General features: G+C 42.1%; 4 protein-coding genes and 1 pseudogene across 19 annotated transcripts; 4 read left to right on the plus strand and 1 right to left on the minus strand.

Moving 5' to 3' along the window:
• Positions 1-4308: 4308 nt before the first annotated feature.
• Positions 4309-34860, plus strand: FNTA (farnesyltransferase, CAAX box, alpha). 2 transcript variants are annotated; one of them, XM_032618533.1, is made up of 9 exons: positions 4309-4508; positions 6508-6593; positions 14672-14786; positions 24503-24607; positions 29072-29198; positions 30816-30964; positions 32792-32854; positions 33775-33946; positions 34225-34860. In XM_032618533.1, exons 1-9 carry the CDS (start codon positions 4333-4335, stop codon positions 34345-34347), a joined length of 1116 nt encoding a protein of 371 aa, XP_032474424.1. In that variant the 5' UTR covers positions 4309-4332; the 3' UTR covers positions 34348-34860. The 2 variants fall into 2 exon arrangements, with proteins under 2 accessions (XP_032474424.1, XP_032474425.1); XM_032618534.1 differs by lacking the exon at positions 24503-24607.
• A 2064-nt stretch (positions 34861-36924) lies between these two features.
• Positions 36925-62024, plus strand: POMK (protein O-mannose kinase). 7 transcript variants are annotated; one of them, XM_032618333.1, is made up of 5 exons: positions 36930-41109; positions 43205-43298; positions 44132-44286; positions 48362-48664; positions 58362-62024. In XM_032618333.1, the coding sequence occupies exons 4-5, from the start codon at positions 48383-48385 to the stop codon at positions 59130-59132; spliced, it is 1053 nt and encodes a 350-aa protein (XP_032474224.1). In that variant the 5' UTR covers positions 36930-41109; positions 43205-43298; positions 44132-44286; positions 48362-48382; the 3' UTR covers positions 59133-62024. The 7 variants fall into 7 exon arrangements, 6 of the variants coding, with proteins under 6 accessions (XP_032474224.1, XP_032474227.1, XP_032474228.1 ...); XM_032618334.1 differs by lacking the exon at positions 36930-41109 and adding an exon at positions 41150-41280; XM_032618336.1 differs by lacking the exon at positions 43205-43298.
• Positions 62025-68547: 6523 nt separating this feature from the next.
• LOC116746718 lies at positions 68548-69502 on the plus strand (annotated as a pseudogene).
• An 18285-nt stretch (positions 69503-87787) lies between these two features.
• On the plus strand, positions 87788-133892 carry HGSNAT (heparan-alpha-glucosaminide N-acetyltransferase). The gene is made up of 18 exons (XM_032618365.1): positions 87788-87972; positions 95125-95240; positions 99083-99219; positions 99437-99558; positions 102361-102430; positions 117704-117773; positions 118641-118738; positions 120195-120271; positions 120870-120900; positions 122314-122474; positions 123588-123703; positions 125868-125989; positions 126330-126456; positions 127516-127602; positions 129271-129348; positions 129947-130017; positions 130107-130219; positions 130865-133892. Exons 1-18 carry the CDS (start codon positions 87870-87872, stop codon positions 131044-131046), a joined length of 1881 nt encoding a protein of 626 aa, XP_032474256.1. The 5' UTR covers positions 87788-87869; the 3' UTR covers positions 131047-133892.
• A 14355-nt stretch (positions 133893-148247) lies between these two features.
• Positions 148248-185197, minus strand: INTS10 (integrator complex subunit 10). Of its 9 annotated transcripts, none has more exons than XM_032618321.1 (18): positions 184872-185196; positions 184219-184286; positions 182937-183040; positions 181203-181342; positions 179056-179137; positions 178421-178561; positions 177819-177990; positions 177185-177354; positions 176315-176448; positions 165358-165514; positions 164136-164218; positions 163270-163422; positions 160493-160601; positions 155922-156001; positions 154375-154537; positions 153441-153534; positions 150707-150784; positions 148248-148636 (listed from the first exon to the last, which is right to left on the minus strand). In XM_032618321.1, exons 1-18 carry the CDS (start codon positions 184998-185000, stop codon positions 148480-148482), a joined length of 2214 nt encoding a protein of 737 aa, XP_032474212.1. In that variant the 5' UTR covers positions 185001-185196; the 3' UTR covers positions 148248-148479. The 9 variants fall into 9 exon arrangements, with proteins under 9 accessions (XP_032474212.1, XP_032474213.1, XP_032474216.1 ...); XM_032618322.1 differs by having other exon boundaries at positions 165358-165511; positions 184872-185194; XM_032618325.1 differs by having other exon boundaries at positions 182937-183023; positions 184872-185008.
• Positions 185198-231663: the final 46466 nt, after the last annotated feature.

Genomic DNA, 231663 nt, shown 5'->3' on the forward strand with positions numbered 1-231663 from the left:
TCACTTGTAAAGTGGAGAATCAACAATTGCCCTGCTTCTCCATAGGGTTTTTTTGGTCTCAAATGAGACAGCATTTGTGTGTCCTTATGGATATTCGTCCAGATCCCATCTGTCCCTCCTCTGGGGTGATGACTTTCTTCTACCGTGTCTTACAGTTTCCCTTCTCTGGCTTTCATTTTTCTGATCGTATTTTCACCAAGCATCTGTAGACTGCTTCTGATATCCTCAGGGATTGGTAAGAAGGCAGGAGTGTTGGTGCACAATTCAGAGCACATCGCAAGGATCTAGAAGACAATGACAGGTTTAGAACATCCATGTGCTGACAGGTATCCAGCTGTTTTGAAAGAGGATCAGCCAGTCTTTTTTTAACTCAGATTGTATTCTTATTTGCACTGGTTTGATGGGAGAGCTAATGGAGTGTAGGGTACCTATCTTGAAATAGTGGCAGCAGTCATTGATTTTCCTTTCCTATAACTGACAACTTTAAAGAATATGTTCTGGGACTTCCCTGGTGGCGCAGTGGTTAAGAATCCGCCTGCCAATGCAGGGGACATGGGTTCGAGCCCTGGTCCAGGAGGTCCCACATGCCACAGAGCAAACAAGCCTGTGCGCCACAACTTCTGAGCCTGCACGCTAGAGCCCGCAAGCCACAACTACTGAGCCCACGTGCCACAAATACTGAAGCCCGTGTGCCTAGAGCCCGTGTTCCCTAACAAGCCACCGCAATGAGAAGCCCGCGCACTACAACAAAGGGTAGCCCCTGATCACCGCAGCTAGAGAAAGCCCGTGCACAGCAACAAAGTCCCAAAGCAGCCAGAAATAAATAAGTAAATTTATTTTTTAAAAAAGAATATGTTCTGTGATTTATTAGAGTTTGGAGGAGTTATTAGGTTATTGCGGTTTGGAGAGATACATATCAAAGGATCAGGAAGGACAGAGAAGCTATATTGTAGCCCAGAAAGATCTATATCCATTCAATACTAAAATTTGCCAAATAAATATGACTCTGTTTTTTTCTTTCTTTTAAAGCCACCAGAAATATATGCATGGATGTAAATCCATAGGGAAAGAACACAGTGAACAACTGAACTAAATCAGGATTGGATGGTCAAAGGGAGTTTTGTCTACTCTGATCAAAAGGAACTGTCACCTTAGAGTCATTCTTAACTATTTTTGGGTCGTGCATCCTCCATCCAGTTAAGCTGTCAGCAAATCCTATCAGATTAACCTTCAAAGAACATCCAGAATCCATACACTGTTCATCACCTCCAACTGAACTGATACAGTCCATTGTTTTCTAAAATTGTTGACCACGACCCACGGTAAGAAATACATTTTACAACATGACCCATTACACCTGAACATATATAAGTTTAAAAAAACTTCACCAGGGTTTCCCTGGTGGCGCAGTGGTTGAGAGTCTGCCTGCCGATGCAGGGGACATGGGTTCATGCCCCAGTCCGGGAAGATCCCACATGCCGCAGAGCAGCTGGGCCCGTGAGCCGTGGCCGCTGAGCCTGCACGTCCGGAGCCTGTGCTCCACAACGGGAGAGGCCACAACAGTGAGAGGCCCGCGTACTGCAAAAAAAAAAAAAAAAAAAAAAATTCACCAAAAATTACTTTCTTCTTCTAAATGCACTGTGCACTATTTTCTATTCCACTGTATTTCAGTTTTTGAAATACTCATTAAACACTCCAAAAAATGCTGGTCATGGAATCAGATACTAAGATGGAACTTGGGACCAACACCCATGTGGTCAAACTGCAAGGCCTGTGAGGTCTCAGCCTCCCAGGTGAAAGCCGTGTGGCACCTGTCAGTGGTCCCCGTCAGGCTGCGATGGCTGGGCCCTCATACCTAAGAGGCCCTCTGTCTCTTAGCAGTCCATTGTGGGCTGTCCTCAGGCCACGCAGGAGGCTGGCTGCTGACTGCACTCCCCAAAGCTGGGCAGCAAGTTCCTCCTTGGAGGAGGACTGGTGGGTCACCTTGTCCACCATAGGACCCACTAAAATGACTTTATGATCGATCAGTGAATTGTGAAGCATAATTTAAACACTTTGACCTTTTGCCCGGACTGCTACAATAGCTTTACGCTCATCTGTTTCCATTCTTGCCTTTCTACTTTGTGTATTTCACACATGGTAGCCAAAATAATCCTTTAAGAATGTAAATCACATGTCCCTCCTTTACTCAAAACCTTCCACTAATTTCCACTTAAAATCAAATCCCACAAATGTTAATTAGCACATTAAAAGATGCTCAACATCACTAATCATTAGGGAAATGCAAAGTGAAGATACCAGTTCACATTCATTCAAATGGTTATCAAAACAAAACCAGGAAACAAGCATCGGTGAGTATGGGAAGAAACTGGAACCCTTGCACAGATGCTGTGGAAAACAGTTCCCAAAAACCTAAACATAGAATTACCGTATGTCAAGCAATCCCACACTGGGTAAATACCCAAAAGTGAAAGCGGGGTCTCTAACAGGTATTTCATTATTCTCAACAGCCAAAAGGTGAAAGCAACCCAAATGTTCATTATCAAGTGATTGGATAAACAAAATGTGGCCCATACATACAATGGAATATTATTCAGCCTTTAAAAAGGAAATTCTGACACGTGTTACAACGTGGATGAACCTGGAGGACATTACGCAAACTGAAATAAGCCAGACACCAAAGGACAAATACTGTATGATTCTACTTCCATGAGGACCTAGAATAGTCATACTCACAGAGACAGAATGTAGAATAGTGGTTACAAGGGGCCGGGGCGGGATTGGGTGGGGAATGGGGAGTGTTTGATGTGGACAGAGTTTCAGTTGGGAAGATGATAAAGTTCTGGAGATGGATGGTGGCCATAGCTGCACATCAATGTGAATGTACTTAACATCACCAAACTATATACTTAAAAATGATTAAAAAGATAAGTTTCATGTTATGACTATTTTACCACAATAAAAATAATAATAAAAATCCAAATCCTTATCATGATCTTTGGCTGCTTCTTCAATCTTATCACCCACCAGTTCCTTCCCCTCACTCACAGGCCTTCAGCCCTGCTGGCATCCTTGCCGAACCAAGATCGCACCAAGCACGCACTTCCTGTTCTCTGACTGGTATGCTTTTTCCTCTCACAGGTCTCTGCTCAAACAGCCCCTGAAAAGCCTTCCTGAAAATCTACTGCTGAAGGTGAAAAATAATTTTCCTTCCACCCTTCTGAGTTCTTGGTTGAAACCCCAGTAATAAAAGACAGATTAACAAGAGAAAAACAAAAAGAGGTTTATTAACATGTATACCTTAGAGAAAATAGAAAAATACCTAGATACCCAGAGAAAAATTAGCAACTCCCTGAGATGGCTTAGAACTCAGGCTTAAATACCACCTTAATAAGGAAAGGGGATGGGAGATGAAGGCCTCTTGGGGGAGAGTAAAAGGTTTTTAGGAAAGATGAACGGGCCCTTAGAAGAACAGGTTGGAGATGTGACAATTTGACAAAACTTGTCAGGGTGTGGCGTCCACTTCCACTCTGGAAACTCCCAGGGAGGGGACTTAACGGCAATTGAGCTCCTTTTGGAGGGTCTGTCTTTAGAAATGTAAGGGAGTTCTGAGAAAGCTTCTCCCCACATTTACTGTTTTTCAAGTGCCAACAGCTCAAAATAACCAAAACACCAAAGCAGCATCTGTGGAGTGGCATGTCCTGTACTCCTACATACATATTTTGGGGCGTATTCTGCTATCCTCCCCTAGAATGCAAAGCCCGTGACTGCAGAGTTTATTTTGTGCCATGAGCAAGCCCGGTATATACTAGGTAGTCAGTGTTAAACGTTTACCTTTCCTATAATGTATACCCATATTCCTTGCATAATGAGAACTTTAATTTCAAAAGACTAAAATCCTGGATTACTGAAATTCTGCGGTATAAACTCAGCATCCAAAAGAAAAAAAAAAAAAAAAATGTGTGCAAGGAGCGTAAATGCCCTTGGATGGCTAACGCGGAGCGCGGGCGCCAGCTGCTTATCCAGGGCTCCCAAGCTTCTCCCGCCGACACTAACAACTAACAACACTAGTACGTTCCGAAGCACCAGCTACAAGCGTTCGGACAGGCCTGCGGACAGGACGAGTGAGAAACCTGGGGCCCCAGGTGGCGTGATGCAGCCCGAAGCGCGGAACCGCGCCCAACAAGGACGTCCAGGCCAGGGTGCGGGCGCGGGCGCTGGGCACTCCGGCCCGCGTCTCTATGGTAGGAGCGGAAAAACCGGAAGGAGCCGTGAGAGGGGCGGGGCAGGGGCGGGGCCTCCGGCACCTCCTCCGCTGGGAGCCGAGGAGAGATGGCGGCCGCCGACGGCGTCGGGGAGGCTGCGCAGGGCGGGGAGCCAGGTCAGCCGGAGCCGCCGCCGCCCCAGCCGCATCCCCCGCCGCCCCAGCTGCAGCAAGAAGAGGCGGCGGCGTCCCCTATGGACGACGGGTTCCTGAGCCTGGACTCGCCCACCTATGTCCTGTACAGGTAACGCCCACGGCATGGTCGCGGCGCGGGAGGCCCTCCCCCGCGCGCGGCGCTGCACGGGGCGCGGCTGCGGCAGAACCTAGCGCGTCCTCGCCGTCCGGCGGCCGGGAGCGGCGGGGTGGGGCCCGCGCTGTCACCGTTCTGGGCGGTGGAGGTTTCGGAACCCACAGCGCTGGCCTGCTGTAGTCCGAATGCCAAAGGGCTTGGGTGCAGTCGGACCGCAAAGAAGGTCCAGATTGGCTCGCTTTAGAAACGGGGCTTCCCGTGGTTTGTTCTGCGGAAACGGAGAGAGCTAGCGTAAGATCTTTAGGGACCGGGACGTTTTCATTCAGCGTTTTCTTTCAGTGTTTCTAGCGCCCAGCGTCAGCCAGGCACCGAATTAGGCTGTAAGGATGAGACTATGAGAATTCAACTCCGTTACGCATCCCCTTGTCGCCTCGTGCTTAGTGCAAGCCATGTGCAGTGTCGGGTACTGCTGTAACTTTCTCACCTTTCCTCCTCATCTTTGCCACCACCCAGTCCCGTCCCCGTTAGTTCTTTGCTTTCTATTGGTCATGCTGGTTCCCCAGCTGCATTTTGAACCTGCAGAGACGACTGAGAAGTCCTTACTTTTCTCATGTCTTATTTTTTCTTCTGTAGTTCTAGGTAAACCCATTAGATGACTGATTTGCGTAGGTTGTTTATGAATTGAGTGAAAGCCACTATGCTGATTTTGTTCTTGGAGTTTACAATGTTAGTGATTTCAGTTGGTTGAGGTGGCCCCATAGCCCTCAGACCTCCTCTCTGAACTGTGAAATACTCGGGTTCTTCCCTTGACTGTGTCCTATATCCCTGTGCCTAAAGGACAGCGGTACCATTCTCATGCCACTCCCCATATAGGTCTCACACCTCGGGTAATTGTTTCCCCTGGATTTCTCCTTGTATAATGGGCACAATTTTAGGATTTGTCTAGATACCACAGAATTTTTGCTGTTAATAGCTGATGAGTACAGAGAACTGAAAAATGGGTAATAGGAAAAGAATGTAAGTAAAAGAGTGGTTAACGAAAATTTGGTCACACTGATCAGTTTACACAGCAGTGTCTATAGGCACCCAGTGTTGCCACTGTAATTTATTTTAGCATTGATAATGAGAAGTAGTATTCATTGAATACTTACTGTATGCATTTATTATATGCTACATTTATAACATATAGCATATATATTTAAGCATACAGTAACACTATATAGTACATTTCATGTATTTCCTGTATAATATTGTGTATGCTAACTGTGTGTGTTAGGGTATATATAGTATAATAGTGTATATATAGTATAATACTGTGTATTATATGCTTACTATTATGCATATTTTAAGAGCTTAATTTATTATCTCACTTAAACCTCCAAGTAGCCTTCTAAGGTTAGTTGGTAATAGTATCATCTCCATTTTATAAATGAAGAAATTGAGGCCCAGAGAGGTTAAGTAACTTCCTCAGGGTCACACAGCTAGTTAAGTGGTAGAGCCAGTGTTCCACAGATTCCAGACTCTACTGACCACCTGGACCACCTCTCAGTGTACAAAAATGATAGTGATTACTTTTACTTTTAAATATCACTTTCTAGTTATTCAGAGTATTCAAATAAAAAATTGTTATTCAAATTTTTTTAAACTGTTGACTGATTCCAAAGAGCCTTATTAGACCAGTGAATTAGATTGATTTCTAATTTAAAACTATTGTGTACTTGCTACAAAAACCTGCTTTTGCATTTATGTAAAAACTTTAAATTTGAAAACTATTGACTTATTAACTTTAATTGGAAAATTATTCATTTTATTTTTCTTTTACTTAAAAGTTTAATATGTAAAACAAAGTGGCAACACTTGGTCTTGAAGAATCCAACCATGGTTACATTATTTGTAAGTTAAAGTGTAATTGTTGCCTTTTTAAAAAAACATCAGATTTCTTCTTTTCCTTACACGCTTGAATATAATCACTGAAAAATATATGTATTTTCAGGGACAGAGCAGAATGGGCTGATATAGATCCAGTGCCGCAGAATGATGGCCCCAATCCAGTGGTCCAGATCATTTATAGTGAAAAATGTAAGTTTATTTTTTATTAGGGAAAGGTCTGTAAGTCAAACTTAGTAGCAAAGTTGAAATTCACAACTATGTGACTAGATAGATGACAGATTTTTGTCTAATAAAGATCTAAATGACTTAAGCTAATCTTGTGGGGTTTTGTAATTTATTTTCATGATTAAAAGTTTTATTTTGTCCAAAGAGTGGACATATTTTAAGTTTGAATAATGAATGTTACATTATAATACATAGTAACCACTGTGTGATTGTGCTTTTCATTTAGTGTTTAATCTGCACATGAGATACAACAGAAATGATTTACTGTTTTATTTAGAATAAACTTTGGTTGTTGAAACATGAGCATTTTGAAATATATTTTAGCTGTGAAATGTTAGGCTCAGCTGGAATATATTACTGATAGTGAGTGGATTATTTTCTTTGACAAAGTGTTCTTTCATAATGAATGTGAAATGCTTTGTAAATTGAAGGCCATGCAAATGTTAATTGTTAGTTGTTCTTCTAGGAAAGGGTAAACAAAATGGAATGCAAGTTTTGTAGTTTTATGTATATATTTCTTTCAGTTAAGGCTCTGTTATCCAAGATCATTCCTCTTTTACAAAAAGCGATTATTATTTTTTCTGATTATGAGATAATGTCAAGAATGTAAAGAAAGAATAATGGTGTGAGGGTTTGCCTTATCAAATATGAAAGTGTACTACTAAACTTAATTAACATGTAGAACTGGTGCAGAAATAAATAGATTAATAAAGAAACTAAAAATAGGTCATCAGTATAGGTGGGACCTCAATATTTGATAAAAAGGACATTTTATATCTGTATGAAAAAGATGGATCAGTCAAGTAATGGTTTTGTAACAGTTGTCTGTGGATTTGAATATAAACAGAATTGTATCCCTATCTCATATCTTACATGAAAATAAATTACAGATGAATTAAAGTCCTAAAGCAAAACTGTAAACATACTAAAGCAAATAGAATAATCTTTCATTCTTAGGGTAAAGAAGGAATTATTAGGCAAGATGTAAAACTCCGAATTGATTGAGGAAAAGATCAGAAGGTATAACTGCATGAACCTGAAAAACTTCCAAACTGGTGAGAGATATTATATGTGAAGAGATAATTCACTAGAAGAAATAGAAATATCTATGAAGAGATGTTAACCTCACTAGTGATCTGAGAAATGAAAACCACAACTTTTCCAGATTCATAAGGTACCTTTCGAAAACTGACACAGTCATTCATTTCTCTTTCAGTTAAAAATAATAAAACCTTTTTTTTCAGGGTAAAAAAAAAAAAAATCAACATTTTTAATTCTTAAATATATCATTAGGGGCTTCCCTGGTGGTGCAGTGGTTGGGAGTCTGCCTGCCGATGCAGGGGACACGGGTTCTTGCCCCGGTCCGGGAAGATCCCACATGCCGCAGAGCGGCTGGGCCTGTGAGCCGTGGCTGCTGAGCCTGCGCATCCAGAGCCTGTGCTCCGCAACACGAGAGGCTGCAACACTGAGAGGCCCGCGTACCACAAAAACAAACAAACAAACAAATAAATATATATATATATATCATTATTACAAACCACAAAGGAAAAGAGAGAAATAATGACCCATTGATCAAAAATTGATAAATGATTATATCACAATTTTAAATTTGTGCAACAGAAGACACCGTGAATAAGTTAAAAAGCAAACAGCAGTGTAAGAGAAGATGTATAAACAGAGGATCGATATTCAGAACCTTATAAGGAATTCCTACGAAAGGTTAAAGAAACAGGGAAACTAATCAAAAAATAGACAAAGGGTATGAACTTGTAGTTCATAGAAGAAAAAATTTCGTTAGCCATTAAATAGGGGGACAATCCATTATCATTAGGAATGAAAGATAATTTTAAACTGTTTTATGATATCAGATATTGAGACATATGAACAGATCCATGCTTTTCAGGTGGTAGTTTTCATATGTTTAGCCATTTTAGAAAGCACTATTGCGTGTATATTTAGTAAAACTAGAAAATGCTCATATCTTACAACCTTGAAATGCTGCTTCGCATGATACATTCTGGGTTCACTCTGGCTTATGGCATCAGAAGACATGTACTAGGAGGCTGAGAGCACAGACTTCAGAGCCAGACCACGTAGTGCAGATTCTAACTGCACCACTTTACTGACTCTGTAACCTTGGACAAGTTATTTAACCTCTCATTATCTCTGTCTTCTTCTGTGTAAAATGAGGACGATAGTAGTAACTACTTTATAGAGTGAGTGAGGTATACACATGAAATAAGAGAACAGTGGCTGACTCATAGGAAGCACTGTGTGTGATAGCTATTACAATTCACAGCATTTTTTGGAAGAACAAAATATTGGAAACCAGCTGTATATTTGTGTTTTGGAGAATAGATAAATGTATCGTTGTCATACAGCTGTGTGCTACATAACCAATAAGAGGATCTAGATCTGTTATAATAGGGACATATTGCAGAAACAGTGTTGAGTGAAAAAAAGGCACATAAGTTTTAGACACTTTGAGTATGACAGTGTTTTAAGTTTGTAATTTTTAATTAACAGACTGTTAATATCAAAAAAATCTAATGAATATAAAATTCTATTTATATAATCCCAAATTTATTTATGACCCTAAATTATATAGGGTCATATAGCCCTAAGACTGAGTATCCTAGTCCCACTTGTAGGAATCTGTTCTGCAAAAAAATAGCATTGACATGTAAATTATGCCAGGCCCACTGTATGGAAAAGTGAAACAAGAATGATGTAGATGTGTATACATAGGCATGGAAGAACATATCACTGAGGGGGAAATGCCAAAATGAAAAGCAGAATGAAAGTGTTATGCCAACTTCATTAAAAAACAAGAGCAAGATTACATTTATTTGCTTAGAAAAATGTCTGGAGAGACATATCAACTGGTAACAGCCATTACCAGTGATACAGATCCAGTGCACTGGGAGTAGCACTGGATATGGGAGACTTCATGTACTTTTATATTGTTTGCAGTGTTTACAAAGAGCATGTATTTCTTTCTTTTCTTTTTTTTTTTTTTGAATACTCAAAATAGTTTTATTTTAAACATTTACCAAATTTAAGTTGTGCTAACTTCTGATACATAGACAGACATATGTATCTACATAACTGTATATACATGTATACATAAATACATACATAATTCACATCTATGGTAATATTTTGAGCTTTACCTATGAAATTAATTTCAATTTGGGTCAAATATTTCATCTTTTGGAAGAAACCTATTTTGTTCATGAAAATCTTGAATCCATCTGAGGTAAGGAATAGAATTACGGGTAGGACTAGGATATGGGAGTGGGGTGGTCAGACATGCCACTAGCCCATACAGGGTGCGTTGGCGAAAATTTGAAAAAGGAGCCACATCGTCTGGGCAGACACGGCCATGCACCAATAAACTCGGCTTGGTGAATGGGGTAGGATTTCAGCTCCCATTCCCTGCCTTAGCTGGATGCATTGCACTGGGTGCTACCTGCATGTAGGTGGCAGTCCTAGAGGGATGGCTCAGTGGCGGTGCAAGCAGAAGATGGTGATCTGGCCAATGATCTGTACAGCTCCATTCCTCGCTGGACTGATTTAATTTGTCTGGAGGAGTTTGGTTGGGTAGGGATCTTTTCTTCTCACCACTTCTGATGATTTAGCTGAAGAAGGAGATCTCCCCGATGAAAAAAGTCCATTTTTCAGGTTCAAGTGTGCAGATGGCTGTGCAGCCTCCAAGTGGGCTTTCATGGTTTAATCTTAGGAAATAGCCCAATGTTGATTCTTGAGTCCTAAAAAAAATATGCTGTCGATCTGGTTGTAGATGAGCTTTGCAATTTCCCTTTTCTCTCAGCGCCTCAGCTCGGACGCCTCACGCCAGGGATCGTACGGAGGGGCTGCGTGAGGAGAGAGGAGCGGGCGGGGAGCCACTGGGCTGCGCCCCAGTCCCAGGCAGGCTGGCTGGGGGACCAGGGCCGTGCACATCCCCACCCGGATGGCGCGGCCAAGTGGGCGCATGGTGTTCTGTGCCCTCCAGGCTGACTCCCGGAACATGTATTTCTTTTTAATTAAAAACATTTTGGGGGCTTCCCTGGTGGCGCAGTGGTTGAGAGTCTGCCTGCCGATGCGGGGTACGCGGGTTCATTTCCCGGTCTGGGAAGATCCCACATGCCGCGGAGCGGCTGGGCCTGTGAGCCAGGGCCGCTGAGCCTGCGCGTCCGGAGCCTATGCTCCGCAACGGGAGAGGCCACGGCAGTAAGAGGCCCGCGTACTGCAAAAAAAACCCAAAAAAACAAACAAACAAAAACATTTTGGAGGACTTCCCTGGTGGCGCAGTGGTTAAGAATCCACCTTGCCGGGCTTCCCTGGTGGCGCAGTGGTTGAGAGTCCGCCTGCTGATGCAGGGGATGCGGGTTCGTGTCCCGGTCCGGGAGGATCCCACATGCCGTGGAGTGGCTAGGCCCATGAGCCATGGCCGCTGGGCCTGCGCGTCCGGAGCCTGTGCTCCGCAACGGGAGAGGCCGCAACAATGAGAGGCCTGCGTACCGCAAAAAAAAAAAAAAAAAAAAAAGAATCCACCTTGCCAATTCAGGGGACATGGGTTCAAGCCTTGGTCTGGGAAGATCCCACATACTACAGAGCAACTAAGCCCATGTGCCACAACAACTGAAGCCCATGCGCCTAGAGCCCGTGCTCTGCAACAGGAGAAGCCACCGCAGTGAGAAGTCTGCGACCACAACGAAGAGTAGGCCCTGCTCGCCTCAACTAGAGAAAGCCCACATGCCACAGCGGAGACCCAGTGCAGCCAAAAAAAATATTTTTTAAAGTAACACATGCTCACTGAAGAAAAATTTGAAGATGTTAACATCAAAAGAAGAGTATAATCATCCAGAACTAACCACTGTTAACATTTGGTGTATAGCCTTCCACTCCTCGGAAAATATGTTTCCACAGAGTTAGGTTTATACTATGTATGTGTACATGTGTGAATATAAAATAATGTGTTTATACATTGTATATAGAGTTAACATGTTATAAGCATTTTGTTACACATTTTAAAGTATTTGGGAGCTTGGTTCTAATGACCACATAATATTCCATAGTTATTTACCATGTATATTGTTTCTAAATTTTACTCTGGTATAAATTAAATTCAGTATTTTAAAGGTAGTATTTAGGAGTAGATGACCTTTGTATGTTCAGAAAGAGCTATAATTATTCATGCTTTCCTCTGATAATTTCTTTTTTGGGGTTGTAGTCTAATGAAACTATATACATACCCGTGTGTGCTTGCATGCACACACATAAGTGCATATGTGTGTATTGTATATTTAATTTTTAAAATTTTTTAATGAAAGGTCATTGGATGCTTAAAGTAGTGATTTTTATAAAACAAAATTGAAAACAACCAGTAGTAGCAGAATGGTTAGGCAAATCAGGATATATTGACATTGTATTCATGCATATTGACCTCCTAAAAGTTTGTGAACCCTGTCAGTAACTGGAAAATTATATGCTATAAGAAAAATAGCGGGACTTTCCTGGTGGTCCAGTGGTTAAGAATCTACCTTCTGATGCAGGGGATGCAGGTTCGATCCCTGGTCAGGGAACATACCCACGTGCCGTGGGGCAACTAAGCCCATGCGCCACAGCTACTGAGCCCATGCTCCACAACTACCAAGCCCTTGCACTTTGGAGCCCACACGCCACAACTACTGAGCCCCCGTGTTCTGGAGCCTACGCGCCACAACTAGAGATCCTGCGTGCTGCAACTACTGAGCCCATGCGCTCTGGAGACCACACACCACAATTAGAGAGAGGCCCACGCACCACAACGAAGAGCCCGTGCACTGCAACAAAAGATCCCGCATGCCGCAATGAAATCCCACATGCTGCAACTAAGACCTGATGCAGCCAAATAAATAATAAAAATGTTTAAAAAAAGAAAAATAGCATAGCATGTCCACATAAATTTTTAATTGCGGAAAAACAAGTATTGAGGAGTATTTAACACCTGGGTTTTTTTAGTAGTCTGTTTAGGGCTTAGTCTGTTCTCTATGTTAATCTGTGCTGTGATGTGAAGGCATTTCAGCTGCAGTGAAATGAGCATTGTGATTAGCAGTGTGTGCTTTGGTGTCAGACTAGATTGGGGTTTAACTTCTGTCTCCAAAGTACACTGGGCCATGTGAACTTGTTAATCTCTCTTAAGCCTGTGTCTCTTGTGGAAATGAGAGTAAAATAGGTTAATATTTGTAAAGGTCTAAGTTCCTTCAGTTAAGAGATTGGCAAAGATCAGAAGTTTTGATACTCTGTCAGTGAGGATGTGGAAAAAGAATTGGTGTATTCATACATGCTTGGAGGGACTATATATTGAACAGACCTTTTTTGAGAGGTTGATTTGGCACTGTCTGTCAGCATCAACAGTGCACATAACCTTGATCCAGTAATTCCACTTGTAGGAATTCATCCTACAGATGTACTGAATTTGCACGTGTGTGCAGAAACATACCATGATAGGACAGTGAAAGAATGAAAACAATTTAAACATTCATTTATAGGGGACGAGTTAGGTATAGAGTGCCCATACAACGAAATGCTGTGCAAGTGTTTGAAAAATGTAGTAAACTTTGTAACGGGGAATGTGGTTGAAAATTATGTCATCTTCTCATCTTGTTCCTCAAACTCGTATGTTCATAAATAAGCATATATTTTTAACTAAACGAATAGCTGCTGCTCTGCACCTTATGTTTTTCACTCAACAACCTGTCTTAGCAATTGTTCCATTTCAGTACATGACAGAACAGCCTCGTTACTAATAGCTGCGTAGGATTTTGTTGTATGGGTGTACCATGATGGACTTAACCCATTCTTTACTCATGGAAATTTCAGTTGTTTCCAGTCTTCATTTCTTTATTTCTTATGTAAATTTCCTTGGATGCTTTGGGCACATACAGGAGTATATTTGTAAGAAAACTTACTGGAACTGGAATTGTTAGGTCAATGAGTAGTCAGTTTTTATTTATTTATTTATTTTTTAGAGAAACACTTTATTTTTGGCTGTGTTGGGTCTTTGTGCTGTGCACAGGCTTTCTCTAGTTGTGGCGAGCGGGGGCTACTCTTCGTTGGGGTGCATGGGCTTCTCATTGCGGTGGCTTCTCTTGTGGAGCATGGGCTCTAGGCCTGTGGGCTTCAGTAAGTTGTGGCTCACGGGCTCAGTAGTTGTGCCTTGCAGGCTCTAGGCATGCAGGCTTCAGTAGTTGTGACGTGCGGACTCTTGAGCTCAGGCTCAGTAGTTGTGGCACACGTGCTTAGTTGCTCTGAGGCATGTGGGATTTTCCCAGACCATGGCTTGAACCCGTGTCCCCTGCATTGGTAGGCAGATTCTTAACCACTGCACCACCAGAGAAGTCCCCAGTTTTTAATTTTTAATAGATATTACCAAGTGGTTTTCCATAGAGATATTTACTAGTTTATACGACCTTGAATAATGTATGAGTGAAAAAAGTAAGGCCCAGGACATTAGAGTGGGATGTGATCTCATTTATATTAAAAAAAAAAAATGAGAAGATGGAATTAGAACATATACTTTTGTGTGCATAGGATATATTTGGAAGGATACATTAGAATCACTCCACAGTTGCTTCTGGGGAGAAGAACTGGGAATTTAGTGGAATGGAAACTTAGCATGAACCTTTTTGTACTGTTTGAGTTTTCTATCATTGTGTATATTACTTTTTCAGTTAAAAAAAACTGATCAAAATAAAATGTGAGAAAAACAGCTAAGTGAATATATTTGGATATATGCACTCTTAATTTTTCTTTAATGCATAAGGTCTCTGGGGGATCTGGAGTCAGGCATCAACCCCCGTACGTGCATCCTGGCTGTGACACAAGTTATCAGGGTGGCAGTCATAGTCATTGGATTTTCTTTCTTTTGCGTATTGTTATAAATCGTATACATACAATAAATTATCTTCCTCATAGAGTAAAACAACATTTTGTACTATAGTGGTTGTTTTAAACAAGAAAGATCATCCTAATGCAGTTGTGTGCTCTGTTTCTAGTTCAGGATGTTTATGATTATTTCCGGGCTGTCCTGCAGCGTGACGAGAGAAGTGAACGAGCTTTTAAGCTAACCAGAGATGCTATCGAGTTAAATGCAGCCAATTACACAGTGTGGTAAGTAAGATACCTCGTTAATATTCCCTGTCTGAATGTCACAGGTTTTAGTTTGGATGACTTTTTTCTTAATGATAATTTTTATCAAAATAACAATTCACATATGAGTTTAAAAGTCAGAGACTGAATGAAAAATAGCAATCTCTGCTCTATTCCTTCTCATTACAGAGTCCCACTCCCTGGAGGCAATAATTCCTAGGTGTTTTTTCTTAAAATCACCTCTATATTGTAAATCATATGCTTGATTATTTTTAATTTTTTCACTTTAGACATTACTCCTGCTATGGAAGATACAGAGTTCAGTCTCCTATACTGTCTCCATCACAGTAATCAGTTCATGGTTCATGCAGACCCACATTTCATCATATATTTATATTTCCTTTAACAGATTGGCTTTTTTATTTAGTTTTGTTCTCTTTTTACCAACAAGTTATCTGTCTCCCCGACTCTCTGCTCATGTAGAATGTCTCGTTACTGTTGAGCACAGCAGGTAACCCTTCAGTTCCTTCCTTTCTTCTCCAAGGACTTGGGCACCGTGTGTCTGGTCCATAGCTCTTTCCCGTGTCGGGTCCCTGTTTCCTAGATCTCACATCTTTCTCTTTCCTGCTTTACTCTCATTTTATAGACCAGATCCTTGAATAGAAGAAAACTCTTAGAAGGCTGTGATGGAAATTGTTACTGAGGTTTCGTAAATTTAAGTGTCTTCAGTCTCTTCGAGCTTTAGTGATAGAATTCTAGATTGGAAATCATTCTCCGTTAGATTTTTAAAACTGTCTGTTTCTTTCAGCCTCTATTGAGAAGATTCCCATTCCTTCATTTTAACCTTTTCTTTAGCTTTGGGAATTTTTTTTTTTTTTAATGTTCTTTTGATAATGTCTTCTCTCTTTCCTCTGTTGGCTCTCTCTGGAATGCCTTTTAGTTGTGTGTTGTACTTCTGAGGTTGTCTTTTCTTACTTTTATCTGTTTTTATTTACTTTTGAGATTTTTTTCAGCTTTATCTTCTAACTCTTCTATCTGCACTCATTTTTAATTTACAAGAACTCTTTTTATCTTCTCTGAGTATTCTTTTTTAATAGCATCCTGTTTATTTCATGGATGGGATATGTTTTCATTTTTCTGTTTATTTGTTTTGGTCTCTTTAATGTAAACATTTTTCTCAAATGGATGGTAAATTCTTGGCTCTCCTTTCATACTTACAGTGGAAGCAGGAAAATGATTTGGCATCCCTGCGTGTTGCAGGACTTGTCACCGAGAGGGGTTTACCGTGAAGTTAGTGTGGAGGCATGGCTGCTTTGTTTGACGTCTTCATATGTCAGTATTTCTGGGTCTTTTCTCTTGACTACTTTGTTTCTCTGAAGAAGAGCTGTCTGAAGAATGTACATTTGGCTGCCACAGTTCTGGGGGTCAGTTCTGGCAGGGGAAGACAGGGTTGGGGGGCATCTCAGCTGTTCAGTATATCAGCGTTAAATTTCCTTGTTTCCAGCCTTTACCTCACCCTGCCTTCTGCTGTGTCTGGTATTTCTTTCTGCTTTGGATTTTTCCAGAAAATAAAGCCACTTGTCTGCTGCCCAGGCTTTTTAAGAAAACCCTAGTCCTCCTTCTCCTATGTGTTTTCTTTACTTCCACAAAACACTTCACTTCTGGCGCTTCTAGTCACCGAATGTGTGTGGGATTTTTCCCCTACCAGGCAGTGCCCTGTGACACCACCTGGGTGTCCTACAGTTTAACTCAATTCTAACACTGTCTACCTGGAGGTAACATCAGATCCTACAGGTTAAGGGCTCGGTCCCACAAGCCTGACCCACCCCAATGCCAGTCGCACATCCTGTGCTTCTGACTGGTAGGCCATAAATCAGAGGTTCCACAATTCCCTCCTTGGGTTCAACTGATTTGCTAGAGCAGCTCACAGAACTCAGTGAAACACTTACTTATGTTTACCAGTTTATTAAATGATATGATAAAACACAGAGATGCACAGCCAGATGAAAAGGTGCATAGGGTGACATCTGGGAGTGTCCCGAGCACAGGAGCTTCTGTTCCTGTGGGGTTGAGGTGCATCACCCTCCTGGTACATGGATGTATTCACCCCCCTGGAAGCTCTCTAAATCCCCTACTGTTGGGATTTAATGGTGGCTTCCTCACGTGGACACGATCGATTATTAACTCCATTTCCAGCCCTTCTCTCCTGTCTGGAAGATGGGAGGTGGGGCTGAACATTCCAAGTTTCTAATCAAGGCTTGGTCTTTCTGGTGACCAGGAGCCATCCAGGAGCCCAACCAGAATCACCTCAGTAGAAGGGATGCCCAAGTGCTCTTATCACTCAGGAATTTACAAGGGTTTTAGGAGCTCTCTGTGAGGAAGAAAAAGACAGACACACACACACACACACACACACACACACACACACACACACACACACACACCCAGGTTGGGAGATGTTGTCACCTCTCTGCTCAGGGTTGGGGGAAGGATCTTGGCTGCTGAGGACTCTGTCTACATTTTTAAATGTTTTCAGCCCCACCCTTGACTTCCAGTTTCGGAAATACCTGATACATCTGATTTCTGAACCTTTCTTCCTCAGTTGACAGGTTTTTAGCCCTTTCTGGTTTTCTAAGTCAGTCAAAACTTATCAGCTTACCATTTTCCATCGTTTTGTTGACCTCTTCCAATTGCTGTGGTATCCCCTCATCCTTGTGGATTTATACCCTTTTTATTTCTTTACTGTCATTTTTGTAGGATTATCTAGAGCTGTTAGGGTGATCTTCCATCACTTTATGTCTCTAATATGCATATTTTTAGCTTGTAAGAAATTCCTGACTGTACACAGCTCAGAGCAACTTAGAATGAATTTTAAATTTCCTAAGTTTATTTGCTGTTTTCTTAAAAACAGTATACCTGAAATTACCCATATGAACCAGGCTGCCTGTATGTGTATGTGCTCTGTGAAGCCTTATTTTCTTTAAACTAATTATAATAGAGAAATACTGTCATTTCCTCTATTTAGCATTTCATTTTAAGAGATAACTTTTAAAGTAGTTTTTTGGGGGGTTCGAGTCAAGATGGCGGTATGGGAAGACACAGAGTTGGTGTCTCCCCACAACTAGGGCACTTGTCAGACACTGGTGGGGGACCTCGAAGCCCAAGGAGATGGGAGGAACCCGCAAGTGAACCGGTAGGACGTGGGGGGACTGAGCAGGGAGGAGAAGTGGAGGCCAGACAGGACCAGCACCCCTGAGGAGTGGCTGAGAGGGGAGGGGTTCCTATGCCTGGAGGGACCCTCAGGGGCTCGGATTGGAGCGGGCAGAGTGCCCAGCATTTGCCCTACTCACTTGAGCCTGGGAAGCCTGCTGGGCTCCCAGGCTGGGTCTCCCGCCCTCCAAAGCCCCCTCCAGGATGCGTGGGTCCTGGAGGCATAGGAGGGAGGCCGGGAGAGAGGAGGAGAGGCAGCAGGAGGGGCCCTCCAGGACGGCAGGAGCAGGAGAGGAGCAGAGGGCGTTTGCCCTGCCCACTTGGGCCCAGGAAGCCAGCTGGGCTCCCAGGCCGGGTCCCCTGTCCTCTGAGACCAGAGGCAGGCCTGGGCCCCTTCTGTTCCATTGAGCCTAAGCCCCACCCCCACACACACACACCCCCAGGGCCTTTTCCAGCTGTGTGAGTCCTAAGCATAGGCCCCACCCACTGCCCAAACCTCACCCTTGCTTAGGCCCCACCCTCCACAGCCAAGGCCTTTTCTACCTTTTTTTTCCCTTCCTTCTGCTCTTGTTTTTTTTTTCCCTTCTGTTCTTGTTTACTATTGTGATTCTGTTTTACCTTATGGTTGTTTCATCTATATTTTTATTTTTATACTCTTTCTAACATACCTGTTAGTTTCCTAGTCTAATTTTATTTTTTACTCTTTCTTCTTATTATTTATTTATTTTTTTGCTGCTCTGCGCAGCTTTCAAAATCTTGGTGCTTGAGCCAGGGGTAGGACTGAAGCTCCTGTGGTAGGAGTTCCGAGTCTGAACCACTGGACTAACAGAGCACCTCAGACCCCAGGGAATATTCATCGCAGTGAGGTCTCCCAGAGGTCCTCATCTCGGTACCAAGACCCAGCCCTACCCAACAGCCAACAAACTCCAGTGTTGGACACCTCAGGCCAAAGAACAAGTAAGACAGGAACACAATCCCACCAAAAAAAAAAAAAAAAAAAAAAAAAAGACTGCTAAATATATGTCACAGATGAAGGAGCAAGTTAAAAACATAAGACCAAATAAATGAAGAGGAAATAGGCAATCTACCTGAAAAAAAATTCACAGTAATGATAGTAAAGATGATTCAGAATCTCGGAAATAAAATGGAGGCACTGATTGAGAAAATACAAGAAATGTTTAACAAAGATCTAGAAGAACTAAAGAACAAAGAAACAGAGATGAACAACACAACTGAAATGAAAAATACACTAGAAGGAATAAATAACAGAATAACTGAGGCAGAAGAATGAATAAGTGAGCTGGAAGATAAAATGGTGGAAATAACTGCCGAGGAACAGAATAAAGAAAAAAGAATGAAAAGAATTGAAGACAATCTCAGATAGCTCTGGGACAGCACTAAATGCACCAACATTCAAATTATAGGGGTCCCAGAAGAAGAAGAGAAAAAGAAGTGGTCTGAGAAAATATTTGAAGAGATTATAGTGGAAAACTTCCCTAACGTGGGAAAGGAAATAGTCACCTAAGTCCAGGAAACACAGAGTCTCTCATACAGGATAAACCCTAGGAGAAACACCAAGAGATACTAAAACTAACAAAAATTAAATACAAAGAAAAAATATTAAAAGCAGCAAGGGAAAAACAAAAAATAACATACAATGGAATCCCCAAAAGGTTAACAGCTGATTTTTCAGCACAAACTCTGCAAGCCAGAAGGGAGTGGCAAGGTATACTTGAAGTGATGAAAGACAAAAACCTACAACCAAGACTGCTCTGTCCAGCAATGATCTTATTCAGATTTGATGGAGAAATTAAAAGCTTTTCAGACAAGCAAAAGCTAAGAGAATTCAGCACCACAAAACCAGCTTTACAACAAATGCTAAAGAAACTTCTCTAGGTGGGAAACACAAGAGAGGAAAAAGACCTACAAAAACAAACCCAAAACAATTAAGAAAATGGTACTAGGAATGTACATACCGATAATAACCTTGAATGTAATTGGATTAAATGCCCCAACAAAGAGACACAGACTGGCTGAATAGATACAAAAACAAGATCCATATACATGCTGTCTACAAGAGACGCACTTCAGATGTAGGGACACGTACAGGCGGAAAGTGAGGGGATGGAAAAACATATTGCATGCAAATGGAAATCAGAAGAAAGCTGCAGTAGCAATACTCATGTCAGGTAAAATAGACTTGAAAATAAAGACTGTTACAAGACATAAGGAAGGACACTACATAATGATCAAGGAATTAATCCAAGAAGAAGATATAACAATTATAAATGTTTATGCACCCAACATAGGAGCACCTCAATACATAAGGCAAATGCTAACAACCAGGAAGGGAGAAATCGACAGTAACACAATAATAATAGGGGACTTTAACAACCCACTTACCCAATGGACAGATCATCCAAACAGAAAATAAAGAAACACGAGCATTAAATGACACAATAGACCAGATAGATTTAATTGATATTTATAGAACATTGCACCCAAAAGTGGCAGAATACACTTTTTTTTCAGGTGCACACAGAACATTCTCCAGGATAGATCACATCATGGGTCACAAATCAAGCCTCAGAAAATTTAAGAAAATTGAAATCATATCAAGCATCTTTTCTGACCACAATGCTATGAGATTGGAAATCAGTTATAGGAAAAAGACTGTAAAAAACACAAATACATGGAGGCTAAACAGTGCATTACTAAATAACCAAGAGATCACTGAAGAAATCAAAGAAGAAATGAAAAAATACATAGAAACAAATGACAATAGAAACAACTGAAAACCTATGGGACGCAGCAAAAGCAGTTCTAAGAGGGAAGTTTATAACATTCAATCTTACCTCAAGAAACAAGAAAAGTCTCAAACAATCTAACCCTACACCTAAAGGAAGTAGAGAAAGAAGAACAAAGAAAACCCAAAGTCAGTAGAAGGAAAGAAATCATAAATATCAGAGCAGAAATAAATAGGAATGAAGAAAACTATAGCAAAGATCAGTAAAACTAAAAGCTAGTTCTTTGAGAAGATAAACAAAATTGATAAACCCTTAGCCAGACTCACCAAGAAAAAAAGGGAGAGGATGCAAATCAATAAAATTAGAAACGAAGAAGAAGAAATCACAACGGACACCACAGAAATACAAAGGATTATAAGAGACTACTACAAACAACTATATGCCAGAAAAATGGACAACCATGAAGAAATGGATAAATTCTTGGAAAGGTACAATTTTCCAAGAAAGAACTAGGAAGAATTAGAAAATATAAACAGTCCTACTGCAAGTAATGAAATTGAAACTGTAATTAAAAATCTTCCAACAAACAAAAGTCCGGGGCCAGATGGCTTCACAGGTGAATTGTATCAAACATTTAGAGAAGAGCTAACACCCATCCTTCTCAAACTCTTCCAAAAAATTATAGAGGGAGGAACACTTGCAAATTCATTCTACGAAGCCACCATCACCCTGATACCAAAACCAGAAAAAGATATCACAAAAAAAGAAAATTATGGACCAATATCACTGATGAACATAGCCACAAAAATCCTCAACAAAATACCAACAAACAGGATCCAACAACATATTAAAAGGATCATACACCATGATCTAGTGGGATTTATCCCAGGGATGCAAGGATTCTTCAGTATACACAGATCAATCAGTGTGATACGCTATATTAACAAATTAAAGAATAAAAAGTGTATGGTCATCTCAATCGATGCAGAAAAAGCTTTTGACAAAATTCAACACCCATTTACAAAAACTCTCCAGAAAATGGGCAAACCCATTTTCTGGAAACAATCCCATTTACCATTGCAACAAAAAGAATAAAATACCTAAGAATAAACCTACCTAAGGGGGCAAAATACTTCTACTCAGAAAACTATAAAACACTGATGAAAGAAATCAAAGATGATGTGAACAGATGGAGAAATATACCATGTTCTTGGATTGGAAGAATCAATATTGTGAAAATGGCTGTACTACCCAAAGCAATCTACAGATTCAGTGCAATCCCTATCAAACTATCAATGGCATTCTTTACAGAATTAATGCAAAAAATTTTACTATTTGTATGGAAACACAAAAGACCCTGAATAGCCGAAGCAATCTTGAGAAAGAAAAACAGAGCTGTAAGAATCAAGCTCCCTGACTTCAAACTATACTACAAAGCTACAGTAATCAAGACAGTATGGTACTGGCACAAAAACAGAAATATAGATCAATGGAACAGGATATAAAGCCCAGAGATAAACCCATGCACATATAGTCACCTAATCTATGACAAAGGAGGCAAGAACATACAATGGAGAAAAGACAGCCTCTTCAGTAAGTGCTGCTGTGAAAACTGGACAGCTACATGTAAAAGAATGAAATCAGAACACTCCCTAACACCATACACAAAAATAAAATGGATTAAAGACCTAAATGTAAGACCAGGCACTATAAAACTCTTAGAGGGAAACATAGGAAAAACACTCTTTGACATAAAACACAGCAAGATCTTTTTTGTCCCACCTCCTAAGAGTAATGAAGATAAAAACAAAAATAAGTAAATGGGACCTAATTAAAGTTAAAAGCTTTTGCACAGCAAAGGATACCTAATCAAGACGAAAAGCCAGCCCTCAGAATGGAAGAAAATATTTGCAAATTAAACAATGGACAAAGGATTAATCTCCAAAATATACAAACAGCTCATGGAGCTCAATATCGAAAAACAAACAACCCAATTAAAAAATGCGTGGAAGGGCTTCCCTGGTGGTGCAGTGGTTGAGGGTCTGCCTGCCAATGCAGGGGACACGGGTTTGTGCCCTGATCCGGGAAGATCCCACATGCCGCAGAGCAGCTGGGCCCGTGAGCCGTGGCCACTGAGCCTGCGCGTCCAGAGCCTGTGCTCTGCAAGGGGAGAGGCCACAACAGTGACAGGCCCGCGTACCGCAAAAAAAAAAAAAAAAAGCGTGGAAGACTTAAATAGACATTTCACCAAAGAAGACATACAGATGGCCAAGAGGCACATGAAAAGATGCTCAACATCACTAATTATTAGCAAAGTACAAATCAAAACTACAATGAGGTATCACCTCACACCAGTCAGAATGGCCATTATCAAAAAATCTAGAAACAGTAAATGCTAGAAAGGGTGTGGTGAAAGGGAACCCTCCTGCACTGTTAGTGGGAAGGTAAATTGATACAACCACTATGGAGAACAGTATAGAGGTTCCTTAAAAAACTAAAAATAGAACTACCATGTGATCCAACAATCCCACTATTGGACATATACCCTGAGAAAACCATAATTCAAAAAGAGACATGTACCACAATGTTCATTGCAGCACTATTTAGAATAGCCATGACATGGAAGCAACCTAAATGTTCATCGACAGATGAATGGATAAAGAAGATGTGGCACATATATACAATGCAATATAACTCAGCCATAAAAAGAAACGAAACTGAGTTATTTTTAGTGAGGTGGATGGACCCAGAGTCTGTCATACAAAGTGAAGTAAGTCAGAAAGAGAAAAATAAATACTGTATGCTAACACATATATATGGAATCAAAAAAAAAATGGTACTGCTGAACCTAGTGGCAGGGCAGGAATAAAATTGTAAACATAGAAATGGACTTGAGGACACGGGGTGGTTGGGAAACTGGGGCAAAGTGAGAGTAACATCGACATGTACACTATCAAATGTAAAATAGATAGCTAGTGGGAAGCAGCAGCATGGCACAGGGAGATCAGCTTGGTGTTTTGAGACCACCTAGAGGGGTGGGATGGGGAGGGTGGAGGGAGGCTCACGAAGGAGGGGATATGAGGATATATGTATACATATGGCTGATTCGCTTTGTTATACAGCCGAAATGAACATAGTATTGTGAAGCAGTTATGCTCCAATAAAGATGTATTAAAAAAAAGAAAATAAAAAAAATAAAGTAGTTTTTTGTCTCATTATATATTGAGTTGGAATATTTTGAAATTTTGAAGTAAAAATAGACTAGAACTAATCATGTCTTTAGGGAAAAGGTTTTTTTACTGGTTTGACTTCACCTGTGAAAAAATTAAAGAGAAACTTGTTTCATTTATAAGTAACATTTTTAGAGTGGTTCTAAAAATAAAATATATGATAATGTTTGTAATGAAATTAATTTATTATATGAGTAATGTATCTAAATGAACAGGTTATACCATATGGGGAAAGAGATGTTTTTGATTCTTGTGTAATAGAACACTAGTAACCAGAGTATTACCTGGAAATAATCATTTGTTGGTTGTCTTTTCTTCTGTCTCACATTTGCTGCCTTTCACTATTTTGCTTCAAAATGCCTGATTCTTCCGTTCATCAGATAGTTGTATGAGTTTGGACAACGACAAGCAGTTAAGTTGCTAAATTACTGGTTATACAGAATACCTACCAAAAATGTGTCTATGTTGTTGTCTTGTGACTTCATTTGATACTGTGGCTGGGCAATTTATGTGGAGTAATGAGACTTTGGATGCTTGATGTTTGCTGTAGGCATTTTCGGAGAGTTCTCTTAAAGTCACTTCAAAAGGATCTACATGAGGAAATGAACTACATCACGGCAATAATTGAGGAACAGCCCAAAAACTATCAAGTTTGGTAAGATGAAAATAGGAAGGCAATAAGTCACTATGCCAATAGTACCTGCCAGGGGGTGACGAAGCCATAGGGAGTTGTTTTTTCTTTATGATTACAGTGCTTGCGTTGGAGCTAATGTCACCAGGCTTAACAGTGTTGTTGGGAGTACCTGAGATAACTTTATGTTTAGTGCTTGAAGTGGTGCTTGACCCATAGTTAACACTCAAATGTTTGCTGCCGTAATTATTTCAGACTTCAACATTAGCACGTAATAGTACTAGAGTCAGGAAAAAATTTGAGTGAAAAATCTGAAAAAATGTTTCTATTCAGTGTGTTATAAAATGACTCTCTGGTATTTCATCTTTTATTCATTTGTTTATTAAAAATTTCTTATTGATGTTGGGGGTACAAAAATGAATGCGACACCATCTAAAAGGGAAAGCAAATAATAAAACCAGCTATTTTACAGAGCAGTGTGAAAAATATAATGTTAGGGTTTTTTACAGTGTGTATTTGTTCTAAAAATTAAGCCCCTAACTTAGCTTAGACAAGAGGATGGGGGAGCAGGACACAGTGGGGGAAAAGAGAAGTTAGGGAACAGGAGGACAGAGAACAAATAGGGAAGAAAGAAAGAGTCCGGACAGTACCCACCATTTAGTGAGCCCCCCATGAATGGTAGCGACTGTGGTGATGGAGGTGGCGGTCGAGGAAGAGGAGGTGGAGGAGGTGGCGTTGCCGTGGTCATGGTGAAGGAGAAGCAGCAGCGTGGTGACCGTCAAGAGCTGTCTCCACTTCTGTGCCACTGACTGCCTGCTCTTCATGCAGGGCTTGCCTCCACTGGATGTTTTTCCAGGGTAATGACTGGCACACACACCCTGTCTTTATGCCTGAGATTTAAGGATGATTTCTGAGAAGAAAGACTGCTGAGGCAAAGAGAATATTCCGGGGAGAAGAGGCGTGAAAGAGCTTGGTGCACTCTGGGAACTGCATGTAATTCCATGTGATTAGAGTACATTTGGGGGCCCTAGGACGAGATCATAAAGGGCCTTATGAACGTTGGTAAGGGTTTGGGGATTGATCTTAGCTGCAGTGGAGACCTGACAAATTTTAATTAAGGAAGTAGTATGATTAGATTTGTGTCTCAGGAGCTTTACCCTGACAGCAGGGTGGAGGATAGCGGAACAGGCTCACAGTTCTGGTGGGCCATTGGCAGTGTGGGAGCCAGGGGAGAGAGTGGTAGGGTATGGGAGAGAGAAGGGTAGATGTGAGAGAGGTTTTGGAGGCAGAAGCAACAGGCTTTGAAGTTAAACTTACCAGGGGAGTGACAGAGAAGAATGATGTCTATATTTTTGGCTTGACCATTGGGTGAATGGTGGTGCTGACCACTTGGGGAATTTTGGGAAACAAAGCAGCACATTTTTGCGAAAGGAGGGTAGATTCAGTACTAGAAAAGTAGAACTTGATGTGCTTATGGAAAACCTGTGTAAAGTTGTCCAGTTGTCCAGTAAGTGACTGAAAAATGCTTCTCTGGAGTGGCAGTCACAGCTCTGGATGAGGATGCTCAGGGAGAATTAGAGAAGGTTGGGGACAGAACACTGGTGAGCATCAGTGTCAGAGAGGCAGAGAGGTGGTCCAGGACGACTGAGGAAGGAAACCAGAAGCTAGTGTCCTCACAGAAACCAAGAGAAGGGAGAGTTTCAAGAAGAAAGGGGTGGATGGCAGTATCAGCTACTGCTGAGAGGTCGAGGAGAGCAAGGGCTAGAGATGACCCGTGGGATTGGTAGGTTAGGCGGTTGCCAGTGACTGGTCTTGGCACGAGCGGTCCTCCCACCAGGGGCGGGGCAGGGCAGGGAAGGGCAGGGCAGGGGTGGGAAGAGGAATTGAGCCACGGAGCAGTGCTTGAATCGCTGTTGAGAGAGAAGACGGAGCAAGCAGCTAGTCAGGGCTGTGTCTTTGTGTTTTGTTTTTCCAAAGTGGCAAAGGCTTCATGGTGTGGGGAGAGTTACTAGAAAGAGAGAAGGTGAGAATTCTGGAGAAAAGGGGGATAGAGCAAGGGCTTGCTTGGAGTTGGGAAGAGATCCAACACATAGGTTAGCCTTAGGAGAAGGAACAGCTCCCCAGCTGTGGACACATGCGGAGAGTGAACTGCTCTCTGGCCCAGTTGGCTAATAATAATCTGCATGATCAAATACGGTCGTTAAGGAGTACAAACCATAAGTAGATGCTTAATCTTCAAAGAATTAGAACGTAATAGATCTGACAGTGAGTAACTGAACATTTGGCAAAGCATGGAAGTGCTAGCTGTTGTGGATTTCCATTTGTAGAATTTTAAACAACTTTACCTGTGTAGCTTCTTTCTTTGTAAGTGCATGATGGTTGCATTCCTGAGAAATTGCCTTATGAAAGAGCTGTTTTATTGACAAAAGTGATTAGCTAGAGAGTTTCAGTCCCTCATTTAAAAGGCATTGACCCTTCGGAATTAAGGTGCTTTTATATAAATATTTGGAGGTTATAGCTCCAGAAGGGAGTTCCCTGGTGGTCTAGCGGTTAGGATTCAGAGCTTCCACTGCCGTGGCCCAGGTTCAGTACCTGGTCGGGGAACTGAGATCCCACAAGCTGTGTGTTGCGGCCAAAAAAAAATCCAGAAAAGTACTTGAAGAGATATATAAACTATGCACCATTTTATCTTAAAAGAAAAAAAAAATCCAGACATCACAAGCATTCTCAGCATTGATTACATCTAGTTTTTGCTGAAGAGAAGTAGCTTCTTTTTCTGGACACTGCAGATACTGTCATTAACACGTTGTCACCTATCGTTACGAAAAACAAAATACAAGACACTCAGAGCGGGCTTCCCTGGTGGCTCAGTGGATAAGAATCCACCTGCCAATACAGAAGACACAGGTTCGAGCCCTGGTCCGGGAAGATCCCACATGCCACGGAGCAGCTAAGCCCGTGCACCACAGCTACTGAGCCTGCGCTCTAGAGCCTGTATGCCACAACTACTGAGCCCACGTGCTGCAACTACTGAAGCCCACATGCCTAGAGCCCGTGCTCCGCAACAAGAGAAGCCACCGCAATGAGAAGCCCATGCACTGGAACGAAGAGTAGACCCCGCTCGCCGCACCTAGAGAAAGCCCGTGTGCAGCAATGAAGACCCAACACAACCAAAAATAAATAAAATTTTAAAAATTTAAAAAGAAAAAAAGAAACCCAGAGCAGCTGCTGTTGGAAACCTAGCAGTTTTTAATTACGGTACATTTTAAATTGCCCACTCCGCTAGTTGCTATCGTAACTAGTATAGTACAAGTAATGCAAATCCTGTATGCCACGTCACTTTTTTATGAAATTCACTATGAAAACTTATGCTGTAAGATCAAACCCCTGTATTTAATTAATACTCTTTAAATCATAGAACATCAGAGAGAGCTTCTTAGTATTTTTTTCTGAGAAGTCATTTTGACACACTGGAGGACCTAATTCTTAAGTTTTTCCTGAATTATAGAATTTACCAGTAACCTGGAAAAATAAATTATTACTGTGCTCACTGACTTGGAAGACTTCTTAAATTATTTGGAAAGCTTTCCCTCTAGGATCTTCCTCTTGGTAGTTTCTTGCCTTCTTAATATTCTCTAAGATGAATTTTTAAGTTTTCCATGCATGTAGAATAGGTCACCCATTAAGCATTAAATCTTTCCCCTTTCCCCCATCATCCCTGCTCACTTTTAGTATAATGAGTACTAATGGGTTTTTTTAAAAAACAGCTTCACTGAGATATAATTCACATATCATGCTATTTACCCATTTAAGGGGTATATATGTGCAGCCATCACCACAGTGAATTTTAGAACATTTTCACTAATAGATTTTTATAAATATTTCAGCTAAAGAAAATTATAAAAATAGAACCCAGTAGACAACTCTTAGAAGTATTTTCCTGGTACAGAAACTCCTCTTTTGACAGACTTGCAACTTGTCATAGCTACTAGCCAGAGAAGAAGTGAATTCCATTCTGCCCACAAACTGGTGGAATAAGAAGTTGCTTGAATGGTGGCACTTAGGACTTAAGGAAAACTGACAGCATGTTGATAACCAGAGGGGCTTCCATACTTGATAAAATAGTATCACATTTCCCATAATCTCATTGTGACATCTGGGCATGTTGAAAAATTCTTTCACACGGTATTGTGGTTGTCAAGAGATTACTGTACTTTCAGATTTAGCTTGAGATAAACCTTCTTTAAGCTCTTATTATCTGGTTTCATTTTACGTGCAAATCACTGTTTTATGTTTCTCAGCTGTTACTTAGTGTTCTGAAATTTCTTCTCATAGTGTTTATTCTGTAGTACCTTTTCTTTCTAGTAGAGTCTTGAGAATTAGAGATAAATTGCTGTTTCTTGAGTGTCCCTCCACATCACCTAACACATGCAGCGGATACTTTCGTTTTGGGGTAAATTAACACGAAACTTCTTCTCTCGACTTTAGGCATCATAGACGAGTGCTAGTGGAATGGCTGAGAGACCCATCTCAGGAGCTTGAGTTTATTGCTGATATTCTTAATCAGGATGCAAAGAATTATCACGCCTGGCAACATCGACAATGGGTTATTCAGGTATTGCCTTTCTTGTGTTTTACAGATTTTTATTTTTTTAACTGAATTAAATAATTTAATTACTATTAAATTGTAGTATACTTAAACACACATGTAGATCATTACAAACAATATATAATGATTAAGAATTATTCAGATACTTAATTAAACCTGACATCCTTCATGTTGGTTAACCTTTATAATCTCTTTGGATATGTTGGTGAGTAACTTCACATTAAAGAATAATAATAGTGACTTTTTAAATACTTTTTGGGTTGAACTTGTGTCATGTATTTGCTAGCAAATTGAATAGAAAAAGTAGTTGTAAATTTTTTATACAGCTATGTTATTTTAATTAACAAGGACATATTACATATTAAGGTTTTGCATGCTTAAACTTTGAAATACGATTTTACAGTAACTGTTGTATATTTTATTTCTGCCCACTTGTTAAAATTTTATGCTAAGTCCCGAATAGAAGAAAACAGTTATGGGACTTCCCTAGCGGTCCACTGGTTAAGATTTCGCCTTACAATGCAGGGGGTGCAAGTTCGATCCTGTTCAGGGAGCTAAGGTCCCCCATACCTTGGGGCCAAAAAACAAAACATAAAACAGAAGCAATATTGTAACAAATTCAATGACGACTTTTAAAAATTGGTCCACATCAAAAAAATCTTTAGAACAAAAAGAAAAAATAGTTATAACTCCCACTCTGGGCATTTTTATGTATTCCAGCAAACAATTGTAGTGTTGTGTCCAGTGAATTTTTTCCAGGGATTGCTACTTTCTGCACTGTTCATTATACCAAGAGTATTTCACCAAAAAATTTATTGCTTAAAAATGTAAACTTTTCCAAATTTGATTAAAGGAATATATTTTCTAAAGACATTTAGTATTTTTATTTTTTTATGAAATTCTAGTTTTTTGCTGGTATCAAATAAGCAATGTATCTCCATTAGCTTTTTCATAGTTAACCTCCCCAACTTTTCTGGCATTTGTACGTTTTGACCTTTTACTCCTTTTCCAAATTGTCTTTGTTGGTTCTCTCCATAATTTTTTAAATTAAAACAGCTTTGTAATGTAAAAATTTATATCTAAATCCAATTGTATATTTATCTAATGTATTAGCATTTTTGAATACTTCCCTTTTACTTAATATATGTACTAATGTCAAATCACATCAAATTAATATACAGTAGTACAGTTAATCATTGTCTTATTACTGAGTTTGGTTTTTTCTTCCACATTTTTACTGTAAACAATGCATAAGCATTTAGTTAGATATACTTTCTTTTTTTTCTCTTTTGATTTAATTCTTTAGAGTAGTTCTTGGGTCAAAGTTAAAACATGCTGCTTGGTATCTAAATTGTTTTCCACAAGATGCTCCTGAATGACAGCCACTCTGGGTGTTCACTCTCACTTCCTCATTTTTCCTTCCTCATCGCCAATCCTCTGTCTTTGATGACTTTTCTTGCCCTGCCATTTCCTTGACCTTCAGCATCCCTCTCCAAATATGTGATGGGTCCATGTCTTCAGTTCTACCTGCTTAGCTTTGCTGAAGTTTTATTTATTTATTTTTGTTGTTAATAAATGATAGGACATTTCTAATTGGATGTTTTATTTTGTATTTTCTTTTAGGAATTTAAACTTTGGGATAATGAGCTGCATTATGTAGACCAACTTCTCAAAGAGGATGTGAGAAATAACTCTGTCTGGAACCAAAGATACTTTGTAATTTCTAACACCATGGGCTACAATGATCGTGCTGTATTGGAGAGAGAAGTCCAGTTAGTAATCTTCGCTTGTTCACTCATTAAAAGAATATTTGTGTGCCTACCATGTCTCATGTTACTGCTGAGATACAGGGCATAAAGGCGTTGGGATACAGCAAAGATCAAGATTGCCCCAATCCTACCCTCATGGAAGTAATAGGACAGAATACTTAGGTGAAATCTATAATGATAAATTTACAAATAATATAGTGTATAGCAGCGGTCCCCAAGCTTTTTGGCACCAGGGACTGGTTTCATGGAAGACAGTTCTTTCATGGACCGGGGATGGGGGTGGGGCCGTGGCGGGAATGGTTCAGGTGGTAATGTGAGCGATGGGGAGTGGTCCACGGCCTGGGGGTTGGGGGCCCCTGGTGTATAGTAAACCTTTACTTTGTAGTGGCTTAAGTTTCTTAAAATATTGTTGCTACTGTAGATTGAGAAGAACTCAGATTTCATGGTGTCTAGGAAGCTTTATTTTAAAACTATCTCATTAAATTTTAGATAACAGTCCCCAGATGCCATGTTACTCTAGTGCAGGGTTTGGGCCAATGAGTCTTTGTTGTCCTGTGCATTACAGGGTGTGTGGCTCCATTCTCAGCCTTTATGCCCTATATCTCAGTAGTAAACCCCACCCCAGCCCAAATCACCCCCAGTTGCTCAGTAGTAAACCCCACCCCAGCCCAAATCACCCCCAGTTGAAAACTGCTCTAGCATAAAAGATGCTGTTATAAGATCTAGAAATTTCTGAATTGGCATGAATTTCTATATTCTATCCGTAAACCTCTTTTCTGACTTTGTCTAATTTGTCTCAGTGTCTTGTTTGAAATTTGAATATGTTTATTATCTTTATAGCCTGATGAGATCATAGTCATATTTTAATTATAAAAGTTGTTTCAACAGCTCCTAGGAAGAGCTGATTTCATGGTACATCTGCCTCTCATCTCCCTTGCCCTTACTTCTGCTTGGATCAGGGCAGTTGGCTCTAATTTTATCTGTTCTATATATAGGGTTCTGGTGATTTAAATTTTAAAAAAGCACACACACACAGTCTCCAATCTAGTGTCCTATATTAACTCTCTTCTCCAGGCTTTTTTATAATTTTCATAATTTTCATAATGCTGAATGAGTTTATTATTACTTTCTGTGAAAAAAAATGCTGTTAAAACAGCACTGCAACAAAACTAAGATTACTAAACTTTAGTCAGTCACTAATTTGAGCAAGTATATAGTGAAGCAAAGTTCTGTAACTCCCTTGGAATTTTTTGTAACTGGATCTAAATTACAATTAATAATCTGGTTAAGGGGAAGAGAAAAGTAGGGAGCATCCATTTGGAATGGAACCACATCATAGTTTGCAGGTACTCTTGTTTTGGAATATAAGAAATATGCTGTTGGTTTCTTATTTTTATTCTTGGTCTATATAATCTCCATGCTTGTCTATTTTTTATTATAGCTTCCAAGATTATTTAGTTCTCCTTTTTCAATGAGTAATGATTTTTCTGGCATAAGTAGATCTTAGACATTTTCCCCAAGATTGCTTCAGCGAAAAAAGGACAGTCTCCTTGTTGTAGTTGACATTTCCTTCAGAGGGCAGTCTCCAACATTAACTTCTTTTCCATTTGTGAACTGAGCCTTCGTATTACTTTGTAAATAAGAATTGACCATTGCAGCCACGAGGGAGTCTCTAATTCAGATATAACCTAGGGAGGTACCAAGTCCACCAGCAGAGATAAGTGAAAGCTCATGTCCAGGCTGTGCCACCACCATAGGAAGACTGTTTCTCATTATTGCACTGCTCTTGCAGAGTTATACACATGTTTATTTGTGGTCTTTTTCTTACAGGTACACTCTGGAAATGATCAAACTAGTACCACATAATGAAAGTGCTTGGAACTATTTGAAAGGGTAAGAGGTTGTTTTTGCTTTTTTTTTTTTTTTTTTAACCTGCTAACATGAGTCATCGTGGAATATGTTCCATAATCAGATTCCAAAAGGACACTAAAGAATTTTCCATTTTTCTGGATCTAAGAGCAGAAGTGTAATAGCGTTATGATAACACCTAAGAACAGTACCTTCTACCCTTTCCTTAACCTCCCAGGCACATACCAGCACAGTTTTTAGAATAGTCCATGAGTAGACAGTGACACGATTTTAACTGCATTTATGAATCCTGGGGTCTTTATGTCACAGAACGGAATACACACACCAGTTTCTGTTCAGCTCAGGATCATGGGAAGACAAGACAAATCACTTAGAAACAGATTGCACAGACACATAGCCACCCTTTCTGTTGTCATTTCCGGAGATCTCCTGTTACAAGTCTCACTCCTTAAATCAGCAAGGTTTCTCTTGCCGCTGACATCACCCGGCTCCTTGTCAAACTTAAGGGTCTCCAAGGAAACAGGCCCAAAATGCACAAAGCATGAAGCTCAGTCACATTTGGACATCTGTCAGAGGTTGGGGCCTATAATATCTGGAGAGCTAAAGGGACGAATAACCATCTCAAGACACAGAAATGTCTCTCCTGTTTTTTTCCTTCACTTTTAATTTTAAGAAAATGGAGTTTTTTTCCTTTAATTTTGTATGTTGCAGTTTGACTTACAAATGATTATTTTTAAACTTCATTATTCTTTTTAGCTAATTTTACCCAGCTCTTAATTATGTATGATAAAGCTCACATTTAATTTAAAAATTTCATTTCATTTCAACCTCATTCAAAATGTTTCCTTTTCTTGCTTATATTACAGGGGTCATTTTCTCTTGATCTTTCTACTATTTTTGTTCTTCCTTCTAAAAATTGGGAATAACTTTTTTTTTTTTTTTAGGATTTTGCAGGATCGTGGTCTTTCCAAGTATCCCAACCTGTTAAATCAATTACTTGATTTACAACCAAGTCACAGTTCCCCCTACCTAATTGCCTTTCTCGTGGACATCTATGAAGACATGCTAGAAAACCAATGTGACAACAAGGAGGACATTCTTAATAAAGCATTAGAGGTAAGCTGGCAGGACTCAGCGATTTCTTCTTGGAGTCTCAAAGCTGGGTCTGCCCAGCGACACGATTCATGCCCCTTTCAACACAGCCACTCAGAATTCCGTGCAGGGCTATTCTGCTGTTTAGGGTGACACCCATATCACTAGTGCACATAGTATGTGACTCTAGTGGTGTATCTCATTTGATCACGACCTGAATGAAACTGTACTAGTCCAAATGCATTTGCCCTAGGGATTGAATTACACATTTCCTTTAATGAATTTTTGTTGTTCATTTTCAGTTATGTGAAATCCTAGCTAAAGAAAAGGACACTATAAGAAAGGAATATTGGAGATATATTGGAAGATCCCTTCAAAGCAAACACAGCACAGAAAGTGACCCACCTACAAATGTACAGCAATAACACCATCTAGAAGAACTTGATGGGATGCTTTTATTTTTCTAAGAGACTCTAACGCAGGAGTTAAAAACCAGAGCGATCATCCCCTTTGCCTGTGGTGTGAAACGTACATTACACGGGCACTGCTTTTTAACATGAACCCAGTGTGATGCTCCTGGGGTGCTAATGCTGTTCAGACCGGTTCTTAGTGATTTGATTCTTGTTAAGCAGAGTGATTCAGGGGAGGGAGGAGAAACAGGAAGTCCCCAGAGGAACTTGGTAGCCTTTCAGCATTCACTGTAACCCCTTAGCAGCAACTGCCCTAAACGGTGTATGTGTCAGGATTTGCAGCGTTAATGTTTGCAGGCAACGCATATGTGAAGGATATGAGTCACTTACATTTCAGTTCAGAAAGCAGGGAGTGCAGTTGTTACATTAGAGCTGCTCTGCCACACTCACAGTATCTTGCTATCACTGTAACCAACTAATGCCAAAAGAATGGTTTTGTAATAAAATTATAGCTGTATCCTAAAACAATTGCCATAGTGGTTTGACTTTTTTTTTTTTTTTTTTTGCGGTACATGGGCCTCTCACTGCTGTGGCCTCTCCCGTTGCGGACCACAGGCTCCGGATGCGCAGGCTTAGCGGCCATGGCTCACGGGCCCAGCCACTCCGCGGCATGTGGGATCTTCCCGGACCGGGGCACGAACCCGTGTCCCCTGCATTGGCAGGCGGACTCCCAACCACTGCGCCACCAGGGAAGCCCCTGACTTTTTAAATAGCATTTAACTATATACAGGGGACATTGTCTCGGCTTAGAAAAGCAATTGAGGAAGGATATATTGCTATAAAACTGAAGAAACCAGAAACATGACTATGTTAAAGGAAATGTAATTAAAATGTGAAGTGGTCAGTTCTTGACTACAAGCAACAAAATTCACTCAAGGTGGTTTAAAACTCACAGGGTTTATTGAGGTATATAGGTAGCTCACAGAATAATTACCCGATCTTCCAAAATATGTCCCAAAACCCCACTGCAGAACTGGAGCATCACATTGCTGTTGCCTGTGCTGGGATCAGGAACTGCTGAGTGAGGCTGCCAGCTCCATGTCCACCTCCACCACCTTCCACGCAGGCTCACCTGCTTCCCTTCCCACAGGACGTGGCTCCAAAGTAAAGGCTCACTTTAGTGCATCTGATTGGAAAGAACCTGAAGGACCTCGAACAACCTTAACTGCAAAAAGGAATCTGGGAAATGTAGTTTATAGCTTTCCAGCCTCCACGCTTCAGGAAGACTTGCTAGAAAGGAGTTGAAGGTTGAACAAGCGAGTTTCTGTGTACCTGCACGTAATTGAATCTCACCTTATCAATAAAGAATTTTTGTTCACTGTTCAAAGCACCAGACTATAACTAAAGAAATTATGTAGAGTAGAACAGGGAATTCCCTGTCAGTCCAGTGGTTAGGACTCAGCCCTTTCACTCAGGGGTCTGCGTTCAATCCCTGATCAGGGAAGTAAGATCCTGCAAGCTGCGTGGTGCAGCAAAAAAACCAAAAAAATAACAGTTATCTCAAGAATTCAGGAAATAACGATATATTTTTTAAAATATTTATTTATTTGGCTGCACTGCATCTTAACTGCAGCATGTGGGACCTTTAGTTGCAGCGTGTGGGATCCTCAGCTGCAGCACGCGGACTCTTAGTCATGGCATGCGGGATATAGTTTCCTGACCAGGGATCGAACACGGGCCTTCTGAATTAGGAGCACAGAGTCTTAGCCACTGGACCACCAGGGAATTCCCACAATATTATTTTTAAACAAACTTTTTTTTTTCTGGCCATGCTGCGCAGTTTGTGGAAACTCCTAATAACAGTATTTTAATAATTCCTGGAGAAACTACCATATGACCCAGCAATCCCACTCCTAGGCATATATCCAGAGAAAATCATAATTCAAAAAGACACGTGCACCCCAGTGTTCACCGCAGCACTATTTACAATAGCCAAGACATGGAAGCAACTTAAATGTCCACCAACAGGAATGGATAAAGAAGATGTGGAACATATATACAATGGAATATTACTCAGCCATAAAAAGGAACGAAATAGTGCCATTTGCAGAGATGTGGATGGACCTAGAGACTGTCATACAGAGTGAAGTAAGTCAGAAAAATATCGTATAATATCACTTATATGTGGAATCTAGAAAAATGGTACAGATGAACTTATTTGCAAAGCAGAAATAGACACACAGATGTAGAGAACAAACATGGATACCAAGGGGGAATGGGTGGGGTGGGATGAATTGCGAGTTGGGATTGACATATATACACTACTATGTATAAAATAGGTAACTAATGAGAACCTGCTATATAGCACAGGGAACTACTCAGTGCTCTGTGGTGACCTAAAAGGGAAGGAAATCTAAAAAGGAGGGGATATATGTATATGTATAACTGATTCACTTTGCTGTACAGCAGAAACTAACACAACATTGTAAAGCAACTGTACTCCAATAAATTTAAAAAAACACTAATTAAAAGGAAGACCGGTCTGATTAAAAACAAACAAAAAGAACCAAAATAACTAGGATAATGGTGAAAAAAAAATTCCTGGAGAAAATATACTTTGTGGGTATTTAACATTTTACATGTCAGTTTTTGTTTTTAGACTCCAAAAATCTCTGAATTTATATTTGAAATTTTCATAAAGTGTCATCCCTATGTAGACAATTTCAAAGGTGTCATGAAAAAAAATTGTACAGAAAAGTTTTCATAAGATGGCATTTACTCTCAGAAACTACCTTGTCAGTGTACCCAAATTGATTAGATTCAGGGCTGCTGACTTGACAAAGCTCGTAAGAGACTTTAATAAAAAGCATAATGGCAGTTTACTAATTTACACTGAGAAATGTAACAGGCAGACCAAGCAATTGCAGCAGCCTAGCCACTTAGCATTTTCTGCCTGAAGTTTAACTAGGTGGCAATTCATTTATCAAAAGGTTGCTTAGTGAGTATGGAATCAGGTGAGGAGGCCCCATGGTTCAAGTGTATAATGACTTATTTTGATGATCCTAATGAGGGTCATCTCCTGATGGGCAGCTGAATACAGAGACCTGGCAGTGCACTTTTCTCATTGGACTAACAATTAAAATGTGGTCTGTGGAGGGGCTGTTAGCTCAAAATCATTTATCCAATGATACTTTCACTGTGTTGCTATCTGCACTGCTGGCGCATAAACAGTGGGTCAAACTGCTGGTGCCTTAGCACAAGTCAAGGCAGTGGTACTGAGTACTCATTGTTTTCTTCACTGCCATGCATTCACTGAACAATGTACTTGATGAATCAGTAATTATATATTTTAGTCACAGTACTCACGGTCTTTTCAGTATTTTGTGTGACTGAATGGAAGTATGCCTAAACTTTTTGCTTGTCTTGAAGAAAAGCATTTGTGCAGTTGTGTAAGTTGTGGCCCAAACAGGCCACTCTTCTTGGAATGCCATTTGTACTTGAACAACTGAGTGTTTATTGCCAATCATAAAATTTGAGCTTTTGAGGGAAAATTTTAATCTACCATAGTCAGCTTGACAGCCTCCCGCTACCTTCTGATGAAATCAAAGTGATGATATTAATGAATTATTAATGAATTATTATTGAATCAATAATGAATAGTTAAATGTATCCACAATTCGTGGATCCGTATAGCTCAATGGACCAATATTTTCCAAATGACCCATCTATGATATTATCATGAATGCATAAACAATCCATTCACATTACCAGATGTAACAACACAAAAAGTACATTGATAGAGTTGCAGATTCCACACTGCAACTAACCTTTGAGAAACCACCACTTGTCGAATTTTGGTGTAGTATTGGAGAATATCCACAACTTCTTAAAAGACTCCTAAAATACTCCCTTTCTGACTATATATCTGTGTGTATGAGTGGATTTTCTTCATGTACTTCAACCAAAAACACCATATTCCAACAGATTGAATATAGAAGCAGATAGGAGAATCTGGAAATCTTCTATTAAGTCAGACGAAAGAGATTTGCAAAAATGTAAAACTGCCATTTTCCTGGTTGGTTTTTTGGAAAATATAAGTTTCATAAAATGTTATTTTTGTTAACATGTAATGGGTTTATTGCTTTATTAATGAATTAAAATTTTAAAATCTCAAATATAGCAAATAGCACTAGCTTGGACCCACATAAAGGAAATCTGGAGCTAGAGGAGAGAGTAAGATCTCTGCCTTCAGGGATCCCAATTTTGAGAGAGACCAACAGTATGCTACACCTCTCAGTACCCTGAAAATGTTTATTAGCTTGTTGAAGAAGTACTATTTGGGAACACAGAAGCAGGAGGGATTATCTTCCTGATGGAGTCAGGAAGGGCTCACAAAGGAGGACAAATTTCGTTAATTACATCCTTTAGTGAGGCCTTCAACTCAATTTTTTAATTGGTTATATCCCAAATATTAACTTAGTAAGAGAGTCCAAAAGTTTTCCCTCTGGAAGTTATGTTATAAAAAGCAGTGTTTTTCAAAAAAAAAAAAAAGGCAATGTTTTTCAAATTGGGTTGTAACCCATTAATGGGCAAGTCAGTGTGTATCGACAAGCTTTAAAAACAAAAAAGTATATATAATAGAACTTTCAACTTCACTGAATTCTCTCACATTTTATTTCTTTCCTTCTACTTGACTTGGTCCACTCTAGCTTTTTTGCCTAGCAATTATTGTGATATAATCGACAAGTAACACTGTGTAAGCTTAAGACATACAGTATGATGATTTGATACATATTGTGAAATGACTACCACGTTAAGATTAGTGACCAGATCCTTCACCTCACACTTGTGTGTGTGAGTGTGTGATCTCTCTTAGCAAATTTCTAGTATATTCTAATTTTTTAAGGTGGAAGCTTAGATTGATCCAAGCTTAGATGATGATTTTTCCCCAATATAAGCATTTAATGCTATACATTCTATTTTTATTCAGCTCAAAATATTTTCTAATTTCCCTTCTTGAGACATCCTCTTTCAGTCAGGGATTATTTAGAAGTGTATCATTTAATTGCCAAGTGATCAGAGATTTTCCTGTTATTCTCTATTATTATTATTTAGTGGTTACTCTAGGAATTATAAAATACGTATTCAACTTTTTACAGCCTATTTATATCAATATTTTATCACTTCAATTGGCATGTAGAAACCTTACCACGGTATAGGTCTCCTCACCCCCACCATTTATGCTATAGCTGTCTTATATATTACCTATACTTACATTGAAAACCCCATCAGACAATTTTTTTGCATTCAACCACCAGACATATTTTAAAGAACTCAAGAATGTAGTCTATTACATTTACCAAGAGATTTACTATTTTTGTTACTTTTCTTTCATTCCTGATGTTCCAAGTTTCCTTCTGGTATAATTTTCCTTTTGCCTGAAGAAATTTCTTTCAGCAGTTCTTTTAGATTAGTTCTGCTGGTTGCAAATTCTGTTTAGTTTTCCTCAGCTGAGAAGGTCTTTATTTCATCTTCATTCCTGAAGGATGTTTTCGCTGGATACAGAATTCTGAGTTTCCAGTTCTTTCAGCACTTGAGAAATGTCACTTCCTGTCATTAGAATGGTCGTTCACATACATGTCATCTCTCTCTGGCTGCTTGCAAAATTTTTGTCTTTAGTAATTTGATTTTGATGTGTCTGGCCATGGATGTCTTTGGATTTACCCTATTTGCTCAGCTTCTTGAATCTGTAGGTGTCACCAAACTTGGGATATCTTCAGCCATTACTTCTTCAAACATTTTTTCAGCCCTTTCTCTTCTGTGGGATTCTCAATGCAAGAATGTTAGACCTTTTGTTATTGTCCCGAAGGTGCCTTTTGTTCTTTTTTTTCTTTCTTTTTCCTTTTTTTCCCTCTGTTGGTCAGATTAGATCATTTCTATTAATCTGTCTTCAAATTCACTGACTTTTTTTCTCTTGTCATCTCCATTCTACTATTGAACCAATCCAATGAGCTTTTTGTCTTGGTTATTATATTTCTCAGTTCTAGACATGGGCATTGGAAGGGCTGCAGCCTGTGAATTATTGTGAAGCGATGGGGAGTTACCCGAAACCCACTGGTAAGTTTAAACACCAGATGTGGATGGCTGTGGCTCACGACAGGAACTGAAGACACAGAGAGATGCTGAGGTGCGTGCGTGTGTTTTGTGCGTTCCTACGCAGCGCGGCTCAGCTGGGTGCATTTTTCCGCATTCACCTAGTGTTTTTCCAGGATGAAGTTACGCATAAACAAACGTGGACGTCTAGCACGGGCACCCCCGGGGGCCTGTAAAAGCACAGAGCGCTGGCCCCAGCCCCGTCTGGGTTGGAGCCCAGAATTCGCACTCCTGACAAGTTCCCTGGAGCCGTGAAGCGTCGGTACCTGGCCTGAGGACCGCCCTTTGGAAGCACGGCCTTGCGCTGAGCGGGAGCTTTCTGCAGCGTCTAGATCGTACAAGTCCTCTCCGCACCGGCACCCGCGCCCGGCTGCGCGTCCGGACTAAACACGTCACCGCCCTCACGCGCTGGCAGAGAAGCAGCCGCCACAGGAGCCGGCCGGGTGCGCCGACGCTGCTTCCGGGTGCACTCCGACACTGGCTTTGCGTTCCGGCGACCGACCTCCGGGTGCGCGGCGGCGGGAGGACGACACTAGGGCGCACCCTCGCGCTGGTCCTGCTGGGCGCGCTTCCGGCCACGCAGGCGCAGGAGGCCGCGAGCCAGACCGGGAACCGGGACTGCAGGTAGGGGCGGCGGGCCGGGGGAGGCGTCGGCAGGTAGGGGCGGCGGGCGGGCGCGGAGGTAGCTGGGCCGCGTCCTGCCCGGCGCCCGAGCTGGGCTTGAGCCGACGGACACGCCGCCGGGACAGGCTTCAGCTCCTGCCTCTGTTGATGCCGCGCTGCCACCGCCTCCAGGTCTGGAATCGTCTGCTGCCCCTTTTTAAAAAGCAGGGTTTAGCCGTGTTCTTTGGTGGTCTTGTCTTCTCCACCCTTGCTTGACCTTTACTATAGAACCTTAAGGCTAAGCAGGCATCCGGAATATTTAAAATAATTAATGTACCTGTGCTTTGTTGGCAAAATGGGATTCTAACCAAAATTGTATGGGCGGGGGTGGGGGCACTAATTCATCATTTCTTCTCTGGTTGGTTGTGTAAATTATTCTGTAGCTGGTAAAAACCAATTTTGTTCCATTGCTTTTCTTTCTTTTTAAATTAAGCTGTGAGTGTATAGCAGTGGGAACCACTTTTTTCCTTTGCCAGTTCTTTCTTATTGTCAGAAATCCTTTGTGTCTAAACAGTGCCTGAATTTCTCCTACCCACCTGGACCTTTAATTGTTATTTCTTAATTTGTAGAAGCTTTCAGTGTCGTTTTGCTTATTTCTGGGCGAGAACATTTCCTCAGCCATACAGCCTCTTCCCTAACTCTGGACAACATACTACAGAAATATGCCTTTAAAAGAAAAAGGAGGGGACTTCCCTGGTGGTCCAGTAGTAGAGAATCCTCCTTACAATGCAGGGGATGCGGGTTCGATCCCTGGTCAGGGAACTAAGATCCCACATGCCGCGGGGCAACTAAGCCCGCACACCACAGCTGGAGAGCCTTCTTGCCGCAAAGTGCAAAGCCCACATGCCCTGGAGCCTGGGCACCACAACTAGAAAGACGCCCGCGGCCGCAATGAAAGATCCTGCATGCCACAACTAAGACCCGATGCAGCCAAAAACAAATTAAGTAAATAATAAATCTTTAAAAAAAAAGACCATAAGGTGATAGAGTGGGTGAATGACTTCTTTAAGAAGTGGGTGGGACTTCCCTGATGGCACAGTGGTTAAGAATCTGCCAGCCAACGCAGGGGACACGGGTTCGAGCCCTGGTCCGGGAAGATCCCACATGTCGCAGAGTAACTAAGCCCATGTGCCACAACTACTGAGCCCCTGCTCCGCAACAAGGGAAGCCACCACAATGAGAAGCCCGGGCATTGCAACGAAGAGTAGCCCCTGCTCGCCGCAACTAGATAAAGTCCGTGCGCAGCAATGAAAACCCAACACAGCCAAAAATAAATAAAATGATTTAAAAAAAAAAAGACCCTATGTAAACCTTCCACATGTACACAGGAAGTGTGTGCAAACCTGAATCACCAGCTGCGGTATAGTCAATCCAAAAGAGCGAAGTAGAGCATCATGTATCTGCTTCGATAAACCTCAAAAACATAATGCTGGGCTTTTAAAAAAGCAAGTCATAAGAGGACTTTGTGTCCTGCATCCCTGATACAGAGGGATTCTACGCCATTTTATCTGAGGGACTTGAGCATCCGCAGATGTTGGTTTTCGCAGGGGGTCCTGGAACCAATCCCCTGCGGTTACTGAGGGACGAACAGTACAACACTGCTTGTATTAATATAAAGTTTGAAAACGTACGTGTATTATGTGTTGTTATTTATGGGCACATACTCATGTGGTGAGAATAAAAAGCACGCATGGAAATTATTAAAGTTCAGCTTGCACCCCCACGTCACGTGTGTTAACACAGATGTCTGGGCTCCACTTCAGAGTTTCTGGTGCAGTAGGTGTGGGGCAAGGACTTAAGAACCTGCATTTCTCAGAAGTTCCAGGTGGTGCTGCGGCAGGTACAGGGACCACAGTTTGAGAACTACTGACATACCAACTCGAGGATGGGGACTATTTCTTGGGATGGAGCAGAATAGGACTGCGAGGGGCCCCTGGCTTCAACCATGTTTGTAATAGGTTATTTCTTTAACAAGGGGATGCAGTATTACTTGACAAAGCTGGATGGGTGCTCATGATCTTACGTTTTAACTTTCTTTATGCTTGAAACATTTCAGGAAAGAAAAAAGATCCTAGTCGGTGAGGAAAATGGATTGGAAAAGAGAAAGCAGTGGGAGAGTGCGTAGGAAAGCGTTGCAGAAGCCCAGGAAGGTGATGCTTAGACCAGGGCGGGGGAACGGGGGCGGGGGGATCGGATGTGAGCAGATTTGGGAGCTTTGCAGAGACAAGTGACTGTCGGTGGTGACTGGTTGGTCTAGTGGCTCCGGGGAGGGAAGAATCAAGTCACCTGGTTGTGTGCCCATCACAGAGGGGAACCCTGTGGAGTGGGCATGCTGGCGACCGGAGAGACAGAATTCAGGTATGGATGTTGCAGACCTTGAGGGGCCAACTGAGCGAAGTGTAAGAGAAAGAGCCAGGCCACAGAAGAGACTTGAAACAATCGGCGTGTACACAGCCGCCAGAGCCACATGCGGGGACGAGACCGCGTGGACGGCGTGGAATGGAAGGGGGGCCCACGACATCCAGAGGGATGCCGTCACCTAAGCTGGGCTGGCTGGCTGCTCCCCGCCACCCATTCTTGTACGGCCTGTGAGCTGAGGATGCTTTTCACTTTTTTAAATGTTGGGGGAAAAATCAAAAAAACATGTGGCATGTGAAATTCGAATCTCAGCTTCCATGAACACAGTCTTGTTGGGGCACAGTCATGCTCGCTCACTTGTGTAGCACGGCCTGGCTGCTGCTGACAACGAGATGAAGTAACTGACGGTTACCTGGTCGCTCGGCACCACTGCTTCTCACCCCGCACATCACGGTGCCGTGGCCACTCGATTCCCGCTTCTGGCCCCTAAACCGGAACATTTGCTGTCTGATCCTTTACAGAAAACAGTTCTCTGCTCCCGGACCTCAGGTCTAAGTTGACACACTCTTGGTCACTTTAAATGCTACAGAGGAGAGATGGCCGTGGTTTTGCCCATTTCTTTAAGGTCACCTTCTAAGAATCAGGCGTCGGTGGAAGAAGCTCAAGAGACCGTGAGGCCTGAGTAGTGAACGTCGTCATCATGTCCACAGGAGTCCTGGAAGATGCCTGGAGGGAGAGAGGTGGAGAGAGAGATGTGGGCCCGGAATCTCGGTGAGGAAGGTGAGCAGACAACTCCCTGCAGCACTGCTGGGCGTTGCTGACGGGACTCAGGTGGTGGGTGAGCACACGGCATCGTCTCGAGAAGGGGCTGTTAAATGGGGCTGGAGCAGTCGAGTAGAGCCAGGGTCTCTCGAGCACCTCGTCATGACGGCAGGGATGAGCAAAGCGGCGTGTTCTCTTCTCATTAGGAAGAGTACGCTGGCCCGTAGAAGGGTCCGTCACTTCTAAAATTCCCTGCTCAGCGCAAGAGATCACTCCTGACCCTTCACCTGCAGCCTTGTCACTGGAAGGATACAGTTGTCACTCACTGAGATTGTGAACACTGAAAACAGCAGATTTGAGGGGAAGAGTTGAGTTTGGGAAGTTTTTTTTTTTTTAAAGGTTTCCCTTTTCTATTTTTTTTTTTAAAGGTTTCCCTTTTCTATTTTTTTTTTAAAGGTTTCCCTTTTCTATTTTTTTTTAAAGGTTTCCTTTTTCTATTTTTTTTTTTTTTTAGATGTTGGGGGTAGGAGTTTATTAATTTATTTATTTTTGCTGTGTTGGGTCTTGGTTTCTGTGCGAGGGCTTTCTCTAGTTGTGGCAAGCAGGGGCCGCTCTTCATCGCGGTGCGCGGGCCTCTCACTATCGCAGCCTCTCTTGTTGTGGAGCACAGGCTCCAGACGCGCAGGCTCAGTAATTGTGGCTCACGGGCCTAGTTGCTTCGCGGCATGTGGGATCCTCCCAGACCAGGGCTCGAACCCGTATCCCCTGCATTGGCAGGCAGATTCTCAACCACTGCGCCACCAGGGAAGCCCGGGAAGTATTTTTATATTTTAATGTTGAGATTTTATATATACATAAAAATACATACTACGTTTTCTTTATCCATTCCTCTGTCGATCGACGCTTAGGTTGCTTCCACGTCTATTTATATGGTAAATAGGGCTGCAGTCAGCACTGGGGTGCATGTAACTTTTCGAATTAGTGGGGGTTTTTTTTTGCTGGATATATACCCACAAGTGGGATTGCTGGATTATATGGTAGTTCTAATTTTAGTTTTTTGAGGGACCTTCACACTGTTCTCCATAGTGGCTGCACCGACTTACATTCCCACCAACAGTGCAGGAGGGTTCCCTTTTCTCCACACCCTCTCCAGCGTTTATTGTCTCTTTTGTCTTTTTGATGATGGCCATTCTGACAGGTGTGAGGTGATATCATTATGGTTTTAATTTGCATTTCTCTGATGATTAGCAATGCTGAGCATCTTTTCATATGTTGGCCGTTCATATTGTCTTTGGAAAAATGTCTATTCAGGTTTTCTGATCACTCAGCCATAAGAAAGAATGAAATTCTGCTATTTGTAACAATATGGATGGACCTAGAGAGTATTATGCTTAGTGAAATAAGTCAGAGAAAGACTAATACCGTATGATGTCACTTATATGTGGAATCTAAAAATAAAATCAACAAATGTATATAGCAAAACAGAAACAGATATAGAGAACAAACCAGTGGTTACCAGTGGGGAGAGGGAAGAGAGGGGGAAAGATAGAGGTATGGGATTAAGAGTTACAAACTCCTGTGTATGGAATAGGTAAGCAACAAGGATAATTGTATGGCACAGGGGATACAGCCATTGTTTTGTAATACAGGAAGTCCCCTACACATGAGCCTTCAAGTTGCGAGCTTTCAAAGATGCGAACCTATGTTCCGTCATCGTCAGGCGTGAGGGAAATGGCAGCTTGCCCTCCGTCTCCTATTGCTGACGACCCTTCAGCTCTACCATCCCCCACCTCCTCTCCCCACTCCAGTCAGTAACTCTTCTTGCCTGTCCACTCGATGCCAGCCCCTGTGTGCCAGCTGTTGTACTGGACTACTGTACTTTTCAGGGTACTGTACTGCAAGATTAAACATGTTTTCTGTATTTTTTGTGTTTTATGTATTGTTTGCGTGAAAAGTATTATGAACCTATTATGGTACAGTGCTGTAGCCGATTGTGTTAGTTTGGTACCTCGGCTGACTTTGTTGGACTTAACAAGCACTATCTTGGAATGGAACTCGTTCGTAGGTAGTGGACTTGCTGTAGCTTTAGATGGAATATAATCTAGAAAAATACTGAATCACTGTGTTGTACACCTGAAACTAATACAATATTGTAAATCAACTATAATTCAATTTAAAAATTAGGTTGAGATATATTTTACAGGCTATAGATTTGCTATTGTAAAGTGTACAGTTAGTGATTTTTAGTACATTCACAAGGTTGTGCAACCGTCACCACTAATTCCAGAACATTTTCATCCAAAAAGAAATCCTGTCACATCAACTACCTCTCCCCATGTCCGCTTCCACCCAGGCCCTGGCAACCACTGATCTACTTGCTGTCTCTGGACTTCCTGTTCTGGAGTTTTATATAAATGGAATCATATGCTATTTCCCTTAGTTAATTTTCCTGAGAATAATGTTTTCAATGCATGTTGCAGCATGTATTAGTGCTTTATTCCTTTCAATGGCCGAATACTATGTCATTGTGTGGACACATCACGTTCTGTTTATCCAGGCATCATCTGATGGACATTTAGGTTGCTTTCACTATTTGGCTGTTACGAATAACGCTGCTGTGAACATTCATGTACAGGTGTTTGCACGAATGTATGTTTTCAGTTCTCTTGGGTAGATACCGAGCCGTAGATTTGGTGGTGACTCTGTGTTTAAACCTTTGAGGACTTCAGACTGTTTTCCACAGTGGCTGCTCCATTTTGCATTGTCACCAGCAATGTATGAGGGTTTCCCATCCACACTTGTTACCGCCTGGTTTTTTGATTATAGCCATCCTAGAGGGTGTGAGGTGGGATCGCGTCGTTTTGGTGTGCGTTTCCCTGGTGACTATTAAAGTTGAGCATCTTTTCATGTGCCTGTTGGCCATCTGTATATCTTCTTTGGAGAAATGTCTGTTCAAGTCCTTTGCCCATTTTTAAATTGAGTTATTTGTCTTTTTATTGTGGAGGAGAAATATTATTTTTGAGTTGTCCACCAGACTCCAGGTAGAGGTGTCAGGAAAGCAGGTGTGGAGTTCTGGGGAGGCTGGGGCTGGGCTTCACACCTGGAGCTCAGCGGATGGGCATGGAGATCTCCCCACCCCGGGAACGAGGGCGGGGCCAGGTCCCAGCTGCAAGTGGTTTCCTGGGAGCCGAGTGCAGAGCATTTTCAGGAGGAGGGAGGGAGTGGTCAGCCAGGCCAGGTGCTGCCGAGGGGCCAGGCCTGCACGTTGGCCGTTGAGCTTTGGCACAGGGTCTGTGCCGTCAGTGGTGTCCCATGTGCCCCAGAGCTGCGGTAAAGCCGGTGCACAGCGGTGCAGCCACATCGCTCGTCGGGGTAGCGATGCTCCCTGCGCATGGCAACCAGCGTCCGCCCCAGGTACCCTGAGTGTCCCGCTCCCGAGGTCCAGGTCCCTCCCCACCCTCCACCGAGGCAACCGGGTGGTAATGCCTGCCTCCACCCCGGGCCTCACACCTGCTCCTGGGTGGGAGCCCACTGGATGGCGAGCGCCCCTGCCTCACCGTGGCTGCTCACCTACGCGCCCGCCCGTCTCCCCCTGGTCGTGTTGCCCTGCGTTCTCATCAGCTCTCGTTCTGGATTCCCGCTGGGGCCTCCCACCCTGGGGCACCTTTCACGCCTTTGCTTCTTAAAAACATCAGGGGGCTTTTGAGTACCTTGCAAGGAACATCCCAACCCCTCAGAGTCCCAGCCACACCCCGACCCCAGCTTCTCTCCTGTCCACCTCCTGCCCCAACCCCACTGGACTAACAAAGCCACAGTTTGCTTTCATCTTACTAGCTGTTCAGTGCGTATCTACTCGGCGCAGACAGCTGCAGGGAGACAGAGACAAAGTCAGACCCAAGACTCCCTTCTGCTCGAAGCTGTAATAGGAAGCAACAATTCTGGGAGGAGCTGGCATCAAGCGTTTGGTGCAAGGCTGCTCTCAAACCCTCTCTGATCCTCACGGTGACCCTGAGGCCCGGGAGGCTGTGTCACCCTCAGTCTTTCCTGAAATTAGATGGACCGTGACTACTCCCTGTTTCATTGTCTGTTTTAGGAGCTCGCAGAAGCCAGCACCATGGAGACGAGGCCCCAGGGGGGCAGGAAAGGGCCCCCGCCCAGGGACGTGCCCCCAGTGGTGGGACTGCTGCTGTCCATGGCCCTCATGAACGCCCTCCTCTACCTCTGCCTCGACTGGCTCTTCATCTCACCCCGGCGCTCCACGGAGGACCCCACGCGCTGTCCCTACGGCCACTTCCGGATGGGGCCGACGAGCAACTGCTCCCCGTGGCTGTCCTGCGAGCAGCTGAGGACAGAAGTGAGACAGATGAAGCGTGTCGGGGAAGGAGCCGTGAAGAGAGTGAGTCCCTGGCTCACCGCCCGGGGCAGCGAGTGGCCCAGCGGGAGAGGGGCTGGCATCGTGTGCCGGAAGCCACGAGCCCAGCCGCCAGTGCCTCCAGCTGGGACATTATCCTATAGAGGGAGGCGAAGGAAGGAAGCGGCTAGGTGCACCAAGGAGTACTCTGCTTCGTTGTTGACAGTAATAGAAAACTAGAAGTAATAACTACAGGGCAATGGTTAAGTTATGGTCCAAGCACTTGTAGAATATTCTACAGCCAGTAAGTGTAGTTAGGAACCCTCGGCAACATGCAAAAGCTCCCATGATAAGCAGAAAAGCAAAATAGAAAAGTGTGCAATATGCAGTTTTCATCTGCAAGATTGTATATGTAGAAAAATATTAAAATGATAGAAAGTGTGTTATGGTGAAGGAAGATTTGGGGCAGTTTTTTTCGTTCTTATTTTTCGAACTCTATAGTGGTATTATATTGATTAAAAATTTTTTATTTTAAAAAGAGAAAGCAAAGGGGCAAATTTAGTTCTCACACAGAAGCTTCCAGAGCCCCGTCTCGTGGGCTGCATTTCCGCAGTGGTTGCACTGAGACAGGGTGACTCCAGAAGCCAGTGAAGGGTGTTGAACAGGACAGACCCTCTGTGAGGACGCAGCGAGTGACAGCAGGGCTGCAGCTGGATAGACAGCTGTGTCCCTGAATGGGGAAAGGATTCACCTTGAAGGAGGGAGTCAGAGGGGAGAAGGGAGGGGAATTAATGTGAGGTGAAACCATGAAGCCAGGTGACGGGAAGGTAACGGGTTTCTTCAGATTCGCCCGCTCATTGTAGTGGGTGCTGGGGGCGCAGCAGTGGACAGAACAAAGGCCCTTGAAGCCGGCTGGGGAGTCAGACAGTCAAGAAGAAACAGGTGCGTAGGAAGCTGTGTTAGTGACGTGCTCTGAGCCAGTGGGGCAAGGGAAGAGCCGCGGGCTTGTTACTCCAGGTGGTCAGAATGGTGTGGTACTCGGGGACAATGACCCAGCAAGAAAGATGGGGACCAGCAGACGCCCCTGGGTGGGATGTGCCTGCTTGTCCAGGACCAGAGGCAGGATGCGAGGAAGGCGTCAGAGGTGAGGGTGCCCCGGGGCTGCTGGCCGCAGGCACCACCTTGGGCAGCGTGAGTGGAGGGGAGGACTGCTGGCCTGTGTGCAGAGCAGACCCGGCCGGGCTCGTGGGGAGTTTGGTGACAGGTGGCTACAGCTCGACATGAGTGTCAGCACCGGACACGGTAAGAGATCAGTGGGTTCTGGTTGTATCTTAAAGGTGGGGGCGGTAGGACGTCCCAGTAGACTGGACGTGGGGTGTAAGGGAGGGGATGACGGAGGCGCCCGGCTGGGGCAGCAGGGAGGACAGGGTCTGCGTCACCTGCTCGGGAAGGCCCTGTGAGTGTATGAGGTGACCATCCGGAGCCGTTTAGGTGGCCAGGCAGGGACACGGGCAGTCGGGTGTACGAGTCTGGCACTCGGGGGCGGGGATGGAGATTTGGGTGGTGTTGACAGCATTGGGCTAAGCGGTCACCAGGGAGGGGAGCAGTAGAGGACTCACCGCCAGGTGATTTCTGTCTCCTTCGGAGAGGGACCCTGAGGGCTGCCCGCTTGCTTCCATGCTGCTGTGCTCGCTCCGAACATTTTTGGAATTTTTTTTGGAATTGCTTTTTACCCTGAAGGATGTTTTTGAGTAGCTTCGATGGTGGCAGATTATTGTTTGAGGACAGATTTGATTTTACGGAACCTCGCAGGTGACACCCAGCCCCCTAGATTCAACAATGTGGAATGTGGTTTGTTCCACTGAGATTTTGTTTCTTTGGCTGAAACTTGCCCTTGGGTCACAGGTGTTCTGAGCGCAAGATATCAGCTCCACTGGGAGCCCCATCTGTCCTGCCCCGTTGGGACCTCGGGGCCTGTGCATGGTCCGGCCCAGGGCAGTCCGCTGACCCTCCCGTCTAGGCACCTACTCCAACAATCGTGCTGCGGCCACCCCGCCTACGCGGGCATCCCTCCTCTCTGGCACCCGTTCTGGGGGCATAGTTTCTCAATAGGAATTTCTGTGACCAAAGTTCCTGACATCCCTGTCTGACCTCCACCCCGCCCCTCCTGGCGCCCCGGCTTCAGTAGCTCCTCGGGGCCTCGGTGGGCTGATCCCACCACCTTCTCCCTCTCTGACCCTCCCGCCTGTCTGCATTCCGACTCACCCAGCAGCAGATTCTGCTGCTGTGTCCTCGTCACTCTGGCGCAGACACTGGCAACATCTCCCCGCATCTCTGTCTCCATCCTGCCTGGCGGGGAAAGCCCCACACCCGGTTGACGCCAGCTGTGTATCTGCACTTGGGCAGCTGTCCTGGAGGCAGAGAGGAACGCCACAACCCTGCCATTCCGGCACGACCACAAACCTCAGCACAACCCAGGGGTCAGGCTCTTTTCCCTTAGTTACTTTTTCCTCCCATTCTCTGAGACAGACGTTTCCTTTAACAACCCCCTCGTTGTTTCCTTAGACGTTTCCTTAGCTGGTGATCTTGCTACTAAGATGTTATGAAAACAGAAGCCACCCAGAGGCCCTGTCCTCATCTGCCCACCTGACCTACAAACCTTCCAACTCCGGGGTCGTCCCTGACTGCTCACAAGTTCCCTTTAAATGATTCCCCCTTCCCTACATCATTGCTCTTCCCCACTCTGAAGGTGGTCCCTACTGGCTACACACAAACGCTCGCGCTTTCAAAGAGAAAACCCTCTTCCCGTGATTCCCTGTTGCTTCCCCTCTGCTTCCTCCTCACCCATCCACCCTTCCATCCTCCTCCTGAGAGGCTCCCAAACACCAGCCTCCAGGGAGACGCTCTCACCCAGCTTCCTGCTGACCCCTGGCCGGATGTTGCTCTGCCTGCCTCTCACTTGACCTTTGCTGCAGCCCGGGCTCCTTGACTTTCTGGTTTTCCTCCCCTGGGCAGCCCTTCCTATTTACTCTCCCCTTGGCTTTGCCTCAAGCAGCGGTTCTTAGCCCAGAGGCGAGGCTACTCCTCAGGGGACGTTTAGCAATGAGTAGAGACCCCCGTGTGGCTGTCACAGCTGGGCGTGGGGAGGTGACACGGGCGTCCGGTGGGCAGAGACCAGGGGCGCTGCTGCCCACCCTACCATGCGGGGACGGCCCCATCCCCAGCAGGTGGCTGCGCGGCCCGAGGTGGCCCTGGTGCTGAGGCTGAGAAACCTTATTCCTCCCGGTGGCTTCCAGGGTCCCCTTCTTTTGTCTTCTTGGGATGCACTCTTAGGTGATTTAATCTATCCATTGCTCTAAATGCATTTTATGGGCTGGCGACCCCCAGCTTGATACCTGCAGCCCGTCCCTCTCCCCTGAGCTGCAGGTCTGTGTATCCACCTGTACTTGACCTGTCTACTTGGAAGTCTCTTGAGAATCTAAGTGTGACCAAGGTGGAACTCTTGGTAATTTCCCCTCTGAAGCCCGTTCTTCCCCAGCCCTCCTGTCTCAGTAAAGGCCAGCACTCCCCCCAGTGGCGCCGGCCAGACCAGGGAGTCAGCTTGCGTCCTCTCACCCCCTTCCCCTGACTAGGCCAAGAACAAGTTCTATCAGGTATGTTTTCAAAACATTTCCCAACTTGTTGGGTAACCCCTCCGTCCCTGGCCTTGGAACCGGCCTCCCTGCCCACCTGTGCCCTTATCCAAGCCCCAGGCAGGCATCTTGCAGACACACTTCAGACCACACATGTCCCTTCCTTAAAACCCAAAGCATCCTTAGGAATAACCCCAAACCCGGGCCCAACCTTCCTCCTAAACTCACCCAGGCCGGTCCGGGTCCTCACCCCACCCTGCAGCCACCCTGCCCTTTCTTTTGTTCCTTGATCAGACAAGCCCTTTCTCACCTCGGGGCCTTTCCCAGCCTGAAATCTCTTCCTCCCCATCTGCCCGACTCCTCATGTCCAGATCTCAGCTCAGATGTCACTTCTCTGAGAGGCTTTCCCTGACATCCCTCTCTAAACCCATCTCACCCCCTGCCGTGGACCCTCCCATCTGGCATCTGGTTTGTTGTCTCGTATAAATGCAAGCTTCCTGAGGGCACAGACACCAGTTACCTGTGTGTCCTCAGCACCTAGCCCGTGGCTGGTTCATAGAGCAAGTCTAGCCCGTGGCAGGTTCATAGAGCAAATTTTAGGGGCCTGAACACAAAGGCTCATTGGCTGAATCCACATAAAATAAAATACTGGCTTATCTTTGACAGTTTCCTCACTATACAAGCACACCACCCTCCCCCCTTTCCCCAGGCTGTGTTTCTGGTTTGTGTTTGGAATTGCTGGGGCCACAGATCTTTTCCTGCAGCTGGTTTGGGGGCAAGGCCGACTGCCCCCCTGTTTTTCCTTTTCTGCCCTTTGATTATGAACGCAGCGCATCCAGCTCGGATGTTCAAAGGAGCTGGAGCCCAGGGTGAAGGCCCTTCACCTGCCCCTCCCCGCTGTCCCGTCTGACGCCTGCAGGTGACAGCGGGTTCAGCCCTTTTGGATTTTTAAACCCAAGATGACACTGAACAGACAGGTACGTTTTCTGCCAGCTGCTCAAGGACAGCAGCGGCCACGTCTCAGGGCTGCCTGTTTTCTGAACCTCAGACTTGGGCAGCAGTGCTCGTGAGGAGGAAGGACTGCAGTAGAACCGGTGCTTCCGGGGGCGGACACTCCACCGTGCTTTGCGGACACCAGGCACCATCCCGGCCACTCGTGTCCACCTGGGGGAGCGGAGGCGGTGTGGCCCCGTGCAGCATCTGTGTACTTAGCCGCACAACCCTCCAGCAGAGTTTTCTCAGTTACATGGTTTTTCCTTTAAAATTAAGGTATGGTACTTTAAAAAGCCATAACATTTGAGTTGGCTCCCATCAGAAGAATGGATTCAGCTCTTACTCTGTCGCCCTTTTGTTTTGTGTAACCCTTAGAAGGGCCATGTGTGATCTGTTTTTACTGTGGAAGGCTGGCGGGAGCGCAGGCGTGGCATGAAATAGCAGCGTCTGCCCCTCGGTCTCCCCTGCAGGCTCCACCTCCTCATCCTCTTAGCCTTGGACTTCTCCTCTGTGCGCACAGCCCCGTATCTTTATCCCCTGAACGAACTCTGGACTTTTCTATCCCCTGCCGACCCCGCATCTTGGACGTTGAATGTCTTCTCAGTCTGAGTGTGTCACAGACCATCCCCTTAGCCGGCTCCTCCTTCACCGTCCCCGTCACCCTAAGGACAACCCCATCCATCCAGCTGCTTATGCCACAGCCCGGGAGGCATCCTTTGTTTTTGTTTTTGTATTTAATTTTTCTTTTATATTGGAGTCGAGTTGATATACAGTGCTGTGTTAGCTTCAGATGTACAGCACAGTGAGTCAGTTACACATATACATGTATCCACTCTTTTTCAGATTCTTTTCCCATATAGGTCATTACAGAGTATTGAGTAGAGTTCCCTGTGCGACTGAGCAGGTCCTTGTTGATTATCTGTCTTGTATATAGTAGTGTGTATATGTTCACCCCAAACTCCTAATTTATCCCTCCCCGCCCAGGGAGGCACCCTTGTCATCCCGCTTTCTCCACAGCCACGTTCAGTCCCTCAGCAAGTTGCAGCGTCTCCACACACAGGAGAGACCTGGAATTTGGCTGCTCCTCGGCTTCTTCCCGGCCCCCTTCCCACCCAGGCCTCTGTGCCTGGTACCTGATTATCTCGGCAGCCTCCAGATGGCTCTCTGCCTCCACACTTGCCCCTTCAGATGCTCTCACACAGCAGCCAGCTCCTCCGTGTAGGGTGCCCTGTCTCACGCTAGTCCTTTCGGCGACTGAAGGCCTCTCCCAGCCTCTGCTCCCCTCCCCCTGCTCAGACACTGCAGCCCGTGGACATATCCCACCCCAGGGCCTTTACCCCGCTGTCCTCCCCACCTGGGACATGGTCCCAGATGCCACGTGGCTCCATGCTCCACCTCCTTCAGGCTCCTGTTCGAGCCTCACCCCAGTGAGAGCTTCCCCAAGCTAGTAAAGCTGTAAACCCTTCCCTGCTTAATTTTTCTCCAAAGCATGTTTTACCTTCTAATGTACTTTACACACTTCCTATTTATTTTCTCTCTTGTCCGCCTCCTGCACTAGAATGTAAATTTCATATGGGCAGGGATTTATTTCCGTTTTTTTAATTGACATAAGTACTTGTTAAATGAATGAAGACAGATTTGACATTGTACTACAGAAGACCACATAAGCTAATTATCTTCTAAAATTTGTCTTTACATTTGTAATAAAGGATCACATGAATAATACATAAAGAACTAGATATTAATAAGCACACAGCAAACAACCCTAGAGAAAATACCGTGAAGGACAATGAACAGACTTTCCACAGAAGAAATACAGAAATGCCCAGAGGGTGAAAAGTGCTCAGTCTCATTAATAATCAGGGAAATACAGATTGGAACAGGAAAATGTTTTTCATCCATTAGATTGGCACAGATTACCAAGATTGGTAACACCTAGTGTGGTTAAGGCTCTAGAACACAAGATCTATACACGATTGGTGAAAGTACATGTTGGTACTTTGAAGGGTCCTGATAGTACCTCGTCTTCATTCAGTGGTGCATCTACTTACCTAGCTTATAAAAACACTTGCACGTGTGCACAGAGATGTAAATATAAGGCTATTCATTGCAGAATTGTTGTTGCTAGGAAATAAATGGGAAATAGTTTAAATGTCTATCAAGTCTTTAAAAACAGATTACATAAGATCTTGTTAACTGTTTATGTAAAATGATAGAGCTGTGTAGAAAAAAGAACCTAATCCATTCTGACAGCATCTGTTCCAAATTTTATGAATTTTTATTATATCATACTTTAGTTTAAAAAAAAAGAAATGATCATCTGTAAAACTGAAAATATACCAGTATAAGTAGTACACCCATACTATGAAATATTCTGCAGCTTTAAGAATAATGACCTAGATCTATATATACATTACAGAAAGATTTCTGAGGCATCTGTTAAATGAAAAAAGCCACCTGCAATATAGGTGTCATATTCCCACTTTACATAATAAACTCAAATGCTATTTGGTAAATGGACATTAATACATGTAAACGCATAGAGAAACTTCTGGGAGGTTACCAGCCAAATAGTTAGCTAGTTTCCTTTGGGTTGGGAGTAAATGCAGAGGAAGGAGTTCTACTCCTTCTGTATTTGAACTTTTACCAAGAAAAGTATTCATGATTATTTTTATAACTAAAAAAAAAAGGTAAAGTTGGTTTCTGAGAAATGATTCTTAACCTTTAACTTGCAAATATTTAATATTGGAGGCTTCAGATATTTGTGAGAGATCCCAGAGACTAATACTACTTAATAATAAGTAGTATTTAATCTTTCATTTATCTGAGGCACAAAAATGGATTTGTCATAAACGAGGGTTCAGGAGGAAGTCACGAGGCCTGTAGCCGAACGTCTCCCGCGTTTCTTGTTGAATAAATGCGTAAACCGTGGCAGCTTCTCTAAAGTGATTACTGTTTTGTAGGAAAAATGGGCCTGGACACCAAAGCCGTCTGCTAGTGCTGGTGCCGACCACGAGCAGGAGGGGAGCCCAAGGGAGTGATGGGCTCAACAGAAGCAGGGTTTTTTTGTTTGTTTGTTTTGTTTTGTTTTGCGGTACGCGGGCCTCTCACTGTTGTGGCCTCTCCTGTTGCGGAGCACAGGCTCCAGACGCGCAGGCTCAGCGGCCATGGCTCACGGGCCCAGCCGCTCCGCGGCATGTGGGAATCTTCCCGGCCCGGGGCACGAACCCGTGTCCCCGGCGTCGGCAGGCGGACTCTCAACCACTGCGCCACCAGGGAAGCCCAGAAACAGGATTTTTATATTGGAGTCAGAGATCAAATACAGCGCTGGTGCAGATCTATGGAGAGAATAAAATGTGTTCTGTATAAAAATAAATCAAATATATATTCATGAAACTTACAGTGACTGTAGCAGCCAGAGAAATATGGCTTCTTAATACAAATTATCCGTAGTGAAATTTCTCAAATTCGGATTTTTGAGAAGGTCTTGAAAGATTTCTCTTTTGAATAAACGGTCAACAGCAGTTAAAGGGTTTTTCCATTAAGGAACTTCCCTTCTCAGGCCCAAAATAAATCTTCACAGTCCTCTAGCCCACCTCCATTTGAAATAATAGTTTTTAGTTCTTTAAAAAAATGTTTTAAAATATAAAAGTAATATATATTCATTCTGGAAAAGTTATGCCAAAAGGTATGAAGGAAAAAAAAAAGCATATAAAGAGAACAGCAAAAATCCTTCGATTCCTATGTAACTTTGCCTTGTTTTATGCAGTTAGAACAATGGTATAAAAACACTTTGTATCCTTTTCATTTGTAACATGACTTTTACCTGTGAAAACCCTATCAGGGTCTGCATTTTGCTGAGCCCTGTAACCTTCCTTGAGTGGTCCTGCATAACCGGACTGCTCCCCGATTTTTGATGGATGGATAGCTTCCAGTTATGCTTTTATAAATAATGCCAGATTTTTATTCTCAGAGCTTTTTAGGTATTTCAGATTGTTGCCTTAGATAGATTGTAGATTTTAATGTTAAAGGCTCTTGATAAATATGCCCCAAGTTGCTTTCGTAAGCTTTATTTTAACAGTGAAGAAGAGGAAGCCAGAGGGACACAGCCCACGGGGTCAGGAGCCACCTGGTGCGGTGGAGTCCTGACCCGGATCCTGTTTTCTCTTCTGCAACTTTCTGCCTTCCCTTTGGGGACTCGAGCAGAAGATCAGTGGTTCTTATTTCTTTTTTTTTCCATACCACTTTATTTATTTGTTTATTTATCTATGTGTGTATGTATGTATCTATCTATCTATCTAAGCCGCAGAGCTCATGGATCTTAGTTCCCTGACCAGGGATTGAACCCCGGGCCCATGACAGTGAAAGCGCAGAGTCCTAACCACTGGACTGCCAGGGAATTCCCCTGTGGTTCTTCTTTGCCAGCTGATAGAAATGGGAATCCAAGGCTGTGTGGTACAGCGGCTCCTCTGCCAGCTGTGTGCCAGGACAGCAGGTCCAGTGTGTGCCACTTCAGCTCCTGCTGTTACAGCTGAAGTCACAAAACCACGGACCATGTAAAAATGTGTTCCTTACGTAGAGTCCTTCCTGTTTGTGGTTTGCTCTGACACCTTTTAAAGCGAATGGTGGCGTTGTGTGTGATGGGCTGGCTGGGCTCGGTCCCTGTGTGGGGTTTTCCAGCTCTCCACTCACCACTTTTCCAGCCTTCTCCCACCCCGACCCCGCTTCGTGCTGCCCTGCTTTGGTCTGTCTGCTACTCCCTGCCTTTGTTCGTGCTGTCCCCTCTCCTGGGAGTGCCCCCCATTCTCCACAGCTGGCCTGCGAGCTGCGTCATCCCACAGACCAGCTTTCAGGACATTCCCGCGGGCTCTCCAGACAGCCCTCAGCACCTGGACCAGCTGCCCAGCCTCCTCTGCGCTGGGCCTTCACCCTGACAGGGCATTTGCCTCACCCGGCATCTGGTCCTGCTTATGAGCAAGTCTTTGGAACAGTCTGTGCCTCGCTAATGTCTGTGTCCTCTGCACCACGTCTGACACTGAGAGGCATTTGCCGTGTTGCTTCCTGGCTCACCAGCTGACAAGGGTTCCGGGTTGACGTTCTCTGTGGCTGTGTTCCAGGTGTTTCTGTCCGAGTGGAAGGAACGCAAGGTGGCTTTGTCGCGGCTCACCAGGCTGGAGGTAAGAGACGACTTCCTGCACGGACTGCGGATGCTGAAGTCGTTGCAGAGTGAGCACGTCGTCACGCTGCTGGGCTACTGTGAGGCTGACAACAGCATCCTCACCGAGTACCACCCCTTAGGCTCCCTGAGCAGCCTGGAGGCGACGCTGAACCTCTCCAAGTACCGGAGCACGAACACATGGCAGCACAGGCTGCAGCTGGCCCTGGGCTACGTGGCCATCATCGACTTCCTGCACCGTAGCCCCCTGGGCACGCTGGTCATGTGCGACTCCAGCGACCTGCCCAAGACGCTGTCCCAGTACCTGCTGACCGCCAACTTCAGCATCGTGCTCAACGACCTGGACGCCCTGCCCCTGGTGAACCGCAGCACCGGGGCCCTGGTGAAGTGCGGCCACCGGGAGCTTCGCGGGGACTTCGTGGCCCCAGAGCAGCTGTGGCCCTACGGAGAGGACGTGCCTTTTCACGACGACCTCATGCCCGCGTATGACGAGAAGATCGACATCTGGAAGATTCCAGACGTCTCCAGTTTCCTTCTGGGGCACGTAGAAGGGAGCGACATGGTCCGATTCCACTTGTTTGATATTCACAAGGCGTGTAAGAGCCAGACGCCTGCAGAGAGACCCACCGCTCAGGACGTCCTGGACACTTACCAGAAGGTTTTGAATCTACTCAGAGACACCGCGACATCTCAGACAAGAGAGATGCTGTAAAAACCAGTGCAGTCGGTGAGGTATGGGAGTCAAGGATCGGATGGAAGAGTTACAGTGGTTCCGCTCTGATGGTGAGGTTTTTGCTGCTTTGACCCGTGGTTCTTCCATCCGCGTGCACAAGTGAGCGGCTCCCTATCCTGGCTGCCTGGCAGGAGTTACTAAGCCAGAGCAAACCGGGCTTGATGGGAGCCTGGCTTCAGGCAAAGGTGCAAAGAAGCAGCGAGTCTGGCCAGTATCTGAAGGAAGTAACAAAAATGGAGCTACAAAGAGGCTTCCCTAACACCTAAATGTGTAAGCTTGTAAGAAATGTGTGTAGAGATGTTTTTAAATTGCAGTGTACAGAAGAAACAAGCAGTAGTACTCGCTTTTTTAGGTGAGTATTGCGGTGTATTTCACTGGTACTGATGGGGCATCTCTACCATTTCAAATGATTGCTCTGTGAAGCTCCCTTGCCATTCCCTTTCCCAGCGAGCTTGCACGCTCTTTGAAATTTTGAATGGATAAGGAACATTTAAAACATCAAGTATGATGGAGATTATGTTACTGCCTTGGATGGTGCTTGTGAAATTCCTACTTACCTTCCAGCTGGATTTTCTGTGTCCAAAATTAATTATTGTGAGCATTTTATATCAACAGTATCTGTCGCTCATTGCTGGAAGGTGTCAAGCCCTTCCACTTGAGTTGCATGATTGAATCCTTCAAATAGCTCTTTCCTTGGTCACTGTCATCCTTGTTTGCAGGGGATGATGGGTTTGGTGCATAGTCATCATCGCCAGTAAGGGGGTTAAAGCTGACTGAGGGGCAAAGATGCTGTGCGGCCGACTGCCTGCCCCTGGCTTGCACAGGCCTCACAGTCACTGGAGTCACAGGGAGCTGGGCCCTGACCCACAGGCTCTGACTCAGTCTGTCTGGGTGGAGTCCAAGAGTTTGCATTTCTCACTGGTTTCCAGGTGATTCTGGTGCTGCCAGTCTGGGGACCACATTTCGAGAACCACTGTGCTTAACTGTCAGGGAGGGCAACCCAGGCAGTGGGCTGGGAGTATTGTCAGCATTATCCCTATTCTACTGCCTGTGGTTGATCGGGTCTTGTGGGTCCTATGGTTCGTCAGAGAATACACTTGCCCAGAGTATATTAACTGCTACTTTCTGTTACAAAAATGCTGCCAGAACCCACTAGGACGGCTGTAATCAGAAGGATGGACAATAACAAGTGTTGGTGAGGATGTAGAGAACTGGAGCCATCATACACTGCTGGTGGGAATGTCAAGTGTTCCAGCTGCTTTGGAAAACAGTCTGGCAGTTCCTCAAAAAGTTAAAATAGAGTTACCGTGACCCAGCAGTTCCCCTCCCCAGTATTTACCTGAGAGAATTGAAAACATGGCCATGAAAGAACTTGTACGTGAATGTTCATAGCAGCATTACTCGTGAGAGACAAAAGATGAAAATAACCCAAATGTCCACCCACTGGTGAATAGATAAAGAAAACAAAGAAAATGTGGTCCATCCATTCCATGAGGTGTTGTTCAGCCATAAAAAGGAAAATAAGTACTGATACATGCTCCGACATGGATGGATATGCTAAGTGAAAGAAGCTGTCACAAAAGACCACATTTGTACGATTTCATTTATATGAAATGTCCAGAGTCGAGAAACCCATAGACATAGAAAGTAAATTAGTAGTTTCTAGAGGCTGGCAGGGGCTTGGGGTTGAAGAATGGGGAGTGCTTGCTTGTGGGTACAGGGTTTCTTTGGGGGTGATGAAAATGTCCAGAAATTATGCAGTGGTGATGGTTGCACAACTCTGAATATACTAGGTAACACTGAATTGTACAAAAGGGGAAAATTCTATGGTATGTGAATCATATCTCAATAAAGCTGGAAACCCCCCCCACCTCTGCCACAGGACCATGTACCTCTTATGACCCTTTTCACTTGATGTAGTAGTTACTGTGTGGAGTTGCTGATTTGAAATTACCCTATTCATGTTGTAATTCTGGTTTGAGGGTTTTCTCGGTTTGGTGACTTTGCATTGGGAGCAAAACATTGTTTCAAATGAATTTGTTTTAAAATATTGATGATAGAGCTAAAATGAACAGCATGGTATAAGGGAGGGGATGCTGTCAGGATCAGAAGACCTGAGTTATCGTCCCAGCTCTGCCTCTGACTCATGTGTGGCCTCAGACAAACCCATTTCTAAATGAGAGAGTTGGTGAGAGGCATTTCCAACTTCTGCTCTGCCTCTGAGTTCTCCCTGATGCTTTATCATGCCAGTGCCAGACACCAAACTGGCCCTGGCCCTTCAGGTTCAATCTTCAGTACCAACAGAACTGCAAAATCATAAGAGGAACTTACATGCTCACTAAAACCTAGGTGAGTTCATTGCCCACATATTCAGCAAAAGTATAATCAGGAGAAGAGGCAGATGAGGTGAGCCATTCTCAAAGCACAGCGCATGATTTAGTGGTCTCTCTACTAACCTTATTCCAAGTTTTTTTTTTTTTTAATCACCATGGGGACATCACTGGAGGTCCAGTGGTTAAGACTCTACACTTCCACTGCAAAGGGCAAGGGTTTGATCCCTGGTCAGGGAACTAAGATCCTGCATGCCACATGGTGTGGCCAAAAAAAAAGAAAAAAAATGATCACTACCATGTGGTTTATAGTGTGTTTTCTCTTTATCTCATGTGATGCTACAAACACCCCAAGCTTCGGAGAGCCTCCAGGGATTGTAAATCGTTCAGCAGAGACAGGACACGTGAGTGTCCTTAAAACGAGGCACATGAGGTGGGAGTGGGGTGGAAAGCTTATCTCACGCAGGATGTGTTAAAAAGGTCCTCTATGTATCCACCCTCCCCCCATTATTTTAAAAATAAATGTCAGTTTCAGTAATCACTATTCTCATATGACTTTTAATCATTTAACATAGGGGTCCCCAGCCCTGGGGCCACAGACCAGTACCAGTCTGTGGCCTGTTAGGAAGCGGGCCGCACAGCAGGAGGTGAGCGGCGGGCAAGTGAAGCTCCATCTGTATTTACAGCCACTCCCCATTGCTTGCATTATCGCCTGAGCTCCACCTCCTGTCAGATCAACGGTGGCATTAGATTCTCATAGGAGCACGAACCCTACTGTGAACTGTGCATGCGAGGGATCTAGGTTGCGCACTCCTTATGAGAATCTAATGCCTGATGATCTGAGGAGGAGCTGAGGTGGTGATGCTAGCGCTGGGGAGCGGCTCTAAGTACAGATTATCATTAGCAGAGAGGTTTGACTGCACAGAGACCATAATAAATCAATTGCTTGCAGACTCCTATCAAAACCCTATCAGTGAGTGGTAAGTGAAAACTACACTGCTTTTGGTGGCAGGCTTTATAGTGGCAAGTGAGTTGATGGTACTTCAATCGTACAGCTGCATCTGATGGCGGGCTCTAAGTCAGAATCCGACACTTATTTTAGTCCGTGTGTGGCCCGCCCATTATTTTATTTACCACTTCCATCCGTGCCTCTTTCCTGCACTGCACAATTGTCTCAGTCACAGTTTTGGTAAGCCCACAAGCTAACCCTAGCCCACATGAGTAAAAAACAAACATCGCTGGAGAGCTTCTTTGAAGAGGTGGAAAGACCCAATGATGAGACAACAGAAAACTCTAAGACTGCCAACAAAAAGAAAGCTGCATTTAGAAGAAAGTGCCAAGAACCCTACTTAAATTACCAGTTCATTGCAACAGGTGATTCACATTCTCCAAGCCTGCTTTGTATACTATGTGGCGATCGGCTATCCAATGAAAGCATGAAACCTTCAAAACAGCTTCACCACATGGAGACCAAGCACCCTGCATTAAAAGACAAGTCTTTGGGGTTTTTCAAAAGATTAAAAAAAAAATGAATACAAAGAACAGAAGTTCAATTATTGAAGTCTACCACTTCATCAAATGTGTCTGCACTGAGACATTGCTAAAGCTAAGCCCTTTACTATTGGTAAAGAGTCGATCCTGCCTGCTGCTAAGGACATTGGTCATGAACTTTTAGGAGAGGCTGCAGTTCAAAAGGTGGCACATGTTCCTCTTTTGGCTGGCACTGTAACTAGAAGAATTGATGAAATAGCAGAGGATATTGAGGCACAATTGTTAGAGAGGATTAGTGAGTCACCATGGTACGCAATCCAGGTTGACAAGTCTATCAATGTTGACAACAAGGCAACAATGCTTGTCTTTGTGTAATATATTTTTCAGGAGGATGTGTATGAGGATATGTTATGTGCACTTTTGTTACCAGCCAACATCACAGCTGCAGAACTATTAAAGTCTTTGAATGATTACATATCAGGAAAACTGAATTGGTCATTTTGTGTCGGTATATGCACGGACGGAGTGGCTGCCATGACTGGACAGCTTTCTGGTTTCACTACTCAGGTCAAAGAGGTCACTTTTGAATGTGAGTCTACGCACTTAGAGAAATGCTGGCTAGCCGAAAAATGTCACCTGAACTTAATTTTTTTTGTGTGGTACGTGGGCCTCTCACTGTTGTGGCCTCTCCCGTTGCGGAGCACAGGCTCCGGATGCGCAGGCTCAGCGGCCATGGCTCACGGGCCCAGCCGCTCCGCGGCATGTGGGATCTTCCCGGACCGGGGCACGAACCCGTGTTCCCTGCATCGGCAGGCGGACTCTCAACCACTGCGCCACCAGGGAAGCCCATCACCTGAACTTAACATTTTGAAGGATGTGATTAAAATTATCGACCACATTAAAGTACACACCCTTAACTCACGTCTGTCCATGCAGCTCTGTGAGGAGATGGACACAGAGCACACACGTCTTTTCTTATTCACAGAGGTGAGATGGCTTTCTAAGGGTAGATCACTGGCCAGAGTTTTTGAGTTATGAGAGCCGCTCCAGAGATTTCTTTTAGAAAAACAGTCACCACTGGCAGCACATTTCAGTGACACGGAATGGGTCGCAAAACTTGCTTACTTGTGTGACGTATTCAACCTGCTCAAAGAAGTCAGTCTGTCACTTCAGGGGAGAAGGACAGCTGTGTTCAAGTTGGCATTCAAAGCCAAACTGGAATTATGGGAGCGACGAGCGAACATTGGGATTTTTGACGTTTCAAACATTAGCAGAGATTTTGAAAGACTGAGCTGGGGCCTTCTTTCTCCCAGCTGGTGCATGATTACCTGTCTCAGCTTTCAAAGGGGTTTGAGCATTACTTCCCAACCACAAAAGACCCCCGAACTGGGAACGAATGGATCCGTGACCCATATGTGAGTAAACCAGGTGAATCGACTTTGCCGGTGCTCGAAGAGGATCAGCTGCTTGAGATCACAAATGACGGTGGCCTTAAAAGTATGTTTGAGACAACTTCAAATCTCCAGACGTTCTGGATTAAAGCCAAGGCAGAATATCCTGAGATTGCCACAAAAGCACTGAAAGGCCTGCTTCCATTTCCAACAGCCTTTCTTTGTGAAGCAGGGTTTTCTGCAGTGACAGCAACCAAAACGAGATTATGGAGCAGACTGGACATAAGCAGCACACTTCAAGTGTCACTGTCTCCCATCACCCCCAGATGGGACCATCTAGTTGCAGAAAAACAAGCTCAGAGCTTGCACTGATTCTGCATTCTGGTGAGTTGTATAATTATTTCATTATATATTACAATGTAATAATAACAGAAATAAAGTGCACAATAACTGTAGTGCTCTTGAAACATCCGAAAACCATCCCCCCGGCCCTGGTCTGTGGAAAAATTGTCTTCTAGGAAACCGGTCTCTGGTGCCAAAGAAGTTGGGGACCGGTGATTTAATGGTAATTTAAAATGTGAAACCAAGTCATCCCCAGTGTTCTGTATAACTCACCTACACACACACCTAACCCATGGCTGGATCCCTGTGCACACCCCTGAAGGTGGTGAGAGTGAACCTTTGCAGATGCCTGGTGAGCACGTGCAGAAACCCTGACTCTGCAGGATTGGGAGAAAGTACACAGATTTGAACATTCAGCAGTGCCCAAGGGAAAGCAAACAGGAGGCTGTCAGCACTCAGCCTAGCTTTGTAGGATAAAGAGAAGGCAGAGAATCTTAAGAATTCCCCTCTAGGAGGGATCAAGAAATATTCAATAGAAAAGTTCTGGAAGAGCCTCAGAATCCCTGGTAGAACTGACAGAAGCTATTTCTCCTTCAAAGCCAATCACTAAAGACTGGAAGAGATGGCTGCCTCTTCACATGTGAAGATGGCCATTCAACACTTCATGGGACATGAAAAATAAAGGAACATGATAATTCTTCAGTAACTGATCCCAAAGGAGTGGAGATCTGTGATTTGCCAGATAAGGAGTTCAAATTGGTCGATATAAAGAAGCTCAGCAGGCTACAAGAAAACATGAAGACAATTCAATGAAATAAGAAAAATAATACATGAATAAAACAAGAAGTTTAACAGAGAGCTAGAACTCATAAAAGAGAGCCAAGCAAATTCTGGAGCTGAATTCTACAGCGAATGACACGAAAAATGCAATAGAGAGCAAACAGCACAGTTGATCAAGCAGAAGAATCTCAGTAATACAGCAAGTTGAAGACATGTCATTTGTTCTCTATCTCAGTAAGACAGGAAGTTGAAGACAAATCATTTGAAATTATTCACTCAGGGAAGAACAAAGTAAAGGGAATGAAAACGAGTGAAGAAATCCTGCGTGAATTATGGATAACATCAAAAGAGACAGTCTAGGCACTATTGGAGTCCCAGAAGAAGAAGAAAGGGAAAAGGGGGCAGAAAGTTTACTTTAAAAAATAATGGCTTAGAACTCCCCAAATCTGGGGAGAGATTTGGACGTTCAGGTTCACGAATAGGTCCCCCCAAAGATTGTTGAATCTTTTTGTTTTGAATCTTCTCTAAGACATTAAAATAAAGCTGTCTAAAAATCAAAGATAAAGAGAGAATTTTTAATGCAGCAAGAGAAAAAAAAAAAGTCCTCATATACAAGGGAACCCCCATAAAGCTATCAGAGAATTTCCCAACAGAAATCTTGCAGGCCAGGAGAGAGTGGAATGATATATTCAAAGTGTTGAAAGAAAACAACTGCCAACCTAGAATACTTTACCTAGCAAAGCTGTCCTCCAGAAATGAAGGAGAGATAAACACTTTCCCAGACAAACAAAAGCTGAGGGAGGTCATCACCACTAGACATGCCTCACAAGAAATGCAGAAAGGAGCTCTTCAAGCTGAAATTAAAGGATGCACATTAGTGACATGAAAGCATATGAAGATATAAATCACCCTGGTAAAGGTATGTACCTAATCAAATTCAAAATATTCTGATACTGTATATGGTGGTTTGTTAATCATTAAAGTTTATTATAAAGGTTAAAGGACAAAAGTATTAAAATAACTATAACCACAATAATTAATTAATTATTTGGTTACGCCATTCTTAGTTGTGGCACATGTGCACTTAGTTGCAGCTCGTGGGCTCCTCATTTGTGGCATGTGGGCTCCCTAGTTGTGGCAGACGGGCTCCGTAGTTGTGGCTCTCTGGCTCTTTAGTTGTGACATGTGAACTCTTAGTTGCAGCATGTGGGATCTAGTTGCCTGACCAGGGATCGAACCCGGTCCCCCTGCATTGGGAGTGAGGAGTCTTAACTACTGCACCACCAGGGAAGTCCCACAATATATTTGATATGGTGTATAAAAGGATGTGAACTGTGACATCAAAAGTAAAATGGGAGAAGGAAATAAAAGGATAGAGTTTTTATATGCAATCAAATTTAAGTTGTTACCAGCTTAAAAAGACTGTTATAATTATAAGATGCTTTATGTAAGCTTTTCAGTAAGCACAAAGCAAAAACCTACAGTAGATACAAAAAAGATAGAAGAGAATCAAAGCATACCACTATTGGAAATTATTAATTCACAAAGGGAGACAGTGAACCAGGAAGACAGGAACTATAAAGCATCTAGAAAACAATAAGATGGTATTAGTAAGTCCTTACTATCAATAATTACTTTAAATGTAAATGGATTAAATTCTCCAATCTAAAGGAACAAAGTGGCTGAAGGGATAAAAAGCAAGACCCAACTTTATGCTGGCTGCAAGAGACTAACTTCCATTTTAAGAAAACACATAGGCTTAAAGTGAAGGGATGGAAAAAGATATTTCATGCAAATGGAAACCAAAGGAGAGCAGGGATAGCTATACTTATATTAGACAAAATAGGCTTAAATCAGAAACTGTAATAAGAGAAAAAGAAATTCATTATATAATGATAAAGGAGTCAACTCATCAGGAGGGTATAACAATCGTAAATATATATGCACCCAACAATGGAGCACCTAAATATTTTAGCAAATGCTCCCAGCTCTGAAGGGAGAAATAGACAACAACAATACAATAATAGTTAGAGCCTTCAATGCCCCAATTTGAACAATGGACAAATCAGACAGAAAATCAAGAAACATTGGATTTGAACTGTACTTTAGACCAAATGGATCATATATATATATATATATATATATATATATATATATATATATATAAAACATTCCACCCAACAGCAGCAGAATACACATTTTCCTCAAGCACACATGAAACATTCTCCAGGATAGATTATATTGTTAGGTCAAAAAATGAGCATTAATAAATTTGAGAAGATTGAAATCATACTGTAACAAATTTGAGAAGATTGAAATCATACTGACCATCTCATCTCATTTTCCTACCAAAATGGTATGAAACTAGAAATCAGTAACAGGAGGGTGAAAACAAAGGGAACAGAAACCAATGAAATAGAAAACAAATGGACAACAGAGAAAATTCACAAATGTGTGGAAATTAAACAACACACTCCCTTTTGTTTTGTTTATGGTTTCCTTTTCTGTGCAAAACTCTTGAGTTTAATTAGGTCCCATTTGTTTAATTTTGTTTTTATTTTCATTACTCAAGGAGATGGCTTGAAAAAGATATTGCTGCAATTTATGTCAAAGAGTGTTCTGCCTATGTTTTTCTCTAAGAGTTTTATAGTATCTGGCCTTACATTTAGGTCTTTAATCCATTTGAGTCTATTTTGTTAGGGAGTGTTCTAAACAACACACTCCTGAACAAACAATGAGTCACAGAAGAAATCAAAAGGGAAATTTAAAAAAATTCCTTGAGACAAACAAAAATGAAAACACTATACCAAATCTTACAGATGTAGCAAAAGCAGTTGTAAGAGGAAAGCGTATATATAGTGATAAATGTCTACATTAAGAAAAAAAAGATTTCAAATAAACAACCTAACTTTACACCTCAAAGAACTAGAAAAAAAAAGAAACTAAGCCTAAAAGTTAGTAGAAGGAAGGAAATAACAAAGATCAGAGCAGAAATAAATGAAATAAGAGACCAGAAATTCAATAGAAAAGGTCAATGAAACTAAGATCTGATTTTTTTAAAAACATAAACATGGAGAGTTGGAAAGATGGCCGAGGAAGAGCCAAGAAAAAAGATCCCTTTGGTTCCAGAAAATCTCCTGAAAAAGAGGAAGGCTTATCAGGCCCTGAAAACCACCCAGGCAAAGCAGGCGCTTTTGCAAAGGAAGGAGCAGAGGAAAGGAAAAGAGATCAAGTTTAAGCGACTAGAATGGTTTCCTACATGATTCCTGGTGGCAACTATGTGACAAGGTGCGACTCAGACGACTAGAAGTGAAACCTCATGGCTTGGAAGTGCCAGATAAACATTCCTTGGCCTTTGTTTTACGCATCGAAAGGATTAATGGGGTGAGTTTACTGGTGCAGAGGACCATTGCAGGACTTCGCCTGAATAAGATTTTCAGTGGTGTCTTTATGCAAGTAACTCCTCAAACCATAAAAACGCTTCATATAGTGGAACCTTATGTGACCTGGGGATTTCCAAATTTGAAGTCAGTTCGGGAACTCATCTTGAAACGTGGACAAGCCAAGATCAAGAATAAAATCATCCCTTTGACAGACAACACAGTGATTGAGGAGTACCTGGGAAGTTTGGTGTAATTTGCTTGGAAGACCTCATTCACAAAATTGCCTTTCTGGGGAAGAATTTTCAGGTGATCTCAGGGTTCTTGCGCCCTTTCCAACTCTCAGTGGCCCGTCACGCTACCAAGAATAGAGTGGGCTTCCTCAAGGAAGTGGGCTCACCTGGCTATCGAGGTGAACGCATCAATCAGCTCATCCGGCAGCTGAACTAAACCCAGCATATCTGAAAGCACAGTGCATTGGAAGCATGTGTTTTTGTTTTATGGAATTGTTACCCAGTATCTTCAAGCAAGATTATTTTCTGCTGTATCTTCAGAAACTGGAGGGAAAGGGTCAGGGAAAAGATGGTGATGTTCAGGGCAGGCACTTTTCATCCCACTTCAGTTTCCAAGAAAAAAGTTCCTGTGTGTTTTCTGCAAAGACCGCCGTCCACCTCTGAAACCAGCAAAGGACTTGTGCCATGGAGGAGGGAGTCCTGTTTTATCACACCTATCCTGGGACTTCATGTTGGTGAACGAACAAATACCCACATATGAATACAAGACAGCAGTGGACCAGGCCCAGGGACATATTGAACCTGGGGTATCCAAGGGCCTTGTTTTAGAAAGAACTTGAAATACAATTAGAAAGAAGCGCACAAAAACAAAAACAAACAAAAAAACACACAAAAAAACATAAACATGGACACACATTTAGCTAGACGAAGAATTAGAGAGGACTCAAATAAATAGAAATGAAAGAAGATATTCCAACTGTACCACAGAAATACAAAGCATCCTAAGAGATTACTATGAACAATTGTATGTTAACAAATTTTATAACCTTGAATAAATGGATAAATCCCTGGCACATATAACCTACCAAGACGGAATCATGAAGTAATAGAAACTCTGAACAGACCAACGAGTAGGAGACTGAATCAGTATCAAAAACCTCCCAACAAAGAAAAGCCCAGGACCGACAGTCTTTACTGGTGAATTCTACTAAATATATAAAGAATAATTAATACCAACCCTTCTCAAACTTTCAAAATATTGAAGATCAGGGAACACTTTCAAACTTATTTTATGAGACCAGCGTTACACCGATACCAAAGCCTTGCTGGACACTACAAGAAAAGAAAAACTACAGGCCAATATCCCTAAAGGATATATGAATATGAACCAAGGATGGTTCATTCAACATGCTCAAATCAATCAATGAGATGCATCACATTAACAGAATGAAGGGTAAAAATCATAGAATCATCTCAATACGTGCAGAAAAAGAATTTGACAAAATTCAACGTCCTTTCATGATTAAAAACTCTCAATAATAAGGCATAGAAATAATGTACCTCCACATAATAAAGACCATACATGACAAGCCTACAGCTAACATCATACTCAACAGTGAAAATCTGAAAGCTTTTTCTGTAACATCAGGAAAAAGACAGGAATTTCCACTCTCACCACTTCTATTCAACATAGTACTAGCTAGAGTAATTAGGCAACAAAAAGAAATAAAAGGTGTCCAAGTTCTTAAAGAAGAAGTAAAAATGTTTGTTTACAAATGACATGATTCTATATATAGAAAACCCTAGACTCCACCAAAAAAAAAAAGTTAGAACTAATACATGAATTCAATGAGGTTGAAGGATACAAAATCAATACACAAAAATCAGTTGATTTTCTATATGTTAACAAATTATCAGAAATAGAAATTTAAAAAACAGTTCTGTTTACAATAGCATTAAAAACAATATTTAAGAATAAATTTAACCAAGAAGATGAAAGATATATATGCTGAAAGCTATAAGACAGTGATGTAAAAATTGAGGGAGACACAAATGAATGGAAGGATAGCCCATGTTTATGGACTGGAAGAATTAATATTGTTAAAATGTCCATACCACCAAAGACAAATCTGCAGATTCAGTGCAATCCCTATCAAAATTCCAATGGCATTTTTCACAGAAATAGAAAAAACAATCCTAAAATTTGCTTGGAATCATAAAAGAATCTGAATAGCCAAAGCAGTCTTGAGAAAGAATAACAAAGTTGGAGGCATCACAATTCCTGATTTCAAAGTACTGTATTACAAATCTATAGTAGACACAGACCAATGCAACAGATTTGAGAGCCTTTTATAAACCTTGATTTTGTCAAGAGTGCCAAGAATACTTAATGGGAAAAGGATAGTCTCTTCAATAATGGTGTTTGGAAAACTGGATATCTACATGCAAGAGAATCAAACTGGACCCCTATTTTATAACATTCACAAAAGTTAACTCAAAATGGATAAAAGACTTAGAATGTAAGACCTGAAGCTGTAAAACTCCTAGAGGAAAACATAGGTAAAAAGCTCCTTGATGTTGGTCTTAGCAATGATTATTTCATATGACACCCAAAACCTCAGGCAACAAAGCAAAAGTAGACACCTGGGACTACATCAAATTAAACAGTGTCTGTACAGCAAAGGAAACAAAATGAAAAAGCAACCTATAGAATGGTAGAAAATATTTGTAAACAATATATCTGATGGGTTAATATCCAAAATATATAAAGAACTTGTGCAACTCAATAGCAAAGAAACAAATAATTCAATTTTAAAATGGGCAGAGTAGACATTTTTCCAGAGCAGACATACAAATGGCCAACAGGTACAAAAAAAGTGCTCAACATCACTAATCACCAGGGAAATGCAAATCAAAACTACAATGAGATATCACCTCACACCTGCTAAGATGGCTTTTATTAAAAAGACAACAGATAACAAGTGTTGTCCAGGCTGTGGAGCAATTGTGCACTGTTGGTAGGAATGTAAGCTGGTACAGCCATTATAGAAAGCAGTATAGAGGTTCCTCAAAAAACTTTAAAATAGAGCCGTATGATCCAACAATCCCACATTTGGGAATATATCTGAAGTAAGTGAAATCAGACTCTCAAAGAGATATTTGCACTCCTATGTTTATTGTAGCATTACTCACAATAGCCAAGATATAAAAGCAAACTAAATGTAAGGAAGATGTGAAAGAAAATACACATACACAAAAAACATTATTCAGCCATGAGAAAAAAGAAAATCCTGCCATTTGCAACAGCATGTATGAAACTAGAGGACATTATACTAAGTGAAATTAGGCAGACAAAGAAAGATAAAGACCACATGATCTCACTTATCTGTGGAATTAAAAAAATAATTAAACTCAGAGAATAGAATGGTGGTTACTAGGGGCTGGGGAGTGAAGGAGATGGGAAGATTCCAGTCAAAGGGTACGAGTCTTCAGTTGTAAGATGGATAAGCTCTGGGAATCTAGTGTACAGCATGGTGACTATAGTTAATGTGTGTGTCCTCTAGATTTTTGAAGAGTAGACCTTAGGCATTGTCTCTACAAAAAACAGTGACTGTGAGGAGATGGATGTATTAAATAACCTGATTTCACACAGTATACTATGTCAAATCATCATGTGGTACCCTGTTAATAGATACAATTTTATTGGTCAATTATTCCTCAGTAAAGCTGAGAAAATATTGAGAACATTTTCATCATCTCAAAACCCTTGATACCGATTAGCTATCATCCCCTATCTTCCCATCCCTCCCCCAACCCCAGCCCTAAACAACCACTGATCTACTTTCTATCTGTACCGATTTCTCTATTCTGGACTTTCATGTGAATGGAATCATAACATATGTGAACTTTTGTGTCTGGTTTCTTTCACTTAGCATAATGTTTTCAAGGTATATCCAAGCTGTAGCATGTATAAGCGCTTCATTCCTCTTTAGAGCTGAGTAATATTTTGTTTTATCCTTTAGTCCATTGATGGACATTTGGGTTGTTTCCACTTTGGGCTATTATGAATAATGCTGATATAAGCATTTGTGTACAAGTTTTTGTGTTTTCATTTCTCTTCTTGTATACCCAGGAATGGAACTATTGGGTCTTTTGGTAACTCTAGGTTTAATCATTTGAGGAACTGCCATTAAACAGACTATTTTTCAAAGCATCTGCACTTTTACATTCCCATCAGCAATGTATGAGGATTCTGATTTCTCTACATTATCTCTTTGATCATAACTCTCCTAATGGGTGTGAAGTGGTATTTGATGATGGTTTTTCTTTGGGGTGGGTTTACTTTTATATATTTTTAGATGAGTCTTCTGATACTTGGAATTTGAGTGTCCTTACTGTTAAAATCAGTCTCACAGAGGCTCTGTTTCTTATATGTGAAATAGGAAATGACAATAACTTTCTTCTAGAGTGGTTTTCCCGCTTTTTATAGTAAAATATAAATAAAATTACTATATTTAAGTGTGCAGTTCAGTGGCATTAAGTACATTCATGGTGTTGAGCAAACACCACTACCGTCCATCTTCAAAACTTTTTCATCTTCCTCGAGGGAAACTCTTTATCCATTCAACACTAACTCCCCATATTCACCAACCCACCCCACTCCCACCCCAAGTGCCTGGTAGCCACCATAATGCTGCTATGAACGTGGGTGTACAAATATCTGTTCTGAGTCCCTGCTTTAAATTCTTTTGGGTGTATACCGAAAAGTGGAATTCCTAGATTATGCGGTAATTTTATGTTTGATTTTTTGAGGAACCACCATACTGTTTTCTACAGTGGCTGTACCATTTTACATTCCCACCAGCAATTACACAAGGGTTCCAGTTTCTCCACATCCTCATCAGCACTTGTTATTTCCCCTTTTTCTTTTTTTTTCAGTAGTAGCATTCTAATGGATGTGAAGTGGTATTGTGGTTTTGATTTGTATTTCCCTAAAGATTAGTGATGTTGGGCATCTTTTCATGTGTTTATTGGCCATTTGTATATCTTTGGAGAAATGTCTATTCAAGTACTGTGCCCATTTTTGAATCAGGTTATTTGATTTTGTTGTTAAGTTGTAGATGCTCTTTATAAATACTGGATATCAATCCCTTATCAGATATATGATTTGCAAATATCTTCTGCCATTCCATGGTTGCCTTTTCACTATTGATAGTATCCTTTGATGCACAAAAGTTTTTAATTTTGCTGAAGTCCAATTTATCTATCTTTTCTTTTGTTTTCTGTGCTTTGGTGTCATGTCCAAGAAATCATTGTTAAATCCATTGTCATGAAGTATTCCCTTCTGAGACTTATAGTTTTAGCTCTTGGATCCATTTTGAGTTAACTTTTATATACAGGGTACAACTTATTTTTTACATGTTGCTATCCAGTTTTCCCAACATCACTTGTTTGAAAACACTGTATTTTCCCCATTGAATGGTCATGGCACCCTTGTCTAAAACCACTTGGCCTTATATGTGAGAGTTTATTTTTGGGTTCTCCATTCTATTCCTTCAGTCTATTTCTCTGTCTTTATGACTCAGTATCATATGGTTTTGATTACTATAGCTTTGTAGTAAGTTTTGAAATTGAGTATGTGAGACCATATAAATTTTAGATGTTTTTTTCTATCTGCAAAAAACACCATTGGGATTTTGATGAAAATTGCATGGAATCTGTAGATTGATTTGGGGTAGTATTGACATATTAACAGTATTAAGTCTTCCAGTGAACAGGAACAGTCTACCCTGTTCCTTCATGAGCAGGGTACTCACTGTGCATTTGATGTGTATTTTCCTGATGACTAATGATATTGAGCATCTTTTCATGTCCTTATTAGCTATTTTTATATCTTCCTTGGAGAAATGCCTGTTCAGATCCTCTGCTCATTTGTTTGCCCTTTTCTTTTTTTTTTTGATGCTTGCTTTTAAAGTTAATTGACACCTGTTTGATCCCAACACACAAAACAACACTTGAACCACAGAAAAAGTTCAAACAAAATAGAGAGTTAAGAAAAACATCTCTTCCCCCAAGTTCAATTCAAACAGTGCAAGACAGGAAATGGGGTTTTGGTGATAACTTTTTTCTTTTTTTAAACAGATAAATCTAATCTCGTATATCTGTCCACCCAGAAATAAAGAATTTCGCTGTCTTAATTCTCATATATCATTTTGTCACATCATTCAATTCAGCCTCTAGATTAAAAAAAATGGATAGCAATTGGACAGGCCATTGTGGAGTACATTATGAACACAATGAGATTTGTTGTATTCTCACATCTTCAACCAGCAATTGTTGGAGTCACACACATGTCCCAGGCTGACTGGTGACTCCAGTGAATGATTCAACCACACCTACACCACAGCACACAACTCCAGTCTCTTCTTTGTCTGTTGCCCAAAGAAACTGCTCTTTGAGGCTGTTCCTAGTGACTTGTAATTGTGTCTCTTACATCTTTAAAGTCCACATTCCTTACCTTCAAGCAAAACTAAAGTAGCAGTGCAGTTTTCCCAGCACTGCTTATTGAAGAGGCTGTCTTTTTCCCATTGTATTCTCTTTCATCCTTTATCAAAGATAAGGTGACCATATGTGCATGGGTTTATCTCTGGGCTTTCTATCCTGTTCCATTGATCTGTATTTCTGTTTCTGTGCCAGTGCCATACTGTCTTGATTACTGTAGCTTTGTAGTATAGTCTGAAGTCCAGGAGCCTGATTCCTCCAGCTCCATTTTTCGTTCTCAAGATTGCTTTGGCTATTCAGGGTCTTTTGTATTTCCATACAAATTGTGCAATTTTTCGTTCTAGTTCTGTGAAAAATGCCATTGGTAGTTTTATAGGGATTGCATTGAATCTGTAGATTGCTTTGGGTAATATAGTCATTTTCACAATGTTGATTCTTCCAATCCAAGAACACGGTATATGTCTCCATCTGTTTGTATCATCTTTAATTTCTTTCATCAGTGTCTTATAGTTTTCTCCATACAGGTTTTTTTGTCTCCTTAGGTAGGTTTATTACTAGGTATTTTATTTTGTTGCAGTGGTAAACGGGAGTGTTCCCTTAATTTCTCTTTCATATTTTTCATCATTAGTGTATAGGAATGCAAGAGATTTCTGTGCATTAACTTTGTACCCTGCTACTCTACCAAATTCATTGATTAGCTCTAGTAGTTTTCTGGTAGCATCTTTAGGATTGTCTATGTATAGTATCATGACATCTGCAAACAGTGACAGCTTTACTTCTTCTTTTCCAATTTGTATTCCTTTTATTTCTTTTTCTTCTCTGCTTGCAGTGGCTAAAACTTCCAAAACTATGTTGAATAATAGTGGTGAGAGTGGGCAACCTTGTTTTGTTCCTGATCTTAGAGAAAATGGTTTCAGTTTTTCACCATTGAGAACGATGTTGGCTGTGAGTTTGTGATATATGGCCTTTATTATGTTGAGGTAGGTTGCCTCTTTGCCTACTTTCTGGAGAGTTTTTATCATAAATGGGTGTTGAATTTTGTCAGAAGCTTTTTATGCATTTATTGAGATTATCATATGGTTTTTATTCTTCAGTTTGTTAATATGGTGTATCAAATTGATTGATTTGTGTATATTGAAGAATCCTTGCATTCCTGGGATAAACCCCACTTGATCATGGTGTATGATCCTTTTCATGTGCTGTTGGATTCTGTTTGCTAGTATTTTGTTGAGGATTTTTGCATCTATGTTCATGAGAGATATTGGCCTGTAGTTTTCTCTTTTGGTGACATCTTTGTCTGGTTTTGGTATCAGGGTGATAGTGGCCTCATAGAATGAGTTTGGGAGTATTTCTCCCTCTGCTATATTGTGGAAGAGTTTGAGAAGGATAGGTGTTAGCTCTTCTCTAAGTGTTTGATAGAATTTGCCTGTGAAGCCATCTGGTCCTGGGCTTTTGTTTTTTTGGAAGATTTTTAATCACAGTTTCATTTTCATTGTGATTCGTCTGTTTGTATTTTCTATATCTTCCTGGTTCAGTCTCCGAAGGTCGTGCTTTTTTTTTTTTTTTTAACATCTTTATTGGGGTATAATTGCTTTACAATGGTGTGTTAGTTTCTGATTTATAACAAAGTGAATCAGCTATACATATACATGTGCTCCCATGTGTCTTCCCTCTTGCGTCTCCCTCCCTCCCACTCTCCCCCTCCCACCCCTCCAGGCTGTCCCAAAGCCCAGAGCTAATATCCCTGTGCCTTGCGGCTGCTTCCCCCCAGCTATCTACCTTACTACGTTTGTTAGTGTGTATATGTCCATGACTCTCTCTCGCCCTGTCAAAACTCACCCTTCCCCCTCCCCATATCCTCAAGTCCGTTCTCCAGTAGGTCTGCGCCTCTATTCCTGTCTTATCCCTAGGTTCTTCATGACATTTTTTCCCCTTAAATTCCATATATATGTGTTAGCATACGGTATTTGTCTTTGTCTTTCTGACTTACTTCACTCTGTATGACAGACTCTAGGTCTATCCATCTCATTACAAATATCTCAATTTCATTTCTTTTTAAGGCTGAGTAATATTCCATTGTGTATATGTGCCACATCTTCTTTATCCATTCGTCCGATGATGGGCGCTTAGGTTCTTTCCATCTCCGGGCTATTGTAAATAGAGCTGCAATGAACATTTTGGTACATGACTCTTTTTGAATTTTGGTTTTCTCAGGGTATATGCCCAGTAGTGGGATTGCTGGGTCATATGGTAATTCTATTTGTAGTTTTTTAAGGAACCTCCATACTGTTCTCCATAGTGGCTGAACCAATTCACATTCCCACCAGCAGTGCAAGAGTGTCCCCTTTTCTCCACAACCTCTCCAGCATTTATTGTTTCTAGATTTTTTGATGATGGCCATTCTGACTGGTGTGAGATGATATCTCATTGAAGTTTTGATTTGCATTTCTCTAATGATTAATGATGTTGAGCATTCTTTCATGTGTTTGTTGGCATTCTGTATATCTTCTTTGGAGAAATGTCTGTTTAGGTCTTCTGCCCATTTTTGGATTGGGTTGTTTATTTTTTTGTTATTGAGCTGCATGAGCTGCTTGTAAATTTTGGAGATTAATCCTTTGTCAGTTGCTTCATTTGCAAATGTTTTCTCCCATTCTGAGGGTTGTCTTTTGGTCTTGATTATGGTTTCCTTTGCTGTGCAAAAGCTTTGAAGTTTCATTAGGTCCCATTTGTTTATTTTTGTTTTTATTTCCATTACTCTAGGAGGTGGGTCAGAAAGGATCTTGCTGTGATTTATGTCATAGAGTGTTCTTCCTATGTTTTCCTCTAAGAGTTTGATAGTTTCTGGCCTTACATTTAGGTCTTTAATCCATTTTGAGCTTATTTTTGTGTATGGTGTTAGGGAGTGATCTAATCTCATACTTTTACATGTACCTGTCCAGTTTTCCCAGCACCATTTATTGAAGAGGCTGTCCTTTCTCCACTGTACATTCCTGCCTCCTTTATCAAAGATAAGGTGTCCATATGTGCGTGGGTTTATCTCTGGGCTTTCTATCCTGTTCCACTGATCTATCTTTCTGTTTTTGTGCCAGTACCATACTGTCTTGATTACTGTTGCTTTGTAGTATAGTCTGAAGTCAGGGAGCCTGATTCCTCCAGCTCCTTTTTTCGTTCTCAAGATTGCTTTGGCTATTCGGGGTCTTTTGTGTTTCCATACAAATTGCGAAATTTTTTGTTCTAGTTCTGTGAAAAATGCCAGTGGTAGTTTGATAGGGATTGCATTGAATCTGTAGATTGCTTTGTGTAGTAGAGTCATTTTCACAATGTTGATTCTTCCCATCCAAGAACATGGTATATCTCTCCATCTATTTGTATCATCTTTAATTTCTTTCATCAGTGTCTTATAATTTTCTGCATACAGGTCTTTCGTATCCTTAGGTAGGTTTATTCTAGATATTTTATTCTTTTTGTTGCAATGGTAAATGGGAGTGTTTTCTTGATTTCACTTTCAGATTTTTCATCATTAGTATATAGGAATGCCAGAGATTTCTGTGCATTAATTTTGTATCCTGCTACTCTACCAAATTCATTGATTAGCTCTAGTAGTTTTCTGGTAGCATCTTTAGGATTGTCTATGTATAGTATCATGACATCTGCAAACAGTGACAGCTTTACTTCTTCTTTTCCAATTTGTATTCCTTTTATTTCTTTTTCTTCTCTGCTTGCAGTGGCTAAAACTTCCAAAACTATGTTGAATAATAGTGGTGAGAGTGGGCAACCTTGTTTTGTTCCTGATCTTAGAGAAAATGGTTTCAGTTTTTCACCATTGAGAACGATGTTGGCTGTGAGTTTGTGATATATGGCCTTTATTATGTTGAGGTAGGTTGCCTCTTTGCCTACTTTCTGGAGAGTTTTTATCATAAATGGGTGTTGAATTTTGTCAGAAGCTTTTTATGCATTTATTGAGATTATCATATGGTTTTTATTCTTCAGTTTGTTAATATGGTGTATCAAATTGATTGATTTGTGTATATTGAAGAATCCTTGCATTCCTGGGATAAACCCCACTTGATCATGGTGTATGATCCTTTTCATGTGCTGTTGGATTCTGTTTGCTAGTATTTTGTTGAGGATTTTTGCATCTATGTTCATGAGAGATATTGGCCTGTAGTTTTCTCTTTTGGTGACATCTTTGTCTGGTTTTGGTATCAGGGTGATAGTGGCCTCATAGAATGAGTTTGGGAGTATTTCTCTCTCTGCTATATTGTGGAAGAGTTTGAGAAGGATAGGTGTTAGCTCTTCTCTAAGTGTTTGATAGAATTTGCCTGTGAAGCCATCTGGTCCTGGGCTTTTGTTTTTTTGGAAGATTTTTAATCACAGTTTCATTTTCATTGTGATTCGTCTGTTTGTATTTTCTATATCTTCCTGGTTCAGTCTCCGAAGGTCGTGCTTTTCTAAGAATTTGTCCATTTCTTCCAGGCTGTCCATTTCATTGACATATAGTTGCTTGTAGTAATCTCTCATGATCCTTTGTATTTCTGCCGTGTCAGTTGTTACTTCTCCTTTTTCATTTCTAATTCTGTTGATTTGAGTCTTCTCCCTTTTTTTCATGAGTCTGGTTTATCAATTTTGTTTATCTTCTCAAAAAAACAGCTTTTAGTTTTATTGATCTTTGCTATTGTTTCCTTCATTTCTTTTTCATTTATTTCTGATCTGATCTTTATGATTTCTTTCTTTTTGCTAACTCTGGGATTTTTTTGTTCTTCTTTCTCTAATTGCTTTAAGGGTAAGGTTAGGTTGTTTATTTGAGATTGTTCTTGTTTCTTGAGGTAGGATTGTATTGCTATAAACTTCCCTCTTAGAACTGATTTTGCTCCCTCCCATAGGTTTTACATCGTCGTGTTTTCATTGTCATTTGTTTCTAGGTATTTTTTTATTTCCTCTTTGATTTCTTCCATGATCTCCTTGTTATTTAGTAGCATATTGTTTAGCCTCCATGTTTTTGTATTTCTTACATTTTTTTCCCTGTAATTAATATCTAGTCTCATAGCATTGTGGTTGGAAAAGATACTTGATACTATTTCAATTTTCTTAAATTTACCAAGGTTTGATTTGTGACCCAAGATATGGTCTATCCTAGAGAATGTACCATGAGCACTTGAGAAGAAATTGTACTCTGCTGTTTTTGGATGTAATGTCCTATAAATGTCAGTTAAGTCCATCTTGTTTAATGTGTCATTTAAATCTTGTGTTTCCTTATTTATTTTCATTTTGGATGATCTGTCCATTGGTGAATGTGGAGTGTTAAAGTCACCTACTATTCAGCGCACGTTCGTGGGGAGCCTGGTGCTAAGCCATTCATAGACGACCTGCTTCTGGGTCAGGGTTTCGTATGTAGCAGAGCAGCTCCCTCACTGCGATCTATTGAAAGTCAGCCCTTGACACAAGGGTTTGTCGAAAGGTGATTAAAAAAAAAATTAAAGTCTCCTACTATGATTGTGTTACTGTCAATTTCCTCTTTTATGGCTGTTAGCATTTGCCTTATGTATTGAGGTGCTCCTCTGTTGGGTGCATAAATATTTACAATTGTTATATCTTCTTCTTGGATTGATCCCTTGATCGTTATGTAGTGTCCTTCTTTGTCTCTTGTAATGGTCTTTATTTTAAAGTCTATTTTGTCTTATATGAGAATTGTTACTCTAGCTTTCTTTTGATTTCCATTTGCATGGAATATCTTTTTCCATCCCCTCACTTTCAGTCTGTATGTGTCCCTAGGTCTGAAGTAGGTCTCTTGTAGACAGCATATATATGGGGTCTTGTTTTTGTATCCATTCAGCCAGTCTATGTCTTTTGGTTTGAGCATTTAATCCATTTACATTTAAGGTAATTATCAAAATGTATGTTCCTATTACCGTTTTCTTAATTGTTTGGGGTTTGTTTTTGTAGGTCTTTTCCTTCTCTTGTGTTTCCTGCCTAGAGAAGTTTCTTTAGCCTTTGTTGTTAAGCTGGTTTGGTGGTGCTGAATTCTCCTAGCTTTTGCTTGTCTGTAAAGGTTTTAATTTCTCCGTTGAATCTGAATGAGATCCTTGCTGGGTAGAGTAATATTGGTTGTAGGTTTTTCCCTTTCATCACTTTAAATGTGTGCTGCCACTCCCTTCTGGCTTGCAGAGTTTCTGCTGAAAAATCAGCTGTTAACCTTATGGGGATTCCCTGTATGTTATTTGTTGTTTTTCCCTTGCTGCTTTTCATATTTTTTCTTTGTATTTAATTTTTGATAGTTTGATTAATATGTGTCTTGGCGTGTTTCTCTTTTGGGTTATCCTGTATGGGACTCTCTGTGCTTCCTAGACTTGATTATTTCCTTTCCCATGTTAGGGAAGTTTTCGACTATGAACTCTTCAAATATTTTCTCAGACCCTTTCTTTTTCTCTTCTTCTTCTGCGACCCCTATAATTTGAATGTTGGTGCGTTTAATGTTGTCCCAGAGGTCTCTGAGAATGTCCTCAATTCTTTTCATTCTTTTTTCTTTATTCTGCTCCCTGGCAGTTATTTCCACCATTTTATCTTCCAGCTCACTTATCTGTTCTTCTGCCTCAGTTATTCTGTTATTGATTCCTTCTAGAGTATTTTTAATTTCAGTAATTTTGTTGTTCATCATTGTTTGTTTGCTCTTTAGTTCTTCTAGATCCTTGTTAAATGTTTCTTGTGTTTTCTTCATTCTGTTTCCGAGATTTTGGATCATTTTTACTATCATTACTCTGAATTCTTTTTCAGGTAGGTTGCCTATTTTTTTTTTTTTTTTTTTTGATGTGTGGTGCTGTAATCCTGTCTTACTGGTTGTTTGGCCTGAGGTGTCCAGTACTGGAGTTTGCAGGCAGTTGGATAGAGCTGGGTCTTGGTGCTGAGATGAGCACCTCTGGGAGGCCTCACTCCAATTGATATTCTGTGGGGTCTGCGGTTCTCTGTTAGTCCAGTGGTTTGGACTCAGAACTCCCACCAGAGGAGCCCTGGCCCAACCTCTGGCCTGGGGACCATGATCCCACAACCTTTGTGGCACAGTAAAAAAAAAAAAAAAAAAAAAGGAAGAAAGAAAAAAAGCAGCAGCAGTACAATATCAAAGAGTAAAAAACAAAATAGAATTAGGAAGATAAAAATTATATTAGGAGAAATAAAACTATAATTGAAACAACTGCAACATGGTAAAATAAAGCCACAATAGAAAAAAAGAAAAAAAAAGGGGGGGGGGACAAGCCAGAAGGAGAGAACAATAACAAAGTATAAAGAATAAAATAAAATTAGAAAAATAAAAGATTTTTTAGGAAAAATAAAAATATAAAAGGATCAACAACAATGAATCAACAAGGTAAAACAGGAAAATGTAAAAGAGAAAAAAAAAAAAGCGTTGGCTCTGGGGGTGGGGTTTAGGCGGGGGCTGGAACTTCGGCAGGGGCAGGGTTTTGGGTGGGGCGGGACCTAGGTGGGTTGGGGGTGACATTAGAGCATGGGCCGGGGCCTAGGTGGTGAAATGTTCAAGTGTGGGCAGGGCCTCTGCTTACGACATGCGCAGAAGGGGAGCAGCAGCACGTGGAAAGGAGGGCCTCTGCTGTATGGGGTTCCTGAGTTTGGAGGTAGCCACCTGAGTGAGGGTGTGTGGGTGGGGTTTAGGCCCAGTGTGTTGGAGGGGGTATCAGAGGGGGTCTCCGAGTGTAGACGTGGGGCCCCGGGTGGGGGTGTAGGGGTGGGGCTTGGGCTCTGCGCGGTAGGAGGGAGCCTCCGAGGGCAGAGGATTAGGCCCGGGAGCCCTACAGGTTCCCCGGTGCCTAAGAGGACAGGGAAAGTGCTGGCCCTGTTCCCTTCTGTTCCTCCATGCCCCTCCCCCAGGGTCTCCCCCATCGATGCTGGACCCCTAACTGTGGGTGGGTCCCGCTGGGTGTAGGAACAACTCCCCTCCCCTAGCCGCCCCTCAGGGGTGCCCATCCTGTAGGTCCGGCCTTTACTTTTGCTTCCCCTTCCGTCCCTCCCACTCCCTCAGGACCCATGCAGCTGGAGGGGGCCTCGGTGAGCAGAGGATCAGGCCGGGGATCTCAGCAGGTTCCTGGGGGCCCAGGTGGGCAGGAGAAACCTGTGCATGCTCCCTTTTGATCCTCTGCCCTCCCAATGGTCCCCCCATTTCCCCCTTCAGGCATGGGATCCCTTCCCCTCCCCCAGCCACCCCTCAGGTGGGGCAGTCCCATCCTGCCTCCACTTTTCCTCTCTCTTCACTTGCCCTAAGCCCCACATCCTACCCAGTTGGGGTCCCTCCCATCCCCTTAGGTGTCCGTTGTCCCCCTCTGGTGCCTGGTAGGTGCCCTAGTTGTGAGGAGACACAAATTTGACGTCCTCCTAGTCTGCCATCTTGACTCCGCCCCCTCTTTTGCCCATTGTTGAATCAAGTTGTTTGGTTTTGGTTGCTGTTGAGTAGGAGTTCTTCATATATTCTGTATACAAGTTCCTTATCAGATGTATGATTTGCAAATATCTTCTCATATTCTCTGAGTTGTCTTTTTACTTTATTGACAGTGTCTTTTAAAAAAATTTTTTTAAATTTTGATGAAGTCCAATTTGACTGTATTTTTCTTTTGTTAGTCATGCTTTTGAGTAACAAAGACTCCAAGGCCAAATCCAAGGTCATGAAGATGAACCCCTATGTTTTCTCCCAATAGGATTTTAGTTTTGACTCTTACATTAAAGTACTGAGTTAATTTTTGCATATGGTGTAAAGTAAGGGTCCAGCTTCACTCTTTTGCTATATGCTATATGCCTATCCAGTTGTCCGAGAACAACTTGTTTAAATGTCTACGCTTCTTTGTATTCCTTTGACCCCTCCACCCACTGCAGTCTGAACTTTGCTACTACTACTGCCCTGAAACTGCTCTCACCAGGTCACTAATGGCTACATTTAATGTGCACTTTTCAGTCCTTTCCTTTTTGAAATCCCCCTTGACTGCTGTGGCTTCCCACCCCCTAGCTTTCTCCCACCCCTCTGGCTTCTTCCACTCAGTCTCTGCCCACCCCACAGCTCCCGGTTTCCGTTTTCAGCCCTACACACACTACCTGGGTAATCTCATCCTCTTTCACAATTTCACTTGCCACGTAAGTACTGATTTTCCCCAAATACTTAACTCTCCTTTTATATCAATGTTATTTGCAAATCATATATCTGATGTGTGATCGATATCCAGTATATATACAGAACTTCTACAACTCAGCAAAAGACCCACAAACCATCCAGTGAAATGAATAGACATTTCTCCAAAGAACATCTCAAACTCAACATTTCCAAAATAACTCTTCTCTGCTTCAAATTTGCTGCTTTGTGTGTGCTACATCTGTACATGGCACCCCATCCATGGTGATTTCCCGAGGGAAAAGCTCAATTTATATATAATAAAATGCAACCATTTAAAGTATTCATTTCAATGAGTTTTGATACATTTATATACTTGTGTCACCACCCCTACAGATAAAACACAATGCATTTCTATCTCTTCTGGAATTTCCTATGTGCCCCATCCCATTCAATCCTTTCTCCACTGCTGGCCCCAGGCAATGACTCTCTGCTTTATTCTTAGAAAGATTAGAATTTCTTTCCCAGAGTTTCATGTAGTTGGAATCATGCAGTATGGTATATACCTTTTTGAGTCTGTCTTCTTTCATTCAGTGTAATGTTTATGAGATCCATCCATGTTTGTTGCTTATATATATTTTGTTAAATTTACTTACGTATTCATTTTAAAAACTTACTGTAAATGCTATTTTAAAAATCTCAATGTTCAATTTTGTTTATATCTAGGTTATAAAAATACAATCTATTTTTGTATATTGACTTTGAATTTCGTGACCTTGCTAAATTCACTTTAAGTTCTAGCAGCTTTTATTTTGCAGATTCCTTAAGATTTTACACATATATAATCATGTCATGTTTGAACAAAGCCAATTTATGTGCTTTTAATTTCTTTTTCTTGCCTTATTGCACTGACTGGGACCTCCAGGACAGTGTTGAGTAGAAGTGGTAAGGGCAGATATATTTGCCTTGTTCTTGATTCTAGGCAAAAAATATTGTCTTTCAAGTGTCATATTAGCTGTAAGTTTTTCATAGATGCCATTTATCAAATTGAGGAAGTTGCCTTCTATTCCTATTTTGTTGAGAGTTGAATAGATGTTGAATTTTGTCCAATTTTATTTCTGCATGTGTTTGTCACATTGGAATCATATGACCTGCTTTGGCCAGTGAATGCCAGTCACAGGCCTCTCTCTGCTGGGCAGGAGCCAGTGTAGGATTTGCTACGTCATTTCTCCACGGCTGCAGTCATGGTAGAATGAAGCACTGGACATGAATGTGAGCAAGACATGAGCTTTTGCTGAAATAAGCCACAAGACTGGGTGTCTGTTTATTGTGCATTATAGCTTAACAGAGAAGGTTCTTGCCCTCAGGACAAACTCTTTGCCTTCATGGATCTTACATTCTAGTGCAAGGGAAGCAGAAAAACAAACACACATTATAATGTCAGGTAGATATGAGTAGAATGAAAACCAAAGCAGATATAGCAGGACACAGGGATAGAGGCTGTTTTAGTTTTAAATAGGGGTATTGGGAAAGAAGGTAACAGGTGAGCTGAGACCTGAATGAAGTGAGGGAGGGTCTGTGTGGTGTCGGGGGAAGAGTGTTCTAGGTAGAGGGACCAGCCATGCTCAGCCCTAAGACAGGAATTCCAGATTCTTCTGGGCATGGAGGTTTGTGACAGAGCTGAAAGAGCCATCCTCGAAGAGGAAGCAGAGAAGGGCACATCCACCCAAGGGGCTCTGTGGCCCATTCTGGTTTTGTGGGGACCAGAGAAGCTGTTGGACAGCAGATGTCTAGCTGGCGATGGTCTTGTCATACTCCTTATACACCAGTGTCCCTCAACTCCTGGGATTTTGAACAGTGGGGCCGGGCAAGGAGGAAAAAAGGAGTCACTGAACTTCTTCCTGACCTTCAGGCACAGAGGTTTGTTTTCTCTGAGAAAACCCACGTGACTGACCTTTATCAGATAGTTCCTGACCATGACTTTCCTGAAAGTTATCTCCACCGTAAAACTCAACAGCTTGCTACTGTCCTTAAGAAGACGCCTAAACTCAACTCTATTGTCCAGCTCACCTCCTGTCTCCTCCTTCCCCTCACAGAATTCTGCTCCGTCACACTGGGTCTCTTCCAGTTCCTGCACTGAGACGTGCTTTCTCTGAGCCTTCGCAAAGGCTGTTCCTTCTGTTAGGAACGCTCTTCCTCCCTCCTCCTGGCTCACATCCCTCAGGACTCAGTTTAAATGTCAGTCCTCCTGGGAGGCTTCCCAGACTAGCTTAGGTGCTTCCATCAAATGCCATCTTAGCGTCTTGTCCTTCTATGAACATAGCACTCATCACACTGTATTGTAGCTTTACAAAGTTATCAAGTCATTCAATATACAGAGAAGTATAAAAAATAATATAGAGAGCACGCATAAATCTATCACCCTACCTAAGCAATAACTTCTCTGGCTGAAGCCCACCGTGAAGCTGGACCTCAACATTGTGCCTCCTCCCTATTCCCAGCCACGGCTTAAATTCTGTGTTTAACTTTCCATATGTATCTTTATACTTTTATTACACATGCATATAAGCCTAAACAACATACCTATTTTGCTTGCCTTTACACTTTATGTATGATATTACAAAGATATTTCTGCAACTTGCATTTCCCTCTCAGCCTTATTTTTGAGATTCATCCGTGTGGACACAGGTAAGTCTAGATCATTTCTATTGCTGTATGCATTGCACCACAATTCATCCATTTTCTCCACTGATGGACATTTAGATCATTTACAGGTTCTTGCAGTTTCAAACCACTCTGCCTCAAGCATGACTGGATCTGCCCTTCATGCGTATGTTAGTTTCCCCGGGCGCAAAGCTAGGAGTGTAACCGCGGGGTCATCGTGCCTGCGAGCCTTTAACTTCATCCGGGACAGGCAACCAGCGCTTCCAAGTGGTGGTAACACACGGTGGCTTTTATGTCGCAACTCTCCCTCTGGATAGCAAACGCCTTGGGGGCTGGGACTCAGAACAGTGGACAGAGGACACTAACACCCGTTTGTATGGCGAATGGCTGGACGCAGGGATTCAGCGTAATGTCGCTCAGCGGGTGGTGAGGGACCGCGGAGCGGCGGCTCGGGGCCTGCGGGGCCCTCTCTTCCCGACGCGACGCGTCTCTCCTCAGGACAAAAAACACCCCAAAAAACCAAAACCCTGCGCAGCGGCTCCGGGCGCGGTGAGCTCCCCTCCCCCGGAAGATCCGCCCCCGCCCCGCCCCCGCGGTGGCTCGCGCCCCGCCCCCGGGGCCGAGCGCCGGGCGATGACGGGCTCGCGGCCGTGTGCGGCCGAGCAGCGCGAGTCCCGGGAGCGCGGCGGCGGCGGCGGCGGCGCGGGGGCGGCGGGCGGAATGAGCGGGACGGGGGCCGCGGGCCGGGCGCTGGCCGCGCTGCTGCTGGCCGCGTCCGTGCTGAGCGCCGCGCTGCTGGCCCCCGGCAGCTCCCCGACGCCAGGTGAGTGCGCGCTCCGGCCGGGCCCGCGGGGCGGCGACTGTCCCTCCCCGGGGCGGCGCGCGGGACAGCTCTGGAGGAGCAGCGCCCGGAACTCGCGTGTCGTTTCCGCCGCGCTGTCGTGGCGGGGCCGGGGCTTGTGCACGGAGGCCGACCCGCGGGAGGACGCAGGAGGGCGGGAGTGGCGCTCCTCGGGCTTCATGGAGTGCCTTTGACCCGGAGACCTGTCGCCCCCTAATGCAAAGCTGATCGGAGCCGGGCCGGCGCCCCGCTCCGTCCGCCGCACGGAGGGGTTGCGGGAGACCCGCCGGAGCCGCGGCCCGAGCGCGCAGCTCCGTGCGCGGCGGGACGGAGAGGCCGGCTCGGCTGTGCTGGGCTCCGGGGTCACCGCGGCCCGGGCCGGGGGCGCAGCGGGAGCGCGCGGGAGGCGGCGGGCGCGGGAGCTGGCGGCCGAGGCGCGGGGTCGGATCTCGAGCGAGCCTCCCCGGCCCGCTGGGCGGTTCCGCTTCCATGGTGACGGGCGGAGCGCCGGGGCTGCGGTCTGCAGGGGCGCCCCGGGCGAGGTCGGCGGCCTGGGAGGGCTCGGGGGGATCGGTGCTCATGTCCGGCAGGGAGGAGAGGAGAGGTGAACCTCGGCTCAGCGAGCGTTTCCCCAGCTTGCCTGGTCTCCGAGCTCGCCAGGGAAGTGGAAAAAAAAAGGCAAATTCCAGGGCCTCCCGCTAGACTCCTTGGACGAGGACCCAGGGCCCTAGAAGATCTCAGTCCCAAGCCCCTCCCCAGGGGATGCTGTGGTCGAAGGTCAGCCCTTGGGATCAGCCAAGGGCCGCAAACCCGGTTCGGTCAGTGTTGGGGAAGGTCTCCTTATCACCTGGGTAGCTGGGGGCCACTTGCCTCTGCTCCCTTCATCCCATCACCTTTGTATCAGAACGCGGGGTTTTGGTGTCAGCGTGTGTGGTTCAAACTGCCCCTCCTCCTCAATCAAATGTTGTAGGGAGAAGACAAAATCAATTTTGAAAAAGCATCTTAGCTGATTACGTTTAATACAGTGTCTCCCCCGCCCCCGAGCTCAGTCTCGTCACTCCCTCCCTTTTATAATCGAGCAACGGACCTCAAGGGGTTACATAATCTGCCCTGTCACAATTTGTCAGAGACTGAACCCGTACAACGCTCTATTTTTGTGCTTTAGCATCAGTTAATACTGATAATTATTGTAGGAAAAAGGTAAGTTTCTAAGCAGTGATTCTGTGTAGTGAGGGAGAGCGTACTAGTAGCGTTCTGCAGCCATCAACTCCCGAACCTACACAGAGCAGTGTTGCCAGGTCAGCCAGGCTTTTAGTGCCACCTGGAGGCCAACTTTGGGCGGGACAGATTCCTACTAAGAACTCCACCTTTATATGATTTGTGGACTCAAGTTTACTTGAAAAGAAAAAAAAAAATTAAGTACACTATGTCTTTTCAGATATGCTCAGCAAAGACACTTACGAGCAGGGAGCTAGAACCAGAAATTTAAGTATTTGGAAATGAAGTAAAAGCCTAATATGCGAGCAGTACAGTTACTTGGGCACTATTGAAACGTGACTTTGTTTGGTTTATTTCCTCACCAAGACATTGTAGACAGGAAGAGGGAATTGTCTGTTGTATGTAATGCTCCTTGAGGCTGCCCTGGTATTTCTTTTTATTTTAAATATTTATTTGCCTGTTTGGTTGCACAGGGCGAGTTGCGGCAGGCGGGCTCCTTAGTTGTGGCACGCAAACTCTTAGTTGCAGCATGCATGTGGGATCTAGTTCCCTGACCAGGGATCGAACCCTGGGCCCCCTGCATTGGGAGCGTGGAGTCTTAACCACTGCACCACGAGGGAAGTCCCTGCTGTTGGCAGCTTTTTCTAGAAACTGAGCATCAGTTTCAATTTCGGCGTCATATTGGATGGCTTAGGAATTTCGTCCTTTGTGTTTGTGTGTGTGTGTGTGTGTGTGTGTGTGAGTATGTGAGTGATACAGACTACACACTCATTGGGTTTTTAAAAAGTTTATTGTATTGAACTATAGCTGATTTATAATGTGTTCATTTCTGCTGTATGGCCAAATGATTCAGTTATACATATATATACATTCTTTTTCACATTCTGTTCCATTGTGGTTTATCACAGGATACTGAATATAGTTCCCAGTGCTCTATAGTAGGACCTTGTTGCTTATCCATTCTATATATAATAGTTTGCATCTGCTAATCCCACAGACTCATTGGTTTTTTTAAAAAATGCTCAAATAATGTAAAAAGGTACAAAGATGTCAGAATCCCCTGGCCTTACACTCACAGTGTCTGTTGCTGCTGTTTTGAGGAGGATAATAAGTGTTGATGAGGGTGTGGAGAAAAGGGAACCCTCCTACACTGTTGGTGGGAATGTAAATTGGTGCAGCCACTATGGAGCACAGTTTGGAGGTTCCTCAAAAAACTAAAAATAGAACTGCCATATGATCCAGCAATTCCACTCCTGGGTATGTAACTGAAGAAAATGAAAACATTAATTCAAAAAGATACGTGCACCCAGTGTTCATAGCAGCATTGTTTACAATAGCCAAGATATGGAAGCAACCTAAGTGTCCATCAACAGATGAATGGATAAAGATGTGGTACATATATACAATGGAATATTACTCAGCCATAAAAAAAGAATGAATGAAATAATGCCATTTGCAGCAACATGGATATGAGGGTATTATACTAAGTGAAATAGGTCAGAGAAAGGCAAATACTGTATTGTAATTTATATGTGGAATCTAAAAATAAAATGAATGAATATAACAAAACAGAAATAGACTCACAGATATAGAGAACAAACTAGTGGTTACCAGTGGGGAAAGGAAGGGGGGAGGGGCAAGAACGAGGGTAGAGGATTAAGAGATACAAACTGCTATGTATAAAATAAACTACAAGGATATATTGTATAGCATGAGGGATATGGCCGATATTTTATAGTAACTTTAAATGGAGTATAATCTATAAAAATTTTGAATCACTATGTAGTACACCTGAAACTAATATATTGTAAATCAGCTATACCTCAATTTAAAAAATACAAAAAATAAATCATACTGGTTGGGCAGAGATTCTGATTTAATAGGTCTGGGGTGGAGCCAGGGCATTGGTATTTTTTTGTTTTGTTTTGTTTTTAAATTATGTATTAATTAATTTATTTATGTTATTATTTTATTTATTTATTTATATTTTATTTTTGGCCGCGTTGGGTCTTTGTTGCTGCATGCGGGCTTTCTCTAGTTGCAGCGAACGGGGGTTACTCTTCATTGCAATGTGTGGGCTTCTCATTGCAGTGGCTTCTCTTGTTGTGGAGCATGGGCTCTAGGCACACGGGCTTCAGTAGCTGTGACATGTGGGCTCAGTAGTTGTGGCTCCTGGGCTCTAGAGCGCAGGCTCAGCAGTTGTGGCACACGGACTTAGTTGCTCCGCGGCATGTGGGATCTTCCTGGACCAGGGCTCGAACCCATATCCCCTGCATTGGCAGGCGGATTCTTAACCACTGCATCACCAGGGAAGTCTGGTTTTGTGTTTTTTTTAGCTTGCCAGGTAATTCTGATGTTCAGCTAGCATTAACCCTTCATACAACCTTATATAAAATAATATTGATGACAATTAAGAGCCTTCAAAGTCTGAAATTCACATGGAAAGATTAAGCATGAAACAAGAACCGTATTCCACCCACCACTGAAGACTCATAGAAGTATGAATAAAAACAGTAGTTACTACAGCTCTGAAGGGATGATGCTGTATAGAACAATTACGGAGGAAAAGGTCAACAGCTAGTGACTATAAATTTGCAAATGGAAGCTCTCAAACCTGGACAAGGGAGATGAAAAAGAGAAATACTTGAAAACATTATGACAAGTATGACAAAGGATTTAGTATCACAGGGGCTAAGTGGTTAAATAAGCATTCCAACAATTCACAGGAAAGGAAAGTACTGATAGTCAACATTTGGAAAACATGTTTGAACTTGCTAATTGTCAGTTCAGAACTAAAATAATAAGGAAATTATATTTTCTATACATCGGGCTAAAACGCAAGGGAAAAAATTAAACTGGCCCAGCTGCTAGGGAACAGATCTGCTTAGTCTCAGGAGACTGGGAGCATAGAGGTTAGGTGCTGGCCAGACTGGTGAGTCGGTCTGGTGGGTGACCTCTCCAGGCCTCCCATACCTCATCCGGAGGCTGGAGACACCAGCAGCTGTTTCACGAGGCTGTTGGGACCTGGAGCACAGTAAGTGTGTCGTTTTCGGTGTCACCTGGGAGCCGATGAACACCACAGTTGTCTTTATAAACCGGCACAGTTAAATTGTGAGAGGAATTTGGCTAAACATATCAAAAACTATTTAAAAAGCTATTTTTGATTGAAAATTTCACTCCTGGAAGTTCATTCTTAAGGAACTATGTTGAAAGAAGAGCATGTTGATTTTCAGATGTCTATAGCGCCGTTTTTATATAGGATATAGCATCATTTCTTATAATTGGAAAAAAGGGGAGTGGGGGGAAATTGGAAATAAGGTTAAATGAAAAGAGAAGAAACAACTTTTCAAAATATTTAACCACATGTTCCTGATTCTGACGAAGCCCCTCTTGTCCCCTGCATTGGTTGGATGTGGCCCAGGTCATTATAATCATCATTTGTTTAACACTTACTTTGTTTGAGGTTCTCTGTCAAGCACTTTGCTTGTGTTATCAATTTTAGCCTCCCCAGCAATCCTCCGAAGCACACACTGTTATGACCCCTAATTTATTGTTGAGGATGCTGAGGCAGGGTGGGGTCCAGATTCAAGTTGGCCCAACGTGGAGTCCACACACTTAACCCACCATGTTATACTCCTGGTCTCAAACGCTGCTTCTGCTGGCCGCTCGCCATAGGGCGACCAAAGAGCAGAAAAAGTGATTGATGAAGCTTTGTTTAGCCTGGAAGGGAAAAAAAGCCTCAGTAGATTATTAAAAGTTATATACTCTGTGTTTTCGCTTCACTGAGAGCTAAATAAGGGTAAATTAGGATGAACGCTAAAAATGAGGGATTTAGGCTGGCTGCAGTGAAGAATTTTCTGAATTAACCAGATGAGGTACTGGGGAGCCCTGAATTAAACTTTCATATTACAAAATAAAAGAGGCTAGATTATTACCTTTCTGGTTGTGTTATTAAATAGTTTCCCTTAACCCTTACACTGTTGGTGGGAATGTAAATTGTTACAACCACTGTGGAGAACAGTATGGAGGTTCCTTAAAAACCTAAAAATAGAGCTACCATGTGATCCAGCAATCCCACTCCTGGGCATATATCTGGAAAAAAACATAATTTGAAAAGACACATGCACCCCAATGTTCATTGCAGCACTATTTACAATAGCCAGGACATGGAAGCAACCTAAATGTCCATCAACAGAGGAATGGATAAAGAAGATGTGGTATATATATACAGTGGAGTATTACTCAGCCATAAAAAAGAATGAAATAATGCCATTTGCATCAACATGGATGCAGCTAGAGATTATCATACTAAGTGAAGTAAGTCAGACAAAGACAAATATCATATGATATCACTTATGTGGAATCTAAAAATAAATGATACAAATGAACTTATTTACAAAACAGAAATAGACTCACAAACTTTGAAAACAAACTAATGGTTACCAAAGGGGAAATATGTGTGTGGAGGAATAAATTAGGAGTTTGGGATTAACATATACGCACTACTATATATATGTATATATAATAGATAATTAACAAGGCCCTACTGTGTAGCACAGGGGACTCAGTATTCTGTAATAAGCTACATGGGAAAAGAATCTGAAAAAGAATGGATATATGGGGACTTCCCTGGTGGCGCAGTGGATAAGACTCTGTGCTCCCAATGCAGGGGGCCTGGGTTCGATCCCTGGTCAGGGAACTAGATCCCACATGCATGCTGCAAGTAAGAGTTCACATGCCACAACTAAGGAGCCCACCTGCTGCAACTGAGGAGCGCACGTGCTGCAACTAAGGAGCTGGCGAGCTGCAACTAAGGAGGCCACCCGCCACAACTAAGACCCGGTGCAACCAAATTAATTAATTAATTCAAAAAATAAAGAATGGATATATGTATATGTATAATGGAATCACTTTGCTCTACACCTGAAACTAACACAACATTGTAAATCACCTAGACTCCAGTATAAAATAAAAAATTAAAGAAAGTTTCCCTTTTTTTCTTTTGCCTAGAAGCTAGATGGTGATTTCTCTTTCATATAATATAACAGATATGGCCCAGTTGATCTGGATGAAACACTTTGCTTTAACTTTAGCCAATAATAGTTCACTGTTTTCCTACCAAACTGGCAGACTGAAAGGTAGAAGATGCATCATCCTTATGGTACCCTGAGAGCATCTGGTAAAGTGATGAGCTCTAAGCCCAGGGAATATGGAGCAGTGGCTCTTTCTGCCCTTCAGACTTACCCTCTCTCCTTCTCCGCCTCACGTCTGCCATGGAAACCAGGAGATGCAGAACTCCAAACAAAAGTGACATCAGGCAGAGCTTCTCGGACTGTAAAGGGCGTGCGGATCCCCCAGGAACACTGCTGCTCTGCGCGTCCTGACTCCCTAGTCTGGGGTCCTGCAGGTCTTAAGAGCTGCCCGTCCCAGCTCAGAGCTGAGTGATGTGGGCCAGGAAAGTTGGAGCTTTGGAATCACGCAGATTGGGTTCATGTCAGTGATTTCACTGAAAACCTCTGTGGCCATGGGCAGTTATGTAATATTTGTGGGCCTTAATTTCTTCATCCGTAGGATGGAGAAAATACCTAGCTCATGAGGTTGTCATATTATCAAATAGAAATTACATGGAAACAACTAAACTTGGTGCCTCTCACACCTTAGTACTTGGTGATTGTAAGATGCGAATGGTGTTGATTGAATCCTTGTTTGTAGTAGAGGCATGTGTGTGGAAGGGAACTGGGTGCGTGTGTGCATGTGCACATCCGTGTGGACACGGCATGAGGGACGAGAGACCCCAGGCGTTTGAGAAGCGCTCCTGAGAAGCCACTTTCCACTCTGATGCACTTTGTCTCTGACACATCTTTCAGGTGCCTAGTTTTTCTTTTTCTTTTTTTTCTTTTTTCTAATTCTTACCAGACTTAGGAAAAAAAAGGCCCTTGGAGCTGAAGATGGACCAGGCTTTGCTGCTCATCCATAATGAACTGCCTGGGACAAACTTGACCATCTACTGGAATTTCGATTGCTGTTATCATGTATGTGCTGCGTGCTTGATCACAGTTGTGTTTGCTTTGGGGCTGGTTTGATATGGCGCCAGTGCTGTCAGACCTGAAGCCCTTCACATGTTAGCCTCAGCTTTACAGGTGAGGAAACAAACAGGCTAGACAAAGACTCAGAAGAAATTCCATCACGGAGGATGCCTAGCAATGGGGCAGCATCCCTTTTTTATCTTTTCCCTGCCCATCTTTTTCAAACCAGTTTCTGTGATGAGCAAAATTGATAGACATGTTTTTTTTGTTTTTCGTTTTTTTTTTAATGTGACGAGCATTCTTTCATTCCACAATAAGAGCATAAACCAGATCTGGGCCACTTGCTCCTTTCTGCCACCTCTTATAGCCTGTACCCTCAGAGTCATTAATCAAGGGGCCTAGAGTGGGACAGGGCAGCCACACCACTGGTTTCAAGTTGCAGAGCGGTGATGCACTAGGATGGGGTCTCAGCAGGATTTCACACTCCCTTTTGGAGTCCATTCAATTTGATCCCTTATGAAGCCTGAAGTGATAGACGTGTTTTGACTCCTCTGCCCACTGCATAACCCTCCTGCTGGACCAGAGAAGGAAGGCGTGAGACACGGGGCGGGGGCGGGCAGGGCGGGGCGGCTGAGGCCCTTCTGAGGATAAAGGATTTTATCTGAAGGTGTACGACCTTGTTGCTTTTTAAGGACAGGGCTATTCTTCCATCTAAAATGAAATAGTCTTTACTTCCAGATTGAGAGCTTCAACGTACCACCTTCAGAGGAGGAATTTTAATGGATAGTGACCTGTTTAGTGTAAATAGCTTTTTAAAAAAGAAAACAAATTTTAAAAGTCCCCAGTGTAGGTATCAGCTAGAAGATGATGGAGCAGTACATGACACCTCCTGTAAAGTTAAGTGAAACACAGAACATCGGTAATATTAAAAAGGTAGGTCAAGACCAAGAAAACAAGAGGGACCTAAAAGGACCTTAAATTAAGTAGAAAAAATCAATAACTTCAAAAATATCTGTAATGTATTTAACAAAACATCAATCATGTGTTGTCAAACGAGACTAAACACAAACGGCAGAGATTATACTTTCTGCAATTTCCTACCTCTGCATAACAAAAAAATACTAATAGGAGAGAGAATACAGACGTAAATGTCACAGAAAAATCTTTGACCTGGCCAAAGCAATTCTTATGAAAATTTGTGCCTAAATGTTTCTAACAGTAAAGATAATGTTAATACAAGTTGCAGCTGCTGTTTACTGAGGGCCTGCTCTGTTTTAGATACGTTATATCTCATTTAATCCTCACAGCAATCCAGGAAATACCTGGATTCTGCAGATGGTGATGCTGAGATTAAGAGCAGGAAAGTGACTTTATCCCAGGTCCCCCCGCTGTCACGTGGCAGCGCTGGGGTCCTCACCCCTCAGTCTAGCTTCAGAGTGTGTCCGCTTTCCTTTCTGGATCCTGCTGTATGTTAATCAGGAAGAAAAGGGGAAATGAAAAGCTACTGAGTAAGGATCTCAAGGTCTTGGAAAGCAGTGTCATCATCCAAACAAGAAAAAAGGAAGCAATAAAAACAGTAACTGTGGAAACTGCAAAATGAGAAAAAAAATGGGAATAAGAATGAGCCAAGAGATGGTTTTCTAAAATAAAAGTCACACATACTCTGTAATGGCCTCTATGGGAAAAGAGCCTAAACAAAGAAAAAGAGCGGATGTAGGTATACGTGTAACTGATTCACGTTGCTGTACACCTGAAACTATAACACAGCATTGTAAATCAACAGTACTCCAATAAAAATTTGAAAAATTAAAAAATAAAAGTCACACAATTGATAAATTATTGATACATTTAAGGGAACAATGGAGATTAATAAAATTAGAAATTATATGTCAACAGAAATTGAAATAATTATGGTCCAATGAACAGTTAAGACTGATCAATTTAAAGTACAAAAATTGATTGATTTCCTTCAAAAAATATAATATGAAGATTGATTCAAGAAATTGAGGACATAGATCAGCAACTGATTAAGAAATCTGGAGAGTTGTAATGAATTTCTCTACCTAAAAATAGGTCATTTTCTCCTGCATTTTCAAATAATAAATAATTCTTAATCTATATAAACTGACCCTAAATATAACAACAATAAAAAAAATGATGGCTTAGTATCTGATTCATTCCGCAGGGTGTTGATCTTAAAATCTAGCCAAGACATGACAGAAGATGCAGGTCAATCTTTCTAATTAATGTGGGTGTAAAAATCTTAAATAAATTATCAGGTAGAATAAGTTGGCATATTGAGAGATTTATGATGACTTATATTTTCATCTTGAGGAATCTATAAGAGGTCATATATATGGACAATGATAAAATTTTAATGGGAAGATTATAGGCTAAATGGAGAAATAGCCAATGCATGCTGATGTGACACCTAAACGTAGGAAAAATGGCAATACTTCCCAAATTAATTTATACATTCAACACAGTTGCTTGTGGATACTTTATAGAAGCTGCATAAAAATAATTCCAAAATGTCTATGAAAAAGTAAGTGTGCAAGAGAATCAGAGGATGGCCCAAAAGGAGAATGGACAGTACGGAGACTTGCTGTACCAGATAAGAAGTATCACAGAGCACGGTCGTGAACGTAGCCAAAAACGATAAATGAAGACCAATGGGCCAAACGAAGTATAAGAAGTAGAATCTAATTTATGTAAGAATTTAACAGCTAAAACCATGGGAAAGGTATTTAGAATTATGGGATACCATCTATCAAATACCCCAAGTGGATTCAAGTAAAAAAAAAACAAAACCCACAAATTTAACAAATACTAAAAAATGCAGAATACATTGTTAAACTCATGAAGCCATAGAAGAAAGAACAAACCAGAGTAGTATGACTCTGTAAAACTTTAAAAACAGCAACATAATAAGATGAAAGCACTAGAGTGGGGAAGCGTTTGAGAGAGTTAGAAGTTTCATGTTACAGTGTACGAGGACAGATTTCTAAGATTCTGTTTGAGGGAATTGAGTGTCTACCAGGTGGTTCACACCATAAGGAACATAAAAGAGCAAAAGAAAATTGAATTATTTAATCTACTTCTAATTTAAAATGTAATCTTAATGCTGTGGTATCATAAACACCTAGTACCTGAACAAAAGGAAGAATGATATGAAGTCCTGGTAAGTCTGATGAGAAATAAATCTATTGTAATTTCTCTTATGTGAGTGCTATTTGGCCACGTGTAACAAGAACCATTAAAATGATTATTTTTTTAATCCAGTAATCTCATTTTTGGAAATTTGTCTTAGGGAAAGAATTTAAAGGAATAAGAACATCATGTGTAGACCTTTTAAAACAATATAATTTATATAAATTATAAATATAAGTAGATTTATATTATTATATATCATATAATTAAATTATATATCTTCCAAAACAATATAATGTATATAAGTTATATACAAAAAGATAAAACGAGCTTTGAAAGCAGCCTAAGTATTCATAGCGATAGTATTTGATGGAATATAATGCAACCATTAAAAATTATAAATATGCAAATTAGGTAGAATCATGGAAGTTTATTTGTTAAATAATATTAAGTAAAACCATCGAATGCAAGATTAAAGGGATGCTGTATTTGTTAATTATGTGAAGAATGTACCTATGAATAAAGATTATGTAGTTCCATAGCAACACCTAGTTATGTAGGCAAATTTTACCTAAATTATTGAAGTGTAAAAGTTTTCTATAAGCGTGAAGGAAAAGTTATCTCAGGTCTTCAGTTGGATACCCAGCAACCACAGACTGTCAAACCCCTAACACCTGGCCTGTGCTTGGATCGTGTAGTGCCTGCTCCAGGTCCTGGTCGACGTCTCCCAGAGCAGGAAACCCGGGGAGCCCAGCATTGAGGCTGTGGCTGTGAGCACCCAGCACGGATCCATCCTGCAGCTTAATGACACTGCGGCGGAGAAGCAAGTTTGTAGGTTTGTACCTGCTATGATGTGACCTACTGACACCTGTACTTTCTCTCTACTACTTTTTTCCTGTTTGGGTTTTAGCTTCTTCTCTCAAAATATCTTTCTGTGTCTTCCCTGATCTGCACCCAGGAATGCCTGTCACTCTGCCTGGGTGACATTACCAACATCCAACTGCTTATTTCCTAACCTAATGATGTTTCTTCATTTTCCCTAATCTTTGTAGGCTGGAATACAAATTTGGGGAATTTGGAAACTATTCTCTCTTCGTAAAGCACACCCACGATGGAGTCAGTGAAATTGCATGTGACCTGGTCGTTAATGAGAAGCCAGTTGACAGTAACCTTCGTACGTACATGCTCTTGGTTGATTTTTATTTTTAAAAAATATTTATTTATTTGGCTGCTCCAGGTCTTAGTTGTAGCACGCAGGCTCCTTAGTTGCAGCATGCGTGTGGGATCTAGTTCTCTGACCAGGGATCAAACCTGGGCCCCCTGTACTGGGAGCACAGAGTCTCAACCACTGGACCACCAGGGAAGTCCCTCTTGGTAAATCTGCATTTTCAACGGTTTTACTTTTTGAGTACTGTTAGCGACATTTCGGGTAATTTAAATCCTGGATTATAGGTTGTCTGTCTCACTTAGTTATGGCATATTTATAATATATTTATTGTGTCATTGGTGTAGACCAAGAAAATTGTGTGACATACAAAAAATTATTTGATGTATCAACATATTCTCATAGTTATTTACTGTATTATGAAGTATAAATAAGCCAAAAAAATTAATGCAGTGGAAAGAAACTAGAAATAAGACAGTTGACTGTCAGGTGTCTTTCTTTGTTTTAGGATTTAGGGTACAGTGTTTCCTGTATGTGTCTCTGACTGTCCAGAGGTCCCCTTGGGTTCAGGAGGGATCGTTTGTTCTCTAATAACTCCACTGGAGAAAAATCTGTCCCTCCAAGCCCCCAGTAGATAGTATCAGGAATCCCTGGGGCTGTTCCAACAATAAGTACTGTCCACAGTGACACTGTTGAAGACTGTCAGAAGAACACTGGTAAGAGCCAATGTGAAAGAGTCAACGCGGGATGATTTAATCATTAAAAGAAAATGTAATTGACGGAAACACGTTGCACATACAAAAACCAGTGAGTTTACTATGAAGCTAAAAAGCACAAGGCCCCCTCCCCCAACGAAAACAATATTTTGGTTGCCTTTGAGGGTAACAAGGACACCTGGTGTTAACTGATGATCCTGGTGAAGGCAGGATCATCTCTCCTGCCTTTCCTGTTTTGACTATATCTTAGGGTAATGAAATAGTCCTAGGTGATGAGGGTAAATTCTTTAGAGAAGGAATCGAGCTAATAATGTGGCAGAATATTTTGCAACGCCCATTGAAGTTACTGATTTAGGCAAAAGCCATGAGTGGATGGAACCATCCAATGAAAGGGGAACTTTACCCGGGAGGGGACAGGCCTTCACCAGCTGAATGCGGGCATCGGGCACAAGGTCTGAAGCAGGAGGTGCTCCTGATGGGACGTGGTGGGAAAGACACAGCACCTCCGACGCGTTCCTGCCGGAGAAGTGGGACTTCTCGGCCAAGGCTTTACAGCTAACTTCCCATTTATAGAACGCACGGAGGATAGAGGAACAGGTTCAGTGACACCAGGCGAGGGGTCCTGGCAGATCTAGACCTCGAATGAGGTGCCCTGATAGGAGACAGCCAGCCTCGTGTAAATCAAATCAGTGGCTGTGGACCAATGCATGGAGCTTAAGACACGTTAACAATGCAGGCAAGATGCGAGCCTTGCTTGGATCCTGATTTGAACACATGGACTACAACACACATTTTCGAGACAACTAGAAAAATTTGAATATGGACTCAGCGTTCGCCAGGGAGTTACTAATTTTGTATGACATTGTGCTTATACAGCAAAAGGTCCATTCTTAAGAAACTTTTAATTTTGAAATAGTTTTAGACTCACAGAAACGTTGCAAAACAGGGTTTGCATATACCCTTCGCTCAGCTTCCCCTAAGCCCCTAAACTATATAATCACAGTACCGTGATTCCACGTACAGTGATTGAAACCAGGAACGTCATGCACACAGCGCTACGAACTGAGCTGCGGAGTTCTCAGATTTCTCCAGTTGTCCTACTTGTGTCCGTTTTGTGTCCAGGGTCCCACAGAGCATTTAGTGATCAGGTCTCCGAGGCCTCCTCTAATCTAACCTCATGGCCTCTAATCAGCCTTTCTTGGTCTTTCACGACCTTGACACTTTTGAAGAGGACTGGCCAGTTATTTTGTTACTTTGGTTTGCTTGCTGCCTTCTTGTGACCCAGAAGGGGCCGTGTGTCTTCGGTAGCATCCTACAGAAGAGATACAGTGTCCTCCTCAGGGGGTCACGTAAGAATTGCATGACGTACATAGAGATACATCCTGAAGATGTGGGAATGAAATAGCTTGATGTCTGGGATTTGCTTAAAACACTTCAGGCGGAAAAAAAAAAAAGGGTGAGTAGTAGTAGTAGATGAAGCAAGAGTGACAATGTTTGATATTCTAGAATCTAGGTGACAGCTATATGTGGGTTTATTGTACAGTTCTCTGTACTTTTGTGTATGTTTGATATTTTTCATGATGAAAATTAGCGCTTCCCTGATGAAGAGTATTCTCAGTTGTTAATAAGAAATTTCACATAAGGATATAGGCTTTTCCTTCATACGTTTCCATTTTTATTTGTTTGCCTTTTTCTTTTTTTTGTTTGCGGTATGCGGGCCTCTCACTGTTGTGGCCTCTCCCGTTGCGGAGCACAGGCTTCAGACGCGCAGGCTCAGCGGCCATGGCTCACAGGCCCAGCCGCTCTGCGACATGTGGGATCTTCCCGGACCGGGGCACGAACCCGTGTCCCCTGCATCGGCAGGCGGACTCTCAACCACTGCGCCACCAGAGAAGCCCCCTTTTTCTTTTTTTAATTTTAAAATTTGTTTTACTGAAGTAGTTGATTTACAATGTTGTGTTAATTTCTACTATACAGCAAAGCGATTCAGTTATATGTATGTATACATTCTTTTTCATATTGTTTGCATTTTTCATTTACTGATTCGCTGTGATGACATGACCGCTTTTGGTGATGATATGTTTTATTTTTGCAGCTGTGAGTATCGCATTCCTTGTCGGCCTGGTGCTCATCATTGTGGTGTCCTTTCTAAGGTTTGCGCTGAGGTAAGCAGGCGTTGGGGGGGGGCACACTGGGGAAAATAGAATACAGAATAACTGTATTCAGAAAGGGTACTTTGACCGTTATTCCTGGATTAAATGAAAACTTACTGTGTCCACCGTGTCCAGTGTAGTCCTAGGCATTAGGGATTCAGTGTCAAATAAGAGATGGTCCCTGACTTCAGGGAAATAATAACCTAGTGTGAATGGCTCTCTGCCTTCAATTCTCCCACGTGGCTGAAGATGTAGAAGAAAATACTTGAGCAATCATTATTTCCTGACAGACTCTCACATCCTGCCACGTAGCGCATGGAAGAGGCCTGTGATGGGCTTGGGAGGTGCTGCCACACTGACTGTCTTCCTCCTCTTGGCTCTGAACCCAGAGGCCACGCCTCTGGTCCAGCTTCCCAGCTCCTGCGGTGGGGACCTCCGACCTCAGGGTGGACTCTCCCTTGGTTAGGGTCAGCCAGCTTGGAGAGGGGATTCCTTCTCCTGCCTGGTAAACAACGATTCTGGTGAGTGGATTTGCGGACTGCAGAAGGAAAAGAAAGTGAAATAGACCCAGGCCTGGCACGTCACCTTGCCAAGGGGTGGTCTTGCCTCTTAAAAGGAATAAGGTTGAATTTTCACATGCTCAGCTGGTTACGGTCTCAGGAAAGACCATGAGATTTTATTGGTGAGCCGGATCCAAATTGGAAGAAAAAACCTGCTAGCCTGGGGAAATCCTGCACCTTTGGGGAGTTTATCACTCTCACCCTTTAGGGATGGAGTGCAGTCCATAAAGAGGAGTTGCATTACTTTGGTGATAAGATGTAAATGGTCTTCCAGTTTATTAGAGTGTTTTCATTTGGTGCTTTGGATGTGAATGTGTCTATTACATGATGTTTAAAGTGGTAGATAGCTGATATCAGACTCCTGCAAAGAGAAGAATCCCACCTTGCCCCACTGTGGAATTGAAACTTCTTCTACATGTGATTCTCCCTTTGCAGCCTGTGGGCACAAAGCTCTTGTGGGGAAAGCAAGAGTGCCTTGTACCTTTCCCCATCACTTTCCAGTGTGCCCATGGAAGCCCAGGGAAGTTCAGATTTGTCTGAACCAGAAAAGAATCTGAAAAAGTAGTAAGAATACAGCGTCTTTCTCCTTTTCACTTGGGGAACAGGCATGTACAAGAAAATAAGTGCTTTTTTTAATTTTAATTTTTAAATATCTTCTTTTACCTTTCCTTAGATGGTTCTGTTTTCAAGTTTTTCATGTGATGGTGATGTTATTAGTGCTGGATAAACTAGAAATGGGAGTTGAGTTATAAGGGAAAAAAGAAATTAAAAATATAAGCAATGGGTATATGGAACATGTTTGGATATTGACTTGAGCAATTAAACTGTAAAAAAGACAGGCAAATTGAACTTGCTATTTGACAATATTGAGGAATTGTTGATAATATTCTTAATGAGGTAATAGAATTGCAGTATGTTTAAAAATAAAGAGTCCTTATCGTTTTCTTTTTTTAACATCTTTATTGGAGTATAATTGCTTTACAGTGGTGTGTTAGTTTCTGCGTTATAACTAAGTGAATCAGCTATACATATACATATATCCCCATATCTCCTCCATCTTAACGTCTCCCTCCCACCCTCCCAATCCCACCCCTCTAGGTGGTCACAAAGCATGAACTGATCTCCCTGTGCTATGCTGCTGCTTCCCACTAGCTATCTATTTTATATTTGGTAGTGTATATAAGTCCATACCACTCTCTCACTTCGTCACAGCTTACCCTTTCCCTCTCCCCGTGTCCTCAAGTCCATTCTCTACATCTGCGTCATTATTCCTGTCCTGCCCCTAGGTTCTTCAGAACCTTTTTTTTTAGATTCCGTATATATGTGTTAGCATACGATATTTGTTTTTCTCTTTCTGACTTACTTCACTCTGTATGACAGACTCTAGGTCCATCCACCTCACTACAAATAACTCAAATTCGTTTATTTTTATGGCTGAGTAATATTACATTTTATATATGTGCCACATCTTCTTTATCCATTCATCTGTCGATGGACACTTAGGTTGCTTCCATGTTGTGGCTATTGTAAATAGAGCTGCAATGAACATTGTGGTACATGCCTTTTTTTGAATTATGGTGTTCTCAGGGTATATGCCCAGAAGTGGGATTGCTGGGTCATATAGTAATTCTGTTTTTAGTTTTTTAAGGAACCTCCATACTGTTCTCCATAGTGGCTGTATCAATTTGCATTCCCACCAACAGTGCAAGAGGGTTCCCTTTTCTCCACACCCTCTCCAGCATTTATTGTTTGTAGATTTTTTGATGATGGCCATTCTGACTGGTGTGAAGTGATACCTCATTGTAGTTTTGATTTGCATTTCTCTAATGGTTAGTGATGTTGAGCATCCTTTCATGTGTTTGTTGGCCACCTGTATATCTTCTTTGGAGAAATGTCTATTTACGTCTTCTGCCCATTTTTGGATTGGGTTGTTTGTTTTTTTGATATTGAGCTGCATGAGCTGCTTGTAAATTGTGGAGATTAATCCTTTGTCAGTTGCTTCATTTGCAAATATTTTCTCCCATTCTGAGGGTTTCTTTTCATCTTGATTATGGTTTCCTTTGCTGTGCAAAAGCTTTTAAGTTTCATTAGGTCCCATTTGTTTACTTTTGTTTTTATTTCCATTTCTCTAGGAGGTGGGTCAAAAAGGATCTTGCTGTGATTTATGTCATAGAGTGTTCTGCCTATGTTTTCCTCTAAGAGTTTTATAGTGTCTGGTCTTACATTTAGGTCTTTAGTCCATTTTGAGTTTATTTTTATGTATGGTGTTAGGGAGTGTTCTAATTTCATTCTTTTACATGTAGCTGTGCAGTTTTCCCAGCACCACTTATTGAAGAGGCCGTCATTTCTCCATTTTATACTCTTGCCACCTTTATCAAAGATAAGGTGACCATATGTACATGGGTTTATCTCTGGGCTTTCTATCCTGTTCCACTGATCTATATTTCAGTTTTTGTGCCAGTACCACACTGTCTTGATTACCATAGCTTTGTAGTATAGCCTGAAGTCAGGGAGCCTGATTCCTCTAGCTCCATTTTTCTTTCTCAAGATTGCTTTGGTTATTCGGGGTCTTTTGTGTTTCCATACAAATTGTGCAACTTTTTCTTCTAGTTCTCTGAAAAATGCAATTGGTAGTTTGATAGAGATTGCATTGAATCTGTAGATTGCTTTGGGTAGTATAGTCATTTTCACAATGTTGATTCTTCCAATCCAAGAATATGGTATATCTCTCCCTCCGTTTGTATCATCTTTAATTTCTTTCATCAATGTCTTATAGTTTTCTGCATACAGGTTTTTTATCTTCTTAGATAGGTTTATTCCTAGGTATTTTATTCTTTTCCTTGCAGTGGTAAATAGGAGTGTTTCCTTAATTTCTCTTTCAGATATTTCATCATTAGCATATAGGAATGCAAGTGATTTCTGTACATTAATTTTGTATCCATTGAGTAGCTCTAGTAGTTTTCTGGTGGCATCTTTAGGATTCTCTCTGTATAGTATCATGACATCTGCAAACAGTGACAGTTTTACTTTTTCTTTTCCGATTTGGATTCCTTTTATTTCTTTTTCTTCTCTGATTGCTGTGGCTAAAACTTCCAAAACTATGTTGAATAATAGTGGTGAGAATGGGCAACCTTGTCTTGTTTCTGATCTTAGAGGAAATGGTTTCAGTTTTTCACCATTGAGAACAATGTTGGCTGTGGATTTGTCATATATGGCCTTTATTATGTTGACGTAGGTTCCCTCTGTGCCTACATTCTGGAGAGTTTTTATCATAAATGGGTGTTGAATTTTGTCAAAAGCTTTTTCTATTTTTATTGGTATTATCATATGGTTTTTATTCTTCATTTTGTTAATATGGTGTGTCACATTGATTGATTTCCGTATATTGAAGAATCCTTGCATTCCTGGGGTAAACCCCACTTGATCATGGTGTATGATCTTTTTAATGTGCTGTTGGATTCTCTTTGCTAGTATTTTGTTGAGGACTTTTGCATCTATGTTCATCAGTGATATTGGCCTGTAGTTTACTTTTTTTGTGATTATCTTTGTCTGGTTTTGGTATCAGGGTGATGGTGGCCTCGTAGAATGAGTTTGGGAGTGTTCCTCCCTCTGCTATATTTTGGGAGAGTTTGAGAAGGATAGGTGTTAGCTCTTCTCTAAATGTTTGATAGAATTTGCCTGTGAAGCCATCTGGTCCTGGGCTTTTGTTTGTTGGAAGAGTTTTAATCACAGTTTCAATTTCAGTGCTTGTGATTTATCTGTTTATATTTTCTATTTCTTCCTGGTTCAGCCTCGGAAGGTCTTGCTTTTTAAGAATTTGTCCATTTCCTCCAGGTTGTCCATTTCACTGGCATATAGTTGCTTGTAGTAATCTCTCATGAGCCGTTGTATTTCTACAGTGTTAGTTCTTTTTCATGTCTAATTCTGTTGATTTGAGTCTTCTCTGTTTTTTTCTTGATGAGTCTGGCTAATGGTTTATCAATTTTGTTTATCTTCTCAAAGAACTAGCTTTAGTTTTATTGATCTTTGCTACTGTTTCCTTCATTTCTTTTTCACTTATTTCTGATCTGATTTTTGTTTTTTTTCCTTCTGCTAACTTTGGGGTCTTTTTTTTTTTTTGTTCTTCTTTCTCTAATTGCTTTAGGTGTAAGGTTAGGTTGTTTATTTGAGATTTTTCTTGTTTCTTCAGGTAGGATTGTATTGCTCTAAAATTCCCTCTTAGAACTGCTTTTGCTGCATCCCATAGGTTTTGTATCGTCATGTTTTCATTGTCATTTGTTTCTAGATATTTTTTATTTCCTCTTTGATTTCTTCAGTGATCTCTTGGTTATTTAGTAGCATATTGTTTACTCTCCATGTGTTTGTATTTTTTAGGTTTTTTTTCCTGTAATTGACATCTAGTTTCATAGTGTTGTGGTCAGAAAAGATACTTGATACTATTTCAGTTTTCTTAAATTTACCAAGGCTTGATTTCTGACCCAAGATATGGTCTATCCTGGAGAATGTTCCATGAGCACTTGAGAAGAAAGTGTACTCTGTTGTTTGGGGATGGAATGTCCTATAAATATCAATTAAGTCCATCTTGTTTAATGTGTCATTTAAATCTTGTGTTTCCTTATTTATTTTCATTTTGGATGATCTGTCCATTGGTGAAAGTGGGGTGTTAAAGTCCCCCACTATGATGGTGTTACTGTCGATTTCCCCTTTTATGGCTGTTAGCATTTGCCTTATGTATTGAGGTGCTCCTCTGTTGGGTGCATAAATATTTACAATTGTTATATCTTCTTCTTGGATTGATCCCTTGATCGTTATGTAGTGTCCTTCTTTGTCTCTTGTCATAGTCTTTATTTTAAAGTCTGTGTTGTCTGATACGAGAACTGCTACTCCAGCTTTCTTTTGATTTCCTTTTGCATGGATTATTTTTTTCCATCCCCTCACTTTCAGTCTGTTTGTGCCCCTAGGTCTGAAGGGGTTCTCTTGCAGACAACATATATACAGGTCTTATTTTTGTATCCATTCAGCCAGTCTATGTCTTTTGGTTTGAGCATTTAATCCATTTACATTCAAGGTAATTATCGATATGTATGTTCCTATTACCGTTTTCTTAATTGTTTTGGGTTTGTTTTGGTAGGTCTTTTCTGTCTGTGTTTCCTGCCTAGAGAAGTTCCTTTATCATTTGTTGTAAAGCTGGTTTGGTGGTGCTGAATTCTCTTAGCTTTTGCTTGTCTGTAAAGGTTTTAATTTCTCCGTTGAATCTGAATGAGATCCTTGCTGGGTAGAGTAATCTTGGTTGTACGTTTTTCCCTTTCATCACTTTAAATATGTCCTGCCACTCCCTTCTGGCTTGCAGAGTTTCTGCTGAAGAATCAGCTGTTAACCTTATGAGGATTCCCTGTATGTTATTTGTTGCTTTTCCCTTGCTGCTTTTCATATTTTTTCTTTGTATGTAATTTTTGATAGTTTGATTAATATGTGTCTTGGTGTGTTTTTCTTTTGGTTTATCCTGTATGGGACTCTGCGCTTCCTGGACTTGATTGACTATTTCCTTTCCCATGTTAGGGAAGTTTTCGACTATAATCTCTTCAAATATTTTCTCAGACCCTTTTTTTTCTCTCCTTCTTCTGGCCCCCTAATAATTCGAATGTTGGTGCGTTTAATGTTGTTCCTGAGGTCTCTGAGACTGTCCTTAGTTCTTTTCATTTTTTTTTCTTTATTCTGCTCCCTGTCAGTTATTTCCACCATTTAATCTTCCAGCTCAGTTATCCGTTCTTCTGCCTCGGTTATTGATTCCTTCTAAAGTATTTTTAGTTTCAGTAGTTTTGTTGTTCATCATTGTTTGTTTGCTCTTTAGCTCTTCTAGATCCTTGTTAAATGTTTCTTGTGTTTTCCCCATTCTGTTTCCGAGACTTTGGATCATCTTTACTGTCATTACTCAGAATTCTTTTTCAGATAGGTTGCCTATTTTGTCTTCATTTATTTCATCTTTTAAGTTTTTACCTTCCTCCTTCATCTGTAACTTTTTTTTGTCGTTTCTTTGTTTTTTTTTTGATAGGTGGCGCTGTAATCCTATCTTACTGGTTGTTTGGCCTGAGGTTTCCAGCACTGGCGTTTGCAAGCAGTTGGTTAGAGCCAGGTCTTGGTGCTGAGATGAGGACCTCCAGGGGGCCTCACTCCAATGGATATCCCTCGGGGTCTGAGGTTCTCTGTTAGTCCATTGGTTTGGACTCGGAGCTCCCACCGCAGGAGCTTGGGCCCGACCTCTGGCCTGGGAACAGGATCCTGCAAGCCAGTCACTGGGTGTTGCTACCATCGCCTTAGGCATCCGTGGTCCCCCACCAGTCCCTGGTAGGTGCCCTAGTTGTGCAGAGACACGAATTCCATGTCCTCCTAGTCCGCTATCTTGACTCCGCCCCCTGAGTCCTTATCTTTTAGCAGTACGTACTGAAGTATTTATAGATGAAATGATATCTCTGATTTTCTTTCTTTATTTTTTTAAAATATATTCTTTTTAAAAATTAATTAATTAATTTGGTTGCACTGGGTTTTAGTTGAGGCAGGCGGGCTCCTTAGTTGTGACACACAGGCTCCTTATTTGCAGCTCGTGGGCTCCTTAGTTGTGGCAGGCAGGCTCCTTAGTTGCAGCATGTGAACTCTTAGTTGCAGCATGCATGTGGGATCTAGTTCCCTGACCAGGGATCCAACCCAGGCCTCCTGCTTGGGAGCATGGAGTCTTATCCACTGCACCACCAGGGAAGTCCCCTATGATTTTCTTTAAAATGACCAAGCCAAGTCAGGGAAAAGGGGCAGTGGGTGGGAGTATAGATGAAGTAAGATTCAAGATGAAGATGAAGACCATGCTTCGTAGATACTTGTTGAAGGTAGGTAATGGGTCCATAGTGGTTCATTATCCTGGTTTGTCTACTTATATGTATGTATATGTTTGAAACTTTCCATGACCAAAAAAAAAAAAAAAAGGAAAGAGGAGGAAAAATCCTATGCATTGAATATTTCAAATGTTCAAATGTGCAAATTTTATGCAAAACCTGTATGAGTATGAAGTTTATTACACTTTTCAGTATCAAGAGAGCTGGAAGCACAGTACATATAAGGGCTTGTAATATTAGAAATGTTATATATAATTTCTATAAGAAAGCCCTCAATGATTTACAGACAAAGATTTGCCTTCTCTTGATTTTTTAATCAAAGAATTATACTTACTAAAAGGGCAAATTTAATCATTCTTATATACCAAATTTAAAATGCTAAGTATTCATTATTATTTGAAAAATAACAAATTGGCCTGTTAGCTCTGAGTTTGCTACAGTTGTTGGGTTGAGAAAGGATTCTGTGTGGACTTTAATAATCGGATGTGGGGACATAAAGTAGAAAGTTCATGTCTTTATGGGCACAAACAAACTAAATAAAAGTGAAACTGTCCCAGAAAATTTCAGGAATTGTAAATAACAAAAGATATTACCCCATCAAGTCACTAAGCAATCTTTAGTGTATTGGAAGTCAGGATTCATTTCCACTCCAAAGTTTAAAAAAAAAAGGGGGGAAGTAAACTAAATCAGAATGTAAACATCGTGTAAAAGAGCTAAATATACTTTTTGAAACATTTTTTCCAAGTAAGAACTCTTGTTTCAAAGAAAAACCAGTTAAGATGTTTATCTTTTGTTAATCATGTAAATCAACTTAATATCCTCTGGATATCTTGTTGCACTAAAGCACCATCTAGGAGAAAGAACCCAGTACATTAACTGTGAGTCACTCCAAGGTCACTGTCAAACTTTCTCAGTTTGCATCTGTGCATTTTTTTTTTTTTGGCCATGCCACACGGCATGTAGGATCTTAGTTCCCCAACCAGGGATCGAACCCGTGCCCCCTGCAGTGGAAGCATGAAATCCCAACCACTGGATGGCCAGGAAAGTCCCACATCTGTGCATTTTTATTTAGTTGTAATTGAGTCTGAATACTATGATTTGCTTTCTGTATTTAATAGTTTGTATTTATATTTCTTTGTACAGGCATTCTTTTTTTTTCCATGGTGGGCAAAATTTTTTTTTCTTTTGTTTCTCTTTTTTTTAAATTTGTCTTATTGAAGTATAGTTGATTTACAATGCTGTGTTAATTTCTACTGTACAGTAAAGTGATTCAGTTATACATGTATATACATTCTTTTTTTTAATATTCTTTTCCATTATGGTTCATCATAGGATATTGAATACAGTTCCCTGTACTGTATAGTAGGACCTTGTTGTTTATCCATTCTCTATATAATAGTTTGCATCTGCTAATCCCAACCTCCCATTCCATCCCTCTCCCACTCCCCTCCCCCTTGGCAACCACAAGTCTGTTCTCTATGTCTGTGAGTTTGTTTCTGTTTCGATATGAGTGATATCATATGGTATTTGTCTTTCTCTGACTTCACTTAGTATGATGGTTTCTGGGTCCATCCTGTTGCTGCACTGTTCCTGCTGTTTTAATAGCCATAGCTCATCCTCTCACAGATGCAGACACTGAGATTAGTCATTGCTGCATTGGGCACGTTTGGTTGTTGCAGGCTTCTGCTATTCTAACTTTAATAGTGTTGTTAATCAGAATTCCAGCGACGGGGAATAATGATCTCATTTCACCCTCACAGCACTCTTTTTTTTTTTAATTTTGCATATTTTTTATACAGCAGCTTCTTATTAGTTATCCATTTTATACATATTAGTGTATACCTGTTAATCCCAATCTCCCAGTTCATCATACCACCACCACCCCACCACTTTCCCCCACTTGGTGTCCATATGATTGTTTGCTATATCTGTGTCTCTATTTCTGCCCTGCAAACCAGTTCATCTGTACCAGTTTTCTAGGTTCTACATACATGCGTTAATATACAATATTTGTTTTCCTCTTTCTGACTTACTTCACTCTGTGTGACAGTCTCTAGATCCATCCACGTCTCAACAAATGACTCAGTTTTGTTCCTTTTCATGGCTGAGTACTATTCCATTGTATATATGTACCACAACTTCTTTATCCATTCGTCTGTCGATGGGCATTTAGGTTGCTTCCATGACATGGCTATTGTAAATAGTGCTGCAGTGAACACTGGGGTGCATGTGTCTTTTTGCATTATGGTTTTCTCTGGGTATATGCCCAGTAGTGGGATTGCTGGGTCATATGGTAATTCTATTTTTAGTTTTTTAAGGAACCTCCATACTGTTCTCCATAGTGGCTGTATCAATTTACATTCCCACCAACAGTGCAAGAGGGTTCCTTTTTGTCCCAACCCAATACAGCATTTGTTGTTTGTAGATTTTCTGATGATGCTCATTCTAACTGGTGTGAGGTGATACCTCATTGTAGTTTTGATTTGCATTTCTCTAATAATTAGTGATGTTGATCAGCTTATTGTGTGCTTCTTGGCCATCTGTATGTCTTCGTTGGAGAAATGTCTGCTTAGGTCTTCTGCCCACTTTTGGATGGGGTTGTTTGTTTTTTTAATATTGAGCTGCATGAGCTGTTTATATATTTTGGAGATTAATCCTTTGTCCGTTGATTCGTTTGCAGACATTTTTTCCCATTCTGAGAGCTGTCTTTTCGTCTTGTTTGTAGTTTCCTTTGCTTTGCAAAAGGTTTTACGTTTCATTAGGTCCCATTTGTTTATTTTTGCTTTTATTTCCATTACTCTAGGAGGTGGATCAAAAAAGATCTTGCTGTGATTTATGTCATAGAGTGTTCCTCCTATGTTTTCCTCAAAGAGTTTTATAGTGTCTGGTCTTACATTTAGGTCTTTAGTCCATTTTAAGTTTATTTTTGTGTATGGTGTTAGGGATTGTTCTAATTTCATTCTTTTACATGTAGCCGTCCAGTTTTCCCAGCACCACTTAATGAAGAGACTGTCTTTTCTCCATTTTATATCCTTGCCTCCTTTGTCATAGATTAGTTGACCATAGGTGCGTGGGTTTATCTCTGGGCTTTCTATCCTGTTCCATTGATCTATATTTCTGTTTTTGTGATAGTACCATATTGTCTTGATTACTGTAGCTTTGTAGTATAGTCTGAAGTCAGGGAGTCTGATTCCCCCAGCTCTGGTTTTTTCCCTCAAGACTGCTTTGCCTATTCAGGGCCTTTTGTGTCTCCATACAAATTTTAAGATTTTTTTGTTCTAGTTCTGTAAAAAAATGCCATTGGTAATTTGATGGGGATTGCATAGAATCTGTAGATTGCTTTGGGTAGTATAGTCATTTCCCCAATATTGATTCTTCCAATCCAAGATAATGGTATATCTCTCCATCTGTTTGTATCATCTTTAATTTCTTTCATCAGTGTCTTCTAGTCTCCTGCATACAGGTCTTTTTTTCTCCCTAAGTAGGTTTATTCCTAGGTATTTTTTTCTTTTTGTTGCAGTGGTAAATGGGATTGTTTCCTTAATTTCTCTTTCTGATTTTGCATTTTTAGCGTATAGGAATGTGAGAGGTTTCTGTGCATTAATTTTGTATACTGCAACTTTACCAAACTCATTGATTGGTTCTAGTAGTTTTCTGGTGGCATCTTTAGGGTTTTCTATGTAGAGTAGCATGTCATCTGCAAACAGTGACAGTTTTTTCTTCTCTGATTGCCGTGGCTAGGACTTCCAAAACTATGTTGAATAATTGTGGCGGAAGTGGACATCCTTGTCTTTTTCATGATCTTACAGGAAATGCTTTCAGTTTTTCACCATTAAGAATGATGTTTGCTGTGGGTTTGTCGTATATGGCCTTTATTATGTTGAGGTAGGTTCCCTCTATGCTCTCTTTTGGGAGGGTTTTTATCATAAATGGGTGTTGAATTTTGTCAGAAGCTTTTTCTGCATCTATTGAGATGATCATACAGTTTTCCTTCAGTTTGTTAATACGGTGTATCACATTGATTGATTTGCGTATATTGAAGAATCCTTGCATCCCTGGGATAAATCCCTCTTGATCATGGTGTATGATCCTTTTAATGTGTTGTTGGATTCTGTTTGCTAGTATTTTGTTGAGGATTTTTGCATCTATATTCATCAGTGATATTGGTCTGTAATTTTTTTTTTTGTCGTATCTTTGTCTGGTTTTGGTATGAGGGTGATGGTGGCTTCATAGAATGATTTTGGGAGTGTTCCTTCCTCTGCAGTTTTTTGGAAGAGTTTGAGAAGGGTGGGTGTTAGCTCTTCTCTAAATGTTTGATAGAATTCACCTGTGAAGCCATCTGGTCCTGGTATTTTGTTTGTTGGAAGATTTTTGATTACAGTTTCTATTTCATTACTTGTGATTGGTCTGTTCGTATTTTCTGTTTCTTCCTGGTTCAGTCTTGGAAGGTTATACCTTTCTAAGAATAGGTCCATTTCATTGGCATAGAGTTGCTTGTAGTAGTCTCTTAGGATGCTTTGTATATCTGCGTTGTCTGTTGTAACTTCTCCTTTTTCATTTCTAATTTTATTGATTTGAGTCCTCTCCCTCTTTTTCTTGATGAGTCTGGCAAATGGTTTATCAATTTTGTTTATCTTCTCAAAGAAGCAGCTTTTAGTTTTATTGATCTTTGCTATTGTTTTCTTTGTTTCTATTTCATTTATTTCTGCTCTGATCTTTATGATTTCCTTCCTTCTACTAACTTTGGCTTTTGTTTGTCCTTTCTCTAGTTCCTTTAGGTGTAAGGTTAGATTGTTTATTTGAGATTTTTCTTGTTTCTTGAGGTAGGCTTGTATAGCTATAAACTTCCCTCTTAGAACTGCTTTTGCTGCATCCTATAGGTTTTGGATCATTGTGTTTTCTTTGTAATTTGTCTCTAGGTATTTTTTGATTTCCTCTTTAATTTCTTCAGTGATCTCTTGATTATTTAGTAACGTATTGTTTAGCCTCCATGTGTTTGTGTTTTTTATGTTTTTTTTCCTGCAGTTGATTTCTAATCTCATAGTGTTGTGGTCAGAAAAGATCCTTGATATGATTTCAATTTTCTTAAATTTCCTGAGGCTTGATTAGTGACCCAGGGTGTGATCTATCCTGGAGAATGTTCTATGTGCACTTTAGAAGAAAGTGTGATCTGCTGTTTGGATGGAATGTCCTATAAATATCAATTAAATCTGTCTGGCCTGTTGTGTCATTTAAAGCTTGTGTTTCCTTATTAATTTTCAGTTAGGATCATCTGTCCATTGGTGTAAGTCCCCCACTATTACTGTGTTACTGTCGATTTCCTCTTTTATAGCTGTTAGCAGTTGCCTTATGTATTGAGGTGCTCCTATGTTGGGGTGCATATATATTTATAATTGTTCTATCTTCTTCTTGGTTTGATCCCTTGATCATTATTTAGTGTCCTTCCTTGTCTCTTGTAACATTCTTTATTTTAAAGTCTATTTTGTCTGATATGAGTATTGCTGTTCCAGCCCTCTTCTGATTTCCATTTGCATGGAATATCTTTTTCCATCCCCTCACTCTCAGTCTGTATGTGTCCTTAGGTCTGAAGTGGGTCTCTTGTAGACAGCATATATATGGGTCTTTTTTTTTTTTCCATTCTGTGAGCCTGTGTCTTTTGGTTGGAGCGTTTAATCCATTCACGTTTAAGGTAATTATTGATATGTATGTTCCTATTACCATTTTCCTAATTGTTATGGGTTTGTTTTTATAAGTCCTTTTCTTCTCTTGTGTTTCCCACTTAAAGAAGTTCCTTTAGCATTTGTTGTGGAGCTGGTTTGGTGGTGCTGAATTCTCTTAGCTTTTGCTTGTCTATAAAGCTTTTGATTTGTCCATCTAATCTGAATGAGATCCTTGCTGGGTAGAGTAATCTTGGTTGTAGTTTCTTCACTTTCATCACTTTAAATATGTCCTGCCACTCCTTTCTGGCTTGTAGAGTTTCTTCTGAGAAATCAGCTGTTAACCTTATGGGAGTTCCCTTGTATGTTATTTGTCATTTTTCCCTTGTTCCTTTCAATAATTTTTCTTTGTCTTTAGTTTTTGTCAGTTTGATTACCATGTGTCTCGGCGTGTTTCTCTTTGGGTTTACCCTGCCTGGGACTCTGCGCTTCCTGGACTTGGGCGGCTATTTCCTTTCCTGTGTTAGGGAAGTTTTTGACTATAAGCTCTTCAACTATTTTCTTGGGTCCTTTCTCTCTCTCTTCTCCTTTTGGGACCCCTATAATGAGAATGTTGTTCTGTTTAATGTTGTCTCAGAGGTCTCTTAGGCTGTCTTCATTTCTTTTCATTCTTTTTTCTTTATTCTGTTCCGCAGCAGTGAATTCCACCATTCTGTCTTCCAGGTCACTTATCCGTTCTTCTGCCTCACTTATTCTGCTGTTGATTCCTTCTAGTGTATTTTTCATTTCAGTTATTGTATTGTTCATCTTTGTTTGTTCTTTAATTCTTCTAGGTGTTTTTATTTAATTCTTCTAGGTCTTTGTTAAACATTTCTTGCATCTTCTCGATCTTTGCCTCCATTCTTTTTCCAAGGTCCTGGACCATCTTCACTATCATTATTCTGAATTCTTTTTTCTGGAAGGTTTCCTGTCTCTGCTTCATTTAGTTGTTTTTCTGGGGTTTTATCTTGTTCCTTCATCTGGTACATAGCCCTCTGCCTTTTCATCTTGTCTGTCTTTCTGTGAATGTGGTTTTTGTTCCACAGGCTGCAGGATTGTAATTCTTCTTGCTTCTGCTGTCTGCCCTCTGGTGGATGAGGCTATCTTAGAGGCTTGTGCACGTTTCCTGTTGGGAGGGACTGGTGGTGGGTAGAGCTGGGTGTTGCTGTGGTGGACACAGGTCAGTAAAACTTAATCTGCTTGTCTGCTGATGGGTGGGGGTGTGCTCCCTCCCTGTTGGTTGTTTTGTCTGAGACGACCCTACCCTGGAGCATACCTGGGCTCTTTGGTGGGGCTAATGGCGAACTCTGGGAGGGCTCAAGCCAAGTACTTCCCAGAACTTCTGCTGCCAGTGTCCTTGTCCTCATGGTGAGACACAGCCACCCCCCGCCTCTGCAGGAGACCCTCCAACACCAGCAGGTAGGTCAGGTTCAGTCTCCTATGGGGTCACTGCTCCTTCCCCTGGGTCCCGATGCGCACACCACTTTGTGGGTGCCCTCCACGAGTGGAGTCTCTGTTTCCCCCAGTCCTGTCAAAGTCCTGCAATCAAATCTGGCTAGCCTTCAAAGTCTGATTCTCTAGAAATTCCTCCTCCCGTTGCCAGACACCCAGGTTGGGAAGCCTGACGTGGGGCTCAGAACCCTCACTCTAGTGGGTGGACTTCTGTGGTATAAGTGTGCTCCAGTTTGTAAGTCACCCACCCAGCGGTTATGGGATTTGATTTTACTGTGATTGCGCGCCCCCCCCATCTCATTGTGGCTTCTCCTTTGTCTTTGGATGTGGGGTATCTTTTTTGGAGAGTTCCAGTGTCTTCCTGTTGATGATTGTCCAGCAGTTAGTTGTGATTCTGGTGCTCTCGCAGGAGGGAGTGAGCGCACGTCCTTGTACTCTGCCATCTTCCTCACAACACCCTTGAACGAAAGCTCTGTCTTTATTCCTGTCTCATCGATCAGGAGACCATGCTGTCAGGGTGAAGCATTTGAAAGTACTTGGATTTCTACTTCCGTTTCATTAAAACACTTTAAAATGTTTAATTCTTTGACTTGTATAGAATGTGAACTTTAAATTAATTTCCTTTCAATATGATACCATTCTGAAAATTCTGCCGAGGAAAACAAATCAACCAGGCCTTTCATTTATTTACAGCTTGGAAGACTTTCGTGATTGGATTTCTAAAGCCATAAATTCTCAGGAAACGGATGGCCTCATCAATTCTGTGAGTTGTTAAAACGCATCGTCTGTGCTCTGGGTGTTTTCCTAGATTCGGATTTACAGTCCGCTGTTTAGTAATCTTAATTATCTCATGCTGTGCGAGGCCAGGTCATGTGTCCTGCCTTCTTGGTAAACAGCAGTCCTCGCTGGCCCCGTGAAGGGTGCCCCCTCCCCGCCCCCGTCTTTGTGAGGCTGGAGCTTGAGCTGCTTTGTGATGCTGGGTGTGGAGATGGTTTTCACTCTTCAGGCAGCACTGTTGAATCAATCCGTTTAAGTAGAGAGTATCAGGATGATGGGCTTCCCTGGTGGCGCAGTGGTTGAGAGCCCGCCTGCCGATGCAGGGGACACAGGTTTGTGCCCCGGTCCAGGAAGATCCCACATGCCGTGGAGCGGCTGGGCCCATGAGCCACGGCTGCTGAGCCTGCGTGTCCGGAGCCTGTGCTCCGCAACGGGAGAGGCCACAACGGTGAGAGGCCCGCGTACCGAAAAAAAAAAAAAGATGAAGACAAAAGAGTGAGAGACATCAGTATTAAATCTATACATGGGATGGCCTGCTGTGATGATTAAACATACTGTGTTAATTGATTAACATGGATGTATCTGTGTCCACTTTTGGACACACTTGCTGGTACTCTTGCTCCTTTGTGGTCATTTATCAGCATGGCCACGGAGAGCTCAGCAGGCGGCACATAAACAAATAAAGTGAAAAACCTAACCTCTAGGCGGGGTCTTTACAAAAGCAAATTAAAGTATTATCCAGAACAATGATCCTTGGCTTTCACTCTGCTAATTTCTTCCCTAAAACACAGGAAAGTATAGTTTACTCTTTTGTATTATGAACTGTTTGCATTTTTCTCCTCTTTTCCGGCAGGAGCTGGGGTCTCCGAGCAGGGCGGGCGACCCCCCACCAGAGGCCTGGCGTCAGTCGGCGGCCCCCCTGCGCCTCCGCAGCGTGGACACGTTCCGCGGGTACGTGGGCTCCCTGGTGACCCGTGGGCACAGGTGGCCTCGGGTGGCACGTTCACAAGTCCACCCACTTGCAGCGGGAGGCATTTCACGTGCCTTTTACTCTGTAGGCTAGAAAGGATTTCCTGCCCTAAAGAGAAATCGGCAGCCTCTCGTGACTTGAAAACTGTCACGAGAGCCAGGGTGACGTGTCACTGGAGAGCAGCAGTGGGAGAGGCCGGAGCCCGTCTCCCCTGGTGCACAGGTGCTGCTGAGAAAGCCACTCACACGTGTGAGCAGCTGCCCGAGGGCCCCGTGTCCGCTCAGCCCTGGACCAATGGGCCAGTGCCCCAGTCTGGAAACGGAACCCGGGATAGCCCTCGGCCTCCTCCACCATTCACACAGCAGCTCGGATATCAACTGACAGCAAATCCACAGAGTCCTGCAGTAAATTGTTATTTTCCAGTTCTGGGAAAAGAACGAAGGCCAGGACCAAACTCTGAAAATAGAGTCTAAGACTGTATGGCTGAAAAGCAATATCTAGGTGTCAGGTCTTCTCTTTCTCCCACTGAGGCCTTTCAAACTCCAGTGATAACCTGATAACTGACCCAACTTCCCGAGCTCTAAGTGTTCCTGTGTGTGTGTCCAAAGCCAGGCAGTAATAACAGTAATGATACTAATAGTAACCACTGCTCACAGTTTTGAGTCCTCATGGTATGCCAAGCACTGTTCCAGCTTGTCTTAATTTCTTTAATCTTTTAGCAATCCAATGAAGTATATACTTTTAATAATACACCTGTTTCACAGGTAAAGAAATTGAGCCACAGAGTTGAGTAAGTTGGGCTCCAGAGTGCCCACAAATCACCCACTGACATACTAACGTTTTTATTCCTCGTATTCTGAGAAATTAGCAGCAAACAACAGCACATGCAGAATCTGTTTTATTGTATTCCTCTTTCGTTCGGAGATGTTCACAGGTGGATGGGAGTCGACATTGATTAAGTGCTAAGATGTTTCAAGCACCGTTTAGGTGCTGTGATGTACGTTACTCTCCATCGTGGTGCCTGTGGTCCCCAGGTCAGGGGTGTCCCTCCTCACAGAGAACTGATGAGGGGCTCACCTGAGGTCCAGTGGCTCCTAAGAGAGAGGGACCCAGGGCTTGACCCTAAAGACTGTCCCCTCCCACTACAGTTCTTTAACCTGAGACATCTAAGTAATTAGCACAAAGTGGAGTGATCGGGAATGTTTTGCACCATTTTCAAGTTACACAGTTCAGTGTTGGTGTAAGTTTTTCTTCAGACGTCGTGTTGGAAACGTTGGCAGAGAGGGCTTTAGCGCGGGGTCCTAACCGTGATGGTTCGAAGTGGGAGTTTCCTGCTTTTTCAGTGTCTGCTTGTATCATGACGGCACCTGTGTCCTGCAGCCGGGCCATCCTTGTCACATGCCCAGGCCCTGAGAGTGTATCTTTGTGGCTTTGCAGGATCGCTCTCACCCTCATGGTCTTTGTGAACTACGGAGGTGGGAGATACTGGTACTTCAAGCACGCGAGTTGGAACGGTAAGACACCGCCGAGAGGTCGCCTTGCAGACGCGGGCCCTCTGAGAGCCGCAGGTAGGAGGGCTCCTTGGCGTCCCCCAGGGGTTCCAGAGGTGAGCCCCACAGAGGCCCCTTAGGTCATTCTGTCAGCCTTCAGCTCTGTTCTTCCTTTCATGTGCTCTGGCTCCGAGATGCTTCGCTGTCATCACGTTGTAAACGATCCCTGTGCTCTCCTAGGTGTGCCCTGTGCCTCAGCCGCACGGGCGTCCTGCCCCGAGACTCATGGTCCTCCTGGGGATGCCGTGGAGCTCGGGGTGGTCTGAGTGGCGCTGAACAGTGGCTGTGAATCTGGCTGGGGGGTTGCTTTAGGATGGGTTTTGAGTAAGATCTGCCTAAGATCACAGATTGTCCGCACACTTCTCTGTGGTGCTCCCACAGCAGGGGTGCTCTCAGGTGGCGCCTGGGCTGGCCCCTGGCCACAGAGTCCAGGGAGCTCGGTGCTGCTTCATGAGGTTTACCCAGGGCTTTCCCCGTCAGTGTGAGATGGAAGCCTTCCCGGGTCAGGGAGCACCGGCGTTCCCGGTCCTTTCCTCACTGTCGTGCTTCTGTTCTGCTGCAGGACTGACGGTGGCTGACCTTGTGTTCCCGTGGTGAGTTGCAAATCCACCATCTGCTCTTCGTAGCCCATCTGCAAAGTTTTGTTTTCAGCGGATGCTGGACCTTCCCGACACCAGCCTTGAGTTCCGGGCTGTGGGCCTGTGCTGCCCACAGGTGGTGGCGTGATGAGGTCCTTCCGAAAGCCGGGTTCCTGAATCGTTCTGACACTTGGCCTCGTGCTTATCTAAGACACGTGAGAATAAAAGACTGCTGATTTCAGAGGGAACGTTTTATTAGTGTGGATATGATGTACAAGATCCTGGAATCGCGTAGGAAATCATAAATTCTGAATATTCCACTAATCCTGAAAATAAATTTAAATATGTTAGTTCCTAAAAGGTATGCAGTATATCAGTATCAGAGAATACTGATAATTATGTAGCCGTTAAGGATAGTAATAAGTTACACTTTAAAATAATAGTGGAGGACTTCCCTGGTGGTGCAGTGGTTAAGAACCTGCCTGCCAATGCAGGGGGCACGGGTTCAAGCCCTGGTCCAGGAAGATCCCACATGCCGCGGAGCAACTGAGCCCGTGCGCCACAACTACTGAGCCCACGAGCCACAACTACTGAAGCCTGTGTGCCTAGAGCCCATGCTCCGCAACAAGAGAAGCCACCGCAATGAGAAGCCCGCGCACCGCAACGAAGAGTAGTCCCTGCTCACCACAACTAGAGGAAGCCCGTGTGCAGCAACGAAGACCCAATGCAGCCAAAATAAATAAATAAACAAATTAAATAAATAAATTAATTAATAAAATAAAATAAAATAATAGTGGAGTACCCCGCTCTGCCCGGAGCATTCCCCTGCTGAGGGACTCTGGCCCCTGCACAGCGTGGCTCTTGTGTCTTTGCTGAGATGCTTTGAGCGACTTGCCTCCATCATTTATAGGCAGGACCAGCCACTGGTTTGCGTCTTTGGTCCCCAGTGTTTCACTGCTAACGTGAACTCAGGTTTATCTGAGTGGGGGAGGAGTTCCTTTTGTTTTAATTGACGTATAGTTGATGTACAATATTATATAAGTTACAGGTGTACAATATAGGGATTCACAATTTTTAAAGGGTACACCCCGTTTATAGTTATTATAGAATATTGGTATTCCTTATGTTGTACAGTACATCCTTGTAGCTTATTTTATACCTGGTGGTTTGTCTGTCTTTGATGGAAGGCTTGTCCGTGGAAGCTGCAGTCAGTCCCAAAGGATCTCCCTCTAAGACGGGACGAGAAGGTGCACAGTCCTTCCAGCCCAACATCTTGATTCTTCTCCACCACTAAACCGGATGTGGTTTCAATCGTCAGTTTCTTTCAAAAATCATGTGTTGCTTCTCTTATGTAGTAGATTATAAAATACTCATCACGCAGAGACAAAGTTGAAAGTGGCCATCTAGTAATAGCTGTTGTTTTTTTAGGTTTGTGTTTATTATGGGATCTTCGATCTTTCTGTCAATGACTTCCGTTCTGCAGCGGGGATGTTCAAAATTCAGATTGCTGGGGAAAATCGCGTGGAGGAGTTTCCTGTTAATCTGTATAGGAATTGTCATTGTGAACCCCAATTATTGCCTTGGTCCACGTAAGTATTTTTTCCCCTCTGTTAGAATGTATTCAGGTTGAAATAGGGAAACGATGTGTTATAATTTGAAAGAAATGCAGTTTCTCCATCTCATGTACCTGCAAAAAGAACAGTTACTAGAAAAGTATATCTAATGCTTGTATGACTTTGGGCATTATTATTATTACTATCTTGGAATTTTAGGCCTGGGAGGTGCCACCAAGTCCACTCAAACCCTTCTGTACAAAGGAAGACCCTGGGGCTGGGAGAGTGAGGTGCTGTGTCCGTGTGTAGTGAAGGGCAGAGCAGGGACCAGACCAGGCCACTGTTTCTCAGAGCCGCCCTCCTGCCGCTTTGGTTTCACCAGCTTTCACAGTAAGGCTGTTGTTCAAGGGTCCACCTTGCCATCACCTGAATGCCCCCGGGCTGCAGGAAAGGTATGACATCTCTGTCACTGAGTGGCGTGAGAGGGACAGGAAAGCTGAGGGAAGGATGTGAGCCCTGTTCTGGGGACCAGTGTCGGAACTGGGGAAGGCAGCGGCCACCGTCCTCAAGGGGCTTACGGTGTCATTAGCAGAAAGAAGACGTACTTATCCAGGCAGGTGCCAGGTGAACCCCTCAGGCAAGAAGCACTAAGGCTTCAGGCGACGGGAGGAGGTGGGGTGCTAAGGGAAGGTGTCACAGAAAAGTCCATTTGATGGATCACCCAACAGAGGGCCGCTGTTCCCAGGAGGACACACTGCGGGGGTCCTTACAGGGTTACCCTCGGGCAGTGATACAGTCACGTAGCCTGCATGGCAGGGACAGTCCACGGGCTGCGCTGGGTCTGCAGGTTCCTGCTGGATGTGAGTTGAGTCCACACTCCTGATGGGAAAGGCCGGGGCGGGGTGGGGCAGGGCTTCAGGGCCGAGGGCGTCCACGCTTTATCCCCACACCGAGCTGGACCCTTGCTCTCAGCCCAGCCTCACTGCCGTGTGTGAGCCAGGCCCTTGACCACGTGTGTTTCCGTCTCCAAGAGCTTAACTTCCTCAGGTGCAATGGAAGTCTGTCTCCCGCCTCAGGAAACAGTGGTGTCGTCTTGGGGTGAAGTGAGCAAGTGCTGGCTGACACCCCCGTACCCTGTGCATCCCGCAGTGTCCTGGGAGAAGACGCGCATCCCCGGTGTGCTCCAGCGGCTCGGGGGCACCTACTTTGTGGTCGCCGTGTTGGAGCTGCTCTTTGCCAAGCCCGTGCCTGAGATCTGCACCTCGGTGAGAAACCCTGCATTATAAAAGGGGGAGAGGTCCCTGTTTAGGTGCTAGAACTTTCTTTAGTTTTGAGTGCAGTACCAGAGACTACAAGACTCTTTAACTCAGTCAAAAACATTCTTTTTTCTCTTCAATTAGTTATTTTTATTTAGTCTTTATATCAATCTTCTTTTAAATTGTGGTAAAAAACACATAACATGAGATCTACCCTCTTAACACATATTTCAGTTTCCATTAATCAAATGAATGTGATGGCGTTAAATAACATCACCATCTTCTAGTTGGCTGGTCCAGCCTCTTGGGGGAATTACTGCCATTTTTTCAATTTCCTGGTGGTAAGGATACACAAAAACCTCACAGAACATTTCAGTGTCTATACACATGCTGCAGAGGTTCGACTTGGACAGTGCCAATGTCGGGCCAGGAGATGACAGTTCCGCCCTGGGCCGCTTCCTGTTTCTTCTTTGTAAGAAGTATGTGAGCATCTCACCTCCTTTGAAATTACTTTCTGTCTCATTATAAATTGCTGAGTTGAGTTTACTCAGGTGACAACTATTTTTTTTCCCCCAACGGAAGTAAAACTTCAGGTGGAAATATTTAAATTCTTCCATTTGGGGTCCTACTTCACAGTAAGTTAATAAAGCTGTATTTGTTGTCCAACTCCTTCCTGTGTGGGTAACTAGCAAATTCATCACTGAATCCCTGGTTCTCTTGGTTGTTCCTGTAATGATCCCTCGGTTTTACGTGCTTGGAGAGCATTTACACTTCACTCCTTCACACCACGCCCCCCGACCCCCGCTGGCGCACCTGTGCCCTCTGCTGTAGGCTATGGAAGGCACGCAGGGGCTCCATGTGCACATGTAAACCTGACCTTGCTGGCTGTGGGGAACCGGAGGGTCTGCGAGGCTCATCCAGGTCCCACAGTGGAGCCCAGGACTGGGGGGACACCAGTAGTGGTGGGCTGCACCTCTCCTTCCCTCAACCAGAAGAGCTCCAAAAGCTTAAATTTTATTTTCCTTTTTAAAAATATAGCTATATTTCTTTTAATTTAATTTAATTTATTTTTGGCTGTGTTGGGTCTTTGTTGCTGCGCGCAGGCTTTCTCTAGTTGCGGCGAGCGGGGGCTACTCTTTGTTGCTGCACACGGGCTTCTCGTTGCGGTGGCTTCTCTTGTTGCGGAGCATGGGCTCCAGGTGCGTGGGCTTCAGTAGTTGTGGCTCGCGGGCCCAATAGCTGTGGCTCGCGGGCTCTAGAGTGCAGGCTCAGTAGTTGTGGCACACGGGCTTAGTTGCAGCGCGGCATGTGGGATCTTCCCGGACCAGGGCTCGAACCCGTGTCCCCTGCATTGGCAGGCAGATTCTTAATTACTGTGCCACCAGGGAAGTCCGTTTATTTCTTTTTAAAATAATAGCTTTATTGAGATATAATTCACATACCATAAAGCTTACACATTTGAGGCGTAAAATTGCGGGATTATTTAGTATATTCACGGAGTAGTGCAGTCGTCACCACTGTCTAATTCTAGAACAATTTCGTTATCCCCCAAAACACCCTGTCCTCACTACCAGCCGCTCTCCAACCCCAGGTCCCCCCAGCCCTAGGCAACCCCCAATCTACTCTCTGTCTATAGATCTGCCTGTTCTGGACATGTCCTAGAAATGGAATTACAGAATATGTGGCTTTTTGTGTCTGGCTTCTTTCATTTAGCAGAATATTTTTTGAGGTTTATCCATGTTATACCATCAGTACTTGATTCCTTTTTACTTCTGAATAATATTCCATTTTATGAATGTACCACATATTGTATCCAGTCATCAGGCGATGGATATTTGACTTGTTTCCACTTTCTGGATATTACGCATAGTGATTCTATGTCCATTTGTGTACAAGTTTTTGTACGAACATCTCTCTTCAGATCTCTTGGGTATAGGAGTGGAATTGTCCACTGATTCCTTCTTACCTGGCATTTTACTGTGCTATATCATAAGAGAGATGAAGCATCTAGACCACATGCCACATATGGAATAAACATGCGTCTATTTTGTGTTACTACCATAAAGGCCAAGAGGAGCGTCACAGAGAATTTTCTGAGTACACATACTGCACTGTGTATTGTTTCCCATTCGACTTGCATTTAGTTCACGTTTTTTACGCCCCGCCCCTGCAGGAGAGAAGCTGCTTTTCTCTGCTGGACATCACATCCAGCTGGCCCCAGTGGCTCTTCATCCTGATGCTGGAAGGTGTTTGGCTGGCCTTGACCTTCTTCTTACCTGTTCCCGGATGCCCTACGTGAGCCAGCCCTGCGGGAATCCCTTTTTTGCCAAGTCCGATTTCCCACATTGGGACCTCCCTTCCTCTCTCTCCTCTCCCCTTGTGTGGGAGGGGGTCTGGGCACGTGTCCAGAGGCCTGTCTCCGTGAGGTTTTCCAGGGTCGGTGGGACGGACGTTGGGCCCCCCACCTTACCCTTCGGGCAGCCGTCGAGTCAGGGGCCCCGCAGTGGACGTGCATGGCGCCCCGGGGTCGTCAGGCTGGTGGGTGTTTGCGGCTCTTTGTGGGCGCGCACATCACCAGTGTACATCCCCCTGCTCCTAAGTCTGGAGGGTGAAGTGAGTGTTCTCGCTTCCCCAGCGGCTATCTGGGCCCCGGGGGCCTCGGAGATTGGGGCAAGTACCCGAATTGCACGGGGGGCGCTGCCGGCTACATTGACCGCCTGCTCCTGGGAGATCATCACCTTTACCAGCATCCGTCCTCGGCTGTGAGTGAGCCCGGCTCCGACTTGGAACCAGACACTGAGGGGAAGGAAGGGAAAGGGCCAACTCCGAGCTGTGTCCATGAAATAGACTCGGATGGAACAAAGTTTTATTTGAAAAGTTGGCTGACTTTATGGACTTCAGTTTAATGTTGGTTGTGGGCGGCGTGTAGGCATTTCTTTGGCTGCCTGGTGTCAGGTGTGCAGCAAGGTGCTTTCTTGTACATCTCAGGTATGGGGACAGCTTCCTGTGAGGGAGGTCTGTCAGGCAGTGCTTTTGGGATCAGCACGTGTGGGTCTGGAGGAAACACGACGGGGCAGTGGGGACAGCCACACGCAGGCCCCCGCTGGTCTCCTAGGGGCTGGGGCGGCCCCTCAGGGTTGTTCTCAGTGGGGTGAGGGACCAGGCCCTAGACATCCCTGGTGGGATGTGATGGCCTGGCCAGAGGGCGACTCCTGAGGGGCAGCTGTCTTCAGGGACAAATCCAGAAGCTGCTGAGAGCTTTGGGCCATGGATACGTCTAGCAGCCGGGGGAGTGGATGCTTTAGTTGCAAAAGGGGTGGAATGGACAGGCGGAGGCCAGATAGCTGGGCAGTGCCTTCCAGCACCCACTGCAATGACTGGTTCCAAATTTCTGCCGTTTCTACAATAACGATTTCTTTTATAATGAAATAATACAAAGGTATTTTTCTTATCGTTATCTGCCTTAAAAGAAGAAAGGAAGCTGTCAATGTTACAGTAGAGTTGGCCGCAAAGAGTAAACCTGAAAATTAGAAGGTGTCATGTGTGGTGTTTGAAGCTGGTTAGGGACGTGTAGTGTCACAGCCACAGGGCCCAGCACGGTCTCCCATGTGGGGAGAGTGTCACATGCCAGAGTGTCACATGCCACACACTTTCTTGGCCAGGAGTATTCTGCCCGTCATCCCCATAAGTTAGCAGTGAATTTCTGCAGCAAAACCAAAAATATTGAATACTGGGGTGTATCCGAGTTTGCATTTTGTCTGTGAGTTGTGTGCTTTTTGTGATCCTTGGGTGAGTCCCGCCTTCTTGTCCTGCCCTGTCAGGTGCTTTATCACACCGAGGTGGCCTACGACCCAGAAGGCATCCTGGGGACCATCAACTCCATCGTGATGGCATTTTTAGGAGTTCAGGTATTTGTTCATTTCATGAGAATGCATGTTCCTGACAGTTCGTGGTTATTGCTTCATTACTAATCCAAAAACCATTTGATTAAAATAAGTAACTGGAAGCACATCTTCTGTGTTTCAGACCTAATAAATTCTGTTTATATTTGACAGGTTGTCAAAACCGGAGGTTGCTAAAATTTAGCACTTTCGAATAATTAGGTATAATTCCTATATTCTCCAAAGAAGTCATTCATATGGCTCATCTTGGCAGTGGGTACACAGCAGCCCCTGGCTGAGAGGGGTCCCTGCTGGGCTGGCAGTCTTTGGAAGGTCACCTGTCACCTTATGTGTACAGTTGACACAGTTTCAGGTTATGGCTATTTTATGCCAAAGTCAGTACAGGTTGTTCTTGGCTTCTCTCACATGTTTTGTTAGGATTCTGAGCAGTCTAGATTTTCCTTGCTGAAGTTCTCCTTATTGGTGTTTGAAACTATTATTTGAGGGGAGATGATGGGGAGGGGAAAGACCGGGTCCAGCCTCCTGGTGGGGGGGGGCTCTGCAACGGTAAAAATGCTCCATGTGTGCTGTCCATGTGGCCGCTGAGTCCTCAGACATGGCTGGTCTGACGGAGGAACTGGTTTTTAATTTTACGTCATTTAAATTTAAACTGAAATTGTCACAGGTGGCCAGTGGCTCCCACGTGGGACAGTGCAGGTCTACAGCATATACATTTTGGTGATGAAATAATTTCCTATTTAGAGATACTGCCTTTCTCTCTGCAGCACTTTAGAGTTTACATTGGGTGCTTTTATTCATAAATGTATTTAATCCCCCCATGTGCTCTCCAGGTAAATCTGCGCCTGCAGGAGAGCCGAGGGTGGGTGCAGAGGAGTGCAGCCCGGCGCCGGGGCCTGGACTTGACCCCACTTACTAGCCGGGTCATCCCGGGAGTGTTACTGCACCCTCTGTGATTCAGTGGCACCTAAATAAGTAGGCGCACCTAAATCAGTTAATTCACATAAGGTTCTAAGACCGGGACATTCATAAATTTTAGCTATTTTAAGTTATTATTAACACTTTCTCTGATGTTTTCAGAAATTAATTCCTAATTTGCAGGGGGGCGGGGCTATGCAAAGTCCAGATTTTTCTGTTTTTAAAGTGTTTCCCTGCCTCTGGGTCCACACTGTTCTGTCCCTCTTCTGTACCCCTGCCAGACTGGGCCATCTTGTAGGCCAGCCTGAGCTGGTCCCTTGTCACTTTGCGGGGGGAAAGTGACTTTCCTTGGCTCCCATCACCTGTGGGAGAAAGCTCGTGCCTACCTGCTCCCACCTTCCCACCTCTGCCCACCCCCAGCCTTTCTGAATTACCTGCAGCACCTCGGGGAGGCTGTGTGTTTTCACCCGTGTGACATACTCCTGTGCATGCTGTTCCTTCCTGCCCAGACACGGTTCCTGCTTTGCGCTCATATCCTCAGCCTGGCGGTACCTCCTCTGCGCATCCCCTTCCCTCCCTCCCTCCCTCCCGCCCCAGTGGTCCCTGTGCCTCTAGGCCTCCACTAGCCAAGGGCAGGGGTACCGTTCATCCCCTTGACAGGTGAGTCCGCCTGTCGAGCGGTTAGGACAGTGGATGAGTATGAAATAAGAACACGTCGTAGGTGATTCTCTTGGTCATACTGTGCGTTTTCTTCCCCAGGCAGGGAAAATACTCCTGTATTACAAGGATCAGACTAAAGGCATCCTGATCAGATTCGCTACCTGGGGTTGTTTCCTTGTAAGTAGCGGATGGTCCTCTCCGAAATTCCTTCTCTTCACACATACACATTTCAAAGACATAAAATGTTTAGTGGCCGACCGTGGGATAGACAGCAGCTGTCACTTCGCATCAGTAACATTCTTCACTTGAATATCAGAGAGGAAAAGTCTCGACACCTAAGTTCTCAGGTTGATTTTCTTAGGAAAATGTCTTTATAAATAAGTCAATGAAGATATGAGGAAATGGAGCGGAGGTGTGGGTTCTGGTGGGGACCTTTGCCAGAAGGACCAGGCCAATGATAACAGGTTCACTGGGGGCAAAAGATAAGCTTAGCTGTTCTTTCACCCCTGACCTGGCAGCCCTGTTTCCTCCACGGATTCACTCCAGTTGATAAGGTCGTTTACCTTCAACTCAAGAGTAATGCTGAAAAGAGGTTTTTTGGAGAACATTTTTAGTTACACATCTTAAAAATGTTTTTCCAGTTAAAAGAATAAAACGGAGGGCACAGTTTTCAGCCTTCCCTAAGCAATTAAGTCACTCCTTTTCTTCAGTTTTGAACCACAATTGTTTCTTGAGGTGATGTAAAAAACTTTAACATCTTTCTCCCCGCTTCTAGGGGTTTATTTCTGTTGCTTTGACAAAGGCTTCCGAAAATGAAGGCTTTATTCCAGTAAACAAAAACCTCTGGTAGGTACAGAAAGCCTGTCGTTTTCACATCCGGTCGGGCTGGTGTTGGATGTGCTCTCGGGAGCCCTGAGATGCCCGTTGTCCCCCAGGTCCATCTCCTATGTCACCACGCTGAGCTCCTTCGCCTTCTTCATCCTTCTGGTCCTGTACCCCGTTGTGGATGTGAAGGGGCTGTGGACGGGAACCCCGTTCTTCTACCCTGGTGAGTCCCCCCACCAACCGGCCCCAGGCCTCGTGGAGGAGGGGACCCAGCGGACGGGCCAGAGGCCGCGGGTGCCGGGTGTGTCCAAGGTGCCGACCGAGGGGGTCCGAGGGGGTCCATGCAGGGCGTTGCTGGGCCTGTCCCCGAGCAGCGCCACCTCGTTTTACCATTTAGGTTGTGGGATCATAAATGCACCCCTCTGGCCGCTTCAGGCACATCATCCAGTCCCTCGAGCTTTACAAACAGGGCCGTGCTTTCTCATGTAAACCCCCTGCCCTACAGGCGGTGCCTAAGAGACACCACGCGGAGATGCACGGGTTCTGCCCGAGACGAGAGACAGCAGATGACTTCAGTGACTCGTTTCAGCCCCGAGTCCAGTAACAATTACGCTCACTGGTCCTCAAGTTTTCTGTGTAGAGAATATAAATGAATAATTCTGGCTTTCCTTTCAAATTTGGTATTCCAGAATTACACTTACCAAAGGAATGTTTTCTAATAATTTTTGGATAAGGTTCACACTCAAATCTCTAAGATTCGCATCACTTATTTTTGGTGTAGCCAATAACAAGTGGACACTTTTTCTTTTTTCACTGAACTAAAGGCAAATTTCAAGAGTTAAGTCGATAACCAGCTGTGTTTCCCCAGGAATGAACTCGATCTTGGTGTACGTGGGCCACGAGGTCTTCGCCAGCTACTTCCCCTTCCAGTGGAGGCTGGGGAACAACCAGTCACACAGGGAGCATCTCGTTCAGAACATAGTCGCCACTGCACTCTGGGTGCTCATCGCTTACGTTCTCTACAAGAAGAAGGTGTTTTGGAAAATCTGAGGCCCCAGCTGAGATGTGTTGCTAGCAGACGACAGGGCCTGGGGCACCATTAAAAGGAGCCATTCGTTATAAAACTGCATATTTCCAGGTTATTGGGGGAGATGCGGACGTGCTCAGGCTGGTTGATTATCCGACGTGGCTCATCTGACTCTGTATACGTGAGACTCAGACATCTGAAACGTAATTGTCTTTTCTCTCCATCTTCTGTAGAAATGGATGCCTTTGCAACTTCACTCTAAGGATTTCTCCTCTAATTTTTCACAAGGGAGTTAACCAGGCCATTTTGCTTCTGTGACCACCTAAGGTCTGACCTTACTGATCTTTCCTGCAGACTGTCTTTCTGTGCTGGTCCACGCCGACCAAGATACCACCGTTTCTGTTGTGTCTGACTGTGAAGCTCATTGGGTATAGTGTGTGGTAACATAGTCTAACATATTTCAGTTACGTACAGTTTAGTATTTCAAGAAATTCCAAGTAATCTCCTTTCAGATCTGTAAGTAACTGGTGGGTCCAAAAAAATGCCTTTCTATCAGAAGCCATTTTCTCCTTTTCCTCATTTGAAAAACAAGTGAAACAGTAGATGTGTTATTCCCAGCCACCCTTGCATATACCTATCTCTCTACCCACCCACCTCCTGTCTGCCTGTCTGTCTTTCTGTCTGTGTGTCTGGGTGGTAGCTGGTCCCCCAGGCCATCCTCTGACTCTAGGAAGAGAGAGAAGCTCATGGTCTCGGCCGGGCTCCTGCTGTGGCATCCTTGCCGGGTTAGACGCAAGGCAGGTCCCCTCACAGCGAGGGACACGGTGCTGCCCGCTCAGCTCCCCTCCAGCTCTGAGATCCAGTGGGGTGGGAGACATCAGTGGCATTTCTGAAATCCTTAGAAAAATAATTTTGTTACAGAAAACTCTTCAAAATAAATGAGAAGTTTAAAAAACTCTCATCAGAGTAACTCTTTTCAGAATGACCCTCCACAGTGGAGGCAGCTTTCCTGCTTGGAATCACCAAAGTGCAGAATTGTTTCTCAGGAGTGAAGGAGGAGAACACAGGGGACCAGCACCCCCATTTTGCAGCATCCTACTTAGGGATTTCCTGTGAGAATTCCACATTGAAGGAAGATGTGGCAATAGGTTGTACTTTGGAGCATCCTTGCATGGTGAGACGGGGTCACTTCGACCTGTCCCCTGATGTCAGCTGTCACCCTGCATGGATAGTGAGTTTCCAGCTACCCCGTCTCTACCCGAACTCTCATCCCAACTTGTGCCTGTCCACCTGGGTGTCCGCCAGCATTCAGGCTTCCCCCTCCACCCTCTCTTCTCAAACACAAGCCTTTCCGGCTTGGATTGTCCCAGCTCTGTGAACAGGTGACCCTCTGTCTCTCGGATAAAACTGTCTTTCACCCGCTTTACCTCCTCTGTCCCCCTTTCCCATGTTTAGTCATTGCCAAGTCGTCTCAGTTCTCACGGTCACTGCCTGTAACTCTTGCCCAGATGCCAAGAGGAATCATTTTTCAACTGGCCTCCTTCCCTCAGTCCCTCCTTCTGTAAAGCCACTGTCCACTGCCCCAGATTACACTTCATAAACAGAGCTGACTCACATCACCTCCTTATAAGCACTTACACTGAAGTTGGAACAGCTTTGCTGGCAGGCAGAGCCGTCCTCCGTTGAGCCCAGCACACCTTCTCGGCTATGTCCAGCCCCCTGGACCCAGCCTGCTGCTTGCAGCCCCATCAGCTGCCTCCTGCCCCTGAGTTTGATTAGTCCCCTTAGTTTTCTCCCATCGACCCTTGACCTATCACATTCGCCCCCTGCTTCTAAGGCATCTTCTCTAATCTTAGTCTTGTCCCTAAGTAATATTTCCTTGCTCTGAGTTCTCGTAATATCTGATTGGGCTCAATCTTGTGGCACTTGTTGCTCTCTGCCTTGTATGACAGTGATTTGGGTACATGACCAGTTTCCCACGCTGGCCTGTGAGCTTGTGGAGGATAAGGCACATTCTTCATGCACGCCACAGTGGCCCGTGCAGAGCAGGCGCTAAATAAACTTGTGAAAGCAAAATGGGGTGGTGGGTTTGCTTTTCATAGGTAAAATTTCGCGTGTATCTGGAGCTAATGTGTGTGTGTGCGCACGCGTGCGCGTGGGGAGAGCCGTCATCTTTGAGGAAACCCCTCTTTTGCGGTGCACATTTGTGGGTGGTCATGGCTCTGTCATCCCGAGTCTCAGCAGGTAAGGCTGAGCTGGGCCTCTCCAGAAGCAGTTTTCAAGTCGGGGTGCCCATCGGTTAGGATGTCTTGAGCCGGATGGAGCAGGAACTCCCCATCCAGCTGGGTTATAAGCAGAACATCGCACATAAGTGGTCCCACGGCGGGTGGGCTCCTGCTCAGGTCGCTTCACGGCTGAGATGCCCACCCCACTGCCATCACGACAGACACACACACTCGGCCAGCGCCACACGGGAGGGAGTGGGCATCCCCTCTGTGCCTCATAACGTTATTGGCCGGAAAACGCTCCCCAAACTGTGCAAGACCAGCCGTGACGAGGGAGCTTGGGCTGGCCTGGCCCAGGGCTGAGCGGGGACAGCTGGCATCTCCCTGGGGAGGGCAGGGAGTGTGCAGGGTGAGCGGTGGAGTGGGACATGGCAGTGGGGACAACCGTGTGCAGCGGTGGCTGCAGAAAACCCATGTCACAGTGCATCCTGTGGGGAAGTTGGGTGGAGTCCTTGTGTAACAAAGCAGAAAGTACTGTCCTGGAGTGGGAATGTAATAATTTGACATTGTTTATTCATTTTTTGCACTTATATTCCTAATTCCGCTTTATAATTAGGTGAATAAACTGCTGCTCTTACACTTGACCTCACTTCATTCTGGCCCATAAAGGGCCTCGTTCATAAATGCACAATAATCTGGTTTGTATCAGATGGTATCAGCTTAAATGAAAGTCAACATACTATTTTTTACTTTTCCTTTAATGTAGTCCTGTTTTCCAAATAAATGGGGGCGACAAAAGGACTTTGAGAAATTTTCTCAACAAATCAAACTGCCTTTCAGAAAGAGATTTCCATCAATCGTAAAAAACTAGGGGTAGATCTTTAAAAATCCTAAGCAGTACGCTGTAGCAGCCATGGTCCTGTGAACAATGCAGCTTCTGAGGTTTAAAACACACCTTTTGTTTAAACTTTGAAATTAGGCGGGAAGACGCATCGCCAGTGGTTGTCTTCAGCTGCATAGCTGTGCAATCTGTTTTCACTGGTGTAGCAAGCCACCATTTTTCTCCCGGTAATCAGTTTTTGTTGGGCATTAGTTCCAAAACATTGTTTTTCTTCAGGCTACATGTGTTTCCGATTTCAAAGTTGATAGAAATGCTAGATGTTTGCGTCATGTCATAAGATGCTCCAGACCCTGTAACCCCCTTATCTAACTAATTATGTATGTTGCCAACACTGCGCCAGATTAAAGATGCCAGCATCCCGCTAGCTTTCCTTTGCAGAATCTATCCCAAACGCAGCTGTAAGGACAGCTGGCCTCACTCCCCGCAGGGCCGAGCCCACGGCTTCCCACGGTGTCCATTACCATCTCGGGTCTGGTGGGATTCTGTCCTGACCGCTGGATTTTCTCGACAGAGGTCAGTTCTTTTTCTATTTTCCCACCTTTCATGGCTGTTCGTTCTTGCATTTTATCTTATTAGAGGTCACACCCTTCCACTTCCATAAATAAAGAGTTTTCCTTCTATTTGATTAAACTCTGTATGTAATTTGGCTTGTAAAGTGGTACCTCCGTCCAAATCCTGCCTATTACAGCTCTGCCCAGGAGACAGCTCACATCAGTTTAACAAATCACAGGCAAAGCCAGCCCTTGTCAAAGATGAACAAAGCCAGAGGCTGCTAAAGTGGTGAGGCCAATGGAAAGAGGGTCCAGCGTGATTGGAACTAGTTGCCTGAAACAAAAGGCTGGAGTTTGAAAGGCTGACTGGCTTTGGAAAGGCACTGGGAGCTGGGACGGGATTGGTCCACGTGACTGGGCCACCTGGGTTTGTTCACTGGCGCTTTTATGGAGGAGAAACAAACTTCTATCCTTATGGCAGGAGGCGGTGGTGCCACATGAAGCAAGGTACGCACGGAATTAGTCCCCATCCTCCCCAGATGTTTACATTTCAGAGAGAGCTCCTGGAGGAAACAGTTCTGGGTGGCAGTCTCACATCTCAGAGAACAGAGGGTGGGTTGAGCACTGCAAGCTTTCTAAAGGAGCAGAGTAAATTCTGGCGGTGGCAGCTTTCTCAGGCAGACGTTTTAAGGGCCCTGGGATCATCCCAGGACACTCCTTCAGCTGCTGGAAGGCGGTTGCCCTTTGGTTGAATCTCTCAGTGCAGGGCTTGGACGGACCCTCCTGTGCCAGTGGTGCGAGCCCTTCCTCATCTGCACACTTGGTCTGAGTTTCCATTCTATCCTGTGGCCCTTTTCCTGCAACTCTGCACAGCAACGCACCACCGAATTAAAAAAAAAAAAAAAGATGATTGGTTCCCTTTTATCTGGTCCCTACACACGTGCTGTCCCCCCAGACGCCGATCTGAGGAAGGGGTTATGAAACCAAAAGGTGCCAGAGTGTTTACTTTGAAAGTTGCTACGGGCAACGCACGCCATGTTTGTAAAAACAACAGGATGGTTTAATATTTGTAATCCACTCATATCACAGTGATAAGCACTTTAAAATGAGCTAGTTGAAATATTTTCTGAAACCAGATGTCTATTCCTTAAACCACTATATTGATCTAATTTTATTTTTAAAAATTTTATTGAAGTATAGTTGATTTACAATGTCATGTTAGTTTCAGGTGTACGGCACAGTGATCCAGTTATATAATTCTTTTTCAGATTCTTTTCCCTTAGGTTATTACAAAATATTGAGTATAGTTCCCTGTGCTATACAGTAGGTCCTTGTTGTCTGTTTTACATATAGAATGTATATATGTTAATCCCAAACTCCTAATTTATCCCTCCCCCTTCCTTTCCCCTTTGGTAGCCATAAGTATTTTTTCTATTTCTGTTTTGTAGATAAATTCATTTGTATCTTTTATTTTTTAGACTCCACATGTAAGTGATATCATATGATATTTCTCTTTGTCTGACTTATTTCACTTAGTATGATAATCTCTAGGTCTTCTTGCTGAAAATGGCATTATTTCATTCTTTTTTATGGCTGGTACATTTTATATATGTACCACATCTTTATCCATTCCTCTCTCGATGCATACTCAGGTTGCTTCTAGGTCTTGACTGTTGTGAATAGTGCTGCTATGAAATTTGGGGTGCATATAACTTTTCGAATTATGGTTTTCTCCGGATATATGCCCAGTAATGGGATTGCTGGATCATATGGTTGTTCTATTTTTAGTTTTGTAAGGAACCTCCATACTGTTCTCCACAGTAGCTGCACCAATTTACATTCCCACCAACAGTGCAAGAGGGTTCCCTTTTCTTCACACCCTTTCCAGCATTTATTATTTGTAGACTTTTCGATGATGGCCATTCTGACTGGTGTGAGGTGATACCTCCATGTAGTTTTGATTTGCATTCTCTAATAATTAGTAATATTGAGCGTTTCTTCATGTGCCTTTTGGCCATCGGTATGTCTTCTTCAGAGAAATGTCTATTTCGGTCTTCTATGCATTTTTTGGACTGGGTCATTTGGTTTTTTGATATTGAGTTGTTTGAGCTGTCTGTACCTTTTGGACATTAATCCCTTGTCAGTTGTATTGTTTGCAAATATTTTCTCCCATTTTTTGGGTTGTCTTCATCTTGTCTGTGGTTTCCTTTGCTGTGCAAAAGCTTTTAAGTTTAATTAGGTCTCATTCATTTATTTTTGTTTTTATTTCCATTACTCTAGGAGATGGATCCAAAAAGATATTGCTGTGATTTATGTCAAATAGTGTTCTGCCTACATTTTCCTCTAGCAGTTTTATACTATCCAGTCTTACATTTAGGTCTTTAATCCATTTGAGTTTATTTTTGTATATGATGTTACAGAATGTTCTAATTTCTTTCTTTTACATGTAGCTGTCCAGTTTTCCCAGCACCACTTATTGAAGAGACTGTCTTTTCTCCATTGCATGTTCTTGCCTCCTTTGTCGTGATTAATTGACCATAGGTGCATGGACTTATTTCTCGGCTTCCTATCCTGTTCCACTGAACTATGTGTCTGTTTTTGTGCCAGTACCATACTGTTTTCATGACTGTAGCTTTGTAGTAGTGTGAAGTCAGGGAGCCTGATTCCTCCAGCTATGTTTTTCTTTCTCATGATTGCTTTGGCTTATTCGTGGTCTTTTTTGTTTCCATACAAATTAATTTTTGTTGTTCTAGTTCTGTGTAAAATGCCATTGGTAATATGGTAGGGATTGCATTGAATCTGTAGATTGCCTTGGGCAGTGTGGTCATTTTAACAATATTAATTCTTTCAATCCAAGAACATGGCATATCTAACCATCTGTTTTTTCATCTTCAGGTTCTTTTATCAGCATCTTATAGTTTTCAACGTACAGGTCTTCTGCCTCCTTAGGCAGATTTACTCCTAGGTATTTTATTCTTTTTGATGTGATGGTAAATGGGATTCTTTCCTTAATTTCTCTTTCTGATCTTTCACTGTTAGTGTATAGAAATGCAGTGGATTTTGGTGTATTAATTTTGTATCCTGCAACTTTACTGAATTCATTATGAGCTCTAGTAGTTTTCTGTTGGCATCTTTAGGATTTTCTATGTATATTATCATGTCATCTGCAAACAGTGACAGTTTTACTTCTTCCTTTCCAATTTGAATTCCTTTAATTTGTTTTTCTTCTCTGATGGCTGTGGCTAGGACTTCCAAAATTATGTTGGATAAAAGTGGTAAGGAATTCCCTGGCAGTCCAGTGGTTAGGACTTGGCACTTTCACTGCTGTGGCCCTGGGTTCAGTCCCTGGTCAGGAAACTAAGATCTTGCAAGCGGTGTGGCATGGCCAAAAAAAAAAAAAAAAAAAAAAAAATTATGGGAAGAACACAGCAAGGAGGCAGCTGTCTGCAAGCTAGGAAGGGTGCTCTCACTAGAGACCAATCAGCCGGCATCTTGATCTTGGACTTCCCAGCCTTCAGAACTCAGTGAACAGAGAAGGTGGGCTGTGTCGTGCCTACAGACCTGGATCAAGACCTGGATCGAGGAGGACCTTCTGCTCTGTAAGGAAGAAGCCCAGAGTCCCGGTGGGTGGAGCCAGGATGCCCCCAAGGCCTTGAGGACACAGAGCAGCTCCCTGAGCATAGAGCCAAGACTGAGAAGCATGGGCAGTCCCTCCCACCAGGAAACTTGCACAAGCCTCTTAGATAGCCTCATCCACCCACTTCAGAGAGACCCACTTCAGACCTAGGGACACATTCAGACTGAAAGTGAGGGGATGGAAAAAGATATTCCATGCAAATGGAAATCAAAAGAAAGCTGGAGTAGCAATACTCATATCAGATAAAATAGACTTTAAAATAAAGACTGTTACAAGAGACAAGGAAGGACACTACATAATGATCAAGGGATCAAACCAAGAAGATGATAGAACAATTATAAATATATATGTACCCAACATAGGAGCACCTCAATACATAAGGCAACTGCTAACAGCTATAGAAGAGGAAATCAACAGTAACACAATAATAGTGGGGGACTTTAACACCTCACTTACACCAGTGGACAGATCATCTAAACAGAAAATTAATAAGGAAACACAAGCTTTAAATGACACAATAGACCAGATTTAATTGATATTTATAGGACATTCCATCCCAAAACAGCAGATTACACTTTCTTCTCAAGTACACATGGAACATTCTCCAGGATAGATCACGTCTTGGGTCACAAATCAAGCCTCAGTAAACTTAAGAAAATTGAAATCATATCAGGCATCTTTTCTGACCACAACACTATAAGATTAGAAATCAATTACAGGGAAAAAAACGTAAAAAGCACAAACACATGGAGGGTAAACAATACATTACTAAATATCAAGAGATCAGTGAAGAAATCAAAGAGGAAATCAAAAAATACCTAGAGACAAATGATAATGAAAACACGAGGATCCAAAACCTATGGGATGCAGCAAAAGCAGTTCTAAGAGGGAAGTTTATAGCTATACAAACCTACCTCAAGAAACAAGAAAAATCTCAAAGAATCTAACCTTACACCTAAAGGAACTAGAGAAAGAAGAACAAACAAAAGCCAAAGTTATCAGAAGGAAAGAAATCATAAAGACCAAAGCAGAAATAAATGAAATAGAAACAAAGAAAAGAATAGCAGAGATCAATAAAACTAATAGCTGGTTCTTTGAGAAGATAAACAAAATTGATAAACCATTAGCCAGACTCATCAAGAAAAAGAGGGAGAGGACACAAATCAATAAAATTAGAAATGAAAAAGGAGAAGTTACAACAGACAATGCAGATATACAAAGCATCCTAAGAGACTACTACAAGCAACCCTATGCCAATAAAATGGACAACCTGGAAGAAATGGACAGATTCTTAGAAAGGTATAACCTTCCAAGACTGAACCAGGAAGAAATAGAAAATATGAACAGATGGATCACAAGTAATGAAATTGAAACTGTGATTTAAAATCTTCCAACAAACAAACGTCCAGGACCAGATGGCTTCACAGGTGAATTCTATCAAACATTTAGAAAAGAGCTAACACCCATCCTTTTCAAACTCTTCCAAAAAATTGCAGAGGAAGGAACACTCCGAAACTCATTCTATGAGGCCACCATTGCCCTGATACCAAAACCAGACAAAGATACTACAAAAAAGAAAATTACAGACCAATATCACTGATGAATATAGATGCAAAAGTCCTCAACAAAATACTAGCAAACAGAATCCAACAACACATTAAAAGGATCATATACCATCAAGTGGGATTTATCCCAGGGATGCAAGGATTCTTCAATATACGCAAATCAATCAATGTGATACACCATATTAACAAATTGAAGGAGAAAAACCATATGATCATCTCAATAGATGCAGAAAAAGCTTTTGACAAAATTCAACACCCATTTATGATAAAATCTCTTCAGAAAGTGGGCATAGAGGGAAACTACCTCAACATAATAAAGGCCATATATGACAAACCCACAGCAAACATCATTCTCAATGGTGAAAAACTGAAAGCATTTCCTCTAAGATCAGGAACAAGACAAGGTTGCCCACTCTCACCACTATTATTCAACATAGTTTTGGAAGTTTTAGCCACAGCAATCAGAGAAGAAAAAGAAATAAAAGGAATCCAAATCGGAAAAGAAAAAGTAAAACTGTCACTGTTTGCAGATGTCATGATACTATACAGAGAGAATCCTAAAGATGCCACCAGAAAACTACTAGAGATAATAAATGAATTTGGTCAAGTTGCAGGAAACAAAATTAATGCACAGAAATCTCTTGCATTCCTATACACTAATGATGAAAAATCTGAAAGAGAAATTAAGGAAACACTCCCATTTACCATTGCAACAAAAAGAATAAAATACCTAGGAATAAACCTACCTAAGGAGACAAAAGACCTGTATGCAGAAAATTATAAGACACTGTTGAAAGAAATTAAAGATGATACCAACAGATGGAGAGATATACCATTATCTTGGATTGGAAGAATCAATATTGTGAAAATGACTGTACTACCCAAAGCAATCTATAGGTTCAATGCAATCTCTATCAAATTACCAATGGCATTTTTTACAGAACTAGAACAAAAAAATCTTAAAATTTGTATGGAGGCACAAATGACCCCAAATAGTCAAAGCAGTCTTGAGGGAAAAAAACCAGAGCTGGAAGAATCAGACTCCCTGACTTCAGACTATACTACAAAGCTACAGTAATCAAGATAATATGGTACTGGCACAAAAACAGAAATATAGATCAATGGAACAGGATAGAAAGCCCAGAGATAAACCCACGCATCTATGGTCAACTAATCTATGACAAAGGAGGCAAGGATATACAGTGGAGAAAAGACAGTCTCTTCAATAAGTGGTGCTGGGAAAACTGGACAGCTACATGTAAAAGAATGAAATTAGAACAATCCCTAACACCATACACAAAAATAAACTCAAAATGGATTAGAGACCTAAATGTAAGACCAGACGCTATAAAACTCTTCGAGGAAAACATAGGAAGAACACTCTATGACATAAATCACAGCAAGATCTTTTTTGATCCACCTCCTACAGTAATGGAAATGAAAACAAAAATAAACAAATGGGACCTAAATGAAACTTAAGACCCTTTGCAAAGCAAAGGAAACTACAAACAAGATGAAAAGACAACTCTCAGAATGGGAAAAAATATTTGCAAATGAATCAATGGACAAAGGATTAATCTCCAAAATATATAAACAGCTCATGCAGCTCAATACTAAAAAAACAAACAACCCCATCCAAAAGTGGGCAGAAGACCTAAATAGACATTTCTCCAAAGACGACATACATATGGCCAAGAAGCACATGAAAAGCTGCTCAACATCACTAATTATTAGAGAAATGCAAATCAGAACTACAATGAGGTATCACCTCACACCAGTTAGAATGGGCATCATCAGAAAATCTACAAACAACAAATGCTGAGAGGGTATGGAGCAAAGGGAACCCTCCTGCACTGTTGGTGGGAATTGAAATTGATTCAGCCACTATGGCGAACTGTATGGAGGTTCCTTAAAAAACTAAAAATAGAATTACCATATGACCCAGCAATCCCATTACTGGGCATATACCCAGAGAAAACCATAATTCAAAAAGACACATGCACCCCAATGTTCATTCCAGCACTATTTACAATAGCCATGTCATGGAAGCAACCTAAATGCCCATCAACAGACAAATGCATAAAGAAGATATGGTACATATATACAATGGAATAGTACTCAGCCATAAAAAGGAATGAAATTGGGTCATTTGTAGAGATGTGGATGGATCTAGAGACTGTCATAGAGTGAAGTAAGTCAGAAAGAGAAAAACAAATATTGTATATTAACGCATATATGTGGGTCCTAGAAAAATGGTACAGATGAACTGGTTTCCAGGGCAGAAATTGAGACACAGATGTAGAGAACAAACGTATGGACACCAAGGAGGGGGGAAAGTGGTGGGGGGGTGGGTGTGGTGATGTGATGAATTGGGAGATTGGGATTGACATGTATACACTGACGTGTATAAAATGGATGACTAATAAGAACCTGCTGTATAAAAAAATATACAAAATAAAATTCAAAAAAAATAAAGTGGTGAGAGTGACCATCCTTGTCTTGTTCTTGATCTTAGAGGAAATGCTTTCAGTTTTTCCTCATTGAGAATGACGTTAGCTGTGGGTTTGTCATATATGGCCTTTATTATGTTGAGGTATGTTCCCTCTGTGCCTTCCTTCTGGAGAGTTTTAATCATAAATGAATGTTGAATTTTGTCAAAAGCTTTTTCTGCATCTATTGAGATGATCATATGGTTTTTATTCTTCAATTTGTTAATGTGGTGTATCATACTGATTGATTTGCAGATATTGAAAAAATCCTTGATCCTTGGCTTATATCCCACTTGATCGTGGTTTATGATCCTTTTAGTATATTCTTGGATTTGGTTTGCTAGTATTGTGTTGGGGATTTTTGCATCTATGTTCATCAGTTATATTGGCGTGTAATTTTCTTTTTTGATGGTATCTTTGTCTGGTTTTGGTATCAGGGTGATGGTGGCCTCATAGAATGAGTTCAGAAGTGTTCTTTCCTCTGCAATTTTTGGGAATACTTTCAGAAGGATGGGTGTTAACTCTTGTCTAAATTTTTAATAGAATTTGCCTGTGAAGCCATCTGGTCCTGGACTTTTGTTTGTTGGGAGTTTTTAAATCACAGATTCAATTTCAGTACTTGTAATTGGTCTGTTCATATATTCTGTTTCTTCCTGGTTCAGTCTCGGGAGATTGTACCTTTCTACGAATTTGTCCATTTCTTCTAGGTTGTCCTTTTGATTGGCATATAGTTGGTCGTAGAAGTCTCTTACTATCCTTTGTATTCCTGTGGTATTAGTTGTAACTTCTCCTTTTTCATTTCTAATTTTATTGATTTGGGCCCTCTCCCTTTCTTTCTTGATGAGCCTGGCTAGAGGTTTATCAATTTTGTTTTCTTCTCAAAGAACTAGCTTTTAGTTTCATTGATCTTTTCTATTGTTTTCTTCATCTCTATTTTATTAACTTCTGCTCTGATCTTTATGATTTCCTTCCTTCTACTAACTTTGGGTTTTGTTTGTTCCCCTTTAGTTGCTTTAGGTGTAAACTTAGGTTGTTTATTTGAGATTTTTGTGTCCTGAGGTAAGATTGTATTGCTATAAACTTCCATCTTAGAACTGCTTTTGCTGTGTCCCACAGGTTTTGGATCATCATGTTTTCATTTTATCTCTAGGTAGTTTTTAATTTCCTCTTTGATTTCTTCAGTGGTCCATTGGTTGTTTAGTAGTGTATTGTTTAGCCTCCATGTGTTTGTGTTTTTTGCAGTTTTTTTTTCTTCTGGTAGTTGATTTCTAATCTTAGAGTGTTGTGGTCGGAAAGGAAGCTTGATATGATTTTTTTCTTCAATTTATCAAAAATTGCTTTCTGGACCAGCATATGATCTATCCTGGCGAATGTTCCATGTGCACTTGCAAAGAATGTGTATTCTGCTGCTTTCACATAAAATGCTCTAAAAATGTCAATTAAGTCCATCTGATCTAATGTGTCATTTAATGCCTGTGTTTCCTTATTGATTTTCTGTCTGGATAATCTGTCCATTGATTAACACCACTGGGGTGTTAAAGTCCCCCACTATTATTGTGTTAGTGTAGCATTTGCCTTGTATATTGAGATGCTCCTGTTTGGGGTGCATATATATTTATAATTGTTATATCTTCTTCTTGGATGACCCCTTGATCATTATGTAGTGTCCTTGTCTCTTGTAACAATCTTTAAAGTCTATTTTATCTGATATAAGTATTGGTACTCCTGCTTTCTTTTGATTTCCATTTGCATGGAATACCTTTTTCTATCCCCTCACTTTCAGTCTGTATATGTCTCTAGATCTGAAGTGGGTCTCTTGTAGACAGCATATTCATCTCTTGTTTTTATATTGATTCAGCCAGTCTATGTCTTTTGGTTGGAGCATTTAATCCATTTACATTTAAGGTAATTATTGATATGTATGTTCCTATTGCCATTTCCTTAATTGTTTTTGGTTGTTTTGTAGGTCTTTTTTCTTCCCTCCCTCTTTTGTTCTCTTCTTTTGTGGTTTGATGACCATCTTTAGTGTTGTGTTTGAGTTGCTTTTTCTTTTTTGTTTGTGTATCTATTGTAGTTTTTTGGTTTGCATTTCCCATGAGGTTTTGATACAGCAGTCCATATATATACAAGATTGTTTTAAGTTGCTTGTCTCTTAATTTCAAATGCAATTCCCATTTCCTGCATTTGTACTCTCCTCTTCTCACGGTGGCTGGTTTTGATATCATATTAGTGTGTGGATGACTTCCTACCTTTACTGTATGTTTTGGTGAGCATTCCCATTTCATCATTTTCTTGTTATGACCTTTTCTTTCCTGCTTAAAGAAATTCCTTTAGCATCTGTTGTAAAGCTGCTTCATGGTGCTGAATTCTTTTAGCTTTTGCTTGTATGTAAAGCTTTTGATTTCTCTGTCGAATCTGAAGGACAGCCTTGCTGGGTAGAGTGTTCTTGGTTGTAGGTTTTTCCATTTCATCACTTTAAATATAGTGTGCTACTCCCTTCTGGCCTGCAGTTTCTGCTGAAAAATCAGCTTATAGTCTTATGGGATTCCCCTTTATGTTATCTGTTGTTTTTCCCTTGTTGCTTTTAATATTAATATTTTCTCTTTGTCTTTAATTTTTGTCAATTTGATTACTATGTGTCTTGGCATGTTCCTCCTGGGGTTAATCTTGTATGAGACACTCTGTGCTTCCTGGCCTTGGGTGACTGTTTCCTTTCCCATGTTAGGGAATTTTCAGCTATTATCTCTTAAAATATTTTTCATGCCCTTTCCCTCTCTTTTCTCCTTCCTGTATAATGCGAATGTTGGTGCATTTGATGTTGTCCCAGAGGTCTCTTAAACTGTCCTTTTTTCTTTTCATTCTTTTCTCTTTATTTTGTTTTGCATCAGTGATTTCCACTACTCTGTTTTCCAGCTTACTGATCCGTTCTTCTGCCTCATTTATTCTATTGATTCCTTCGAGTGTATTTTTCATTTCAGTTATTGTATTCTTCAACTCTGTTTGCCTGTTCTTTATATCTTTTCTTTGTTAAAGACTTCTTGTAACTTCTCACTCTCTGCATCCATTCTTTTCCTGTGTTCTTGGATCATCTTTAGGACCATTACCCTGAACCCTTTCTCAGCTAGATTGCCTGTCTCCACGTTACTTAGTTGTTCTTCTGGTGTTTTATGTTGTTCCTTCATCTGGAATGTATTCCTTTGCTGTCTCATTTTGTTTACATTTGTTTGCATTTTTATTTATGTGGTAGGTTAGTTATTTTTCTTGATCTTGGAGAGGTGGCCCTCTGTAGGAGATGTCCTATGTGTCCCAGCAGTACACTCCCCTCTCATCACCCAAGGGCCAGGGACCAGGTGGTCCCAGAGTAGGTTCTGATCTGCGTTTGTGGACTCAGTTCTGCAGACTCTGGGATCATAGTTTTCTTGCTTCTGGTATCTGCCCCCTGGCGGATGAGGCTGGTCTAGCAGCTCGTGCAGCCTTCCTGGCGGGAAGGGCTGGTGCCTGCCCACTGGTGGGTGGAGCTTGGTCTTGGCCCTCTAGTGGGCAGGGCCATGTCTAGAGGTAGCTGTGGGATCAGGAAATCTTTAGGCAGCCTGTCTGTTGATGGGTGGGGCTGTTTACCCCCCCTGTTGGCTTGGCCTGAGGCATCTCAGCACTGAGCCATAGGCTGTTGCATAGGGTCAGGTCTTGGTGCTAATGAGCCAAGCAAAATGTCTGCCTCTAGTGAGTTCACACAGGTGAACACTCCCTGATATGTTTGCCACTAGTTTTCATGACCCCAGAGAGAGCCACAGGCGCCCCCTCCCACCTCCCCAGGAGAACCTCCAGGACCAGCAGGTAGGTCTGGCCCAGGCTCCTGTGAAGTCACTGTTTTTGCCCCGAGTTCTGGTGCACGCAGGACCTTGTGTGTGCCAAGAGTGGAGTCTTTGCTGCCCCTAGTCCCGTGGAGCTCCTACAGTCAAGCCCAACTGGCCTTCGAAGCCAAATGCTCTGGGGGCTCCCCCTCCCAATGCTGGACCCCCCAGGCTGGGGAGCTAGATGTGGAATTCAGAGCTCTCCTGTGGGAGAACATTTTTTAAAAATATTTATTTGGTTGCATTGGGTCTTAGCTGTGGCTTGCGGGCTCCTTAGTTGTGGCACATGAACCCTTAGTTGTGGCATGCATGTGTGATCTGGTTTCCTGACCAGGGATCAAACCTGGGCCCCCTGCATTGGGAGCAAGGTGTCCTAACCACTGTACCACCAGGGAAGTCCCCTGTGGGAGAACTTCTGCAATATAATTATTGTCCGGTTTGTGGTTCGCCCACCTGGGTGGTATGGGATTTGATTATATTGCAAGTGAACCCCTCCTACTGTCTCGTTGTGGTTTCGTCATGTCTTTGGATGTAGAACATGTTTTTGGAAGGTTCCAGTCTTTTATTTTGATGGTTCTTCAGCAGTTGTGATTTTGGTGTGCTCATGAGAGGAGGTGAGCTCAAAGTCCTTCTACCTCACCATCTTCTTTTCTTTCCTATTGATTTTTAAAAAATATTTTTTTTTGCAGCATTGGGTCTCCGTTGCTGCACGCATCTTTCTCCGGTTGTGGCGAGCAGGGGCTACTCTTCGTTGTGGTGCATGTGCTTCTCATAGTGGTGGCTTCTCTTGTTGCAGTTTCCCATCGATTTTAATAAATCTATAAAAGGGTCTTATATAGAAAGATTTCTAAAATTTTTGTGCACGGTAATGAAACCATGCCCCACAGGGTTGACAGAGACTGGTGACTAACGGAAGTTCCCGAGCTTCTCACAGAACAGCAGCAAAGGGAACAGCTTAAAAACCCCTGTGGCCTGCTTTCACTGAGCAAGCTCACTTTGGTTATTTTCCTTTTCTTCCTCTTTAAATGCACGCCTCCCAGCCTCCCGTAGCCCAGGAACTTGTAATCAGCTCCTGCCCGATGCGAGCTGGCTAGGACCGGTTGGGACCACTGCTCCTGAAACTGGGCCTTGGGGGTTCCCATGAACAGCCTCTGCTGCCAGAAGTCTCCACCCTCACATGGCGCTTGGTGCCTCCACTGTGAACGTGCAGACGCACGAGCCCAGATGCCCCCGCACAGAACACCCAACACCTCATCTGTCCCCACTCCCAAGACCACCCTGCTCACAACACACATACCCCGAGCCCCTTGCCTTCGGGCAGGCAGACCTGAGACTCGTTCCCCTGTCTCTTCGCTTGGCTGCCTTAGGAATAAAGTCTTTCTCAGCTGCAAACCTTGGCCTCTCAGCATTTGGCTTGTTGCATGTTGGGCCAACGGGCCTGGTCCGGTAACAGTAACTGAACAACTTCTTAGCTCTTTCATTCTTACATCCCCCCAGAAACAACTGTTCATGTGATGCTTACCTGATATATTTCAGGAACAGCAAAAGAAATGAACCTGACCCCTGACCCCAGTGTTGTACTTAGAAGTGTGAGGCCCCATCCCAAGTGTGTCACGTCACTGGCTTTACAGCCAGCTGGGAGGGAAGGGCCAGTGCCTGTATTTCCCATGACAAGCTTGAGGGACATGAATCTGTCCCTGGTACGTGGCAAGTAAAGGGCTGGGCAGAACCAGGCTGGAGGCTAGGCTGTCTGGCTCAGGGCACCCAGGTGACAGCAGCCGACGGGGAGGGGAGGCGCCCTCCACGGGCCACTGGGCAGGACCCCCACCCCGGCCCCCCACGGCGGCTTCAGTGGAAGTTCACTCAAGTTCATCCTGGCACAAAGGATTCTGGGGTTAAAACTTCCTGAAGGAAAAGGTCTAGCATTATGTTGATATGTGATATTCACCAAAACCTGACTGTGGAAAAGAAAATCTCGAGAACATGGAAGGAAATGCCTTTTTAAGTAAAGTACACTCTTGTTCAGAAACTCTAAGAATTAAAAATAAAATTGAAACCCCCCCCACAAATTTAGGATGATTTTATTTACAAAACAGGTTCTTTTGTTTTACAAAAATTACAAAATACGACAAAAATAGAAATAGCTTCTTGGACTGTTGGGAACTACTTCTAAGCGACCAATGAGTTAAAACCCCGATGGTCTTCCTCTTTTGAAGAGCGATGACGGCAACGCTCATCTGCGCTTTATGTCTCCCCAGAGCCCCGCGGCTGTGGGCTGCCTCTGGCGGGAGGGCCGGTCAGGCCAGAGTCTGGAGCAGCAAGATCTTCTCGTTGACGCAGAACCTGTGCAGCACCAGCGTCAAGTTCTCCCCACAGCGGGACACCTGGCGCTCCATGGCCAGGCGGAAGTCCTCCTTCACGCCCTTGGTGATGCCCCGGGTGACCGTATGGTGCCTGGGGCAGCAACAGGGAAACAAACAGACACCACAGTTAGCACGGCAGCACGGGTCAGTGACTCTGGGGCAGGAGAACAGGCTGCCTCAAATCTAGCGAAGAGTTTAAAAAAGCAAAAAGCCCCAACCAAACAGCCTCCACTGCCCGCTCCTCTTCAGAAAGACTTAAAGCCGGAGAGTCGTCTTCCCCACTCAGGAAAAGGCTATTCTAAACATCGCATGTTTGGCGAGATGCTGCCTGCTTGGCTTCTAACTTCTGCAGCCCTGACGCTGTACCTCCCTCTGTGACTCGTGCACAGTTCAGTTACTTGGGGCTGACGGAGTCCAGACCACCCTGGCCACACAGTTCGGGTCCAGCCAGGCCAGCTGAGCGCAGAGGCAGCAGCGGGGAGGGGGATGCCTGAGCGAGCGTGGCCATGGCCGCAGCCCCCGGCCAGTGCCCCGTGACAGGCTGCGGGCCACAGGCGTGTCTCTCTCCCTGTGATGCCAGGACGGGACAGCTCCTCCAGGTCTTTTCGCGAAGAAGCAGGAGGACCTGGGGCCCCAAGACAAGAGTCCGGCACCGGCAGGGAGAGAGCAGCAGAGTCGCTGATGCAAAGCTTCCTGAGGGCCTGCTGGGGCCCGGGAGCCCTGCATGCTGGGCTGGGCTGGGCCGGTGGGAGCACAGGTGGGTCCTTCACAACGCCCTGGAGGGTGGGCTTCAGAGAAGGAAATTACAGAGGAAACCCCAGGAAACTCCAAACACCAAAATGAAGGAAGCAAAAGAAAAACCTAGCAAAATTCAATGGGTTCAATCAAAAGGAAAGGCGTTTTAACTACCAGTTAGTAATTTGGTAGATTTAGACAAACAGAAGCCACCTCCATCCTCCACTCCTACTGCCTAACTTCCCTAAGACACAGTCATGGGGATTTAAAATTAGATTTTTAGGTACTGGCCAAGATTAAACTGTTAAAACCACTCTAAACTGTTTCTGTTTTTAAAACTTGAATTATATAAAGTAAGTACAACAGAAGTCAGAAAGTTGCAATGTAACAGAAGGAAAAAGAAAACCCAAACAGGCTTTGTTAGAAGGGCAAGGTATTACAGGACACCCTACAACGCCCATGGACAGTTTACAGAACCACACAGTGAGACAGCACAGCCAGTTCTCTGTGGACATCTCTAATCAGGTCTGGCTGGTGACTCAGTAGTAAGTGCAGTGTCAGTGAGCCCCGCTGGGAGCTCATGCAGCCCCTTTATGCTGCCCTGAGATACTGCTCTCGGGGGACCCAGACTGCAACCCCAAATGGGAGCCCCCCCTCTGACCCACTGAAAGACGCTGGTATTTGCAGACACTGAGCTAAAGGGCATGGATGGCTCCAAGCACACGCTCCCCTTAATACTAGTAAAAATGTAATAAAATGCTGTGTCCTGCTGGTCACGGGCCAAAGGTGTTGTTTCCACATATGAAGAGTGGTACAACTCAACTGTATTTCTATCAGAGTCTTTATTGCTCTGGCAAGTTTGGATGAAGAAGAGGACGAATTAGCTTTTGTGGTTTAAGACCAGGATAAGTCAACTAGTAAATGTAGCATTCTAGCCTACCAAATATTTTCAATCCGGACAGGTAAGGTCAGAAAAAACAGTACCAGTGGCAGGAAGACACTGTGCTTATGCCCATTTAGACCAAGACCTCAACACTAATACAAAAATCTGAGAATAAAAATTTACTTAGAATAAGTTTCAGCATCCTTAAATATTTAGGACCGAATGCCTTATGTTTTACCAAGAGAGAATCATAATTTAGTGCCTAATCTAATGTGTACTTAGTCTTACACAGTTTTATATAACGTTCACTTATTTCCAGATCCATAATGATTTTTAAATTGAACACAAAAACACTGGCAACTTATGGAAAAAAATAAGAAATGTTACAATATTACAACCAGATGGTTTGCCAAGGAATGCAGAACAAATTAAAAAATTAAATAAAGCATGAAAAAGAGCACTGAGGAACAAAGAGCTGAAAACCATGGGCAGTAAAACATGTCGACAAACAGTACACTATGAGCAGGTGTGTCCACTTGGTACCTGTCAGCAGTCTGTATGCTGGGCTGAAGCACAGGTAAGAATTCCTGCTGCAGTAACCCCATGGGAGGGCTAGAAGGCCTTTAAAAAACAGCAAACAGCGGCATTCAAACACCCACACCGACTCAGCCTGCACTTAAAAACAACACTCCAGAGAAAACGCATGAGACGGGGGGCAGGCTGCACAGAACCGCCAGCCTCAGGCCTCGAGCAGCTGTTTTGGGAGGACAGAGGCTACCAGCCCCCCCGCTGCACGGCTGTGGCCCACATGGGTCCACAGGCCTCTCGGCTGCCAGTCCCCGGCTCAGCCCGCTGAGATCTGGCATGAAAAGCAAGAGCCAGGGGAGAGGACGGGGAGGTGCCATGGAACGGCCGTGGAGAGAATCTCAAATCCAGCGCCTTTGCTCTCCACGCTTGCCACGTCCATGCCGATCCCAGAAAGACACCCGTGACTTTTTAGAACCATCTTTGATGGGACTGAAGCCCCAGACTGAAGAGGCCCTTTCAAGAGGACTGGAGAGGCTGGCAATGTTTTTGATAAAGAAAGGTTGAGTTTAAATTTCAAAAAGTATTGAGAAAAGGAACAGATGGGGGAAAACAAGAGTCTGGGCCATGGCTTTGTGGGATTCTGTAACAACAGAAATGAGTACATTAGCCGGGTGATCACCTCTGAGAACGTCATCACGCACCCAGTTCGGGGCACACACAGGACATGGGTTTCTGTGTCACCCAGGGTACTGCAAGCATCAGCACAGAAGCATTTCTCTACTTCAAAATACATGAGAGCAGCAAGTGTAGGTAAGAATCAGAGCTCGTCCCTCCTGCCAGTCAGGCCCCCGTGACCTCGGCGCTGGTACCGTACCTGCTGCAGCCCAGACGCCACAACCAGGACAGACTCACAGCCTCACCTGGGGGAAGGCTGGACTCTGCTCCCTGCATCTCTGCGCTCGGCTGGAGGGCCCCCCAAAAGGTCCACAATGGCTTCAGACAATTTGTTTGCGACCCAAAGGGAAAAGGAATGTGACAGTTTTACTCAAGATCCCGACCATACCTCAACTGTCTCAGGCGGCCCGCTTCTCCACGGTAGCTTCTCATCAGAAATTTGGAAGGCAGGTTTCAAATGAACCCTGGGACTCACAGTCAGCTCACTAAGCAACAGCCCCTAGTCCTGCTTCCAAACCGACGGAGGAGCAGGTTTCCGAAGAGACTTAATGGTCTTCTACAGGGAGTTAGAAGAAATTAAGGGTTTCTTTAACTAAGGACACCGTCTGCGTGTCCAACAGCCCTCGCCTTCACTACTCGTCCGAGGGCTTGTCTGCATGTTCCCGTGTCACTGGGCAGCTCATTAAAACTGGCTGGAGAAGACAGTTCAGTAGAATGAAGTCTGAGACTCAACCACTGATCTTCTGACAGCCTCTTCTCTCACATTCACAGCTAAGCATTATCTAGTGTGAGGATTATTAAACTCAGGTTTAATCTAAGTAAACAGAGTTGATTCTATTGAGGTTGTCTCCGTATTATGACAATTTGTATGGTGAGCATTAATGGGAATTAAAGAAAAAGCTATTAAAGGTATGTTTGTGTCCAGCCTCAAAACCTGCAAATTACAACGTAAAAGGGGTTACCTAGGCTTCCGTGTCAAAAAGCCATCTTTACTCTCAAGCATGGTGAAGAATATTTTGAATCATGCAATTATTTTCCCCACGTTCTAGGGGAGCTACCAGAGTGAGAAGATGAGCGTGTCTGGTCCCCTTGCCTGAGCCAGCTAACGTATAAAGGTCTTGCGCTTTCATGTCAAATGCTCAGAATCTTTAGTAACGTTTGCAAGGTGAAGGACAAGCACCCCACCTTCCCATTCCTGACAGGACACCGTGCTGCCTGGATGCCCCAGCCCCGAGGCTACGGGAGTCCAGAGGGACACTTCTTACTTCCCTCTCTACGACACTCCCCAAAGACAGCACGAGATGCGGATTTTGGCTTCGCACTGAAAACTCGTCCCTTTCACAAGCGAGGGAAAAAGGAGACTCTGTCAGCCTCAGCAACACTTTCTTCTCACTCGGGGTTCGGTCTCCTGCAGTGACTCTGATCCTGACCCACACACGCTGAACGTGCAGGACGCAGAGGAGGAGGTATGGACATCACACTACGCGAGGCGTCTGCAGCACAGAGGATGTACTGTCCAAACTGCAATGAGGACTGAAGGGCAGAAGCAAGGGCATTTAAAAATCATAAATGGTCACTGATTTCATCCAGGAGTGGGGAGTGCCAAGACCAAGCCCCACCCTGCTGAGCGGGCAGGTGCTCAGCAGGGCTTCAGTCAACACTGAGGCCCAAGTACAGTGTGGAAGTTAGGTCTGCAGTTTTTCCCAGTCCAGCTCAACTTTAGTTAAGCATGGCTTTTCTTAATTAAAAGCACCCTACTTCTAATCAGAAATTATAGGATCAGTCTGTAAGTTTTGGAACAGAAAAGATACCATGAGTAAGACTTTTGTCTAGTGAAGTAAGTGTCAAAAGTGACAGAACTACCCCAATTTAAACAATGTTCTATCAGAAATGTAGTTAAGGAAATGCCAAGTCTTTCAAAAGGATTCCCGGAATCAAATCTACTCTCCAAAACAGAGACCAGGTTTGTATTCCTTTCTAATGACTGTGTGCAAGCCACGGCCATTTACAAACGTTTCCCAAGAGCACACGAAGGCGGGCGCTCAGCACAGAGGGCAGGAGGCGGTGCCCTTACTTGATCAGCATCCCTTGATTGGGCAGGAGTTCCAGATGGATCTTCCCACCTTCCTGAGTTCTCAGGTAGGCGAACTCCTCCAGCATGTCGATATCTGAGGCCAGATTCAGGGAACCACGTGAGAAAGCATGGAGCCCTGCTCTCCTGGAGGAGCAGACAGGCTCGCAGCCACTGAGAGACCTGCCCACGGCGACCGCACCAACAACCCAGCGCTGCCTGAGTCCAGACCCAGAGGTTCCTCTGCCAGCCCAACGCCCTCACAAAGAGAAACATGTTTCTCAGGTAGCTGACTGAGCAGAGCCTATAGGGTCCCAAGAGCAGAATCTTTTGTTTTCTTAGTAAGAAAGAGGCGGTAGAGGTGCTATACACACCGCCCCCCTCCCCCTGGCCCAAAGGTTAAGAAATGCTGCTCTAGGTACCTGGAGAGGGATGTCAGACGCCTTGCAACTCAAAAATAATGTATTAAGAGAAGCAGACCTTTCCCTAACCAACAGTATGAAATACAATGCTCCCCCTCACGAAAGCCAGTGCTGGGTGGAGGAGATTCTCTCTCGGGTGCCCCACGGGCCACCAGCTGCTGTTGTAACCCCAGACCCCAGGGACCCCGTTCCCAGAGGAAGGCCAACAGAGAGTCACAGTCTACGGCCCCAGCAGTCACTCTGGGCCTGCAGGGAGCCTGCAGGCTCTTATTTCAGGCACCCTGGGTACCTTCCTAAGAAGCCACTTGAAGTGGAAAATGCAACACGGTTGTCCATGTTCCTGATTCCTCTTTGAAGCCATTCATGACTTTCACAAAACCAGCTGCCACAATCCCATTTTAAGTCACCATTCCTTCTCCTTTCCCCCCAAATCACCAAAACCATTATTTCTACCCCAAATGGTTCGTTCATTTTTGTACCAAGCATTTCTTCTGCTCAAACAAGAAAAAGGATACTTGTAACATAATTGAAAAAATTCTCATATTGGAAGTTTCCTTGCTGGCAAATCTTATTGACGGCTTTCAAGAAAAGGGTCTCTCCCCGCGGCCACTCCTGCTGAAGCAGCACGATGACGTGCCCCAGCGCCATGTCGTCTCTGCTGTCCGTGAAGGCTCTCAGCTGCAGGACAGAGGGGAGGGAGTCACGGGGTGACCTCACACATGCCCGATACCACCTCCCCCAAAAAACACTGTTGCAGGGAAGTGCGTGACTACGGTCACTAGTCAGAAGGGACAGCAGAAGTCAAGCCTGCCTGGCAAATGTCACCGCTGCCGGCGAGGAGGGGCCCCACCACAGAACCCGGCTCCCGGGCACCCTCATGAGCATCCTGGCGGGAGCAGGGTGGGCCCAAGGCTCTGAACGCGGGGATGAGGGTGCGAGGAAGGTGAGCGGTCTGGGCAACAGAGAATTTGGGGACTTCTTTTAAGGGGCCGGGGGGGGGGAATGGAGGGCGGGCAAGAGGCCCCCTTAGACAGAGGGGTCTGAGGAGACCGTGGGACTGGGGAGAAAGGCCGGCGGGAGCCACGGGAAGGAGGACGCAGGGGTGTGAAGTGAGAAGCTGTCAAAGGGCTTCTGGTTCTAAACCGGCAGCTGTGCCTGAAGTCACTTCAAATTGTTTCTGCCGCCTCAATGCTCAGATCAAGAGTCAGGTTTGGGGTATAATTGCTTTACAATGGTGTGTTAGTTTCTGCTTTATAACAAAGTGAATCAGTTATACATATACATATGTTCCCATATCTCTTCCCTCTTGCGTCTCCCTCCCTCCCACCCTCCCAATAAAGATGTTAAAAAAAAAAAAGGGGGGGCGGGGATAGGACGAGATGAATAACCTAAATGTCCAGCACCAGGAGAAAGATTAAATACGTTGTGGTACACATCAATAAAGTGGACACAGCCATTCAAAAAAAAAAAAAAAAAGAGTCAGGTTTGGGAATTACCGCCCTGAAGGGGAGACCCGACACTGCTGCCCGCTGCTCATGAGCCTTCGTAGACAATTCAGCCTGTCCACCCCAGGCCTCCACTCCCCACAGCCCGGTCCTTAGGCTTTCCTGACTCTGCTGGGCCTCTGCACGTGCCCAGCCTCATGCCCTATCCCTGTGATAATGAACTCACATCCCTCCATAAGCCCAACAGCACTTGTGCTCCCTTCTTCTGTAGCTAATATATCCTGACTCGTAGGCTAATTCATAAAATATTTACTGGACACTACCACAGGCAAGGTTATTTGTGTATCCACCCCACTATTACCTGTAAATTATCTGCCCCACTGTTACCCATAAACCTCTCGAGGATGGGGATTATTTCCTACTCATCTTTGCCTAGTGCAGTCGATATTTAATAAATATTTGTTAATTCCTTGCCCATGTGCTTTCCTCACTACACCAACCTGTTTTCAAAGGACTAAACTAACATTTGTGCCTAAGGCTCTCAATTCAAGTCATTCCAGATCATCAGAACAATCTTGCAAATTAATTTCCTTTACACTAATCAATGTGAAGCTTACCTTAAAACAAGCTAACATTAAATGCAGGCAATAGGGCATGATAGCCTTGCTGGTACAAGGCAGAAGCTTCAGATCTGAACCTAAGAAAAGTCCACAATATATTTGTTAGTAGCAAAGAAAAGAGCTTTGAGAAGCAAATGTTTAAAGTGCTTTCCTTAAAAGGAAAAGGATAAGCAACAATCACATGGTCTCAACACAGTTAAACCACAATTACATTTAGTGAAGGTGAAACTGGTTTTTCAATCGTCTCTGGATTTCATTGCTCAATCTAAATTTCTAAAGTTGCTTAAATACTTATTATTATGAATCATTTCAAATACATAGAAAATAAAAGAGATTATTACAAATAGCAGAGTGCTCACCACTCAGCTGTATAAAATGCTGACATCTGCTTTAGTTTTAGATTTTAATATAAAGCATCGCAAGCTCACTTCTCTTCTGATGCCACTCCTGCCTCCCTCCTGAGAGAAGACTGCTATTCTGAACGGGGGTTCATCATTCCTGTGCACACTGCCTGCTTTTAACAAAGGAATCTATATTCACGCACTGCAGAGAAACGTTTCGTGTGTTTTCAGTCTACTATATAAATGGTGTCATAGCGTACGTATCTTTCTGTAGATTGTTTTTGGTACTAATATCTGTGGCTCTAGCTCATTGGTTTTCTGTGTTACGTAGTGTTCTGTTGGTTACACTGACCACACCTGATTTATCCATTCTTTTATGGTAAACACTGAGTATTCCAATTTTTCACTATTACCAACAATGCTGAAATAAACATTCTTATATATATTTTCTTGTGCACTTGTGGAAAAAACTTTAAGCAATGGTTGTTTTTCAAACCAAGACCAAAGTCCTTTCCTTTATGCTGTGTGCTCTTTCTATCCTAAATCCTCTGTACCCCAGAGGCAAGAAGTAGCAAGAAATAAATATGCTTTTCACGTGGCAACCCTGTGCACACACATACACATGTTCATACAGCTGGCTTCTGAGCAACACAGGTCTGAAATGCACGGGTCCACTTATACATGGATTTTCCAGTATATACAGTGTCTGCATGTTCATCTTACAGATCTCTAAATGAACTAACTGTGGGGAAAAGTTTGTATTGGATTAGAGATCACAACATGTGGAATCAAAAGAATTGCGGTCTGAGCCCTGATTTTATCCAGACTGTTCCAGCTTCCTGCCCTAGGCTGAGTCACTGGTCAGTTCCTGTTTTTGAGGCAGAGAGCAGTACCCAGATTTTCGACCGTTGTGGGGAGGGGTGGGTCTGAGCCCCTGGGTTAAACTCCTGCATTGTTCAAGGGTCAACTGCGTGTCTAAAACAAAAGGTTCATGAAATAAAATTTACCCTTTTTAGTGGAGATACATTCATTTTAATAATACTGTTACAGTCTATCTCATTAAAAAAGAGAATTTCTATGGGAAATTCATGACCCAGTAGGTGAGGGCCCAAGTTTGGAGATCACTGATCTAAAGTCTATACTTGGAAGGGGCACATAACCAGGTAGTGAGATATGCAACTTGGTACTGCTAAACTGCTCTCCAAAGTGACCATATGAATCTATGCGCCTTCCAGAAGCACGTGGGCGATGCGTATCTTCACGTCCTGATGGTCAATACGGCCACCCTTTACTCTCTGCATCCTGATGTAAAATGATAGCTTATTGTTTTAATCTGAATTTCCTGTATTAATAATAGGTGGAGAATCTTTCCAAGTAGTTTTTGGCCATTTGGCTTCTGTGAATCTGTTGTTCATATTTTTTGCCTATTTTTCTGTGGGGGGTTGGTTATTTGTTTCTTATAGGAGCTCTTTCGAAATTCTGGATACTAATTTTTTGTTGAATATATAAGTATATAAATATATAAATTGTGCTGGACAATTTTCTTATAGTCTATAGCTTTTCACTTTGATCATAATATCTTTTGTCGGTATTTTGATTTTAACGTGATCAAATCTTTGTAGCCTAAATCCTTCTCTAACTAGAAAGCAACAAAGATCGTCTTCTGTATTTTCTTGTTTAAAAGTTTTAGTTAATATTTAAATCTTAAAATTTAAAGGATTCTTTTGTCGTATGAAGGAGGAATCTCTTTTCTGTCGTTCTTGTATTTGGATCATCAACTGTAACAGCGCCCCTTACAGAATAAATTCATTCTTCCTCCCCTGAGCTGTAATGCTACCAGTTTCTTCGTTCTCTATTCTGTTCCTGGGGTCAATCTCTACGCCAATGCTACACTTTAAAATTAGTCTTGATGTCCGCTAGGTCAAGTCTTACCCACCTGATCTGTTTCTGTTCCACAGACATATTAATTTTTGAAGGGGTCTGGGCTATGTCTAGTTTTTTCAACCTTTTGTTGTGGAAAATCCCAAACATATAAAAAGTAAACAGAATAGTATAATGCACTCCCAATAAGTATCAAAACTGTCATGCTTTTGTCTTCTAGAAAGCTTTTAGTGTCCTAAGGAACCTACTACCAGTCTCAAAGAAATTTTCTTCTAAAAAAATGTTATCATTTAGCTTCTCCATTTAGTCTCTCTGCTCCAGCTCAAATTAATTTTTGGGAAAAATGTGAGGTAGGAGGTGAGGATCTTTTTTTCCTCTACATGAAGATCCCTTTGTTCCAGCACCATTTCTTGAAAAGGCTTTCCTTTCTCCATTGAATTACTTTGGCGTCTTCATGGAAAATCATTTGACCATACTTATGTGGGTCCATTTCTGGATTCTCCAATCTTGTGCCAATACTGTCTGGATAACTGTAGCTTTATATTAAACCCTGCTATCAGGTAGGGTCACTTGTCATTTTGTTAGTCTTTTTCAAAACTGTTGTAGTATTTCCATATAAATTTTAGAATCAGTTTGTCAACTTCTGTTAAAAAAAAAAAGTCTGCTGGGATTTTGACTGGGATGGCATTGAATCTATAGAGACATTTGGGGAGAACTGGTATCCTAACAATATTGAGTCTTCTAACCTACAAACATGATTTTGCACATCTTTCATTAAATTTATCCCTAAATATTTTATGGGGTTTGATATTATTCTATTTGGAGATTCCTTGACTTTTCTACGTAGCCAAATATGTAGCTGTGAATAAAAACGGTTCTTTTTCAACCTTTCTTTTTCTTGCTTATTGTGTTTGCTAGAATCTCCAGGATGTTGAATTGAGGTGCTGACAGCAGACACCCCTGTACTGATGCTGGTCTTGGGGAAAGCATTCAATATTTCATAGTTAAGAATGATGCTGAGGAAGTTTCCTCCAATCTCTAGTTTACTAAGATTTTTAAAAAATCATGAATAATAAATGCAGACATAATTGAATTCTGTCTGCATCTATTAAGATAATCTTATGATTTTTCTCCTTTAATCTGCTAATGTGGTGAACTGCAGTTCACCTGAACTGGTTTTCCTGTGTTAAACCACCTTTGCATTTCTGGTATACTTGGCCATTATGTATTATCTTTCTTATATATTGCTGTATTTGCTTATATTTTGTTAAGAATTTTGGCATCTAAGATCATGATAGACACTGGCCTTTAATGTTCTTCTCTTGTTTGGTTTTGCTATCAGGGTTATGTTTGTCTTAAAAACTGAATTGGTAAGTGTTCCCTCTTTCTCTATTTTCTCCAAAAGTGTGTACAGGATTGGAGTTATTTCTTACTAAATGCTTGACAAGATTCACAGTGAAGCCAAATGGGCCTGGAGTTTTCTTTGTGGGAAAGTTTTTGACAACAAAATTTAATTTCTTTGATAGATATAAAACATTCAGATTTTCTGTTTCATTTTGTGTCTGTTTTGGTAAGTTGTGTTTTTCAAGGAATTCTTTCCATTTCACCTAAATTGTTAAATTTATTGGCATAAAGTTATTCACAACCTATTCTCTTACTGTCCTTCTGGTTTCAGCACGATCTGGAGTGACATTCCCTCTTCCATTCCTGATATTGGTTATTTGTATTTACTACCTTCCTGGTTAATCTTGTTAGGGGTTCATCAATTTCACTATTTTTTTTTCAGAAAACCGACTTTTTGCTTTATTAATTTCCTCTGTTTTTTTTTCTATTTCATTAGTTTCTGCTCTTGTCTTTATTATTCCCCATTTTCTACTTGGCTTGGGTTTGACAGATTATCTTTTTCCAACTTCTAAGATGGAACTTAGATCATGACAGAGGGGCTCTCTTCCTTTCCTATGAAGCATCACAGCTCAATTTACGTAGTTTTTCAACAATGAGCAACTTGAGGTAAAGCTCAAAACAGCCTGAGAGACAAGCTAAGAGATCCTTCTCAACTAAGTATTACAAGATTTCCTAGAATTGGTAAAGATAGGAAAAGGAGCTCACTGATATTCTTCAAAGAGCCAACAAACTCAGGAACTGATGACAGCTTTGGAAGAAGGACAGATGTATGGCTGCTTATGAAATCAGAGCCACGAAAAGCTTGGCGAGCACTTCGCTTCTCATACAATTTGTCAAGCTCTGCAGATCACATGGTATTATGTTGTCAGGAATTACAAAAAATTCCCAGCCTTAGGTCCTAAAGCTATTTCTATAAAATAAAAATAAAATTTGTCACTGTACCTTTTCTAAACTTGGGCTTTATTTTTGAGGGTTCTTCCTGTGACTTGCCTCCGTCCTGGATGGGGAGGACCATGTAGCACATCAAATCAAGGACTTTTTCACACGTCATCTAGAGAAGACAAGACCAGAAGGAACTAACTGAAAGTTTCTGACTGAAACCAAATCTACGTAACTAAAACCTATGCAGCACAAGTGGGGCCACCTGTGCACAGAGCTCGGGAGCATGGCCCCAGGACGCCACGTGACCAGTACTGTCTGCTTGACACCGTGTAGAAAAATAACTGAGATCAAATCCATGTACTAGACCATTCAGGGAACACTAACTCATTCTTCACTGTTAAAAAACAAAAGAACAAAACCTAAAAATTAATCAAGTATTAACTAAACTACCAAAGTGTATCACAGCACAGTGGAATCCAAAAGAAGTATGTCCCTATCTTAAGGACATTTACTAACTCACTGAATAGAAAAATTAACAAAATGGGACACATGGTGGCGGACTAAAATGTTATGTTTAGAGCATAATTTAAAACTAAGTAGAAACACCCACAGACTAAACTAGCAGGAAAAATTTCAGGCAGGGAGGTGATCTAAGCCTTAAAGGGGGGCAGGATCTGAAATATGGAAAACAGAAAAATGGGTTTTCAAAGGAGGAGAGAAAGACGACGTGGGGAAGGCTTTCTACTGGTTTTGGCAATTCCCTTGAGGGGAAGGAGGGCGTGGTTTAGGAAACAGACATGAAACTGGACCAGTGACGTGCTGCTGGATGAGAGGCGGCCCCAGGTGCCCACGGAGCAGGGGGTCTCAAGCCACAGAGAGCAGGGCATCACCTTCTGTCCACCCATCAAATTCCAGCAGTAACAGTCAGAATCGGCTGAGGGAGCATTTCCTGTGTGTCAGGCACAACCCCCTACTACCCCCATTTTACAGATAACGAAGTGGAATCTTCCCAACCTTTTTCATGTCTTGGCACTTCCAGAAAATAGTATTTGTAAGGCTGCTCAGAGCTGGCAGCAAATGATCCGGGGCTTAGCTGCCCAAGCCACAGCTAACTGCCTGGGGCTGAGGGGTCGGTATCCTGGCACATCCAGAATCACCCATGGCCACAGGGTCGTGAAGCTCCAGCTTTGAGAGGTTGGCAGCTGGGGAGTTAAGAACTCGAACCCTGGAGTTAGACAGGTCACAGCGCTAGTGAGTAGTGAGACCGGGAGTTAACTCAGAATCACATGGCGCCACCCTTCCTTCAATACCCACCTTCTTTCCCCGAGGGTGTGGGCCCGGGCGAAACCACCCTTCCCTGAATGACTGCTGTGCACAGGTCTGAGGCAAACTGCTAGTACTGGATTTTTAACTGTCTTACATAAACACCTGCACTTCTCTCTCCAACTCAGATGTCCTTGAACACAGGGATCCCACCCTGGGGCACCCAGGAAGTCAACACCTCGATGAAATGGAATGATGACAGCAATGTTGTAGAGAGCTGACCATAAGTTATAGGGTTGGAAAAATGGTTACAGGCAACAAACTCAGTTAAAAGCCGTGGGTTAGGGTGGTGGCAGTGGAAATAAAAGGCACTATGCCAAAAGCACTGGTGCCCCATCCTGGAAGAGACAAAAGGACCAGCTTGAGTAAGAGTCTCTGTGATTTGACAGGTGGTGTCTAAGGTCCAGAGAACTAAGCAAATGCACATCTGGACATGCTGAGTCCCAGCCAAAGACAGGCAGTCAGAGACTCAGGAATCGGGTAAGGTAGAAACCAAAGATGAAAGGCTAAGAGCGACCCGCACGGAGGTGGTAACAGGAGCCCTCAGAGAGAATGAGTCTGCGTAGCTTAATCGAATCTACCAGTTTATCGTACGTTCCCTCGTACAATGCAGAACAGCAGTACCGTGCACGGCTGTCTAATTCCACACGACACATGTGTATCTGTGTGCACAACCAGGTGGTCTCTTAAGTTCGCAAAAGGAATCAACTGAAACTTAGAATTAGGCACCTGACCACGTAGGTGATGGTAGAAAAGCATTTCAATTTTAAATGCACATACTTCACATACTTATTAACTTTTCCTTTCTAAAATTCATCACGGCAAATTGTAAATCATATTTCAAAGTTCAAGTGAAAAAATTTAATTTAGCGTTTTTAATCACAAAGTAATCAACTTAATCTCTATAGAGAGACAAGAAGAAATCCGAGTTGGTGTGTTAAGGTGTGACCTGAATCTATCCAGTAACTGTGCGTATAAAGCTGCGCTGGTCACGCTCACCGCATGCAGGTGTTTACTGCGGACCGAAGCTGTGCGGCCACCATGCAAGGAGGGTCTCACGGCATGGAGAAGGCAGGTCTGTTCATACAGCTGCTCCTGCAACACCCCTAAGAGGTGTCACCACCACGTAAAAAGAGAACCTGAGGTTCAGATATGCTATTGTGAATCTCCATCTCCCACTGGGTGAAGGCCTCTTCTGTCCAAGTACAAGAGGACTGACTCACTCTAAAGGGATTCCAGGCAAGAAAGTAAAAATCATCCTCAGACAAATGGAATAATGAGCGGGAAATGTGAAAAGTATGGAAGCCTAACTTGAGGGAAGCTATAGAAAGGAGGAAATTAAACAGCATCACTAACCTTTTCACCAGCAGATGAGATAATAAAATCTAGGAAGAAAGAGCAAGCTTCAAGTAAACATGCACTGAATTAAAAAGCCACTCTGGGAAAAAAAAAAAGAAAGCCCCAAGGTTACCGAGTGCGCCTGCACGTCCCCATGCCAGGCACCCAGTACTCACTCTGTACTCCCCCAAGGCAAAGTGGCAGGTTGCCAGCTGGATGAGCGCCCTCTGATGCTCCAAGGTCCCCTGTCCCGAGATCTGTGGCTGAGGAAGCGGTCCCTGGAGAGCTGCCAAGTGGTGCAGGCTGGCTATGGCCTTTTTATATTGACCCTTAGAAAGTCACAGCAAGGAGGGAAACACAGTGCCATTAAAGAATCTCCAGAGCTAATTATGCCCCTAGCAAGCAACCACAAATCAGGCACCTGTGCTTAATCATTTGAGGAGGAAATGGGCACAGCTACAGAATCAAACAAACTTAGCTAAAGCTACGTGGAGGATCTGTAGGGGGACTTCATAAATACAAAGATTTTTCTTTCTAGTCTTAATTCTTGAGACTAAATAAAATGACGCAAGCTCTTTGGTAGAGTACATTTTGGATATACTACTTCTTTATGAATATTTTACTACTAATACCATTTCTCCTCATGAAGGCTGGAAGCTGCAACCTGCCCATTTCAACAATGGGGGTTGGAAGCTCTCCCTCTCGTTACAGAATCCTCTCTCGCTTCTGGACATAAGTAGCTCGAGGACAGCAGAGCAAGGCAGCAGGGCTCCCCCAGAGCAGAGAGGAGGGGTGAGCAGTGTTTGTCTTTCACTGAGAAATAAAACTCTTACTTTTACAGAGGGGTGTGATTGGACTCCCCAAAAGTAACCCAGATGTGGGCCTGCCGTCTGGAGCTGTTCTCAGCTGAAAGTGGACCACAATCCCCTCATCAGTGAAGAAGGAACATCTGCCTTCAGAGCAGGAGGAAACGCACACACCTTCACGCTGAAGATGCTCACAGCAACCGTGGTCAAGACACAGGTACTTAAACACACATTACCTGATAGATGATCACATCGTTGAGGAAGATTCTCAACCAAAGCCAAGTATCCGTCTTCCACGCCAAACAAATTCTTGTAAATTCTGAGCAAGAATTCAAAAGCTAATTTACCAGAAATATGTAACACAGAAGCGGAGAATAAAACTGACATACCCACCAACAGAACAATAGTCAGAGAGAAACAAATTACCAAAAAATGGATGTAATTTTAGACTTTGATTTCTAAAACAATGGTCTGGACTTTCAGTTAGATAGTAAAGTTAGGGCAGAATACTTACCAGTAATACACAAACAATAACCTTATTAAGCACCAACAATTACTAAGCACACATCATGTGCTAGCAGCTGCTCAAAATGCTTTTCACACATTACTTTATCTTTTAAACTGCTTTGCTTTCACCCAGTTAAAGTAATAAATATATGACACTAAGAGTTTCACTCATTTTTTTAAGTCGATTTATGCCTAAAGAAAAACATCCCCTCCAAAAGTCACATACCTGTTCACCATTCTAGATGTGACAAGGAGGAACTGGACGATGCAATGTTTACTTAGAAACTATGACATGACACATCAAACAAGGGGCCTGTATAGGCACGTGACAGGAGCAGGCCAGGGACAAATGTCCACTGGCCAGGAGGAAAGTAACGGCCTTGATCCCAAAGTACAGGAGAATATGCTGGTTAGCCGAGTGCTAGTGCTTTCTGAGTAGTGTTGAAATACTCAGGAGTGTAAATACTGTACAGAGGAAACTCCCTCTCATTTGTCTTCGCTCAAAGCGGGCTCTCTGCAGTGTTCGGAATTTGGGCTTTCAAGCAACGGAGTCAAGTCAGGCATCACAGCACCGCCTTCTGCAGCCTTAGTCACATGTGGCCGGAGGGGGCACAAAGCAGCGGGCAGAGCGACTAAAAGCGCCAGACAAACCCAGCAAGAAAAAGGCCAGCAATATGAATTTTAACAGAAAGACCAAACCCCCCGCTCCAAGTCCACCCCAACCCTGGTTATAATACACCCCCAGTGCACGAGCTAAGAGGTAAATGGTTATTTGAATATTTATAACTGATTAGATTTCCTGCTCAAAAAAGAATCCTATGAAATGTGTGAACTACTGTAATCAATTTCATCAGCCGTCAGTGACGACATTCCAAGTAGAATCATGAACCTTTCCGGCATGATGATTTCCCATAAAAAACGAAATATCACAACAGGATGAGCACGCCTTACCCTTGTCAAGGAATTCCAGGGAATAGAGGAGCTCCCAGCTCTCTCTGGCCAGCTTAAAGCTTTCTAACACCTCGACGGAGTTAGCAAGTTCTGCCTTATTGACAATGATGTGACGATTCCTTCCTTTTGCTGAACAGTCTTCATCGTCTGAACTCTGCTTAGAGAATGTGAAGAACATGATTAAATTATAAAGATAGTCACTACTTAAACATTATCACATTTATTGCTGCCAATTCTGATTACTATATGAATTTCATATCAAAGGATACTATCATGAGTATAATACAATTTTTTTGAATTTAACAATTTAGCTTTAAAAAGTAACATAAAATTTTCATCCTTTCACAAGTTTGATAGTTACTTTTAAAATTAAGGTTTTCTGATGATAAATTCTAAGCTTGGGCTTCCCTGGTGGTGCAGTGGTTAAGAGTCCGCCTGCCGATGCAGGGGACACGGGTTCGTGCCCCGGTCCGGGAAGATCCCACATGCCACGGAGCGGCTGGGCTCGTGAGCCGTGGCCTCTGAGCCTGCGCGTCCGGAGCCTGTGGTCCGCAATGGGAGAGGCCACAACAGTGAGAGGCCCGAGTACCGCAAAAAAAAAAAAAAAAAAAAAAAAAATTCTAAGCTTATGTTGGCTTCAGAGTAAAGCTATAGTTAAAACTTCCAATAACTTTAAAAATATACCAATGCTATAAAAGCCAAAACTTACATTTTTACATTTAGGGATACAGCTTAATTAAGTGGCACCTGTTTTACAGTTTACTTTTTTCCAACAGGTGACATTTAATTTGCTTCCAAGAAACAGTTTGTTCTGTAGTGCAATAAAATTAAAGCCCGAGTCCTCTGAGAAATAATTAAGAGAAACTGTTACTTATCTTTTGTTCACTGCATATAACTTCTCCAATGGCCACCCAATGCAAGGTGTCTGGCCAGGAATTACATTTGTCTGCACTTACCCATTTTACTTTATAATAAACTTTCCTACATTTCTTGCTCTTCATCTCAAATAAAACCAAAGAAAAGAGAGGGCCTCAGAGAAAGGCAACTATTGTAAATGCCACTGAGTATGGTCAGACTTTTTGCCAAAAACAAGTAAAGTCAAAAAAGCTCCATTTCACTTTATTTTCCTGAAAATTTCTTGAATCTTTTATTCCACCTATGTCATTTTTATTAATTAAATTAAATTTTCCCTGCAGATTTTTACCCCACTAAGACCGTCTAAAATTATGTACAAATAAACACATCTATGAAACAGAAACAGACTCACAGACATAGAGAAGAGACTTGTGGTTGCCAAGGGTGGGAATGGGGGAGGGAAGAACTGGGAGTTTGTGATTAACAGATGCAAACTATTATATATAGAATGGATAAAAAACAAGATTCTACTGTATAGCACAGGGAACTGTATTCAATAGCCTGTAATAAACCATAATGGAAAAGAATATGAAAAAGAATATATATGTATAACGGAATCAATTTGCTGTACAGAAGAAATTAATACAACACTGTAAATCAACTGAATCAACTGAATTTTTTAGATTCAATAAAATTTTTTAAAAATATGTAAAAATATTTCAGCTAAAAGCTCCAATCCTCATAAACAAAACCAACAAACCTCTAGCCAGGCTCACCAAGAAGAAAAGAGAGGAACTAAATAAAATAAGAAATGAAAGAGGAGAAATAACAACCAATACTGGAGAAACAAAAAAAATCATAAGAGAGTACTGTGAACAGTTATATGCCAATGAAATGGACAACCTAGAAGAAATGGACAAGTTTCTAGAAACATACAGCCTGTCAAAACTTAATCAAGAAGAAACAGATACTCTGAACAGACCAATCACTAAAACAGAATCTGTAATTTAAAAAACTCCCTGTAAACAAAAGTCCAGGATGAGATGGCTTCACTGGGGAATTCTACCAAACACACAAAGAAGAACTCATACCAATCCTTCTCAAACTCTTCCAAAAGACTGAAGAGGAGGGAACACTCCCAAAGTCATTCTATGAAGCCACCATCACCCTGATACCAAACCAGACAAAGACACTACAAAAAAAGAAAATTACAGGTCAATATCTTTGATAAATATAGATGCAAAAGTCCTTAACAAAATATTAGCAAACTGAATCCAACAATACACAAAAATGATCATACACCCATGATCAAGTCAGATTCATTCCAGGGTCACAAGGATGGTTCAACATAACACTAATCAATCAATGTGATACACCATATTAACAAAAGAAAAGACAAAAACCACATGATTTTCTCAACAGACGCAGAAAAAGCATTTGATAAAACTCAACATCTGGACTTCCCAGATGGCCCAGTGGTTAAGAATCCGCCTGCCAATGCACGGGACACAGATTCAATCCCTGGTCTGGGAAGATCCCACATGGAGCAACTAAGCCTGTGCACCACAACTACTGAAGCCTGCACACCTTAGAGCCTGTGTGCCACAAATACTGAGCCCATGCGCTGCGACTACTGAAGCCCGTGCACTCTAGGGTCCACGTGCCGCAACTACTGAGCCTGCATGCTGCAACTACTGAGGCCCACACGCCTAGAGCCCATGCTCCACAACAAGAGAAGCCACCGCAATGAGAAGCCTGTGCACCGCAACAAAGAGTAGCCCCTGCTCACTGCAATTAGAGAAAGCCCTTGTGCAGCAATGAAGACCCAATGCAGGCAAAAAATAAATAAGAAAAAAACAAAACAAAACAAAACTCAACATCCATTCACGATGAAAGTTCTCACCAAAGTGGGAATGAACATATCTCAACATAATAAAACCACTTACGACAAACCCACAGCCAACATAATACTCAATGGTGAAAAGCTGAAAGCCTTCCCACTAAAATCTGCAACAAGACAAGGATGCCCACTCTTACCACTTCTATTCAACACAGTATTGGAAGTCCTAACCCAGCAATTAGACAAGAAAAAGAAATAAAATGTATCCAAATTGGAAAGGAAGAGGTAAAACTGTCATTGTATGCAGAAGAAATGATACTCTATATAGAAAATCCTAAAGACTCCACACAAAAACTATTAGAACTAATAAATGAATTCAGCGAGGGAGCAGGATACAAGATAGATATACAAAAATCTGTTACATTTCTTCACGTTAACAATGAAATATCAGAAAGTAAAAAAAAATAATAATCCCATTTAAAATCAGGTCAAAAAATAAATAAACCTAGGAATAAACCTAATCAAGGAGGTGAAAGACCTATACGCTGAGAACTCTAAAACACTGATAAAGGAAACTGAAGATGATTCAAAGAAATGGAAAGGTATCCCATGCTCTTGAAATGGAAGAATTAATATTGTTAAAATGGCCATACTACCAAAAGCAATCTACAGATTTAATGTGATCCTTTATCAAATTACCTATGACATTTTTCAAACAGCTAAAACAAATAATCCTAAAATTTACATGGAACCACAAAAGAACTAGAATTGCCAAAGTAATTCTCAGGAAAAAGAACAAAGCTGGAGGCATAACCCTCCCAGACTTCAGACAATACTACAAAGCTATAGTAATCAAAATAGCATGGTATTTGCACAAAAACAGACATACAGATCAATGGAACAGAATAGAGACCAGAAATAAACCCACACACCTCTGGTCAATTAATCTTCAACAGAGGAGGCAAGAATACACAATGGAGAAAAGACAGTCTCTTCAGCAAGTGGTTCTGGGAAAGCTGGACAGCCGCATGCAAATCAATGAAATTAGAACACTCCCTCAAACCATACACAAAAATAAAACTCAAAATGGCCTAAAGACTTATATATAAAACATGACACCATAAAACACCTATAAGAGAACATAGGCAAAACATTCTCAGACATTAATCATAGTAATATTTTCTTAGATCAGTCTCCCAAGGCAAAAGAAATAAAAACAAAAACAAACAAATGGCACCTAATCAAACTTATAAGCTTTTGCTCAGCAAAGAAACTCATAGGAATGCAAGAGATTTCTGTGCATCAATTTTGTATCCTGCTACTTTACCAAATTCATTGATTAGCTCTAGTAGTTTACTGGCAGCATCTTTTCTTTTTGTTTTGTTTTGTTTCTTGTTATTTTGTTTTTGGTGGCATTGGGTCTTCGTTGCTGCATGCAGGCTTTCTCTAGTTGAGGTGAGCGGGGGCTACTCTTCATTGTGGTGTGGAGGCTTCTCACTGCAGTGATTTCTCTTGTTGCAGAGCACAGGCCCTAAGTGTGCGGGCTTCAGCAGTTGTGGCTGGCAGGCTCTAGAGTGCAGGCTCAGTAGTTGTGGCGCATGGGCTTAGCTGCTCCGCAGCATGTGGGTTCTTCCCAGACCAGGGCTCGAACCCGTGTCCCCTGCATTGGCAGGCGTATTCTTAACCACTGCGCCACCAGAGAAGCCCTCTGGTAGCATCTTCATGATTCTCTGTGTATAGTGTCATGTCATCTACAAACAGTGACAGTTTTACTTCTTCTTTTACGATTTGGATTCCTCTTATTTCTTTTTCTTTGACTGCTGTGGCTAAAACTTCCAAAACTATGTTGAATAATAGTGGTGAGAGTGGGCAACCTTGTCTTGTGCCTGATCTTAGAGGAAATGGTTTCAGTTTTTCACCACTGAGAACAATGTTGGCTGTGGGTTTGTTGTATATGGCCTTTATTATGTTGAGGTAGGTTCCCTCTATGCCTACTTTCTGGAGGGTTTTTATCATAAATGGGTGTTGAATTTTGTCAAAAGCTTTTTCTGCATCTATTAAGATTATCATATGGTTTTTATCCTTCGGTTTCTTAATATGGTGTATCACGTTGTTTGATTTGCATAGCAGGATACAAAATTAATGCACAGAAATCTCTTGCATTCCTATACACTAATGATGAAAAATATGAAAGTGAAATCAAGAAAACACTCCCATTTACCACTGCAACAAAAAGAATAAAATACCTAGGAATAAACCTACCTAAGGAGACAAAAGACCTACATGCAGAAAACTATAAGACACTGATGAAAGAAATTAAAGACAATACAAACAGATGGAGAGATGTACCATGTTCTTGGATTGGAAGAATCAATGTTGTGAAAATGACTATACTACCCAAAGCGATCTACAGATTCAATGCAATCCCTATAAAACTACCAATGGCATTTTTCACAGAAGTAGAACAAAAAATTTCACAATTTGTATGGAAACACAAAAGACCCCGAATAGCCAAAGCAATCTTGAGAAAGAAAAATGGAGCTGGAGTAATCAGACTCCCTGACTTCAGACTATACTACAAAGCTACAGTAATCAAGACAGTATGGTACTGGCACAAAAACAGAAAGATAGATCAGTGGAACAGGACAGAAAGCCCAGAGGTAAACCCATACACATATGGTCGCCTTATCTTTGATAAAGGCAGCAAGAATATACAATGGAAGAAAGATAGGCTCTTCAATAAGTGGTGCTGGGAAAACTGGACAGCTACATGTAAAAGAATGAAATTAGAACACTCCCTAACACCGTAAACAAAAACAAACTCAAAATGGATTAAAGACCTAAATGTAAGGCGAGATGCTATAAAACTCTTAGAGGAAAACATAGGCAGAACACTCTACGACATAAACCACAGCAAGATCCTTTTTGACCCACCTCCTAGAGAAATGGAAATAAAAACAAAAATAAACAAATGGGACCTAATGAAACTTAAAAGCTTTTGCACAGCAAAGGAAACCATAAACAAGACAAAAAGACAACCCTCATAATGGGAGAAAATATTTGTAAACAAAGCAACTGACAAAGGATTAATCTCCAAAATTTACAAGCAGCTCATGCAGCTCAATATCAAAAAAACAAACAACCCAATCCAAAAACGGGCAGAAGACCTAAATAGACATTTCTCCAAAGAAGATATACAGATTGCCAACAAACACATGAAAGGATGCTCAACATCATTAACCATTAGAGAAATGCAAATCAAAACTACAATGAGGCATCACCTCACACCAGTTAGAATGGCCATCATCAAAAAATCTACAAACAATAAATGCTGGAGGAGGCATGGAGAAAAGGGAATCCCTCTTGCACTGTTGGTGGGAATGTAAATTGATACAGCCACTATGGGGAACAGTATGGAGGTTCCTTAAAAATTTTTAAATAGAACTACCATATGACCCAGCAATCCCACTACTGGGCATATATCCTGAGAAAACCATAATTCAAAGAGTCATGTACCACAGTGTTCATTGCAGCTCTATTTACAATAGCCAGGACATGGAAGCAACCTAAAAGTCCATTGACAGGTGAATGGATAAAGAAGATGTGGCACATATATACACTGGAATATTACTCAGCCATAAAAAGAAATGAAATTGAGTTATTTGTAGTGAGGTAGATGGAGCTAGAGTCTGTCCTACAGAGTGAAGTAAGTCAGAGTGAAAAACAAATACCATATGGTAACACATACATATGGAATCTAAAAAAAAAAAAAGTGGTTCTGAAGAACATAGGGGCAGGACAGCAATAAAGACGCAGACGTAGAGAACAAACTTGAAGACACGGGGAAGGGGAAGCATAAGCTGGAACGAAATGAGAGAGTGGCATGGACATATATACACTACCATATGTAAAACAGATAGCTAGTGGGAAGCTGCTGCATAGTGCAGGGAAATCAGCTCGTACTCTGTGACCACCTAGAGCAGTGGGGTAGGGAGGATGGGAGGGAGAGATGCAAGAGGGAGGAGATATGGGGATATATGTATATGTACAGCTGATTCACTTTGTTATACAGTAGCAAGTAACACACCATTGTAAAGCAATTATACTCCAGTAAAGATGTTTAAAAAAAAAAAGAAAATCATAAGCAAAACGAACAGACAACCAATGGACTGGGAGAAAATATTTGCAAACAATGAGACCAACAAGTGATTAATTTCCAAAATATACCGACAGCTCATGCAGCTCAATATCAAAGAAACAAACAACCCAATCAAAAAATGGGCAGAAGACCTACACAGACATTTTTCCAAAGAGGACAAACAGATGGCAACAGGCACGTGAAAAGATGCTCAACAACACTAATTATTTGAGAAATGCAAATCAAAACTACAATGAGGTATCACCTCACACCGGTCAAGATGGCCATCATTAAAAAGTGTACAAATAATAAACATTGGAGAGGGTGTGCAGCAAAGGGAACCCTCCTGCACTGTTGGTGGGAATGTAAATTGGTGCAGCCACTTTGGAGAACAGTATGGAGGTTCCTTAAAAAACTAAAAGTAGAGCTACCATATGATCAATCAATCCCACTCCTGGGTATATATGTGGAAAAGACGAAAAGTCTAATTGGAAAAGATACATGCACCCCAATCTTCATAGCAGCACTATTCACAATAGTCAAGACATGGAAGCAACCCAAGTGTCCATCAACAGATGAATGGATAAAGAAGATGTGGTACATATGTACAATGGAACACTACTCAGCCACAAAAAACAATGAAATAATGCCATTTGCAGGACCAATGGATGGACCTGTTATACTAAGTGAAGTAAGTCAGAGAAAGACAAATATTATATGATATGACTTGTATGTAGAATCTAAAAGAGACACAAATAAACTTATTTACAAAACAGAAACAAACTCACAGATATAAAAAACAAACTTACGGTGACCAAGGGGAAAGGGGGGGCGGGGGGGAGATAAACTAGGAGTATGGGATTAATAGATTAAAAACTACTATATATAAAATAGATAACCAACAAGGACCTACTGCACAGCACAGGGAACTATATTCAATATCTTGTAATAACGTAGAATAGAAAAGAATCTGAAGTTGTACACCTGAAACTAACACAACATTGTAAAACAACTACAGTTAAAACAAACAAAAAAAGCTCCAATCCTCAAGCTAAACTCAGAAAAAATTGGCACCTCCCTCCCACTACCCACCTTTCTCCCCATTTGTTGACAGCTGGGGACCCTCCCCGTCCCACCCTAGTTAGCTTCATATTCTTATCCCCTTAGTAATGACACACACCCCAATTCCTTTCAAAACCAAAACCCATCTGTCAGGCATCTTAGCTCATCGGGGCCACATGTGGGCCACACGTGGGCCATCTAGTGAGATACAGCAATAGGAATGGTGTGTTCATCGCCGTGGCAACTCATGGAACACATTCCTGCCTCAAAATGAGATCAGGAGTTTCTGGAAGGGCCTCAGATGTGGTGGGGATAGTGTGGAGTTCCAAACAGTCTGTAAAATTTAGAGAAATTGATTTCGAAATGCAGAAATGCACTCTGAGGCTCTGCGGGGATGCTCTGAAGCAGGAGTCCTGACCCCAGGGAAGGCACATGAGTGTATGTGGTGGGAACACCCTGCCCACAGGGAAGACTGCCCCCGGCTCCAGCTGCCTGGCAGGCACTTAGGCTGTGGGGAGGATGTCCACCCCACTGCAGAGGTGGGCCTCCACAAGGGCCAGCATTATCAGAGACACCAATTATTAAAGGGAAGTCAGACATCTGGATAGTGAGAGAAAGCTTCCAAGTTTTAGGTGCTAGGTTAGTAAAAACAAAACAAAACAAAACACTATGAGTAAAACAAGACAGGTCTGCGAGCTGAGCTCATGGGCCACCAGGTATGTCCCTTGCCACAATGGGACAAACAGACCTGGCTGGACCTGCACTGGGTGGGGCAGGCAGTGGGACGGAGACCCCAGACTGCCTGGAGGGCCAGAGCATGAGAGCAGAGCCTGCTAGACGGCACACGACGAGTGAAGGATGGAAGGAGGAACGGATGGGCCAGAGGCTAAACAGCTGTACCACTGCCCGGACCCACACCTGGGAGGGCATGTGTGAATCCCCTCGCGCACCAGAGCTCACCGAAGGCCTGCTGGGGCGCAGGCACCGTTCAAATGGATGCCCAGACACTGTCACTGGCCCCGTGGAGCTTGTACTCTGGTGAAGGGACACGGACAGCAAACCAACCAACCAAGAAAGAATGAAAAATAAATAGCAATAAGGACTATGCAGAATTAAGATACAGTAATAAAAAGAGAAAACTGATGGCCATTTGGAGGCAGCCTCCGGGAGAGAGCTCAGCTCTGGGCTGAGCACTGCCTGATGGGCACAGAAAGGCACTCCGCCCCAGTGCATGGCTATGAGCTGCGCCGGGGCCCGGGCAGGAGCAGCGGCAGCGGCAGCCAGCGTGTCTGCAGCACTGAGGGCGGCTCAGTGCATGCTCTGAAGCCAAAGGAAAGAGTCTGGATTTTATTCTTAGTGATGCGGAGCCGTCAGAGGCAGAAGCCAGGTCTGACTCACATTGTAAAAAAGGTCACTAAGGCTGCTGGGGAGAGGAGAGATTGTGGGAGGCAAGAGTGCGAGCAGGGAGCCAGGATGATGACTCGGGTGAGCTGGGGCAGAGGCCGCGGTGCCTGGACAGGGAGGGGATGGAGAGAAACTCAGGGCGCGGCTACGCTACATACACTGAATGACAGGCCACTGCTTTTCATTGAGACTAGGGACACACAACCTACCACCTACGTGGGTGGGAGAGGTGTCTGTGGTCTTACTGTGAAACCACACACCCTCAGAAAGCAGAAGGGAGAGCTACCCCGCCTGGGAATGTCAGGAAAGAACGAAAGAGCAGACAGAGGGCATCTGGGAAAGCCTGGTTAGCACAGAGATCTCAGCCTGGGGTTCAGGGTTGGGCTTCAAAGCAAAATTGTGCATGTTGAGCATTTTTCTGTGGAAGGAAACAAACCAGTTTTTCAGAACTAGTTAATACCCTTACACGCACATTCAGAATGGGCCACGTCTTCCCATTCCAAACCATTTTATACTCCAGAACCTTGGAGACATCAGATTAAACTGATTTTCAGACCTGTCTCTCATCAAGCCAGGGTCTCGTTAAATGTTACCCAAGGGCTGAAGAAGAGCATGTAAGAAACTGAAAGGCGGAGAGGAGAGGGGCCAGAAGTTGGGCGAGACTCCTGGCTGCCCTCACACTTCCACCAGAAGAGGGGATGGCACGCTACGCCCTGCAGGACAAACCCTGCTGTCTCCCACTGTCTGTGGCTATTTCTGCACTCTAGGAGCAGAGCTGAGTATCTGCAATGGAGACGCACGGTCTGCAAAGCCTGAAACATTCACCACCCGGCATTTTACAGGACAAAGTTTGCTGAGACCTGACCGAGAGCATCCCCACTGTCACATTACATGACGGGCCTCCACAAAAGTGTTCCTTGAAAGAAAGGATTCCTCTGCTTAAAAAGAGTTCGAAAATCAGCGCTGGGCACTGGCTTGCCAGCAGGCCAGACCAGAAGACTGATGGTTCACTCTCTTTGGTTTCCTGCATCTTTGTGCAAGCTGCCCCCTCTTAACAAAATCTACTTCCCAATTCCAAACAACAAAACCCTACGAGGCTGGCGTCAAATGCCAACCTCCTTCATGGGACCTTTCCAACATCTCCCCTCGGGTTATGACTTCCTACCCCGATGGCTAAGAACTCCCCGTTCGGCGGCCAGTGCCCCTCGGCACCCCGCTCTATATGTCCAGGGTAGTTTATTTGGTTTTGCCTTTTAAATTTAATCGATGGCACTAAGTCAAACAGGTATAGACGCCTTACACCAGGGCTCCTCAGCCTCAGCACTAGCGGCCTTTGGGGCTGGATAACTCTTTGCTGCGGGGCTCTCCTTGTGCACAGCAGTATGTTTAACAGCATCCCTGGCCTCCGTTCACTAGATACTAACAGTAGCCCCTCCCCACTGAGCCATGACCATCAAAAATGTCCTCGGACACTGTCAAATAACCCAGGGGGCAAAATCACCTCTAGTGGAGAACCACTGATTTTATATAGTAATTATATTTTATAATTAAAAGACCCAAGCTTTATCAATTTAGCTCCAGAGCCATGTTTTACAAAGATTCATTTCTAGCAAACCATAAACATATAATCTGTTAACAATTATATCTGAAAGAATTACCATGGTTTTTTCTCTTCCCTCAGCTAGTTTCCTCTTTTTATGTATGTGTTTATTGCGATCAATCTCTACATCACCGTATACATTTGATATGTCCTCCAGAAGAACCAGTGGAACTTGGCTAGGGGCATTAGGACCTGTGGATGGAGGGAAAACACCAACACTTAAAAATGCAGCAGGGAAAACAGTACTTAATATCAGGTGGAAATTTACTCAAACATCGTGTGAAAATACGTTCAGTATCATCCCAATTAGGTAAACAAATAAGTATACATATACATATACAGAAATGAAAAACTATACAGATATAAACCAAATTGTTAATAAAGGTTCTTTCTCAGTGGTGGACAATTTTTTACAATGATCACGAAGCATAAAATTACCAAAAAAAGAAAAACTACCAAGTCACACATACACACATACATTATTGTTATAAATTCCAAACAAATCTAAATATATGAAACACTATAGTCAATACACAAAAATGAGAGCTGCGTTATACTGGAGGTATTGTGGGTGATTTCACCCTATAGGTTCCCTGTTTTTCACATTCTCTAGAATTTATATGCATACATCTTATTTTAAAAATCTTTGTTGAGAAGTCATTGTGAAATCTACTTCAGGACTTAGCTACATCTGCTGCTTTTTTAAAAGAGGCATTCAATATCTGTAGTTTCACAGTACCACTACATCCTTTGATATATAAGTTTTTAATGAAAACTTTCTTACATAAAAACCAACGACTGATGAAAGCTCTGGCATCACCCCGCAATTACTTGGATCCAAGAACAATGTTAAGGTAAACATTTTCATCTTCCTCACCACCCACAATGAGGCCAGTATTTTGAGACACTCTAAAATTCTTCAACCAACCTTGGAATAGAGACGGCTGTATGCTGTTGACATACTGAAATGCATTCTTAAAGAAGACCAACATAGTGGAATAAACCACTTGGTTTTTATATTTTGCATGAGCTTCGTTATCAAAGTTGTTCATGTATCTGCAGAGATCCTTCATTCTATGCAAAATATCACCATAGCTTCTGAAAGGTGAAGGACAATAAAAATTATTTAATTACTCTGGGCTTGTCAGCAAAAGGTCTACCAGAGAAAAGCCCCAACAGAACCATTACAACTACCAAATGTGGCTCTAGGCATGTAAAACTATTCTTCATTGTCTGCATATGGATGCAAATTCCTCTTCCGAATTAGAGCAGCAACAGGCCAAGAGTTCATGACACAAACATGCCAAGTAGCTTCTCTTTCCTCTAAACACCAAGGAGTTCTTCAAGCTCAATATCATCTTAAGAGTTCAAAGATTCCCATTGGGAATCTTTTAATAAAGTGAAAAACCACACTCTTTTGCATAAATACTGAGTGTTACAGAATTTGCCCAGACAGAGGTGTACCTATACATTATATGCTTTTAGAAAAAAGTATTTTGTTTTACAGAGAGTATGCTATCAAAAGATTTGTTATGCAATCTTAGAAATGAACAGTTTTGTACCGTCTTCCTTTATCCATCTGCCAGTCACATCTCATTCCAACAACATTCAAAATCTTAAACAACCTCTCCCAAGGGTCCACGATCTGGGATGATTTTTCAGTCAGCCCCTCAATTATGTACTTCTGAGAGCTACGTTTGCTTGGTGACATTAAATCAGACGTTTCTTGGGTACCTGAGATGTGAAAAAAAAAAGTAGTTTACAATTACCATTACTACTTACTATTTATGCGGTACTTTATAGAGAAAAAACGTCTAACTCCCCATGCAAGAGGCAAGAACACAGAACTTCAACATGTTGTGTGTTTTATTCAAAGACCCACCACTGGCCCCTGGTAGAGTAGGAAGGGACCTTTGAGCTGTGGTTAACGTATGAAGCTAACCTTACAGGTCAGGTTCACTGCTTCAATCGAGGGGTAAAACTGGCTCCAGAAAAGTCTCATCTCTTAACTGTAGTGTTTTTTTCTAGGAACCATCTTTTAGCAAGACTATCAAACTGGTATTGTATCCAGAGGAGAATAATCAGAATGCTGAGGGATTTCTGAGCTTGAAATTTTACAAAATAAAAAATACAATAAAATAAACTGCAGGTTATTCCCACTTACCTTGATGCTGACTCTCTATTTGAGTAGACCTAGTGACATAATTGATATAAAATTCAGCTGCTTTGTTCAAGTACTTATACAACAAATTGGCGGGCAACCGAACATCATGGTTGTTAATTATTAGAGGAAGGACATCACACACTGTTGAAGAGGGAAAATGAGGAAAAACCGATTAAGTTGTTTGTCTACTCTAGGGTTCTGGCAAAAACAAAATTTATTTTAGAGTTCACTTAATGTAGTACCTAAAATATATAGGCAAAAAAGAAACCCCTTATGGCACATTTATTTAAAAACTGCAGTGCAGAGGGACACCAGTGGATGGAGGCAGGAAGGAAACACACAGGCAGATTCCACATTATGAGCGATGTTTGGGTGGAAATTCAGGTGTTTATTAGTATGCTTCATACTCAAACACATGGTTACACATATTCTTTCAGAGGTGTCAACTATTACATAATAAAAATTTAGGAGTTGTTTTAAATGCTTTCTGAACTGAAAAAATAAACACGGATTTAAACCCCATAATATGAAGAGTTCCTCTGCTTTCCACAAATGACCTTATTTCTGAAATGACACTTACCCCCAGCATATTCTACTTAGCATAAGGAATGAATACAAAATGTAATTTTTCTTACCAAATAATTTTCTAAAGCAGTTAACAGGAGATTCTTGCTCTTCAATAGTTTCAGCCTCCAATAGTGCCTCCCCAAGGCCAACCTGTTTCAAAATACAATTAATCATTTGTGTTAAGTTTCAGATGTCAGAATTACATGAATAAACACCACATTTGATTTACCACATAGTTTGTATATTCAAACTTACCCAAGAAACAAATATTATCATTTTAAAGACTAGAAAACAAAAGAATGCATCAGCAACACCACCCAGAAGGGAACCCCACATTCACCTGACCACAGACCACTCTGTCTTGGTTATTCTCCCCTGAACTAGTAAAATTAAAATGTCTAAGAAACTTAATGGAAGCACTGGGGCTAGTTTGATAATACAGATGTAGAGATTTTTCTAAGAAATGTAGAAACTAACTTTATTCTCTACATCAAGATGTATTATGTAGACAAAACTTAACATTTTCAAGAGTTGCCGGGAGTAGTCAGTCATACAGCCTGGACTAGGTCGGACACAACTGTTTGAGAAGGCCACCTTCCCATTACTGATGCCCTAGCCTAATAGAAAGCTGGCTTCTCCAAATCCACCAACACCTGCATCATCTTCCTTGCAACCACCTGGGGATGCATGGGGTGGGGGGAGAGGGGAACCATGTAAACAATTACATGAGACAGAAAGTTAAAAGAGTAATCATGAGGGAGGACACCAGGTTGAACAGCATCCCCCCAAAATTCACGTCCACTCAGAACCTCAGAATGTGACCTCATATATTTTTTATCTTATAGAAAAGGTCTTCGTGGGACTTCCCTGGTGGTGCAGTGGTTAAGAATCCGCCTGCCAATTCAGGGGACACAGGTTCGAGCCCTGGGCTGGGAAGATCCCACATGCCGCCGAGCAACTAAGCCCGTGTGCCACAACTACCGAGCCTGTGCTCTAGAGCCCGCGAGCCACAACTACACAGCCTGCATGCTACAACTACTGAAGCCTGTATGCCTAGAGCCTGTGCTCCGCGGCAAGAGAAGCCACAGCAGTGAGAAGCCCGTGCACCGCAACGAAGAGTAGCCCCCGCTCGCTGCAACTAGAGAAAGCCTGTGCGCAGCAACGAAGACCCAACACAGCCAAAAAAAAAAAAGTCTTTGTAGAAGTCATGCTGGATCAGGGTGGGTCCTAAACTCAATGACTGGTATCTTTATAAGAAGGTCATGTAAAGACACAGGGACACAGACCACAAAGAAGGCCACGTGACAAAAGAGGCAGAAACTGAGAGATGAAGCTGCAAGCCAAAGAATGACAAGGATCGCTGGTGCCCCAGAAGCCAGGATGAGGTGAGCTGGAGTCCTCCCCAGAGCCTTCACGGGGAGCACGGCCCTGCCCATATCTTGCTTTTGGGCTTCGAGCTTCCAGAATTGTGAAAGAATAAACTTCTGTTGTTTTAAGGCACCCAGTTTCTGGTATTTTGTTACGGCGGTCCTTGAAACTAATATATGGACGTACAGAGAAGGTTAACTGGGGCCAACAGCCAGAAAAGTGGAGCCAGAAAGAATAAGCCAAAGAGGTTGAATTAAGAAAGTTAAAGATTTGAATCCCACTTCTCCGTTACTGGCTATGGGAAGTGACTAACATATATGTAAAGTAGGATGCTGTCTACCTCAACGGATCTAAGGAGTATAGAAGGACCTACTGAACACCGACCAATGCCTGCCAGTAGCACTCAATAATAATTAGAGATATGAGGAAAGGGCAGAGTAGAGGGAAAACAGTGACCATATGGCAGAAGCATGTGAAAAACGTTAAGAATACAAACTATGGCTCTCCTTTAAATTCAAACACACTGTTCAATACAATGAAACAGATTATTTTTTAAAACTTTAGTGAACTTCACAAATTGAAGATAAGTTGCACTGTCAAGGCTTGGTGATTGTTTCCTCACACTGGTAACACAACTCCTACTGGATATTCATAGAGTTTGGTAACAGTGACATCCTTTTAGTTTTACTGACAAAGATTCCTTGATTTGAATTCAATCTTATCTGGTACTCCTCAGAATTAGAATAATCTACTTTAGAATAATACACACTGTAGCTCTTAAACATACTTGTGAGTCCACTGATCAATTTTATACTCTTTTATGAAAAAGGAAAGGATCAAATCTTACCCCGTGCTGTACCACCGTTTCAGGGAATCGTCTCAAAAGTAGAAGCAACATTTCTGATCGTTCCAAAGTGTTGAAGCATTGTTCCGTAACCTTTAGTAACATTTCACACTGGACCCGACCAGGAAGAGTTTCAAATAAACCTGTATATAACACATTTCACTTTTAAAAGTTTCTTTCAGAAAGAAAATACGGAAGCAAAAGTGGAAATAAGGCATCATCATGTACAGAACGGTATATACTAAGTGAAGAATCACTATTGTTGGAGTTCACCTACAACCTGGAAGGCTTTGGGGTCAGATATTATTGGGCATAAGATATTTGCTGAAGGACGATAAAACCTTTGGAGGCCTTACTGGATCTAGAAGAGAAGAATGATGTCTGGGAAGGGTCACAGCAGTGTTTGCTGCTGACTGAGATAAAAAACACTCACTTAAGTTGAAATGACCTAAACAATCTACTTTCTTTTTTATCCAAAATCTGAAATACTGGATTGGCTATAGCAACCAACACAGAGTGAAGGTTAATGAGAAAGGTCATAAATTACTAAAAGTTTCTCTCCTGTTCTGTGGAGATCTGTCTAATCTACAGATGTTTTATGATTACTGTAGAACTTGTTAAAATATATTCAGTTTCCCAGGCTAACTGATAAATCCACATCCTTTAAGGAAGTTTAAAGGGTTCTAAGCATATGCTCAAGGGATCAAGTAACATCATTTGTACAGGCTTCAGTTGCCAAGAACAAAACATGCATATGGGTACCAATACCACAGATGTGACTTTTTTGTGAAATTACTACACAGAACTTGGTATTCCAGAAGTTTTTAAAAGAATTATATGTTTTTTATTATAATATAATTCTACTTGGAAACATTTTGGTATATCTACAACTGTATTATATGAGATAGCACCATCATTATGTTCTAATAACAGTAAAAAGAATGATCACTTTCTAGATATTTCTGTTTTTCAGAAAATTATTATTTTTAAAATTAACAGCTCAATAAAACTGCATCTTATTGGGTTCACAGTTGTGAGTCACTTTTACTATGGTGAAGTAATTGCTAGTATTTTTACCCAAGTAGGCAAAACTTCCAAAATATAATTACTTTTAATCTCATACAGACATTTTATAAAAATTAGATGAATTATCTTCTTTTACATTTTTGCTTCTAATTTTATAAATTATGTATATTGCTAGAGTATGTAGCATAAAACACATTATTATATCTTATCTCTGATATCTTAATGATAGCTTTAATACCTTAGCTATTTATCGATGTTGGTAATTTTATTTTTTACATCTTTATTGGAGTATAACTGCTTTACAACGTTGTGCTAGTTTCTGCTGTACAACAAAGTGAATCAGCTATACGTATACATATATCCCCATATCCCCTCCCTCTTGCTTCTCCCTCCCACCCTCCCTATCCCACCCCTCTAGGTGGTCACAAAGCTGATCTCCCTGTGCTGTGTAGCAGCTTCCCACTAGCTATTTTACATTTGGTAGTGCATATATGTCAGTGCTACTCTCTCACTTTGTTCATCTTCCCCTTTCCCCTTGTGTCCTCAAGTCTGTTCTCTACGCCTGTGTCTTTATTCCTGTCCTGCCACTAGGTTCATCAGAACATTTTTTTAGATTCCATATACATGCGTTAGCATACGGTATTTGTATTTCTCTTTCTGACTTACAGAAGTAGTAATTTATACACCAGTAAGTTAACATTTTATTCTTACTTCTTAAAAATTGCGTTTGTTTATCCTGTGAATCGTTTCTTAATGCTGATGTAATAATGCTGATTTCTCTCCACACCACGGGCTGATCTGGGAAATTCACAAACCTATTTTTAAAATGAATGCATTAAATTAAAATGTCAGATTCTAAATAGTATCCAAAAAAGAAAGTAAAACGCTAGCATCAGAGAAAAACACATTTTACTATATTCCAAGTGAATACACAGATGTACCAAAACAAACTGAAATAAAGATATAAAAAGAAAAACTAAGAAAAATGAGGGTACTCACAAAAGTCTTTAGTCTTTTTTAATAAGTGAAAAGACAAGTGTCCATAATATGCAAAACACTACTAAACGGCAAACAAGAAAAAAAAACTCCCCCCCCCAAAAAATGGGCAAAGGTAAATCACAGAAAAAATACAAACAGCCAAATATTTGAAAAGATACTCAGTCTTATTAGTAATACAACAAACACAAATCTTTAAAAAATAGCAAGATATTGCCTTCTCCTACAGCACCGGCAAAAATTGACAGCTGAGGGAAAGACGGATAATATCCAGTGCTGGCGAAGGTGTGGGAAAACAGGCACTCACACACGGTCAGTGGAGATGTAAACTGAACAGCACTTTTTGGAGAGTAATCTGACAGTGCATCGAAGTTTAAAATGCGCATACCCTTCGACTAGGAAAACCTACGTCTAAGAATCTACTCTACAGAAAAACACCCAAGTGTGAGTACAAAACTGCTTTCTGACACTCTGAATATAATTTCAAACAACTGGAAACTACCTAAATGTCCGCCGAGAAAAGAGGGCTGAAACGCTATGCAGACAGGAGAAAGAACCAAGTAGATCCCTACATGCTGGCCTGGAAAGAGCCCCATCACAGTGGGTGAGCAGTAGGCGCTCACCGCTGCAACTCCTCCCCCAGAACCTACTGATGCGTCCTGGGCCGTACATGCACACAGACACACACACTCCTGAATTCGGGCCGAGGTTAGGAGGGACTTCCACTGATTATTCTTTATACTACAGTACCGTCGCAACTTCTGCGAGGAGCCTGTATTACGTTATTCCCAAAGTAAAATAAATGATTGAATGGAAGAGCTGTAAGAAGAATAAAACCTAAGAAGACTTCCCTGCAGTTAACAGAAGGCCTAGACCACTACCAAGTTAAGCTTTAGGTGCCGGACACGCAGATGAACTTGAGGACCTTCCCCCAACTCCCTCTGCCACAGACAGAACGGAATCCTCCCGAGAGGTGCGGGGCGGCGTCCCCACTCACATGTCGTAGAGCAGCCTCCCGGCGGTGGCCGTCCGCTCCGCGTTCCGCTCGATGGTGTACATCTCATACTGCAACACGGGCCGGGGCCGCGTCAGGCCCTCCGCCCGGCCGGCCCGGCTCACCCCACCGCCCCGGAGGTCCCAGGGTCGGGCATCACGTGCTGACGGAGCCTCAGGGCTCGCGCCGCGCGGCCCCGGGGCCCTGGATTAGCGCAGGCACGTCTCCGGCGGCCAGCGGGGCTTCTGACTATCCTGGACGGCAACGCGGTGCAGGTCTATGCCGTTCGCGTCACTCGGATGCCTTTATCAACCGCGGGGCCCGCAGATGCGCGGTATCGGTCCCCTCACAGAGCCGCAGCCCGGAGCTGGCGCCTGTGTTCACTACACTGCACCCCAGCTCCCTCCCACGGGGACCTAGAACACCCCCACCCCGCCCCTGCCCCCGCCACTACCCGCGCCCACGCGGCTGCCGTCCGGACCCACGAGCCGGCGAGCGGCCTTTCCAGGCGGCGCGAGGCGCTGTCCCGACCGCCAAGAGGGTAACGCTCTCGTCGCCCTGACCCGGAGCGGGGCCCGGGGTCCCCTGGGCCGGGCTCGCTGGGGGCTCAGGGAAGCGGGGAGGAGCGCCCCACCTGCGCCCCCGCCCGGCCTCACCTGGATGTTGAAGTCTGCGGGGTAGAGGCTGCGGGCCGTGATCAGCCAAGCCTTGGCGGCCCACAGGTCCTGCTGCACCAGCTCGCGGGCTCGCTGCACCAGGAACTCGCAGTCGCCCTGGGCCGACATGACGCGGGAGGCCTCGGGCGGCCTGAGGCTGCCGGACCTTCCGACTGGGGGACGCCGCGAACCTCGCCGCCGCGGACCGTGCCGCCTCCGCCGCCGCCGCCGCCGCGGACGCTACTGCGCAAGTCCGGGGTCGCGCAGCCACCGCAGGGTGGATCCGGGAGGGCTTCCGGGCTTTGCGAGTAGCCTCCTCCCGGCCACTCTGCGCTTCTGCCCGGCGGCTTCCCCCTCTGGGGACCTAGTGCGTTCGTCACGGCTCTTCCAGGTCGCCTCCAAGACGCGGAGGAGCGGATTCTCACCCTGCTCGGGAGCGACCCCGGTGCAGCCAGGGAGCATGCGCGGAGCCCGGTCCTGGCGGCGCCGGGGAGCCGGGTGGTCAGTCTTGGCTGGGCGGCCGGGGGCCGGGCGGGGAAGACGCTGGAGTGGGGAGCGCCGAGGGGCTGCGCGGAGGCGGCGGGAAGAGCCCCTCGGGACCTCCGGATCGGATGTACAGAAAGGCTCGCGCTGCTCTCGGTCAGGCGGTAAAGCCAGCGTTTGGACCGGTCCTTTCGGTCCTCAGCAGCACGGTCATGTCTCATGGTCGTTGCTTCTTTATTCCTTGGTTTCTCCGAAAAGCATTTATTGAGCCAATTGCAGTCTTAGTACTTTGCAGGTGCTTGGCTGCATGCCGGAAGCTACCGAGCCGTTTATCCTGTTCCAACCTGAGTTTACAGTGTTAGGGACCTGTGACCTACAAAAAATAGCTGTTTTAATTCTGTTTCAGCCAGAATCAGGGTCATTTTCACCAAATGAAAACAAAACAGTCTACCTGATCTCGGGAAGGGAGGCCACACTTAGGAACCGGAGGAAGCAGCATTTATTCGCCTAATAGGAGGCATGTGCCAAAATGTGTGATCCCAACAGTTCGTTGGAGTCTCCAATCCAAGGTCTATATACAAAACTTTTAGCAGGTTCTAGTACCACTGATATCTTGGCCTTAAAACCGAGATTAGGGATTCAAAACTGATTTTTTTGGAAAAAAAAAAGAAATGACTATATACTTCATACATGGAAACATTATAAATATGGTAAATAAATATGAATATATACTTACTATCGAGGGCAAAGAATGTTGCCTGCCATCCTAGTAAATAATGACTATTGCCTGCCCGCAAGCGCAAGCTATCAGCCACTGTAGCCTGGCCCCCCCTCCACCCCCCGCCCCCCATTAGTGCCCCATGAGCGGAATTCAAGATGGAGAAAAACAGCATAGTGGCCCTACATAAAGATGCATACCTAAGGAGTAACTTTAATGACCCAGACTCTTGCATCTTCCCATGTGTGTTTTTCAGAGAAACTCTTATATATCTTCACTCCCCCTTACCTCTTTGGAACAGTCCTGCAGAGCTATCTGAGAGGCTGTCTCCCAGGCGATGGTCCTCAGTAAGGTCCCCAAATAAAACATAACTAGTAACTTTTAGGTTGTGCATTTTTCTTCAGTCAACACTGTGGTTATACGTAAAGTATAATATGTACTTCGTAATTATAATAATTTAAAAATAAATAACCGTGGGACTTCCCTGGGGGTCCAGTGGTTAAGACTGTGACCCCACTGCAGGGGGTACGGGTTGGCTCCCTGGTCGGGGAAGTAAGATCCTGCATGTGGTGTGGTGCGGCCGAAAAAATAATAAAATAAAAACAACCGTAAAGTTAGTGGTGAATTAGTGTGTTAGTTTTAGAGGAAAGTACCAAGAAGATGAGGCTTTAAGGAACACCATGTAAAGCGCCAACGCTACCAAATCCATCAATGTCCAGGCTCTTTTGCTATTTCACTCATAATACCAGTCTAAAAATGATAACTTTAGTATCTCCCCTCTTATTTTAAAACCTTGATTTTAAAAACTCGATTTTGTTTCATTAGTATCCTCAATGATATCTTTAGGTAAAAGTCACTGCTTTACCCTCAGTCACTCTGATCCGTTAATTGTATTAGCGCTTTGGGAAGCATTATGGTTCCTAACGCTATTTAATGTCCTCTGATTATGCACTGGAACAGCGTGATTATGCGATCACTTTGTAGGCTGGGATGGATTGCTCAGTGATAGAATTCTTTCAGCTTTGTAGAAAGGAAGGTAGAAAATTGAATTTAAACAGATCAGGGGACTTCCCTTTGGTCCAGTAGTTAGGACTCGGCGCTTTCATTGCCACGGCCCCGGGTTAAATCCCTGGTCGGAGAACTAAGATCCTGCAAGTGTGGCCAAAAAAAGTAAAAGGATATATATACGTATATATATATATATATATATACATGTATGTATATATATATATATACGTGTATATATATACACACATATATATACGTATATATATATATACATAAATATAAAAATCAGGATAATTTTTATCTTACAAAGTGTAGACCAAAAAAAAAACAGATTGCTAGCTTAAATTTTTTTTCATTATTTCATTGATTTTAATGTATAAATTGTATAATGTGTAAATTGGCAAAAATGACTGATTAGACTTTAATCTTTAAACTTTATGTTTTGGTTATGGGATTACAAAACAGAAACCAAAACAAAACTGTGTACCTGTTCCTGAGTCTTTAGTTCTCTAGTGTTGTATTAGGTAACAACCGAAAATTAAACATTTTAAAGCTAGGGCTAAATAAGGGAGCTCTGGTTATAATTTAGATGCCAATCAATTGAGTTTTTGCCAGAATACAAGATAAGACTTGTGGATATTTTCTAGCCAACCTCTTAATTTTGAAAGATCTCCAGATAAATATTTGTCCTAGGGTATCATGCTGGCATCTTAAAGTACAGAAGAGAGGTACCGCACCGTGTGGGTTTTTATGTCTTTTGGGCCTCCTTGTCCTGATCTCGAAGCCTCATTGAGCGTCTGGGCGCCTGGCTCCCGTTCTCCCTGACAACTTCTAAGTCACATAAGATGCCCAGCCTCCAGCATCCAGCATCCAGCCTCAAGCTCCTGGACCTCAGTTCAGTGATTCGTATTAAACTCTATATTGCTTTTTACCTTCCACTTCAAAAATCTCAAAACTCATAAACACAATCTCTTAACTTTCCTGCCCTCAACTCTCTCCTTGGTTCTTCTTAGCAATTTCCTACTTTCTTCCTCCCTGATGTTAGCTTAAGAGATCTATCTTTTCCTCCTAGTTTATCTGCCTCCTCATGCTGTAGCCTTGCTTGGACACTCAGCATGATCAGCGTCTTTGCTTCTTATCCCACCTGTATCCACTCTTCAGATGAACAGCCCTGGATCCACCCTGTGGTGCATCTTGCTGGATGTTGCGACTGGCTTGAAATAGGGGCAATAACTATATAGTCAATGAGCATTGAGGAGGCTGAGTCCTGCTGGAGAATAGCACATGCATGTGCAGATTGATGCTGTAAGAGATGCCTGGTCTTAGTATCACTCTGGGCTCTCAACGACTCCACCTCCCACTCTTTCAGTTAGGACTCTGAATCTGTGAACTGATGGGAAGTGGGTACTTTCTGTATAGTCATTCAACTCAGATTTCTGCATACCTGGCTTAGACTTTCTCTGATTTTGCAGATCAAGCCGTACTTTGGTGGAGGCTGTCCATCTGTTTTATTCCTGGGAACTTTATGATCAATTAGCCACTGCCACAGACCTTGAGAGCCAAAATGCTCTGATGGCCACTCTGTCCCCGTGTTTTATTATGCTAATTGTGCCTACTTTGTCCTCGATGGTCAAGTGCTGCCACCACACTGCTACCACACAGGGATCCCATTATTCCCATTGAAATGAGGGCGCCCAATTCTACTGCAGTCATCTCCCACCAGCATCTCTGGTGTACAGAGGACAGTTGGCACCAGGACTTTTATGGATTCTGGTGCTCCCTTCACTAAAGCATTTCTGGGCCTCCTGGGTTGTACGGTAGGGGTTGGCTGAGCAGGCTGCACGTAATGAATTAACTCCAACATTCCCATCTCAGTGAGCCAGTATAGTCCTTCCTCTAACATATGCTGGGAAAATTCCAGCCTCTCAATCTAGGCCATCTATGAACCAGTCTTCACAAGCATACTCTTAGAGCCATTTGGCACCTAACAGCTGTTCAACTATCTATAATAGCTGCAGATCCCAAAAGAGGGATCTGCAACTATTATAACAGATCCAACAGAATTCAAAATGGCTGTGATGGATAGGGATGCTGTATGCAGCCCCTGACAAGGCCTAATGCAGCAAAACATGCCCATTTGACAAGCAGTTCCTAGACTGTTACTGGACGTGTTGAACTAGAATTCTTGGTAAGTGAACCCATATTGATAAATTTGGTCCTATCTCATTGTATGATTTATCCTATTTGGTCAATTCCAAGCATCTTGTGGATGTGAGTTGGTAGAATCCTGCAGTTCCTTTGGGATATACTTTTTCTCTTCCTGGTTTTGTAAGTCACTCTTTAGGCCATATAAGAATTTCTTTTCCTTAAAAAAAAAAAGTTTTACCTGGAAATAATTTCAAACTTACAGAAAAGTTACAAGAATAGAAATTGTATAAAAATTATCCATATACTTGTTAGGGGTTGAATTGTGTCCCCCCACCCCCGCCCAAAACAGATATGCTGAAGTCTTAGTCCTGATACCACAGAATGTAACCTGATTTGGAAATAGGGTCTTTACAGGGGTAATTAAACTTAAGGTCATTAGCTTAGGCCTTAATCCAATATGACTGGTGTCCTTATGCAAAGGGGAAATGTGGACACAGAGACACACACACACAGGGACAATGCCATGTGAACATGAAGGCAGAGATGGGGGTGATTGTCTACAAGGCAAGGAACACGAAAGGTTTGCAGCAAACCACCAGCAGCCAGGAGAGAGGCCTGGAACACTTCCCCGTCACAGCCTCAGAAGGAACCAACCCTGCTGACACCTTGATCTTGGACTTCCAACCTCCAGAACTGTGAGACAGTAAATTTCTGAGGTTTAAGCCACCCAGTTTGTAGTACATTGTTTGACCACCTTAGCAAGCTAACGCATACTCTTTACTCAGGTTTACTTATTGTTAACATTTTATTTCATTTGCTCTATCATTTGCATGAGAGAGAGGATTCTCTCTCTCTCAATAAATACATTCATAATATATATATTACTGAACAATTTGAGAGTAAATTGTATTTGTCATGGCCCTTTATTCCTAAATATTTCCGCGTGTGTTTTCTAAGCATAAGGATATTCTCTTACATAGCCAAGGACAGTGGTCAACTTCAATACCTTTTTTTTTTGCGGTACGCGGGCCTCTCACCGCTGTGGCCTCTCCCGTTGCGGAGCACATGCTCCGGATGCGCAGGCTCAGCGGCCATGGCTCACGGGCCCAGCCGCCCCGTGGTATGTGGGATCTTCCCAGACCGGGGCACAAACCCGTGTCGCCTGCATCGGCAGGCGGACTCTCAACCACCGCGGCACCAGGGAAGTCCAACTTCAGTACCTTTAACCTTGATAAAATAGTTTCATCCACTCTACCATCTACATTCCAGTTTTTAAATTGACCCAATAATGTCTTTCACAGAATCCCCCTTCTAGTAAAGGAGCCAGTCTTGGATCAGGTATTGCATTCACTTTCCACTTCGTGTTCCTTGAATCTAGAATATTTCCACAGCCTCTCTTTGCCTTTTATGACATTGACATTTTTGAAGAATATAGCTCCTCTCCATTTTCTTTTACATAGAAAGTTCCTCATTCTGAGCTCATCTGTCCCTCCTCCTGATTAGATTCAGCTGTGCATTGCCAGGTGGAACACTACACATGTGATCTACCCTTCTCTGGGCATCACACCTGGAGGCATACAATGCCCACCTGCCCCTCACCGGTGACGCTCATTTTGATCATTCAAGGTGTTGTCTGAACTGTAAGTATTTTCTTCTCTTTGCAACAGTAAGCAAACTGAGGGAGACACTTTAAGGCCATGCAAATACGCTGCCATTCTGGAATTTTCCTCTCGTTATATGCCTGGATATAATGCAGAACAGGCACCCCATCTGCAGCTGTTACAGCCTGGAAGCAAAGAGATAACAGATTCCTTGGAGGCCATCAGAGACGTTTTCTGATTTCAACCAACGCCCTGAGTTGAAAGTTCAAGACACCCAGCTTACCTTTTTCCAATCTACATCTTATTGCCGCAGTAACCAAATGATTTTCCAAGTCTTTTCCCCTCTCTACTCCAGTCCATGCCATGGCAGACCTTATTTTGAGTAATCCTGATTCCAGGGTGTGCTATGGGTTTCCAGTGGCTCTGAGCCATGTATGGGAACCCCAGAATTACATCTTGAGAGCCTGTTGTTCAAGGTTACTCTTCATACCATTTGCTCTCTCAGTCAGGGTCCCAAGAGGAAAAAACAAGATACACTCAAGTGGATTTCTGAAGGATTTAATGAATTTACAGCAGTGTGGACAGAGTTAAGAGACCCACAGGGGATGTGGAGGGACTGGGAACCAGCGACAACAGGATTACCTCTCGCCCTGGAGGCTGAGAGCTGAGGGGCGTCCTGGCAGGGGCTGCTATTGTAGAATGCCAGCCTCAGCCAAGCTCTTGCACCGATACAGGAAGAGAGAGTGGACAAGAAGTGCCCCGCTGCCCTCTCCTGCCCTCTGAGCACCTGCGGTACTTCCCTTCCGTTGGGTGATGCTAACCCCGGGTTAATGCAGCCCCCAGGGGCCACCTTCTGGAGCAGAGAGAGCAGGCAGGGCGCAGAATGGGAAACAAGCAGCACCGGGGCCCTCACTGTCACTGTGAGGACCTGGCTGTGGTCCCTTGCGTGTTTTCTTTGTTTATTACACCGCTTCTCGAAGAATGTGAAGACAAAACAGCAAAACTCCATTTACCCTTTCTCCTGCCCTTTGTGCTGTTATCGTCACATATATTACCTCTGCCACAATACATTGTTATTATTTTTTCTATAAATGTTTAACTTCTTAAGAATTCAAGAAACCAAAAAATTACCCTTTTATTTTTACCAATATCCTTAGCATTTCCAGTGCTCTTTGTTCCTTCTTGTGAGTCTGATTTCTATATGGTACCATTTTCCTTCAGCCTGAAGAATTTTCTGTAGCATTTCTTACAGAGTGAGTTTGCAGGCAACCAGTTATTTAAATGTCCATTGATCTGAACATATCTCTATTTTGCCTTCATTTTGGCAAGATGTTTTCACTCAATGTAGAATTTTAGGTTGACAGTTGATAGTTCTTATTTGGTTTTGACACTTTAAAGATACCCGTAGGTCCTACTGTATAGTACAGGGAACTATAGTCAGTGTTCTGTGATGGACCATAATGGAAAAGAATATGAAAAAGGATGTATATATATATATATATATATATAACTGAATCACTTTGCTGTACAGCAGAAATTAACACAACATTGTAAATCAACTCTACTTCAATAAAATAAATTAAATTTAAAAAATAAACTAAAAAAAAAGATACTCTTGTCTTCTGGCCTCCATTAGTTCTAATGAGAACTTAGCCTTATTTTTATTATTGCTGTTTGCACATACTGTATCTTTTATCTTATGTTTGCTTCTTTTAAAAAAATTTCAAAAATTTTAAAATTGTGGTAAAATATGCATAATGTAGGATTTGCCATTTTAACAGTTTTTAAGTGTGGAGTTCGTTAGTGTTAAGCATATTCACATGATATAGCCAATCTCCAAAACTTTCTCATCTTGCAAAACTGAAATTCTGTGTCCATTAAACAATTCCCTGTATCCCATGCCTGCAGCCAACTTCTGCTTTCTGTTTTTATGAGTTTTATGAGGTACCTAGAGCATCTAGGTACCTCCCATAAGTAGAATCATACCGGATTGATCTTTTTGTGATTGGCTTATTTCACTTAGATTAATGTCCTCAAGCTTTATCCATGTTGTATCATAATTTCCCTTGCTTTTTAAGGCTGAATAATATTGCATTGTGTATATATGCCAGTTTTGTTTATTAATTCACCCTTTGATGGATGCAATGCTATTATGAACCCGTACCTCTTCAAGACCCTGCATCTGCTTGCCTTTGAGATTTTATCTTTACCTTTGGCTATGATCTGTGTAGGTGTGATTTTCTTTTTAGGTGTATTTTCTTTTTTGGTTAGGGTTCACTGATTTTTCTGTCTGTGGGTTTCTTTTTTGATCAGATTTGGGATTTTGATTAAAATTTCTTCAAAGATTATTCCTACTTCATTTTCTGCTTCCCTCCTTCTGGGATCCTAACCACACATGTGTTGGACCCACAGGTCATTGAGGCTTTGTTTTTGTTTCTCTCCTAATATTTTACTCTTTGTGTTTCAGTTTAATGATATATTTTGCGGTATCTTCAAGTTTACTAATCCTTTCTTCTGTTGTGTTTAATCTCCAGTTAATCCCATCCAGTGAATATTTGATTCCAGTTCTTATGCTTTTTTTCAGTGTTAGAGTTTCCACTTGGAAACTATAATGTAAATTTTTATAACTCTCCTAAGATTTCTTATCTCTTTCCCCATTATATCCATCCTTTTTTCTAGATTCTTTTTCATGTTATTATTTGTGTGTTTGAGGCATAGTGTTTTATGTCTGTTTCTTTTCTTTTTCTAAAATTATTATTTTTTACTGGAGTATAGTCGATTTACAAGATTGTGTTCCTTTCTTTTTTTTATGAATTTATTTAATTTATTTTACTTTTGGCTGCATCGGGTCTTCGTTGCTTTGCACGGGCTTTCTGTAGTTGTGGCGAGCGGGGTCTACTCTTCGTTGTGGTGCACGGGCTTCTCATTGCAGTGGCTTCTATTGTGGAGCACGGCCTCTAGGCACATGGGCTTCAGTAGTTGTGGCACGCGGGCTCAAGGACTTGTGGCTCACGGGCTCTAGAGCACAGGCTCAGTTGTTGTGGCACACGGGATTAGTTGCTCCACAGCATGTGGGATCTTCCCAGACCAGGGCTCGAACCCGAATCCCCTTCGTTGGCAGGCGGATTCTCAACCACTGCGCCACCAGGGAAGCCCTGTTATATTCCTTCCTGCTGTACAGCACAGTGAATCAATTATACATATACGCATATCTACTTTTTTTTAGATTCTTTTCCCATACAGGTCATTACAGAGTATTTAGTAGAGTTCCCTGTGCTATACAGTATGTCTTTATTAGTTATCTATTTTATATATAATAATGTGTATATGTCAATCCCAATCTCCCAGTTTATCCCTCCCTGACTTTCCCTCCTGATAACCATAAGATTGTTTTCTACAACTGTAACTCTATTTCTGTTTTGTAAATAAGTTCATTTGTACCATTTTTTTAGATTTTACATATAAGTTATATCATACAATATTTGTCCTTCTCTGTCTGACTTACTTCACTCAGTATGACAGTTTCCAGGTCCATCCATGTTGCTGCAAATGGCACAGTTTCATTCTTTTTTATGGCTGAGTAATATTCCATTATATATATGTACCATGTCTTCTTTATCCATTCCTCTGTTAATGGACATTTAGGTTGCTTCCATGTCCTGACTATTGTAAACAGTGCTGCAGTGAACATTGGTGTGCATGTATACTTATGAATTATGGTTTTCTCCGGATATATGCCCAGGAGTGGGCTTGTTGGATCATATGTTAGCTCTATTTTTAGTTTTTTAAGGAGTCTCCATACTGTTCTCCATAGTGCTTGTACAAATTTACATTCCCACCAACAATGTAGAAGGGTTCCCTTTTCTCCACACCCTCTTAGTGTGTCTGTTTCTATTGACAGATTCTACTTTTTACTCTAGATTACATTTTTTTCTTTGCATTTCTAGTAATTTTTGACTGCATACTAGACCCTTGATGATTTGTATTAGAGGCTCTGGATTGTTTTATTTTCTTCAAAAGAATTTTGAATTTTATTTTGGCAGATACCTAAATTAATGTGGACCACTTTGATTTTTATTAAGGCTTAGCTCTAGGCTTTTTAAAGGTTGGCGTATTTTGCCCTCAGTTCTAGGGTGTGATCTTTACTTTGCAAGATGGGCGTTCTTGTGTCTCAGCTGAATGGCAAGGACATTGACCAGTGTCTCTCCTTTCTGGATGGGTCAGTGTCTCCCCAGCACTGTGAAATCCCTAATTCCTCTTAGCTTTTGGTCTCTCAGCAGTTTTTCTCTGCTAGGCTTTTCAGAGCCTCATCTTCACAGACAGCTTTAGATTTGTAAAAGGATGCCAGGGAAACCCTTAGGTAGACTTTAGGATTCTTTCTCTGTAGCTCCTTCCTTTCTGATAACCTGCTCCCCAAATTTCACCTGCCTTAGCTGCTCTGAATTCCAATCTCTGTTTTTTTTTGTTTTGTTTGTTTGCTTTTTGCCCAGTGAGACAGTTCTCTTCTCGGCCTCCATTTTCCTGCACTATTTTTGGAAAATGCCTCCAGAGAAGAAGTCTGGGTGGCTTTGGAGCTCACCTATGGTGTGCTTCCTTTCTTCCAAGATCACAGCCCTGTGCTGTATACTGCCAGTGCTTGAAGACAGTTGCTTTCTAGTTTTTTAGTTGTTTATAGTGGGAATATAAATGCAATTTGAACTAATCCATCAAGGCCAGAACCAGGAGTTACTTTAGAAAATTACTATGACCATTTTATCATTAAAATAATTATTTTTCACTTTGAAAAAAATCCCTCTTCTTATATCATGTCTTCTCCAGGGATAGTTTTTATTTATTTTTTCCTTTGGATGAGCCATACTTCCCTATTTCTCTGTATGCCTTGTGATTTTTTTAATTGAAAACTGGACAAGTAAATCTTATAATGTGGTAACTTTGGAAATCAGATTTTCCCCCTTCCCCAAGGTTTGCTGTTTGACTTTCTAAAAGATTGAGATATAATTGATATCATTTTACAGCTCAAGGTAGTGTTAGGAATGCCCACGCTCCGCACAGTCAGAAATCAGCCTATAACTTACAGTCACGCCTCCGTACTCGTGGTTCCTCCGTATCATCCTTGGATTCAGCCATCCGAGAATTGCATAGTACTGTAATGTTTACTATTGAAAAAAATCCCCGTATGAGTGGGCCCATGCAGTTCAAACCTGTACTGTTTAAGGGTCAACTGTATTAGTTTCAGTGTACAATGTAATGATTTGATACATGTATGTATTGTGAAATGATCACCCCAATAAGTCTGGTTAGCATCCATCACTACACATACCTACAGTTTTTTTCTTGTGATGAAAATTTCTAAGGCTTACTCTCAGCAGCTTTCAAATATATGACACAGTATCATTAACTGTAGTCACCATGCTGTAAGTTACATCCCTAGGACTTACTTATTTTATAACTGGAAGTTTGTACCTTTTGACCCACTTATCCATTTTGCCTGCCTCCACACACACCTCTGACAACCATCAATTTGTTCTCTATCTATGAGTTCAGGTTTTCCTTATTTTTGTTTTAGACTCCACACATGAGATCATACAGTATTTGTCTTTCTCTGTCTGACTTATTCCACTTAGCATGATGCCCTCCAAATCCATGCATGTTGCCATAAATGGCAGGATTCCTTCTTTTTTTGGCTAAATAATATTCCATTCTATATATATTACATTTTCCTTATCCATTTCCAACAATGGTAGACACTTAGATTGTTTCCATGTCTTGGCTATTGTGAATTATGCTGCAATGAACATGGAGTTGCAGATATCTTTTCAAGTTAGTGATTTTGTTTCCTTAGTATATATACCCAGAAGTGGGATATCTGAGCACATGGTAGTTCTAGTTTTAATTTTTTGAGGAAAAAAACTACTGTTTTCCATAGTGGCTGCACCAATTTCCGTTCCCACCAACAGTGCACAATGGGTCCCTTTTCTCCACACCCTCATCAGCACTTGTTATCCCTTGTCTTTTTGATAATAGCCATTCTAACAGGTGTGAGGTGATATCTTATTGTGGTTTTGATTTGTATTTCCCTGATGATTAGTGATGTTGAGCATCTTTTCATGTACCTATTGGCCACCTGTATGTCTTCTTTGGAGAAATATCTATACACTTCCTGTGCCCATTTTTAATCAGATTGAGTTGTTTGAGTTTCTTATATATTTTGGATATTAACTCCTTATCAGGTATGTTTGCAAATATTTTCTCCTATTCAGTATGTTGCCTTTTCATTTTGTTGATGATTTCCTTTGCCGTGCGGAAACTTTTTAGTTTGATGTAGTCCCACTTGTTTAGTTTTGCTTTTGTTGCCTTTGTTTTGGTGTCAAGTCCAAAAAATCATCCCCAAGACCAATGTCAAGGAGCTTACTGCCTATGTTTACTTCTAGGAGTTTTATAGTTTCAGATCTTATGGTAAAGTTTTAAATCCATTTTGCGTCAGTTTTGTGTAACTGTTTGGTGTAAAATGGTGGTCCAGTTTTATTCCTCTGCATGTGGTTGTCCTCTTTCCCCAGCACCATTTATTGGAGCAACTGTCCTTTCCTCACTGATTTGACCATATACTCATGGGTTTATTTCTGAGCTCACTATTCTGTTCCATTGATCTCTGTGTCTGTTTCTATGTCAATATCATAGTGTTTTGATTATTATAACTTCGTAATATAGTTTGAAATCAGTAAGTGTGATGTCTCCAACTTTGTTTCTCTTTCTCAAGATTGCTTTGGCTATTCAAAGTCTTTTTGTGGTTCCAAGCAAATTTTAGGATTTATTGTTCTTTAAAAACTTTTCTTTTTGTGTGTGTAGGTGTCTGTGTCAGAGATCAGCCTGAAATGTGTACACTTAAGGTCTTCTCAAGTCTAAGAAAAGCCTGCATCTTGGACATGAGTGTTACCTTTCTAAATTTCCTTGTATGTATAACTAATCTTTAAGTATCTTGCTCCCAAAAGGGGCAAAAGGGAAAAATGAAGGGAATAAAAGATCCATTGTCTCTTTAAGTCCCCTGAAAGGTGCTTGAGGTGGAGGAGCATGAAACAATGGTGGTGAGAAATGCTGCTGACTGCCCCCCTCTGTGTCTGCCCCTCCATTACCAGAGGCAGCTGTTGGTGATCAGAGCCCAGATCCCTGATATTTGAAGGACAAAGTCCTTATTGCCACTCTGGATCCTGCAAGCCCCTCTAAGAACACTCGTACAGCTGGCTGCTGTGGGTTGGGGCGTGGGAGGATGCATAGCTGCACTAGGCTGAAATTGACCAAAAGTAAGCGCAACTTACCAGCCTTGTTCTTGCCTGGAAGCTGCAAGCCTTTGAATAGACTCAGAAATTTTAAAATAATTATGGAAGACAGATTTGGCCAATACCATGTTGTCCAGGTGGAGAGACAAATTCTTAGCACTTCCTACACTGCCATCTTCCCTGCCATCCCAGGCTTATTTAGTCTTACATTCTGGTACAGTGCATTTTAAATTCTCATGTCAATTCTCTAATTTAACAATTTTAAAAACTGACTTCAAGTTGCTATGTGGAATTTAAAATTATTGAGAGTGGTAGCTTAAATTAATTTATACACACATTTTAAGGCCTTCTTCAAGATATACTCCAGATTATGCAAAGGATGCTTGGTACCTTGGCCAAAAGAAAGCACGTTTGTGTGTATGAATAATATGTAGAGCATAGCAAAGCAGTAGAGAAAGGATTGGGATCCTGGGGAATTGTAGCTTAGAGACAATCTTAAAACCATCTGCTTGGCCACTGTAATAACAGTAAGAAGGTGGCATAAATTTAGATCAAAAATCTTACTACCGGGCTTCCCTTGTGGCACAGTGGTTGAGAGTCCGCCTGCCGATGCAGGGGACACGGGTTCGTGCCCTGGTCCAGGAAGATCCCACGTGCCGCGGAGCGGCTAGGCTTGTGAGCCACGGCCGCTGAGCCTGTGTGTCCGGAGCCTGTGCTCCGCAACAGGAGAGGCCACAACAGTGAGAGGCCCGTGTACAGCAAAAAAAAAAAATCTTACTACCCAAAGCAATCTACAGATTCAATGTAATCCCTATCAAACTACTAATGGCATTCTTCACAGAACTAGAACAAAAAATTTTACAATTCGTATGGAAACACAAAAGACCCTGAATAGCCAAAGCAATCTTGAGAAAGAAAAATGGAGCCGGAGGAATCAGGCTCCCTGACTTCAAACTATACTACAAAGCTACAGTACTCAAGACAGTATGGTACTGGCACAAAAACAAAAATATAGATCAATGGTACAGGGTAGAATGCCCAGAGATAAACCCACGCACCTATGGGCACCTAATTTACAACAAAGGAGGCAAGAACATACAATGGAGAAAAGACAGCCTCTTCAATAAGTGGTGCTGGGAAAACTGGACAGTTACATATAAAAGAATGAAATTAGAACACTCCTTAACACCATACACAAAAATAAACTCCAAATGGGTTAAAGGCTTAAATGTAAGACCAGACACTATAAAACTCTTAGAGGAAAACATAGGAAAAACACTCTTTGACCTAAACCACAGCAAGATCTTTTTTGGCCCACCTCCTAGAGTAACAGAAATAAAAATAGAAATTAAAAAATGGGACTTAATGAAACAAAAAGCCTTTGCACAGCAATGGAAACCATAAACAAGACAAAAAGACAACCCTCAGAATGGGAGAAAATATTTGCAAATGAAACAACAAAGGATTAATCTCCAAAGTATACAAACAAGCATTATGTTTTCATTCTTTTTAATGTTACACACTAAACAACAAAGGATTAATCTCCAAAATATACAAACAGCTCAGTATCAAAAAACCCAAACGATCCAGGTAAAAAATGGGCGGAAGACCCAAATAGACATTTCACCAAGGAAGACATACAGATGACCAAGAGGCACGTGAAAAGATACTCAACATCACTAATTATTAGAGAAATGCAACTCAAAACTACAATGAGGTATCACCTCACACCCGTCAGAATGGCCATTATCAAAAAATCTAGAAACAATAAATGCTGGAAGGGGTGTGGTGAAAAGGGAACCCTCCTGCACTGTTGGTGGGAATGTAAATTGATAAAACCACTATGGAAAACAGTATGGAGGTTCCTCAAAAAACTAAAAATAGAACTACCATATGACCCAGCAATCCCACTACTGGACATATACCCTGAGAAAACCACAATTCAAAAAGAGGCATGTACCCCAATGTTCATTGCAGCACTGTTTACAGTAGTCAGGTCATGGAAGCAACCTAAGTGTCCATCGACAGATGAATGGATAAAGAAGATGTGGCACATATATACAATGGAATATTACTCAGCCATAAAAAGAAACGAGATTGAATTATTTGTGGTGAGGTGGATGGACCTAGAGTCAGTCATACAGAGTGAAGTAAGTCAGAAAGAGAAAAACAAATACTGTATGCTAATGCATATATATGGAATCTAATAAAAAAGAAAATGGTACTGATGAACCTAGCTGCAGGGCAGGAATAAAGAGGTAGACATAGAGAATGGACCTGAGGACATGGGGTGGGAGGGGGAAGCTGGGGCGAAGTGAGAGTAGCATTGACATATATACACTATGGAATGTAAAATAGTTGGCTGGTGGGAAGCAGCAGCATAGCACAGGGAGATCAGCTTGGTCCTTTGCAATGACCTAGAGGTGTGAGATAGGGAGGATGGGAGGGAGGCTCAAGAGGGAGAGGATATAGGGACATGTGTATGCATATGGCTGATTCACTTTGTTGTGCAACAGAAATTAACACAGTATTGTGAAGCAATTATACTCCAGTAAAGAGCTATTAAAAGAAAAATCTTACGTTGCTGTGCGATAACATCTTTTGCAGGTCTCAGGCAGAGTCCCAGTGAGGAGAGACTCCTTACCCACAGTCGTGTTCCTCTTGTATTAGGCATTCTCTTAAGGCTTCATCCTACTTTTAAATGTTTTCCTTGGACTCCCTACATCATTTATACATCATCATGCATTTTGTTATTTTCATAAGGGCTTGCTTTGTTTCTCCAATTAGATGGCAATCTCTTTGAGGTCAAGCATTATGTTTTCATTCTTTTTAATGTTACACACTATTGGGAACAGTTTTATTCAATTACTAGTTTATAATTAATTTTTCAGAACATGAGAAATCTAAGGTCTGTTAATGTGTGATTTGTCAGGATGCAAATACTTTTATTTTAGAAGCTCCTACATTAATAGGAGTTCTGATGGGAGTGAAAGCAGATATTCTTCTTGATAGAGGAGTGTGATTTCCTAATTTTGGCTCAAACTTTGTTCATAACTTTTGTTTCTACTGGATCCTATTTGGCATATTAATAATTCATTGATGTGTATATAGCTTGATAGCTTGATATATTAAATTTGGTTGTAGGCATTAAACAAAATAAATGAAACCATTGCAAATTGGAAGAGGGTATTATTATTCAATTTTCACTGTAGAACACCTTGGAGTAGTTTGAGAATCACTACCATCAATCATCCAAATATCCCACAAATTTAACAGTCAAGCATTAAAAATTTATTCCCTAGATAGTATCTTTTGTAAAATCCATCGTTTTTATTCATTAGAATTGTGAAACACTAAAAGTTCTAAAAATAGTATAGAATTACTATAGAAATTAGAAAAGTGCAGAAAAGCACAAGGAAGAAAATATAAATCACTCGTAATTCCATCATTCAGAAATAACTGATATTACCACGATCTATGCAGTCATTACAAATTTTTTCCATTTATATTTTATTCTTTTAAAGAAAAAGATAAACAATCCAATAGAAAAAAATGGGCAAGAGATTAAAACAGACCCATTATATAAGGCAATGTGTAAGTGGCTAATAGATCCATTAGAAATAAGGAAAATACAAATTACAATCACAAGATACTACTCTATAACCATACAACTATTAACATTAAGAAAGGCTAACAATACCCAGTATTATTAAGGATGTGGAACAACGGAAACTCTTGCACCACTGGTGAGAGTGTCAACTTGTTGCAGGAAATTAGGAAAACTGACATTATCTGATAAAGCTGAAGATTCACATATCATTGTCTTAGCAATCCCACCCCTAAATATTTACTCAACAGAATGTGTGTTCCTATGTAATAAAAGGCATATAGAAGCATGTTCATAGGAGCATTATCCATAACAGCCACAAATGTCCTTCAAGAGCAGAATGAATAAATACATCATGGTCTGTTCACGCAAGGACTTAGAAAGGCTTTCTCCATCTGGTACACAACAATGAAAAACGGCTACTCTGTACAACGTCGGGGAGTGGCAGAGGCCAGACCTAAAGTGCCCACACCATGTAATTGCATTTACATAAAGTTTGAAAACGAACAAAAGTAAGCCAAAGTGTTTACAGTGTTTTCTTTATAGTTTTACCACACAAGTGGTAAAACTATAAAGAAAAATAAGGGAATAATTACACTCATGTGGTTCATTTGGGGAGAAGGGAGGGGTGAAGACTGGCAGGTGGCAGGAGGACACTGAGATGCTTGAATCATTCTATTTCTGGACCCAGTGGTGCTTACAAGATACTCACTTTGTGATAAGTCAGATCTACCTGTTTCTTTTGTACACTCTTTCTTATGTTATATTGAACAATAAAAATTCTTAAAAGGAAACAAAAGTATTGCACTAGACATTGCTTTGAAATTTGCTTTTTACAAAACAGTATCTTAATGTTTTCAATGCCATTAAGTCTTCTACTTTTTATTGCTGTATAGTATTCCATGAATTAGGTTCATTATAATTGGATGTTTAGTTGTTTCTAGATTTTTAAATATAAATAATAGTTTGCTAAATGTCTTTGTAAATATACATTTTCAGATGTACATGATAGTTTCATTTGGATATATTCTGAAAGATGGAGGTATTTAAATAAAATGAATGCATTTTAAAGTTTTTTTTTAAAAGTTAAATGTGTCCAATTACTCTCCAGAAACATTTTGACATATCAGATTCCCAGAAGCATTGCAGGAGAATGCTAATTCTCTCCACCCCCAACATTAGGTTTTGTCATTTTATTAATCTTTTCCAATTTGATCAATCACATTCTTATTTTTGCTTGAATTTTGAATTTATTATAATTAGAAAGTTTGACCTTTTAAAAATATGTTTACTGAACATTGTTGGTCTCCTATGAATTACCTTTGCTTGCTTTTTAATTGGGATGTTAATTTTTTCCCTTATTCTTTAAAAAAGTTTAAAATAAGAATATTAATCTTTTGCTGTCACATATACCTTTCCCAGAGTTCCTTTTAATTGTACTTATGATGCTTTTTAAAAATAGTATTTTTACTGTAAAATAAAACATGGATATAGAAGACCACACAAAACAAACATATAGCTTTGTGAATTGTTCTAAGGCAAACATCCTTGTAACAACCATCAGGGAAAGAAATAGAACTTTTGTCTCCCCAGAGATCCCCTTCATGTGCCCATCCTTATCTCTCTCCCCCTCCTCCCACAAGTAACCACTATCCTGACTTTTATAAAATCACTTCCACATGTATCTGTCATAGACTGAATGTTTGTGTCCCCCTCCTCAAATTCACATACTGAAACCTAATCCCCAAGGTGATGGTACTTGTAGGTAAAGACTGCAGTCTGTGGACCAGGAAGCTGACTCTCACCAGACACCGGATCTGTTGGTGCCTCCAACTTGGTCTCCCCAGTCTCCCGAACTGAGAGAAATAGATTTCTGTTGTTTATAAGCCACCTAGTCTATGATTTTTATCATTATGCTTTATTACTTTTAGCTCTATTGAGGTATAATTCACAAATAAAATTGTAAGATATTTAAAGTGTACATAGTGATGACCTAATACATTGTGAAAGGAATCCTCCCAACTAGTTAATCAGCACATCTGTCACCTTATTTATTTCTATACACACACACACACACACACACACGCACACACACACATATATATATGTTTTGTTTTTTTTTTAGAGAGGGTGAGAACATTTAAGTTCTACTCTCTCAGCAAATTTCAGTTATATGATACAGAGTTAGCCGCTTTGGTCACCATGTTATAGTTTAGATCCTTATATATCTTATAGCTGAAAGTTTGTACCCTTTTACCAACCTCACCCTGTTTCCTCCATCCCCCAGCCTCTGGAAACCACTTTCCTACTCTTTGTTTCTATGAGTTTGACCTTTATTTTAAGATTCCACAAATAAATGATACCATACTGTATTTGTCTTTCTAGTCTGGCTTATTCATTTAGCATAATCCCCTCAAGTTCCATCCGTGTTGTCAAAGTGGCAGGGTTTCCTCCTTCCTCCTAGCTCAATAATATTCCTGTGTGTGTGTGTATGTGTGTGTGTCTCTGTGTGTGTACCACATCTTCTTTAACCACTCATCCACTGATGAACATTTAGCTTGTTTCCATGTCTTGGCTGTTATAAGTAATGCTGCAATTGAACATGGGGGTGAAGATATCTTTTCAAGTTAGTGTTTTCATTTCCTTAGAAAGTACCCAGAAGTCAGATTGCTCCGTCATATGGTAGTTCTATTTTTAATTTCTTGAGGAATCTCCATACTGTTTTCCAGAATGGCTGTACCAATTTACATTGGGGTAAAAGAGTTCCCTTTTCTCCATATCCTTGACAAATCTTAACTCTGGTCTTTTTCATAATAGCCATTCTGACAGTTGTGAGGCAGTATCTCATTGTGGTTTTGATTAAAATTTCCCTGATGATTAGTGATGTTGAGCAGATTTTCATGCTCAACACTGATTTTTTTGCATGTGACTGTCTGGTACGTAGTTTGAATAGTTTTGGTTTGTTTGTTGTAAATTAATCGACCATATATGCATGGGTTTATTTCTGGGCTTGCTATTCTTTTCCACTGATCTATTTTTATGCCAATACCATAGTGTTTAGATTACTATAAATTAGTAATATAGCTCGAAATCAAGAAGTGTAATGCTTCCATCTTTGTTCTTTCTTAAGATTGCATTGGCTATTCAGGATCTTTTGTGGTTCCATATGACTTTTAGATTGTTTAGTCCTATTTTTGTGGAAAATATCATTGGAATTTTGATAGGGATTCCGTTGAATTTTTAGATAACTTTGGGTAGTATGGACATTTAAACAATATTAATTTATCAATTGTTCCAATATGTGAGCATGGACTATCTTTTCATTTATTTGTGTCTTCTTCAATTTACTTCACCAGTATTTTATAGCATTCAGTGTATTTAATTTTTGATACAGTTGTAGATGGGATTGTTTTCTTAATTTCTCTTTCTGATAGTTTGTAATTAGTGTATAGAAATGCAACTGATTTTTGTACATTGGTTTTGATCCTGCAACTTATTGAATTCATTTATTAGTTCTAACAGTTTTTTGGTGAACTCTTTCTATATATAATATGTCATCTGCAAGTAGATAATTTTATTTCTTCCTTTCTGATTTGGATGCCTTTTTTTTTTCTTGCCTAATTGCTCTGGTTAGGACTTCCAGTACTATGATGAATAAAAGTAGCAAGTGTGGGCACCCTTGTTTTGTTCTTGATCTTAGAAGAAAAGCTTTCAGCTTTTCACCATTGAGTATGATGCTAGCTGTGTGTTTGTCATATGTGTCCTTTATTATGTTGGGATACATTCCCTCTATACCCACTTTGTTGAGAGTTTTTATCATGAATGGATATTGAATTTTATCAAATGCTTTTTCTGCAACTATTGTTATGATCATATGGTTTTATCCTTTGTTTTGTTAATGTGGTATATACCACATTGACTGATTTGTGGATGTTAGACCATCCTTGCATCCTTGTAATAAAATCCACTTCATCATGGTGTATGATGTACTGTTGAATTTGGTTTGCTAATATTTTGTTGAGGATTTCACATCTGCGTTCATCAGGGATATTGGCCTGTAATTTCCTTTTTCTGTAGTGTCCTTGTCTGCTTTTGATATCAAAATAATGCTGGCCTCATAAAATGCATTTGGAAGTGTTTCCATCTCTTTTATTTTTTGGAAGAGTTTGAAAAGAGTTGGTATTAGTTCTTCTTCAACTGTTTGTTAGATTTCTTTGTTGCCAGATTTTTGATTACTGATTCAATGTCCTTACTACTAATTTGTCTGTTCAGATTCTCTGTTTCTTCATGATTCAGCCTTGATAGGTTTTATGTTTCTAGGAGTTTATCCATTTCTTCTAGGTTGTCCATTTTGTTTTGGTGTATAATTTTTTATAGTAGTCTCTTTAATCCTTTGTATTTGTTTGGTATCAGTTGTAATGACTCCTCTTTCATTCCTAATTTTATTTATGTGAATCCTCTCTCTCTCTTTCTGGTGAGTCTAGGTGAGGATTGTTTATTTGCCTTTGAAAACCAGTTCTTAGTTTTATTGATCTTTTCTTATTGCCTTTTTAGTCTCTAATTCATTTATTTCTGCTCTGATCTTTTTTATTTCCTTCCTTCTACTACCTTTCAGCTTAGGTTGTTCTTCTTTTTCTAGTTCCTTGATGTATAAAGTTAGGTTGTTTATTTGAAAGTTTTTTTTTTCCTTAAGGTAGGTATTTATCACTATGAACTCCCCTCTTAGAACCACTTTTGTTACATCTTATCAGTTTTGGTATGTGGTATTTCTATTTTCATTGGTCTCAAGATTTTTTTTTTTTTTTTTTTTGCTGTACGCGGACCTCTCACTGTCATGGCATCTCCCGTTGTGGAGCACAGGCTCTGGACGCGCAGGCTCAGTGGCCATGGCTCATGGGCCCAGCCACTCCGCAGCATGTGGGATCTTCCTGGACCGTGGCACGAACCCATATCCCCTGCATTGGCAGGCGGACTCTCAACCACTGCGCCACCAGGGAAGCCCCCAAGATATTTTTGATTTCCTTTTGATTTCTTCTTTGACCATTGGTAGTTCAATAACACATTGTTTAATCTCCACATATTTGTGAATTTTCCAGTTTTCTTCTTATAATCGATTTCTCGTCTCATACCATTGTGGTCAGAAAAGATGCTTGATATGATTTCAGTCTTCTTAAATTTATTGATACTTGTTTAGTGGCCTCACACATGATGTATCCTGGAGAATGTTTCATGTGCACTTGAGAAGAATGTGTATTCTGCTGCTCTTGAATGTATACTGTGTAAATGTCTGTTAGGTCCATCTGTAGTTTAAGTTCAATGCTTCCTTATTGATTTTCTGTCTGGATGACCTATCCATTGTTGAAAGTGGAGTATTGAAGTGCCCTACAATTATACTTTTGCTGTCTATTCCTCCTTCAGGTCTGTTAATATTTGCTCTATATATTTAGGTGCTCCTATGTTGGGTGCATACAGATCTATAAATGTTATATTATCATGTTGTACTGATACCCTTATCATTATGTAATGACCTTCTGTGACTCTTATTACAATCTTTGGTTTAAAATCTATTTTGTCTGATACAAGTACAGTTACCTAGCTTTTTTTGGTTTCCATTTGCATGGAATACCATTTTTAATCCCTATACTTTTAGTCTGTGTGTGTACTTAAAGCTGAAGTGAGTCTCTTGTGAGCAACATACAGTTGGGTCTTGTTTTGTTTATCCATTTAGCCACGTATGTCTTTTGTGGAGAATTTGGTCCATTTACATTTAAAGTAATTATTGACAGGTACGTACTTTCCATTGCCATTTTAAAATTGTCTTCTGGTGTTTTGTCATTCCTTTCTTTTTTCTTCTCTTGCTCTCTTTCTTTGTGATTGGTGATTTTTACATAATGGTATGATTAGATTCCTTTCTCTTTATCTTTTGTGAATCTATTTAAGGTTTTGCTCTGTGGTTAACATGAGGCTTACATAAAACATCTTATTTATAACAGTCTATTTTAAGCTGATAACAACGCAACTGTGAATGTATACTAAATCTCTACATTTGTACTCTTTTTGTTAAAACATTTCATGTTTTTGATGCCACAATTTATATCTTTTTAACTTGCTCATCCATTTACAAATCATTGCAGTTATAGTTATTTTTACTAATTTTGCCTTTTAACATTTATATCAAATTAAAAAGTGATTTACCCATCCCAACATTAGAGTATTCTGCACTTAATATATATTTACCTTTACCAGCAAAATTTATATTTTCATATGTTTTTCTGTGACTAATTGGTGCCCTTTGTTTCAGCTTGAAGAAGTCACTTCAAGAGTCACTTCAACATTACATGTAAGGCTGATCTAGTGGTGATAAATTCTTTCAGCTTTTGCTTGTTTGGAAAACTCTTTATCTCTACTTCGGTTTTGAAGAACAACTTTTCCAGGTAGAGTATTCTTGGTGGCAGATTTTTTCTTTCAGCACTTTGAATATATCTTGCCATTTCTTTATGGCCTGTAAAGTTCCTCTGAAGAAACTGGTCATAGTCTATGGGGGTTCCCTTGTATGTGACAAGTTGTTTTTCACTTGCTGCTTTTAAGATTCTCTGTCTTTAACTTTTTTTTTTTTTTTTTTTTTTTTGCAGTATGTGGGCCTCTCACTGTTGTGGCCTCTCACGTTGCGGAGCACAGGCTCCGGAAGTGCAGGCTCAGCGGCCATGGCTCACGGGCCCAGCCACTCCGCGGCATGTGGGATCTTCCCGGACCAGGGCACGAACCCGTGTCCCCTGCATCGGCAGGTGGACTCCCAACCACTGCGCCACCAGGGAAGCCTGCTTTCCATATTTTTAATGGTTGTATATTATTTACCTTGTTAGAGAATAAAGCTATTAAACACTAAACCTTCGTCTTTTACCCTCATTTAGACTTAGTTTTAAAGTAACAATATACTTAATGCTCATGACCAGTTCTTATGCCAATGTCTCTCTAGTATTTGTTTGAAGCTTCTTTTCTAATAGATATTTCTGGAAATGCTCATGAGAAAATTATTCCCTGAGTTCTGTATGTTTTGATAATAGTCTTTCTAACTTTTTGTACTTAAAAGTTTATTGGGTTTAAAATCCTTGGTTCAGGCTTCCCTGGTGGCGCAGTGGTTGAGAGTCCGCCTGCTGTTGCAGGGGACGCGGGTTCGTGCCCCAGTCCGGGAAGATCCCACATGCCGCGGAGTGGCTGGGCCCGTGAGCCATGGCTGCGGAGCGTGCGCGTCCGGAGCCTGTGGTCCGCAACGGGAGAGGCCACAACAGTGAGAGGTCCGCGTACTGCAAAAAAAAAAAAAAAAAAAAAAAATCCTTGGTTCACATTTTCTTTCATTAAGGATCTTAAATTTATTTCTAGCATAAAGTGTTGCTTTCAAAGACTGTGATGATAATCTCATTTCCTTACCCTCTAATCAGCTGCTCAGTTGCCTACATTTCCAAAGAGTTTTTACATTTTTAGCTTATTATGAAATAACAGGTAAGAGCCTTGGTGAGTTTTGTGAGCATGTCTTTCTGGAGTGCTTTCATTGATGTTATTCTGTTCCTTATTTTCATTTGGGATTTTATACGGGATTTAACCTTGATCATTGTCAACTGCTCATTTCATGTGAAATTAGTTTTCCTCAACTTTTTGGTGGAGGGGTGGTTTAGTCAAGCTTTTCTACCTTCACAGGGCTCCCTCTTCTGTTGTTTTTGTGTAGCTTTGAAAAAATATGGTAATGTGCCTTCTGAAATGTCCTGGCTTAGTTCTCCCTCACAGTTTTATTTGTGCCTTGTTTTTTCTTTACCTCTGTTGTCCTTACACTACTCGATTTTGATTGCATTTCCAATCATTTCTTTTCAGCGTGGAGTCCAGTTCTGGAAGGCTGGTCAGTTTCTTTTTGTTGTTGTTTTTTTTTTGCAGTACGCGGGCCTCTCACTGTTGTGGCCTCTCCCGTTGGGGAGCACTGATTCCGGACGCGCAGGCTCAGTAGCCATGGCTCATGGGCCTAGCCGCTCTGCGGCATGTGGGATCTTCCCAGACCAGGGCACAAACCCGTGTCCCCTGCATCAGCAGGCGGACTCTCAACCACTGCGCCATCAGGGAAGCCCTGGCTGGTCAGTTTTGAGAGTGCAAAGGGTCTGGAAGGTTCCAGCATTTTCAGACCTAAATATGGATTCTTGCTCTCATCTGCATTGGATTGCATGAAATCCCTTCAGTTTCAGCTTTTGTTCGCAAGGCGACCTGCTGTTGTTTACAGTGAATATCTATTGGCTATTTTATGGTGTTGCTGTTCTCAGACCTGTTAGATGCCTCATGGCTTCCCTCTTTTTCCTCCTGCAAAGATGCTAATACCATGCAGGTATTACGGCTGTCGGTGGTTTGTCCCTCTCTGCTGTATCTGCACTGTCGACTGAAAAATATGTACAATGTGAGAATTGTGAGTTAAGTTTTATTGGGGACAGGGAGGACTATATGAGGACTATAGCCTGGGAGACAGCCTCTCAGACAGCTCTGAGGAACTGTCCAAAGACGTGGGGGAGGTCAGTATATACGTGATATTGGTGAAGAGGGTACATGCAATCAACTACACATTTCGGCAGGGGGTTGCTGCCATTCACGAGGAGCAGATGTCACCATTCATGATTTTAGTGCTTTTCTAGATACGAGAAGATGCAAGAAATTGGGCCCATAAAATCTTCTCCTGAAAATATCTATCTGAAGCCCTGTTCTGCCAGTTTTTCCCAGAGCACAGAGTACCTCATTCCTGATCTCCACCCTGAACTCGTTTCAAGGTGAGTTGAAGGTCAGCGACTGCAGGGCCTAGTGACTTCATCCTTGTAGAGGCGGATGGCGTGTGTGAAGTTTTAGTTGGCAGGGGTTTGTAGGAATACCCTCTCACCCAGATTTGTTGTAAATGTTGGCCATGACTGACTTTGCTATCTAGTTTCTCTCTCTATTATTACATTGGGATTCAGGAAGTCCCCCAGATTATATCATCTCTGCCACCTTGAACTTCCCAGACTCTATCATAGTGTTTTCTAACTTGCAGAAGTCTTTAATTTAATTTAATTTTGTTTTTACTTTTTTTTTTTTTTCGGTACGCGGGCCTCTCACTGTTGTGGCCTCTCCCGTTGTGGACCACAGGCTCCGGACGCTCAGGCTCAGCAGCCATGGCTCACGGGCCCAGGCACTCTGTGGCATGTGGGATCTTCCCGGACTGGGGCACGAACCCGTGTCTCCTGCATTGGCAGGCGGACTCTCAACCACTGCACCACCAGGGAAGCCCTTGCTTTTACTTTTTTAAAAAACATTTATTTATTTATTTATGTTTGGCTGCATCGGGTCTTACCTGTGGCTTGTGGGATCTTTCGCTGTGGCATGTGGGCTTCTCTCTAGTTGTGGTGCACAGGCTCCAGAGCATGTGGGTTCTGTAGTTGCAACACAGGCTCTCTAGTTGTGGCACACAGGCTCAATAGTTGTGGTGTGAGGGCTTAGTTGCCCCACGGCATGTGGGATCTTAGTTCCCCTACCAGGGATTGAACCCACGTCCCCTGCATTGGAAGGCAGATTCTCAACCACTGGACCACCAGGGAGGTCCCAGAAGTCTTTAATTTTAATGGAGCAAAATTTATTTATTACTCTTTACTGCTATGGTTTATGTTTATGCTTGTGGGCTAGAAGGGCTTCCTCCATTCTAAATGCAGGTAAGTAATTTTTTGGTACTATATTTCTTTTCTTTTTGTACATTAAAGAAAATCCCTCTGTAATTCTTTTGGTGTTTCATGAGCGTTAGGGACCTGGTTTTATTATTTTTACAAATAGTCATTTCAAAACCATTTACTCACTTATCTCTGTGCTGATTTAAAAGGCTTTGTCCGTCACAGACTAAATTCTTTGTACTTAGGTCTATTACTAAGCCCTCTAATAATTTCCATGTGTCTATTTCTGTGATCACATCACACTATCTTAATGACCAAACTTTATAGTTTATCCTTTTCAACATTTCTTAGCTATTCCTTCCCACCTATTCATTAAGATGATATTACAACAATTTCATCAATCTCATGGGTGTTTTGAATTATTTCTTCCAACATTTGGAAGAAATCATATTTTAATCAACTAGAACTGTTTCATTCAGGAGAAGAGTCTCTTTCTTTATTCTAGTCTTCTCTTGTGATCCTCAGTAAAGTTCTGTTAATATCTTCCTACAGGTCCCCCAAATCTCTTCTTGATTAGAAAAATATAATCATTTATCTCTTTTTCCCAAGAGGCAGGATTGGTTCCAAAGTATGGACTGCTGACTCCCCAAATGAGGTTAAATGTTGGAAACTTGTAGGGACAGGGAGCAAGCCAGGTGTGGTGGCCCTGAGCTTAGGCCTTGCCGTCCTCTGACTTCAGGGAGAAAAACCTTGCAAGGGCTGGAGCTGTGCCCTGACATCCACCACTCCTCCAAGTCTGGGTAAAGTGTCGTGTACCCAATTTCAACATGGCAGAGGGTGTGGGGTGGAGGGTTGCAGGGTAGGGGGTAGAGGGGTGGAGTGTTTCCCCACACCAACTGGCAGGTTTCCAGCACCTGCTGGTGTCCTACAATTCAACGTGATTCTGACACTGCCTACCTGGAAATAGCTTCAGATCCCCACAGGTGAGGACTCCGCCCCACAAGGCCCTCCTCCACTTTGGATACTAATCGTAAGCCCAGGTTCTCACCTTTGCTTCTGACCAACTGGCTATAAATTGGAGGTTCCCATAACTCCCTCCTTGGGCTTGATTAATTTGCTAGAGCCACTCACAGAGCTCAGGAAACCCCCTGACTCACTAGTTACTGATTTATTACAAAGGAGATTAAAGGACATGAATCAGCAGCCAGAGGAAGAGATACGTCGGTGAGGTCCTGAAAAAAGGAGCTTCCGTCCTCGTGGAGCCTGGGGCCCGGTACAGTGGCAAGGGTAAGCATTCTGGTTCTCCAACCTAGGAGCTCTCTGAACCCCCTCCTTTGGTTTTTTTCTTTTTTAAGTATTTATTTATTTATTTTTTGGCTGCGTTGGGTTTGGCTGTGAGTTTTGCAAATGTGATTAAGTTAGAGATCGTGAGATAAGGAGAGCATCCTGGAACATCTGGTGGCCCCTAAATCCAATGTCAGGTGTCCTTATAGGTGACAGAAGAGGAGAAAACAGAGACAGAGAGAAGGCCATACGAAGACAGAGGCAGAGACTGGAGTGATGCAGCCACAAGGAAGCCAGCAGAGATGGAAGAGGCGAGGAAGGATTCTCTCCTGGAGCCTCCAGAGGGAGAACTGCCCTACCAATACCTTGATTTTGGACTTCCAGGTCCAGAGCTATGGGAGGATACATTTCTGTTGTTTGAAGCCACCGGGTTTGTGGTCATTCGTTAGAGCAAGTCTCAGAAACTACTTTCCTTTCCTTGCTCTAGGAATGGCCTAGAATTAGCCATTTCTGGAGGAGCCCTGGATCCTTTTAGTGTAGAACAGTATTTAGAAATCACAGTCTGATGAATTGGGATATTGGGATTGACATGTATACACTGATGTGTATAAAATTGATGACTAATAAGGACCTGCTGTATAAAAAAAGAAATAAAATTAAATTAAAAAAAATGATGGACTAAAACACACACACACACGGGAAAAAAAAAAAAAGAAATCGTAATCTGAGTGCCAGGTGTGCTCACTATTATTGGGAGTCCTCTGTTCCCAGAGCTAAGGATTATATACATTCACGCACACATTCATAAATAAACATATATTTTAAAAACCAGGAATTCACACTGATATCCCCACTTTCAGCCCTCTCTCCTCCTTTCCACAGCGGGACCTCTCCTCCCTGACAGTGAGAAGCCTGGTTCCCCTCGTCCTCACTACATCGGTTTATCACCGGAACCCCCCTTGTTTGTGTGCAGACGCTCTCCCCTCACGGCTGCCCACCCCCGCAGATGCCCTTTCTACCCTGATGGGGCCTCTGTGCATCAGGCCGTCCCTCCCGCTATGCCACCCTCACCCACATGGCTTCTGACACCTCCCCCCGGGGCTGCCAGTGTCCCTCCCCAGGCCCTTCCCTTCCTCAGCGGATCAGACCTCCACACCGCGCTGAGCCCTCGCACCCAACCACAACCATGCGCCTTGCTCAGCCCCACGTGCTGATCTAACGACTCACGGCCCAAAGCGTTCAAACAGGAAAAAGGAAAAGGAGAAGAGGAAACGCAAAATACATTTTTAAGTGAAAAAACTATGAATTAATACGTTTTCAGGGAAAATTTGTACACACGAAGAAAAGGATCTGGGTGTGCCCACGTCAAGAGGGTCCACAGTGGCTGTTGCTGGGAGACCCCACCCATGTTTGTTTTCTTTTCTCTTTTTGCTTCTGCTTGTCTCAGTTGTCTTTTGTCCTCCTCTCCCTCCTTTTCTTCTTTAGGAGGGGAGGCCAACGGGCATACTTTATTTTTGGAGTAAGAAGAATAACTGGAAACTTTATTTTTAAAATTAATTGATTATTTTTTGCTGTGATATAATTGACTTACAACACTATATTAGTTTCAGGTGTACAACATAATGATTTGATATTTGTATATATTGCAAAATGGTCACCACAATAAGTCTAGTGCAATCCTCCGGAGACTTTATTTTTAAATATTCTTTCAGAAGCCTATGATTAAACTCAAAGTTTTTTCTTCCTGGGTAGAGAGTAACTCAAAACGTATGGTTCTTAGGATGACCTGAGTTGTTTTTTTTTTAACTTAAAATTTTTTTTGAAGCTAGCCTACTCAGATAATAGTGCGACTTATTTTATCTGCTGTTTGCTTGAATCTGAGGATTTCTCTTTCCATTGCTAACTGAGATTGCTGACATTTTCTCAGCTGGTTTATTGATTCACTGAAAGAGAAATCATCCATCTGTGCTAGGCAATGTGGAGAGTGAAAAAAAAAGTAGAAAATAAGATCCCTGATCTTTTATTTTTCTACTTTCAAAGTCTAGTAAAATGTTGTTAACATTTCCAATTGCATCAAGTTCAGCTGACTTGAAAGTAGCCAAAAATCAAACCCAACTAAGATCAATCTATCTCTGTGTAAATTTCCACTTCACAGATGTGGTGGAATCTACGTGGCTGATTATAATTGATCTGTTTTAGTGCGTTATGTACAGGTACATGCTTTGAAAGGCATCCTTATACCAATACAGCCCTGGAATGTTAGCTGCATCCAAAGGTTTGTTTTCTTAACTGAGTTACTTCTGGTGGAATTAGTTTCTCATTTTACACGCAGTTGTTGAAAACAGACTGCATTTAGAAGGATTTGTCCCATGAAGTCATGCTCTTTCCTTTGGCGCTTTCGCCAGTGGGAGTTTTATTCCTTTGTATGAGTGATTTTGGCCCCAGGAAGCTTTTTCCCACTCTGACTGGTTTCTGAGCAAGCTTGCCTGGGCCTCCTTAGGTTCCAGCTGTAGAGATTTTTGGCCTGTCACAAAATCTTTCATATTACTGTGTAAAGGGAACCAAATGTGTAGCACTCTCTGGCTTTAGGCTTGTATTTTTCTAGTTCTTTTGTTTGGATTCATTTTTATCCTTATGTCCACTGATGTTATTTTAATGGGCCATTTTCAGGGATATTAATTATACCCTTGACACATCTGTCTTCCCATTTGAAAATTTTCTTTCTGTGACAGGATTAGAAAATAATAGAAAATAGTTCATACAGCTGCCTTAGTTACCAAGACAACAAACCAAAGAAGTAACTGGCTTTTCTCTCTTTCTCTGCACTACCTTCCAAATAAAATAAACTCCATCTGAAAAGCTATGCATCTTTTTGAGATTACTACTTGAGTAGTTACTGAATTAATTTCTTTCTTTCTTTTTTTTTTTTGCGGTATGCTGGCCTCTCACTGCTGTGGCCTCTCCCGTTGCGGAGCACAGGCTCTGGACGCGCAGGCTCAGTGGCCATGGCTCACGGGCCTAGATGCTCCGCAGCATGTGGGATCTTCCTGGACCGGGGCACGAACCCATGTCCCCTGCATCAGCAGGCGGACTCTCAACCACTGCGCCACCAGGGAAGCCCTGAATTAATTTCTTAACAAGAGTCTTATGTGCCTTAATTATAGTCTGAGAACAAAGCAGTTTTTGTTTTATCATTAAGTTTTCTTTTAAATTATTTTAGAAATTACACAGGTAATACATTTATACATGCTCAGTTTAAGAACGTAAAACTTTATGGAAGTATATAGGATAAAAAGTGTAAGTCTCAATATCCAGGATACTTATCTTTTGTGTGTGTGTGTTTTTTCTTTTTTTTAATGTAGACCACTTTTAACGTCTTTATTGAATTTGTTACAATATTGCTTCTGTTTTATGTTTTGGTTTTTTGGCCCGGAGACATGTGGGATCTTAATTCCACCACCAGGGATTGAACCCACACCCCCTGCATTGAAAGACCAAGTCTCAACCACTGGACCACCAGGGAAGTCCCTCTAGGATACTTATCTTGACTGATATCAATATATCAAAGTGAATATGATTCAGTAAGTTGGCTCAGGGTGAATTTTAGGACAGGAATATATTCAGATTAGTAAAAACCACATGTTAAGTGTCCTAAAAATAAAAAACTTTAAAACTCTTTAAAATTTGTATAAACAATATGTGCTTCTTCTTTGAAATTCAAAACAGACAAGCAAAAAAAGAATAAATTACCTACAATTCTACTACTCAGAAGTCACCACCAATAACCTTAGTTTTTAATGCTTTTCAAAGGCTTAGTTTTTATTTTAAAGTAATACATGTTCATTAATTAAGAAAAAATAATTAATCCCATTAACAATGAGAACAATAAGGACAGCTGCTCTTTATTATTTTCTGTGTGTGTGCAGAATGTTTTATTTTATTTTTTTCTTATTAGTTATTCATTTTATATATATTAGTGTGTATATGTCAATCCCAATCTCCCAATTCATCACACCACCACCTCCCCCCTTGCCACTTTCCCCCCAGCTGCTCTTTATTGAATGTTCCTTACACACCAGCCTGTGGTCAAGCTTACATGCAGGAAAACACAACCATTTTTTGACTAACATTTGGAATTTAAATTTCTGATCCTTTCTTTCCTTCTGTGTATAGGCATTTTAAAAAGTATGTCGCTATAATTGTACAGTATAAACAGTTTTGAATTCTGTTTTTTCATAAAAATTTTTTCTGTGATGCTCTATATTCTTCGATGTCACTTTTATAGTATGCTATCAGAGAGGCTTTTTAAAGTGTCCTTTTACTGGTTGTCTAATATTTCATTGAATGCATGTATACAATTCGTTTTACCATTTCCATATTGTTGAACACTTATTATTTCTATTTTTTCATAAAATGCTCCTTATGTGTTATTTCTTAGAATAGATTATTTCTTAGAATGGATCTATCAGAAATGAAATTATTGGCTCAAGGTAAGGACTCGTTTTAGAACTCTTGAATATGTTTTCAAATCGCTTTACCAAAAGGTTGTACTTATTCATATTGCCATCATCATTATATGACAATACTGGATGTTTCCTATTCTTTTCTAGTTAGATAGAAGCAAAATGATAGAGTGTATTTAATTAGTTTCTCTTTGATTATGACTAAGTTTAATCATTTACCCAGGTTTAACAGTATGATTTCCTTTTTTATGAATTATCTGTTGTGATGTTGCATTTTATCCTCAAAACTGTATGTCTTTTTCAATCGCAGGAATAATATAAACTTATCGTAATTTTAAAACAATATAGAATGCACCTAAAAACAGATACTCCTCCACTTCACCGCACCTGCTTCATTTCACTCCTCTAGGGCTGGCTGGCAGTTACCACTCAGAACTTCCGCTAAGGTTTCGGCATTAAGCTTTTTTCTTTCGCCGTGGTGTGGGGGAGGGAAAAGAGTTTGATAATCGTTCTTTATGAAGCAAAGATATTCCCCTTTGTCATTTGTACTTGCTAGAAATATATGTTTACATATACATTTTGTTTGTTAGCCTTTAACTTAGACCTTGTTGTTGCAGTCAAATTTGCTGAGCCTTTCCTTTGTGCTTTTTTTAAAAAAATTCTTTTCAGCATAAAAAGGCCTTTACATTTAAAGGCTCAATAAACACTAAGTTCTTTTTTCTACTAGTTTTTGTTATGGTTTTTATTTTGGTGTATATTCTAAGGCAATGTTTGAAATGTCATTTGGTTTTTCAAGAAATTAATTTTGGTGTATATATTATGAGATGATGATCTAAATGCAATTATCCCCCCAAATTGTGTGCCAGGTGTCCCCAAACCATGGCCTGCATAACCCTGGTCTTCCCCAGTGATTTAGCCTCCATTGCCACGTTTTAAATTTTGAAGTATAAGAGGATCTCTTCCTGGTGTTTCCTGTTCTATTGACTTGTGTGTCATTTAAGGTTATTTTTAAAAAGAGTTACATAAATATGTGTTATACTTCAATAAGACTACATTTCTTTTCACACAAAACACAGAAAAATTTATGTGTGCATCTGTGGGGAAAATCCCACCCCCTCTGGAATTTGCCTCATTAAAATAAAAGTACTCTATATCTTTGAAGAAGAATATTAAACATGGATTAATGTTTAAGATTATCCATTTTCTTGTTTTCACTTTAGAGCCTGAGTTCTGCCCAGGTGATTACCTTTTAGTGATGGGGTGGGGGGCGGGGTGAGAGACAGTGGTGCAGAGCAGGTAATGCTAACCCCATTTTATGGATGAAGAAACTAAGGACTTGCTTGGAGTCTGTTTCATATGCCTGACTAAGTGCTATGATTAAAGAAAGGTGTACGTTCTTTTTCCTCTTATTTTCGTAAATGCCTCTTTTTAAGTATGAGAGTTAGGTTCTCTTGTTGCCTAATTAAGAACCACATCTTTTTCTTTTAAAAATTGGTACATGCCTAAATTTTGCCATCTAAAGTTTTTAAAAGAATGTGGTGTGATGGAGTATCTAGCAAAATCATGTAAGACCAGGCTTTAACTATAGTCAGCTGAACTATTGATGAGTAGATTTTCAAATTTTAGTTGATCAATTAAAAACTTGATTTTAATGTTTCACCTTGATTTTGACTTTGCCTAACTGGGCAGCTGACATCTCAAACTATCCGTTCATTCTATTTTTTTATTGTGGAAATATACACAATATACAATTTGCCATTTTAGTCATTTTAAATGTTCAATTCAGTGGCATTAAGTATATTCATGACGTTCTGTAACCATTACTATATCCATTTGCAGAACTTTTTCGTCATCCCAAACATTAAACAGTAATGGGAGGATTCCCTGGTGGTGCAGTGGTTGAGAGTCCGCCTGCTGATTCAGGTGACACGGGTTCGTGCCCCGGTCCGGGAAGATCCCACATGCCGCGGAGTGGCTGGGCCCATGAGCCATGGCCACTGAGCCTGCGTGTCCGGAGACTGTGGTCTGCAACGGGAGAGGCCACAACAGTGAGAGGCCTGCGTACTGCACAAAAACAAAAAAAACAGTAATGGGTACCTCCCTCCCCCTTCTCCCAGTCCTTGGTAACTTCTGTTTTATTTTATGTCTCTGAATTTTCCTATTCTATGAATCTCATATAAGTGGAATCGTAAAATATCTGCCCTTTGGTGTCTGACTTATTTCACTTAGCATAATGTTTTCAAGGTTCATCCATGCAGTAACATATATCATAATTTCATTCTTTTCTGGCTGAATAACATACAATTGTATGTGTAGACCACAATTTCGTTTACCCATTTATCTGTTGATCGCCACAAAAGGTGTTTCTGCCTTTGGGTATTATGAATAATGCTGCAATGAACATTGGGTGTACAGGTATCTGTATCTCTTTGAGTCTCTGATTTCAATTCTTTTAGGAAATGCCTAGAAGTGGATTTGCTATATCATATGATAATTCTATGTTTAACTTTTTGAGGAACTGCTAAAATGTTTTCCGTCACATCTTCACCATTTGAAATTCCCACCACAATGCACAAGAGTTCCAATTTTTCCATATCATGGCCAATACTTGCTATTTTCCTTTTTTAAAAAAATAATAGTCTTCCTATCAGGTGTGAAGTGATAAGACATTGTGATTTTGGTTTGCATTTCCCTAATGACTAATGATGTTGAGCACTTTGTCATGTGTTTATTGGCCACTGTAGATCTTCCTTGGAGAAATGTCTGTTCAAGTCCTTTGCCCATTTGTGAATTGAGTTGTTTGTTTGTTGTTGTTGAGTTGTAGGGGTTCTTTACATATTCTTGATATTAATCTCTTATCAGATATATGATTTGCAAGTATTTTCTCCCAATATGTAGGTTGTCTTTTTACTTTCAGTTGTGTCCTTCGATGTACAAACTCTTAAAATTTGATGAAATCCAGTTATTTTTTATGTTGCCTGTGCTTTTGATGTCATATGCAAAAAATTATCATCAGATTTAAAGTCAGGAAGATTTTCTCCTATGTTTTCTTCTAAAAGTTTTATAGTTTTATCTCTTAAGTTTAGTCCTTTGATTGATTTTTTGGTTAACTTCTGATTTAACTTTTGTGTGTGCTATGAGAATATCCAGTTTTCCCAGCACCATTTGTTTAAAAAGCCATTCTTGGACTTCCCTGGTGGCACAGTGGTTAAGAACCCACCTGTCAATGCAGAGGACATGGGTTTGAGCTCTGGTCCGGGAAGATCCCACATGCTGCGGAGTGACTAAGCCCATGCGCCACAACTACTGAGCCTGCGCTCTAGAGCCTGCGAGCCACAACTACTGAGCCTGCGTGACACAACTACTGAAGCCTGCACACCTAGAGCCTGTGCTCTGCAACAAGAGAAGCCACTGCAGTGAGAAACCCACACACTGCAACGAAGAGTAGCCCCTGCTTGCCACAACTAGAGGAAGCCTGTGCGCAGCAACAAAGACCCAACGCAGCCAAAAATAAATAAATAAAATAAGTAAATTTATATATTAAAAAAAAAAACACATTCTTTCCTCATTGCATGGTCTTTGCACCCTTGTCAAAAATCAATTGACCGTACACGTGAGAGTTTTTCTGGGGGGACTCTATGTTCTATTCCGTTGGTTTATATGTCTGTCCTTATGCCAATACCCCACTGTTTTGATTACCAATGTTTTGTAGTTAAGTTTCAAAATCAGAAAGTGTGAGAACTTCCAACTTTGTTCTTTTCTTAAAGATTGTTTTGGCTATTTGGGGTCTGTTGAGATTCCATTCAGATTTTAAGTTGGATTTTTCTATTTTTGCAAAAAACATTATTGGGAGTTTGGTAGGGATTACACTGAATCTGTAGATCACTCTAGATAGTATCGTCATCTTAAAAATATTAAACTTTCCATTCCAGTAACACAGGCTGTCTTTCTATTTATTTATGTTTCTTTAATTTCTTTCAGGAATGTTTTATAGTTTCAGTATACAAATCTTTTGCCTCCTTAGTTATATGTATTCCTAAGTGTTTATTCTTTTTGATGCATTGTGTATGAAACTTTAAAATTTCCTTTTCGGATTGTTCATTGCGGGTGTATAGAAAGTAAACTGATTTTTGTGTGTTGATTTTGTATTCTACAACTTTGTTGAATACACTTATTTGTTCTAACAGGTTTGTGTGTGTGTGTGTGTGTGTGTGTAATCTTTAGAGTTTTCTACATAGAAGATCATGTCACCTGCCAACAGATAATCTTACTTCTTCCTTCCAATTTAGATGCCTTTTATTTCTTTTTCTTGTCTAATTGCTCTGGTGAGGCCTTCTAGAACTATTTTAAATAGATGTGGCAAAAGTGGGCATGCTTGTCTTATTCCTTATTGGGGGACAAGCTTTCAGTCTTTCATTATTGAGTGTGATGTTATTTGGGGGTGTTTTGTGTATTGTCTTCACCACATTGAAGAAATTTCCTTCTAGAAATTAGGTTTCTAGAATTAAGTTTCTAGAAATTGGAAACCATTCAAAAGATCTGAGAAAGCCAAAAGCCTCCAGGGGCATGGAAAAAGTCTCACTGTTCTAGTAGAGTTCTCTAGTCAATGGTATTATTTCAAACGAGAGGTGATGGTACAAATTGGTACAACCCTTTGGTAAGGTGATTTGCTAAACATATTCAAGAGCTCTAAAGCTATTCATAACCTTGAGCCAATAATTTCATTTCTGAGAAATGATCTGAGAAATGGACTTATTTTAAATATGTAAAGAGTTTTATGAAAAAGTAGAAAGAAAAGTTTCTGCATAGTATTGTACAGTCCTGTGACATGATTGGGAAAGTTTAAGTCAGAGCATGGATTTGTCCACAGCTATAGAAAACTAAAGTTTGAAGTTGGCTACCAGGGCAACACAGAGAAATTCAGGTACCTTCTTTTCACTTACATCCACAGCTCTTTTGTGAGGTGAAACATTAAAAAAAAAAAAAATCAAATTCAGTTATCCCTAGTATTTCAATGTGATACTGTGGTCAACATTGTTTTGGTGGCTAAGTAAGATCTTATATTAAGAAGCAAAAGGGATTTATTTGGCAAGATAGGACAGTGGAGTATGGGATGAAAAAGTTATTTCCAGTGTGGTGTATCTGTCCTTTGCATCAGGAATGCTCTAGAACAGTGGTTCTGAACAAGGAGGGATTTTGGCCCAAGGGACCTTTGGCAATGTCTGGAGCCATTTTCTTGTCCTGACTGGGGGTGGTGGTTGGGGTGCGCTACTGACATCTAGTGGTAAAGGCTGGAGATGCTGCTCAATACACGGCGCTGGCTCGCTATATTATATGTGAATATTATATACAGGATGATACAAGTAATGATGCATTGAATGAATACCCACAAACCCACCACCCAACTTATGAGTTAGAACATCATCCATATTGTAGGCTCCTCCTAAGTTCCCAAGAAGAATTCACCATCTTGAATTTTATCTTTATCATTCCTTTGCCTTTTAAAAATAGTGACATGCATCCCTAAATTATACACTTTTTAATCTTGCTGTCCTTTTCCTGTGTAAAAATGGTATCGTAATGGAGGTCGTCCTTTGTGAGTTGCTTTTGACATTCAACATTATCCATTTTCTCATATGTCCTTGTAATTCATCCATGGTACTGCTGTATAATACTTGAGTAATTATTCCAAAATTTACCTATTCTCTTAGTGATAAACATTTGGGTTTGCTATGGGCTGAATTGTGTTTCCCCAAACTCATATGCTGAAGGCCTAACCCCCAGTACTTCAGAATGTGACTGGATTTGGTGATCAGGTCTTTAAAGTGGTGATTAAGTTAAAATGAAGCCCTTAGGATGGGCCCTAATCCAATTTGACTGGTATCCTTATAAGAAGAAGAAATTTAGACACACAAAAAGACACTAGGGGAAATTCCCTGGCGGTCCAGTGGGTAAGACTCCATGCTCCCAGTGCGGGGGCCTGGGTTCGATCCCTGGTGGGGGAACTAGATCCCGCATGCATGCCGCAACTAAGAAGTCCGCGTGCTGCAATTAAAGATCCCACATGCTGCAACGAAGATCTCGCATGCCGCAACTAAGGCAGAGCAGCCAAAATAAATAAATATTGAAAAAAAAAAAAAAGACGCTAGGGATATACATGAACTGAGGAGAGACCACGTAAGGACACAGCAAGAAGGTAGCCATCCACAAGCCAAGAAGAAAGAGGCCTCGGGAGAAACCAAACCTGACCTCTGACTTCTAGCCTCCAAAACTGTAAGACAATAAATTTTGTTGTTTAAGCCACCCATTGATATCTGTTTATGACAGCCCTAGCAAGTACATATATATGTAATATATACATAATATATGTGTACTCTCTCTCTCTCTCTCTATATATATGGTTGTTTCTAATCTTTAACGTTATGAGCAGTGTTGTTAAAAACTCTCTTGCTCCTATACACATGTATGTGAGTTTTTTTACTGGAGCAAAACTGCTGGCTTGTAGAGGAAACGTATCTCACTTGAGGATGATGCCCAATACTTCTCCAAAGCATGTCAACATTCTCATGATTCCACAGCCTTGCCAACACTCAGTATTCTCAGACCTGTTAGTTATTGTTCTTTCTTTTTTTTAATTGAATTTTCTTCTTATCCCATTTTACCTCTTCCACTGGTTTGGAAGTCATATACTTTATTTCTTTTATCTTAGTGGTTACCCTTAGTATGTTACCATACCTATTTAATTTAATGTTAATCAGCATTTTTTCTCTCCCAGGGTCATAAAAGAGCTTTAGAACATATGCTTGTGATCACTCTTTCCCAATTTATATGCTGTTATTGTCCAGCATTTCATCTTTTTAAAAAACCCATTTAGATATTATTATTTTATGCAGATAATATCTGCTTTAGGCACACACACATGCGTGTGCACACACACACACTTATCAGTTTCATTGTTTTTTTGTTCATTCATTCCTCCTTACATCTCACACTTTGTTCCTGAAGCAGGTTTTGTTTTTGTTTTTCTTCCCCTCTGAGGTTCTTTTATGAGTTTTTTTAGTGGAGATGCACTGGAAACAAAAACTTATTTTCCATCTGAAAATGTCTTTATTTCAACTTGATTCTTGAAACATAGTCTTTCTGAGTCATAATTCGAGATCCACAGTAGTTTGCTCTCGGCATTTTTAAAGTGTTTCTTGGCAGTTCCCTGGCTTCCGTTGCTACTGGTGAGAAGTCAGCCGTCAGTCTAATTGTCATTCTGAGGAGGTCATCTTGTCTCACTGGCTGCTTTAACAGGATGACCTTGCCTCTGCATTTGCCCAGACAGCCCAGTTTAAGACTGCTGCCTTAGGACAGCGATGAAGAATGCCCTCATTGATGCCAAAAAAGTGTCCCCGTTTGGACAATAAACAATACGGCAACCATAGCGTTCAAGATCTTCTTTTTCTCTTGCATGGTCTTCAGTTTCACAAACAGTGTCTAGAATTAGATTCACTGTCATTCATCCCCTGCCCCCCACCATGTGCAGGGCACATTATTTACTTTCCTGTCTCTCTTTGCAGCAATCTGTGCTGTTTTTCTAATCTCTCTCCAAGTTTGCTAATTATCTCTCAACTACACTTAATCTGCCTTTTTACCCATACATTGAGAGTGTCAATTAATATATTTTAAAGATCTGGTTCTTTTAAAAAATTGTTGGCTCATGTTATGTTTTGTTGCTTCCTTATCACTCTTTTACACATTTCCCCCCCCTCTTCATTCATGCTTATTTTGTATTCTGTAACTGGTAACTTCAGTATTCAAGTTCTTAGAGTTCCAAGTTTATTGTTCCTTGTTTCTCGACTTTTGGTCATGGTGGCTTACTTCCTTACATGTTTGGTGAGCTTGCATTGTGAGTTCAGGTTTGGTTGATTTTAATCAGTTGGAATTCTGAGGGCCTAAATCCAGGATGCTTTCTTTAGGAAGAATTTGTTTTATCCTCTGGTGTGCACCTGATGGTCCCGTCAGAAGACCCAGAGAAATGTGAGACTCTGAGATTTAGCTCTCAGACCTTGTGGTGAGCTCAAGTATTGTGGATTTTGCTATATCACCTTCAGCCCTACAAGTTTTGCTTCATGTACTTTGGATCTCTGTTGCTAAGCGCACACGCATTTAGTATTGCTGTCTTCTTGCTGAGTTGACCCCTTTATCGCTGTGTAATGTCCTCTACATTCAGGGTAATATTCCTTGTTCTGAAGCCTACTTTGTCTGATATTTACATAGCTGCTCCAGGTTTCTTTTGGTTAGAGTTTACATGGTATATATTTTCCCACCCTTTTACCTAAAACCTATCTTGTGTCTTTATATTTAAAGTTGGTTCTTCAAATGTATGTATACCAAGGAGGAAAGGGATGGGGTGGGAGGAACTGGGAGATTGGGATTGACACACATACACTACTGATACTATGTATAAAATAGACAACTGGTAGGAACATACTGCATGGCACAGGGAGCTCTACTTAATGCACTGTGGTGTCCTAAGTGGAAGGGAAATCCAAAAGGGAAAGGATACATGTATATGTATAATTGATTCATTTTGCTGTGCAGTAGAAGCTAACACAACATTGTAAAGCAACTATACTCCAATAAACATTAATTAATAAAAAAATAAAGTCAGTTCTTGTACACAGAATATAATTGAGTCTTGCTTTTTAAATTATTATTCTAATCTAATAATTTGTCTTTTACTGATGCTTTTAGAGTTAATTGTATTATATGAAATTTATACAAGAAGGGCTTAAAGATTCCCACACTGAAAAATTTCAGTAGCGTCATTGATATAACAATTTATTAATAATTGGATGAATCAAAAGTTACTAAATTAATCTAAAATATAAAAGTTCTAAATGTTGCCTACTACCATTTAGCAGAAATAGCTAAAAATACCTAGATTCCACCAAATACATTTATTGAATGTTTACTATTTGCTAAATTCTGTACCAGGTGCCATCCTGGCTGAAACAAGGAAAATACTTTGTTGACTTGTGTGAGTCCACCCTTTCGTTCTGGAAGGATCAGTGGGAATGGACGTTGTACAGGTAGTTTCTCAACAGCCTGGAACCTGCTTAGAGGATTCTTTGTGACTGGCTTTTTGATTGCCTGTGGTAATATTTGCCCCAGATTTTGCATGTAATTAGAAGTGGGATGTATTTTGAATAACATATTGAAACGTGACCTGGAAGATCTGAGTCAGCAAACCCATTCCACCCTCCTTCCCATCGCCATGTTCCCGTTAGATGTGACGGTGAGACAGCAGCACCCCGGCTCTTGGTGTAACTGAGACAGCCATAGGGGCTTCGAAGCCTGGAAGGCGGACCAGCCACTGACTTGCTCTGAGACTTAGAAGAGATTCAATTCCTAAGCATCAAATGTATAGTAGATGCTAATTCCTAACTCCTGTCTTGTTAAAGAGTTTAGAAACTCAAAGATGATGTGAAACATTCTTTTTAAAGATAGAAGGGATCCTGGAAGGTTATTGGTGGCTTTCCAAGGAATTTTTATTACAAAAAATTTCAAACATACTCGAAAGTAGAGAGAATATTGTAATAAATTCCCATATTCTCATTGCCAAAACAGTGTGCCAATCTTACTTTATCTACCGCCCAGGCCAACTTTTTTCTTTGTTTCCCGAAGCATTTTAAAGCTAACCATAGATGCCACTTCATTAAATCCATAAATACTTCAGTATGTAAGTAAATCCTTTAAAAATTACATCTATTAATTCTTTGTTAGTCCCACTCCCTCCTTATTAGATTAGGAAACTAAGAGGGTTAGTGATTTGTCCAAAACCATGTAACTAGTGGCGGAACCGGAGTTAGAACCTTAGTGTGTGTTTTTTTTTTTGTTTTTGCGATACGTGGGCCTCTCACTGTTGTGGCCTCTCCCGTTGCGGAGCACAGGCTCCGGATGCGCAGGCTCAGCGGCCATGGCTCACGGGCCCAGCCGCTCCGCGGCATGTGGGATCCTCCTGGACCAGGGCACGAAACCCGTGTCCCCTGCATTGGCAGGCGGACTCTCAACCACTGAGCCACCAGGGAAGCCCCCCTTAGTGCTCTTAATACTTAAGCTTATATTCTTTTCCCATAAAACTTGTTTCCTCTGAAGATTACCTACTTTCCAGCTACAGAGATTAAAAAAAAACCTGCAATTAGATTCTCTACCAGTATCTTACATTGGAATCATCTTGAGAGATATTAAAAATGTGAATTCCTGACCCCCGACCCCAGAGAACCTAATTCCTTGAGGTTTGCTGGAGCCAACTTATACTGGTTCTTGAGAGCCAACTATTAAATTTTAAGGAATCTTATGAATCAAGTACTAAAAGTCATTAAAAATTAAATTATATATGCTTACAGTTAAATACAGTATATTAAAAACAAAGGTAACAAATATTCAAAACTCATCACTTCTTGGGCTTTACTACCCTCTACTATGATCTATGCTCTCGAGGCCGGCTGTGTCTGGCTGATGGAAATACTGTGTCACAGTGTGCTGTTGGGTGTCAATTCCCAGCTGCATGCTCAGTGGTGGCTTGAAATCGGCCAGGTGGGGCTTGGCAAATACAAACCAGGCTTAGTTTATGGTTTTGTTGATTATCTAGACTTAAGAGAGTAATGGAGAAAATGTTAATAATGCAGATTAAACTTAAAAGTGTGTCATGGCCATTACATTTTGAATAGTACAAAGCATGAGAAAATATTCTTCCAGTATTCAAAAAACAATTACAGTTCAGCAAAGAAGTCTCTCACATCATTAATAATTGATGTTTCACTTTTGCTTTACTCATTAATATAAACGAAAAATATCAACCCACATTCATGTCAGAACCACACTTAGTCATCAGTCGCGGCCACAGGTTGGCTATAGATGAAAGAGTTTGGCAAAAAAAAAAAAAGCATTTCAGTGGGAATCAATTAGCTGTATGAAATTTACAATAAAAAACATTGTCGTATCATTAATTGTAAATTATGTACTACACATCCTTTTTATCAGCAAGATATATAATATACTTAGGTATGTATAGAATGCTACACTGTTTTCTTTTTTGTTTTTCGGGAGGGCTAGTTGATCAACATTTTCTAGCATACCTCTGTGTGAAACTCAGGAGTCTGCTTTTCAAATGAGCATCTCAGGTATTCTTATGCCTCCTGAATTTGGAGAATCACTGTTTTAGCCGTTGAACAAAAAGTCAGATCATTAATCAAGACTGTGAACATATCCATCACCCACGAGTTCTCTCATGCCCTTTATGATCCTTCCCTTCTACCCCTCCTGCCCACCGCACACCCAGGCACCACTGACCTGCTTTATGTCACTATAGGTCCTTTTGCATTTTCGTACAGAATGTGCTCTTTTTGGTCTGGCTTCGTTCACTCAGCATAACTGTTCTGAGTTTCATCCATGTTGGTGTCTAAATAGTTTGTTCCTTTTTATTGTGAGTAGTATTCCATTGTATGGATTCAACACAATTTCTGTATTCATTCAACGTTGATGGACTTTTGGGCTGTTTCCATTTTTGCCTATTACAAATAACATTGCTATGAACATCTGTGCGTAAATCTTTGGACATACATTTATTTTTCTTTGGGGTAAATATCTAGGAATGAAATGGCTGGATCACATGGTTGATACGTGTGCAACCTTTCAGGAAACTGCCACACTGTTTTTCAAAGTGACACAGGCCACTTGTTTCCCTTTTTTTGTAGTGAAAAAAGCATGGGTGGTTTCTGACATTGGCTCAAGATTTTCATGTGAGCACCCTAAGCAAGCCAGGAATGCAATTACACAGCAATGCATATGCTTTAAATAATTATGTAGCCTTGAGTTAGTGGGAGTGGGAAGAAACTAGTTTATAGTAATGAACGTTGCATGGGGTTAGAGTTGCTCATTTAATTCACTTCCATGGCTGATGATACATTTGTTTGAATTTATTTTCCATTTTTCTGTAGTTCTTATTTGCCCTTCCCTTTCCTTCTGTGATTTTTCTGAACCAGACAACATCTTAGGCGGTATATTAAAAGGTTTAAAATTTTGGATCGTAACTCACTTCCGTAAACATTATGCTATACATTATTTGATTTCAGAATTTTAGCTGAAGGCAACTAATTACCATTTAGCACATATACATTGACAACATACTCAACAGAGATAGGTGTGTGTGTGTGTACGTGTGTGTGTGTGGTGTGTTTATTTTCCCACTCCAGAATGTCATCTATTTCCAGAGCAGTGATTCTGTTTCACTCAGGCTAACAGGGGCTGTAGCTCTGATTCATTTCAGTGATATGCTAGTCTCCTTTTATAGATTGTTACTCCAAGAAGCTGCCTGGCTGGCCTCTCAGTTTATCTGGCTCTGAAGGGCCCCCTTGAAGAAAGACAACCTGAAAGCTAAGACTAGGTATGCAGTTATGATATAAATAGATTTTGCAAAACCCCATATAAAATAGCACAGTCACAGCTCACCTCCAGTTAATTGTACCTAGAAATTCAGGGCAGCATCAGGGCTTCTGCAAGGAGATGGCCACAGGGAACTCTGACTAAGGAACACTTTCTCGTGTAAGTGTGACGGCTTCTTAAGCACTTCAAAATGCAGGTTTTTTCCCCTAGTTTTTCTCAGAATGGGTTGCTCAGAGGCAGGACTGGAAGAGCGGACGAGCCTGCCTGAGCTTTACAGAGATGCCCCAGGAAAGAGGCCACATGTGCAAACTGCCGAAAGTCAATGGACCAGTGCCCAGTTCCCTTCTGATGATATTCAGCTGCAATGTGGTATTGTTATTTCTTTTCCCATTTTATTTGTAACACCATATTACTCTAGAAAAAAATAGAACTGTATGTATAGCAATAAGTAATATGTTCCCCGTTTTCCTGGGCATTATTCTCAAATACACGGTGGAAGTTATGTAAAAGTCTTCAAAAAGCTGTTTCTCAGTGAGAGAGCAGGCTATCTTTCCGTCCAATCAACATAAAAGCTCTATCTGGAGGGAAGCACTGTTTATAGATCTTGGGACTGGTCGTCTTCCAAGATGCTGGTTAAAAAAAAATTAGGAACGAGAAGTATTTGTTCTGTGAGCAGGAAAAAAACCAAAAAGCCTTCTCTATTTCGTTAGGTAAACACTGTTAGTATGACTCTAGTTGTTGGCTTAATAAATTGAAAATACATAAATGATGTTGATTGTCACCTCAACTGGAATACAATACGTGGCATCATGTGACCAAAGAATAAAGGAAATGATGGAAAAACCAGCTCCATTAATTGAAATCTTGTTTAACTTCCCATTGTAATACTTGGCCACACTTCCTAAAAGCTCTGACCATGTACACTTAGACTATGAGAAGAATGTGTTGGAATGCAAGTCAGGTGGGCTAGATCCCAGTTCTGGATTCACCTTGTTCTCAAAGAGGGCACTGGAGAGATTGCTGGTCCCCAACTTTTCCACTACAAAGAAACTATTTTATAATTTTTGCCCTGCAGACATGATGTTTTGAAAGATTTTATTAGTTACCTAAACTGTTACAGTATCAGGCTAAGACCCGAGCCCCCAGAGGTGTGTCCATGGGGAAAGGAAACTGGTCTGGGTGTGAATCCTGGTTCCATGGCTTACCAGCTATATGATCTTGGGAAAGCTATATACCCTCTTTAAGCCTGTTTCCTCATCAGGTGTGGCAAGTATATAAGTGTATTTATGGCTTAGAGCAGTGCCTGCAACATGGTAAAAGCCAAAATCTTAACAATGATAATAATAATACTAGTGATATCATTATTATTATTATTTGAACTAAGCAGATAGAAGGGCTGGCCCTCCTGAGAGCTGGCTAGCAGCCCCACCCAGAGTGCCCAGAGGGACACAGCAGACTTTGGTCCGAGTGATGCTGCTGTACATTTAAGGGAGTGTGGATTGGACTGCAGGAGTTTGGGTGCAGAGGTGGTCCTGTTTTTCGAGGGCAGAGGTCAAAGCTGAGTTTGCTTGGGTTATCAAGGTTGGAGCAGCTTTTGATTTGGGAGTCGTACTGCAGGTGGAGGAAGTGAAATTGGAAAAAACAAACAAACGAATAAACAAAACAACCGGGAAGGGATCAGGGCCTGGGTCAGACTGACAGGCTTGAAAGCAGAGGTTGTTCTCAGAGAACTCAGACCTCCGGAAAGGGGAGAGGCTGCTGCCCGTGGTGATGCTCACGGTGGATACAGACTGAGGGCAGAGAGACCAGAGACAGCCCCTGCTCCACAGCGGGGCTGCGGATCCGAACAGTTTAGGACAAATTCAGGGCTTGGACACAGCTGGGTCTTTAGATTCAAGGTCTTGAGAGCCTGTAACAAAAATGACTTTTTCAATTTGGAGTCACATTATTTTTCTATTTCATCTCTGATTCATCCAGATTTTAACTGAAGATTCACTATTATCAAAGGGATAGTATAAATTTACCTTGTGGCTTGAATTACTGATATGGTTGTGATGCTAAAAAACAATCAGGATGAGTAAACATACAGGCACTTAAGTTTCTAGGCCA

Source organism: Phocoena sinus, chromosome 21 (genome assembly GCF_008692025.1).
Source record: "Phocoena sinus isolate mPhoSin1 chromosome 21, mPhoSin1.pri, whole genome shotgun sequence".
Taxonomy (NCBI): domain Eukaryota; kingdom Metazoa; phylum Chordata; class Mammalia; order Artiodactyla; family Phocoenidae; genus Phocoena; species Phocoena sinus.

Excerpts from the sequence above, each read along its gene's own strand:
- HGSNAT (XM_032618365.1), top strand. The coding sequence starts at position 87,870 with ATGAGCGGGACGGGGGCCGCGGGCCGGGCGCTGGCCGCGCTGCTGCTG. Across the intron at positions 99,559-102,360 it reads GCCAGTTGACAGTAACCTTC|CTGTGAGTATCGCATTCCTT; the intron begins GTACGTACATGC and ends TTATTTTTGCAG. Across the intron at positions 126,457-127,515 it reads ACCAGCATCCGTCCTCGGCT|GTGCTTTATCACACCGAGGT; the intron begins GTGAGTGAGCCC and ends CTGCCCTGTCAG.
- FNTA (XM_032618533.1), top strand. The coding sequence starts at position 4,333 with ATGGCGGCCGCCGACGGCGTCGGGGAGGCTGCGCAGGGCGGGGAGCCA. Across the intron at positions 6,594-14,671 it reads GATCATTTATAGTGAAAAAT|TTCAGGATGTTTATGATTAT; the intron begins GTAAGTTTATTT and ends CTCTGTTTCTAG. Across the intron at positions 33,947-34,224 it reads TTCTTAATAAAGCATTAGAG|TTATGTGAAATCCTAGCTAA; the intron begins GTAAGCTGGCAG and ends GTTCATTTTCAG.
- INTS10 (XM_032618321.1), bottom strand. The coding sequence starts at position 185,000 with ATGTCGGCCCAGGGCGACTGCGAGTTCCTGGTGCAGCGAGCCCGCGAG. Across the intron at positions 181,343-182,936 it reads ACAAACGCAATTTTTAAGAA|GTTTATTTGAAACTCTTCCT; the intron begins GTAAGAATAAAA and ends TGTTATATACAG. Across the intron at positions 156,002-160,492 it reads AAAGCCCAAGTTTAGAAAAG|GTTCAGATCTGAAGCTTCTG; the intron begins GTACAGTGACAA and ends GACTTTTCTTAG.
- POMK (XM_032618332.1), top strand. The coding sequence starts at position 41,257 with ATGCCGCGCTGCCACCGCCTCCAG. Across the intron at positions 41,281-48,361 it reads CGCGCTGCCACCGCCTCCAG|GAGCTCGCAGAAGCCAGCAC; the intron begins GTCTGGAATCGT and ends TGTCTGTTTTAG. Across the intron at positions 48,665-58,361 it reads GGGAAGGAGCCGTGAAGAGA|GTGTTTCTGTCCGAGTGGAA; the intron begins GTGAGTCCCTGG and ends GCTGTGTTCCAG.